This window comes from Anomalospiza imberbis, chromosome 4 (assembly GCF_031753505.1).
Source record: "Anomalospiza imberbis isolate Cuckoo-Finch-1a 21T00152 chromosome 4, ASM3175350v1, whole genome shotgun sequence".
Taxonomy (NCBI): domain Eukaryota; kingdom Metazoa; phylum Chordata; class Aves; order Passeriformes; family Viduidae; genus Anomalospiza; species Anomalospiza imberbis.
Genome location: NC_089684.1, coordinates 5,966,082 through 6,198,129, shown reverse-complemented (window position 1 = coordinate 6,198,129; position 232,048 = coordinate 5,966,082). Strand labels below are relative to the sequence as shown.

The 232,048-nt window shown below is 42.5% G+C and overlaps 2 protein-coding genes and 1 long non-coding RNA gene across 22 annotated transcripts; 2 read left to right on the top strand and 1 right to left on the bottom strand.

The window, feature by feature from the left end:
* Nucleotides 1-15,143: 15,143 nt before the first annotated feature.
* STOX2 (storkhead box 2) lies at nucleotides 15,144-158,681 on the top strand. Of its 20 annotated transcripts, none has more exons than XR_010998041.1 (5): nucleotides 15,144-15,542; nucleotides 138,773-138,925; nucleotides 146,176-148,441; nucleotides 151,779-151,909; nucleotides 153,009-153,144. XR_010998041.1 is itself a non-coding variant. In XM_068186977.1 (5 exons), exons 2-5 carry the CDS (start codon nucleotides 112,867-112,869, stop codon nucleotides 153,202-153,204), a joined length of 2,700 nt encoding a protein of 899 aa, XP_068043078.1. In that variant the 5' UTR covers nucleotides 59,623-59,974; nucleotides 112,853-112,866; the 3' UTR covers nucleotides 153,205-158,681. The 20 variants fall into 20 exon arrangements, 19 of the variants coding, with proteins under 19 accessions (XP_068043075.1, XP_068043078.1, XP_068043089.1 ...); XM_068186977.1 differs by lacking the exons at nucleotides 15,144-15,542; nucleotides 151,779-151,909 and adding exons at nucleotides 59,623-59,974; nucleotides 112,853-112,951 and having other exon boundaries at nucleotides 153,009-158,681; XM_068186975.1 differs by lacking the exons at nucleotides 15,144-15,542; nucleotides 151,779-151,909 and adding exons at nucleotides 86,307-86,977; nucleotides 112,853-112,951 and having other exon boundaries at nucleotides 153,009-158,681.
* An 11,856-nt stretch (nucleotides 158,682-170,537) lies between these two features.
* ENPP6 (ectonucleotide pyrophosphatase/phosphodiesterase 6) lies at nucleotides 170,538-202,721 on the bottom strand. Its single transcript, XM_068186973.1, has 8 exons — nucleotides 202,436-202,721; nucleotides 192,212-192,391; nucleotides 185,928-186,039; nucleotides 181,592-181,733; nucleotides 180,517-180,696; nucleotides 178,126-178,263; nucleotides 174,032-174,155; nucleotides 170,538-173,247 (listed from the first exon to the last, which is right to left on the bottom strand). The coding sequence occupies exons 1-8, from the start codon at nucleotides 202,689-202,691 to the stop codon at nucleotides 173,024-173,026; spliced, it is 1,356 nt and encodes a 451-aa protein (XP_068043074.1). The 5' UTR covers nucleotides 202,692-202,721; the 3' UTR covers nucleotides 170,538-173,023.
* Nucleotides 175,344-199,073, top strand: LOC137472162 (uncharacterized). Its single transcript, XR_010998040.1, has 2 exons — nucleotides 175,344-176,947; nucleotides 198,848-199,073. It is a non-coding gene; the product is annotated as an uncharacterized lncRNA (long non-coding RNA).
* Nucleotides 202,722-232,048: the final 29,327 nt, after the last annotated feature.

Sequence of the window (232,048 nt, the reverse complement as noted above, 5' to 3'; positions counted from 1 at the left end):
CCATTTTGTGCTGCTTGGTGCATGAGGGGGAGAACTTGTCCCATCTCAGTGCTTGGGAGGGGAAGAACATTTCTCATCTTCGCTGATCTGGCCTACAGCAAAGTATGGAGTGGAGGATGTATTCTGTTCCTTCTTCATTGCTTCCAACCACTAAACTCTAGTTATAGGAAGTTAAGGAAAAGTGAAGGTTTAAAAGGAAGATTTTAATTTTAGATTCATTTCTAGGGTCTTACATGAAGTATTCTCAGATTGTTGATTCATAGAGGAGTTTGAGGTTCTAACCATCTTCCTTTTTGGATGTCCTAATGAGCAAGTTGTTTCTCTTCATGCTTTCTCTGCCTTCACCTGGGAGATTGGAAGCCTCTTGGGGGTAAGAATACTTCTGCTAGCCTTCAGGTTTGCAGTTACTGTTTCTAAAGTAGGAAGAAGAAGAAAAAAAACCTCAAAGGCACTTCCTTCCTTAAACCTCCTCTGCTGCTTCATTTTCCAGCAACAAGCTCCTGCATCTTCTTGTCTTTTCAGGGAAGAAGTTAGACTACAGGAGTGCAACATGGGTATCTTACACCGAAGTACCTTCCCAATCCTCCTCCAGGGATGGTTTTGGCAAGAGACTTCTGGGGCTAAGAGGAGCAATCCCTGCTGTATTCCAAGGATTAGGCATGCTACCTGTTTAACTGAAGTAGAGGCTAGGGAACAGTGCAAGACTTGTGACTGCGTTTAGCTCTCTCAGATTCAGGGTGCCCATGCAGAGTGCTTTGCATCTCTCAGCTTTCAGTGTATCAGATGTGCCCTGACAGACGCTGGGCTTAATGGGCTACTGAGGCAGTTCTTGCTCATCAAGTAGCTTTGTCCCATTGCCTTGCCACACTGGGTTGTAAAATAGTTCATGATTATAATAACTTCTTACCTCACCAGAAATATGGTTCTTGAGCAGCTGTGAAGTGAGTTGTGTTGTCAATAAAAATTAGTGTATATCCCAATTAGTCATTGTGCTTAAAGAAAGTTAAGCAAATAAGTTTATATAATGTGTAAAATAATTTCAGAGAGTATTTTTTTAGAGCTCTCTGCAGGGATGGTTCTGGGTACTATAGTCTGATAGATAAGGGGAAAAGTAGTTTCATCTGCTTTGAGGTTTCTGCTGGAGTAAACCCTAGAGATGAAGAAATCTAGTAGAAGGGTTACATGCCACCTGGAATCTGTTTAATCCTGCTAAATTTAAGGGCTAGCATGCAGCTGGGTTACATCTGTCTGCTTGCAAAAATCCTCAGAGCTGACTTCAGATAACACAGATACAGAGTCATCCAGACTTACTGCAAGCTGGTCAAAACTTATCCCAGCTGTTCTCTACTTTGGGATGTCAGCAATCTTCTCTACTGGCAAGAATATCATCCATGCAGAATGTGACTCTCTGCCTTTCCCCTTGCTGCCAGAGAGGGCCCAGGAGCGAGCTCACTGCTTTTCAATAAAATTGTTTGAAGGTTCTCTGAACACTCAGGCAGTGGCCTTCCTGCTTGCTTGCTTGCCCATGCAAATAGGTGCTGGCTTCCAGAGGGCGCTGGGGCCTTCTGTTAGATGTCTGTATGTTATTGTATTTCTTGACACTTTTTTTTCTCAAAAAGTTCTGCAAATTTCCTCTAGAATGAGCTCTGATGTCTGCATTTAGTCAGGGAACTAACAGGTCTCTGCCTTTCCAGGGCCCCAGAGCTCAGCACCTTGGATGCCACACATGCCTCAGCTTTCTGCTTGTTTAAGGCAAAGTACTCCTGTGAAAACCCTTCCTTTGTTTCTACAGCAGATTGTTTTGGAACCTCTTGTGAGGTTGTGCCCATGTATTTCCATGATTAAAGCCTCTGTGAGATAGCTCCCTCAGCCTCAGACTAGGAGTGAATACTGCTTGGCATTGTGGGAACATGCATATGTACCCTTCTGTAGAAATACCTGGGCATTGCCCTGAGCCTGGTGCAGGGCTCAGGGAAGTTTCCAATCTTCATACAGCTCTGAGACTTGTCTTCGTTTACCCCGCAGAGTGCGGTGCATGCTTGACTGAGCAGTGCAGCAGGATGAGGTATGGGGACAGCAGCCTTTGTGAAGCTCGGTTTTAATTTGGGGTAGGTAAGGAATAAATGTTGCAAATAATAATAGGAATGAACAAGATTTTAGGAAAACTAGAACTCTATATGTCTCAGTGTTTTTCTGCCAAAGAGATGGCAAGTGTTGGAGAAGTGTAAACCCAGGCATTTTTGTATTTGAATAAAAGTTTAAAATACCCAAAGATTTATTCAAGATAATATAAATTCCTTCACCTGAACAAAATGTAAATATTTTATTCCAGTTATTTTCAGGAAAAATATGTCAAATTTTCCATGGCAGATCTCTGTATAATTTGCTAAGGAACATGTTACTGTGCAAAGGCAATAGAGTTTGTACGGCCATTCTTGTAGGATGTGTCGTATCAATGCAAAACTATGTTAACTATGCCTGTTGGTTACCATCGTCTCAATTTGCCAGTGGCATGGGAAGATCTGAGAGTCAGAAATTTACCCCTGGAAAGTAAGTTAAAACTTGTAGGCGACAATTTTTGCCTGCTTTTAAAGTATCTGATTCCATTGGGATGTTCAAAGCTGACCTTAAGGCTGAAGTTTCAGTTTATCTTTCTAGAAGTCTAACTATTCCTCCTCCAACAGTATATTTACTTTAGAACATGTGCATGCTTCCCCCACATACATAATTTTGCATATAAAATTTTAACTTTTCTGTACTCTTTAGCAGTTACTGTGGGGTTTTTAATACTTTAGAGTAGGTAAGGGTAAATCTTGAACTCGTAATTTTTTTTACTTGATTTTTTTTTGATAACCAGTATTTAAACTACTAATTTCCCAAACTATTTTAAAAATTAATTAGCTGAAATATGTTGAATCCATTTGGTTCTCATTATGCAGCTTTTATATATACATACATGTATATGTACTCATACCTATGCATGCCAGTGAAAGAAATAAATTCCAGTAAAACAACAATGAATACCTAAATGAGGATAAAACCCCTTATATTTCAGTTCCCTGTCCCACACAGAAGACATTCATGTTCATTGGGATGAACGTAGCCTGATTTTTCTTATGATGCCATAATAGAAATCTTCTTGGCACCTGCTTTCATGAGCAGCAGAGGTGGGGGTGGCTGTTTTGCACCCTCAGCCAGGGGCATTCCAAGTGCCTGCTCCAGCCCTAAAGTAAACAGAACCATGGACCTGCTTTACAGCAGCCAGTACTTTGTCCCTCCACAGTCACCAGCTGTAAGCCTGGCATAAGCACATGGTACACATGCAGATATATACATCCTCTGCTTTGTAAGTGACATCAAAGAATCCCACCTCAGCATCTCCTGGAAGATTGGTACTGCGACACGTATGTTCAGTAATGGATTGCTTTCTCAAAATAGTCTACAAGTGACTGTGTGAACACTTGTAATGATAAATATCAAAACATATATGATAATTACAGAGGGAAGGAAAATAGAAATGTCCTCAAAGATATCAAAATGCTCTCTAATTGGTTTTCCATACAATGGTTTCTCTGTGCACCAACATTAGGAAGTTATAAAGCAGAATAAAGTTATTTTAGTCCAGTTTTCAAGCACCAGCCTCTTTCTAACAGGAAAAATGCTAATTCTTCTCTACCTGCTACAAAATCACCTTATAAGATATTTACCTGGCTAGGAAGTTGCAGAGAGGTCAGAAAAATGTTATCTTTAGTAAAATCTCACTCTCTCTTAGGGTCACTGCTCTTCCACTGAAGACTTTCATGTGGCTAACGTAACAATTGTTTGCATTAATTTATGACCCCAAAGATACTCATCACTTAGAGTGGATTTGGACTTGAGAAACTTTTAGTTCAAATACTCTTATAGCCCAGGAACAAAGGGATGCTGATAAGAACGATTAATGAATTCAGTGAAGGAGTTTTTAGGTAGTGAGAGAGGAATGCTTTATTCCCTCAGCCACGTATTACTGTGTACACCAGCTAATTTTAACAGAAATGTTTTTCTAATTCCTGGTTATTTTTCCCTAAGGAGGTCATGCTTTTTGCAGGAGTAACCTGATATTGCTCCACTGACTGGAAAGGAGCTGTGCCCGTTTGCACCTGGGGGGACCTGGCATGATGTCCTTTGCGCCGTGGTTACTCCATGAGATGAAGCATGCACTGCTGAGCAGAGCACATGGGATTTACCTGGAATTTCATTGCTAGAGGAAAACCAGCATTACATGCATGATCAGTTATGAGCTATCCATGAAGAGCAGACGGCATAGTGTTTCCTGAAGGGAAATAGTGATGTACAGCTTTGATTAAGCTTTGTGTTTGTTACTGTAATGCAAATCATTGTAGTGAACTCTGGCTTGTGATTGCTGTCCTATTTCTAGGTAAGTTAATCTGATGTTTTATTGCTTCATCCATGTGAGGAGATCTACAGATGCAGGCTGTTTGAACTCTGCTGCATGACTTTACTGGAAGTAACCTGCCTTGTTAGGCTGTAAAACCAATGACTGTCTCCTGAAAACCACAGTCAGGATCTCTTGGAGTTTCCTCTACCCCATCCACAAAGGCTGGAAGGAAGTTTGGTTTGATTGAAAGATTAATGCAGGGAAAAACTGAATGCTGAGGTCTATGGTGGTTAAGCAGCATGAAAGAAAAACCCAACAGGCCATGGAAAGAGGACTAGGCAAGTAATCCTGAAAAACTGTAGACTAGAAGTAGTGATGACCCCTGACTGTGAAGTACTCTTGCGGAGCCTGAAGAAGCCTCAAGAAGAGGGCTGATCCAGCCATCCCCTCTTTACCCTGGCCTGGATACCACCTCCGTCCTCCCCTTCTTATCCTTTGGCGACGGAGAAGAGGAAGTTAATGAATGGAAGCCAAACTCCTAGGACTACCTAAACCAGCACTGCTGGAGCAGTGGGTCAGCCAGGACTTTCTCAAATGAACTTCTTACATCCTTGGCTTTCAGTGCCTGCTGGGTGTCCCGTTGATGTTCTGCTGTCAGCTGTACCCTTTTGTGCTCTCAGGTTTCCCCCAAGAATCCCACAGCTGAGGATGAAGGGCAAGACACAGTGCTCTCTGCCTGAGCCCCACAGATGGCCACGGACTTCATGCACATTGCTCTGCATGTCAAAAAGATCAAGTTTGAAAACAAAAGCTGCTGAGCTTCAGATTAGCAGCAAACCCAACTGTTCCTGCTCCCTCCATACAGCACCATCCAGTGGCACCTGCTGAAGCAGGATTGCCACAGCCATCAGCCCGTCAGAGCAGGGTTATCTCCAGCTCTGCTCTCCACAGGGGTCTTTCTAGGTACACTGCCTCAAGTGTTTTGTACAATGAGTTAGTGTGAGCTAAAAAGGCAGCAAGGAAACCCTAAGATTTCTTCTCTCCTTCCCCCCTTCCAATGCCTGGGTTGGTGTGATCCTCCTAGAAACCATCCAGCCTTTGAAAGCAGCAGTAGGTTGGCCTCAAAAAGGGTCAAAAAGTCAAGTATGGGTTTACCACAGCTGGTTGCTGCAGCATCTCTGAATGTGCCCTTTCAGTATGTGGAAGCAGCTAGTACAAAAGGTGGCTGTTGGGTCTATAACTTGCAGCATTTCCTATGGCAAAGAGAAGGAAAAGCCTAAGGAGTTTTTTCTAAATTTAATGCATACCCTGGCAATGCTCTTCCCTTAAAACCCATGAAAAAACTACTCATTCCCACCGCTTCCTTGGGAAGAAATGATCTGATTTTTGGCTACTAACATGTAACTCTCTTCTGCACAAATATGGAACCGTGATGTGTCCATTTTTATACAAACAGGGAACCTCATTTCAAAACCAAGACAAAATTAATTTATAGGCATCATCTTTATTATCCTTAGCAGGCAACTGTATTTTATCCTGGGTCTGACAAATGTCCATTGGTAAATACCAATTGAGTGGGCTCAGATTTAGTTGCTGAAATGTGCATTGCCAAAGAAATAACCCATGAGAGCGTACCTGATATCTCTTATGGTCCCACTATTGAGCTCTTGAGCTTTTGGTGAACTTTCCTTTCTGAACTCAACCTTCTTATTCTGGTGGGACTGAGATCTCTCCCCAGAACCATAGCACTGCTGTGGTGATTGAGGTCAGCCCCTGCTCTCTTCTTCCATAGTGGATCTCAGCTGCATTCTGGGAATGGCAGGGAAATGCACGGTGGTATTGCATAGAGGTCCTTAGGCAAAGCATGAAAATGGAGGGAGGAGAGAGGAGAGAAGAAAGACACTGCCCACCATCCCTGGGATGTTTAAAACAGTAAGCTGATAATGGCTAATAGAAGAACCAAAGCTAAACTTTCTGGTATAGCCTGGTGTTGGGTCCATGGATAATCTTCAAAGAGGAGCTATGAAATTTAGAAGGAATTAAGCTCTGGGAAATGTTAAATCTGGCACATCTGGTTTACAAAGGGGTTTGTTGTTTTTTTCTGGATGCTGCTGCGTTTTCATTTTTTGTTGGAGTGCCAAAGGCAATTCTCTGTCAAATGTAGACTCTTGACCTTCTAGTCAGGATGACAAGAAAGTCATCCCAGGGTGTGTCCACACCTGTCAGACAATATTAGGCACAAAATAGAGCTGTCTGTCTTCTTTAGCTAAAATGGTTTTACAAATAGTTCATAAATGCCTGTCTTCACAGAAAAGTGCCTGTATTTTCTTGGTGCACTCAATATTGAGATTGATGACAACTGGGGTCATTGGTTAAACTGTCTAATCTTAGCAAGATTAGGCAAAGAGAAGAGGCAGGAGAGTAGCATGGTAGCTGCTTAGAATTACCTACAAGAGAGATCAGTCCTGAGAGCAGACAGGGCTAGTGAGGAAACTGGCAGGTCTTTGCTTTGACTCACCCATTATTACATCCCTGCTGCATGGAGACTCTGCCTCACAGACATGGCTGTACTTGAGGATCAACACTTGGGACACTGGGCAGGTTTACCTCAGCTCCCATAAAATAAAAGCAGAGTTTGCAACTGTAATTACAGCTATTATAGAAAGCCTAATACAAGGGAGCAATGTTAAGGAGATGGGAGCCAAATTGCTGTTTATGCAAAAGGCTTAGCTATAATGAAGGGCTATTAAACCAGGAATAAATTCTCTTACATCCACCCTACCTCCCCTTTCACCAATTCCTTGTTGCCAGAGGGGACCTGAAGGTGAGCATCTAGCCCATCAGCCTTCATATTTGTCCCTTTGCTCTGAGTGAAATGAAAATTATGGAGGAGAGAAGAAGCTAGCTGATGGCTGGCTGACACCGTAACCTGAATGTGTGCCAGTTCTTGGCACTCACCTGACGGGCACTAAACCAGTGCTGGAAGAGCTGTGGCAGGTCCTGTTGGAGAAGGGATCTATTACCTCCCTCCCTGTGCACATAAGCATTTGTTGGGCTATTCCACCACCCTTCACCAGTTAAAAGAGCAAAAGGGAATGTGTCACAGCACAGTGTAACAGGTATTGGTCTGTTTTTAAAAGTAATAGTTGTTTATTGTTGGCAGCTGTAAGGTGCCTGTTACTCTCATATTTGTAAACCAAGCATGGCTTTGACTGAACTAGTTCATCAAGGGCAAGCAACTTAAGGCCTGAAATGAAAAAAGAGAAGGTTGTTGAGTTGAGCAAACTGAATAAGAAATTTCTGTAAAGGAAAAAGAGGGGGGAAAAAAAAGCCATGGTGGTAATTTATTTTTCAGGGATACTTTGTCCTTTCCCAGAGGCATCTGTATCGAGTGAGGAAACACCAAAAATTGTTATCCTGATCAAGAAAAAGCATAGATGAGTTAAAAGCATGTTGATGGGTGGTTGTGGCTGGAGAAGCGGCAAGAAGAGCAGAGAATCAAAACCCACGGTGGGCATGTTATCCAACATTCTTGGCTGCCTCCAGCCTTTCCCTACCTGCAAAGACATTGGTAGGGGTTAGTTCCGATTCCCACAGGCATTTTCCTAAGCTTGATTGTAGAAATCCTCTTCCTGCAAAGCTCTGTGGGAAAGACAAGCCCTTGGTTTAGGGAGGCCCAGAGGGAGGCTGTAAGCCTGGGTCACATTTTCTGAACTTGGTCATGGTTGGTGGATCAGTGCACAGAAAGTGGGAAGATGTCACAGACTGGGTACAGAGAGCAAGCCCATCATTCAGCCTCTGCTTCCCAGCAGGAAGAGCGAGAATGCTGTGGCACAGGTAGGGCCTCCTTGTATCTTGATATATTGTATCCCTGTGCTGTGTATCAGTATGGGTGTCTGCCTGTCCGTCTGAAGAACAGGGCAAAATCTCGAAGAGCTTTTACCTGAAACTAGCAACACCGGCCATCCAAAAATTGGCAAGACAAATGACTGTAGAGCTTTCCCACCCTGTGATCTGGGAAAGCCACCCCATGTTTGTGTCACCGTGGGATTCTCAGAGAAGCCAACATGAACTAACTTGTCCTTCAAGCACCTTGTGCCAGCTCCCCCCATGCCAGTGGGCACCAGTGAAAGTTCTCACCTCTGCCTGCAGGGATGGACTGCATGGTTCCCAACAATGCAGTTCTTTATAGCTGCAGTTTGAGTTAGAGACGTGGTATTCCTACCCTTTTCAAGCTCACGTCAGAGCTGTTCAGCTGAGACCAATGTCTACTTGTCACCCACAGCTCTGCCACCAGGGCAGAGCAAAGGCTGCTTACAAAGCCATGCCCAGCTCTGGTTCTCTCCCCCTCTGTGCTGATCCACCTGGCTGCGGGGTGCCTTGTGGTGCAGAATCCCATTTTAAATTTCTTTTTTACCCCAGGTGGGCATTGAAATAGCAGCCCCTGATTAAATTCTTCTGGAAGGTAGAAGAGTTCATGTAATTGTTCATTTAGAAGTGGTCAGCTCTGCCTACCTTGCTTTCTTGCTGAGGCACAAAATGTACTTGCCAGATGAAAATGTGGAGCCACAGGTCATCATTCTCTCATTTTGGCCCACAGTCTAATGGGCTTCCTACAGGAAAACTAAGCCAGTATGGGTTGCAGCTCTTGGCTGTGCATGTTACATGAACAAGGATTTCCCTTTATCTCACTTGGCCCGTGTATGCTATTTACCTTTGCATACTCTTAGGGTATAGGTATCTCACTGGAATTTTGTTCTCCTACAGTTTTGCACTACCCCCCAGCACCTACAGGACTTGCCTTGTACTACATGGGAAGGGACTGTAGGAGGAAAGAATTCTATTCAAAGCATAGAAATTTCAGATTAAAATGCCAAGGCTGGGGAAGAACTTCTGATCTCCTTGGTCTGACTTTGGCATCATAAATTTGGCAATATGAGATCTGCCAGGGATCAACCACATGCCTTTGCTAGGCTGGTTCAGGCCACAGGCTGTAAAAGGAAATAAGAAAAATGGTGGAGAAATAGATTTTATTGCTCTTTCTTCCAAAGCACTCATGAAAATTAATGGCCATTTCACTCACAAGCTTTTTCTATTACTGGTAGGGGAATCATAAAAACAAACCCTAGTTCTTTTTGCATGTCAGTGCCTGAGCTGCCTCAATTTTTCAGTAGTTCTTCCAAGGCAACATGACAAGCACATATTTTTGAAGGCAAACTGGTGTGATATTTCCATAATTAAAATTGTATGTTTCCTCAAAGTATTGAGTCCTTTATGACTTCAGTAGAGTAAAATTGCAGAGTTTGAAATAAACCCTGTCTTGATCAAATACATCACCTAAGCCCCTACCTTAGTGTCTGACTGTAATGTGGCCAAAAGTAATCATCAATACCATAGCAGGTAAGAGACAAATATAGGTTGGAAGGCACATAAAAAACATCTCTAGAAAAAAAATTTAGAAAGTCAACATATAAACATACCCTTCTCTTGCCTCTATTATTTTACAGTCAAGAATTTCCTGTGCAGAAAATCTGTTCTGGCCCATTTAACCCCACACTGTTGTTGTAGGCTGTACACGCTTTTTTTTTTTCTTTCTTTCTTTTTTTTTTTTTTCTTTTTGCTTCAAAAACTTCTGCAAGTCTTTTTTCCCCTCTTTGCAAATTCATGCATAAATAAAATTAAAGGGCTTTCCAATCAAGATGTTTTAGTGCTGTGTTATTTACACGTCTAAACATAGGCACCTGAGTTTCAATGTGAGAAACCTGTACCCTGTATTGTGAGTAAAGCGGAAATTTGTTTTCAATGTCTGATGGGAGGTGATTTTCCTAGTCTGTTGTAACTTCCCCAGTATGTGTAGGCTATTGTTAAGCAGACAATAGATAATAGCCTACCTATCCAAGCAGCACTCACCTAGCTGCAAAGGTTTAACACTGTTGCCAAAGATTTTCCTGAAGAAGAAGATAGACATGCCTGCCCATAACCTGGAATCTCCTCTCCTCTCTTGGGTCACATCCTGCCTCTAGGATCCTTCTTGATGCCAGCGTGTCTGAGTCAGGTAAAAGCACAGAGCTTAAAAATGATGCAGTCAGCTATTTCCTGCTGTGTTTATTAGTTGGGTGTTTAGTTTGGACCCAGCTCATCACTCTTCACCAGGAAACTCCCATTGACTTCACTGGGAACACTGAGCAAGGATTTCTGAGCAGGGCTTCTTGATGGAGGACGGCAGGACAGGATTGAGCACAGAAATACTTGGCCCCTACCAGAGCAGAGACAGTGAAACAGCATTTCCTGATTTTTAATAGCAGGCTTCAAGGGACTTCACAAATGTGAGAAGTATTATCATCCCTGTATTGCAAAAACTGGTTACCAAAACAAATGGTGAAGCTAGACATGGTATTGTTTTAGAAATTCTTGGTGGCAAATAAGTGTCATCAAGTGATGCAAACTAGGTGAATGTGGAGCTATAGTTATCTACAAAGGATGCCACATTTCTGGAAAGAGTTTTAAGGAATAACTACTAGTATGCCCCTTCCACCATTTTACTTTCCTTAGGTGCAAGTCCCCACCACTGCTCATGATCTGCTGTTTTAGAACATCCACTCTTCTAAGATTGCTCCTGGTTTTTCTCACAGTATGACGAGCAGAGCAGCACCCAGCCCATGTGTTACCAGCACACCTGCTGCTGGCCCTTCTCCTGCACCCCTGCAGCAGCAAAGCCAGACCCAGTTTACATTGACTCCATGTCCAGGAAAGTCTAGTCAGGCTCATGTAAGTAAGTCTCGGATGGGGCAGGAGGAGGGTGTAACACTTCTCACAATTCATTATTGAGGTCTGCATTCTCTTGTCTCATTAGGGCTGCAGACAGTGCCACTTTTGACAATAGCAGTTGCACTGAGCTGTGCAACTGCACCACCAGTGCGAGTCTCAAGCTTCAGTCAACCTTCCACATGGGAATACATGCAAGTGCGTTAAAAAAAAAAAATCCCATCAGAAATATCTTAAAAGACTATACTGTAGCTGGCAGTTTTGTGCCAAACATGCTCCAACCACCTGAAGATCCACACAATGATAAAAAAAGCTTCTTCCTGGGAGTGAGACAACTGGGCTGGGAAGTATCCAGGACTATCTTGACAGGTGGCAACACTGGATGGACAGTGGGAGGGAAGGTACCATTTCTACTTGTATAAAATGACTAGAGATTTAAAAATAATTTTTCTGATAGGAAATAGTCTTTCAAAACCTCTCCTGGAAGGCACTTGCTGACGTACGGCTTGAGTACCACATCTGAAGCAGATCACTTGCTGACATACTGTGTAGGCTGTGAAATTCTGTAACTTGCCTTAGTATGTACAATCCAGGGACACACAATCACTATGTATTCCACCTCAGCCTTGCTTTTCCATCCTGTGGCCTTGGATGAATTCTGGGGGAAAACCCTTTTCCCAGGAAGTTTTGAATAGGGCCATGTTTGCAGCAGAGATGCCTTTCCTGAGCTATGGGTCAGTACAGACAGCCAGAGAACACATCTCTGTTGGGTTTGTTTGTCTTTCTGCTCCCACCCAGAATGAACAACACCATTTGCTGCAGACCTCCTGCACCACTGACGCATTTCAAAGAGACGTATCTAAATCTTCAGAGGTTTTGTCCTGCTAGCAACATAAACTTCTGCCTTTCCAAACACTTCAGAGGCACTTAGGAGTTCCACTTCACCTGCTTTCATAATTTGGCCATAAGAAGATTGTAGGCTGTCTTCTCTCTTATATTTCTACTGGGAAATACCAGATGGGCTTTAGTCTGGCTATAGACGTTGATATCTTGGAACAAGTCCCTTGCAGGGAATGAATGAAAAGGGAAGAGTTGCTATTCAACATGAAACCCACAAGCAAAAAAATGTAAATAAACAAAAATAAACCAAACACCCCAAATTCTGAGAATAAAAAAATCTTTACCTCAATAAGGAGATGGGGAAAAAAAGAGAAGTAATGAATGATGGACAGTTTACTCAGTTACATATTTGTTGTCCACAGCCTATCCCCTGGCCCTGGGCATTTCTTAACCGGGCCCTCAATATCTTGCTTAGGCAACCCTGGCACTGGCTTCTGTGGGGACAGCACCTAACCCCTAGCACACATTTTATTATGGTTTGTGCCACAGCTTCATCTGACAAGTGTTGGACAAATTATTGCATGCCCTCTTTCATTGCCTTGTCATCACACTTGTGTGTGACACTACATGTGTGCAAGCAGCAGAGAGGGACAGCATGCTGAAAAGGAGAGGAAGGGTGGGTGGGAGGGTGGGAGGACGGAGGTCCAGCCTGTGAGCACAGAGGCCTGGAGTGGCGTGAAGGAAAAGGTGTTGAAAGCAGGGTGGGAGAGGACTAGCAGGCTGGGGACTAGCCTTTACAGGAAGTAAGAGGTGACAGCCCACAAACATGACTGCGAGGAGGAGGGAAATGACTGTGTGGCACGTTTTGCCACACCCATTGCTTCAGAAGTCAGTATTGAAGGGAAAAGGAGCTCAGCCAATGGAGACAGCTACACTGATGCCCTGACTAAAGGCTGGCGGGCATGCAACACTGAACACGCGTTCATGGCAGAGGCAGCAGAAGGATCACAGATTTGGCTAGCACTTGGGATTTGGGATCTGTAGACAAAGTATGGGGCTCCTCGTCTAGGTGTTCAGGATGGATCTGGTGCAAAAGCCAAAAAACAGTTAGAGGTCTTAATGTGGCTCCTTTGTTCTGCAGGTAGGAATAAAAATGAAAACTCATCCAAGCCCTGAAGTTACCTGGTGACTCTGCTCAGCAGTTGACATGTCAATGTGATGTGCTGCACATAAAAGCTACACTAAAGTGGGCCCTGCCCAGAGAACTGAAATGCAAGTATGATGGGCAAGATAAAAGGCTGATATAATGCAGAGGAGGAAGGCAGAAGGTAAGAATAACATGAATATGACAAGATCACGACAGTAGTTTCAGCGCAGTAAACTAGGTCTTTTGACAGACAACCAGTGGCTCAGTTGAACTTTGGGAAGCATTTTGGAGGACAATGAGGGTGCCAGAGGGGTCCTCTTGCAAAGCTTAATAAAAGAGCTCCTTTGAAATCCTGACAGCAGCAACATGAAAACTATTCCTGGCTGCGCTGAGGGGCCTCTTGAGCTCTTGCTGTGCTGGAGACTTGGGAAGGAATAGAGACTTGCAAACTGAGTATTAATACTCTCTGCTCCTGGCTCAAAAGGACTTACAGGATAATTTATTTAACCTCTGATTTGCCCTTTGGAAACGTGAGTTTCATACAACTTGTTTCCTTGTAAAAGTCTTTGAGGCACTGGTGAATTTGACCTTCCACAGTACAGTGACACTACTGAATGACACCAAGAGAAGGAACTGGATGAAGCCATCTGGCAAGTGGCACAGGATTTGAATGAGATTAGAACCAAATGGGTGATAGTTTAAGGAGGCCAAATAGGTCAAGGGATGTTGATGTGAGTGAACTCAGAAGCAACAGGTAAAACATTTTCGTTTGTGCACAGCATGGAGTGTTGTGGCTGTTGTCTCATACTGCTGCCTGGCAGAGCAGCTGCTGCCTGCTCTCTCCTCTCACTTACCTCTCTTCTGCCTCCACTTTTGCCGTCGCTTCTCTACAGTAGATTTCTTCTTTGTATCATTTGTCTTTCTAATGTATTCTCATGCTTCACTGCCCATGGCCCAAGTGCCACGGTGCCCGGCTCCCTGGGGCAAGGTGAGAGTTGCTGCTGAGGCCACTCACATTTCACACATCACCAAGGCGTCCAACAGCTACAGACCATTCAGAAATTCAAGAATCTTTTCAGAACTGAGACTCGGTTTTGCTGTGGGTTTGAGGGTTCCGATAGAAGATAGGAGTGAAGTTCCTAAATCTGCCCTCTCACAAGCGTGATCAGCACCTTGCTGCCAGCACCTGCAGCTCAGCAGCCACCTACCACCTTGATGCACAACCCAGCTGCCAGCCTTGCACTGCCAGCAAGGACCCATCCAGTTCTGCTTGCACCTTGCTCAGTTTTCCTGAGCTCTCCCTTGAGCCTCACTGGCAGCTGGTGATCCAGAACACAGAGGATGTAAAATATTAAATTGCTAGAGAAAAGCTACAGAAGCTAGGAATGAACCTTACACTTGCTCCACATTTCAGTACCACTAAGACACAAAGTGACTAGGGTTACAGCGAATGAAGAGAGAGGCGTTTGGACATGGCAGGGTCAGTGCTGCTCACTGCGTATGTTACTTACAGATGTGCAGCCACTGGAAGAAACAAAACCATAAGGAATTGTAAGACTTGCTGGGATAATCTGGATGTGGCTAGGGAATGCTTCACTCGTGGGAAGGACGGGTGAGGGTCTCCCAGAGGTGAGGGGGTTGTGGTGCCGGGAAGCCTAAACTACCGGCCGGGACAGGGACTGGGCTCGTTTCCTCTCTAGGGATGGTGTTCCCGCGCTGGGACAAGGAAGCGTGAGGCGGGGAGCAGTGGGTTGCAGGGCGTGCGGATTGCCCGGCCGGGAGACAGCGGCCGCCACCCGCTGCGGGACCGACAGCAGCGGGATCCCGTCCCCGCCTCGCCCGCGGCACCGGACCGCGCCGGGGGTGTGCCGGGGGCGGAGCGGGCCGGGCCGGGCCGGGCCGGGGGCGGAGCGGCGCGGAGCGCGGACAGCCGGCCGCGGGAGGCAGCGCGGCCGCGGGGAGGTATGTCCGTGCCCATGTCCGTGTCCGTGCCCATGTCCCTGCCCATGCCCGTGCCCGGCGGCGGGCGGTGAGCGGCCATGCCGCGCAGGGCGGAGAGGTGCCTGCAGATCGCCCCGCACTCCCTGGCCATCGTCCTGGACGCCGCGGCCGGGGGGCGGCCGGGGGGCGACGGTGCCGGCGGTGCCGGGGCCGGTGCCCGTGCGGGGCCGGCGGCGGAGCTGGGCCGCCACCGCATCGGCTACGAGATCTTCGCGGACTTCAAGCGGGAGAACATGCAGCACTTCTGGGACCGGCGGGCCACGGCGGCGGTGGCCGAGACCTTCTTCCTGGGCTGGATCGACGAGCAGGTGCTCCTGGTGCAGGGCAAGGAGGAGCACCTGGAGGTGCTGCGGCAGGGCTGGGCGCGCCGCTCCCTCAAGCCCCCCAGCGGCTTCCACATCAAGTGCCTGGGTAGGTGCCGCCGGGCCGGGCCGGGGCCCGCCGAGCTGCCCTGGGGCACCCGCCGCAGGTACCCGGCGGGGTCAGGGAGCGGGGGCGGAAAGGGGGGCCCTCCCCGTCCCGGGGTTTTCGCTCCCAAAAGTGGGTGTGCGCGAAAGGGGTGAGCCGGGATGGGAGCGGCGGCATTACGGGGATGCGGCTAAGTGGTGTTCTCCGGGAGAGCAGCCGGCCACGGCTGGGCGGTCGGTTGGAGAGGCGCGTTCCCCGTTCCCGTCAGCGGGCCAGGGTAAAAACACAAACTGGACGAGTTGGAATATACCCCCTGAAGGATGAAATGCCCGCCGGCCTCCTACGGGCCGGCTCCGCCCGCAGCGTGCTCCCGGGCCTGCTTGGCTCGGGAGCTAAAAGTTTTGTTTAGTATTTCCAGGTGTGCCGAAACAATATTTTACTTTATATTCGGCTCTACGTACTATATCAAACTTGTATCCCAGCGTTGCTGTGAAGGTGTCTTTCCCAGCGAGAAGCAGTAGTAGGAGATAAGTAACGTGGTTTTTTGAGGTGCAAGGCAGGTGGCTTTTGAGGCTCTGAACAGCAAGTCTGTTATGCCGTGGTGGGCCGAAGTTTCAAGTTACAGTGTGATTCCCTAAGGGAATCCATCAGTGTGCAGTGGCCTGGGACAAAGCACACCTCATCCTGAATTTTCTCTGGGAAACGAAAATATCCTAGCATGGAGAGCAGAAATGTTTCAGCAGTTATTTTGACATGAAAAAGAAAAAACAACATGGCCAAAAAACCAACCCAACCCCTCCACCACCACCCACAAACCCTAAGATATAAAGCTGCAGCTATTTGCTGGGTATACTGGAGAGTTGTGAAGAACAACAGAGCAAAAGTTTTTCTTAAGATTTAAGGCAACTCAGTATTCATCACAGCTTGAAACATGCAGCTTCTCTTGTAGAGAGAAGGAAAATTGTGAGAATTTGGTTTATTGCTGGCTTAATTACTTGCCGTGGCTGCTGCAGTGATGGTGAGGCAAACCGTCTTTTTCCTTGTGTGCAGTTTATATCATCTATGTCCTATACAGCAGGCACCATGAACAGGTCACAAAGCTAGAGACGCTCTCTCTGTGCTGGGAGTTTCAGACCCTTGAAACAGGATGCATTTCTTGTTAAAAAAAAATTAGCTGAGTAAGGTTCCTGAAAAGAATGGAACATAAATATTCGAGGTTTCCCAGTTTCCTGGTTTTAATTTGGCTTTTGACTGTTTTTAGCTGCTTTTGTCCTTTTGAACAAGCAGTGCTAACTCATATAATTTCTAGTTATTAGCAGTCTTATCTCTTGCACAGTCGTCAGACACTTGTCTGTCACTCGCTATTTTCCCATCAGACTTACTTGAATATTACCATTTTTTTCTGTGCTGAGAGGGAAGGTCAAGACAAGTTGCCCTGTTAAAAATGAACTGATGGACCTTTTTTCCTCATAATAGCAAATTTTCATTTGAAACTCAGGTAACAAGACAGTGTTGCAGAGCAGGTGATAGAAAAGGTTTGTGTGGTCCACCACTATCGGGAGAAGGGAAGAAGTTGGGCAGAGGTTAGTGCTAGCTGCTCAGCCTGACTCGTCTGGCTTTTTGGCTGCAGTTGGATGGAAGATGAAGAGCTTTTGAATTGGCCCTGTCACCTGACGGAGTATCATGGTCAGTGTTTGATTTTTGGGGTGTTCCTGGACCTTGCTCTTTGAGTGACATTCCTCAGCCTGCTGCCCAGGAGGGCTGTGGAAAGGTGCATTCCGACCTTGACTTTACTAAAGCCACCCAAGGAATGTAAACAGGTCTTTGTGGCCTATCTTAAAATATGGAAACAAAACTTTTGCTAAAAGTTCATGTTAATAAGTAAGCTCACTGGTGTGCAAATAATATGCATTCCTTTGGGGGGTTATCTTTGCTGCAAATTTACAAAAGACTGGAGCCAGAGTTTTTCATTTGGCTTTAAAAATAGAAAATGCCTCTCAGCATTTGATTAAAGTCTATGAAAGAAGAGCAAGGACCTGTTGGAGTCTTGCCTGTTGTCTAGTGCCTTAGCTGTGCTAAATATGATAGAAGGAACTGATTGACATTTATTTTTTTTTCCACTGTTTTTTTTTTTTCCACTTCCAGACTGATAATTCAGGTCTTGTATCTAAGTAGATTCAACTTGCACTTACTGTAAAGTTAAAGAATTGTCAAAATAATGGGCTTGGCCTGTGGGCATGAGCATCTGCTTAAATGCATGTAATTGTATTTTCAGCATGATTAAGTTGCTAATGTGTGAGTGACTGTGACTTACTGAAGAACTCTCTCACACTTTATTATCTACTTTGTTTCATTAAAGCAGCAAACAACACATAGACAAAAATAAAAAGCTCCAATGCTTTTCAGCTTTAAAAATGTGGTTGGTATCTTAGGCTGATAGGAAAACTTGCCTGCTGGGAGTTGCAGAATAGTAATATTTTTCTCCTGTTAATAAATAACTGGTAGGTCAAGGGGGAAAAGTGGCACAGTGTTTTTGATGAAGGTGACATTGTTGTTTTGTCTTGTTCTGGTCCAGCTGGTAGTCCCCATGCTGTGGTGGGAATAGGGGTTGCCATGCCTGGGCAGTGCGGGGGTTGTATGGGGGGACTGACCAGGGGGTCTTCCTCTGCACCCCAGGGCCATTGGAATACATGGACAATGCTGTGATAAGTTGTTGGGTTGGTTCTTGTCTGATTTCTCAGCTGGCTGTCTCTCTGTGGGCAGGTGGGGCTCGATTTCTGCCTCACCTGCCCCTGGAGTCCAGCTGGGGTGGAGTAGCTGGACAACCAGCTGCCTGCCCCAGGGTGGGTGTGGGAGCAGCTCCCAACCTCCTGCTGCTGTCTAGCATGGGACAAGGGACAGAAAGGTCTCCTCAGCTGCACAGCTTCCATGCAGAGGTAGTGGAGAGCCTTGGACAATACTTCCGCTATATTAAGTGCTAACGTGACCCAGAGATCACACCTGCAGCCTGACTTTCAAACCTCTGATGATGTTGCTGGTGTTTCTTTTTCACTGTGGTCCAGAGCCCTGGCTCTGGTGGGTTGTGGTGGCTGTGGAGATAATAAATGGAGGAAAATATAGCTGGTGAGGAGGAGGGAATACTAAATCTCTAATGTGCATAGCATGTTTTCTGCTGCTGGAATTGTAAAATAGAAACCAGGAGAGACTCACTGCTGAATAGTCTTCCCACCGTTAAGTCATCCTGGCTTGATAATGAAAAGTTCATGAAAATATAATCTGTAGTTGGCAGGGACTGGACAGTCCTATTGTGCTCAGTGCAGGTGTACCTGAGCCACAAAGTGAATAGATTAAAATCCAGATGATTTTCCAGTGTCTGAAGATTTGAAGTATAAAATTAGACCTTAGAATTAAATACAGGAGGAATATGAAGCACATGAGAAATTTGCTTATAGCACTGACATCTTAAGGCTGGAGGGTATGGCGGATGAAGTGATTCATGTGTGACTTTTAAACTTACTCCTCTGGCGGTTTTCTTGAACTAAATGGTTGCGCCATAAAAGCCTGCTCAGTTACCAGTTTTGCAGTGATCAAAGTGATTCGGATATTAGGAAATTGTTGGGTGTATCGAGGTTTTTAAGTTGGCAGATGGGAAACTTTGGGAAACATAAGTAGTCTTTGAATAAGCAGAATCCCCAAACCAGCACTTGCTTAATATGTTGATTTAGGGGGTCAAGGAAACCTTATGCAAATCTATAGGTCCAGCGATGAAATTCATTGTCTTCGGAAGCTCTCTTGTAACTTTGCAAGACTTTTGCAACTTAAGTCTCTAATAAGCGTTAGTATTTTAATAAGATTTCTTTTTTTGACACACCTTCTATTTGCACTCACAAACATTTGTCATCCTGAGAGCTGGGTTTTGTTTTTTTTTTAAACTTTTCAGCTCTTCTGTGCTAGGTGCTGTCAGTGTAGCAGGATGTTCCACCTCATTTTCATGTCTTCATTGCCTTTTGTATTCCCAGATGAGACTTCCTTCTGCATCTCTTGCTCTTGATTTCTGTGTCACGGACAATGGGCATCTTTGAGAGGTTTTCATACGCTTCACAGAAGGGCCATGCCCTTTTGTAAAGATTGCTTGAAAAGAAATGACCAAACTTTATAATAACCCTTTGGCCATGCCCAGAGCGATTTCTCCAATTAGAAGCTAATGTTCAGATGGAGTTTTTAAGAAATGTATGTGCAATAATTAAACTAACTAGCAGGAGTTATAATTCAGCAAAGTCGGCAGGGCCAGGCTGTTGTGCATTGTTCCTGCTTGGCCAAGCATAGGGGGGAAACTTTTTTTGCCACACTGGGAGTTGGAGCTAAGTGCTCCCTTTCTTTTCTCTCCCTGCCATATCCTCTCATGCCACCAAAAAATTAAAATAACACCCCACCAGTTTAGGTTCGGTAATTTTCACAATCAGTTTTGCAGTCATTAGTGGATGATTATGGTGAGGTGTAGACTGACTGTTGGACATTAAATGTTATTCATCTATAGACATTTATAAATAATGAATTCCTTTTTTCCCTGCCAGTTATCTCCTTTATATAGTGAAAATTTCTTTTCAGTAAGGGGGCATTATATTTCATAGTAATAAAACCTCCAATGACTTTACCACACACTCAACTACACCTTTTGTATGCCTTGTCGTATTACCATGGGAAATTCAGTGGATTTAAACGACAATTTTTTTTTCTCCTTCTCTACCACTCCAACCTAGAGCCAGTTAGAGATTCACTAAGCACTTTTTATATCTGTGAGGTGGTTATTGCAGCCTGAAAATAAAGGGTAAACTTAAGCTTATGGCCAGGCTGAAGTGCTTATGAATTTACTTCCAACTCTGAGTAAAGAACTTCACTGCTCACAAGGGTTGGGTTGGGCCTTTAATGTAATTTGTAAAAGCAGCTTTCAGAGGCTGGGGAGACAGAGACAAGAGCTAAATGAGTATGGACTGCATATAAAGTGCCTGATTTCTCAGTGTGTGGTTTGTGCTGGTGCTGTGAGAATGAAGTCTTAGAGTCAGAATTGCTTTCTGCTCTTTAAAGAAAACTGTGGATGGCCTGCGAGGCTAGTGCTAGTCATCAAAAATGTATTGTGAAACTAAAAAGAACACAAGGGAAGGAAAGATATAGGCTATTTAATTTCATTTTTTCACTCAAAGCAGCTTCTCTTGAACAAGCCAAATCAAATACACAGATCTCTGGTATTCATTGTGCAACTCAAGGGAAGAATTTATAAGGTTAATAGCCAGCTAGTACTGTCTCCCCACCTCCTTCCTCCCCACAAAGAGCACCATTGTATAGGAAAGCATCTTTTCCGGTGTCTGATAAGTCATCCAGCTATGCAAGTTAAGTGCATGCTCTGTGTGAAAAGCAATGCTGTAAGGGAACTGTGGTGGCCGAGAGCAGCCCTTGGCCATGGGGCTTTGACAAAGCAAGAGATCTCTTACTCTCTCCATCTCTTTGGTTGTGCATGAGGGCCTGGTCTTTAATTAAATGTTACTTGTTCCCTTCCTCAAAGGGCCCTTGTCTTTGCCGGGGAGCAGCGCAGTGGGTGTGCACTGAAAGAAGCCCTTGTCAGGTGTTATTCCCAGAACTTAAGTGGGCTCCTGGGCTGCCAGCATCATGTGCCACCAGACCAGTCACTAAATCACCTTTCCATCTGTCCCACTCTTCTTTTTTACATAGTCATTTTTGTATTTAAGAAGACTGAGGTGAATGAGGTGTCCAGGGGCTATGCAATGGATAACCATGAAGCTGCTAGTCACAGGCATCTCCATCCTGCCCACTCATTTTTGCCATTTTGTGGCATGAAAACTCAGTTGTGTTTCCCCTTTTGTCCATCTTTGTAATTTACTAGTTAGAGTCATGTTGTTAAATGCTTTACTTATCAAACTGTAATGATTTTAGTTGGCAAAGTACAGACCTTCTATGCATGTTGCCAAAGTTCAAAATTTTGCTTTAAATGAGTTTTGATTCATAGAATGGCTTAGGTTGGAGGGGACCTTAACAATAATCTCATTCCAACCCCTGTGCCGTGACCAGGGAACCTTCCAGTAGACCAGGTTGCTCAGAGCTCCATCCAATCTGGCTTTAAGTGCTTCCAGGGATGGGACACCAATAGCTTCTTTTGACAGCCTGTTGCAGCAGCTCACCTCTGTCACAGTAAAGAATTTTGTTCGAGTATCTATGGTAAACCTTCTTTCTTTCAGTTTAGGGCCATTTCCCTTGTCCTGTCCCTACATGCCCTTGTGAAAAGTCTTCTCTAGCTCTCTTGCAGGCCTCCTTTAGGTACTGAAAGGTACTAGAAGGCCTCCCCAGAGTCTTCTCAGTCTGTCTTTTATAAAAGAGGTGCTCCAGCCCCTGAGCCTGGAGAAATGTGCATTTAGTGCACAGAGAAAGGTGCTAGGAAGGGTCAACTGTGTCTGAAAACACTGCTGTCCCTGGGCTTGACTGGCAGGTTTTTGTTTCAGCTCTTTTGTAAAGGCAAGGATAACAAAGTTGGCGCTCTCTCCCAGCCATTCTGGTGCTGTTTCCTCAGGCCATGATTTTGGATGGTAAATCTCTCCTCCTTTCTGCAGGCCAGGAGAATCACAGCTTGTCCCCCAACAGGATGTGCCAAAGCATTACCACATTCTTGTCTGCATTTTAGACACTCATTTGGAGAGTGTAGAAGAAAAGGTGCAACCCAGATGGATTGGGTGTCCTCCAAAACTCCTGGCATCAAAAGCTGCCTCCCAAGCAACATCACTCCTTCCTTTGGCTATGGCAAACACGATAGGCAGGCTTCACTTTTCTTTTAATAGTCAAGGAAAGCCTGAAGTGTTCAGAGAAAATAAAAACTGCAACCAGATGGTGGTTTCCTCTGCAGAAACCGAGGCTGTGAAATGTGAGGATGGAAGGAACTTCTTAATAGTTTTTTTTGCAATAACAGAAATTTAACAGGGTTCTGAAAATTCAAGCTGTCTTCAAACTTTTTCTTCTTTGTTTTAAATACAAAACCATAAATATTTTGATTATTTTCTAATGATGTTGACTTTTGGGAATGTTATTGCAGTCTCTGGTTTCCGATACTGAAACTGCTCCCTGGGTGGGCCAGATCTGGAGATCTGGAGAGATTTTTAAGGCTATTACATTCTTGGAATAAAATCCCTTCACCTAATATGTAAACATGCTTTCTTCTGTCTGCTGTACTTGATCCCTCTATTTATGACTTGGGATTTCACCTGAGACCCGTGATGAGAAGTATCTGAATGTAAAGAATGTACAAACACATATATTTTGATGAAACAGTGTTTTCATGTTGATATTTGAGCAGGCCTTCGCGCCTCCTTTTCAAATTGGGATCCTGTTCTGAGCTGCAGTAGCATTTGAACATACAGTCAAAGGTCAGTAACTACCCTGACTCTGAATAGGGGTTCTTTTAGTTGCATTTTTTTTTCCTGTAACTGAAAAGCAATGGTGTAATATTACTATCAACACTTACTAAGCTATATTTGGTTTTCTTATGAAGGCAGGTTAGTGTTCTGTGCACTCATTTAATGCACAGAGTAATAACTTCTGTAGTGTCTTTTCTGGAGTTGGATAGAATTCTAATCCATGTAATATGGGACTTCGTTGTTGTTCTTGCACAGGAGGACAGGATGGGGTACCAAAATAGCAGAAGTTGGAGTAAAACACACCAGCGTTTTAGCTTAACCTTGAACTTCACCATCAGGTAATTAATAAAGAGACACGCAGGTATATCAAAGATTGATCTTTTAGAAGTGCAAACCAACTCCCTTAAGCTCTGGGAAACAACTCCAAATTTAGTTCGTTATAGTATACTGTGACTGTGTAAAATGCTTCTACCCAAAGAGCTTGGTTTGGGTATATTCCACAAGCTTTAGTTTTAAAGCAATTTTTGGTAACTATTAGTGCTTCAGAGGGTACGTGTGCTGGCTCATGCGTGTCTTTAGAGGAGGATGACAATGCTGAAAGACCCATTGCTGGCCCCAGTATGGGGAATCCCACGGAGAGAGCAGAATGGGCTCTTGGATGGTGGCCCAATGGCTTTCGCAACTACGTGGCCAAAACCACAGTGGCCTCCAGGACTGGGCTGGCCACGAGGCAGGCTGATTCCTCCTTCTGGTGCCAGCAGAAGGGGAATAAAGGTATGTGCTGGGGCTGCTCTGTGGCTGAGCCAGCGTCTCTGTTCCCCTGCATTGGTAGCAGGGCAGTTGCATTACTGGGCCCATCCTCATCAGTTACTGCAGCTCCAGTAATTCCTGCTTATCTGCTGCCTTGCAGTTGCATGTGCTGCAATGTCTTCTCTCACTGGGTGTTCAGAGGCTCCTGGGAAGGAGTGAAACTGCAAGGACTGTGTTTTCACTGGAGCTGTAAAACTTGCAATGTATTATTAGCATTAGAACAAGCTGGGTGCTGCCAGTGTATTTGAGATTTGGCAGCAGAGTCTTAGGTATTATCGAGGGGCTATAAAATGAGTATTTATTTTTTAAAAATGGGTTTTTTTCTTTAAAAAGCCCTATTGCAAGTTTAGCAAAACTTTTAGCTAAAGAAAAAAAATTAATATTCACTTTTTCAGATTATAGTTGTATTTTCCACTCATAATATCCATGGATATCTTTCTATATGCAAAGAATATGGAAGAAACAGATTTCTGGATGCAGCAGCCTTTTTCCAGGTCATTGGGAAAAAGGCTTAATGGCCTAATAAATATATCATGTCCACTTATCTTGTGTTAACAGTATCCTTGGATGCATGAGGTTACAGAATCCTGCTACTGTGCCAGTAGCAGGGCAAACAGTTCATTGTTTATGTCCCTTTACAAAGAGATAAATTTGACATAAATAAGATTTATCATTGCCTGGTAATTTCTTGTGTTTGAGTTCTAAAGAAGTAACTGAAGTCCTGTAAGCTCCATGTGATGCTGCAATGAACTTCTGTATGTTTGGTATGTTTTGGTTTTTTGTAGTTGTGGGGGTAGGAGTTGGGTTTTTGGGAGGGTTTTTTTTTTTTTATTTGTTTGTTTCTGTTTTTTTTAATTGCTTTTCTTTCAGGGGAGTTTTACTCAAAGGATTCATATTGTGGTTTTTGGGTGCCATTAGTCCTTAGCCTGCCCTTGAGCCTTCCAGCCACTCTTCAGTGTGTGTAGAACTGGACCATGCCCTTGACTCCCAGTCCAGCAGACTGGCATTAAATGTTTGCTCTCCTGCTTGTGCATATTGCAGGGCAATATGGGCTATGGCTATTCGGGCTATGCCCAAACAAGTTCCCTTTTCACTGACAGATGAAATAACAATACCTGGCATTAAGAGAAAGCCGAGTGTTTTCTTTGGGTTTCCCTGAAGGGCCTCCTTTGTCTCCACTGTCTCTGCTCAGGGCAACATGTATACATTGCTAAATCTGAGGGTGCTGTTGAGATGCTCTGGCTGGTGAAGTCAGGAGTAGGTCAGCACCCATGTGAAGATTTCCATCCACTTGGTGTACCTGCTACTCCTGGTAAGGCTTTGCAAGTAGTCCCTGTCCAGTGGGGTGGTCCAGGCTGATGTGGGCAATCTTGTGAGCTCAAAGCAGAGGGTGAAATATCCACAGCACTGGGAAGGAGAGTAGAGGAAGGAGGTCCTGGTGGACTGTCCCTTACTCAGTGTTTATATGGCTCAAAGGAGGAGAAAGTTATGGACAGCTGGATGAACCTGAACAGATATTTACAGGCGCCTGGTATCACCTGAGTGACCCTGGTCCAGCTGTAGGAAGGCAGCAACTCGCCTGGGCTATAGGGATGTCCTAGTTAGTCACAGGTTCACAAGGTGGTTTAACCAGTTGAAAACCAGGATTTTAAGACTATTTTAAAGCAGATGCAGTGTCCAACATACTAGACATTATTAGCAGAAGGATTTATTGTAAATAAATAAAAGGGAGAAGGAATTTTCTCCCTCGTTTAATAATAGAAAAAATAATTTAAAGGGGCACATTTACCACTGTCCCTGAGGTGGGGAGGGAAGAAGCTTTGAGGACACTAAACTTCACTGCCATCATTGCTGGTTTATCACAATTATCCTACTGGATAAAAAAAAACACAACTTATTGGTGTTACTGATTGAAAAATCCTAGGTAGCTTGAGGGAAAAATTACAGTTTTGTGAGAAGCTGCGGAGAGGAAAAGTCACAAAGGGCTAAACAGTGGATAAAAACAGGGTGAAGAGAAATAACTCCAAATCTCTGCAATCTTAGATGTTCTAGAAAAAAAGTTTGTTTTTCAAACAGTTATCTTCAGACCAGATATCAGCCTTGTAGGGAATCCTCCTTTATGAAAATTAACATCTGGAAAGAGTGGGAAACCAAAAGAGAAGGGAAGCCAGACAGCCTTTTAGTGAAATTACATAATCTTGGACATAGTGCTTCCAATGGTAGGGAAGCAAGGTTGATAGGTGTCAGGTCTGTTCTGTTTTTATGAAAAATGAAAACTTTAATTGTACTTGATGCCTTCTCTTAGGGGGTCTAGCTACATGGTATCTCCATCTTTCAGGAGATTGGGATGTGTCTGCAACATGGGCATGGAAGAACATGGGGCTCATAGGGCCATGAAGCTTCGCAGTGTTTCTCGAAGAAGTTTTGTGTGCTTAAGTGTTCCCTGCTGGAAACTTAGGGCAATTTTCAGCTGGGCTTGCTTCATGTAGACATGTGTGTGAGGGTGTATGTAGTGTTTTAAGTGCTGTATGAACAGAGGTTTTCCATTACTTGGAGTGGTCTTGGTTCAGCAAGGTACAGATCCCCACATGTGCTTATAGTAAGTTAAGTCTGAGTCTGGTGGAGGAGTCACAGTTTTTGAATATAGGCATGTCATATATTCTTGCATTTGCCTGGCTGTTGTTAAGAGAGTTGACAAAGGAATCTCTTCCTGGTTAATCCCAGAGCGGGTCATCTGTGTCTAAATCAGGAGTCCTTTGAGAATTTAGCTTGGGAATCCAAGACTGGTATTCTTTGCATTTGTATTTTGATATTTACAGTACTCTGAGAACTAAATAGCAGAAGAGCTTACCTTGCTTTTTTGGGTGACTTCAGGAAAATATGAAGAGGAAGTATTAATCAATACTTCAATGAAAGTATGAAGAGGAAGTCTTAATACTCTGAAAATAGAGAAAAAGTCATAAAAAGTAGGCAACTTAACCTACAATCATTCTGTTTTCTTTCCTTGTGTAGGAATTAGTGACTATCATCTTGTCATTTTTTATTTATGTCAGTAGCTTGTGGCCTTTAGCTTATAGATTTCTTATTAATTCAAGGTCTTTGGTTTTGTTTCCAAGGTACTTTTTTATCGTTAGTTAGTCTTTGCTAGAGGTGTACAGATAGAGCTCCTCAGTGAAGCTGATGCCAAATAGCTGTTGGAAGGTCTGTAGGGACTTGCTTCTTGGCTGCCTTTCAAGTGCAGTATGGCTGTAAAATGTTTTAGTGTCAGAATCACTACATCTATCATTGTTCTGCTTTTCTCTGTCAATAACTAGTCTCATTCATTGACATATTTGTTCTTAAAGGGGGAAAGCAGATTCATCTGTGTGCCAACACATGAGTCTTTTCAATTTTTCTGCTTGGATAATCATTGGGCTTCAGGTTTCAGTGGTTACTTAAATTAATCCCAGTGATATCTTTCCAGTCTCTTCGATGTTTGTGTTGAGAGAAAGGCCGAAACATATCCTGTCTGTTGGGAACCACTAGACACCAGTCATCTGATGAGATGGAAGAAAAGTGAGTGCAGTCTTCAGTGTTAATTTTTGTGATGAGTGACTGGGGTAAAAAGGAAATAATTTTGACAAAACTTTTCCCACTGCTTAGGACAATATTTAACAACTGGGATGTGTTATTTCAATTTTTCCTTTCTTTTTGTGCTGGGAGTACTTTTGCTTGTTGGCTTCACACCCCTTTGGGTCATTTATGCTGCCTCCTGTCCGGATGAGTAACAGTCCACTAGTGTCATGATCCTCACCTTTCTTTAGTTTGCAGATTGCTGAGTTTCCAGTGAAAATACAGCAAATGTAAGTGGTGCTTTTCACTTTTATCAGTTTGTGGACCAAATCACTTGGAGACCTGCAGACCCCAAGCTGAAAACTGACCTCACCAACCCCACAATTTTACACCTGAATGGGCAGGTACCTACACAGCTGAAGTTTGGGCTCCCCTATGAGTATGCTGCAGACTTACCAAACTTTCCCTTCAAAAAATTCACAATTTATCATCTGTGACAGCTACCCTGAGCTTCTGCACCTTTTCCTCATCATCTTTTCTTCAAGAACACCTGTGGTGGTAACTTTTGGAGCAGCAGGGATGACTGCAGGCTGGAAAGCTTGGTCCAAGCACTGTTCCTTGCCTTGTGTTTGAGAGCACAAGTCTTGGGGCAGAGAACTTGGTGACTGTCACATTTATGTGCTAGGCACTGCAGTGTTGAGCTGGGGCTAAAGCCCTTAGGTGCTCCCACAGTACAAAATCTTACATAATAATACTCACATATGACGTTATTAGTGAATGAGAGGTAATCTGTAAATAGGCAGCCAGGCAAAGAATTCTTGCTTAAAACCTGCCTGGATTTGCTTTATCTGTTTTCTCACCACTTGGGCAATAGTAATTACTTTTTATGGCAGTCCTCAGCCTGCTCCATGAATGAGTTGCATGCATAAGTCTTGAAGGCTTTAGTAGAGCTGTGGTGAGTTTGCAGTCGCAGATTCTTAGATATGTGTTTGGCTTGAATCTGGAGCCATAAATGTGTAATAGTTCATAAATGGCTATCCTTGCTTTATTTGCTCTGGTTGTTAACTAAGGAAATTAGAGCAGGGCCCAATGGGTCAATAGGTGTAAGAGGAGACATGTCATACCGTCCCAGTCGGTGGTCTTGTACTCTTGGTATAGGACCAACATACCATATAATATAGTGATTACACAGAAGGGAACTGGAGCCTCTCATGGTTTACATGATATTTCCTTTAATAAACTGCAAGATAGTAATTCTTGTGTGGCGTTACCTGTAGCTTTTAGTACTGTATATGGCTTCTTGCAGGCTTGTTCTTTCTAATTGTGGTAAGAAAATATGAAATTTGTCCCTCAAGGCATCTCTGCATCTTCTACTGAAGCATGTTTGTCAGTGCAGTCCTTTTAAGGTTTGTTGGTAGGGTCTCTTCTCTTTGTGGCAATGCCCAGAAGTACATCTGAGGAAGTGACCTACTTTTGTCCTGGAAAAGCAGAGAAGTGGTATCTTATGGGGTATCTTTCCTTTTGCTTCCTGAAACCACAGGTCTCAGTGCTTCTGCAAGATGACTAAGGTTTCTTTCAGCCTTGGGCTCCTTGATTTTTCCTGCGTGTGTTTCAGCTGAACATAAATATATCTGAGCTAGTTTTGAAGTAGCCAGCTCAGGTGTAGTGTGCATTCTTCTTCAGCTCCAGCAATAATTATGGTTTTCAGCAGTGTCTAACTCCCCTTGCTGCTCAGGGAGCCTGTGATGAGCTGCTGCAGTAAGAGACTTGAGTTCCTAGATTAAAGCCAGCTTGGGCTTATCCAGACTGCCGTGCTGGGATATGGAACTCTCCTCTACAAACTGAGCTATTGCTGTGAATTCCTCCGGGCTTTTTGCTTCCTGCCTTTTGAATTCTTTTTCTGTGAACTTAGCAAGTGTGGCTTTTACCTTTATCCATGACTGATCTTTTCTCAATGCTATCTCTCTGCTTAAAAGCTCATGCCAGCATGTAAGCTCTTGTCATCTTCTCCAGCAATGGCTTTGTGCCAGGATTACACCAGTCTGATAAAGTGCCCTGAACAGCCTATCCCTTCTCAGCCTACCTGCCTCACTGCTTGCAGCATCATCATTCTTCTGTTGGCTCTGCTCTACCTGCTTCTACAAAATCCACCTTCTTCGGAGACCTTCATCTTGTCTTTCCTGATGGCTCCAGAAATTCCACTGGCTGCATTTGGTGCTAGCTGGGGCTGAGCCTTCAAAAGTTGGCTCTTGGAATGGATACGGTGATACTATGCTTTGAAGTCAGACTGTGTGTTTTGTAAAGGGCATGCTTTTGATCCTTAAAAACATGAGATGGTTAAGGCAAGGCATGATGCCAAACAGTGTGGGAAAAGTGGGGTTGAGAAACCAACCACTGGGATGTATTAGGTAGATGTGGGAAGTGCTGGAGTTGATCTGTGCCAGTGCTATTCCTAACTTGCCTTTTTTTTTTTCTGTTTACACTTATCTGAGAAAGGCACAGGTCCATTTCCAGATGTTTGACTGCAGTACTATAGCCCTCCTTACACTTAGCAGGAGCTGAACTTCCCTCGGTATCTGCCCTGCCACAGTGATTTGAGCTGGTGTGGGCCAGCACAGAGGTCACACAGCCTTTGCTCTGACATGGGAGCCCACAATGAGCCATCTCAAAGGCAAAAACCTAACCTGGAGTGAGGAGAGATGAAAAGAGTTCAGGTGCCTTATCTTCTCTGCATTATAATCCTCAAAAAATATGTGTGGAATCATAAGGTAATTTTTGTAGGAAGAGACCTCCTTGGGTCTCTGGTCTGACCTTCTGCTTACAGCCATGACACATGACATTGGGTAAAGTGTTCCCATCATCTAACCTGTAATGCCCTACTGAAGACAGCAGCAGCTAACAGCAGCTCTGGTGGATCTTGTGAATGATTTCCCCAATTCCCACATGTTTTGCTGTGGACAGGTCCTTTTGGAGCCTTGGCTCCTGCCTAACAGGTTCCCCTGGTCTTTCTGCCTCTGCATAATGGGGGACGCAGGAGCACCCAGTGCCGTCTGGCTGTCTCTCTCACCCACACCGTTTGGACTCTGGCTTTCTTGAGGCAAATGGAATACCTTTTTGAATGCACAGCTCTGAACGAGATTAGGCAGCTGTTGCCTTTAGTTGAAATGTGTTTGTCTAAAAAAAAGAAGTGTAACTCCTTCCCCAGCCTGCCTCAGATATATTTCTGTGTTTTGACAGATCCTTAAGGTGATTGACAGACCAGTAGTTGCCAGCAGCTTTTTATAGAAGCTTTTTTTACCATGCTTGTCTTGGGAAAGATTTTTTTTTTAACACTTAATCCATGATTTAAAGTTTTTTTTTTAAAGTCCCAGCAATAACTGCTTTAGGTAATCTTAATGGATCTTTTGAAATGTCCAGGAACCCTGCCCTTTCTTTAATTTTAAATGCTGAGAAGTTAGGTTTTAATGACTAGAGTCTTGGTGTAGACTTGGTGACTGGAAGTTATGGAAAACAAATCATCAAGTGCTTTTTCTTCCTCTCATAACTTCATTTCCCCACTTCTTTTGTGACTTTTCTGTCTGCAGGTGACCTGCTCCTTGTGCAACCCCAGTCTTTTTACTCAGCTCATTAAATCATGTTCTTCATCAGAATTTAAACTCTCAAACTACTCTTAGACAACATTTCCTTATCTCCTTACTTTATTCTTTCCTCAGCTGCATCAGAAAGCACCTAATGGAGGCTGCAAGCCTTGAAGTGGTCTCAGAATAGAGGGAAGGAGGAGACATTGACCATTCATACTTTTCATAGTGTTTCTGCAGTCTGACAGATACCCTCTGGACTATGAAAGCATGGTTCATTGACTTGCAGAGAATTCATTGTCTGAATAAACAACTTACCAAAAAAAAAAAAAAAAAAGTACCCTAGATATATATTTTTGCATGGTAATGTCAGTAAACCCACAGAAAACATATGAAGTTTGTGAGCATTTTGGCTCATCTGCTACAATTTCTAATACAACAGAGCTATTAATCTGCCCCTGGTGAGATTGGCTGGGTTCTGTGTGTCTGGTCAGTGGATTTGGGCACCTGCACCACAGCAGATCTGAAAACGGTCTTGCTAAAGGAAGAAGCAAAGTAGACGGATGACCCTTGTAGAAGCTGTTACTTAAACCGTGGTGGGTTATTGGAAGAGGCAGGCTTGGGAGCTATAAACCTTCCCATCCTTTCTTATATGAAAGATCCAACTTTTATTTCCATCAGTGGGAATTTCCTACTGACAGTAGGAGTTAGAAGGTGTTTTCAGTGAAGTGAGAAATAGAGATGCCTCAAGCTAAGAGGAACACAGGAGAAAAAGAATATATGAAAGGTAGACTTTGTAGTTTGTCTGATTCTTTCTTTAATATCCATTTCCTCACTTTTCTATTCTCTGTTGCACAAACTGTAGCTTTGTTTGTGGTGCTGTAAGTGGCTGCTTTCAGTGAATTGTAGAAGGGACAATGGAATACAATCAAGCAATTCTCTGCTTATGTGTCCTAGTTACTCTGTTTAACATTTAAACAATTGAGAAGTTTATATGCACAAACAAAGTTTGCTGCCAACTGAGCAGATTCTAAATCTTTTCTGATGATGTAACTCATACAAAATACACTGCCCAAAGCATTGCTAGAAATGTGATATAGTGGCATTTGCAAGCCCAGGCAAATATATACAAGATTTTCTACATTTCTAAATGTAGAATCCAGAGCTGCCTCTCTGACTAAGACATTGGTAAGGGCATGCCTGACTTTATTAGATAGGAGTCTGTGTTTTGGCTTTATTAGATGGCACTTTTTTTTTTTTCTTTTTGACTAGCTAGCAGTGTCTGGGCAAGCTATCTCACGCTGTTAGCTCCTGACTTCTTGAAAGTAAAAGCATCATTCTGTTTCTCTGGAAATTTGCAAAATTTATTATTGTGCATTGTAAACAAGGAGGGGAAAATATAGTTGTTATGTTAAAAGGATTATTATTGATGCAGTTTGTATTTCCTTCTTTCAGTCCACTTGCCACTCATTTAAATAACTTCCTCCCCCGTTCCATGTTTGTGTTGGATGTCAGGTTGTCTGTTATTGTTTGTGGTGGTGGCCTGGGCACCCACACTCCTGGCATTCATGACCAGGAGTTCATGCTGATGACTGGACAATGCTGAGAATGCAGATGCACAACAAACGCAATTAAAATGTCTTTTTTGCTTTGAAGAACATGCTTGTTAGGTATATTTAAAGGCAAGGGTGTGAATCACCATTGGAACTACAGTTTTTTTTTTTTTTTTTTTCTTTGAAGGTCACAGCTTTTCCATTACAGGAATTCTAGTATTTATTCTGGCTGACCAGACAACTGGACCAAAGGATTTTCCTCAGCCTTCTTTACGCAGCAAAGTACTTGGACATTTTCTGTCTAAAGAATGGGAAATTATTTGAGAACATACTCAAGCCGATAACAAAAAGATAAATAGAACAAAGGCAGGAACTTAAGCTTCCTCTTTGATATTTTTGAAACTTAGAGTTTTGCCAGTTTGGTTTGAACTTAATGTATGCTCAGGAGTTTTTTTCCAATAAACTGATGGTTTAAGAAATAGGTAATAAAATGAAAGGTGGTAGAATACCATTTTTAAAAAGCCAGAGAACTAGAAAAGATACAAGGACAGGTATTCTTGAGGTTTGGAGAATAATTTTTGCATGTAGTAGCTATATTGTGGAAACTGACTAAATTATGAGTCCTGGGAGAAAATGAGCTGAGCAATTATGTTTTTCCTTCTTTTTTTTTTTTTTTTTTCCTGATGTAAGGATTTGGGAGCATCAAATTAAAATATTAGGAGGTAAGTCTGAAACAAACAAAAGAGCTGTATTTTCAGAAAACGTAATAAAACAACGAATAAATAATGTCTTAGAGTTTTTGTATCCTCTATATCTTACATGAAAGATTTCTCATAAAAACCCAAACAACAGAACAGCCTTCCCCCACCCCAAACCTGAAACTTTTCTCTTCAAAAGTAAATGGATACATTCACAGAAGAAAAATTTGCCATACACAAGAACTTCTTTGTGTGCTGCCAGACCATTCCTGGCTCCCCCTGTGACTAATTTGGAGCTGGCTTTTGTAGCCACAGGTGACTCCCAACAGAGTGCACAGGAGCTGTGTGGGGAGATGCTCCTTTTTCTGCTCTGTGTTGTGCCAGTGGCCACTGAATGTCTGGCCTGCAGTCTCAGAGCCATGCAGGTTTGGCTTGGCTGAGAGGTGGGCAGTAGGCACAGGAGACGGGAAATGAAAAGCAAAGCACGGGTGCACTGAGCAGAAGATGCCAGCCTGGAAGTGCTGGTTTGAATTCCCATCGTGGGTTGAAGGGGGTCAGTGCACTGGTATGCCGCCTATTATACGATCTTCCTTCTACTTTTACACATGCATCATTTTCTTCATCTGATAATTTGCTTCAAGGACCAGAAAAGTGAGTTTAAGGAATTTGCTGCCACTGCTGAAAGAAAAACCTGGGGACCTCCCAGGAGCTCATTATAGAGTTGTAAGGACCGACATGAAGCCAGGGGCTCCTTACAAAAGGAGATATTTGCTCCAGTATTGATTTCAAAATGGGCTGTTTTATTTTTAAATGCTGAGCTTGGAACAAACTGAGTTCAGCACATTAGTGGTTTTTTGGTTTCTTCAAATGCCAGAAGAGGAGATGAAATGCCTCTTCATAGGGATACTTGCAATGACTGTCGTGTTTACTCATGTGAATATTTTCCATAGCATGACCATGAAGTAGCATTTGGAATAATATGCAAATCTAGGGAAGTATAGAGAATTCTTTTGTCACGTCTGCTGAATTGCATGAGCAAGACAAGGATAACAGTTCATTAACACCTCCAATAAAAAAAAAAAAAGCTTCATTGCTACCTGTGTGGTGTGAAACTACTTGACAATTCAAAATATACTTGCTGAACTTCTGTGAAATACAGGATCTCACACAGGGTCTCATTAAGGATTTTTGCTCATTTCTGATTGTTGCTTAGGAATTTTTTTTGTTTGGTTTTGGTTTTTTTGTTCTGTTTTTCTTTACTCTTTATTTTTAAAGTTTTCCTGCTGGAACAATTCAGCATGGCAAATGACATAGCATGGAATAGTCATAGTGGCCTTTTTTTCTATTGGTGTCACTCCTTAAGATTGGGTCAGTCAGAAAGAATGACTTTCCAGTTTTGGCTTGTTGTATCGTACTGTATGCAACAGGTAGTAGGAAGGACAGAAGTAGCTGGGCCCTCTACAATTAATGTATTTCCAAGTAGCAATATGCTCACTTGAGAGAGGCCTTTCTTACACCATCTCATGTGATGGTTTGAAAAGCAGTTACCTGGAAATCTTCCTCTGCCCAAATCTGCTCAAGGACTGGTTGAACAGGATGCGCTGAGCTGAAGCAAGAGCTTTTCAGTGTTCTCCTGGGACTTACCTAGAGCAGACACAACCTATAGTGGTTTGTCCCCAAAAATTACTTTGCTTTGCCAGCCCTAGAGCAAACAAACAGCTGAGCCATGCCTATCCAAAAATTCCATGTATGGTGGAGACAGAGGAAGGGCTCACTTCTACAGGTTGGGTGTTGGCAAGTTGTTGGGGTAGTGAGAGGGGAAGATGAGCATGTTAGGGACTGCATTCTTAGTCGCTGTGCTTGTGTGCAAGACAGACTTATGACAGCTTTAGGAACAAGGCCTGCAGATGTCGGTGTAGCAGACTGAGGAGAAAGAAGAAATTTTTGAATGTTTATTTCTTTGCAGTAGTTTTTCCTTGCTGCTTCAGCATTATTGAATAATTTTCTAAGAATCTTTACTTGTACCTGCTAGTGTGGCTCAGCCAGACCAAGTCCTACAGTGGCAAAGCACCTTGTGAAATGCTAGATCCTACAAGAAATCTTTAAATCCCATGGGTGCTTTTGGAATAATCACTTCCTTATGCTTCAGTCTGCTGGGCAGTGCACCAAACAGATTGTTGACAGAACATTTATTGCACTGATACCTGCAAACACAAAGTAAGATTGCGTATTAAGGAGGATTTATGCTGCAGTTGCATGCAAGGGAATCTGGTCTTCAAGCTTAAGAAAATGAAAACTTCAGGAGCAAATCCTAATATCAGAGCTTGGTCCTTTGTATGATCTGGCTGGCCCAGCCAACCAGCTGAGAGACATCATCACGGTATGAGTTACGTCTGGTGTCAGTGCTATGGAGAACAGAGGGAAGAAAGAATGGAAGGAAAGAAATTGGACAGAAATAGTAAAAGTGACGAGAACTATAGACTTTAGTAAAAGTGAAGAGGAATGTAGATTCATTTGGTGAGGAAATCCCATGTAAGTCATCCTGTGGGTCTTGTACATGTATGTGTGTATATTGTGCTGTGATGGTGGCAGTATGTCCTGATTGTGGCTGGGGTTTCAGGGCTTTGGCCTTTGTGTAAACAGGATGTCAAAAAGATTCTCTGTCTAGAAGATTTAGAAGTAATCTGTAAGCATAATGTGATGATGGATATAGAGTATTTATTGATCAAAATGTGAACAGAATAGGCAAGAGTGGCTTCTTGAGGAGGTGAGTTTTATCATCGCATTTTGGATTCCCATTCTTCTCTGCTTCCAAACTATTCTTTCCCATTAAAAAGCCCAGATGAGATAAGATGTCTTAGTGTGCAATCCAGTGGGTTTCCTTGCCATTGTGTAAGATTGCTTTGCTGCGTATTTTGGATGATTTATCCCTGTGGTGTTCTGTTGGCATTATGGTACTTGCTCTCCACTTCTAAAATAGTGGCAGAATGTTTTAAAATCAGGCTTTTATCTTTGCTGTGGGTAAACCTTTTTACAGAGCAGAACTCCAGCCTGCATCTTCACTTGCACTGAACTGCATAAACGTACTGGTTTCACCCTCTCTCTTGCTTCTCTTGTAGGCTGGACTTTATCTTGGAGGTCTTTTCCAACTTAATTGATTCTGTAATGGCTTTATCCAGCTTATTAGTAGCCTTGTGGAAGCAAAGGTATGTGTGTCTTGCTGGATGACTGGTAAAGCCTAACTCATTTTGCTCTAAGCCATCTCTTGGGTTTATGTTACAAAAGGCAAACCCCTTTGACGCAGTGCAGAACAGAGGGTCAGCTATTACGGGTGTAATTATCCCAGTGAAGAATGCAGGGTGGTTGAGTGCTGCTGTCAAGCTGAACTGTGTTTTAGACCTATCTGACGGGTAAAGAACACTAAGAAATAGCTGTATTTTTCTCCCATGACCTTGTTTAAAGGTGATCTAGGACCTTAATCCTCCTGCTTTTTCTCTCCTGCAAAATACACATATTTTGTTTAAGTGCTGATTCCACAGCCCTGTGAGCAGTTTCAGCTTGACAAGGAATGCTTGATGTAATCTGCAATTAGGCATCTAGGTGTGTTGTGCTTATTAGCCTGCTAGTGGCCATTTAGCTCTTTTATCTCAGTTATAATTAAAAGAGTGTTACCAGGAAAGGAGGAAGAGGAGGTGGGTCAGAAAGCTGAAGCTGTATCCAAGGCAGGATGTGTTTGGGCCTGTAGGTGGGCAGTGTCTGGCAAAGACGTGCCTGCAAGTGTCTTCTAGCTTTCAGACTATGTTTGTACTGAAAAAGGAGATTTCTGGTTCCAAAACATTAATTTTGCATTGTGATTTGAAGAGGTTTCTTGCCCCTTGGTGCAAACTTCTGCATAACTCTCCTCAAATCACCCCCATCAATGCACAGGGTGTTTTGGTCAAACCGAGATAAAGCATTTTTCTCCTATAAAATTATTTATTTTCCCATACAGAGAGATGACAAGGTGCATGGAATTTAAATGTGACCTGCAAAGCTTATCTGTTTGATTTAACATATTTTGTTTTAGCATCTCACACAGACCATATTTTTCCTTGTGAGTTGTGACTGACTCTTCAGGCCTTGGGAAAACAAACCATGATGGTTTTGTTTCAGTCTTCTTCATCTACAAAATGAAAATAAAGTTGAAGACCTTGCTGCATGTCCTTCTACTGTTATAGCATTCCCTTGGAATGAATTTGACAGGGATGTTGATGGAGAGCTCTTGAAAATGGCTGGTACTCTCTGGCTCACTGTTTATACACCCCTGGAGGATCTGCAACTAAGCCAGTTCAGAATTGCACCAAGAGATTAGGAAATCCCTTCTGTCTAAATTAGTGCATTTGGAGTGGTGGAAGTTTGTAGGGGTAGAATAACCACCCCTTTAAAAGTAACTGGTAGTGTCATCAAGGGAATGGTGTTGTAGCATCCGGCAGTGATGAGGTAGTGATAAACCAAAGCTATCTTTGCAGAAAGCATGCAGAACAGTCCCCTTTGCTGTGCAGAAAAACAGACAGCCTTGTGTTACTTGTGATGGGCCAGACAGGGCCTTGTGCCAGAAATTAGTGATGGTTTAAAGAATCAAATTTTGCTTCTGAATGGGGCAATAATTGTGTAAATTAGAGTTTTGATTGTTTTTAAAATTATTTTAACAAGTGCCAAGTGAATTATTTTCTTTTGATGAAATTGAGGATTGAGTTGTTTCTGGTAGAAAATGAAACCCTATTTCTTTATGGAGGGGGAGGGGACAGAGTGAAAAACCCATAAAGAAGAGACCATTGGCAGGTCTCTGGTGAGGAAGGAAACTCACTGTAGGTGTTGTCAAGGAAGGGGTGCTGCTTCTCATAACCTAGAGGAAAGGGTGTGAAATGTGTTAATAATTGTAGGAAATAATTGTCATCGTTGTTCTGGCTGGACTGCACCCTACACAGCAAAGGGAAATAAACATGGATCTCTCTGAATCTTGTTACTGTGCTGGTTTAATTTTATGCTGTAGTATGAAAGGAAATTATGAAGTAAAAGGGGTCATGGCAGGCTTTGGTTTTCCTCTGCAGAGGGGTGGGAAGGAGAGTAGAGTTTAACTGTACCCTGTAAAATGTGTATGTTTGGTCTGAAGTATTTCAGGCTCAGGCAGAAGGTAAAACACTTACATAAACTCCTGACTTGTGCCTGTGGGTTATGTCCGTTTGGGGTTCTGATATCCATGCTATATAAAAGTTCTGGGGTTTTTCCTCTGAGAAAAGTTTCATGAGAAAAGTTTCATGAGAAAAGTTTCATGAGAAAAGTTTCCTCATGCACAGCAGAAAGACTGTAGTCTTCCCTACAGACTTTGATTTATCTTCACATCTTTTCTGTCTCAACACCCTTTCTTGGCCAGGCCACTGTGACCTTTTGCCATCTGTGTTTGACTGCTTTGCTTTCAACTCTCCTCCTTCCTTATCCCCTGATGCTCACAGACCTCTCCGGATGTTGTGCTGGCCCTTGATTCAGTTCTCCCTGCCCCTTTTCTGGGCTGTCCTGCAGATTCCTGTTGGCTCTCACCAGTCCAGTCCCTTGCCTGCTGTACACCAGCCTGCTCCATGGTCTTGGCTACCCTTTCCATACTGCTCTCCTGCTCTCCCTTGTTCATTGCTTCCCACTTAGCCTTTCATTGCCTTTCTCTTGACACTCCTCTCAGTATCTTACTGCTGGTATGAGCCATTTCCTTACCCTCCCTACGGAGCACCTTTTCTTGATCCCTTCACAATTTTTGCCTGCTCTATGCCATTTGCACACAAAGTGAGTAGTTGTTCAGTCTCTTGCTCATCCCTTGCGTCCAGACTACGTGCAAAATCGGCGGCTGCAAACTTTCGAGGAAATCTAATTCCATTTTTATGAGCTCCAACCTTTGCAGGCTATAATTACCTCTTGCCATCATCACTGAGACCTCTTTCCTGCCGGCTCACCTGACGCAGGCACGCACGCACACATGTGTACATATACCACGTCCCTGTTTCCCCCAGCTCTTTAGCCTGTGCAACCATTGGCTCACCTGCACTGGGAACTTGCTATTGCTGCCCTTGGCACAACTCTTTCAGCTGCTCCAGGCTCTACCTCATTTTCCTCCTGTCTACCAGGTATTGTTTCCTGTGTTACCCTTGCCCATCAAGCGGGTGAGGAAGGTCTCTCTTGTGTGTGTCTGCAGTGTCTCTCTGGGTTGGCTGGGCCTTACTTTTGCTATATTGAAATACCTCTAGTGGTTGCCTCCACTGGATACCTTCATACCTTGGTGTGGAGATGCCATTTCTGTAGCATGTCCAGCCCCCTGTCAATGCTCAGCCTTGACACAACCGGTCTTTGTTGTTCTCCTCATCTTACCCTCCTGGTCTAAGGCAGGTGGGCACCTTTCTACATAAGGGTGCTTCCACATTTTGGTCTAGCCTAGGAAATAAACAGCATCCTAACCTGGTACTGAAATATTTTTTAACAGCTCTGGTGAACTTACCCCTGTTGTGGCATTGCCTTCCAGTGAGGTTAAATTCTTATGCTGACCTTTGTAAGAAAGGAAAAAAAACCCAACCACTTCAGAAATTACTTGCAAAGTGTCTGCAAATTTATGGAGGATGTAAAAGGTAAGCTTTCATGGAGAAGCAGCCTTTTGTCAATGTACCTGCTTTTTTTACCCCTGGATGCATGGTGAACATTGTCACCACTTGTTTCTTGGGTAAAATGCCCAAACCCTTAAAATACAGAGGAGCAGAAGCCCCTGGATGTGAGACATGAACTAGTGTTGCTGCATCCACTCTGGTTTGGGCATGCTTGTCTGATTTCAGAGTCAGTGGAGCAGTCATGGTATGTCTTCTCCCTGCTTCTTCTTGGAGGCTCTCTGGCAGGTCTTCAAGGGCAGAACTTGCAATCCAGGATTGCTTGATTCAAGATTTGAGAGTAAAAGCCCAAGAAAATGTAATTTTAAACATACAAAACATCTCTGCGTATCCAGCCCATCAGCACAGGGCACCCATGTAAAGGCTTCCCTTTCCTGCCCTACATTCCTTGATTAATTTTCCTCATTTCTTGGTGTACGTGAGTTCATCTGCTTCAAGCAGTGGGGCAGCAGAACAAAGCAGTTTTCAAAGGAAACAAAGGTCATTTATATCTGGTTTTCATTTCCTTTTTCTTCTATTTGGTAAACTGTACAATATTTAATAACAGAAGACTTGCTCATTCTTGTGTCTCAGACTCTGAATTATTAAATCTCAGAATCTCTGATTCAGATAAAGAGTAATTAGTGTGTGCAGTATCTTCCTGACACGTGCTTGAGATGTAATCAGGAACCAAGGTGCTCGTAGCAAATAGTTGTTAAAGTATACTGTAAAGTGCCATCTTACCAGGAATGGAAAGAGCTTGTAGTCAAAGGAAAAATAACCTCGTGGAAGCTGAGAGCTTTGGGAAGGTGGGATCAGGTGTATGTAGTGTTAGAGACAGTGCTCATCTGCTGGGTTTATCCTTCATTAAATTTTCAGCATAGATGCTCATAACATAGTGTCAGCAGAAACGCAGGCAAAGCTTAAGGGATTACACTGATTAATATGTGGATGTAAGTTTTGGGTTTTATTTGTTGCATTAGAGCTCAAGGAGTCATTTGGGTGCTTTGCTTGGACTCATGCCCACACCTAACCATATGGTTCAGCAGTTGATGGAATGCAGATAATAACTTCGTTTTCTTTGCTATTTAGGTTCAAACTTGTGCTAACAAGTCCCCTCCCAAGCTTTGTTCCAACCCACTAGGTGAACCTAATAGGGAAATTCATGTCTCCATGCCTCAGTTTCCCCATATAGCAAACAGCAATAATAGTAATAATACACTGCCTCTCTTTTAATGTGTTTGGAGTGTATGGATGAAAAGCACCAAATACGAGCTTGCTATTTAATTATTTGGCCTACTACTTGTACTCAGTTTGTCTGACCATGCAGAGGAACACCCATGTTTGGGAAACTTGGATTTCCAATATCTATCTGGGCAGTGCTGCCAGCCCGCCCAGTTGGGATGTGACCTACAGCATGGCAAATACAACTGGCATTAGTCAGCTGGCCACTTCAAAAGGTGAGGAGGAGAAGGGAATGACAACTTGCAGGGAGAAACCATGCTTCAAACCTGAATAAAGGAACCTTTTTCTCTTCTGACCAGGGAGCCTGGATATACAGGCAGTGCCACTTCCTAGGTAATTTTAAGCTGTATTCATATTTCAAAAGAGAAGTGAGTCAAACCAGCTAATCCATGTAAGCTGTTGTCATAGGTATGTGGTGAAATACACATCTGTCAGCCCTGAGCAGTTGCTGTGTGGGTCTGGGTCAAAGCATATTAGTGCCCCTGTTTCCCTGGGTGGTATGGGAAGCAAGGTCACAGGGTGTGGGAATACCAATTTCTCTTTCCCTAGCAAATTAGTGGTGAATGACTTTTCAGATCTGGGGTCTTAAGGCACACTCTGTGAGCGTGGATAGCGTGTTGTTACTGCTTTTTACAGGATTAAACTTATCCCAGGAGGAATCTGCTTTGGAGTAGACTTGAAAATTTGGAGGCAAGCTAAACCAGCCCTAGAGGGCTGTGCGCTGGCCAGAGGTGTCCTGACCTTCTGAGAACAGGTATAAATATATAGATAGACATGCAATAGCTAATATATCTGCAATATTGATACCTATTTTAAATCTTCCAGTTTAAAAGGAAAATGTTTAAACCTTGAAAATAAATCAGTAGTTTAGAAAATAGTGTAATATGAAGCAATTGTACTAAGAATTGTATTGTGCGATAGCATTACACTCATTCTACCAAGCCTATAGGCAAAGGCTTATGCCTTGGATTTGAAGAGTATCCAGTGTGTCCTGGTCTCACTGTAGAAACCACATGTAGGAGGAGACAGTTTCAAAATGCAAGACTTGCTGTCATTAGTTGTTCCTCAGTCTCCTGACTCTAAGGCTGCTCCACCTGAAAGTGGCCGGCAGTCACTTTAAGGGTTGTTGGAGCTGATCTTCAAAGTCATGGGATTTTTATAATGTTTTTAAGGAGCAACCTGACTGCAGAGTCACATGTTACTCCATGAAAATTCTGGGGAGATAAAAGTGGTCCAAAAGTTTTGCACAGATACAAATATAAGCACAAAGGTGAAATGAATATTTTAGTATAAGTGGTTCTTAGTGCCCCTGAATTTACAAGCAAATAAATATTTGATTTCATAGCCCTTACCCAGTTTCTGCCAATAGCAATATCTTCCAGTAACAAAGTTATGGCCTCCAGATAGAATGGAGAATGCAGATTTCTCTTTTAAGCAGCTGAAATATAGATTTTTTTTATGCGATCTAAAAAAAGTCTGACTAATGGAGCATACCAGCTGTCTGTGAGCTAGTTTCAGCCCAGCTATTTTCCTGTGTAGTGTGACCTACCTGACATATTATTTGCTTTCCCCTTCTGCTTATTTATTCTTTTCTAGTTTCATTGCTGTTTCTCCTGTTTCATGGAGATGATGCTAATGATATATTTTCTGTGTAAGCCACCATCTTTTCTCCTTCTGCTCCATAGAACTGTTGTCTCTTCCATTGACTGCCACAGCTTTTATGTGAAATGGAAGTTACTAAATGTAAATGGTATCTCAACAACAATTAAAAGTTTAAGTAGATATAATGAAATTGGCTTAGCTGTAAAAGAGCAAGATGGAAGTGACACTGCATTTTGTTTTATGCCATAAGCAATTGCTTTTTTATCTGAATGGCCTGAATAACTTAGATCTAGATTCTGCATGTGGTCTGCAGGTACTAGGTTTTGAGAATTATTTGTGCACCAAGTAGTTCATGATGATCACGAAGTTTTTGTAGGAATGGTGTTAGAACATCTCGCACTAACTTTTTCAAGCACCTAGCCTACATACTGTGATTTTCTTTTTCACAGTTATGCCTAAACCCCAATCCCAGAACTTCTTTTTAAATACTGCCTAAATATTTTCTTGGTGTGCAAGCTGTCTTACTAATTTCAACTGAAGTCACTGTAGCATTAAATCACAGTGCAAAAAGCCAGAAATATGCAGGATCCCGGCCACAAGTTGTACATGATGAGGGAGGAAAACCCTGCACCATCCCACACTTAAAGTTTCCCATTCAGAAGCCCTCAGTTTAATACCTGATGTCCTCATCTGTGTTATGTGGGAGACAGTTCACATGCCAAGAACTGGAGCAACTCGCTCTGGTCTATGATTTTGACATTGAAAAGAAAACATCATTTCTGGTTCCTCTGCATACGTTTCTCCCAGTGAAGCGAGTCTGGTGGCAGCTCTGTGCCTTGCTGTGGTCTAGACCAGATTAGTCTTGGCAAATGCTTCCCACTGGTGTTAGCAATGATGAAGGTGAGCATGTAAGCCAGGCTTACTGATTTCTGCTCTCATTAGTCATGTCACTCAGGTTTTTACTGTTGACCTCAGGAGTTCTCCTTTCTCATCCCTGCCAGCCACCTCCACCTCATGGGAGAGGTATGTTGGGGAAGTTGTAAAACAGTAGGATAGAGGCAGTCTAGGCATGTACTAATTTTTAATTTCTTCCCCCTGCTTAATACCTTTTCCAATATTTTCCAAAGGTCAGGAACTGCAGAATGCTTGCTGTCAAGCTTGCACTTGCTTTGCTGCTTTTGAAATCTGAGATGATTTTGCCTTTTTTCCAGACTTTCCGAATGACTGCAGGTCTTGGAGGTTTGATGCTTCACATTACTGAATAACTTACTGAAGTAGTAACTTGTGCTGTATTAATCCTGACTTTTGGTCATGATTATGCAGCCTTGTTTCAATATCTGCTCTATTTCTGGAGGTCAGGAGGCAGCTTTGGTCCTTCTCTGGTAGGAAATGTCTCACATGGCTCTTGGTGATGCTGTTGGGGGCTTGGTGTGGCCATCTTGGTGTTCCTCTACAAGGGAGAGAGAGTGAGGAGGTAAGAATTTGCCTTTTAGCATTTTTAATGGTTTGGAGCTGAGTGAGCACAGCCCAAGCTCTACGCCTTTTCAAGTCCTGAGATCCTGGGAATGCTGCTGTGGTTACACACTGAGAGTCCTATGGCATCATGGCAAATACCATAGTCTCTGTGAAATGCATGCAATAATGTTTGCAGCTTCTGCATGCTCCAATCATGACAGCTCTGGCAAGCTCTATGATAGCTGCTAGCTGCAAGTAGGTCTTGTAACTTGTGGGAAGAAAATCAAATGCCACTGTGAAAATCTTTTGTAAACCTTCCTGTGTGTCCTTAGCTTGGCTGTGCCTGGCCTGCTCTGAAATTCTAGAGCAGAAAAACGCATTGAGTTGTTGAGGATGCTAGAAGGAGAGTGTCATGCTAACCCAGGTGTTTCTGTGTTTGGGGCTGCCTGGGGCAGCTTTTCTGTAGCCCGTCACATGGAGGAGCCACCTCTGAGCGGGCTCAGCAAGCTGATTTTGCCAAAGTGTCATTTTGCTGATTTCCATGTGAGCCCTCCTTGGTGGCAGCAGCAGGAAGGCCATCCCTGGCAGATTGCTTGCAGTGGGGATGGGGTCTGCAGAAATCCAAACTGGGAGTGTGATGGGGTAAAAGCATCTGCCATGAGAATGGATCTGGAGCACAGACTTTGCACAGATCCCTGTGGGTAGTGCTATGACCGTGACCCTTAAACACTGCTGTTTCCCTGCTCTTGGGTGTCATTACCTACCAGGAAACAGGTGGAAAAATTGTCCAGGAAAGAAAGACCAGGCTTTTGCCGTAGACAATTTGGGTTTTGGCAGCTGGGGTGAGAAGGCCAGTTTCCATTGAGCATCTGTTTCAATGTGAAAAATGGCAGGAAATCTGTTTTTTCAATCCTTTTGACACTTGTCTATGCATTGACTCAAATGCCCCAAATATTTCACAGCTGAGATAATATCAATAACAAAAGAATGCTTAATTTCAATGTTGCAAATTTCTGAAGCAACTTTTTTTTTTTAATTGCCTCCATCCAGAACAAGCATTGCAAAACCAGCACTATGTGTAGCCCTGCATCATGTGAAGTGATAGCTAGAGAAGCCTCATCCCCTGTTCTCTAGCCTTTGCCTTTGTTATCTGCTCCCCTGTTTGGATTTGGGCATCCCTTATATTTCCCCATAACAAATCTTTCCAGTTCCCTTAATCACAGGAGTGATGCAAGGGAGTTGAAGGATAGTTAGTGGCAGTCCTCTTCCACTCCTCTTCTCTCCCTGAAACTTGTGCCTGCTTAAACGTGCTTTGCCTAATGGCAGATGGGCAAGACTGTGTTCCTGTGGAGTCAGGAGTAAGAGGAGCATCAGAAAACTCCTGTGTTATGAAGACTGGTGGAACTTCTTGGGTTCTGTTCTCTACTTGTAGATCAGGACAATTTCAGTGTCCTAGTGTTTTTGTTCATTGATTAAAATGAAAAGGTGGAGTGTGCAGCTTTGAGCCCTGTGTCATTTTATGTATGGGAGAATAAAGTGGGCCCCTGGAGAGCAGGAAGCAGAACACTGGTCACAGACTGCTTTGCTCCCATCCCTAGAAATAGCTTGTTGTGTATTTTTTACCTCTACTACCGTGGTAGAGTCCCTAGCTGCAAGCCTGTGCATGTGTGAGCTGAGCAGAATGGTGGATGTCACGCTGCTTGTCTCTGTCCCCAAGTAGCACCAGCTTCCCTCTGCCTTCATGACCTCCTACGTGAAAGTCCTGGGCCCAGCTAACCCCAGCAAACCAGTTTGGTTTTCCATCACGAATTACTATGAAATCCTGATGCAATACAATACAAAGGGGCACACAGCTTTTTTTTTTTTTCTTCAATTCTGGACAGAATTTTTCTTCTTAAGTGTTGAAAACCTGCAAATATAACTTAAATTAAAAAAATATTAAAAGCAATTTTAGCTACTTAAAATGTGTGAAACCTTCACATTTTCAAAATGCACAGTGTACAGCACAGGTGCACTTCCATTGTCAAACCTTTTTTATAGTGACGAGGTCAGAGCACTCCTACAGTTTCCAGCAGGGCTGCACCTTTCAGTCCACATTTTTCCACCCCATTTTTTTTAGCTGTTTGAACTGCCCTGGAGCAGAGATGACAACCTTTAAAATGACAGCATGACAGAAATACTCCATAAGTGAACAATCTAGGATTAAAAAAAGAAAATTATTTTTCCCTCCTTGACTGACTGCAAAAACAGCTGGAACGAAAAGAATCCAGCTTCATGTTTGGAGAAGTCTTTGGGTATTTCATCAAATAATTGTGGCAGCTAAGATTTTTAGCTGGCTGTAGGGCCCTTTGCTTTTCCTGTGTTCCTGCTAGTCAGTCTGTTTTAACTTCAGTATTTATGGCATGAACTGAAAGAAGAGGCTGATGGCAGAGCCCTCTTGCAGAGGCTGTGGGTGCTTGCTGGGCCTTCCAGTGCCACAACCTCCTCTTCATCCTCCATCACCAAGGTGCCTGGCAATGTGGTGATCTGTGTGGCTTGCAAATGAGAGGCCACTCCTCTCCAAAGAATGAGCTCAGGAACACCAGCTGTATTAATTTATTTTCATTGTCATTATTAGGAAAATGACCCAACCCCAAACCCTCTGTTGTCAGGATTTTCTTTAAATAGCCAGTTCTGGAAACAGGAAATTCCTTTACCTCTGGAAACAGGAAACAGATCTGACTATTGCATACTAGTTTTAAATCTTCCAATTATCCCCTGCTGCCCATCACCTCTGACTTTCTGCTACTCAGCAAAATTCACTATTTATTTTTGATAAGCTAGTGTCTGGGGATGTTGTGCCAGACTCAACCATGGAGTAAATCAATGTATTTTATTTTAAAGCTGGCAGGGCTGGTGCTTTCTGTGTCCATCATATCCATTATATGTATGAACACAAGTAGTTTTGTTCCCTGTAGTTTGATACAGAGGTGTACAATCTATTGACTAAATAAAATTAGAAGGAAGAAAATAAGAATTGGCATCACAGAAGTCAGTGAAGACCAAGGTTTTTTATTTTTTTTAAGGTTAATCAAAGCCTGCTGACAAGAAAGGGCATACCAGTGGAAATTGAATACTCTTAAAGATTCAAAGCCAGAAGTGACTTAAAGATATCTTCTAATCCATTTCCTTGCCCCTGAGAAGGCTAGATGTTTATCTTCAAAACCTCCAATGAGGGTGACTTCACAACCATCAACAAATTCTATGTTAGGCCTTTTACTCTCCATGTTTTCATGATACCCTCCAAAATATTTAGGTGTATAGTAAGGTTTTGCTCTTCTTTGTGTTGTAGAACAATCGCTGACCATCCTTTTCAGTCATCTGTCTTCAGGTCTCTATATTCTCAGGATGTATTTACCACCTGTGTAACCTCTTAAGCATCTGAGCTTTCCCCTATAAATCATGATTCCAAATGTTTTTTTGGCTCTTGTTGCTTGCTTCTCGGACTCTAGGCCAAATGTGCCTGCCTTTTGTTTGGAAGAGTTATTTCCCAGATTTGACAAGTCTCCATCTGAAGCCTCACAGCTGATAGCAGAAAGAAATAGCTGCCTTTTGAACGGTGCCTATGATACCCTCCAGCTCTGTGCTTTGGGGGTCCTTGCAGAAGCTGTGTGACATTGATGCCTGACTCGTTTCCAAACCCATTTATAACTTTGGTGGCACTGCTGCCTCTCTCTTTATTCCACTTTTGTTTGTGTGGAGTCCTTCTTTCTGAGCAGAGCACAGAGCTATTAACTGTTCTGGGAATGTGTTGGCTCTTAAATAATCACAAATGGAGGCACTGCTCCAAGTTTTGGTTTGGAGTAGCTGTTTTTTCTGCTTCCAGACCTTGATGTAGCTCCAGAGAACTAAAGGTGTTTACGGATGCATTATGAATTGGCACCCTGGTTGCCAGCCCTTTGTAGCCAGGTCCCAGCTCTGGCTGGGTGCTGTGACACCTCTTGTGCTGTGAACATGATTGTGCAGGTGAGAGTGTCTCCATTGATCTGTCGTGTTTGTGTTCAGATTGTCTCCCTGTCATGGGGCACTGGGTCATTCTTAAAGCATTTTGTAGCCTCTTGCACACAGGATGAGATTAATCTTTGCTGCTCCAGCCCTGCTTCTGCCCTTGACACTGAATTCATTACCTCCTGGCTGTTCCCTCCAACGCTGGCAAGGCATCCGTGCCTCACAGCCTCTTCCCAAAGCACTCCAAGAAGTGCAGAGCTGCAGGGGTGACAGGGGATCAGCAAGTTGTATCTGCTGTCCAGCCTGTGTGATGTTGGGCTGTAGAGATCTCTGGAATCAGAACAGAGGAGGGCTCCCTGCAGCTCACACTTGCAGACCCAGGACACAACATTAGTATCCATATCATGCACTCCCTGTTTAGAGCCATACTTGATCCTTAGCTGACTTCCTCTGCAAGTGTCTCAGAGACAGAGAGGTAGTGGTTAACACCAGTTTAGAAATGACCTGCTGCCAATAGATGCAGCTATTGATCTCTGTACACCATCCTGGGTAGCCAAGCAGGAAGTACCTAACCTGGGGAAGTCGAACCTTAGGAAGCACGCACCCTAAACTTTAATTCACTTCTGGTCCATGCTTTAAACATCACATCTCTGCCAGGCACCACGCACTGCACTGCTCAGCCCTGCAGTTCCACCCAATCCCTGCCACTGGTCTGGTCCAGGACTCAGTGGTTTTGATCTTAACTTCATTAGCTCTCAGCAAAGGATAGCTGCTCTTGGCAAAGGATCCTAAAACAGTCGACACATTAGTAATGAATTAAAACAGACCTGAAATAACTCTTTGTTTTAATTCCAGCATAGCGTGTTGAAGCAGTTCAAGTATGTTTTGGCATGCTGAGTAGCAATGGAGATTTTTTTTTGTGTTGGTTAGTTCGAAAAATAATGACTGAGTGCAGCTGAAACAATAAAGACATGTCTTCCAGATCAACTGTAGTTCTCAAGAGTCTGCACTGTTCACTGACTGTTTTGGCACCTTCTTGGTCTAAATAAGTGTGATGGTTTTACCTTTGAAATATAACTAATGGTGGAAAAAAAGTGATTAGCCTGTAGTTGGAGAGAAGCTTCCAGGTGATGTCCCAAGAAATGTATGGGAAACGAACAAGAAATAACTTTTTTTTTTTTCTCATCCAAAAGAGTAGTGATATTAATTTTTGTCTTTGTCGAGTTTCTCTGGAGCCTGTCATGGTGTGTTACAGAGTTTACCTGAGGTCAGCGGGAGCCTTGCTGGTGATCTCATCATATCCCCATGCAGCTCTGTCATGGTGACAGCTCATCTTTCCAGCTCACTTGGGGAGGAGGTTGGAAATCCTGATTCTGATGCAGAGGAGTGGAATAGCCAGCTAACTAGTCCGGTTGGGTGGTTTTGGTGTCAGCTTCCCGGATTTTAAAAAGGCAGCTGAATCTATTTTATTTGGTGTCCCTGAGCTGGGATGCTGTGTTTGTGCCAGCATTTAGGTGGCAGCTCTTGACAGTGTCAACTCAAATATGTGTACAAATGTCATTTTCTGTAGAGGCTGGGTTTCCTACTTATGCAGCAGTGACTTGCCAGGGCCTCTGTATGTACAAGAGCTGGGCTTGCTCTGACTGGCACTTCTAGCAGCTCTGCCCAAGGATGTGGCTTGTGGCTGTAGCAGAGGAAGACTGCTGCGACAGTAATCTCCCAGGCTGGCCAGATACACCTCCTGTGCTTTCTTCACCTGAGAGTTCTATTCAGAGCTCATAATATTTAATTATTGCTGTTCCCATCAACATATACAAAGGTCCTAATAATTCTTTTGGTGTTCCCAAGTGCTGGGGCACTGACTACAGTCTCTGGGACTGCAACGTGTTATTTTCTAATATGACCTTCCTGCAAATAATTTACCTGCAACACATGATCATTATAGTCCTGTTGGTGTGTGAATCAGAAGACTCCTTTGGTATAAAGCATGCTAGCATTTTGGAGCATAACTTCTCTTGAAGGCATTAAGTTTTCAAGGAGTTAAGTATGTTCATGTGTATTTCACAGAGAGCTAAGTGAAAAATGGTAAGTAGGTTCCCTCTGCTGCCTTGATGGAGGGTTGCTTTTATTTTTTTTTTAAACATAGATGGCCTCTGCTGCCTGCCTTTCCTTTGAATAAATGCATAGCTGGTAGGTTTATTGCCTTTTTGTTGGAGAGCTATTGAAATTTGGACCCATGGCTTCAAACATGTATTTTAAGCATTTTTGTTACTTTCTATAAAATATGAGTGGCACATTGTATGAAACAGTCAAATGGCTGGGCTTCTGATTGCCAGAGGCCTGAAGCATGTGCTCTGGAAGAAGAGACTGAGGGACAGGGGTTTGTTCAGCCCTGAGGAGATGGCTTTGGAGGAGACCTTACTACAGCCCGCCCCTATCTATGGGAAAGTTGATGAAAAGATGTAGCCAGCTCCAAGGAACAAGGATTGCAAACTTGAGTGGGATTTTCTGAGAAAATATTAAGGTAAGACTATATCCATGAGGAAAACTCTGCATTGATAACTTGCCTAAAGAGAATCTAGGAGCTTTGTTCTCAGAGGTTTTCAAGGCCCGGGTAAACCAAGCCCTGTGCAATATTACATGAAGTCAGGGTTGGCCCTACTTTGAGCAGGAAGCTGCAGACTTCCCAGGGTCCCTTTCCACCTGAACAGTCTTATTTAGTGACATTATCCGTAAATATAGGGCTTGGAAGTGAGTGGAATGCAGTGGGGCCTGGACCTGCGTTCCCTTTGGTATTCCACTTCTAAGTGGGGTTAAAAAAGTGACTCTAATGCGATTGTGCTGACCTTGGTGTTAGTGGGAAATTGTGTCACTGCAAATGTTTCCATGAACATTTCACTTCTGCCTAAGTGCATCCCCATGGGGGAACACTGGCTGGGTCAGTGGGGTGTTTATCTGTGATACAGCAAATACAGCCCTGAAGTCATCTGAGCCTTCAACCTCGCTGTTATCCCCCTTTTCCAAATTATTGGCTGAATGTTGATATACTGTATGAGTTGACCCAGTTAATGCTGCAAATCCAGGAAACGGGAAGAAAAATGAGATTCAAGTTATCGGGCCTGTCTGTAGCTTGCTCACCCCAAGCGTGCTGGCCGTCCAGTTGTTGAGGTGCCTCTTCCAGAGGTCGGGGGCTTGGCCATCCGTAGCTGGGGCTGGCAAACCCTTAGCAAGCACCAAAGCTGGTGTCCGGCGGGCGCGGCGCTGACGGCAGCGGCGTGGCTGACAGCCGCGGGTCCCTTGGCATCCTCGCCAGCACCGCCTGGTTCTGCTGCCGCGCTTTCACCAGCTCCGGCAGCCGACTCCGGGAAGCGAAGCCCACGGGGTGTGCGGGTGGGAGGGGTACCCAGCGGACGCGTTGCCCGCACGGTGCGTGCGGACGAGGTGCGTGGCTCAGGAGCGCCCGGCGGGAGCCGCTAGAGGCCCCTCCAGGCGCGGCGATGGCGCGGCCGCGCCGCCAGCGCCGGCCCCCGGCCCTGCCGCGGCGCCGGGGAAGGGACCCGCAGCCTCTTTAAGGTAAAGATGGTCTCAGCAGAAGGGAAGAGGGGAGGTGATTCTGCCCCTCTACCCCGTTTCCGTGAGACCTCCACCTGGAGTGCTGCATCCAGCTCTGGGATCTGCAGCACAGTAGAGCCGCGGGCGTGTTGGAGCGGGTCCGGAGGACGGCCGTAAAAATGACTGGAGAGCTGGAGCACTTCCGTGGTGACAGGCTGAGAGAGTTGGGGTTGTTCAGCCTGGAGAGCAGAAGGCTCTGAGGAGATCTTTGAGCAGCCTTCCAGTACCTAAAAGAGGCTTATAAGAATTACAGAATAAGCTGAGTTAGAAGGGACCCAGAAGGATCATCGAGTCCAACTCCTGGCCCTGGACAGAACCATTGAGTCACACCATGTGCCGGAGAATATTGTTCAAAGCTTTCTTGAGCTCTGTCAGGCTTGGTGCCGTGACTACTTCCCAATACTCTGTGGATGAAAAACCTTTTTTCTAATACCTAACCTAAGAAAGATGGGGACAGACTTTTTAGCAGGGCATTTGTAGATAGCATAAGCGTTGGTTATGGTTATGGTGGTTATGATCCTTGTGGTATGGTTTTCAACTAAAAGAGGCATTTAGGCTGGATACAAGGAAATTTTTATGAGGGTGGTGAGGTACTGGAACAGGTTGCCCAGAAAGGAAGTAGAACATTCTGGGAACATTCAAAGTCAGGCTGGTTGGTGCTCTGAGCAACACGATCCAGTTGAAGATGTCACTGTGCATGGCAGGGATTTGGACCTTTAGAGGTCTCTTCCAACCCAAAGCAGTCTATGATTCTGAGAAAAGAGAGGCAATGCATTGTGGCCCTCTATTTTTGTGGGATCTTTGGCAGCAGTGGATCCCGAGACAAACCCCTTAGGAGGTGAGCTGAGCTGAAGCAGTCAATGGGTACAAGTCTGTCCCAGCAGTGGACCGAGGCAGAGTCCTTTTCAAACCTGATCTGTGGCTCAGCCTCCACAGATCCCATGTTTTGCACCAATTTCTGCAAGCACCCATCTTTCTGCTCACACATGTGAGATTGCAGAATTGTGAAGTTGAAAGTATTACCTCTGCCTTTTCAGCTCTGGATTATTTTATTCTGCCTCCGCTTGTCATGTTCTCTGGGAAATCTGTGCCACTTCAGGTCACTGGTATTTACTTATTCCCTATTTTCCTTTTTGTCCTGCCTCTCTTCTTAGTCATGAGGGGTTTAAGACAGAATTTACTGGTGGTCCGAAGACTTCAGCTACATAAATTCATCATATGGATTGTGTTTGGCCATTGCAAAGTATGTTTGACAGTACTAAGGTAAGAGGCTAAATGCCTTGGTGATTTATAGTCCACTTAGGGCACAAACGTAATTCTTCATTTACCTCATCAAAACAAAGTTCAGCATTAATGAGGGTAGTTCATCACAGCTTAGCTGCCCTGATGAAGTTTGAAGCTCAGGGATCTCAGATGGGCTCTGAGAAGGGTGCAGAGAGCAGAGCCTGAGTGCTTGGTGTGTTGTCAAGCAAGGTATTGCTGGGTGCTTGACCTCTCCTTGCAGCCTGCTCCATTTGGCCTTGCAGTAATTGAAAGGGAAGAGAAGTATGGTTTTTTTTGTAACATGAATAGTCCTGGATATATTTTTACAATTTTTGGGTACTATTCTGCTAAGTGTAGTGTGCATTGTCTATATAATAGCAAGCATTATGCACTTAAAATCTGTCCTAAGTTGTTTTGCCAGTGTAGGGTAACCAAACAGCATTGAGGTACTCCTTCATATTCAGAAGCTTTATTGAATTTTTGGCAAACACTTCTGTGAAAATGGTATGTATGTAGTCACTTAAAAACAAGTGATACGTGATCAACTGATATAAAGCATGTTTTACACTGATGTTCCTTTTCTACATCTCCAAATGATATCAGTATTTATTTATTAATTTATTTATTTATTTTGTTTAGAGGCATGCCAAATCAGCCTTTTCAGTATAGAGGCATTATTTTTATAACCTTAAGTACAACAGACTGGGAATGTAGTTCTGAGCTAAAACTTGAGCTCCCAACTTTCTGCCTTGCAGTCAGATTTTGTATTTGCATTTTTAAGCTTGTGAAAACCCGGGAGTTAAAAGTTGTGCAAAAAGTGCTTCAGCATGTTTCAATAACACCTGAGCTGCAATGCCTGTCTACACAGCTCACCCCATCTGCCTGTCTCTTCCCCTTTGCTTTTTTTCTTCTTTATATTGTTTAGGTTTGACCTAAACAACAGGCCTTCTGCAATTTTAAAGTGTAGATTTACAGTACAGAAAGACAGGGGAAATGCTTCAAAGGTGAGAAGAATGGTGAAAGGGGGAAAAACCCTTTGTGATCCATAACTTTTAAGGGATAAATGGGAGATACGTTTCTATTAGCTCTACCTCATGAAGATTTTAACACACCATTTCCCATCTTCTTATCATGGGAAGTCTAGGAGAAAATTTGACCTGCTCATTCATCAACCCATCAGCAGTAACCTGGTTGTTTCTTTCACAATCCCAGCTGCTCAGTCTACAGCAGATGGCTTGCCTTTCCTCAACCTTCTTTGCTCTTTTTCCATTTTTTAGGGGTCAACTTCTGTTTCCACCATATCTCTTCCTTCAAAGCTGCTTTTCACAGAGCTGTCTGTCCTCATTCTGCATCTTGTCCTGCTCTGCAGCTCTCTTGGATGTGCAGCGCTCTATGGCTTGTTCTGCGCGTATCCCACGGTCGTGCATCTTGTTCCTGGGAGGGGGAATGGCCACCAGGCTCCAGTAAGCAACCTGAAGGAGTCCAACCAACACACAACCTTTTACCAACCCGCGGGTGAGCGTGCAGTGTCAAGCCAAGACAGTAGGAATGAAGGGCAGGAGTGTGATGAAGGCAGCCAGGTCAGCGGTAAGGACTGCCAGGTTCCTGCAGCGGAGCTGCCTCCTTACCCTCAGGTGTGGTCTCATCCTGGGATGTGGCACTGATGCCTGTGTGAACCTCTGGAGGCTTGTCTTGGCTACTGTGTAGTGGGCTGAAACATAAATGTGCAAAGGGGAAGAAAGAAGACATTTTGAAAAGTTTCTCATTGATTACATGGCAGCAAGTCAGAGCAGACTTGGCCTGGGGCTCAGGCCTGATATTCCAATAGTCTTTACTTTTTAAAGCACTAGAATAACAAACAGCAAAGTGTGCAAGGGAGAACATGACAATCTCCTCTCCCTTTCCATCTTTCTCTCTGTCTGTGCTTTTCTTTGGTCCTGGGAATGTTCCTCTTTGACCAAAGAGGGTATAAATTATGGGATTTACTTCTGAGCAGCTCATGAATAGCCTGGGGCAAGTCATTCCTAGAAGGTGCTTTCCTCTTCTTAAATGGGTCATTAACGTTTGCAGCTAAATACCGAAGCAGGGAGAGGAGAGAAACAAATGGGGAAATAGTTTCCTGAAAGGAGGAAGAAAGAGCTCTTATTCATATTCACTCACCAGAATATTCTTAGATGTGCGTGGGAACAAAGCCTAACAAAAACAGGGAGATAGAGAGAGGCAAGCCAGGTGACAGTGATGTGCCTGGGACAGTCCTGGGGGAGTTTGAGCCATGTCATCCTTAGGCAGAGACCTGGTAGTTCTTCCTGAAGGAGGTTTCTTCTTTATTTCCGATCTTGGTCCCCTTCTTCCAGTACAGGAAACTGTAGGGAAGGGGAGGTGTTTATGGAGAAATTCATCAGTTTTGGTTGCTGCTGTGTGAGTGTTAGTTGTGCTGTTGTTACTCTGGTGCAAGGAGCTCAAGGGAGGCATTGCAAAGCAAAGCTGATCTCCGTTTGCTCTCCTGGAGATCCCAAAGTGTTCATCTGCCTCAGTGTGCTCTTCCAGGGTGGCAGGATTGTGCCAGTGAAGCAGGGGCAGTTCTTGTCAAAGTGATGGGGAAAATGTGTCTCTCAGAGACCTGAAGAAGCACTCTACACAAGGACTTTGTGTAGCCTGTGGGGAGGAGAGAAAAGTGCTGAGGGAACTGGTTTAAGGTTTGAGGCAGGTTAGGAGAACAGCAGAGGTTTAGAGCTTGCTGCCTCTCTCTGTTCCCTACTGTCAGATCACTTGACTCTAGTCAGATTTCATTACTCTGGATAGGTAATTAGCAGCCACTCTTACTCAGTAATTAAGGGAGTGTGTGATTATAGTGCTGAGGTGGGGGGAAAGTTGTGCCTGCAAAGTCCAGCTGGCAATTTTGCTTTCATTTGTGTGCAGTACCCAGGGGTACAAGGTCCTCCTATCCCTGTAGATCTTCCCGTGTAGATTCCCATGGCTGCAGCTGTAGGAGGTATTGCTATAGACTGCTTGGATGTAGGTTTGGCTTTTTTTTTGCCGCTGGCCATCTGAAATGAAAGAGTGATAAAATAGATTTTAAAGGATGATGTGCAAGACAAGCAGTTTGTGGAAACTGTGGAAATGCTGGCATTGCTCTGCATGGTTGGCAAGGCTAAGGGGGGTGGGAAAGGTTGTGCTGAACTTCTGTGGTAAGAGAACATGAGCAGTTTGATGGTCATCTCTCCAAACTTTCATAAAATACTAAATCTTGAGCTATAGTGGCAGCATCAGGATTTAAATGCCGTGTCTATTATGCTGTAGCTAAAAGGAGACCAAGTGTCTTAATGTGTAGCAAGGTTTTGCACCTGCTTAATCAAATTATCCTTCTTTGCCATATTTCACTCCTGTAGATGCTTCTAATAGGTGCTGATGGATCTACTGTGGCATAAGAAAATTACATTTGTGTTGCCTGTTACATTAATTTCCCAGATAAAATGAGGCTACCAGGATGACCCATCTGACTCCTGTGATAAATCTCTAAAGAACAAAATTGAGTACTGCTGTTATGATTAGTGTATTAAAAGTATTAGGTTTGTTGTCTTAGCTGTGCTGTGTTTTCTCATGTTCTCTCTTGTGCTGATTGCTAGTGACAGGCTTTGGCAGGAGCTAGCCTAGGCAGTCCTTCCTGTGATGGGAACCAGATGGATGGTTTTGCTCTGGCTGCCCCTCCCACTGAGCACCAGGAATGGGAGAAGGGGGAGCCCTTTTGTGGGGGGACCTTTGTAGAAAACTCAGTGAGTGGCAGAGTGGCAGAGAACCAGTTCTTGTCTATCCACTACTTCTCTTCCCTTGAGGCTCCTAGTTTTGCAACTTCTAACCTCACCCTTGGCTTCAACGTCTTGGCTTTCAGGCAATTGTGCTGTGTGTTACATTTTCATTACTGGTAAAATTGATGGAAAATCGCATTTTATTATGTGAAAAATGCAGTGTTCTTTACTGTCAAAGCTCCATTCAGCTGGAAAAAAATCTATGTGAGGCACTCTTTTATATTTCATGTATTTTGTGCATTGGGTGGAATGAAAAAATAATGAAAGGCTGTATTTTGTCAACTTTTGCATCTGTCTGACTGGCAGCACTGACTGATTTGTTTTTTAAATGTATTTATTTCTTGCAGTAAGCACTATTATTCTCCACCCTTTCACCATAAATGCAAATAATATGTGGAATGTGCAAGTAATATGGGAAAAAGAGAGATGCAAATTATTCAGTCCCTCCAGGTAGGTCTGAGAAGAAGCTGGAAATGTGACTGCAGCGTGAAAACGTGCTGTCTTTATACCAGCTGCAGCAATGATAACAGGGCTGCTGTCTGTGTTACAGGTTTCTGTGGACAAATCTGTTGTGTATTTTTTAATTTGTTTTTTCTTCTTCTTTTTTTTTTCCCTTTCCTCTCCTACTGTCAAACTTTAAATGGGATCTGGGCACTCTGAATATCTGAAGTATATCACTCCGTCCATAAACCCTTCTGCCCCATGTGGGACCACTGCTGCTCAGGTGTGGTGAGCCCAAACTGCTGAGGCTCTTGGGCTGAGCACTGGGAAGGAGCTAGAAAACCTTGGTGTTAGGGAGGACAGGTGGATGCTGCTCCTGAGATCCAGGCTGGAATACCTTTTGGCATGAATCAAGCTTCCCCTCAGGGGAGAAATGTGGCTTCCCTTCTTGCCTAGCCATGTGCCAGCTGTGTTGGTAAGTGGGCATGAGTCAGATGGAAGGGAGCCAGACTGATTGGCATTGTGAGGTGCTGAAGCTCTTGGGATGTCATTGCAGCAGGAATAGGTTTTGTTCCTGCCTTGCAATTGCCCCTAACCATGCTCCTGCCCAGGAGAAGTTGCGCCTCTCTGCACTGCTGTGCAGTGGGGATGTGACCCTGGGTGAATCAGCCAAGCTCTTGAGCACTGTCTGAGGCAGTAACTGGGGGAGGACAGGGAGATGCAGCTGACAGACCCATCCTGCCAGCAGCTGGGGTGTTCTCCATGGATCAGGCACACCTGTGTTTCAAGATCTCCCGGCAAACTTAAAACAGTGTTTTCTTTTATTACAGCTTTTTTTAAAGTCAGAATTGTTTGCCTACTTAGATCACTGTAATTGCAATTTCAAGTGAAGAGCCTGTGAAAAGAGGTGTCAGGGTGTTCCTTCTCAGCATTGTTTCATTGTTGCCATGTGTAAAATTCACTCCCAATTCCAGTAAAGATTTTAATGTGACAACAAATTTTCAGTTATTCTAAATATTAAAAAAGGTGATATCTTTATTCTTGCTAGTTCCATATAGATTTTTGAATCAGTGCAAAACCAAAAACAAGTAAACTCTACAGTAAAAGCTTACAGATAAAGTGGTAGAAGTAAAAGCTTATGGAAAGATCTAGAAATCCTTCTTTATAACTCAGACGTTGTTTATTTCTGCACTTTTTGACTCCCAACCCTGTATGTCTTAGGAGCTCTTCAGTGTGAATCATTAGGAGAACCCTGGTCTGGAGACCTTCCTGGCTGGAGGAGGGTACCTTGCTGTGCTTTTGTAGTTAATTTGCTCCAAAATCCTTCTGAGAGTGCTGAGCTTGTGAGGACTTGCTGGCTGGAGAGTCAATGGTCAGCAATGCATTTGTTTGAGTGCAGTCAAACAGAAGAGGATTCCAGAAGCTCCTTCTCAGAGCAGTGCCAGCTGTGAGATCAGACAAGGTTGTTCAAGGCTTGATCCAGGTCAGGTGAGACTGGGAAGTCTCCAGAGATCTGGCTAGCACATCTCTGTTGGGCAACCTCTTCCAGGAAACTCTTGATATTCTGCTGTTTGCTACCACGTGGCACTTTGAGTGGTCAGAGGTAAGTATGTGGCACTGTTCTCTCTGTAGATGGTATTCCTGAGACTCTTTGTTTAGGAGGCATTGTAAGTAATGACCCCACAAGTCTAGGACACTTCTACATGGTGCTCCCTGCCATGAAGAGGTGGGTGCAAGGGATGAGGACCTGCTTTGTCCTTTTTTGGGGTAGGTATGGGGCAAGCAAAGCCATCCTGCTGATCCAGGTGGCAAAAACCAGTCCAACCCCTTCTATTGCTGGCTTTCCTTGACCTTTTTGCCCCAGCCACATGTAAATGATGCAGTAGGAATGGTGGTGCAGTAGGAATGGTGGTGCTCCTGGGCTGTCCTCCTTTCTCCCCAGTAGGTGATGCATCTGTCCTGGCTGAAATAGTCTGCCCTGGACTGGCAGCCTGGTAGCTGCCACTGCAGTTAATAGCAGGGCCGAAAATTGGTGTCCAGTGCTGGCAGAAATAATGCTCTCTATTTGTGTTCAGACACAGGGCTGGGACATGGGGATATTGTAGCACCTCACTCAGGGCCTGAGATCCCCAGTGTAAGCCTTGAGAGAGATGGGCACCTCCTGCAGCTTCAGCTGGGGATAGAAAACCAAGCCTCACTGGCAGGATGGAACCCAGGAGGTGCCTATAGGACCCCCTGCACTTTTGCATTTTCTAATCTGCTGCCTAAAGCATTATCTTGCTTGCTCAGACAAGTCATTCACCACATCAGGAACGTGTGGGAAAATAACTCGGGATAACCAGAGGAAAATAAATGGCTGTGTAGTTGGCCATTTGGAGCTGAGCTAGCTTGGAATTCTTTTCTTTCAGCAACACCCTGAAAAAAAGTAGTGCGAATGGGTGTGAAATATAAAAAGACTTTGCTTCCTTCTTGCATAGGCATATATCCAAAAAAAGACAACAGTAAATATAGAGACATCTACTGCTAAATGCTTTGGTAGGGCGTTAAAGGATCTAAAGGCTCAGTGTGCTTGACTGGTAGGACATTGGATCTTCCCCACTGAAATGAGCTTTGAATACAAGGGAAATCTCTGACACAGCAGAGAGGAGAAGCCACAGTGATCACCTGGGGTGTTTTAGTGCGCTGCTCAGTCACCCAGACTCTACTCCACCCCTTGATTCTCCATTTGTGCTTGAAGAGAGGATTCCAGACATAATGTAAGTACAGAGGGGGAAACCATGTCCTATGTTATGGGCAGCAAAATCAGACTGCAGTGGGTCAGATCCTAAAAGGCACTGATGTTTGTTACGGGGGTGCTGGAAAAAAATATATTCAGGCTACAGCACTTCTGAAAAATGCAGAATTACTTCAGTTCTGTGACATGTAAAGTGGATTTCACAGCTACTGTTTCTGTTGCTATTTAGGAGACATCAGCGAAAAAGAACAGGATAATGTCTTCTGCTACTGTAGAAATGCCAGTGTAAATTATTTATTTCCTAATTAGTAGACATTGCTCTAATGATAGAGATGTTTAACAACAAGTTATTTGTATCATATCAAACCCTGTATTCTAGAGATGGCTTTTTCCCTCTGTTGGGTGTTAAAGCAGTTGCAGGGATTAATCACACCATAATGCAGCCAAACAGCTCATCCCTGCTTGACTCAGGGAGAAGAGGCGCTTTGGCTTGATATACACATGAGGAAAATCACATCCTAGTTCTACAAAGTATATTTTGAGAATAAAAGCTGAAGTTTAATTTAAAAAAAACTAAGCAAAATACCTTGTTTTTCCCAGCAAATAAGGTCATGCAGCCTGATTGCCTGGTCCATCTGTTGCTGTTCATAAGTATGTTATATTTTTAAAGGCCAGTATTAAATAGCATTATGTAGTTATCTACTTTTTTATTTTTTTTTAATTCCTCTTGGCTTGTCAAGCACTGTCATTATACCAACCGCTGTTCTTAAAACAGGATTTTGGTTAAAATAGCATATACCTGCCATCTGGTTGAAAAATGTAAGCTTCCTACACAACTGAGTGGAGTTGAACTACGGTATTAGGAATAGCTCATGTTCTCTTGAAAATAGCAGCTGATGGCAGATTGCAGAAATCAGCCAGTTATCAGTTGTCATTAAGCTATTTGATATCTGACACACACAGAAAGCATGCTATTTATAAGTGTGCAATTATGTTATAGAAGTATTCCTTTTTTTTTTTTTTTTTCTCCTTCCCTTTACTCATTTAAATATATTGGTTTGACTGGACTGGAAAGCAGAGTCTCCCTTAATATACACAGAATAGATGTGCTGTAGACTGAAGGTGTGCCAGACTGTTTGTAACATTTCTGTCATCAAAAAGTGATCTGAGAGGGGTATAGAAATAAATATGGTGTTCCTGTGCTATATAGCTGTCTAAAGAGAAATATCAGCTACAAAGAGCCCAAGAAACAGAAGTATATGGAACTAACTGGTAGAAGATTGCAAAACTAGAAATCGTAATGGAAAAGATGCATTTTACTTTAATATATATTTGCATTTCTGCTAGCAGGAGAAAAGAACTCAAGTCTTAGCATCAACTAAAAGCAGAAACACTAAAAGCATAATTATTTGCTAAACCTGGGCAAGGCAGCACAGACTCTCAGAAGTATAGGTTAGTCACTAACATGAAAGCTTAATGCTAACCACTAAGCACGGACTCGTACAACGCAGGGCAGAGGGTGCTGCTGGAGAGGGCAGTGAGGCACGCTGATGCTATGGCCTGTTCCCTTGCATACCTTGTGAGGATGATTACAGTAAACAAAGCAGAACCAGCCTGCTCAAAAAGAGGGTTTAGGAATTATTTTATGAGTGAAAATGTGAAAAAAAACCAGTCAAAATAGGATGGGGTGCTTTAAGGCTAATAATTTTATTCAGAGGGGGTGTGAGGAGGAGTTATTTTCACGTGCGCTGAGGGTTAGACTGTGATTAATCTGCAGCAATGACATTGAAAGCTTGGGAGCACATCCTGCAAGATTTTGTAAAAAATAAATACATATCTATAAATAAATCTAAATCTAAAGATATCCCTATAAATAAAATATAATAAGAAATAAAATATAATAATACATAGATAATATCTGATTATTCTCACAATTGTGAGAATATTTTGGTTATATTAGACCAGAAATATTTTGAGTACAATGAGAAGTTTGTTAACCCCACTGAAAAACCCCCGATCTCTTCTCCTATATAAATGTTGTCTGGAAAATTTAGGTCTTTGGTGTTTTGGCTTCAGCACAGTCTTTCTCAGGTTTGAAACTGTTGGGTTTGAATCTGAATCCCCTTGCTTTTCAAATGACATCTGAGATTCTGGTTGTGAAAGGTCTCTAGTCATTTTGCTTTTAAAAGTTACTTCACCCATAACCATCCAACCATAATAAAAACATGTTCATCTTCATAATTATAAGTTTTAGGTTTTACAGTCAGCAGAGGTATGTTCTAATATAGAAAATTAGGTAGCAAAGGTATAGGTCAGAGGTTGGGGTTTGCTTTTTATTTGTTGACTTTTCCTCACCAGTGTATTTGAAAATTTTATTATGGAGACTCATCATGTCTCCCTTGCTTCAGGCTTTTGCAGACCTTCTTAGGCCATCAAAGCAGCTTCAGCAACCTCAGCATTTTGGCAACATTGCACCTATCTTGACCATAAAAAGACTTGTAACTGGTGCAGAGAGCACCTCCCACAATGGAAGGTTTGCGGGCACGAGGGACGCCCAGGAGCGATTGCGGCTCTCCAGCGCTCCTTCCCAGGTGTGTGTACCACATGCCAGCTCTCCGTGCTTTCCTGCTAATCAAGCTGGTGTTCCCAATGAAAATCAAAGTCTGCAGCTTCTGGGGAGAAGCCTGCTGCTGGCACACAGGGAAGGCTGGCAGAGGAGGCAGGGACAGACTCCCTACACAGTGAAAAGTGCAGATGTTTGTCAGTTCAGGGCAGTTTGACAGAAAGTGTCTCTTCCTTTCCACTTCCCAGACTGCATACAGTTATTTGCAATTCCAAGCTGCTTATTCTCTAATTTAGTAGCTAATGACTCATCTGCCCTGGTGTGCTCCTCCTTCCCTCCCAAGCTACCAGCTCTCGCTGCTCGCTCACTTGCTCACCCGCCGACTGGAGCAACCTGCAGCCTGCTTTAGTTCCCTTTGCCTCAGCCTCCCCACCCTGGCGAAAGGTTAGTGAAAGCCCATTTATCTGCCTCTCTTTCTTTGATTTGTAATTTTTTTCGTGGGTTTATCTGCACAACAGATGGCTAATAAAAAAAAACCCCATCAAATAATCTGAGTGTGTCTTGTGGGGGGTGGTTGGCAGAGAAAACTGGGAGGGAGAACAAGCACTCGTGGATCAAAAGTAGCTGTGTAGGCAAATTTTATTTAAGGACAGAACACAGTATTTTATTTTGTTTCTCACATTTGAGGAAAAAATATGTTAAAAATGCTGACTATAGTTGAAGAAAACATATTTTAAGTGTATCAAAACTTAAAGGTAAAGGTGAACAGGAGTAGTCCTTGGTAATTAGATTTCAGGCATCCTGGAAGCATCCTGGAAGATAAGGACATTTCTCAAAGGAGCTTGATGGTTTTGCAACTGCATAAAAAATTTCCTTTATACAGTAGGTAGATGCCAAAAGTACTAGATATGGTGGCATGTTACACCTAGCGTTTTTGTAAGGAGGTTAGGAAATGATGTAGCAAAAGGTAGTTGTTTTTTTGCATGGGTACTAAAAGTATTTCATGTCTAAATGAATTCATTGTCAGGAGTAAATGTGAGAACTTACTCCCAGCAGTCCTGAAGTATTAAACTTTTCCCAGCAGAAACTTGTCTTGAGCTTTCTGGGACATTGTTCTGGTGTTGTTCTCAGGTTAATTATTCCAGGTCAAGTTTTCTTGTGGAAGCTTAAGTCATTTTCTCAGCTTCTCAAATTCTGACCTCTTTATGTCAGTGGGGAATCTGGTAACATCCATATTTAGGCCACCAGATGCACTGCATTCTGAGCATGTGGGGCTTTTCCTTTTTTTAGGGGAAGCAGGAGGTGAGAGAGAGGAACTCTAAAACTGGTTTTGTTTGCAGCAGCATATAACTTGCTTTTGGCTTAAGGGAGTATCTTTTCTTTGACTTGGGAAGTTCTGCTTTTACTAAGAGAGAGCTAGAAAATGAAAATTTTCTCACCATGGCCTACATTCCTTGAGAAACTTTAGTTGTGTTGGAAAATATGTGCTCTGTCTGACCACACAGCCTTTAAAGTGGCAGTAGCCAGAAGGGTTCTGGGATTGCCTAAGAAATTGCAAGGCTAAGGAGAACTTCCCAGCACCCAGTGTACACCTCGGGTACTTTGCTGAAGGGCACCAGTTGATAAAGCAGTCATTTCCAGCTGGGAGCTGCCCAGGAGCATCCTCCAGGCCTTCAGTGCTGGGGATGCAGCTCTCTCTTGTTCCTGCTTCCTCACAAAGTAACCACAGCCTTTCCCCGTCATCTCATGTTGCTCAAGATGAGAACATGTGTGCTGAAGTTCAGGATCAAGTTCCTTGGGCAACATCCAATATAATCTGTCTAATCTGAATTATTTTTTAAAATTTAGTTTATGTCATGTAGTGGTTGCTGGTGCCAATAGGTATTTTGCATATATATTACTGAGTATATTGCACAGAAAATTAGTGTTATGGGTTAATATCAGGAAAGAAGAAAGAGTAAGTTTTAAAGTCTGTAAACTTGGCACAAAGCACTCTTGGGGGCAAAAATGGTAGAAGCAACGTTAGGCCCATCAGGGCAGTATGTTCTGAGATAATGGCTTTCTACAATGTTAGAAAGCAGATATTTAGGGCGGTATGCATGTAGTGCAGGATGTGCATGTAATTAGCAGTCTTTCTATTTTTCTTAAGATATCTTGGAAATTTATGTGTTGAAACTTAAAATCTCTGAGGGCAACTGCTTTCAGCTTAAGAGATGGCAGGTATTTAATTTCTGGTACAACCTAAAGTTCTGATGGTCTCCTGCCTGCGGGTTGTGATGGACAAAACCTCTTTAGAAGTATGTATATGGACTTTGCTATCTCTGTACCAGAATTTATGTGACATTTTTCTCTCTGTGATCACCAAAGTCCTTTAGGGAGGGATATGTTATACGGTTGCCGTTTTACAGCTGAAGGCATGACAAAATACATGACCACATACTATGTATTTCTCCAGGGCTTCTGTTTCATACCAGCTACACAGGGATAGGAGGGAAAATACCTGGGGATTCAAGTGAGGGATGCTTGAATCCGGGCAGTTGTACTGGAAGGGTGTCCTTGTCCACAAGGCAGTGCACTTGGGGCATTATTGCATCACCTCGGGCTCATACATCTTCTTGCCGACTGGATATTTTCATAAGAAGGTACAGGGAGAACTGGAAACTAACATGCTTTACCTGAAATTATGCAAGGATCCTTATTAAATACTTTCTTTTTGCTGTAGGGGAGACTTGCTTCGTGACTGTGGTTATTATGTGCAAAAATAATGGTTGTGAAGCACTCATTAAACCCTGCTGAAGAGGATGGTTTGTGGGGGGGAGTGTTTCCCATGGGCTCAGGAGGCATTGTGCCCATGTCTTTGTGATTCTGTACTGTTCAGTGTGAAAGATAAGTATTTCTGCTCTAGATAATATAAAGAATTATCAAGAGGCTTTAGAAGAACAATGTCCTTTGGACTTTTTCAAAATGAAAGCATAATAAAAATGTTTCCTTGACTACAGGAAAGATGCAGGCATTCATGTGTACAAGGGGAGCATTACATTACCTGCTCAGGTAGCAAGCAGAAGCCCACGCAGTGTTCTACTTGAGGACTCATTTGAGTTGCCCTTGGATCAAGGTCCTGTCTAGATTAAAGGCTCGAATTGAGTCATGTGAGGCGCTGCAACTGCATGCATACTCTTTCCTCATGACAAATGTGAAGTTATTTGAATTATTTGGCATCCCAAGTAAAAGCCCTGGGGTTGGTAGTGTAGAGAATGTTCAGCTGATGCCTGGCAGCATATTTATGAATTGACGATTGAGAAAAAAGCAGGAGTGTCAGTCTGTGTGCCTCTGGGTTGGTTTCATTGTGCTGACCACTCCCAGGTAAAGCCTTACTTAGCAATGAAATGCAGATTGGCTCGTTTTAAACAGGAACAGGCTGACTTCAACCAGCCAACACAGATCTAAAGCAGACTTGCCAAATTCTTGAAGATTGCCTGATGTGTGATGCTTCTCAGCCCTGATTTAAATAGATGTTTGGCATCACCACTGCTCTACTCCTGTCACCCAGCAGAGATGCCATGCTTTCAGCAGGGCTGCAGGATGAGCTGGATGGAGTGGCTTGTGACCATGGAGCAGAGTCCCAAGCATCTTATCTCACTTTGGATCATCATGGGGACTTGCAGGAGGCAGGAGTGATGGCAGTGATCTTTCCTTTCCTCCACTGTAGTGCTTAACATGCTCTTTTTGCTTCAGACAAACCCTACTGGAGCCCCATGATTTCTAGGAAAAAAACATACCAAAAGCATAGGACTGGACTATCTGGCACAATGCTGGCTTAGCTCCTGGGCAGGAATGAGAGAAGAAGGAAGGATGGCTCCCTTGCTTCCTTCAGGGGGAAGGAAGCTGGACAAAGGAAGCCAGCTGCTTGTACTTCCCTTTTCTTGTCAGTTTATTCAAAGGAAAAATGAAGGAGAAGCCTGAAACTTTGCCAGTTGCATAGATTCATTGGGCAGAACCAAGCACAGCAATGATATTAACTGTCTGCCTGTACTCAATCTGTGTAAGATAGAAAAAGAATGTATGAATTAATTCTTCCTCCTTCTATGAAAGCTCCCTTAACCAGGCTAGAACAAGGATTATCAGTTCGGAAGAAGTTTTTTTTAGAACAACTTTACTGCCGTAACATCTTCATGTAAGTTTTGGTTCAAGTACAATGTGGAGACCTTGAATGCTTCATGTCTCATGCAAAATTAGATACCTTATTTTTTCACATCTTATGTTTTCATGTCTGTGCACATGTGTGACATGCCTGTTTAATGCAATGTGAATGCATGCAAATGACATTTTTTTATGTCCTCGCTTCCTCGAGCAGGTTTTAATCATGATGAACTTTGTTGATTTGATTTTTAGTAGAATGCTAATAAACTATTTAAAATGCACAATGGAAAATATTCTTAGTACATGAAATGGATCAGAAATAATAGTCAGCTGCAAAAGAATTTCTGTTAATCTTCTTAAAGGCAGGAGATAAGATTTCAGAATCAGATTAAATGTTTGTATTCCACATTAGGAGACCTCCTCGGTTCTGTCTGACAATCAATTAATCCTCTTCAGGGTCGCAGTTGCTCTGGTTTTCATTTACCTCTTTCATGTTGTGCATGAAGAACCTTTTATAGACTCTTAATGCACATTTATTTGGAAGTTTAAAATTGCATTGGAGGCTTGACTTTCCGTAATGTTTGTTTGTCTTTGTTTTGTTTCTTTTAGCTGAGAGCAGGGAGAGATGGGCACTTCCCACTCCCCTGAGTTTCGTGGGAATGGCAGGGGCGGTGTGTAGACCTGGTCCCACTGAGCTGTTCAGCTGTCATGAGCGTCTCATGATTAAATCTCATGCTGAGGGTGCCGTACACTCCCCCCACCCAGCATCTCCACTCGCTCAGTGTGAATTTCCCACTATGTAAGATGTGGGAGACGAGGTGACAGCTTGCTTGCAGGCAGAACACAGGATACTACATGGGAAGAGAGAATGTAAAAAACACCTGCTGTAAGCTGGTACTGAAGATATTTGCATAATTTATTAGTATTTTTAGAAAACAAGGGCAATTAAGGAAATAAATATTTGTCATGGATGCAACATATCGTGTTAATATCAGATGATGTCATTGTTCAGTGATGCTTTGCATATTACCTCTGTGTGCAGCAGAGGGCACTAAGTGGTGCTTAACTTTTAAAGTACAGGAAAATTCTGCTTTTTTTTTCTTCATTACCCAGATTGCTGCCTTTAGAGTACTTCTCACAGGTCTCAGTTACTGACTACTACTTTTTTTGTGTGTCTTTGTCATATCTGTTGCATTTTGTCTTCATAAAATTTAGAGACACAGCCCATCCAAGGGCAGTCTGTCAGCAGGTTTACATTCTGGGAAAAAAAAAAGTCAAATGTTATGTCAACTCATTTTCTGAGTTGATTTGCAGTCATCACTGTCATTATGATTCCTCATAAGTTTCCAGGCACAGTCACGGTGAAACTGGGGAAGACCTAGACAGATTTCTTATCCTACAATGATGATGTAGGTGAATTCCCAGAAAATCGGGGCTAAAGCCTGAAGAATTTGCCAACCACCACAAGACTAGAGGCAGAAGTATTTTGATGATTTCAACAGCAATGATATTTTGCACAACGACATAACCACTTCTCTCAATATTAAAATAATCTAAACTTTTCTGGAAGCTGTGTGATATAAAAAGTGTGTATGATGGTTCATTACAAGTTTCGTAGCTCTACACTAGAAAGTAGTTTATATCACTACCATCTTTTGAGTACATTCAGTTTGCCTGGTTAAAAAATAAATTAAAATAAGGCAATAGTTCGTTGCCTGTCAGGGATGAAAACATTATTCATGGTAAGAGATGAGGAGGTGAACTACTTTTTCAGTTAAAATAATTTGAGGGGAAATAAAACTAGAGGGAGATGGATTTAAAATGAAAAGGAGGTGATTCTTCATGCCAGAGGCAGGACTTGCAGGACTTCAGATGATGCTGTGAGTGCAAAAAGTTTACACAGGCTGATGGAAAGACTGGGCAAGCCTTTGGCAGGGAAGCCTCACAGAGATTACTCAGTAGAGGAACCAGAGCAGGCACAGTGAATCCTTCGAGCTGAAAATGGGGCGAGATAGAGACTCTTATGAGAAGGTGTAAGTGCCACCTTATTCTTCCCTGGCTGTATACTGCTGGCCTCTTTAGTATACTAAATATTGGACTAGATTGTACTGGGGATTGCTGGGGAGTTTCCTCTATTTTAAGGGACTTTTAATTAACATCTAAAAAAATCAGGCTGTTGGAAGCAGTTCTTGTGCAGATGAATCACGAATATAAAGCAATTTCAGGTGCATGACAGACTACATTCATTGCTTAGCTATTAGACTATAAATCATATTTATAAATCCCTGCCTCTGGAAGAGTTCTGCTATATTTATTTCAGATGGCTTTCAAGCCTCATTTAAGAATATGTTTCTTCAAATGTTTCCAAATGCTACCTTCTTGTACTTTTTTTGTTGTTGGATAATTTCCTAAAGTGGTTTGAACCAAATAATTGTGCTCTTTATGTTTCATCCCTGATCTCACATATTCACTTGGTTCACTAATACATCTCCAGCATGCAGAATGTTTGATTAGTAAGGTGAATAACTGCTTTCTTTAATGTCTTATCCTGACAGTCATGGTATTTGAGCTGGTTACAAACGCCATCTGCTATTCAAATGACCAAAACATAGAATTCTGGACTAAATTAATGTGCATTTATTGCACAAGTCCCATGGCCACAGTAGGAAGTCCAGTCTTGTCTTCTAGCAGGAAGGCAGCCAGTCCTGGCAGGCAGTTAGAGCCGCACGTCGCACACTCGCTGTGTCTCTGTCCAGCGGAGCAGTGCCGGACTCAAAGACACGGCCCGACACCTTTGAAGGGAGCCTTTGGCTCTGTCTCGTGTGATCTCCCCTGCCCTGCACGGGCTGTTCCTGAGCGGGGAGCCCATCTTACCGCAGCTGCGGCCCTTGCAGGGGTTGGCACAGGAGGACCCGGGACCCAGCCTGTCCGTGGGCTGTCCCCGTGCCCGAGCAGCGCTCGTCTTCCCGCCTCTGCCAGCAGTGCCCGTGCAGAGCAGGGTGTGGAGATGCCAGGGGGTACCATAATGCTGTGGATGCTCGGAGCAAGCAGGCACCTAGGGGCTGATGGGTGGTGGGTGCCATTTTTTTGCCAACCTCTGGAGGAACATATTTTCCCTTGACTGGGCTTTTTCCATGGCTGGCTGGCCTGCCTGGGCTTGGAGGGTGCTCAGAAGTACACATTCGAGGTTTGATCTGCATTGCTTTAATCATCCCAAACAAGCCAGTCCTGTCCACATGCAAATACTCAAACTGTGTAATCCTTTTGCATTTCATGTAACAGTTTTGTGTTTTTCTCAGTTTGGCAACTTCTGTGTCTTATGCGAATCAGAAACAATCCCTTTCCTTGGAGCTGGTGCTTTTGCTTATTTGCATGTACAATTTCACATCAGCATCAGTATCTCATGTTCTGCTTTCTCCTTCTTCCTAGCCCTGAGCAGAAAGTGCCTGTGGTGGGCCTGCTGGGATGGTCTAGAGACAAGCAAGCATGCCCACTGGGAAGGGGGCTGAGGTGGGGCAGAACCAGTTTTCAGACGTAAGCTGATGGCAACTTAAGCCAGGGGCTGGTAGGGCTTCCTCTGACCAGTGAAAGGTTTTTGTGTGGTGAAGAGCTCAGTGAGCAGTCTTCATTCTTCCTGCCTTAAATCACTGCTATTTTAAAAGTATGTTCCTTATTTCCCTATGCCCTTCAAAATGTCAAACAAAACAGTTTTATCATGAAGTTGAGCAAAAATTTAAATCCTTTAAATTATTTTTTTAGAAAGGCATTGTACAGGTACTTTAGCATTAAAAATAAATGAAAGATTGAGATCATTTGTGTGTGTCTAAAGCTACCTTGTCCTTCTATATGTGCTTGTTTGTTTAGGGAAAGCTGATCTATAATCCACAGACAATAGATGCATGAGGAACATATTTTTAATCTCTTGTTAAGGTGTAGGGTTGGCACTAGAAGATGTGAGGACTTTTTATAACTCTGATCTCAGTGTGGTGCTGGGTGAGTTCCCTGGGATGCTCTGGAGAGCAAGTGGTGTGCCAGGGTGTTTCCCTTTAGGACTCTCTGTTGGAATCTGCTGGGAACTGATTTTCTGCTTGTTTTTTTTCCCTGGGATTCTGAAGCCTAGTAAGAGCCAAGTGGTCACTTTTGCAGTTGTGGGACTTTGGACTTCTGTGAAAAAGAAATTTTAAAATACCATCGTTAAAGATGCTGCAAATCACTGAACAGCTTTTAAAAAGAATGTGCCATGTTGTGTGCCTCTGACTAACTAGCTGTCATATCTCCAAGAGCACTGGGGGGCTATTTCAGTTACTTGCATTCCAAGCTGCAGAAATGCTGTAAGTAATATATATCTTTTCTATAATTAATAGACCATACAGTTGTGTGTGATTAATAAACCCCAGTGACGTGATAACCCAAGTACTTGGAATTTTTTTTTTCTTTTCATTTTGAAGTGCAGATGTGAAGTTAGTGAAGTTAGTGCAGTGTAGTTAGTGATTTCACATATCTAGGAAAAAGTTTTTTCCTTATCTAGATGGAAGTTTTTGTTGTGTTTGCATTAATGTATGAAATGTAGTGTTCTTTCTTTGTAGTAGAATGAATAAAGGTACCATGGGAAAAAAAAAAATGTTTCCTCTCTAGACTTTACATTACTGTGCAGATGTAAGTATTGCATGTGTTTATGCCTATTAATTTTTATTGAAATAAGAGTTTCATGCTCCCCTGGAGTTTTATGGTTTTTTTTTTTTTTTTTTTTTCTTTTAAGAAAACTGCAAGCAAATCCAGTTAGAAAACAAAAAGCAATGTTATGGGAGATGAAAAGTATATTTTGACTTTTTTTTTTGATTCTTGACGTAGACATGTAAAATGTAGGATTGTATTAGTGTGCTTAGACCATCTCAGAATATTACATGCTGGAGGAAGGGAGTCAAATGCCACAGTTGAAGCAGATGGTGTTCTTGAGTCTGTCTGTGCAGCACTTCCTACACCAGGGAGTGGGTGGAACGATGGGAGTAGAATTCTCTGCACTGTCACACAGCTCAGATGCTGCACCAGATACAGCACCAGGCTGTCTTGCACCAGATGTTGGTGGGTCAGAAGGGAACATCCTGCTTGGAGTTTAGCTTTCTTTCACTGTACCTGATTCCTTCTTTCGGGTTTCAGTCTCCAGACTGCTGCTGTGGGATCTGCTGTACCTGTGGTCCCAGTCAAGTCCTCAGGACCGCAGGGGTGTTGTTGCAGGAGTTGTTTGGAGCTCAGCAGTTTATTCAAAGACACTCCTGTATCTATCCCCATGGTAATATACCTATGAAGAGGATCTGATCCTTAACCAGCTGATCAATGCAGCCATCCTACGTCACTCTTATCAGCATGTACTGCTCTGTGAGGGTGCCTATAAACATACTTGTCACAGTTACATCCTGGCAATTTGAAGTACCTACTGAAAAATATCTTTCTCTACTTACAGGACTTTTCCAGTACATAAAATTACACTGACTACTTTGAATCCTTTACTTACTTTAGTTGCACCACAAGAACACAGTGAAACTTTGCTAGTGGGGAAATAATGCAGAAGCTCTTTGTCCATTGCCTGCTCTTTGCAGGCTAGGAGGTGGTTATCAGTTGCCTTTACAATTTTAAGACTGATGGTTAACCATAGCTAAGGGCAGTCGGATTCTTCTAATTGCAGCTAGAAAATACTTTCTGGTGATTATCAGGGGGGTTAAATGATCACACGCTGATCTTTCCTGATTTTCAGCAATTTGTTAGCTAAAATACTTTAACTCTTTTCCAAACACTGTGTTTTTACATAATTGGATTTAATGTCCTTAGAAAGGCTGCATTATTTTTCTATGCCCAGAAGATAATGAGCACAATTAAAGTGAAGATAATGAGATCAGTCCTAAAGAGGGGGTGAGATGATCTAAGAGGAATCTGTGTTTTCGAGGATGGTTCATTTGACAGGACTCAGTGACACACAAATGGTGCCTGTTGCTTCAGGACCATATGACAGTATTTTTGTCATGCATCATGCAAGGTTAGCATGGGGGTTGCATCCACAGGGAGTAGTGAACAGAGAGAGGTAGCAGTTCCCAAATAGGGTAAAGGATATAGCCGGTAATTACAGACTCACTTCCCTGCCCTCGAGGACCTGAGCACTTCTGTCCTGTCTCCAAGCCAGTGAGAAGGGCAGCTGTAACACTGATCCTCTTTTAACCCTTTCTTGAGCTGTGGTGTTAAACATCAGTCATTTAACTGCCTGGCCCTGGGAGGGGTCAAGTGTGACCTTCCTGGTTGCAGGAGAACCCATAATTAGAGGGTAAACACCTGATGCTCCTTGTGTTGTGTCTAGGTAGAAGCATGTACTGTGTATATAATATACATAATATACAATATTGCTGCTGCTAACATAAGGAAAGTTACTTTTTTGCAAATATGTGAGTAAATAAACAAGTTGAGCCCACATAAGTCATCAGATCAGGAGTGATAACTCACTGGCCATCTGTTTCTCTCTGTGACTCTGTTTTTGTTGCTTGCTCTTTGGATACAAAAATGTATCCAAATGAAGGTGCTTCAGCTTGCCATTTTCACATAATTCTTTTGTTGCAGACATCCTTGGGAATATTGAGTGTCTATGTTTTATTTCTGACTGAAAATCATGATATCCAGAAAAAAATTGACTTAAAAAATACCAAGCAAAACATGAACTCATATATGATATATGAACATGATTTATCCAGTTTGTCTGAGTAACTATTTTGTTGCTGGAGTTATTTAATTTTCATCCAGAATGAGTAACCCCCTTTTCAGTAAATGTGAAACCCTACCTTGTGGAGGAATATCTTGAAACTTGTGTAAACATAATTAATAGGAGCATTAAGTATCTGATAACTTCCCTCTACTATTTCGGAGGTAGTTGCTGCTTGTAGTTATTCTTGTAACTTTACATTGCTGTATACATCTCTATAACTGAGTCTATGCCTCTGCTTTGAAAAGGGATTAGGCACTTCTTGCCCTCAAAGGTGCATAGTATCATATTTTTTCTTCAAGAAGGCAGAGACAGAATGTTTTCTGAATTTGTTTTTGGTTTTGACCACTGGATTTACTAACAAGAGACTTAAGCATACTTAAGTTGGTATGCTTAAGTCTCTTGTATATTATAATATGAGTTATAAGGTTTCAGTTTCTTACCTGATTGTTCTGGGGTGCTGGAATACTGTTTTCAGAAGTTGGATATGGTGAAATTTGTGTTTCTAGCTGTCTTCTCTTGGACTGAAATCTATTGGTTCTGAAATCACCAAGCTTTGCACTGATTTTCAAGGTGTAGCAGTCAGGGAGAATGCAGTTTTCTGAAATGGTAAAGATAGGCAGGAATATGTTCAGACATCCTCTGAACCAAGATCTTGCCACTTTTGAAATGGCCTGCTCAACACCACAGTTCACTAAAAGAGAAATCTGTGTTATTGCAGTCACATGCTCAGAGATCAGTGTTCTTGTTTGGTTTAGGTTTTTTTTCTTTAAATAGCAACAAAATAAAATGTGTTGGAAATTTCTTTGACTGGTAACACAGAAACAAGAATAAAATTTCATAAAATTATGAAAAAATCTTACTTTTATAATGTTCGTGGTATAGGTCTCATTAAAATGGACAAGTCTAATCAGAAAGATGTGATTTTAAAAAACCCAAATACTGTTTAGTCATCAACATTCTTTTGCAAGTAATGCATGGTTGGTTACTTTAGTTGAGCACATGGAGAACCAGGAGTTTCATTTCATACTGAAATATTATCCTTTCCTCTTGGTAAACCAGGCAGACTGATGGTAGTTGATACTACCACGCAATGTGAGGCAAGGCAAGACTGAACTGTGTCTGTTGAATCATTGCTCCTCATTCCTAGGAAGTTCTATGGATCTGATCTTCAACAATAAATTTTCTTCCTTCTAGGGTTTCTTTAGGGATGCTTTTTTAGCTGTATGCTTTGCTGAAGCCTAGGTTCAGGTTCCAGCTGCCTGGGGTTTGTTCTTACTTGTTTTATTAGGGGTAAGGAGTCCAACAGACAGGCAGAGATCACTGTGTATCTTGAGTTGATTCCTGCCATGAAGAGTGAGGATTGAATGCAAGGAGCATTTTTGGCTGCCAGGGCTACACCCAGCAGTGCCTGTTCTCCAGACACTTCAAAGGCTTTGTGTTGCTTCACTGGTCTAAAGCAGGGAGTCGGGGCAGAGCCTGTGTTTCAGAATACCCTCATCTTCTTTCAAACTGTGGAGAGCCAATACTGCCTGTATGACTGAATTACTGAGGCATGTTTCTCTGTGTGCTAGTTTGGCATGTTATAAAAGATGTCTGTGATCTGTAATCATAGTTCCTGTGCTTGTTTAATCATCGAGGAACAATACTTCTGCTCACCCTTCTTTGCCTTTCATCCTCCTCTGTCTCACCTCGCCAAAAGCATGCGATGTTCCTGAGCTTGCTGTAACCTTTCACTCTTTTTTTGTAGCTGGAACATTTCTGTCAACAGGCTTTCCCTCCTGTGAAGGTACCCCAATATTATACTCATGTCAAAAGCAGAGGACAGCAGCTTGTCAGACATACATGTAAGTCACAGCAGTGGCAGTTTCTGTGAGCTGGGCTATACTAATTTGCAAATAACCCAAAATTAAACAGCTTATATAATTTCAAAGTGAAGCAGCCTGGTTCCTCAGGATCACCAGTGATTTAGGCATGCATTTGCTGCTGGCTGGAGTACTTGCTTCCATTAACCACTTCATCTAGTTGGAGGTTTTAAACTCCTGGTACCTTTCATTACACTGAAGTCCAGAGGCTCCTCAGACTGTGAACATCACTATGACAACCAGTTACTTTTCTCCTCAAGTACACAATTTGTAAATTTGGGCAGGGATGTTTTTATGGATGTTTGATGGAACAGCTTGTCAGAAGCTACTACGGATAGGGCTCACAAGACCTTATGAGACAAGCAAGCCAAACACAAGATCTTCAAAATGAATGTAAAAATGAATGTAAAACTCATTTCATCATTGAGTTTATGATACCCAAATGAGAAAGGAGAGACACTGAGTGTTCAGAGTGAGACACGGGACGGAAATAAGGCTCTTACCATCCTGTTTTCCTCCAGAAGAATGGAAGTGGACAGGAAAATGTAACCACCTACCAACAGTTTTGAACCACAAAGGTCATTGCTTACAGCTGGGCCCTATGTCAGTGGCAGGGCATCATTGTGTTTGCCTGCTCCCCCACACTGCAAGCAAGTCTCTCAGAGTTTGAGGTGACAGTACTTGGCAATAAGCTGACTGCTTTTTTTCCTTTTACCTACCTTGAAAATACCATCCTGCATAATTACCTGATTTTGTTGAGAAAAACTGCAGTGGAAAAAAGGCTTGTTAGTTTATGGGATAAGAGGGGATAAAACAGGTTTCTCAATCCCTGTTCCTTTGGTGTGTGCTAGAAGGCTCTTGGCAGAAAGATAGCTGGATTTCCAGGGCAGCAGGGAACCACACTGGCTTCTGTTGCAGTAATTGGGCTGATGCTACAGAAGATGATGCAATAAAACCTATATGTTACTTCTACATAGCTGGGCTTTTAGTAATTGGTATAGGACCATTTATTAGGTAAATAATTAGTTTTTCCAGAGAAGAATTAGGATACTATATATATATAAAGGAGAGATTTATGAGAGCTAAAAGGTAACAAATTCATATATTGGCAGCTGTTTATAACACTAATTTGTGTGCTTTATTTAATTCCTGAATTTTATTTCGAAAGCTTCAGACAATGCAGGATTGAGAAAATGGTAGCTGGAAGCAAAGCAACTGAGAAACGTATTTTAAAAGCCTGCATATGATATCCATTCCTTTTGTAAACACTGTTTCCTTTATGACCTCCTCCTGCTTTGTATTTAACATTTCAAAGAACTTTGAGGGACTCTCTGTAGGCTGTGTCTTCATGAAGCCAGTAGCCAAGGATTTAAAGTATTGTCAGTGCTGGCCCAAAGCTGAAAACTGCGGGCGGTTTTAATCTCAGGGTGGGGGGTGGGTGTTTAAGCCCAACCTTTTGTGTTCAGATTAGGGAGTGCAGGAGGATAGACTTAAGGGGTGTTAGTGAGAATTTTTTCACTGGCAGTTCAGTAATAGCATCAGGCTTTGGAAATACTTTTTTCCAATTCTTTGTTATTTCAGTAATTACTATGCGGTGGGTAGAAATCCACAGGGTTTGTGGTTTTTTTAAGTACCTCAGCAATGACATGGGGATATGGGCAATAAAAAGAAGTACTTGTTTTTATAACTTTTTACTCCTTGGACGACTGTGGGCACTTAAATACCTTTTCAGATAGTCTATCATTGTTTCAGTCCTGATGTCTGTGTTTATTTTGTCTCGGTTCCATCAGCTGGGATAATAGTAAGATCCATCTTTAGAGAGGAAGGAAGACAAAAACAATTTGACACCAGCATCATGCTCTGACAAATCTGAACTCTGCCAGTTGTGAAGGCAGATTGCCTGATTTACTTTACATTGTCTGAGAGATGGAAAGGTTACTAAACATCTCCCCCATTTAGAAAAAGATCAAAGACAAGTCGCTGAGCACCTTGCATTTGGAGTTTCTTTTACTTTATACAACAATCTATGAAATGTTTGTCCTGAGTATTTGCTGATTCCCAGAATAGCTGGGGGTACAAAGCATTTGAAATTTTTATGTATGGAGACATGGTGACTCCTTGCTAAAGTTTCTGAGATGATCGCCATAACTAATAAGATTTACCACAGTTGGGTTGTGTAGGTATTGAGTTCAGCTCAATAGTGATCAGTTTTAATGAAGACTAGAGTTTCTACCTCTTAATTTTGGACGTGATTCTTTCAAATAGAGTTCTAGTGCTAGGAAATTTTACTTTCACGTAAATGGTCTCACTTAAGATGTTTGTTTCTTTTGAGAAATATATTTTTTTGGATTTTGGTAATTTTAAATGTCAGTGGTTCTCTGTGCCTTACAAAAGTTCATTGTAATACATAAAGCATTTTGAAAGAAATTTTATCCTATGCTAATGCCATTCATGTGCTTTAAAGGATGTAATACAGTTTTGTGGTAGAAGTGAGGAGTACACTTTTCAGAATTACAAAGGCATTTTCTTATTACATTTTCTAATTTGATATTAATTTACTTCTCCTAATTTCACAATTTTATTTTGATTATCACAATGATATTCCTTTGTCATAAGGGAATTTTTTTCTTCATAACATCTACATGTTTCACTTGTTCTTATCTCTGCATGTTTCACTTTTTCTTATCCTTGATCTGGTCAGAAAGTTATAGGTTGAACAATTCACACCAGAGATTGTTCTTGTATCCGGTGTGACACTTCAGTGTTGTGCTAGAAGCATTTTGCTAAGGTGAGGTTTTGGATGCTGCTCCCTTCTGCTTGGCTCCACAGAAGAGTCAAAGGTCTTGCCCTGACCTGCAGAAATCTTGGAGGTAACAGTGCTCTCCTGGATTTAAGCCTCTCTTTGTGTTTAAAACCCTGTTAATTAATAACAGAGCAACTGACAGCCTCACAGTAATATGGAAGGATATATAGAAAAAGAAAGTAGCAGATCTCCCTGTGGTTGATACTTTTGCTTTAGCAGATTGCTACTGTTGTGTAGGGTGACACTTAGTAAGACAAAAATAATTTTGTTGCACTAGAGCGTTGAGAAAGAATTTAACCTTCTTACAAGGTGGTGGGAGAAGTTTGAGACCTAGTGCTATAAAATGTCTTTTTCTTGTTCCTCTACTAGAATACAAAAATCTCTGCATTCAGGAGAAGTGCTAAGAACAGCTTCTACAGAGAGGCAAGTGCAAGTAATGCCTGCATAAACCTTCATCTGAACAGGGCAATGGGAAATTGTCTCTGGTTGCACACAGGTGGGTAATGTCAGAACTTCAAAAGCCAAGTGGAGGATGGCAACAAGCTGTAGTAACCAGGGGGAGTCAGGGTAGATGTTCCAGGAGTGGAATTATCCTTCTGATGAGTGCTAGTGCAGAATCAGAAGAGAAGGGACAAACTCCAGGGTCCCACTGAAAACCAATGACCAAAGAGTACCACCTTCACAGGAACAAACCGACTCTGCAGTGCTGCAGTCTGGTCCAGAGAACAAGCAGACTGATGATTTTGCATTGATTTTCCGGAAGCCTTTGAATCAGGCATGTGTAGAGTCATGTAATTTTTGTCTGTTCTTATGATTCCTCTCTAGAGGTTTTTCATAGCTAAATGTATGTGCCAATGAGACAGCCTCTGAATCTGAGACTATAGTAAAATATCCAAGAAGTGATTGAATTACTCTTCTGTGAGGTGAGAAATTGGGGCTTTTTGATTTGTAAGTTTATCCTTGCTTACATTTTTTTCAAACTTATTGGTAAAAACCATACCTTTTCAGTACTAAACCACTATTTTGAAAGCCTATTTAATTTAGGCAGAGTTTCGTGCACATATGGAAGTAACTGTATGACAAGAGGTTGTTTACAAAGGGTGGAGTAGCCTCTTTTCAAGAGGCTACTCCCAATTTTTCTAAGGTTTTAAAGATCTTTGCCTCTTGTGCATGCTATATATATATGTGCATCTATAAAATATACTCACTATATTGCACAGCTGTATAAGCAAGAATTTTGAGAGGGCCCTTAGTACTGGGTTATTCAGCAAATGTTCTGCAGTGTTATAGCAGCTGCTGGGATTTAGTTCCCTTGGTATGCTGCTTTTAGGACTGCCCATCAAATACATTCATTGTCCTCTTTGCAGGACAATGCGAGCCATGCAAGATGCAAAATACTACAACACTGCCAACTTCTTACTGCCAAGGGCCTTCTTTTCTTAGTGGATTTTTCTTTAAAAAGTACCTGTCTGACACACAGACTCTCCTTTTTTGTGTTGATGTAGCACTCAGAAGTTTCACAAGAGCCCAAGGCCTGCACGTGCATTGTGCCATCTTTGCAACATAGGCTCTGCGGAGGAATGGGCATAGAGAGACATAGAGATATGGGAATTAATCTCTAGGAAGATAATTTGTGGTGGCTTTTACTGCTGGTGGGATCTACACTGGCTGTTGACTTCTTGCTCTCCATTGTTTTAACTCCCAAAGCAGAAGGTTAGGCTGTTATTCTAACTTACAGTACAGCTGGTCCCCATATATCAATATGTTACTTAAATACCAGGGTACTAATGGTATGTGACACCAGTGGAAAACAAGAAAGTTGAGGCCAGCATTTTTGGCATATCTTTTGCTACTATATCCTTTGGAAGAACAGCCGGTGAATGAATTGACTTGTGATTTGAATTGCTGTAAGTCCACATCTCCAAGTTTTAGAATTCTGTGATATGTGAGAGGAAATTTGTGCGGGATTCATGGCTTGTCTCTCTCTCTCTCCCTCTCGTTGCTTTTGTATACTGAGGAGTTACAAGCCCAGCTTCCAACCATTTTATCTAACTTGCTTTGAGTCAGTGATAATAGGAGAGGAAAAGCATGCATCAAAACAAAAGCTGCATCCTACAAGTGTTCCTCCTTGTACACTAGCTTTTAGGTAGATTTGGGTATCCAGATTGAAAAACCTTCTGCATCAATTGTCTTCTTTGCAGAGGAAGCACAAATCCAATCAGAAGGTCTGGCATGAAAAAAAAGAACGAAAACAGGGGAGCCTTTCTTCTCATTACATAGACAGGTTTTTCTTAAAAGTCATGCAAGTTAAAATAAATACCACAGCACATAAGGCAGCACACAGAAAAATGAATCGGTGAACTACAGCACGTGTGCAGCAGCAGCGCTGCATTCCTGTCATCACACATTCCCAAAGCATAACACTGAGAGAAATATGATCTGAAACTAGTTTAAGAGGTGCTGTAAGTAAGCCAGGATTACTACCATGGTATAACACAGCCTGATAGCAAGACTGAAGACTTGCTTGTGATAGGCTTTGAAACATTTTTCTTTTTTTCTATTCAGAAATTTTTTTACTTATACCTTTGCCCTTGGGATTTATTTCTTTCCCTTTTTGCTGGAGTTTCTCAAATGCTCTCTTCAAGAAGAGAGTTGTCTGGGCAAGCCCAACTTTTCCCTTGCCAATAAATCCATCAAGAAAGGCTGCCTATTTTTGTGACCTGGACCACAAGAATGGATTACAATTACTTAGCTTCTCTTGCATATTTGAGTAACAACAAGTACTAGTAAGAGGTGACAAATTAATAGTGTTAGTGTCAGAAGTCTAAGGACTGATGTGAAAGGGTGTGAGGGAGTTTTCTGGTTTATTCTTGCTAGTATATCTGATTACAGAAATATGGAAGAGAAAAGTAGTGCTTCCTACAGACAAAGACAATCGCAGTGTATTGCCAGATCTCCTTAACCCATAAAGGATCGCTTAAAAACATGTCCTTTAGAGTCTGAGTTCTTAACCTTTGTTAATAGAGAGATAAAAGAATCCACACATGAAAATGGTGAGTTTATGACTTGGAAAACTTTCTCCTTCATGGAATTATTATGTTAGAGATTCTGGCAATGTATTTTCTCAGGAACTCTATTATGCAGAGTTGTAAATCTAATAAACCTATACATTACCGAGGCCTGTGATGTCATACATGAGCTTTGGGTTTTTCACAAGTTCATGATTACGTTTTTCCAACCTCTTCTCACACTCCATTTTTCCTCCTTCCTCCTCATCTGCTTTACAACTGCTTGTACTACAGGTTTTTTTCCCCACTTTATTTTTCGTTTATTTCTTTCCGCTCTCCCTCTCCTACTTTCAAAAGCCCTGCAGTTCCTTCCCAGAATCTCACAGCATCCTATCTCCCCCTTTTAAAATGTTACAGAATGTGATGGTTTTGTTTTCATAGGCCACAGAAGGACCCTCTGCTCCCTGTTTTAGCTGGTTGCCTGTGACTGTGGCCTTCTTTAGTGCAAAGTCTCCCGTGTCTCCCAGTATTACCAGTGTTGTTTGTAGTGCTTGTTTCTGAAGCTGGAGACATGGGAAAAGGACCGTATCATAGACCTGCAGTGTGATGCCACAAAACTCTGTGTGGCACTTGGCATCTTGTGAGTGTTAGCTCCCTCAGTGGTGTTGGGTGCTTGTCAGGCACCAGCTCAGCTCACAGTAGTAAAGTGAAGCCCTTCTAATTTCCTCCGTGAGGCAGCCAGATCAGGCTGTGCGCAACAGGCAAGGTAGTGACAGAGTAAGGGAGAACCCAGGCTTTGAATGCATAGTTTGAGAGAAAATTATTTTAGAGGTGTGGCTTGTCTTAGTGAAGAGGGAGATTGCTTTCTTCCTTGCATGTCCTATTATTTTGCCTTTTTTATTTTAGTATTTGTCTTGTGTGCTTATTTAATTTGAAAAACCTCATGCAGTCAGTCCCCAAGCCAAGGAAGTAGCTAAGGCAGTAGCACCAGCCCACCCTCTTACTGAAGCCTGCTGCTGTCCCTATGGAAACTTGTTTGTCATAGGGAGGAAAAAAAAAAAGTAGTCCCAGCTGAAACTTGAAATACCACATTACATGCGAGCAATTGCTATATACGATATATACAAGCACGCATGCACATACACACGCAGAGAAATACCTGTACAGCTCACCATATTGTATTCTGCTACATAATTATTTTTCAGATAAGGAAAAAAAAATCTTGAAATAAGAGCTGAGGTCCCAAAGTTTTAACAGTGCATTTGCCACTGATTTCTTACAATTTTCTGGGCAAGTTAAGTTCTTGTCTTTTATACATTTTCCATCTACAAAATGGAAACAGGCCTGCTCAACAACTAGTAAGTGTTTATGAAGATCACATGCAACAGATATTCTTAGTAATATTTGTTTTCTCACTTTTTAAAAGATAAAACAGATTTTCAGAAGCAAAGATTTTGAATTGTTTCTCCAGAAGACTTCAGGCTCCTTATGAACTGGGACTGAAGGAGGGTTGTGATTGAACATATAAGAATCCTTTGTAATGTCTGATAGGGAACTAAGCTTCTTTTTTGAAATTCATAATGTTAAATCTATACTTTTGAAATGTACTATTATATTGCCAATTCCTGATAAGGTTAGGGGTTATGAGTGAGGCAGGATGCCTAATTTTTGTTTAGTTCAGACCTCTTCCCCAAGATCTCTATGGTCTATTTATCCAAGCATCACCTCTCCCTCTAGTAATGCAAGATAGAGATGGTTCCTGTCGGACTTTAAATACCAAATTATAAAAATGAATACTTTATCTGATTCTCAACAAAAAGCTTCTGAGTTTACCCTTTCCCTTATTAAACAAAAAATCTCCCCAAAAAACAAACAAAAACATGAAAACCCCAAACAAAACCCCCTCCAATCAATTAGGGATGAATAAAAAAAACCAAAACTACAAGCTTTGCCACCATCTCAATTCATGCCTGGAAGAAGAATTTTTCCTTATTTCTAGCAAACTCTATTAGATGATTTCCATGGCTGAGACTCTTTTCCTTACTCTGCTCTGACATAGCCATATGAATCCAGAAATTTATTTTCATTTATTAAAAAAAAATATAAACTTAAATGTCTCAGAATAAAATCTTGTGGATTTTTTTGTTCTTTTTTTTTATTTTCTTAAAGCTCTCAAATTTTATCTTTCCGATCACATGAAGAAAATATTTTTGTTTCAGTTTGGCCACTGAAGCAAAAAAAAATCCATTACACTCATAGTTCTAGCTCTTATTCCAAACAAAACAGCCAAAACTGAAACTTGGTCTTTAATTATATATTTGATTCATCCCAGTAACAACACTTGACTTCAAACAATTCAAGAGCAGGAGGAAACTTGCTCTGGATTCCTCTCTTCAAAGAGGAGTACTCTTTCAGATACCATGTCAGAAGACTTAAAGCTGAAACCAAACAAGATAACTGTGAGAAGACTTAATAAAGGGAACTTTAGCTGACCACAGGAACAACGTCTTAATACTAAAACATTTTAAAATTGCTTTTAAACAGATTTCCCCACATGTGGGAAGGAAAAATTGACCTTGCTAGATGGTCAAACCGCTACAGTTGCTTATTTCTCTCATTTCCCTCCTCCTTTCATAGTCGTAGGAGCAAATTATTATTCATTTAAAATTACCACACAATGAAAACGGGTCATTATCTGTACCCACAACTATGAACCAGTCTAATTCCTACAACTGATAAGTAGACGATACCATGTGTTTATTATATGTACTGTATTACTCTCATGACAATTCATGGAAGTGTACAAATTAAGTCAATTAAAGCCACTTGAAAGACTTCTGTGCACTGCCACCAGTTCGTTAGTGCACGGCAAATTGCTTGAAAAGAATTGGGATGTGTGCAGTTGCAGAGCCATCCCATCTTTTTTTATTTGATACTTGTTAGAATGTTTTATTTGGGAATAATTATACAGAAAGCCTGTGTAAAGATCGCTGTGGCCTTGTTTGTTGTGTTTGTGTGTTTGTCCTGCTTTGTTCGTCTTTCTACTTCTTGACCTCATTTTTCCTCCTCATTGCTGATTCCTATTTGTCTCTTGTCTCATGTTGTCTTTTAATGGAACAGGTTGATATCTAGGACTGTGTCTAGACTAGAAGAAAAGTTGAGTTTAGTTCAGCAATAAGTTGAAGTTAGCTGGCCAGCTATATTCAGCCACTTCTTGACTACTGGAAAGGCAAAGCCATCATTCATTCAATGTTCAGATAGTGCAATGTGAATTTATACTCCTACATAGAATTTAATTTGCTTCTATAGCTGGTAAAATAGGTACATTTTTTAGGTTTGACTTAGCTAGGTAATGCGAACCAATCTACTCTAACCTCAGCCTTCAAGGAGAAAAATGGAATGATTCTAAAAGTTTTTATGGTTTTTCTGGTCTGAGGGTGAAAACATGCTCTATTATAAGCTTTGCGTAGGCTGATGAGTAAATTGCTAGATGAGTAAGTTTCATGACGGAAAATCTTATGTTTTTATTAGAGGAGCTCTAGGCCATCTTTTTTCTCATCTTAACTTTTTCCTGTTGCTACCAGTATACAAAGCGTCAGTGGAAACGTGTCTTTCCTGATAGCTTTTCACAGCTGGAAAAAGATGAGGCTGAATGAGAAAGAATCCCCTAGCATTTAGCTTTCAACTTTCTTGCTGAGTTTCATTAACGTATATTCTCCTCATATGAAAGGGACTGCCGTATAGGAATGCCTGAATAATTCTGTGGTGTGTGCGCTGCCCGCAGCAGCGCAGCCAGATGGGCTGAGGTGACTAACCCATAGCCATGCAGCAGGGCAGCTAAGGGATACTGTCTCATGGTCCGCTGGCTTTGGTGCTAAGTCGTTCACTGATGGTCATCCTTTTTCTGGTTCACCACTATGGAAAATTGCCAGGTAGAAAATTACAGTCCCGTGTTTTTCCATGCTCTTAGAAATGTGACACAAACCACTGTAAGAAGGATTAATTACAAAAATGTAAATATGTAAGTAATTTAACAAAGCTGCAAAAGCAACATTTTCTCATCCCTGCATTGCAGTTGTCCCCGTTGGTAACGGCGGCAGCACCTGACACCGAGCGTGCTCAGAGCTGTCTTGCAGAAGAGGAACAGAGTCCCTTTGCACAGTTCTGGTTAACTGGAGTTCACAAAATGCCCGGGTGGCCAGGCCCCACTCAAGAGGGTGCCCCGGGAGCAGATGTGTGAACCACTGCGGGAGGGTGGGCAACCCACTTCGCGCCAGTGAGGGGGGCAGGCCGGGTGTCCAGGACACCCTTGTGGAGTGTGGTGCGTTTTCAATGTGGCGATGCGGCTGACTGGGCCCTCCTGGGGAGAGCCGCTTCTTCAGGCGCCGACGGGGAAAGGCGGCGGAGGATGCGTGGGTGAACCCCGCAGGCTCTGCGCAGGGGTGCCCCGGGGATGCACATCTCTCCCGGCGCCCTTCCCTCGCCTGTGTCCATTCGCCCGCGGCTGGCCCGGGGCGGTAGCGGCGCCCGAAGGGGCCGATGGCCAGGCCCGGCCCGCAAGGCCGCCCTGCCCGCTTCTCTCCCTGCCCGCAGCCCGGCGGTGCGGGGTGCCCGGCGCTGCGCACCCGGCCCCGGCGCTCCGCCGTCACTGCCACCGCCAGGCAGGAAGGAAGGACGGACGGACGGACGGAAAGTAGGCGGAGCGGGCGGGAGGGGGCCGGGTCCCTGCCGTGCACGGGGTTTTGTACGCGGGTGCCGCGCGGGGGAGCGCGGAGCCCGGCGGGACGAGCACGGGTCCGGCGGGAGTGGCATGAGCCCGGGCGGCGGCGTGGCGCCCGGCGCTCCGGCAGCGGCTGCCCTTTGCGCGGCGGGGCGGAGGGCAGGCGGCGGGTGGGCCGGCTGTCTCCCCGGTGGCCTCCCCCCCCGCGCCGGCCCTCCCTAGCGCGGAGCCGGCGGGGATCCAGCCCCGGGGACAGGCGGGCGGGAGTCGGCGCCGACCATGGCGAGGCGCGGCGCTGCCGGGGGCCGTGGGCCGCTGCCGGCCGCCCGGGCGCCGCGGGCCTGAGGGGGAAGGAGGCGGCGGTGGCGGCGGGTGGGGGAGTCGCGGCTGCATCCGCTCGTCCCGCGGCCCAGAGAGGCGTCTGTGGGCCCTCCCTCCTCTTCTCTCCTCTCCTCTCTCTCCTCCTCCTCCTCCTCCTCCTCCTCCTCCCGCCGCTCCTCCCGCCGCGCCAGGAGCTGCCGCCTCCTCCCCAGCGCCGGGCGCGCCGCGGTCGGGGTCGCAGCCGGCGGCCGCGGGATTTTCCTCGTTTGTTTGGGCCTTTTGTGTCGGCGCTCACAGTTGGCTAAGCACGGCCGGGCTGAATTGGGCCATTGTTCGGGACCCCCGAGCTCCCACGCTGCACATCTCTCGTCCCCAGCCCCCTCCAGCTCCCCCTCCCCCCCATTCCTTTTTTTGCCTGAGAAGCCACATAACGTGCCTTTCCTCCACGCAAATCTGGGAGCTGTAAGCCGGACCGATTGCAAATGAAGTGTAATGCATTGTGGGACGTGTGTAAAATTGGATCATTCGAGGGAGAAAAAAAGAAAAAAGGAAGGGACCTGCGGCTGGCGCCCTAGAAGAGGGAGCGGCGAGATGCGCGCAGGTTGCGCCCCGGCGGTGGCCGCACTCGGCTGATGCCCGGCAGCGCGCAGCCCTGACCCATGCTGCGGCGGGAGGAGTAGGCTCGGGCATCCTCAGCATGAAGAAGACGCGGAGTACGACCTTGCGGCGGGCCTGGCCTAGCTCCGACTTCTCCGACCGGGCCTCAGATCGCATGAGGTCCCGCAGCGAGAAGGACTACCGACTGCACAAGCACTTCCCCCCAGCTTTTATTTCCCAGGCATCACGGGGCTACATGACATCAGGTTTGTAACATAATTTGTGTATGCGAGAGAGCTTTATTGCGAGGCTGCTTCGGGATGTGTGTCTGGCCGGGAAGGCTGTGTTGGTGGGTACGGAGGGGAGCCTGCGATCGGGAGGCTGAGTTATTAGGAATAATGCAAAAAAAAAAAAAAAAAAAATAGCATACATCCACCATTTTGTACGTCTGCAAGATTCACAGCGGTGTCCTCGCAATATGGTGTTTAAAATCTCTTAGTCTAGTGAAATAGAATGTATGAGAAAAGCGGTTGCATCTCTGTTGTGGAAGAGCAGACGAAAATGACTGGATGTGCAGAGCATGGAGCCCTTTGCGCCTTTTGTGCGTAAAAGCATGTGCTGGATATTTACTGCTCTCCCACACATTCCTCTTTAAATGCAGTTAACTCTAGTTAACTCATCAGGTTTTCGTGTTTTTTCATTTTGGAAAGGAAAGGGGTTACTTGTGGTTGCAAACGCACTTGTCTAGTTACAGACTCTCAGGCTTTCAGCTGCATGTTTCTGCAATGGCAAGGCATGTGTTGGTGAAAATGACTGTAAACGCATTTACATTTGTTTTTTGAGGTGTAGAAGGAGACCAGACCTGTGTATGTGGTGGAACACACACGTGCATGTATATTCATTTGTCAGTGGCTTTCAAGGAAGGCCGTAGGGAAATAATGGACACGGCACCAGCATGTTTGTGCATGGGAAAGAGAAAGCACAAACAAAACAAAAAACAGCGCAGGGAAGGGCAGGCATCGGGGAGACGCTTGGCCTCCGATGGAGTGCTGGTGAGATTTTGGAAAGCCTCAGTACTGTTAGTAGAATCTGCTCCATCCAGAAATGCATCTTAATGGCCTTGGGATTAAGGCATTTCATAAACACCCAAAAGAAGACTTGGGGAAATGCTGATGGGGAGGGGGCTGGGGGCAGAAAATCCTGGAAACCTCCTTTGTTGTTCTGCTGCCTGTTTATTGTGATGATAGAACATAATGTTTCATTATTATGATGGCAAATTCCAGTTTATCACAAAGGCACGTTTCTCCCTCTGAGGCACAATTTAGGTTGAGTTGGCAGATTCCTTTAAAGGAGAAAACTAAGGTATTTATAATGCATTACTGAAAACGTCTCCAGCCCTGTACTGCTGTCCCCTCCCGCCCCATTTCTGCTGCAAAGGTTGAGGCAAAGATTGTGGTTTTCAGATACATGTTCACTTTCCTGTCTCTGGCCCTAATAAACATATCTCTTTAGTCAGGATTGCTTTTTCATGTTTTAAAAATGTCTTGTGACTGTTTTTTTCTTTAATGACCAAGTACAAGAGAAATAATACGAATTTTCAATTTTATTGAAAAATCTTCCTGTGTAAGAGTATTGTGCCATTTTGGCAATTGGTGCTCTGCTTCCTGGGAAGTCACATAGTGAGTGGAAACAACAAGGATAATTTATGCTTGAACAGCTGAAGAAGAGGAGAATGGTTGTGTTGGTGGAGTGGTTGACTTGTTCCATTGGTGCTGCAGGACCTGAAAGTGTCTGGAAAGCTGAATGTGACAACACTGCAAAGATTTTCTTGTTCTGGGTGAATGTCCTGATATTCCCAGTGTAAGATACCCTGTGTCAGATCTGTTGAAGTCAGTACTTTTTATGCCTTTCTTTCAGTGTGAAAGCCCATATTTAAAAGAGAAGGAGCTCACGTGAACATTTTGTGCCAAGTGGTGTGGTTCTTGCTTGTTTTTAATTCCTCAGCAAAGTGCTCTGGCTCTATGAAAGCTTTATGTTGGCAAAATTGGTACAAGCCAACCAGACAGTTGAACACCAGCAATCTGCAGAATCAGATATGTCACCCTGCATTTGTTGGCAGATACCTGTGTCCTTGAGAGGTAGGAGGGGGCACAGAATTTTAATCTGCTATAGATTTTTAAAAGTAATCTCCAGACCAAGAATACTTGTTTATGAATATAGAGGGTACTGATTTCAATTGCAACAACTGAAGATGAAGAACAAATGTCAAGTTTTACTAATTTGCTGAAGTTTTTGGAGGAAGAACACAATGAAAATTAAAATCAGCAAATATTTGTTGGTTTTGTTGGGTTTTTTGTTGTTGTTGTTGGTTTTTTTAACCCTAACAGCAGCTTATTAGGCTTTTATCTGGAAATGTAATTGTTCTCTCATAATGGATAGTTGCCACATTCATTTATTTCTAAAGGATCCTTGTCCACTGCCTTTCCAAATATTAGTTTTGGGAGGAATAGCTACTGTGTCTAAACACTTCTCACTATTTGAAGGAAACTCTCTTCCTTGCAGGAAATTTGTAGGAAGTCCACTGGTGTAAAAATCATGGGGATCAGGAATACAAATACTTTCTTTGTCACCCAGAGTGTTGTAGGGGAGAAAGCGTCCCGAAACACATGGGCTTTTCAGAGGGCTGCATTCTGTTTATCCAACCATTTAACCTCATCACCATTAACATTGTTGTGGTTATCTTTTAATTAAATGCCTCACTGTTCGGAATGGGGGTGGAGGGTGGGAAAGAAACCTTGGGGTTTTGCCTCAATTTCTATGCTTGGGGAAATACGGAAATGCATGCAATCAGACAACCTTCAGTAAGATGTTAAAAAGCTTGAAATGTTAATATTCAAGTATGCCTGAATTGAGCATGGAGAAGCTATATATATTTCTTTCAGCACAGAGAAATACTGAGTAATGGTGCTGCAGTTAATGCCATGGTGTTTTGTATGAGGAAAATACAGTCTCTAAGCAGAAGCATATTTATAATGGAAGTGCAAACCTCATGCTACAGTGGTGAAGCACATCTGATTTTAAGCAGCCTTTTCAGTAAAACTGAGTAAGGAGCAGTTTGATATTTGCTTGATTTGAAGCAGCATTGGTGGCTGGCCAGTCACATTTTCAATACTTGGGGAACAAACTGCCCATAATTATAGGAAATTGATGCAGATGCAATTCATATGAAATCTAAAGATTGTTTGACAGATGAATGGAGATGGAAGTAAGGAGGGAAAAAAGCAGACAATTTAGAAAATCACACATTTTTGCTTCTGAATAATCTCTTGATACGTGCTATTAAATAGGCTGTACTCCAGGGTTTCTTTAGGCCTCCTAGCAACCACTAGGTTCAAAGGCCATGCAAGGAGTTCATTGTTCATACCGAATATTAATTTCCCAATGGAGGACTGTCTTGGAGAAAAAACACTGAAAAAGAAAATTATAACGGTGTAGAGCTTCGACCTTGTGTGAGAAGAGAGGCTGAAAGTTTGAATCCAGTTCAATCCATCTACATGTATATAGTACCTCTTACTGAAAAGGGGGAAATATACTTGAAGTTTGTGATACATTTCTGCTTAATTCAAGGGAAAATAAAGAAATCATATGCAACTGCCAAGCAGGATAAAATGTAATGCAACTTAGGAGATCTCCAAACAGTTAAATGAAATCATATATATAGCTTTTCAAATATTGGAAGCTTCTTGCATTTTTTTCCCCTTTTCCCGTCTAAATACAAAAGCAAGTCCTGGATTTTGTTTTAAGAGAGAGGAGCTGCACCCTGTGATTGACCCAGCCATTAAATATTACCAGAACTGAATAATGCTTTTGAAAGAAATAACTTTTCCTGCAGACTGCTTCATTTACTTTAATTGGCAATTTTGGTGTTGGAGGTAACATGTCAGTTTGTGATGGAGGTGGTCTAGGGTGACAGTCACAGCATGAAGGAATGTCTGAAGAGCTTTCTGCAATGCTAAAAACTAATTCCAGAGCATGGTTGTTTGGAGGTTACCTTTGAAAAGCGTGCAGTTACTTTACTGCTCTTTGCTTTACATTTTCCTTGCAGAGGTTTCAGTCCTTCAAAGCTGAAGAGTAAAATTCAGTCTCAGTATTGCCTGCTGTTACTGGAGTTTGATTACCAAGTTCAAGTAGAAGGGAAAGGAGAGAAGTATGTAACCCTGCTATCCAACTGATGGTATCTGTATGCAAATTAAAATTTGTAGGAGGAAAAGGTAACCTTATTCTCTCTTTCAGGAATGTTTGATGAAAGGTCTAGGACAAACTCTTCAAGCTCCTTGAACAGTAAGAAGGATCTTGGGAGTCATCTGAGCAAATTTAAAAAGTCCTAAGTATTTTTTTTTAAGCTTGAACCTCTAAATCTAAAGATTAGTATTTGGAGATAATTACACATGAACTGAAGAACTCAGTTTAACGTAACTGAGAAGTGCCAGATACACACAAAGCTTATTCAGTTCTCCTGTCCCTTAATTCAGTTATCTAAAAGATGGTGTTGTAGCTTGAAAGCAGCTGTATTTTAATTAATATTTAATGGAATAACCAGTATTGCATCATCTTTTTTTTTTTTTTTAATGTGGTATTAAGAAACACCTTCCCATATATCTTCTTAACAGTAATGTGATCTCTTTGCTTCCCTGCCTTCTGAGTAGTTTTATGTTGTTTTAGGCCAGACCCATCGCTGGGACAATAAAAACTGAGAGTGGATGGGTGTCAATGGCTAGTAGAACCAGCTTTACCTCCTGGATGCTGCTCTGTCTCTTTTGCTTCAGTCTGTGGTGAACTGGTGAACCCTGAGAGGGTCACTCTGTTCAGTTAGTTCAGGGGCTGTGTCTGCTTTATTGCTTGGGAGGTTTCTGTTGGGCTCACTGTGTCTTTCCAGTCCCTTTTGGTCTCTGTGGCGTCCACTTACCTTGACAGAGAATTAGGAACTTTCACTGCATCCTGACATGGGGGAAGGATCTAAGTGTCCTGTGTCTTCAGACCACAAATTTGGTTCAAGTTCACGGACCAGTCATTTTTACACACTTTCTACTTCATTTTGTTTTCTCCCTGGTTTCTTGCCTAAAAGAATACAAAAGACAAGCTCTTCTCTCCTGTAGAGCCCTGGTTTTCATTCCTGCAGTTGTATGTGTGGTATTAGCTCACATACAGTGCTGTGCCCATGCCTGTGTTTTGTGTCACATGTATGCCTGGTCGTTGCCCACCAGGTACCGAGACATTTTCTGCATGCCCACGAGTTCACTGTTAGACCGAGCTGGGGGCAGGGTCCTGAGCACTGCTTGTGCGTTCAGCTGACCGAACTGCAGTTGAGTACCGTTGTTCTTCCTGGCTGTTGGGACCTATGAGTGTGGGGATCCAGAGTGTCTCTTTTCTTCACGGCATTAGGAGTAAAATCAAAGAGAAATGAATATAACAAAGAAAGAGAAGACTGTGTGTGTGCCTATCTTACCTAGACCTGTTCATGTTTCTATCTCAGTTCAAAGCACTCATCTCTGCAGGGCTAAGTTCCAGGTTATTTTTCCTTCCTAGCCCCTTGTTCTGCTTGCATTCAAAATCTCCATGTTCTCTCTGCTGGTTTGTTGCATCTTTGTCCAGGTTGAGGGGCACAGAAGTGCTCCAGGATCAAGTCACCAAAGGCTGTCATTGACATTTGTATTGGAGTGTCAGTCTGCGTCTGAATACATTTCTAGTTGTGTTTTCTGGTAGTGCAGTGACTGAAGTAATTTTTCTGTATGCACACTAGGTATCATGATAGACTACTGAAGATACAGGAAGCTCCTCTTTCAAGAGTAGACAAGGGTTCAGAACACAATACTGATTCATCATGAATAGCTTCCAGTCTTTCACAGGTGTAGAGGTTATACCCTGTTAGCAACACTTGATGAACCTCAAGGGTGTTGAATATCTTGCCATTTTGGAATTGAATAGCCGCCACATCTTTGCAAAATGCATTATATGTTGGAGGGGGCTGAAATGTGAGGATGCAGCAGATCACCTTGGGTTAGTTCGATGACCTGCTCATTTGTGAACAACAATAGGCCTTCATTTATATGCTGGAGGGTTCATCCCAGAGTAAACTACTGTCTTTGTAACATTCTTTGCACAGTTTAAAGACATTTAAGTACAATCAGAAGACCAGAAAGATTCTATTTTACTAAGCGTTGTAGAAAACCTCCAAAAATTAAGGGTTTCTTTTCAGTTTTCTGGAAGGTTCGTTAGCATGACTCTGCTTTATATCTTATAGCAGGTTGTTGACTATCTCTGTGAACAGCATTAAAAAGAATCAAATCCAAATTCTGGGCTATGACTCAAGTAAAGCAGTGCTGAAAAAATCTCAGGTACAGTTACTCTTGGATCCCCCTAAGCATGCTTTTACGTGCTTTTACGCATGCTTTTTTTTAGTTGGAAGTGGCCAGACAGTATCAGTCATGACCAAAAATTGTCAGCTAAGTTAGAGCTTGTGCAAGAATTGCTAAATAACACAGTATTAATAGTATTTTTTTCCTTGAAAGACATTATACTTTCCATTAGTTTAAATGACAAAACTACTATTAAATTACCAAAAACTGGATATCTGATGGGTTTGGTGGTGTAGATGTAAATCTTAGCTTGGAAATATAGATTGCCTCTTGTAAGAAGTAACTAATTAATACTTCATGCAATTCTGTCCAACCATTGGGTTTAATTTTTATCAGAAGAGGGAAAAAGGATAATGACCATTGAAACTGAGACCTGAGTCCCTGAACTTAAACTGAACACTTTCATTTATAGGTCTTTTTTTCTAGATGAATTAGATAGGTCAGGAAGCAGAAACAAGGGTTAAAAGCTTCTCTAAGAGTTTCAGAAAATTGTGCTTCTGTACTTGTTCTTGCAGAATTTTTGGTATCAAGGCCAGTAGCAACCAGAGAAGTCCTAGGGAAAATGCCTGAATATTGAACTTGCAAAAATTTCCCAAACCAGAATTTGTTTCTCCCGAGTGACTGCCTGTAGCTATGAAAGGGTATGAAAGTTGTTTATAGCTACTGGCTTCCTTTTTTCAGCATATTTTATTGAGTTGGCTGCTCTATTGATGCTGTTTTGTATCTCACTCTTGGATGACATATAGGTGCTGGAATTATCTTGCTCAAATTGCCTGTGGAGGGGGGTGGGGAAATAGAAGACCTGGCTTTACAGCGAGTATATTTGGTTGTGCAGCATGATGGAGTGGGTAGAACAGTCTAGTTTAGACAGGATCCTGATCTGTATTGGCAGCTTTTAAACAGGCTGCAAAAGGTAACCGAAAGAAGAAAACTTGATTTTCAACAGGCTTGAATTCATTATAAAGAAGATAGCAACTTTCCCTTTTCCTTCCCTCCAAGAGAGATTAAAATCACTGGGTTTGAAAGTTAGTAGGCGAGGGAGGTATTCCCAGTTGTATCAGTCATTGACTTTGTTTTCCTGGGTACTTTTAACTGTTTCTGCAGTTCTCTGGACTTCTGTTTTAATCGGTTCAGTAGGAGAATCTTCTCCATTGTTTTATACTGTAATATTGCCCATCACAAAAAAAAAAAAAAGATCCTTTTTCAACCCAGGCTTTGATTTGGTAATAGCAGGTAAGAACAGGCATCCAGTAATAGGTGTGTTTAGTGTGAACATAGCAGTCCTCATTCTGCAAGTGAAATCCTGTGTTCAGATCAACACTGTGTTCTTAGAATTTTCCATCTCACTTCCTGCAAGCCAGAAAAGAGAGCCTGTTTATAATACCAGCAGTAATGATGTGGTGTGAGCGTTATTCAGTACTGCTGTCACTACTACCTTGTCAACCAGCTCCTCACAACCCAAAACCAGTTCTGTTTTTCATCAAATTGTAGATTATGTGATTCCTATAATTTTTAAAGTATATGATTGTTTCTTGTTGCTTCAGTGGGAAATACTATCTGCAGAAGATAGCTACAAATGTACAGTTCACAAGAAGTTTCAAGCTGTGCTATTGAAAAAATGCATCTCAGTGTTTTAATTGAATTTCATAAGGTGTAAAAGCACCAGAGTAAGAATGAACTTGAACTGCTTTTATTTTGTGGACACCTTATGTGGGTATTTGGGTATTGTGAAAAAGAATGAAGGAAAAGTTGATCACATTTATACTAGGTCTTTTTATTTAGGAGGAGCAAGAAGAGAGACAGCTTAGGTGTTTTGCCAGTCTTTCATTTTGTATTTGTCTTGCAAAGTTACTCCTGACTTTTGTTTCTGTGTGATACATTAAAGGTATAGGCAGTACAGTGCATTCAGCTTTTAGCTCTAAACAATTAAGCAGTAACTCCTTCTGTTCAGCAGTTTTTCTTTTCAACAGTTGTCCAGATAACCTAGATGAACTGTAGCTCTCTCTATTCCTATGCCTTACTGACCAGGGGTTTTATTTTGAAAAGCATGTCTAATGTGAGAGTAGAACAGGCACACAGATACTACTTGTCATCTCCTCAAACATGACCAAGAGTGCAGGTGCAGTTTGGCTGGGATGCTGGAACTGAAGGAATATGAGAATGTCTTCTTGTGTTTGGGTGGTATCTGTCCTCACTGTGGTATTTGTGTCAATGAAGGATCTTGTACACCCATTGTTGAGGTGCCAATAGTGATAAATCTGCATTTAATGATCTCAAAACACATTTTCTAGTTACTATTTCCTTTCCCAGCTATATTGTTTAAAGAAAAAAGCCGGAATGACTCTTTTTAGTGAATCTGACCTCCACATTTTGAGGCTTAGAGAGTATAATAGACAGTTCAGAAATACTTACCTAATGCGGCCTGGAAAAGGCAAAGTTCGGTATGAAAGCTGAGTTCATCATAACACAGGAAGCTGTGCTGGGAGAACCTAGATTGTATAAATTAGTTTCTTTGCCCATTTGTGTTCTTTTAATTTCCTCCATAATTTCCTATGAATTTCCTGTTGATGACCTGTGCCCTAGTTTGTAGATGAACTTCTGACCATATATGATAATGTTGTAAATGCTATAAATTGGACTGTTTATCCTGTAAGCCAGTAAAGATGATGTACTAAATTTCATTGTGATACTTAACTTTGCCTCTTAAATTTTCACAGCATTTTAGAGTGAAGTACCATTCTTCATTTTCATAGGACATTGTAAATTCTGTTCTTGTGAGAATTTGCATTCTTGGACCATACTGTGGCCTGTTTCACAACATGTGAGCCTTAAACTAAATATTTATTTAAACAGAGTGAAACAGAAATATTTTTTTACAAGGTTTTCTTCAGATTTGTGTGCTTTTAGTTCTAATTACTGCATTGCTGGCTGGATGAGTAGAGTGGCCAGAAACTTCAGAGCAGAAGTTTATTGCCTATAACATGAAGTTTGGAACAGCTGCAACCTCCACTTGTAAATTGGGCATGTCTGCAGTTCATCTCTTTTGAGAGATGGGGGACAAATGCCAGTGGCCATGGAAAGTTCACCCAAGGCCCGAGCAATCCCTCAGCCTCTGGTTTCAGCGCAGTTTCATGGATGAGGAGGTGGGAGCAGATTGGCTGGCTGTTTGTCTGTGCACTGACCTCTTTCCCTTGCACTAGTCCAGTCAAAGACTGTATCTTTCTCTTTAGATACAAATGTTCCATAGGCACTGAATTTCAAGAGCGAAATCTTAAAATTGTATTTGCAGGGGATGTCTGCATAGGAATGGATTTGACTGAAATGTTTTCACAGAACAGAGAAGCAAGAAATGGTTTTCTGTGTTTTTCTCCTTCCAGCTTTAATGAAAACTCAGTTTCTGAACAACGTCTTCCAGTTTTGTTGGAAAAATACATAGCCATCTCTAAATGAAACATCTTGCAGTTTTTGTTTTTTGCTAGAATCATGAGGCATCTTTCTCTGAATCAATCTTCGGTTCAGTCTGTGTAATTATTTTAATTAGAGAAATATTCTTCAACAACCATAGGAGTAAAATTCAGGCATGTTTTAGAAACCTTGCTTTAAAAATCACGTTCTTAACTACCTCTTTTCACAAGAGACTGGAGTAGCTATGTGAAGTATTGTTTATATTAGAGCCACATACAATAACTTTTCACCAGATGTGGCCAGCCATATTGCCTGTTGTGCAGCACAGTCAAATATGATTTATGTAAGTTTATTTAATTGGATATGTGGCAAACCTGTGCTCTGTGTGTGTGTGCTAACGGTTCTACATGAGAATGTACCTTAAGGCCCCAAGGGTCCTTTAGTGGGAAAGGTGCACAAAGTTTTGGTTGACTGTTTAGATAGGAAACCTTAACACACAGCAGTGCTCCTTCCACGAACAATGCATGTGCCCATCTCTCTTGCATGCATTCTTTGCCTACATAGGAGAATTGGAAAGGCTGACGACAATGTAGCTGTAACTGCTGAGTAATGCTACCTTTTAATTGGGTCTGCCTTTGAATTAGGGCCACAGATTGGACAGCTAGAGAAACTGGGGCAGGTTTACCAGAGACAAGGGTGGGTATGATGGCAGAGCACAAAAAGAGGAGTCATGGGCAGAGTTGCTGTTCTGCCAGAGAAGGCTGATGTTGTTGTTTTCTGGTCACGAGAAGTAGGCTTCACTTTTACCAACTCAGCCTTAGATTTCAATTTAAGTCATTAAACTGGCTGTATTTAAATCAGGACTATTAGTCCTTCATTTGCATGTCTCTGAGCTCATTTCAAAATCGATACAACATTTTTTCTGCCTACCAGATGATAATCTTATTCCATTTTCATGGCAGTGCTGATTGTTCCAAACAGACTAACAGGCTCTACAATACAGTACACTTGGCTTTTCATGGTTATTTTTTTTTTATCCTAACAGTGATCCATTTTTTACACCCACAGCAGTGTACTTAAGGTTGTAAGTACACTGCTGTACTTAAGTACAGTGAAGTGTTTTACCGTAGATTGCATTTAGAGTTAAATCATGACAAGGTCAGTTAAAAGAGTTGAGGTAAAAAGCTCAACGTGCCTGTGTCATCATAATTCATTCACTAATTAATGTTGCAGTTGAGTAGGATGGTGTGGATCAAGTGGTGAGAAAGCATACAAAAAGGTGGTGATAACTGAATTTTACTAGTGTGTTGGTGTCAAACCAAGCTTTGTCAGTACTAGGCATGTCAAAATTGTCTGACAGCGCAGTTACCCATGGGAAATGTCATTTTATCTCTAATAGCAAACTAGCTTCAAACCTGCTTTTCAGATCAGAGCATATGACCTCTTATGTACTCCTGAATGGATGGATGCATGTATGTGATTGCTGTGCACAACTTTGGGAGGGCTATTTTGCTATGGGGGACCAGCAAGGAGAAAAAAAACATCTAAAACCTGCTCTGGTATACGTTGCCATGCAGTAGCAGTTTTGGATTATGTTTTTCCAGCAACAAGTAAGAACCTGAGAGTGGCTGTGCCAGTTAAGACCCAGGTCTGTCTTGCCCACTCTGCTGTGTCCAGCTGTAACCACAAACAGGTATCTAAGGAAGTGGAAGGAGGAAGCAAGTGTGTGTGGTGCTCCCCCTGGTATGCCTCCCATCCTTTGCCAGTTGGTTCAGGCAATACAGTTGGTTTAGCAGTCCTCATGATGTTCTGCTTGCAGGTACACTCTGTGATACCTGGCAGTGTTAGGGGAATGATAACTGCTTTGCTTGCATGAGGGGAGCTGCACTGTGGCATCCCCGAGTTGTGTGCATTGTCAATACTAAACTAGCATTAGGTTTCATCCTGTCCTCTTTTGCTGCTTTTCCTGATAATGAGGAATATATGCACATGTGAAGGAGGTTTTGAGGTTCTTGGTATTTTTGGTGGTAGAAAACCAGCAGATCAGCTGTTAGGTCAAGAGGCAGCATTAATCCTATCTCTCCAAACAACACAGACATTGCAGATTCCTGTAACTGGGATATTAATAGGATTCATGTCATCACACATTCTTTTCTGAAGTTATGAAAGAAGCATTTGTTAATTATTTCTGTAATTCCATTTACTCCTTTCACGTAGTTTTCTTCTCTTAGTTCCTTCCTTTCCTTTCCCTCTGAATTCTGGGCCTCATGAGCCATCTCATCTTGAAGGTGACGTGCCTAGATGAAAGGCTTGAATTAAGCAGGAATTTCTTGTGGTATCAACTCTTGATATTCCAAAAATGTCAACTCCTGATTCAAATTGCAAGCAGGATCTGGTGCCAAGGCATTAGTTGTTTCCAAGTATTCTGCTTATTGGTAAAGCAGAACTGCTGTTTCAAGACAGCCATTGACCTGAGAAAAGGATGCAGACATGGGTCCTAATGTTTCATGTCTCCAAGGTATCCCTTTTCCTTGTTTTGGAGGCATTGGCTGGCTCACAACATTAATCTTGGTTCAGCTAATAGCTAAAGGCCATGACTTTACAGCATGGCTTCTTGAGCTTAGGACACATTGTGTGTCTCCGTAAAAGTGGTGTTTTTTGCAGAAGGCAAATGTTCAACATCTCTGAAGGCTGATGCACTGCATGGATTTCAAAATTCACATACCTGGATCTTCATATGGGCCTGAACTAACCCTATCCATATGCTCAGTGGGTTGCCTTTGAAAACACTGGTGGAGTGTAGAGCTGAACACAGTCACCATTCTCTCTGCAGAGCTGCCTAAGTATCCATCAAAATTATGTCCCCAAGCCCTGTCAATTCATAGACCAGCATAACAGAAATCATGCTTTCTGAACTAAATTTCAGGTGTTTTGTGTAGAAGTGGATGGGCACAACTGTATGTGGTGATTCTTCCAGAGATTGTCTGTGTATGTACTGCACGTGGTCCAGCCCTCCCAAGAGATCCACTATGCACATTCAGTGATGCTCACTGGAGTCATCTTTTTGCTGTGTATGTACAAAATAACTTCGCTGCATGTGCTGAGTGCCATAATATATTCATACATGTTTATATTATTTTACTTTATGCATATATATTTATATGTATGTTCTTTTTAAGACTGCTCTTTTTATTATCCACCCTTCTTCTGACGGTTCTTTATATTACTTGTTAATGTAACATCAGAGCACATCCATTTAATATGTTTTACTTGAGGAGGCTGGATTTTATACCAATATGAGTGTATTTTGTTTATGCTTTGTGTACATCTGCAGGTGTTTATTTAGATGTGCATGCTGTTAGTAATTGTAATTGATGTTGGAGATGTGTTTTCTAGCAAGAGTGAAATATAAACATTGAAAAAACAACGCAAATGGTAGAAAATACAGGATATAAAACAGTAAATATGATAAAAAGTGATGGAATTTTCATAATAGACTTCAGTTAAAAAAAAATGAAATATTTCCTCTCAGCAGTCTTTGAATGTGTCACTTATTGCTTTATTTGCATAAGTGTTCTTAAACACCATTGTAGCACTGAGATTCTCACAGGACGTTGACTTTTGTCTGCTCCAGTCCAGGATCCCATCTGTCTAGTGGGTGCTTAATCAGAGTACCTCCAAAGTCCATGATTTTAGAGTCTGAAGCTACTATTCCACATTAAAAAAAAATAGCATTTTAAACTCCAGTGCACAATGAAAACATATCAAATGTCATTTGCAGGATTTGAAATCTTTTGTGAATTCTTGAAAAAAGTATATGTGCTTTTAATTTCTATTAGCTAATTTAGAAGCAGCAGCAGCAAAGGTCAAACGTTAAATGTTTAATTTGGTTTCTCTAATTGCTGGATCATTAAAAATCACCTAATAGACCATGGGGTCAGATTTCAGATTCTTCTTTGTATACCAGTACAATTCTATTGTTTTTTACCTGAGTTATTGCCAGTTTATTGTAGCAAAAGCAAGGCTGTTGAGTCCATTGCTGGCAACTGTAGAATGGTTTCTGTAGGCAGAGCCAGGCGACAATATTGAACTTCACTTGATGATGCTCAGGGAAGACCAACGATCATTTGCAATATGAAAACCATCAGGCTTTAGTCCTGCATTTATTAGTGGTGTTGGTTTATTCCTAATTGTCTGATTTAAAGGAAGATTGTCACGCTCCCATGGAGTAATACCATACCTATCTTTGCAGTAGCTGTCATTGAAATGAGTGCTGTCACTGCTATAGCAGTGGTGGTCTCCCATGTGCTTGTAGGCTGGCAGTCCCCTGCTTGCACAATGGTGAAAGGAAGGATCTACAGCTCTTGGCGCTCAGGTAGAGGGAAGGACCCTGAGGCACTTATGTCAAAAGCATGTAGGTGACAGAAGGGGAAGACCTGGAGCCAGAAGTGGTTACTGCTGAGTATTACTTGTGGACTGTCCCAAAATCAGGGCACGATACCTAGTTTTGTGGTGGGATGTCATGCCTTGCTGAAATGTGCGCTGGTGTGACATCACAAAGTTTGCCTTTCTGTGCCATGATTCTGTGTTTCCTTCCCATGACCTGTGCCTTGCTGTCATTGCAATATAGCAGTCCCTCCCCTTGATTTTACAGTAGAAAAGCAGGCAGAAAACTGAAGTATTCAAAGGGAGATTTCTTTGAGTGGAGGCTGCAGGACTTTTCCCTGGTAGTTACAACCAGCTATTAAAGTGGAAAAACAGGAAGTCTTTGTGAGCTGTGTTTTCCATCTCTTTCTCTAATCTCTCCCTTCTAGGTAGTTTGATGTCTCTTTGTATGTCAGCTTTGGCTTCAGTCTTACCTCAGTACACCTTGTGGTGGGTCATCAGGACTTGTGGGAACATAAGACCTTTGAGGCTGCTCCCACCTCTGTCAAGTTTGCTTGAGGCTGTCCAAGAGCTATGATGTGGAAGAACAGTGCTAAGAGAGAGAGCAGTGTCACACCACACATTCCATTATGAAACCAAACTGTCCAAGAATTCTACAAACATGTCTCCTCTGTGGGGATCTTAATTTCAGATACTATAATTTACTTAATAGTTAGGTTATAGAAAAATTATGGTTAAGCCCAAAGCATTTTACTGAATACAAAAGCTATCTTTAATCCCGATTTCATGTTCTCTTGACAAATTAACACATTGTTCTCCAATTTTCCCCTTTCCTCTTTCAGCAGTGGAGAGGAATAAGCTGGGTAACTGCTAGAAACCTGTAGGCTATGCCCTCTGTTGTAAAGCATAAGTGTTCCTTTCTACTTTGAAGCTAGGATAGTATATTTAATTTGGCATCAGGGGGAACACTGGATGTGTAAATATTACAAGAGCAGACCATAAATAAAGTTGGAACATTCAGCAGCACTTCACAACACTGAAATGAAATATATGAAGTGCAGTGTTAGCAAATGTTTATATAAAACATGCTACAGTATTACACTGAACAATTAAACCTCTCTTATCTCAGGAATTTATCTCTAGCTAAAGCCAAGTGGCTTGCAGGTTTAAATTGCTCAGTATTTTTGAAGTCAGTGTGGTAATGACATATGCTAAGCAGCTGCATTTTATGTGTGAGCATTTTGGGTATTTTTCTTGGCCTGACTACTTTTATCTTTGAAGACACAAATGTAGTCAGTAGGAAAAGGCCAAAGTCTAATGAGTTTAATTGCAAGAACTGATGTTGGTAGTTGCATTTAAATATTCTCTTTAGTACTTTTATCTCAACTTTGCCATTTTTGGAAGTCTTTTGTATAGAAATACTAATATGAGTGTAAATCCTCTGCCAGCCCTCTTGTCACTTCTTTCACAGCCAAAAAGGTTTTGGATCATATAGTCATGGGTAGGGTGGTGGGACTCTGAGATCCCTTGAACAAGTAGTTGATGGCCTGCTACCTAGTCTGTATGACCAAACGTTTGTGAAAGGATGGGTGTAGTGCAAGCTAATTTGTTGAATATATCATGCTGTGTTGAAAAATTGCAAAAGCTGCCTGAAACCAGTTCAGAGGAGCAGTGAGAGTATATAAAGAGTATATATATGGCTTGCTTTAAAGTGATCTAGAAATCATAGTTATGCTCAGATACTTAAAGTGATCTAGAAATCATAGTTATGCTCAGCTATTTCTTGGTATGGGTGGGTTTTTGTATTGGTTTTGTTCTTTGAAAATGAAAAGACAATCTGCCTTTGTAGATAAGAAATTCACGTTTGCTGCATAGTTTTTTCTTTTAGTGTGTGAATCACAAAAGTTGGAATCTTATGTTGCTTGTCATGCATTCATGATTATAGAAGATGACCTCATTGTGTTTGCAGCTGTAATTTACATGGAAGAATAGCATTAAGGATCAAATTAATATTGAATTGAGAGCTTTTCTTAGGATAGTTAATCAAACAAGACCAGCCAGCTCTTCTTGTGATGTTAGTAAATCTCTGTGCCTTGCTCGTAGTGCAAAGCTAGAAATACTGTGGTCTGGCTTTGGAGGTCAAGGGTGGGATGTGCTTTCTGGTGATTCTCAGAGCATCAGCAATGAGGAACAAGTGAAGCCAAAAGTACTGATGTGTGAAGGGATTTATAAGCTGGTTTTGGCAGGATTTATCGCCATTTTTTCTCAAAAGGTCACTGACAAATGTTTCTCACACCAAGGAAACAAGTTGTATTTTAAAGACTGTGTCACCAAGAGAAAGAGACCATTTTTATTTGTTTCCTTTGCTGTTATCTTGTGGTGTCTGCTTAAACACCTTCATTCATCTTAGGACTTTTGGTGATCTGACAGTGTCTCTATTCTGAATTCTTTTCAAAATAAAATAAAACTTTTACCTCTTCATATGCACTTTACCAGCAACTTTCAGATAGTTTCCTGTTGCATTTGTAGACGGTTTGACCTGTAAAATGTCAGCAAGTATGAGGAGAATCTCAGAAAACCGTATCAAACCACTGATTTTGAGCTACTGGTATGTCTGCTTTGCTTCTGGTTCTCAGAGATGAGAGTCCATCTGTGCAACAGCAATGCATTTTTGCTCCTGGCCTTTACCTTGAACCTTCCTGCTTTTATCTCACCCTCCCCTCTTCTGAGTGCTTGGTCCCACCCAATGACCCTGCTTTCAGAAAAACTTCCTTCCCACAACTTTGCTTTCTACTGTTGTGAAACACAGGCAGAGCTAGAAGTACAAAGCAAGACCTGGTTTACTTTTACAGGGGAATCAAAATAGAACTCTGACTAATTAACATAAGTAGGGTATCAAGATCTATTGGATTTGGGAGTACAATCAATTTCTTTTCAAGTTGAAGAGAATAATACTGTGAATTATGAAATACTGTGTTTGGAGAGAGAATATTTATGATTTTTTTATTATTAGGTGGTGTACATTTATGTATTGTCTTTATATGGATTCATTTACTTATGCCCAAAAGCAGTAGTGCTTTCCTTACACATAGTCTGGATGTTTTTTTACTGGGATGCAATGCAGTGCAAAACTGTGTCTTCTCAGTAGAGATCAACAAGAAGTCATAGCAAATCCAATCTATTTTGAGGGTTTTTTCCCTATCTTTTTCTTTAAAAACAGCTTGATTTAAAAATCAAAAACAAATATTGTGCACGGATCATCAGCATTACTTGTTTTGTGATTTGTGGCTAAGTTGTTTTACTGATTTTGCTGATTTGAAGCTTTATGGTTTGGGGGAGAGATAAGGTGTGTTTATTGTTTGCACAAGCAGTGTGATATTTTGTCTGGAGATGACAGTGGTATGTTCAATTAACAGTTTAAAACTACTTAAGTTACAGTTTAAAACGACAAAATACCTGTTAGGGAAAAGTCACTAGCCAAAAGCTATAGCAAAATGATCTTGAATTTTTTAATCTAACTTTATGTAGCAGGTAACAATGAAACTTAATCCCAGAAATACAAATTCAGATGTAGCATCTGGGATGGTATTGTTCCCCCATTTTTAGGCCATTCATTAAAAAGAAAGAAAATAAAAAAGAAACCAGGAGTGAAAGCCAAAATACTCTGACTTTCAATATAGTCATTCTTCTGTGCAAAAATATTTTTTTTAGATCACGTGGCTCACTTAGGTTGCACTTAAGTTCTAGTGGCAAGAGTACTTGTTCAGGATTTAGTGCATTCAGGATTTTAAAGTAGTTGACCCAGACTTTTATATTTGAACTAAAATAAGTAGGCATATGGCAAGTGGAAGAACATATAACCACTCTGCTGCCTCAAAATTCTTTTGAGGTCAAGAATTTGAAAACAGGAACCTATAGTGTGGTTTGTGAATACAATAGGAACAGCTGGTGCTCAGCACTTTTGAAAATGAGGTCACTTTATTCTTGGTTGAAATGTGCAAAATGGGTCATCTGGGCATAGGCTTAAGACAAAGGCTGAGCACGTGGCCATTTATAACCAAGTTGTCCATGTTTCCAGAACTAGTTGGTTAAAAGGATTTAGTGAAACAAGGAAACACTGGGATAGGTCTGCACTTTGCCAACTTTTGGAAACGTAACTCCTTATCGTCTACCAGGGCAATAAATCACTGCCATGTATTTTCAAAGATCTGCTAATGCTGAGGATGACATCATCCATATTTTCCAGTCACCCCTCCCTCTGATGCCTTTCTGCTCGTCCTTCACATAACCTACTTTAGGAAACACTGCTCTATTGTACAGTCCTTGGGAACACTGCCTCTCCACCAATCTCAGCCCTGGGACTTCCCTGGTCCTGCCAGCAAAACAAAGGAAAAAATCCCAAACATGCACAAACTCTGTAGCATCACTAGCAAAATCTAACAATGCATTACGAAAGATAACAAGAACACTACTTAGATATGTCACTGCATTTTTCATTATAAATATTCTATTCAAAATATACATAGGTTAATGGCATTAAGGCCACATTTTACACTTTTGTTACTTGAACAGATCTTGCTAACACATCCAAGATGATAGCATAATTCATAGGATACACGTATATCTGAATTGGCAAATTTGAGACTGATACTGATTGCTTTTGAGTGTTGTATGACATGCACAACAAGTTTGCCATGAGAACTTATATTACATTCAATAAGAATGTGCGGGCTCTTCCAGACCCTGCCTCCAAGTCATCCCAATAGCCTGTACAGACTGGCATCTGTCTGAACACCTTGAGTATAAAGATCATGGGAAAAATTCAGATTGGAATGGATATCAGGTGATTGTAGTCCACCCATGTGAGGCCACACCATTCCTCTCAAGAGGAGTTGAATCTTTGTGCTCAAACAATGGTTTTTAAATCAAAGCAAATTCTGTAAGTTTATGTGGGGAGTACTACATGCAAATCAGACTGGCTTCAAGTGAAAGTTTGAAGCCCATGCTAAAGTAAATTGCATTCTTAATTCAAGGACTACTCATTTTGTCATTAATGAACTTACCTGGTAGAATATTTTGTTAAACCTAGCCATTTATTGCTTTAGTTGCAAAGAATAATGATTTTATTGATTGCATAACACTTCCGTGTCTTTGTTCTCATTTTGCACACAATTTTGTGACTTGTTGATGTTCTTTGACCCAAGAAAGTATATACTTACATTGGCAAGAATAAACAAAACAGAAGGGGAAAACACCACCCTGTTCTCAAATCCTGTTTATTTTGCCTCTGAAGGTGGACTTGTGCTGCAGTTATTCAGCCTGCATCCCATAGCTAGCACCACATTTCAGATGAGCCCATGGGAATGCTTCTCATTATTTTCTTATAACTGTAAGTTTAATTTACTGAGGCAAGCTTGAAGATGGCTTTTGTATGAGTGAGGTGATTTGCCTGTCTAAACCAGGCTTACATTTTGGCTAGTCTTTAACAAAAGCTGTCAAAGCGAGCATGGAGGTACAAAAAAAAGTGGTGATAGCAGCAGTACAAGGAGTTCTGGGTTGGAAAAGCAGAATGCAATTAGACATTTCCATGGCTGGCAAAGTGCAGTGAGTACTAAGCTGGGATATCAGCACACATTGCTGCAGAACAGAACAGTGTTGCTTCTTCAGTGGAAGGAAAACACTTTTCAAATCCAAACCTGTAACACACATGTTGGATTTGGGAAGTGTTTCCCTTCCATCAAAGAAACTTTCATTGAACATTGATGTGATAAATGACAGCTAAGTACTTAATATGAAGATGCAGAACAGGTTGGGCTTTTTTCTCTGTACCACAAGGCAGTCAAAAAGACAGAAATACTACCTTCTGATACCGTGTAGCTTTATTACTTTCAGTTTTACCACTGGAGGGAAGTGCTTAAAAAGCAAAGCAGAAGATTCCCACAGTGTCTTTCTGTTTCAAAGGTCTGACTTGGATGAATTGCTGCACTGAAGTGTAATTAATCACTAGCTGCGAGATGGAACAAGGGTGGCTGGCATAGCAGATAGAAGAAAAATTGTCTGCAGGATGCACAGAGGAATGGGCCATGTCCGGAGGAGCACTGGTGTTGTCTGTCTTGTTTTCATGACATGAATTGTGTCTCTCTTCTGACTTCATCCCAAGTTTGAGTAGTTTTCAGGTAATGAGGGAGGCTGTTCCGGATTTTGCAATCACTGTAACTGATTCTGGCTTTGCAGAAGAGGTATTTAAAGAGTAATGGTAGTATTTAGTAGTCATTTGTATTTCATTTCATCCTCAGTTGAAACTGTTGTTGAGTTAATAAATATAACGCTCTCTAAGTTTCTCCTCTAGCATATCAGGTGTAGTCTTTTAAGTCCTTGCAGAAGTTACATGCTAAAGAAGTCACATTTAATGTGGATTCCATTAGAAAAGTACAGTTTCTGGCATCCCTGCAATACCTTTTATGTGACCGTATTTTCTTTATTAATCAGAGCCGAAAGGTTTGTGCATGTGTTATGTGGATAAAACTCTGTGTCCTACAAAAATAGAGCAGTGATTTAGGAACTTGGTATTTCCCTTGAGGTGGGACATTTCCTTTTAAATTTTCTGCGCAGCCAAGACTTGAAAGCAGCCCTTCAGAAAAGTGTAAATATCAATACAGGTAGGTTGCAAGCCAGTTCTATTTCGGCTGTAAGTATTGTCATTGAAAACCTTTGAACTGCCTGTGTCCGCTTAGTGTGGAACAAGAGGAATAGAGCTGCATCTCCAAGCCTGTGATCTGCTTGAAAATGAACTGTCCTCAGCGCAGAGAGCATAAAGCAGTTTTAGGCATGCCTTTAGAGGACAGTGCACAAGCTCTGAGTTAGGTGACTATTAGGGAACAAAAAGGTGTGTTCTGGGACAAGACTTCTGCATGCATCTTCAGGGAGACAGCTGTAATCAAACCTTTCTGAGACCACAGAGCAGGGCAAGGGGAGAGGCCCAGAGGCAATCCAAAGTTGACTCCACCAATCTTGACATTCTCTGGTAAGCAGCAACAAAAGGAGACTAGAGCATAACCTAGAGTGTTGGTGTCTGTGCTGCAGCAAGAAAGACTGTAAAATCCATTACCTTGGAATGTAAATTTAAGCATTTTAAGCATAAACAACTCACTGCTCACCAACTACTTCGGTCAAACTTAGGGCACTTTGCTTCCTTAAGGTAATGACTGCATAACAGCACTGATTATTCCCCTGTGAAATGCAGTGTTGCTGCTTGCCATACTCAGTGTTGGATGATGTGTCAAACCCCTTGATTCAAACAATATTCAGGGTGTAATTAGCATTGTCTGCAATGTTCTAGTATTAACTATCATAAGAAATATTACTGAACATCTTGCCTGTGCTAAAATCTTATTCACATGCTTCAAACCTTCCCCCAACACCTATGTTGACTGTAGAAGAAAAGTTTATTTAACAAGTAATGCATGTTTGCATGTATGTGTACATATCACAAGTACACAGATATGTTTGATGCTGCACTTTTTAACTTCTCTGTGCATTTTTTGTACATTCTCTACTGTTTAGTTTGCTTCAATGCAACTTACTGGGAAACTGAACACAGGATCTCCTTTGTTGGGTTTTTATAGTACTTTCACATTTTTATTTGAAAGCTGTGGGGACCTATGTATATTCTTTGTCATGCATATGAGCACATTATGCAGGCTTACTTTATTCTATCTCCATGAGTCTTGTTTTAAGTGTTTTCTGTCTTCTGCTTTTTATGCTAAATGCATGATGCTTTTGTTTTGATTTTGTGGACAGATGACTCCCAAATTCTTGAGATCCTTTGTGATTCCCCTTGTCATTATGAATACTTATATCAATGTGCATTTTTAGAAGCATTTACTATGCTATCAGCATATCAGATATGAGATACATCACTATGTATCAGCACAAAATTTGCTTGAAACACTCGTGGAGAGCATGCACAATGTTTTGTTTATGTTGCTACAGTGGATTTTTATTCCTATTTAATCAATCAATTTTATCCCAACAATAATATTGTGTTCTTGAAATGTTTGGTGTCAGATGCTTTTGTCTTAGTCTTTTTCAAGGGTATATTGTCCAACAAACTTAAATCTTTGCTGTTTTAAATTGATTTTCAGAGTAATTCTTAGGTATCTGTCATATTGTAAAAATACTTGTTGTTTGATTCTGAGGGGAAACAGTGGGAATGACCTAAGAGACAATTTCTTAGGACCCGTAATGACAGTGAAGTTTTGGTTTAGCCTGACCTCTGCTGGGTAAGTCTTGGACTTGGCTCTTCCTCACTATCCCAACACAACACTCTTCTCCTTTTTTATTGTCAGTGACCTGTCCATGACCATCAATTCAAGTCTTGACTCTACAAGCACAGAGACTTCACCTAAATTCATGTGCCTGATATGTAGCTGTGGAGAAAATGCCCTTCTATTCTTAATGTAATTATTTATTTTTTATTGCACTTGGGTACCTGTTGTGCTGGGCACATAAAATAAGGGATTGCAAATGCTGCAAAGCCTTAAAGTGTATGTGCTGAAAGAGAAATAAGATGCAAAACAGATGGAGGTGCAAAATATATGCAGAATTAAATATTCTCCTACATTTTATACTGCCAGTAAATTCTGCCAGTGAAATAGTAGCGCAGCAAAGAAGAATCCAGATTATTAACTATTACGTGCAAGAGAAACCTCACTTTGGAATTTGGGTAGTGTGGAATAAATCATCCTTTGGAGCCTGGGAGCTTTTATTCACTCTTTTTGCAGCAGAGCCATTACCTTCCCAGTCCCTGTGTGGAACAGCTGAGTTGAAAACAATTTCTATAAATGATACAAACATTGAATTGATTTTTGTTTTAAAACTATCAACAAGGCAAAAAGAGATAGGAGTAATTCTTAACCTTTGATCATTCAACCATTGTCTGATAATGAGAACCTGTGTGTGCATTTGTGTGTGTTAGGGAGTGTGTGTATATAAAAGGAAAAAAACTGCTGGTAAAATAGAGCCTGTCCACTCTGAAATGAATAGTCCTGTCAGCAGCGAGGATGTAGGATGTTGTTTAGCATCTAGGTCACCTCTTTCTAGTGATTTGATGTTAAGCCCTGTTTTCCCAAAACACTGGGAGAGCAAAGGGCATTGCCTATCTGCCTCCCAGTCATTGTGGCTACCAGAATCACCAGAATGGTCCTACCACAGTGGCAGGTGAAGTCCCTCATGACGTCTGCAAGGCAAGACTCAGTAATGTTTGCCTGAGGGTTGTTCAAGACAAAGCTGGTTTACAGACCTGATACCTGTCATCACTAAGGATGGGAAAAGGGAAAAAATGGAAATGTGGGGTACCATATTCTCGCATGTCAGTTTGATTTGACTGAACAGTCCTGTAGGGGAAGTGGTGTGCATTTGCTGTTGTGGCACATGTTCAATATGGATCACTGTGCTGGGTGGTGGGGATGTAAGTGATACTTGTTTTATGAGGTATTATGGAACTTTGAGAACTTGTTAAAAGCTATGACTATAACTTGCTAATCTTTTTTTTCCTGAGAACTAACACCTAGAGACTGTGAAACAAGCTTGATTTGTTAACAAGTTAAAACACTGGAAGGGGAAAAAAACCCCAAAACATTTTGAGGTTAATTCTAGCTGCTTGTACTCAGTTGTATTTTTCTTTAAATATAAAGTAAAGTGAAGGATGTCTTAGTGCATGGGGAAATAGGGCTTCTCATTTCTAACTAAGCTTATATTCCTCATCTGGAGTTATAAGCTCTGCTATGAAGAGAATGGGGTTCATGGAAGTAAAGTGTAATACCTGGTTGTGTATTCTCAGGTAACTAAATGTATAACTAAATGTATAACAAGCCTGTGTAACTAAATGTATAACAAGCAATAGAGATTGGTAACCCATGGAGGCAACCACTGGAAAATTAATTTACCTCTCAGGTAGATTACATGCCTAGACTGGGAGAGATTATGGGTAGATAGTAACAGGATGTTGAGCTGATTGCTGACACAGAGCTGGTTCCCTTTCTTTCTTGACTTTGAACCTTAATTACACCCTGATAGTGGACCAGGAAAGAAAAATAAAATATAAAAACATCGTCAAAACAATCCTACAGCCCCCAAACCTCACCCACCCCCTCCAAGCCAACAAACAAAAACCTGAAAATGACCAAACCTCCAACCCCCACAAAAGTTTTTGAGAATCAGCTTTGGATAGTGGGTTGTGGGAATGAAGCGAAGGTGTTGCTGCCTGGGAGGGATTATGACTTCTGCCGTAAACTGAGCAGAAATTCTTCCTCTCCACACCACCAGGTTATCCTGTGATTAGAACTGCTGAGCAGCATTTGGAGGCTGTGGTTTCCACCCTGATTCCAGTCCTGCATTTTCCAGGCAAGCAGCAGAGGCCTGTATCCAAAGAGATGCTTAGAAAATGTGGTCAGGATGCCTGTTTAGCAGTGGTTTACATGTGCCATCCACAAAGGGCCATCCCTTCATTCCCATAGCCAGCTGAAGAGCTTGTTAATTCTGTCTCTTTGGGCTGGGTAGCCAAGGGTGCTGATGCTTGTTTGCTTGTAGGTCTGCCCTGGTCATAGACTCGGTTTGATTTGAAGGAAAATAATTTTCCAGACACCTTCCCCTTAAAAATCCAGGGCTTCGTAATGCATGGTGTCAGCATGTACTGGAAACCTGCTCAGGATAGGTCTCTCTCTCACCTTTTACTTTAAATCTTTTGTTTATTTGCCTTTTAGCTTAAATTTTTAAAATTTCATCAATTTCCGTAAAGCTTGGATGTTTTTTATCTCATGAATTTAAAAACTGTCTCTATTTTTTCTTTATAACTGTTTAGATCCCTTCCTGCACCCTCTCCACCCCTGCTTCCTTCATTTTCCATCTCATTCTGGAAGAGTATTTCCCTTTATTATATCATGGGTGCTCTTGTGTGCTCTTTTGCTGTCCCCTATCACTATCAGCCCTCCCCCCCATCCTTTCAGGCAGGATAGAACACACTTTTAGTTACCTGTACTTTTTATCTTCTTTCTGAATCTTAAACATAGCTTTTCTAATCTCTCTGTGTGTTCTGGAGCAGAACATGCCAGGATCGGGATGGGGTGAGGCTAAAAGTAAAATCACGGAAGCAATAATTGAGAGTCATTTTGAAAGTAAAAAGTTAACTTTGTGATTCATTATCTTCTTTACAAGAGCTGGAAGGTTCTTTCCATGTTTGTACATTTAAAGTGCTTGCATTTCGAATGAGCTCAGATGATTTGAAGATGCAAGGTGCTGGGATGAGAGTTTCAAATGCATTGTTCAAGCACATTTATGAGCTTTGGAGTCTGGCATTTGTCACATCAAAACATTTAAATTGTTTTCTGGTTTTTTGGTTTTGTTGGGTTTTGCTTTGTTTTTTTTTTTTTTTTCCTCTTTTGAAAGTGGTGCATGGGGGTTAGCCAGAGAATAGGGATAATGGCTTTAACAAACGGAAATAGTTTGTGTGAATAATTCCAGAAGCAGGTCCTTATTCAAGCATTATTAGAAACACATTTTAAATCACTTTCACCCATATATTATTGTGTACCTCCTTTGAGTTTATAATAGAAGGTGGCACAAATCAACTCTAAATATAAGGAATTCTCTTTCTGAAGAGGTTGCATGGCAGCATCTGGGGTATTCCTGAAAGATCATAATTTCATTTTTCTTTTTGTTTTCCTCCTTTCTTTTTCTTTTCACATGCTCAGAATTTACCGGGATTATTGTGACAGCTTTCTACAAAAGTACAAAATCCAGTTAGATAAAGCAAAGGTTGAGGATGAAGTTGCTAGCTAAAATCCTTTTCTGCTTCTGAAAGTTTACCTGTGTCTCGGTTTACTACACTTTCAGAAAGTTGGTGCTACTTTTTAATGGACATTTTATGTTTTTCAGCTAATAGCTGGTTAATGAATAGCCCTGACTGTTGCAAAGTTACAAGAATGATGCATCCAATACAAGAGAGACATTTGGAACATGGGGACATTTCCAGTGGTATGTCTGCCTTGTTTTGTGAGACACTATTTATCATTAAATTGACATTTAAAACAGCTGGTGTTAGGTGCTTCACTTTGTGAGAAGCAGGAATTATGTCACAGGACTTGTCTCTTTTACATCTTGGTAATAGATAATGCATATCAAATGATGCTGTTAAGGATCTGGGCTCCAATAAGAGGCAGTAGAAAGACTTGCAGATAATCTACTCTTGACAGCAGACCTCAGGCATAAGATCACAGAAATGACAGAAAAAATGTCTGAATGTTGTGTCCAAGTTTCAAGAACCTGTCCACCAGTTGGATCCTCTTTTCACAGTGCTTGTTTATAATTGCTATTTGGTATGTTCACAAGCAGTGAGAAAATGACAGCTTTTCATGGGCTTTGAGCATTGATGAGCTTTTAGACAAAACCACAGCAGATCTTTAAAACAGTTTGGGAACTTTGGCCATGCAGCAACCAAAACTTGTTTTTCCAGGATATTTTTGTGTACTTTAGAAATGGGTGATACAGAATGCTTTGCTTAGTATGCTTAGTTCACTGCCAGAAAGGTTGCCCTCTCAGATCCCTTGAACATCAAAGCAGGAACAAACTGAGAGATGGCAGTCCCTTCTGACCTAAATGCTTGGTTAGGTGCTCCGAATCTTAATCCCAGGAGCAAATTGTCTGCTCCTGAGACTCCCACCTCATTCACTGAAGTTGCTTAATCTGCAGCATTGTACTAGGTCCAGCCTGACCTGAAAAACCCTGCTAACTTTACATTCTTCCAGCAGCAAGCCTGTGCTGCTAAGCTTGTCAGTGTCCCTCTGAGCCGATAAGCAACTTGAAAGGTGGGGAGGATGAAATCATGAAATCACATTGCCATTCTGGTTCCTTTGCTTGTGGCATGATGTTATCACTTCAGAATCAAGATGGAAATTAAAAAAAAAAAAAAAACATTTTCAAAGCAGTCCTGCTGCCCTGCAGGGGTTTGTCTCAATGCTTGCTCCTTTGTAGCCTGTTTTCCAAGTATTCAGATGCTTTTCCAGGTAACATCCTTCCCACAGCTGCCTTCTGGTAGGGGCCCGATTCTGAAGATAGATGCACTTGGGGTCCTTGAGTCCCTCCACTTGCAACTGCTGCAAGTGACCATTAAACCTTTCCATAAGCGGTCAATTTTTAAACCAGATTTTGTCCCCACTGTTCCTCTTAAAAGACTCTGCCATTACTCACTGCTGTCATGGCTAGCAGTCTTGGTCTCAGTTCAGTCTGGATTTCCTGTTTGCTGAAACTGCTGTTTTCTGGGTGACGTATGGTGAGTATCTCCCCCAGTGCTGGCTGACTTGGATCCTTACCTTTTGTTCTGCCTAAATGCATGTCTCAGCTTAAAGAGTAGTAAACTTCTGTGGTGCAAAATTAGGTATTTTTTAAGGTTTACATTTTAGCTTAGAAGAAGGATTGTTGAGACAGTCACATTAGATGCTGAGTAAGTTTTTGAAGAGAATCTGTTCTATAGTACATCAGCTGTTTCCTTTTGGTTTCTTTTCAGTTTGTTTTCTCTGTGAGTGTGATGAACAAGATCTTTGTGTCAAACTTAAAATACTCCTGCTTTCTTCTTGTAACATTTCTTCAAGCTTTTTTTTTCCTTACTGCTTGCATGAAGTACTTAATGCCCTCCATCTGCATGAAAATGTTTTGCATATAATTCTAAAAGCTCTCTTAGGACTGTAGACTTTTTAAAATGAAGCAATTTAAACATTTTCCACACAAATGGGCACTTGGGGCAAATGTCATTATAAAAATCGTAAGAATATTTGTTAGATATTTTCACAGTTTATTGTTGGGGTTTTTTTGGGGTTGTTTTTTTTTATTTTATTTTATTTTATTTTATTTCAAGACCTGCCTCTCCAGTCACAGTGGAAATTGCAAGTCAGAGAGAGTCAGCGTGATTTATGTTACTGGCAGAGCAGAAAGGCGTTTGTAAGTCTGGGAAGGCAGACATTAATAAGCAGGAGAAACAATAGACAGTCTTCTCTGCTTCAGTCAACATGGTGCAGGTGTTGAGGCTGATGTAATGCCATTGCTGCTTTCCTACTCCGAGTTGTACATACATATTTATAAACACATGCAAGTCAATCAAGGCTTGTGTTCACAAGATAAATTAATAAAACACAGATTAAAATACAGAACAAGGCAAAAACGCTTCAATCCGGCTCAGACTAAATGAGAGTTTTCATTTTAAACTAATGTGTTAAGATTCTCAAGTTTCACATGAGGAAGTAAATGATACTCGATATTCTTGTAAGGACATATGTTGAAACTTGTTTTGTAAAATTTGAAGCTTGCATACAGTTGACTAGAGACAGAGGCTCTATTTTGTGGAGGTTTTGGGATTCTAAGGAAATTGTTTTCTGATTTGAAACAGACCTCCAAAGTAGACAGATTTCATGTGGAAGAAAATCCAAAACCCAGTATTTTTAGATCACATAGAACACTTAATTCCAGCAGGATCAGACTGGTTTGTTTCAAATTTGACTGTTTAAATGTTTTAAATATTGCTCTACCTATTGCAGTCTTTTAGAACAACGTAATTTGAAGGGAGAGAAAGAAACAGTTCTTGCAGGAATGCCGTAACAGGAAGTTCTGACATTTGTCAAAATATTTCTCCCTCTGTCTAAAATTAATATATAAAAAAGTGTGGTTTTCTAATACATTTTAATATCAGTGGAATTGTATTCTACACAGTAGGACGTCTGCCATTCTTTGAGACTATGTCATCTGTGTTTTGGGGAGCTATTGCAGCAGTGCATGGAGAAATGCAGGATCCTTCCTGTCTTCTGCATGTTATTTTCCACTAAAATGGTTCAATATCTGATGTCTGATAGATCATATTCCTTGGGAAGCTCAGTTATTGCAAGTGATGGTTTTTACCAGATTTTTGGAACTACTGATGAAAATGGGTACATGCTGTCTCTGTAAGAACAGCACTATTTTTAAACATCTTGGAATGTGTGCTTGCTACTTATATCCTTGTTTATTCCAGCTGCATGTCTTTACTTTGTTTAAGCCTTGATGGTCTGTCAGATATGACAAACAAAGCTTGATTTTGCAAAACTTGCCCTTTGTAGTTGAAACCAGTGCTGATAGACCTGAATCTGGATGCCATGGAAATTAATGGAATTTAGTAAGCCTTTTTAAAGCCTTTGGAAAATTCAGCTGTCACATGGACCTGCTGTCAGGGTGGTGGCTGTGTCAGTCATTTTAGTGGTGAGTGGCCATATTACCATGCAGTTTTGTGATAACTGAGCAGTTCTTACCTATAACTGCCACCTCCCAGAGCAGGAGGTCCTGCTTCTCCACTGCCTGTGGCAGACTGTCTCCTACTTTGCCCTGAGACAGGATCTCCTCTGTCTTAACAGGGCACCCAGTCAGAGTTTGGTATACAATATTATTTTCCTTTTTTTTCTTCTTTTTTTTTTTTTTTTCTTGGCAGGAGTAGCCTTCTTCTAGGTTAGCTCCCTCCTAAACTAACTCATGAGAGCAGATTAAGCATAAATGTGGGCTGTCCTGGCCTGGATGAGGACAGCAACAGATAGCCTTTAGGTTGGGTAGCTGTGTTGTGCAGTTAGGCATCTATGATGAATGCTTTGACAAATGATGACTTGTCTGCGCAAGGACTTTCATTTTCCTGTGAACAAAGGAGAAGTACCACAGAATACCACCAGCATGGTGATGAATTCCTCAGGCCACCTGAAGTAGCAATTATGATATCCAACAGTATTTTCCAGATTTTCTTGTCAGGTTTTAGCACAGATGACTACGTAATTTCCATCATACATCTTATGTGAGTGTTTCAAGGATGGGTATGTTTGGTCTTTTTATTTCCCGTTTAACGCTATTACTCTCTTATAAACGAAAGATTTCTGGCATGGGAGATACCATTTTGCATAAACTATTCAATAAGGTTTTCTAGACACTTAAATTTCAAAATAAATGAAGTCTGAACAGGCCAAACATATCTGGGATATGGCATGTACTAGGAGCTGTATAGGCAGGCCAGAGCTCTCTCTGACCTGGTCAGCTCTGTTAATGTGAGCTGAGTAACTGCTGAACCACAGTGTTCAACACAGACCACAAAAACGATGTGAATGGTCAGTGAGCTTTCCCGCATGGGCAGCATGGATCTGATACAGATACATTTCTGTTAGTTCCTGTCACAGCACTGAATGCAGCGCAGATGTCTTGAGTAGCTTTCCAACATCTGGACCACCCCTTGCTCTTGAATCAAAGCTGTTTTCCTGGTGCTACTAACTCCTGCAGGAGTTAGTAGTGTAGAGTGTGCTAGATCTGTCCTGGAGCTTTTCCTGGTGGTTGGAAGAATCCAAGTCTGCTGTTTGAGAAACTCCTGGAGTTCTTACTAGTAAGTGTGGGGTCTCAAATTTGGTTCTTGCTGTAATTAATTTGCTTGATGATCATTGGTTCAGTTCAGGTTGACATTTTTAAACCAGCATCTGAGAGGGGTAAGATGTTGGAACAAATTGAGTGCCTAGTCTAGTTAATCTTTGCCATAATCTTTCCTATTTAGCAGTGAAGGAGAAAAGAGCAAAAACACCTGTACGCTTACAGCTTCAGAATTTTAGTATCTGGGCAAATCCTATAAATGGAGGTAGTAATTAGATAATTCCAGGGTTTCAGTTAACAGAAACTATGTGGAGAAAGCTAAGGGATTCTTTGCTTTCAGATACTGCAGAAATATGTGAGCATCAGATTATTTTTTATTTTCTTGAAATGCAAACAAGACATGTGAATAAAAATCATGGCTATTGATTATAGCTAATATTCATGGCACATCTTCTATGGATGGTGCAATTTGATTGAGCAGTTGCTAGTTCAGCTGTAAGCTATTGTCAGTCAGCTTGTCTTTCCTAGTTGATTGCCAAATTCTTCCTTTTGTACTTGAGGGAAAAGGGAATCATAAATGTTTAATAACTGAAGGTAGGTGATTGGTCCCAAAGTCATACACCAAAACTGATAAAATAATTTTGAGCCTTTTTTTTTTCTTTTTCCAAAGGAACTTTAAAAATAGCAGTAATTGATGAGTATGTTAAGCTGAAGCTTGCAAGGAGGAAGTGATCTTATTGCTTCCATGGCCTCACAGATAACCATTGTATCTGAAATACGTTGTCTCTGAGCTTGGCTGTGAAGTCCTTCAGGCAGTGCCAGTCTTCTAGATCTTATAAAATGCCAGACAGTGCTGTTGTCATCCATTAAAGAAGCATTTCCTCATATTTGACTTGTAGAGAAAGCAATGGATGTCAGTGGCATTAGTGAAGGAAATAAAATTGCCAGCATGTAAAGGTCTTGGAGCTTATTGGCAAGCAGAGAAGCCAAAGCAATACTGTGTGAAATTGATGTATAGGCTAGAAAATGTTTCAGACGCAATACTGTCATATGGCTTTTGGAAACAACTTTGCACTGTCTCCGCTTCTAGCTTCTATGCTGATTGTTGGCCTGGGATTTCCTTTATGCCAGAGGTTGCATGATCGTAGGAATCACCTGCTCTTGCTCTTTTATACTGCCTGGCATGGGAAAATGGGATTTATAGAGGAGTTGGTTGGTTGGTTGGTTGGTTGATTGGTTGATTGTTTTTTCCCACTCAGCTCTTCATTTATTATGAAAGGGCAGTGCCAGTCATCCTGTGGATATTGTTTGTGCATTTCCAGTGTGTAGTTGAAGAGTGAGGGAGATCCTAGCACTTGTGCTGCCATCAAGTAGTTCTCAGTCTTGCTTGGAGGGGTTGGCAATTGCCTTTCAAAATTGCTATTACTCTGCTGAGTTACCTTCTTGATCTTTTTAATCCATTGTTCAAGTGGAAAGTTTATATTTAGTTCCCCTTATCTCCGGTAATGGTTTGTATGTCAAAGTTTGGAATAAAAGCATTTGTGCTTTAATGTGTGCATTAAAGCACAAATTCTGCATCTTCCTTAAGTAATTATAACAATGGATGAGCTTATAAAGAGAGGAATATTGAAATTCAGGCTGAATGAGTGGTTAATTGGCTGCTAGTCTGATCCCAGGCTCCTCTGTGCATGAGCGCTGGAGGAGGATGAGGTCATGGTGCTGATTCTTGACCACAGCACACTGCAAGCACCTCCTGTGTCTTACCAGTGTTTGCCCAGCTGTGTCCCAAACACCGAATTACTGTGACTGTAATACTGCTTTAGCTTTCTTCTAAATATCCTTCAGCTTGGTGTGGTTAGGCTGTGCATGTTGCTGATGCCTGAGAACCATGAGATGGTAAATGAGATAAAAACCAAGATGCACATTTACACTTGTGAAGAAAGCCCTCAGCCCAGGTTCAGAGCAAATTTCAGATTCATCCTCAGAATCCACAGCAGGCACCTACTTTTACCCTGTGATTTGCCTTCATAAACTAATTCTCCTGCTTGCTTTTGATGGAACCAAGGGAGACGGACAATGTGGTTTGATTTAGCTTTCAAGTTGCTCTATAGCTGTGGTTTTCAGCATGTGTGCTGATCACTGTTTTGACAAACCATATTTTGGTCATAGAACCTTCTGCATCCATTAAAAATAGAGGCAGTGGGTCTTTCTAGACTTCTTGTGCAAAGACATTTCCATTATGCTTGCCCCTTTAGACAATAACTTCTTTCTAAATATAGGTGGCTAATCAGCTGAAGTTTTTGCCCAGGTTCAGATTCTACTCAATACCAGCTGGAGAGGAGCATTTTGATGTTGGTCCTTTGACCCCCTTAAACGTTAAAAACAGAACAGCAAAAACCTTGGATCAATCATGAAGCCATGTTGAATTGAAAAGTTGCATGAAATAATTGATGGGTGTTTTGAAGTTCTTTTGAAGTGGGAGGTGGATTTAGTCTGTTCGGATTTATTTCTGGCATCAACAGCACACATCCCATCGCACCACTGCCCTCAGGGAGGCAAAGGGGTTTTCATGCCTGTACTGCTTTTTTGGAGTACCAACCCCAGGCTTTCTTGTGAGGACAGAGCGTTTGTAGATTAATGGGATGGAAGTCTGCTTTACCATCATGTAAAATCAAAAACCTCCAACAAAACCACAAAGCCCCCGACCTCCAGGCCAAATAAACCAATCAACAAGACCCCCCTTCTTTTATTTTTGTTCCTGAGTTCTCCCTCTCCGGAATTTTGGCCGTTCTTGAAGCAGCAGCAGCACTCAGGGGTGCATGTCCCGTGGGAGTTGCTCATGCATCCAAAATGGCTGGGGCGTGGGTGGCCTTTGCTAGAAGAGAACACTGTGCTGGGTTTTGGTTGAAAATGTCGTGCCAAGGTGGGAGTAACGTCCCATCTTCCGACTAGGCGCATACAGCTTTTCCTCCCTGTTTCGGGGGCCCTAAAGCGTTGGCAGCTTTCCGCGGTGGCTCCGGGTGGGAGGTGTAGGGACCGGGCCCCGCGTTGCCATGGCGGAGGGCGGGCTGTGGCGCCTCGGCGCTGCCGGAGGTGCCGCTCGGTAGGTGCCGCGTCCCGGTACCGGGGAGCCGCCGGGCGGGGCCGGGCCAGGCTGTGCGGTCCTTCCCCGTTTGGCTCGGTTGCCCGCCTCGCTGCGCGATAAAAGCTTCGCCAGCAGCGCGGGGCGGCGGGAGGCTGCGCTGCTCTCCCGCCTTGCCGGCGGGCGGGTTGTAGCGGCGGGGCAGCGCTTCCCCCGGGAGGCGCGGATGGTGCCTTGCCCTGGGTACTCGGCATCGGCTTGGGCTGGCTGGGCTGCAGCGGGCCGCTAGCAAGTGACGCTGCTGGTAGAGGCCGAGCGCCTCCGCAGCGCTTCGGGTGCACGGAGGCGGCCGGGGCGCGGCTGAGCGCGGTGGTTCGTGTCTCACGGCACGGCTCAGCCCGGCCGCTCCTCACAGCCCTAGAAAGCTGCAGAGCTTAGTGGCAAAGCGAGTAGGTCTAGTCTGTCTAAGCACTTCCTTTGAGGTTCTTTATTGCTAGTGCTGAAGGGCAAAAGAAACAACGTTTTTAAATAGGTTGCAAAATTTCAAAGCCTATTTAAAACATCGTGAAACGTCTCGTCAGTCCGTCTGTGTTGTTTCTTCTCGAGGTTTTTAATAGTTGTCCTACTGCAAAATAGAAATATGAATTTTCCAGAGTGGTGGGTGAGACTCCAGGTGAAGCCTTGATCAGCTACTGCAAATCTATCCAATATTTTCTTCCAGATCTAGAATGGAAATTGGTATTAGTGCCTACACTCATAGTGCTGGAAGTATCTCCTTCCACCTCCTGTAGGGCCTTAGTAAAGAATCTTCCTGAAGTTACAAGATACTCTCACACTGTACAATTGCTTGTACTGGTTGCATCACAGGTCAGACTGAAAATTACAAATCAGTCTGTTTTAGGATTTTTAGATCTTAATTTTAAAATCTGGGACAGTCCCTGAGGGATAAATTATGCATACATAGCACACCTGATGTGTTGAACCTGCTGCACATGTGAGATAGGACTATATGCATATAGTAGCTAGTTTCCAGACATCAGTCAGCCTGAGTTTCCAGGCATCTAGAAAAGTGGATAATTACTTCAAAATTTGGGAAAAGTCTGCATCTGTAAGCATGCATTGGCCATAGGATTTCTGTGAATAATGTAGTAAGCCTGTTGTGATCCGGTATCACCCTTCCTTGTATCCCTCCTTCCCCCAGCAGATATTTCCAGACTTCCTTTTGTATTTTTTTTCTAGTCACTTTCTGAAACTTATTACTAGCTTTGAACACTTGTGAATAAACTAACCAGCAGACTCTTGAGGAGAGTGGTCTGACTGATGTCTACACTTACAAAATCAAATGACTGAGGAGTCCAAAGGTATGAAAGTTGTTTCAGAATTCATCTCCCATGTAATAGCTCAGGAGGTAGCCTGCAGTTCATTCCATTACTTAGGAGCTGTTAATGAAAGCAATACCTTATTTTACAGTATTATTGAAAAAAGGGTGCATGCCAGACAAAGACAACTTACAACCCATTTATTTTCAGCATTCTCTTAATGCCCATTATTTGAAGTAAAACCCATCTACTGACAGACCAGCTTCTTAGTTCCCTAATCCTGCAACAAAATGATAATCCTTTATTTGTGACCTCATAGGCTGTTGCTGCAGAGAGTGCTGTGATAGCAGAAAGCCAACGCTGTGACTTCACTATTGGTGGAAGCCACAGTTGAAGATGACCCAGTCTGGAGGCCTGGGGGGCAGTTAATATCCTTTTGGTATTCTGCAAGTGCTTCCTAAGGAGCAGTATCTGGCAAACAGAATTGCATAATGTCTGTCTACCTAGGTGATGAATGAGACAATCAGATGCTGTGTGTGAGGGGAAAATATGTGTTGATTATGTTTTCAAGGTAATTTTTGCCCTTGAAAGAAGTTATGTTATAAGGAAGAAAACTGTCACTGGGAAGCTACACTAGGCTTTGGTATCCTCAATCTCCAGAGATACAAAGAATACCAGAATTATACTCTCTAAAAGCAAGAACTCTGTATACCTCTTAAGAATATGATTTTGTAACCCCCAAACTTTTCTTGGAAACACTAATTACATCAAAACTTCTATCAAAAAATATTTGTCAGGAGCAAGGCAAAAGACATGTGAATCACATCCAAACCTCTACGCCCTAAAGTAGACTTTTAGGCTCTTGTTTGTAAACTGAAGTATGAAGGAGATGGGTCCAAGACTTTCAAGTATTTCCAGATATCTTACATGCCTGGATTCTTTTTGCATTTGAGTGTGAGGTTCTGTGCCATGTTCCAGAAATTAGTGCCTAAAAGTAGGCTTCTCAGTAAGTCTTGATTTTAAGAAGTACTGATAGTACAGCAGCACTCAATGGAGATAAAGGGAAATGAAAATCCACATCAGGTTTGAAACTCAAGCTGCAACTATTTAAAACAACAAATGGCAGTAGAAGCCACGTTTGGCTCCTTTACTATCTCTGCCTTTTTCCATAGCAGGAAGATTTTACAGAAATAGTACTTGCAACTCTAAATGTCAATGGTTATGTACTCTTGAAGACTGAAGCTATCAGAACCCAGAAAAAAAAATACTAGTAGAAAGTTAATTCCTTTGTTTAAACATTTCGTTTTTGAATGCATTATGATCATATGATTGAACAACAGGAAGACATATGCTTGCCTGTAACAAAATTAGTATTTTATTTTTACTGTTGTTTATTCCATTTTTAACATTTCACCTTTTTATGCATGATACAAAAGGTCATGCAGATGAATTTAGCAGGATTGTACATGTACTACCAACTCCACTGATAAAACTTCTGGAAGTTGTGCAAGCTAAATCAGGTTAAACAAAACACTCTTACTCCCGAATAAGTGGCTATTTACATAGGTAAATGATAGTTTACCTATAATAAACCAAGATAGTTCTGACAGTAAATTAGTCTTTTAGAGTAAAGCCCTGAGGTGAGTTTCCATCTTATCCCTGTTATACAGATGTTCTCCAAATTATGTTCCGAGCATGTATCAAACTGGATACTGCATAACAAATCCATGTTGGAATAACTCAGTTAAATGCAGTACCAGAAATGAAATACCACCGTTTAAAGCAAAAATTCACATGCATTATGCATAGGCTTTTCAGACCATGCATGGCACCCTTTGGGTAGCCTCACATTTTCAAGTTCTTGTGGATTACACCATCTTTGTGTGAAACTACATGTGCATGTGTGTTTTTAAGAGCTGCTCATAAAGCAGCAGAACACTTCTGAAGACAGTATTGGTGATGACATGCTGAACTGCTTTCACATGTTTCTGTTCAAACTGCCCAAACCATTAACATACTCCCTTAGTGATGTTGTATGTGTGTCTTATTAGCATGCACGTTACTAATTTACTCTCAACTTTCTTGACTGTCCTGTAAGCTCCCACCCTTCCCCTAACTTTGATCTTTAATCATAAAAGCTTAGAAGCAGCCTTTTGGATATAAAGCTAAATGTTCCTTTTTAGCTATTCTGCCTGTTCCAGACGCTGGGAAGGGAGGAGGGCTCTTTCCAAGGCAGTGTAGTAATAGGTAGGTACTCTTGGCAGGAGCTTGGTGCTCTGCTGGGGATGCTGCCTTTGCTGGGTCGTTGGCACCTGGGCTCAGGCTTGGGTCTGCAGCACAAGATACATTTGTTCTTTCGGGCTTTTAATTGAGACTTTGAGTGGAGGCTTTCACTGAATCCTTGGTGTGGAGGGGGTGGAGGTCAGCCCAGAAAACAAAACAAAGGCAAGCACCAAGTGGATGCAAAGCACATGCAGATCAGCTGTCACAAAATAACTGTCCTTTGTTCACTTATTTCTTCACTGATACACGCAGCCATTCCTACTTTGCTTATTCCAGCAATTCTGTAGATCCTTACTTTTCCCCCAGCCTTCCTACAGCTGGAGGTACTAATTTTATTTCTTACCATTTGGTTATTGTTTTTGCTTCCATTTAGCCCTGCTAAGCATTTTAGATTGTTTCAACACGTCTTCTTTCAGAAGTAATATCTCAGATGCTGCATTGCCTGCTTTAAGAATCAAACAAAAATCCGCTCTTTCGTCACATTTTCTTTTAAGCTTTCCTGTGTTCCCTCTTTCTTATATTGTTTCTTGTTTTTCTCTCTTTTCTTCTTCTGCTGCTAATGCAATCTTTATAGCCTAGGTTTTTCTTTAGGTAGCCTCTATATCAGTTCTTTAAAGCTTGTAGCTAGTCAGATAGGAAGAGCAGCAGGGGTTTCAAAAAGTGCATTCAGAATTACTTGCATCCTCTGTAGAAGTTTCTGAGGGCTGGTCTGTGCTGCAGTTCCAGCCTCACAAAGCGGGTGGCCAGGTGAGAGAGGGGCATGTACCATCCCCTTCACCATGTGCAGTGCCATATTTACTGATAATCAGAAATGCTTTTGCAGCAGAGAGCCTTGTCAATCTCTGGTTCCGACCGAGACATTTTTTACCTAAGTAGGAGCTGCCCTCAGGCCTGTAAGATCTGGGTGAGTTAAAGTACTGCCTGTGGAGATTGCTTGTTGAAAGAATATGATGGTAACTATAAGGCCTTTTTTCTTATGACCAGGAGTAAGGAATTACAACATGGTGATAAGATATAAGGAATTGCTTACTTTGTTTTTTAATGTGTGTTAGAAAATGACTATCTTGCTACAGCATAAAATGTAGTGATTCAGAGTTTGAGTTAATATATCCTCTATGCTTTGATCTCAACATTTTTTGATACATTATTTTTTTCTCACTGTGTCCTGTGGTTACTTGTGAAATCTATTAAAGAAGTTATCTTGATTCCCTTTTTGCTAGCCTTTTGGATTAGTTCAGTTGAAGGTGAGATCATCAGCTCCTGAGATCATCTCAGGAATCTAGCCTTTATATCCTAGTTTAGGTCTCTCTGTACTGAATAAGAGGGCAAAGAGACAACTATTTTTATGTGTTCTCATCTTTCAGAAAAATGGGTCATAACGACACTCAGGGAGCGCAAGAACTCCACGCTCTAGTGCTTTATAAATGCTTGGTGAAAGTCCAAAGGAAAAGTCTTGTCAAGCTCAGTTTAGTATACAGAGGGAAAAAAAGAAGGATGGCCACTTCTGGACCCTATAAATGGTTAATGGTGCTTTGTGCAGCACGGATCAATACCAAATGTTTGGTGTTTAATTGCTATATAAAAAAATCTGAAGGATGGAATGGATAATGAAGTGGTAACCCTGTCTGTCAGATCACAGTTGTTCAGGTTCATTAAGACTGCTGAGGAGGATTTCAGAAGGGACTAGCGACAGCTGAGCGAAACAGCTGAGCAATTCTGCAGAGTAGTGACATCAGCACTGTACTATAAAGCACTGCAGTGGGCACTGACAAAATAGAGCTTAAATTTGTTAAGTTTTGTGCTTTTTTAGGAGCATGGTCTCTGTGTGTTGCTGGAGTCAGTGGTGAATGTGTTAGATGAGTCAGGAGTGGTAATTAAAAGTCTAAACTTACGACTATAAATGAGGAGGTATGTAAAAAGTCATGCAAGAGAGGTTGCTCTATGAAATTGGTAATTTTATCCTTTTGGATACTGCGTTTGGTTTTATGGCTCATGTACAAGGCAATTTTCAGATTTCTGAAATTTCATTTAAAAATAGTAGAGCAGCAGGTAGAGAGGTATTACTGTTTTAACAGTAGTAAAACATCTGTTGTAGGTTTTAGTTTACTGCTTCCTGTAAATAAGTGCTCAGTAAGATTCAAAAGTAGAAGATTTGTGAAATGGACAGGAGGAAATATTTCATCCAGTGAGTTAATTGTGGGAACCCCTGGTTCTAGGTACTGTCATTTATTTGGGGAGGTAGGTTTTGGTTGCTGCATTTGTTGGTAGTTATACTCATTGGGATAAAAAGTCAAAATATGCCAGTCCCTGAGGATCTCAAAAGAACTGTTTCTGTCTAACGAGGGCATTTCCCTTTAAGGTGCAGTATACACTGGTGGTAATGTGTACAGTTGGATTTCTAATGCTTCCTCTGTAAGATGATTGATGAGCATGAGGGAGGCAGCAGATTTGGTGAGTTGCTGAACTGTTGTGCCACGGCATTTCCTTTGTTCCCATCCTCACAGCTAATCCCCACACAGGTGAGACCAAAGGACAGAATTTGAAAGAATTTTGAACCACTGTGGGAAGCAAGGGTCATTGCATCTACCTCATGCAGGTAGAGCATAGGGGCAGAATATACTAATACAGCTTCTTCATGTATTGAGGGGTAAAATATTTCAATTTCCCTTTAAAGTACACCTTCTTAAAGGTACTCCAGCCATATTGAAAACTCTGCTCTGGACCACAGGGAAAAAAATGACCCAGTAAACTCTCAACTGCTAAGCCTTTGGAGCATATAACCTTTTCTTTTTAAAAGCACTTTGGCACTAATTTAATTGATTCCATGCCTGGCCTTTTCATCAGTTCTCTCCTAGCCAGGAAAACCTGAGCTGTTAAAGGCTGCTGCAGTACCATGGGACTTGTGTTCACTATTGCAGGTTCTTATTTTAACCTGATGTTATCTGCCAGTCATCACTATTGGCTTGAAAAGCTGTAACCACTGCAGTACTGTCTTTGGGCTGAAAATCTTTTAATGGTTACAGCAGTCAATATAAATGAGAGAGAGTGCACTATGTCTTCGAGCCATGTTGCTAGTTATCACTTCACCTTTCAAGAATTTTTTCTGCTGACTAGATTCTTGCTGAATGTTTGCTGCAGCATCTCCAGCCACACTGCATGTGTACTGGCTAAACTGAAGAGGATAGTAAAGAACATGTTGTTAAGACCTTTAACAGCCGTGTTTTGTACTTTCAGCAGTGTTTGGAAAGGACTATTTTTATCTGTGTTTTTAAAATTTCTATAAGAAAACATCTAGGTTTATCTTTGTTTGTTGGGTTTTGTTTCTTTTGTTTCTCATTTGCTTACTCTCTCTTGCCAAACCTCCTCTAGTGTCAGATTTTTTAAATGCTTCTATCTTTCCTTGCATTTGCTGTTTGCTGCCAGAGAACAGGCAGGCTTTGTTTTTGAGGGGGTGGGGTGTTGGTGTGGTTGATTACAATATAGCATTAACATGAGTCAAATTAATTTGATAGTAGCAGATTTCTATGAAAAAGCCCCAAACCCTTCTCCCTTCTCATTTTGTCCTAGCGACAAAATATGTTACAGAATTCTTCTGTGTGGTTTAAAATATCACATATTTTCCAGTGAGCTGTAATTTAAAGAAGCCTCATTTAGTAGTTGAATTCTAAAAAGACACAATCGTTTTACCTAGTGGGCTTTATGAGGGAGGAAGTTGTGTTGGTTGCCTTGGTTCTCCCTTTAAGACTTGATGTTTTCATTCAAATGCTGTTTCCTGGGTGGTTGTATTAGCAAGTGTCACACTGGATAATAATTCTGTCCTGCATTAGGTAACACTTAAAGCATTGTTTGTTTTTGGTCTTAGGTTTTGAGATTCTTTTTTAGAATGTGATAAGCAGAGATGCTTAGAAATGGATAACCGCTGAAAAGAATTGGATGATCAAAGATCCTTAATCATATCCACAGAGTGAGCTGTTGAAGATCATGGTCTTGGGAGTCAAACCTGGGAATATTTGCTTCGAACTCACTTGCAGTCAGCATAAAAAGGTTAACTGGAACTGCTTGCTCAGTTGTAGCATGACAGTGAGCCACCAATAAAATACAGCTGTGGGGAAAAAAGCAGGGTATAAGGCAGGGTATTTCTACTAAAAGTAAGGAAATTCCAATTTCCAATGCAGGTGGGAGGTTAGCTGGAACACTAGAATATGGTGCAGAATTTTGGTTCTTGCTTTTAAAGGAAAGTTACTTAAGTTAGAGTAAATGTAGATGAGTCCTCTGACAGGATTAAAGGGACAGGAAGGGCAGACATACAAAAGAACGCTAGAAGAGTGTGATTTTTAAAAGCCTGTGGACTGAGATCTGAAGGAGGGGAGGTGTGTTCTCTATTAATAAACTGGGGTGTAAGCAGCAGGAGTAAGAAAAAAAAAGATGAAGGATATTTAGCTCCTAGACAACATTAGCACAGAAACAGATGGGCATTACTTGTTGAGATTTTAGTGAACTTAATAACCTGATCATGTTTCCTCTTGTGATTTCTTAACGAACCAGGAGATTTGTTCAGGTAAGTCAAGTGGAACTTATTAGCATACTGCAAGTAAGTTGTTGTTAGTGGAGCACTAATATGTCAAAATTTCTAGTATTAAGAGATTTCCTAAGGAAATGGAAGTGTAAGTTGGTATCTTTCTGATGTTCCTTAATCTGGTTTCTTCTGTGGCCACAGGGTTCTTGGGCTGTGTTCCTAGTGTAGTGTCTGGGTGGTTCCTGATTTGTGAAGTTCATTTTTGTAGAGGTGGTCATGATGACCAACAGTGAAATTAGCTCAATTGGTTGGAACATGGTTCTAATAACAGTAAGGCTGCAGGTTTGGTCACTTTATGAGCTATTTACTGATGTCGGACTTGATGATCCTTGTGGGTCCCTTCCAACTCAGAATATTCTATGATCCTGTGGTAGATGACTATGGTCTCTGCAGCTACAATTGCTGAGCACTGATGGCTGATTTTAACCTCTGAAATTTGGGTAACTGGTACAGGCGAGATGGACTTGCACTCTTGATAACCTTCTTGGTTTCTTTTGACCATGTTCTTTTTTAAGCTTTTTTTGTTTTCTCTCATGTTATCACATGTGTGTGTCTGTGTGTGTGTCCCCATTTTAGCATATTCCTTTCCTTCTCTTGAGTTTCCCTCTAGTGATCGGGAAAGGGCTGCGGCAAAGCAGGGGAATCCCAGGCCCTAACTTGGGAGGACTGAAGGATATATGCAAGCTAATGTAGAGTTTGACAAAGGAGTGTGTGCAAAAAAAGAAATTTGGATTTTTACATCATCTGCTTCCTCAGTGTGTGATGAAGATTGATGTTAGGCTATACAGTATTTTGTACTGGTATATTTGGATGCACATGCATGCATGGAGTTATACAGAGAGAAGTATGTGGTGTGTTTGTACTGTGTACTCTCAATAAGGCAGCTTTTGTTTTAGTACCAACCTCTGTTGTGCTGCGGGGGGGATTGATGAATGGAGGAACAGAGCATCTGCCCTGGTTGGGGAGTGCCTGTAGTATTTTGGCTAGGCCTTCCTCCTGTGAGGCCACGTTACTGTACCGTCACTGATGATGGCAGCACTGGTTGCCCATCAACTTCAGCTCTTCTAAACCTTCTTGTTTATACTTTCCCCACTGCTGGTCTCTCACTTTTGCTCTCTGCTATGCTTGAGGTATCAGATACTTTTTGCTGTTAATACTGCTTAAACAGCTATGTAATGGTGCTGTAAACCGATGAATTTGTGTAAAGGAATGCCCAGGTGCATGCACACAAGATGTCTGTGCGTGCTTGGTGCATTCCAGGTGTCCATATGCATCACACATACAGGAGGAATTGTCTCACTGAAAGAGCTTGTTAGTCTGTTCAGAATACTTGAATTGGTCCTAAGCCAATTATGGGTTCGAGTGCTAGAGACATTTGCTAGAGAGAAAAGATATTTAGGCTGCAGTATTACCTTTAGCTTTCTTCTGCCAGTCTTTTAACTTTGGTGTTAGTTGCAAGACGACTGCAGCAAGAACTTGTGCATGTCTGTGAAAACAGTGCTGCATGCATGAGCCCATTTAGCTTTGCATGAGGTTGCCTAGTACAAAGGGGAAGATTGGAACTGTTGTTTTTGCTTTCAATAAGTGCTTGTTCTAATTCACTTTTAAATCTTTCTTCATGGAGGGGTTTTGTTGCTGTAAAGTAGATGTGTACTTAGTAGACAACCAGAGTTTCTGAAGGACAATCCTAGGGGACCCAAAACGTTGTAAATGTCAAGTTGGATTCATTAGAGGTGTTGTGGCTGATGCTGTGGCTCCAGGGAAGGCAAAAATTCTGAAAAGCTGAAGGAAGATTTGCTGGAAGGAGGCTTTTCAGGGAACACAAAAATTACTGACTGTGTGTATAGCAAGCCCCCAGCTTTTAATGCTGAGACTATGGCTACTGGTGTAACTACCAGTGTGGCAAAGCATGCCATTAACCTTACATTTGTAAATCAATCTGCTGTACGGCTTTGCTGCAGAATAGCCACCACAGACCTGTAACCAAAAGTGATGTTTGTTACTATAACAAACGGTAGCTGTATAACCAAGCTATTTACTTGTCCTCTTGAAACATACAGACCTGTTTTAGGACACTTTCATTGCCAGGGTTGTTGTAGGGCCAGGGAGGTAGTGACCTTTGTATTTCATTCAGCCCTAAGCACCTGGTGTGTTCATTTGGTGAAACACATAGGAGAACTGCCTGTTCCAGCATAGCACAGGTGAGTCCTAAAGTGCTGCGTTTCAAAATTGTATGGATTATGTGCCTTTTGTTCTTCAAACCATTTCAGAATGCATGGAATGTAGGAACCTTTAATGAAGTGCTTTGTGGAAAACTTCCTTTTTCCTTTTGCACCTCCATTTTGGCATATTGGTCTGATTTTTATGATTGGGTCATGACTTGAAATAGTCCTTTTTCAGTAAAGGCAATTTTAAGTGTTTCCTTCTTGTAAAAGAAAATCTCAGAACAACTAAAAATGTTCCTCTGAAACAGCAGCATCTGTCTCTCATCTCATACACTATTTCTATTTCTTCTGTGTCTTCCTGATACTATACCTTAGCATATCCTCACTGAGTAAAGGAAAACCTAGCACTGGGAAATGAGATCCTGACACAGTGACCTCGTTCTGAGCATTACCTTCTTTGTCAGTGGTAGCAGAAGCTGAAGCAGCTCTGCTGGCCCTCTGCACTTGGAACAGTTGGACATTTTCTGTCTGGCATGGTTTCAGGGCTGACTTTTTTTTAAGCCCAAAGGGTGAATGGGATAATGAAAAATAAGCTTACAAAAACTTGTCCACTGCTTCTAATTTTTTGATTAACAGTTCACAGCAGCAGAACTTTGATGTAGTGTACAGCGAAGCTGCTTGTTACATTTAGGTCTGCAGCATTCTTCAGGACTGACAAAAGAGAATAAATCTTTCTTTTTAATTAATAGACCTAAAACTGGTAAGTGTCATGAAAAATAGTGAATAGTTAAAGAAAATACTGCTCTGTGTAAGTATCTGAATGCCCACATATGTGTGTGCATTTGTGTTTCTGTGTATAGGGAGAGTTGTGCATTACAACAGGAAGATATGTTAGGGGTGATTTTTTTTATCTTGACTAGAGGGTTAAAGCTTTAACTTGCCTGTGCTAATGCATGTAAATAGCTTTCTTGTCCACTTAATGAGAAGGCTGGCTTGTTATCCTGTACAATGCAGCTGGGCACTGTTCCAGAAGCATAGGCACTTCATTTCAAAGACAAAGAAGCCAGCACAGACACAGGGAGAAACCTGGAACATTGCGCTGTGGATTTTTTCAGAGCGATGACTCATTTCAGTTCACAAAGGATTCTGGGCAGGGTAGTGAGAAGTCAGGTTGGCTGATCCATTCCTATGACTTCACTTTGCAGAGAGCCAGGGAGAAGAGGAGTGACACTGCAGAATCCTGAGGCACTGCAGTGGAGAGGTGCTTTGCAAAGACTGTGAGTGCCTTCAGAACAGGGGGTGGTATCAGAACGTGATTTCAGCCATTCCATGGAAACAGGGCAAAGAGAGAGAGATGTTTTCAAAACACTGTGTGGGAGTAATATTTGTAGTCCCTTTTAGATTCTTCTCCACCTCCTTTGTAATTTCTTAACCATTTATTTCTCATGCTTATGTGAGAATTGTGTGAAATAGTGTTCCTTTCAGTGGACCTGCATAGGTAACTGCATTTTTTTCTTCAGTATGCCCCTATTTCCTGCTTTAAGAGGTGGGTGTTCAGCATATTAATGCCTAAAAGCATGCTTTGTTTTTCTTCTTTCAGGTCCTGTGGCACTGACCTATGCTGCATTCAGCCAGCTTCCACAGTGATATAAAGCCCCAATATGCACATTGTTGTTGCATCACAGCTTCTCTGGATACTGTACTGGAGCATGGAACCAGACCATAGGGGTTCAGGTAAGTCCCCCTTTTTTAACATATTGTGTGCCAGGAATACAGACATGGACATTTTTTTAAAGATGCATTTGAAAAATACTGTTTGGGGAAACACATTCAAAGCACACAATATATTAAAAAAACACAGTCCCCCCCCACACCTCTTTCCTAGGATAAGCAACGCTACAGAAATCTCCTCAACTGAATCCTCTGGGAAAGTTCCGTGCTCCAGCAGAAACTTTTTATGATCATAGTTGTAACATGTGCTGGGATATCACTTTGGATCAGGAGGCAGCTGGCCACAGGACATGAACAAAGAAAAGGAAAATTAAATGACAAGAAATACACAGGATGAATGCATGTAAGACGAGTCTGCTGACTGTGGGTAATTTAGCACCTGTTTCTGAAAGTTGGTGCCACTTGGTGAAACTGGAGATCATGATTTTGGCTGGGTCTGAATGATTAAAAAGATCAATTTACACAGTTGAAGTTAATAACTAGTGAGGAACTAGAACTCTGTTGATGTTTATTATATTGGTTATAGTAAGTTTGATGTGTTTTCTTTAGGCTGTGTAGATTTGGAGTGGTCGCATTCTTGGAAGCGTTCATTATTTATTTTGGTGGGTGTGCATTTCAGAGATGCAGAAGGAACTTGCTGATTAGTGAATGAATGTACTACTGCATTTGTTGAGCCTTTGTTTAAGCTGCTCTTAAACAGGAATAAATGGAAAAATCTTTATTGTGTTTTTGTTGTTATTATCAGTCCTCTAATATGTGTATCTGTCCAGTAAAAACAACCTGCAGCTTTTTTCATAAAATACTCCAGGAAATGTAGCTTAAAAGGAGGCTTTAGGCTATGTCTGGAAACAGCACAAGCAACATTTCTTCTAATTTTCTTTGTTTCTGATTTTGTCAGTGAAATGTCATCTTTTCTGTGTAAGCATGCTAGTGCAGATTCAAGGTACTTCACAGTAGTCTGATTAATACCAAAGAAATCTGCATATTCTTCCTTTTCCCTCATTTTGTTCAGTCAAATGGGAATCTAATTTAAAATGGCAATTATATATCCTTGTTGTGATTTCACATCAGAATAGGTTTGCTACATCTACTTACTATTCTTTCATTAGCGTAATTCAGTCAAATTGGGATTTGGGGCAAAAAGGGGTAATTGTGCAGCCCAGGCCAGACATGTAACTTCTTCAGCATCTGTCCCTTCATTAAGTAAATCTGAAAGTGTACTTTTCCTAGAAGAGACTTTTTACTTTCAGTATTATTGGGAAAACATGATAATATTCTAGGCCCTCCTTTGCCCATTACAAGTAGTTTTGTTAGAAAATTACCTTCCTGTAGTTCTTCCAAGGGTAAAATCATAAGCAAGTGTTGATGAGAAAAGACTGTTGGCAAGAAAATTTTTCTAGGGGGTTTCTGTTGCAACCACCACTATAATCATGAGATGCCATGAAGTTACTGTGCTCTAGCTTGATGTTTTCTGATTAATAATGTAGTTCCGAAAGCAGCAAAAGTAGTGAAGTCAGATTTCCCTTGTCAAGTGTTTTTTTGACTGGATTCTGTCCTATCTAGTGGGAGGTTGCTATGCCTGAAGCTCTGTATAGATGTAATGTGTAGCAAACTCTTGTTTTAGAATCACTACTCTTGTCTAATGAGGCTCAATCTCCCTGACACCTACAAATGCACAGATTGTGGTTGTGCAAGCCTCATTTTCTGTGGAAACCAGGCTAAAAACTATGTTTAAAGGTTGTCTTGAGCCATAAGAAACAAAATATTAAAAAGGTGTTGAGAATCTGAAGAAGTGAAACTGGGCTTTGACTTCCTGTACTTTACAGGATGTAGAGTGTAAATCAGAGGGTCTCCTCCCTATTTCAGAGAAATAGGTTGTATAAATTCTAATATAGTATGATTTTGCACTGTAATTTCTTTAATTCATTTACAATGGTTGTACTGAATTGGTTTCATTTGTAAATCAGGAGGTGATTTTTCAAGTAATCTTTATGCAAAGTTCATGAGACAAAGAGTTTGACTTCCAGGTCACTTCTTTCCAGCAGTAGAATCACTAATTAGAAGTCTGTGATGGGTATGTAGTTGATAGTTAATTGCTGATACATGGTACAGAATGTAGTCTGCCTCATATTCTCTCAAAATGGTGTTACCCAGACTTGCAGAGAACAGACACACTAGATAAACTAGCACAGGAAAAGTTCTGGCTCATATGGGTTCAGGATGTGGGAATTTTTATTCCTAGCTCTGTTAGACCATCAATTTCTCATCTGTATGTTAAGGATAGTTATGGTTTCCAGTTTTTCAGAGTGTTTGAAAACCACTGAAGAAAAATGCTGTGTAAGAGCTAAGTGTTTATTTTATGTGCTACATTATCTTTTGTTCTAAGTAATAAAAATAATTTTTCCCCCAGGCTAGCAATACAAATCCCCAAGGCATAAATGAGTACAATTCCCATTCACTGTTTCTTATGTGCTTAGACATTCTTTAAAATAGAATGTCACTTAATACAAGAAGTCTAGAAAACTTTTTTTTTTTTTTAATTATTTTGAGAGAGGTTTGGAAAGACATTGCAGAAACAGAGCTGGAGCTATATATGCACATATATTTCTTATATTTAAACAAAACATGCAGTCAGCTGGTGAAAACTGCTCTCTGAGCTCCAGTTTTCATTTAATTGGGAACACAAACATATGAAAGTTGAGGCTAGTAATTTGATTTCAAAAGAAAGCTGCTTGAGACAAGCATCAGTCAGAGCTAACAGGAGCCATATGCTAGATGTTTTATGTAAGTGATGTGGTCTTCAAAAAAATTAGGAAAAGCATATTTGCTTTTTTTTTTTGAGCAGATCTTTCCTAAAGAAGTCATAGGAAACCTTCTGTTCAACAGCATAACAGTATTTATGTGTGTAATTGATGTTAATGTATTATATTATCTCGTAGATCAAGATATTTGCTGTTACTGTGCATCAAAGAAGTTCATTGAGTTAACTATAACCACCAAGTTTGTGTGATTTCCCAGAGCCACAGGACAGACAAGATAAAATCTGGCAAATTAGAGCTTCCCTGAGTGAGGGGAGTTTGGCTTTCTATCACTAGGTCTGCTCAAAATATGTGCTAGCCTTTTTAAACAAGAGCTAGTAACTATCTCCAGCAGCCAGTTATGAACAACAAGCTATAGAGATCATTCTATCACGACAGAAGTGAAACAGTTTCCTTGTGGAAAAGAATAAGGCTTAACTCACAATATTCTCTTACAAACCAGAAAGGCCCTCACATAAACCAGTATTTTTTAAACATCTCTATTTCATTTAAAGCTACTTAAGTTATTATTTTATGGCAATTATAGTAATCTTTGTAGTTAATTAAATGGTTGTCCAGCTCCCAAATATTTGCAAGCAGGATGTGTGTTACCCTGGTATATTAACCTTTACATGCTGTGCTAGAAATTGTGTTAACATTAAGGAATCAATACTAAATGTTTCATACTGAGGAGTTATGTGCAGTATAGTTAGTATTTCAATGGAAATTCCTGGCTTGTTCCTGGTGACAAGAGTCCTACTGGCAGGGGGTCAAAATCAGACTGAATGTTTTCTGCTCACTAACCTAGAAAGCAATTCCATGCTGAAGGCCTACTTTAAAAGGAAGAACTGTGCAAAGTTACTAAAATCAGGCAAATTTTATTATTTCTTAGCTTGTACTTAGCCAGTTTTAAGTTAACTAGTCCTGACTGGAAGTGATCTCAGAGGTGGATTTCTGCAGGCTCTTGGCAGTCAGGGGAGAGGGATGGGCTGCTCCTGGGCATGAGCAGAGCAATTGGTTTCTGAGTTCTCGTCCAAGCATCCCTCTGGGGGCAGCTACAAGGCTGCAGAGCAAAGGTTCAGGTATAAAACTCCTTGAGTTTCTTTCCCACTTCAGGGAGCTGGTTATGGTATTATGGCCCCTTCTCTACATCCAGTATCATTCTGGTTACCTGTGAATGGATCGTTCCCATGCAAGGGAAAGAAAGAGGTCTTCCTCCTGCTTTCCCATCCTGGCACCTGTGTAGGTGGCAGTGAGAGTGCATGGCTGGGAACAGGCACAGGGATACTCCTGCCAGGCTGCTTAGGTTTGAGAAATTGCCAGGTCTTTGATGATACAGGTAGAGCAATTAAGGAGCTGCTGCCTTTTACCTGGACTCCTTAAAGCTGCTCTATCCCAGGTAAAACCAGGACACCAGAGAGCCTATTTCAGTGCCCCGTGAACTTGATAAGATTAAACCTCAGCTGTGGCCAATATATGCCAACCTGTCTGACATTGCACTGAACTTAATTTAGTAGTTCTCACAAGGATACCCATGACACCTAATCTTTGTGTTAAATATGGTAGTTTCTTAAATTAGTGAGCTAAATCTGTATAATTCTTACCTTAATTCTGATGCTTCTTAGACATGAAACTAATCATTAAAGAAACTGATCCTGTATACAAAGTGTATGGTGAGTGGTGATCAAAGTTGGTAAACTTATGTGTCTGGCTGATTACAAAGATTTGTCTATGAACAAGTTTAAAGTGACAGGAGACATAATTATTAGTAAATAGCAATATAATAACTGTGAAGTTCTTTATCCGTACTCAAATGATGAGGGAACAAATGGTGTTGCTCCCAAGTCATATGGAAGCGTATCTCTCATGTTCCCCTGTAAGCTGTGTGTCATCTTCTTTGCCGTTGTCTGTAATGCATGTGGCAGGAGCTCTTAGGTGTATTTGAGTAAAAAATGTCCAGAGAATGTTATAATTCTGTGATGAGATAAGAATGAGTAGGATCTTGGGCTTCACTGTGTTGAAGGGGGAGGAATGCTGCTGTGCTGGGAAGGGAATGCAGCATTGATCTGGTCAGGCCTGATTAAGCAAAAGCAATCAGGAGATAGCATAGCACAAATGTATTGTTTTAGATCATGCTTGTGTCTTGGGTAATATGTATCACTGCTGTAGAGCAGATTGTAGAGCTTGTGATTGAAAAATACTGCTCATAAGTCTTGCTGAGACAGCTATGCAGTTTCCTACTCTCACCAATTTTTTCCCACCATAATGCCTAAGTTAAATGCATTTTGATAATCAATTTTGCTGCTCTTGTTTAGTAGACCTAATAGGAATATAGAATTAATGGTGCAAATATTAGATCTTCTGAACTAGGAATGAAAATTTGAATTTGAATTAATTTCTAGTAATTTGATTCATTATTTTATCACAAGGTGTTGCTCTGTGACAGCAGAAATAGGATGATTTTTGTGGCACTTCAAAGCCATTTAGGTAGAACTCAATCCCTGACTATTGACTGACCTGTGGCCAGAATAGGATTCATACTTAGTTGCCCTTTGTTCTGTCTGTTACTCCTTTTCCACTGGCAAGGAAAATATTTTAGCCTGTTGATTTCCTCTCTTTGAGATCACTGGGGAGCTGTTACCACTTCAAGAAGAGTTACAGAGCAGAATCAAAGATTTATGTACTTGGATAAAGTATGTTAAAATGGGCTTGTAGATGTGTAGTCATGCTAGTATTGTCAAACTGTAATTCCTCCCATAACTTTAAGATCTTTTAATGATTCTTTTTTAACTGTAGGTTAATGAATAGTTTGTAAGGCAACATGAGAAAAGTAACTACAAACATAATATTCAGGCCATCCCGAAACCATTAAAACTTCTCTTCTAAAAAATACATAGTTTTTACAAAGACATTTGACATGTAGATCCAGGAGAGGTTTATTCAGGGTATCAGTCTTAAGCTCTTTAGATGCTTTTGGGCCTCTAAAGAGTGTTCTGTGCATTGTCAGCTGAGTTAAAATGTTATTCATTAACTTAGCAACATTTTTTTTATCTTTGTTGTTATTAATAAAAAATACTATATCAAATGGAAATGGTGGCTGATCTGTACTTTGAAAGGGAAGTGAAATTTCCCCTTTTATGTCCAGAGAAATATTTGCAACTATTTTGTTTGTGCAGTTACCTAGTAGTATGTTAAGAGGAGCTTTTACAACCATGAGTGCTAATTTATTGGCGTTTTTCTGAGTCTGTCAATTGTACCCTTTGAGAAACTATGTCTGCATAGTGTACGTCTCCCATTCTCCAAACTTGTCTGTGTCTTAAGTTTTGAAATAAGCTGATGGATGGTTCTCCATCATAAGGGTTTGATCCCCAGCTCAGTACAAAAACCAGAGATCTCTGAATTTTCACCAGCTGTATCTCTACCTCTTTGTCCTGTGAGCAGATTTTTAAACAAAATGCTTCATTGCACATCTTTTGTCTTTTTACAGGTGATGTATCACCCATCAGCATGTCTCCCATCACTCAGTCACAGTTTATTCCACTTGGGGAAATCCTTTGCCTGGCCATCTCAGCCATGAACTCTGCCCGAAAACAAGTCACACAAGAAGCACTAATGGAGCACCTAACCACCTGCTTCCCAGGTAACCAGTCATTAATAAATCATTGCTCAGATGAACACATGTCTGTAAAAAGGCAGTTAAAAGAAGTCTCAGTACCTTCTGTATGGGAATATTGACTAATCCTGACATTCTAACCAAAAGTAAAAGGAGACATTAGGGTTTTAATCTTGGAACTTTTTCTTTATCCTTAAACATATAGAGAATTGAGTTGTCTTTGATAAGACCATTCAAGTGAAATGCATTTTGCAGAGCAAATTCCTGACTTTATGTAAGTAATAAAAATTACTTGGAGTACTAAACAACAAAATATTGGCTTGTTTCTTTTTTCAGACAGTATCAGAATAAGCTTGTTTGTGACTTTTCTCACAAAATAACCTTTTTTATCATCATAGCCAAAGGAATGCAGGGCTTCTTTAGTAACTGTGGAGAACAAGGCATGACATGTCATAGCCAGAGCAAACTCATTTCACCTTCTGGCTTTCAGTCTAGTGTAGCTAACTCATAAGGGTTCTGTTGACATCATTCAACCAGTTCAAGTGTCATTGTCCAACCTCCAAAGAGGTAACCTCATGGAGGTCTCTGTGGAGACCTTGTCGCCCTGATTTCTTAGGATTTTCTAAAGCCTTCTGAATTTACATTCTTGTAGAGAACTTTCTCACACAACTTTCTGTAAACAACCTATTGTTTTGCATTCTTTCATAGAGGCAGAGAAATTTGATAGACTGGTAGTTTGTCCAGTGTCATTGGAGAGGTGGCACGTTCACCTTCCAATCCACTGGCACCTTTTGAGAACTATAAATGATTGGAGTCAGAAAAAATAAATTAGTCGCTTCATGGTGACCAAAGCTGTGGTGCGTCGTTTTTCCTTGTGTCCTCTGGTGACAAGACCTCTCTTCTAAAGACAGGTTTCCCACACAGCTGCATGTCTTCCTTCACCTAGAGCAGGCTCTCAATGTGTGGCCTGATGCGAGTAGTATAGTCCAGTAACAATGATCTGCCTGTTTTGGGGGGGAGATTATATTTAAAGTGAAAGGACTGTGTCAGCCTGCTTTTCTGGAGTTCTCAGATCCTTCTTGGACACATTTCTGGCTTTTGCTTCTTGCTTGAAAAACACCAACAAAAAAAAAGGACATCTCTCTCCATGACTAAACTAAAAGTTTTGGAGAGCTGTAGGTACACTTGCTGTGTTCACAAATGCTGGTGTACTGTTCAGAAGGTATTCTTGTCAGCATTTGATATTTTTCAAATGGTACATGGAAATTGTCTTGGATTAAAGATACTGTAACACCACAGAAAGGGAATCCTGTAACAAGAATGTACTCTTGAAATGCTACTCTCTACTGGCTGTTTGTATCTGGAGTGGGTGAATCATGCAAAGCGCATCTTGTAGAGACATTTTTGCATTGAGGCACTAAGGTGCTGGGCAGAGATTTACTGAGCAAGAGAGCAGAACTTTTCCATTTGTGCTTTGTATGATCCTGGGCAAGATGTTTAGCAATTCTGTGTCTGAGTTTACAGTTCTCTAAAGTAGTTGAGAAACTCCTCCATTGCACCTATTTATACCTGCAAAAAGTAGCTAATTAAAAATGCCTCAGTAGGAAAACTACTGATGCATCGGTCTCATCTAGGCAGCCTAACCATAGCCATGTTTTGATGTCTGGAATTTTTTTGCTTACGTTTTAGAGCAAGAGTTCCTTGAAACCTTGAAATTTACATGTGTTTTGCTATAACTGATACTGCGTTCTGAGAATTTAAAATATAATTCTAAATTGAGTGCTATGTTTGGAATTAACAATTGTCTGATGTTCAATAATTGCACTTTGAAAAAATACTGCAAGCATATTTTGTAAATACTGGCTTTCTCTCCCTGTTTGTAATTTTGTTTATCAGGCTGATTTTGAAAACAGTGTAAAAAATTTTAAGGGTTAGAATGCAAAGAAGGCAAAGTTCACAGTTGTAATTCTCTTAATTAATTTTGATTATTTTTTCCCAAGTTATCTTTTCTATGTATGCTATGTACTAGAAGAATTTCATAGATTGCAAGTAGTTTTTCAATTATTCTATCAATATTTTTATATAAACATTGTTGCATTGTGGAAATTATAATTTATTGGTGACATCCCTTGAGTTTCCTGAGAGCATGATTATCAATTCGCTTGGTGTGTTGTGCTATTCTTGTTAAACAGAGCCAAACATGAAAAAAAATAATTCAGCTGGCTGGATTATTTTGTAGACATTGCTCAGACGAGGCCTGAGGCAAGTTAGCACATAGTCTCTTGCTGCCTCTTTTTTTTTTTTTCCACTAGCCATTAACATGTGAATTTCTCAAGTCTGAGATTTAAAGAAAAAAAAAAAAAAAAGAGAGAGCCTTACTTCCCAAAATGTAGAGAAAGTTATTTGAAGAAAAAAAAAATACACCCTTTGTTAACCAGTTTTTCCCCTTCACTAGAGAAATGCCTTTCTCTCCCAGCCACGACATATTTAATATAGCAATCATACATGTTCTCTCAGTGTATGAGGATTATCCAAAAATTTTCTCCTTTCCAATTAAAAGAACTTGTTGTGCTGACACTTTTCACTTTTCTGCCCCAACCCCTGTAATAAATCAGCTGTAGCTTTTTGAGTCTTTGTATTCTTTGTGGCTATTGTAAAATATCTGATGTCCTCTCATATTCTGATGGTTTATTTTTCCTAACTAGGGGTTGATGCTCTGAGGGAGAGAAGAGCATTACCACTGTAGACATGTCTGTTATTGTCACATAACCTCTCTGCATCTCTTCCTGTAGCAGCACTTGTCTGCTTGTGTTGTTTGTGCTTTAATGAGCAGATGCTTCACTGCATTTCATGATGAAGATAAATTTCCTAGGACCCCAGATGCTATTCTCAAAAGTGCCTGAGAATAATAAACCTTTTTCCTCAGTGCAGGGTCTTACAGTTGCTGTCTAGCCCTCTAGTTTGCTGAGCCATTGTGCAGGCATAAATCTGGGCCATGGCTCTATCTGAAATAAGGTATGCTAATTATTTATAACATCACATAGCAACCACTCCACATCTTTAACTAGTATTTCACGAGCCAATCAGAGTATTTCTTTTATCCCTTGTTAAGCCTTAGCATCAGCTCAGGAGAAAATCATTTTAGCAGATTTAACACCATTAAGTACTACTTCAGATGTATTTTTCATGAATTTATTTTATTCAAAAAGTTTGTATTGATAATGCACATCTTATTTGTGGGTTTTGTTATTTGCCGTGTTTTTAAAAAAGCAAGAGGGCTGCTCCTGCACATGCTTCCATTATTCTAACTTAGAATTAAACAATGAGATGTTTGTACAGCCCTTCTTTGTATTTTATTGACCATGGTTTAAATCCCATACATTAAATGTAAATCTTTGAAATCCAGTATAAGGAGCTAAGAATGTAACCCCTGTTCTGTGTTTGGCAACCAGACCCTCTTATCTGTATGAACCTGGACAAAGACAACACCAAACCTTAGTCTGTGCTGCCTTTAGTAAGGATATTTGTCTTTTTTTTTCCTCACCAGTTCTGTCCACATATATGTTTAAATAATTTGAAGACTTTCAAAATTTCAGTGTAGAAAATACTTGTGTATTGGCCTAGGTTACTTTTGAAGCAAGCAGTTTTCTGAAAGCTGGCAAATTCCTCTGACAATCACCTTTATAATTTCACTCTCTTTAAATATATGAATTATACGCGTAGCACTTAAAAGAAGTGTCTTACATTAACTGAGTTCACTCTAGGTCAGTGTTCTTTGTGAGTAGCAAACAAGACATAATCTTCTGTCTGGAAGCTCAGTGGATGGCCTGGTAGACTCTCTTGAGATACAGAAAATGTACATGTCTGATGATTCAGTGTCCAGACAGTTTCTGCTTTTGAATTATTAAACCACTACATAATCTTAAATAACACCACTGCTGTCATGCAATATTTTATGGGCTAGAATGTGTAAGCCACTGGGGTTTTTTCCCTTGTTCCTATTTAATGGAGGAAGGGAGATCGTAAGGAGACCTTTGAATGCAGGGGGGTAGGTTGTGTACAGACAGTATGTGGGCTTTAAAGAGGAAAGTCTTGAGAAAGCCAAGAAATCTGTATTCACTCTGTATCCCATTGCCTTTTTTTTTCATGTCATTGCTCCTGTCTGCCATGCAGGAAAGCCTAAGCTCAGTTTGGGTCTGTTTCTGCTCTTGTAAGGACCTAAAAGAGCTTGGAATAAAACCCATAGCTACCCTTAGCTGACAGTGTTGAGCTTCCAAGATCTGCATCTGCTGTGATCCCTGCTAGCTTAGTGAACCACAGCAGGGACTGTGTGCTGGGAGTCATAAAAGTGATAGGCTTCACCTCCAGAGGGAAAGCTGACACAATTAACTTTACAGCATCACTGACTGCCAGGCATGCTGATTTTTTTTCCTTGGTATTTATCTGCACATTCTCCATTCACAGGAGTTACTCAGTGTAACTACTGTGCATCCAGTGTTTAGAGACTCACCCAACACATTGTAGCCCTTATGGTTTACTGGGTGAAAAATACATATTATTATTTTTACCATGTGTTTGCAGTGCATTTTTGCCTAAACTGCTGTGCATCCATTTCAATCTCTTTCCCTAACTTTTCTCTAAGCTCCCAGGAGAAATACTTTCATCTCTTTTATTTGTGTTGTGATGTTTTTGAAACAGTATGTTAAGAAAAGTCTTAGGGATGAAGGACCAGGTTCTCACAAAGGTAAGTACATGCTGAAGTCTTTACTTGTAAGCTTCTGAAAAGTGCAATGGATGGGGCAGGTTGTTCGTGTAGGGGAAGGAAGAGAGGTTGGCTGCTGCAGAACAGGTGCACCTGAGCTGGACCATGGTTGGACCCTGAAGTGCATATTCAGCATGGGATGGAGAAACAAAGAGCTTGAGTTTTGCGGTTATCCATGTCTTGTCGTGATGCATGTCATAATGTCAAAGGGGTGGCGTTGCTCAAGCAGACACAGCAGCTCCACTGCAGGAATGAAGAGTTAGGTGACCATTGGTTGTTACAGGGATTGAAAGCACTCTTCATGTTCCTGTGCTATCAAAAGCCCATGCAGAGGACAGCCTGCTTTGCCGCATAATCCACAGGAAGCCCACAGATTGTTTACTTAGTCCAGAGAGATTCAGAAATCTGGGCTAGGGACAAATAATCCTTTTTTTCCCCCCAGCTCTCTGGATTTTAGCTTTTCCCACCTGTTGCTGTTTCTGTCATGTTAACTCATCTAGAGGTTCTGGGGATCTTTGTTACTCTCACTCAGATTATTACAGAAATTGTGGACACCTGCATGAAAAGGGAAGAAAATGCAAGCTCCTGATTCTCCGTATTTTTTCCCCAATTTTCAATCTCATTTATGCTCTCAAATTATATCGTATCTTGGCCTCTCACTTCCTGTGTCCACAGTGACCCCAATATTTCAGCCCTATGGACCGTGGATGAACTGTATTAACTCTACCCCAGTCAAAACTAGCGCATGTCCCCATATACTTCTCCCTGGTGCCTTTTGTGTTGTAACTGCTTTCACTCATGTCCATGTTGTTCCTAACCCTTTGCTGTTTCCATTTTAAGATTTTAGTTATGGATATGAGTAGTATGGTCATGTCTCTAAGTTCAAACAACACTCAAAGTCGCACATAAGAATATGTTGCCTCCAACCCCATTGCAAGAAACAGGATGAGTTAAGGAATTAGTCCAAATTCTCTTTTTCTTGTTGATTTTAATGGATGTTGCTGTCACAAGGAGATCAGTGAGCTTACAGGCTCCAACCTGTGACGTGTTGGAGAAGAGTTGGTGACCAGACACTGTGTGCTTCTGGAGATACTGTGTTTGGGACAGGTACCCTGGCTGAGATAGCTCCATTAAGTATTTTTATAAAAAGCATATTCTTCACTGAGATGTTTTTGCATGCATTGAAATTCTGTTCTTCAAGACAGAGTTTGACTTGACAAGGTCCTGACCAACCTTATCTAAATTGACCAGGATTTGAGTAGAGGTACTGACCAAATGAATTCATGAGCTCTCTTACAACCTAAGTTGCTCTCTGTTTCTTTTCTTTTTTTTTTTTTTTTCCTAAATTACTTTTGTGTAAAACTAAGACCCAGAAAAAATAATACTAACTTTTTCTGTTCAAAATAGAGCATCCAAACATTTGGGAAAAAAAAAAATGTCTTTAGTTCTAAAAATGTAAACCAGACTGATACTCAGAATTAAAATGCATTTTAGTTAAACAAAGTTTATTGATTTAAGGTAGCTTTTTCCACTTATAACATGGAAGTATTTTAATTTTTTATTCAGCATAAACAAACTTTTTAAAACTAGTTTATAAACTAAAGTTCTTTTTTTCCTTAGCTCTAGATGGAACTTACTCCTATACACAGCATGCAACTTAGTTTTTTAGCTAATGAAGTATTGAAGACTTGGTCAAGCACCACTGAATCCAGCAGGTGCCCTGGTAATGGGAAGGATCTGGCTCACAGTGCCAAGTCTACCATGTGCCATTGATGTGGGGTAGTCATACTTGTCTCTTTTGGTATGCAATACATGCACTTAGTGTCCCTCACATCTCACCTGAAAGACAAGGAACTCTGAGAAGCAAATTTTTGGGAGCTAAATCTGTAACTTCCAGCCTAATGGAAAAGACATTCTGGGTAAGATGAACTGTGTCATTCAGGATGTCTCTGCTTTGAAGCAGCTGATGTAGTTAAAACATATTTTAATGGGGGAGCCTATCAGTTAAATCAGATTTGTGATAAAGGGACAGTTTGAGGAACTGCTTTTTTTTTCTGTGTAGTATTCTGTGGGAAAAGCAGCTTAGGCATCCAAAGAAACAAATAACTACTGCTTTATATGTGACAAGGCATTATAAGAATGGTTCTGGTGAATTTGGATATAAATGCTTTTTTGGAAGAAAAATAAAAGTAGAATATTTCTCTTGACACTCTGATTTTCAGTGATTCCATCTTGTAGCTTAAGGTCACCTGCACATAGGAAGTGACTAGAAGTTTTCTTGGGGTTTTTTTTTAGCACTTTATTAATGGATTTAATTAATAATTTATATGTCTGAAGTGTAGGAGATAAGTGGAGAAATAAACAGAGAAGAGAACAAAATGCTTTACTGGAGTTGTTTGTTCAGCATATTCCAGCTTGCACATTGGGATAACTAGCTTTTTGCTGGGGAGGGGGAAATCAAAGATTCCTACACAGTTTTTTGCACTTCCTGATATGTGTTTACTGTTATTTCTAGGAGTTCCAACACCCAGTCCAGAAATCCTTCGACATACTTTGAATATGCTTGTACGGGAGAGGAAAATATACCCAACTCCGGATGGTTATTTCATTGTAACGCCACAGACTTACTTTATAACACCATCTCTCATAAGAACTAACAGTAAATGGTACCATTTGGATGAGAGGATACCTGACAGGTCTCAATGTACCTCTCCACAACAAGGAACTATAACTCCCTCCACCTCGGGATGTGTCAGGGACCGAACACTACCCAAAAACCACTGCGACTCCTGCCACTGTTGCAGAGAAGACATGCACAGCATGCATGCATCTACCCTACAGAGGAAATCAGCAAAAGACTGTAAAGACTCGTACTGTCCTCCTTCATTATGTCAGGTCCCACCTACTGAGAAAAGTAAAAGTACTGTCAATTTTTCATATAAATCAGAGACGCTCACAAAGCCTAAGGATGTAGAAAAGCAGTCTAAGAAATTTGGACTCAAATTATTCCGGTTAAGTTTTAAGAAGGATAAGACCAAACAGTTGGCAAATTTCTCTGCCCAGTTTCCTCCAGAAGAGTGGCCGCTAAGGGATGAGGACACCCCTACCACTATACCTAGAGAGGTAGAAATGGAGATTATTAGGCGCATTAACCCAGACTTGACTGTGGAAAATGTCATGAGACACACTGCACTAATGAAGAAACTTGAAGAAGAAAAAGCTCAACGAAGCAAAGCAGGGTCTTCAGCTCACCACAGTGGACGAAGTAAAAAGAGCAGGAATCACAGAAAGTCTCATGGGAAATCGAGGTCACACAGCAAGACTCGGGTGTCCAAAGGAGACCCATCAGATGGCTCTCATTTGGATATACCTGCTGAAAGGGAGTATGAGTTCTATGATCCCTTGACTCGATCCCCACGGGAAGGCTGTTTTATAATAGAACACAAGGGAGATAATTATATCATGCACAGCAATCCTAACATGATTGAATCTCACTTTCCTATGACACCAGAGTGGGATGTGTCTGGTGAACTGGCTAAAAGAAGAACTGAAATGCCTTTCCCTGAACCTTCCAGGGGAAGCTCCCATTCCAAGGTCCATCGGAGCCACAGCCATACACAGGATAGAAGATCAAGGAATGAGCGGTCCAGTAAGGCTAAAGAAAGGTCTAGATCCATGGATAACTCCAAGGGGCCTCTGGGCTCAGCTACTTTAGGCACACCTGAAGATATAGGTGAAGGCTGTAGCCCAGATGACCAAACGACTAGCCAAACCTACATTGATGATAGTACCTTAAGACCATCTCAGTCGCTCAGTCATCCAAGGGCTCTGATTTCATCTGCAAGCTACAAAGAGACTTGCATCCCTGAAATAGCCGGTGGCAGTGTAGAAACCCCCAGTTCTTGTAGCCTATTGGAACAAGGCAAGCCTACCGAGAATTTGCCATCATATAGTGAGCTCAACTCCTGCACAACAAAATCTGCAGTTGATGACTATTTTCAGTGCAACACATCCAGTGAGACTGTGCTTACTGCTCCATCACCCCTGGGAAAGAATAAAGAGGATCATGATACGCTAACAGGGACAGATGGGCTAAAAAAAATGACTCCTACAGAAAGACAGTCTCAACATGTGGCTAGGGAGCCTGGGGTGCACAAGGAGGAGTCCCCAAAGGGCCCAAGCAGTGGTTCAGTGATTGCTGGCCAAACTCCAGAGGTGATTGCTAACGGGCGGCTGGTTCAACACCATAGCACTGAATCAAGCAGCCTTGATAAAAGGAAAGAAATATTTAGCAAGGATACACTCTTTAAGCCTCTGCACAACACTCTTTCTGTGAATAGTTATCATAAGTCTAACACACCTCTGCTAAAGCCCCATCAAAAGACCCCCTCTGACACATTGCCCGTCAGATGTGAGAAACTTGAACAAGCGATGGTAGCCTCAGTCACACAAGTCATGCCTGTTTCTCAGAGACAGCAAGAGACAACCGGGAACCAGGAGGCCTCCTTTGACTACTACAACGTATCTGATGATGATGACTCAGAGGAAGGAACCAACAAAAATGCCGAGGAAGAAAAGAACAGGGATGACGTTGGTACGATGCAATGGCTCCTAGAGAGAGAAAAGGAAAGGGATCTACAGCGAAAGTTTGAGAAGAATCTTACTCTTCTCACCCCAAAGGAAACAGAAAATAGCAACAACCAGAGAGCCACCCACTCAGCCCGCCTGGACAGCATGGACAGCAGCAGCATTACTGTGGACAGCGGGTTCAACTCTCCACGGTAGGACTGTCACATTCATTGCAGCTTTACAGACTAGGAAGTTGCATTTATGGTTTTAAGGGTGTGTGATATTGGTGACAGAATGTAGGGCTGTATTAAAAAGTTTCACACGTTTTCAGACAGTGTTTTTCCACAGCTCTGGAATCCCCTATTCAGATGTGTGGGCTTCCCACCCTACAGTAAGAAACCAATGAGCATTTGCAGCATTGACTCTGTATTAGTTTATTTTCTGTTTGCTGAAAACCTCCCTGTATGCTTTTTTTCTGTATTAAACTTGTATTTGCTTTTAGAATAAAAGGGATGAGCTCCTCCATACTCTTCCCTTCCCTTTTCCTTTAAGATACCATCAACAAGACTAATGGAAAGACTAGGCATGACCAGATGGCATAATCTTTGGCTCAGACAAAAAGAAAAACCAATTATATTGTTTTGTGTTTGGGCTTCCTTGTTTGTTTTCTTCAAAAATTTTGGAAGTGTATCTGGTCACCATTTCAAACTAGTGAGACTGGAATAGCCACTCCTCCTACAGATTAAAAGTGCTCAGGATATTTGAACTTCAGATGTGACTTAGCACTGCTGAGAGAGAGGTGCCTTGTCTAAGATACTTGGAAAGAGATTCTAGATGTTTGCGTGTGGTGGTGCTGGTTAGTAATTACTATTCCAGGGATTTCAGGCATCATGGAAGTCTCAGTGTGCAAGAAGTCTTACAAGTGTAGGGAGGAGAGAGTTGCTGGTGAATTCCCTGCCCTGGAGATTTCAAAAGTTCATTTCCAGGTTAAGAATCCTTTATGCTAGCCTTCTTCCTTGTCTGTCTGACCTTTGGCAGTCCTGGGTCCTTGATGGAATGGAGCATGACCTGTTTTGTTTGGCCTGCATAGCAATTCATCAGAGTTCAGAACAGTGACTCTAAGAACACAGAAATAATTTACAGTAGTAGTTCTCTTAGAGTGGCTTACTTAAGCTTAAATTATTTATTGCCTGTGTTTAAAAATAAAACCTTCAAGAGTGATTTTGTATTATGTGAAAAAAATAGGGTTGTTTTTTTTGGTGTTTCGTAGCTTTTTTTATTTTCCCCTGTAAATGGTTTTCTTGTTCCTCAGAAGTATATATATTTTTTTACACCAATAGCAAAGGCTCTCAGAAAGGCATGTGAAAGATTTCCTGTTTCTACACAGGACTAAATTTCATTTTCAGTTGAAGTCCTGTCACTCTGAAAGAAATTCCATTGGATTTGATGGTTGCTCCCACTTATGTTAATGACAAGACAGAAATTAGAGAGCCTGATGCAGCTTGCAGTGATGTCTCAAACTAGAGCAAGATTCTAGCTAATCTGAGCAATAAACCTGAAAAATTGTTTGAGTAAATCATACCACTAACACTGAGTCCATTCTAAAAAGAAGCTTGAGAAGGCTTTGAAATTTATGTTATTGATTGTTCTGCAGATGCCTGACATCTTTCTCACATAGAGCTGTTGTATGAAACTGTTTGCACTTTTCTTTTTTAAATGTGATGTCTTCCAGTAGTTGAAGTGCTATACTTGCAGTCAGTTTTTGTGGGGGAGTATGTTGTGGTGTTTGCTTCTTGCTCAGCCTGTCTCACTCCACAGAGTATGAGAGTCACCTCCAGGATAGGGTATCAACTAGATTAAAAATCAGTTCTTGGGCTACTGTTTTGTATGCTAGCTGAATATCAAACTTCTGTTTCTGATTAATGCAATGCTAGACATTTTCTTCCCTAATTATTTACACAAAAGCTAAAATTTCTGTTTATGTTAAAATTAGCTAGCAAGAGAAAGGGTGTGGTGAACATACTGGATTCAGTGCTGCTATACCACCTTGTTTAAACAATAAGGGAAACAGATGAGCACCTTTCAATTATGTTTGTGTTCCACACATCCCTTTTTTTATTTATTTTACTGTTTACTTATTAACAAATACCATTTTTTGGCAAAGTCACATAAAGTAAGCTTAAAAAAATCAAACCAAGACATTCTGTAGCATATTTTGTTTTGGGAGACTGGCATATAGTTAGGATAGAATAGGATAAAATTTCAAAGCTTTTTCATAAGCTTTGCATCAAAATGATTAAATTTGGTGATTTTGCTGAGTTTTGGTGGCTTCTGTGTATAAGTCTCCAAAAATAAATTGAGCTGAGTGTGAATTCAGCCCTTTGGCTAAAGATACCACGTTGTTATTATTATCCTACCTTATATTAAGAAATGTACTCCACGGTCTTTTTCCCAGAAATGCAAAGTAGCCATCCAGCATCCATCTGGTAAGATTCAGCTAGGTGTGACACTGTCCTTTAGCAGATGCCATGGGAAGAATATATGAACAGGTTGTGCATATAGTGCTGTTCCTCAGGTATGTTCTTCTAGCTTCCACTGGTGATGTAACTCTGCTTCCTGAGGTGGGGTGGTATCTTTTCGTTCAAACTGAATATGCAGCATTGTTTGGGGAATCAAAATTACCAATTTCACACTATAAAAGAAAAAAAAAATTTAAATCGTGATAAATTGAACAAAGGACAGTAACAAAAATTTAGAAAGAAATGGCTGCAGTTAAAGAGATTTGCAATGGTCATTTGACTTGCAAAGTATTTGTGTGCAAAATGTGTGAAGATATTAATCACCACTGGGGAAAAAAAAGCCTCACAATATTTCGTGCATTGCTTTTATGCAAGTTATATATAGTAAATGTTAGCTGTCAAGATTAAATTTATTCATTTATTTTTAGGGCTTATATAGTACTGTGGCTCCTTTGTCACCTAAAGAAAGCTAATTTTGGCATTTCTCTGCATGCAAAATTTGCAATGCAGTTTTTGTGCATACGTGTTGTAATGGTTGGTTTGTAATATCAGAGTTGAGCATGTCTGAAGATCTGGAATTGGTGGTCCCAAAAAGAATGATACAATACTAAATAATCTCTGAAAACTTAAGATTTGCATCTATTTTCATTAAAAAGCAGAGGGAGAGGAATAAAAAAATGAGCAAGAGAAGTGCACCATACATCATTGCAGCTCACAGGAATCATTTACTCTGTGTGTCACCCATCATAGCTCATTGGAACTATGGACAATAAAACAATCATTGGCAGAAGAATATCAGTACCATCCATTTTGACCAGTTTAAAAGATCTGTGAGAGTTTTCCTAAAAGCCTCATTGATTTTCCAGACTCAGTCAGTTTAAGATTATCTAAATCTGCCCTCTTGACTAGGAAAAGTTTTTTTTCCTTCCCTTATGCCATGCACTGACACATTTCTCCCCTGCCACATCTAAAGCTGTGCATTCCTACTTTTCCCTTGATGCTAGCACTAATGTTGTTTTTTTTTTCTTAGGGCTAGTATTTAACTGAGAGCGGTTCCTGATCTGTCTGGCTGCCTGCAAGGCTTAGTCAGGGAAGCAGCAGAAACATGTGGCAGGGTCAGGTCCACACAAGGCAGGCAAGAGCTACCCCTTTCAGTAGCAGGTAAATTTAGGTTGACTTGAAACTGACTATGAAATTTTTGTCATTAGTATCCTTGTTTCTAGTGCTTATTTAATAACTGCATTCAGTCCTCTAAATAAATGTATTCTGCAAACATCTCCATAGCAAGTGGTGATGTCGATTTACAAAGAAGTAGGGATAGAGGTGAAGGATACATGACCAGGGGGCCACATGGATATTTGAAAGCAAATTTGCTCCTGAACAGGCACACATTATTTAGAGATGGAATATTATTCAATAGTGTAAAGACAACAGAAACAGTAGTACTGATAAAAGTACCCTTAGCATGTCATGGCTGAGATTTTTAAAAGCTGTAGACTAAAATACAAGCTTCTCTGCATTCGTAATTAGATGTATCATTAAAAGGCCTGATCTTTAAAAGTGTTAAGTGTTAACTCTTGTGGTTAAATGATACATTAGAACTAAAAGAACATTGTCCATTTTCTGAATGAAATAGCAGCAGTAGTTGTTGTCCAGGGCAAGATCGCAGACCAGGCAGTTAAGATTTCTCACTGTCTTGGCTTAGCTGCAATCGTCTCAGCTGCAAAGCAAAATTGAAGTGTTGCATTTAGAAGCATTGTGGGTTTAATGTAAGGTAAAACTTTTATTTAGTGTTTTGTATACAAAAACATAGGTAGAAGAGGAGACAACAGAGGATGCTGTGTTACATGATTGCTGTCCTAACTCTGCCTACATACAGAGCTAATTTGATGAAGCTACTTTGTGCAAAACTGCGCCAGTCAGGAAAGAAAACTAGCGCATTCCAAGTGCAAGATGGAAGCTATTTCCTTGAGTGAAAAATCCAGATGCTTGATACTGGTTCAGCTTACAGTTTGTGTGACAGTTTCAGCTGAGCTTAGTGCTATACCTGTGTTATGGTATGATGACTGCTGAGCACCTCTGGGACCCATTTTGGGAGTAACATATGTGTGCTGTCAAAATGAGATGTTTCATTGATGTGACATTGCATACAAACACAGGAAACCTATTATAAAACACTCTGTTCTCCTTTCCTGTCTGGTCAATAGATATATAGACATGTCATATATGAGTGTGTATATATATTTCTTTTCCATTCCAGTACTCGTGAGAGCCTGGCATCCAACACTTCAAGTATTGTTGAAAGCAACAGACGTCAGAACCCCGCTCTGAGCCCTGCACACGGTGGCGCAGGCCCAACATTCAACTTCCGAGCCACTGCAGACCCACCCACGAGTGAAGCTGAGAAACTGCAGAAACCTGGTAACTGCCTGCAAGCTTCTGTCACTAGTGTCTGATAGTCAGCCTGCCTCAGATCCTCTGTCTCATCCTATACAGCAAAGTTTACGACACTGGGACTGATGTTTACATCTTTGGGGAAAAATAACACAAGCATCTCAACCACAGTTTTAGTGTTCACTTCAACTGTGCTATGTGGACTAGGGGCAACAAAGAAGTCTTTATTTCAAGGTATTGCTTTTCACATTTGCGGCTCTGTAGCAACAGAATAGCAGTAGGGATAATATGTACACTTTTTGCTTCACTTAATTGTAACTGAGCACATATATGAAAGTCTAGACACTGTAAGTGTAATCTGCATTTTCAATGTCCATGCAGTTGCCAACTTCATTTAAAAAAATGCCACAGATGTGTGATGCCCCTGGTCAGAGGCTAAACTCTGCTGCAGAGTTCATGATTTTTTTCTTCAAAAACTGAGCCACTGCTGAAAGTAACCAGCCAGGATCACCATGAGGAAAAACGATGCCAAACATGACAAGTCATGACTTCAGCTCTATATGTGAATTATTAATACTAATCAGTCATTTTCACTGTGCATTTTTGTGACACAATTTTACAAATACCTAGTTAAGCAAGTAAAAGGAGGTTTGGGGTTTGTTTTGATTTGCTTTTTTTCTAGGTATGGAGGGTGGGAAGGGAGGCAGCTTCTCCTTTTGTTTCAAAAATACAAGAGATGTTTACTTAATGAGACTTGCTACTTGACCTTCTGTAGTCATCCGTGAGGAGGTGGGCCGTTGCAGAGAGGGGGGAGTGGGGAGGGAAGGGAAAGATGTAACTGTCGTGGAGCCACAATGTGGAGTGACACAAAATATATTAATTGTCTTCAGTATAATTCACTTATTTTAAAAAGATAATCTAATTCTTGTGTCACTTCTGGTATTGCAACTTGCCATTAATATAGAAATCAGGATAACTAATTTCTTGGAACAAAAATATCCTTTATGATATAAATGACAAGTATGGCCTGAAGAATTGATTTCTTTCTAGTGGAAGGACATAAATCTATTTTATGTAGCTTATTAAATAGAGTGCCTAAATTAGGCTATTAAAAATAGCATACAGTGTAATGATTATCAGAGAACAAAATTTAGAGAATTATGAACTTCTGGCCTTTTTATTCAGTGGATGTTATTTGCAATTTACCATTTTATGGACATGTCTGGTTTCTAGAAATTCAATGTGTCCACTTGGTTTGCAAGAGAAATCTGAGTCCTGCAGGCACGGTACATCCTAATTGCTCTCCCTAAACTATTACTTCAATGTAATTAGTACTATGCTAATTACTGCAGAGTAAATTCTACAGATAGTTCAACTCCAAGAGTAATTTTAGGTATAGGGTCACATTCTGCTCTGGTACTCATGCAACCTGGTAGTGCAACAGACTGACTTTTTTTTATCAGAACAGACAAATTGGTGGAATAATAACAAAGATACTAAAATGTGCAACAGCCCGAATTGTTTCATAGAAAAGGGACATTTACCCTGTCTAGCTCTTGTAGTAAACAGGTATGGCACCCAACTGTACATATCAAACCCCAGTATTTTCATCAGGTTCTGGTGACATTTATTATTCTGTATACAAAGTCATTTGAGCTTCGCTTACGTTCTCTGTTGTCATCGGAATTTTTTACTGACGATTCAGCCTTATGTTACACAATTGGATATAGATAACTTACTTATAAAACAGCTTTCTAACTCTGGACACAATCAGTTCTGTCAAGAATATATAGTCAATGCACAGGTCTGTTTTCATGGATTTCAGTGTATAATTTCCATTTCATAGGAGCAATAAGACCTTTCAGTGCACATAAAGGAAATTATTGTGCTTTTGGTTGGTTATCAAAGTCACTTGGCCTTTAGCCTTCTGCCTTATCATACCTTCCAAGATGTGCTCTAATTACCATATAATGCTTTGCATGATGCATCTTCTTATTCGGTATGTAACTCCAGCCGTACTTATTCCATGCGAACTGTAGAGTCAGAGTTCTTGTGGGGAATTGTCATATACTATGCAGTGGCTGACTGTGATTTTGTTTCTGAGATGAGCTCTGACATCAGTAGTATGTATCAATTCAGTAAATAAAAATGTCGAAATGGTAAAAAAATTTACAGTGATGATCTGAAATACTAATGGCAGTATTAAAATGTGAAGAGCAGAAACAGGTTTCACCTTTGGAGAAATAACTGTTTGTCATAAGCTAATCAGAATTTGTGCAGGCAGCTGGTTGTACAGAAGACATAATTCCAACAAAATGTGACAGTACATACCTATAAACTGTATAGTATGTTATTTCTTAAAGTTCCCAGAGACCAGCAGAAAACAGAAATGTCATATTAATGTTGACATGGCATTGTACCAATATTAATGTGACTCTTGGAATATGGAATGTAAACAGAAGTTTCAGATAGAAACGTTCTAATCTTGATTTTTTTTTTCCTTTTAAAATCAACAATGGAAAATAAGAAAATTCCATCTTGGGGTTCTGGTAACAAAACCACGAGAGTGGAGCTTGAGTGCTTTATGTCACCCTAATCCTTTGATGAAATCACAGCCTTGTATTATGTGGTTGCTTATCTATCATTCTTCTAATGTATCAATTTAAAGGTTTACAGAGTTAGATTAGGTTGAATCTGTGTTGTGTTCAACTGTAAAGGGTCAACACAAATCTGTCGGCATTTTGCACACTTAATATGTATTATTATAATACAACATGTTACTTTTATGGTAATTTTTTTTACACATATAACTACCTCCATGAATTTGATGAAATGCAGCAACATGAAAAGTGTATTGTACAAAGCAAGGTTAGAAACTTTGAAGCATTAGGTCATGGCGTTCTCTTGTGTGTCAAAGCTTGCATATGAAGTCATCATGTTTCCATTGCCACAATTTCCTTCTACAATGTTAAAAAGATGGCTTTCAGATGAGTCACTTAAAGACTTTGACAAGGCTGCATAATTGGGATAAAAGTGAAAGGGAGGCTGAAACCTTCCATCCTCTCCCCAGTTACTGCTAAAATTTCTGCCTGGTAGAACTTGAAAATGTATTTGTAATTTAGCAAATTAGAAACATCTACAGTCTATGAAATATGATTGACAGTTTGGGGTTTAACAGAAGACACTCTGGGTATTTTCTTGGCAGCCTTCAGATGCTTGGGGCCCTATTCTGCCTCCATCTTTGTCAACATTAGTACGTCATGGTTTCTCTGAACTGGCAAGGGTGTTAAAGCAGCTCTTCCTTTAATGATATGCACTCTGGTCTCTAGATTGTGTGCATCTAAAGCATTTGCTCCTATAGAAATTACCAACAGCCTTTAATTGACGTTGCTGGGAGCAGTATTAGGGTCCCTACTCGAGGTATGTGCCTATTGTTCAAAGAACATGGGCAGGTTTCCAAGAGAAATTAAGTTGGCTTTTGAAAAGTAGCCAGCTGCAACAAGCCACCTTTCAAGAGGGAAGAAAGAAAGATTTTCCCAAAAACCAAAGGAAGAAAGTGGCAGTTGAACCTAAGCAGATCACATTATATATAAATCCCAATTTATGAACACCTTTCAGCAAACCTAGTACCATTATCCTGATGCAAATTAATATACAATCATCAGTTGAGCTAATTTTGCCATTTTAAGAATTTCAGTTAAAATTTAGAAGAAATCATTAGCCATTTGACTCCCAGCACCACTGTAAAGTGACTGTTACATGCGAAACAATGTTCACTCAACTTTAAAAATAAAAATGTATTGGAAAACAAATATTTTAATGAAAATCTTGGCCGATGTGCTTGCCAGCAGTAGTCATTGTTAGGAAAGAGAACAAGCAAACCTTTATTCAGAGGCCATCATGAACACAGATAATACTTTGCACTTAAATCACACCTTTTTGCCTGAGGGTCTCGAAGCACTTGCCTGTGAGGTAAGCAGAGTTCACTGACCCTACTTTTTGTCTGGGCCCATTGCAAAAAGCAAAGGCTAAGAGTCTGCAAACTAACTTATTAACTAGTTGCTTTTTTAAAGTTACTGAAGTAAGTTTAACAGTTACCAAAGTGTTTAATGTCTATATTCTGAAATTATTCTTTTGACACATTCAGTTTGTTTAAGTAAGAAACTACTTTACAGCCCTGTAGACACTCTTGGACGAGCAGTTCCAGAAACAATTTTGCAGTCGTATGAGTACTGGCAGCAGTCGTTTTAGAAACAGTCATGTTAATTAAAAATTTGTTTTTCAAATACATTTTGTAGTGCTTTTCCCAACACAATTGTTCAAATTGTGCTGAGAAAGCAAATAGCACTCCTGATCTGGTGTCATACCCACAGTTTACAATTCTCTTTGCTCTTCTGAAGAAAACTGTACAGTATTAGAGAGAAAAGTTCTATTTTTTACGAAATTCTTTTAAAAAAAGGCTATATATCTAAAATGTTCCCCCCAGCATAAGTGCATCATTGCTGCATGGGACACATGCAGAGGACCCACCAAAAGCCAAGCTGGTGCTAGAAGAAAATGGGACTATCACACTTCTTTAATAGTGGCACTCTAAACATTGGTTCCAGTTATGCGAGTGTAAATCTGGCATAACTCCCCTGATCTCTGAGGATCTGAGAGAGATGGGAATGGGTCGTTAACTCCATTGAAGCTCAGTTCTGAGCTGAGGGTTTCCGTGTTCCTCCCCCCGCCCCGAGACACTAAACGCAGAGAAGGAGCAGAAGGCCACACACCTGCCTTTGGAAGGGCAGCCTGGGCTGAATCCCTGCTGAAATGCACAGCCACCCAGCCGGGATCCGTGACAGCCGCCAGTGTGCCCTGCCTTGGAAGGGTGATTTTCCATGTGGTGCACTGCCCTCATGTTGTATATCGGTTAGAGGCACCCAAAGGATACCCACCCAGATGTATGAAAGGGCCCTTGGAGTAATTGGCACAGATGTTACTTTATGTGTGGAGGAGATTTTAAGTTTAAAGGGATCATAATTCTGCAGGTAATTTTCTGTGAGTGACTGAATGTGGCTGTTGCATTAGGTTTAAATGAGTTAATAAATGCAAGTGGGACTTACTGTATGTTAGAAGGGAGTTTTGCAGCCAAGACTGCCTTGTATAAATGTGTTTGCACTGAAAAAAAAAATTAAAAAATTACTTGGTCTCTGGTTGCTGTAAAGGTCATCCAAGATGGATGTTCTGTTTATATTGTATAGTATTTCATATGAAATAATTGCAGTTCATGAAATGTCTTCCCTAACGTTACTGATTTATAACAGCACATTTGTAACATGGTTTTTATTGTGTCAGTGTACCATATTGTAAATGATGATTACTTGTCATGCTTAGTATAATAATTTAAAGGAAAAAAAAGGACAGGGATTTTTGTAAGTCTATATTTGAAAGTCCCTCCATATGGTAATATTGTGTTCATGTTGTTTATGTAGTGTTGTGTGAAATATCCATTTTGGATTGTGTTACTTTTTAAGATATTAAATAACATTTGGTTATATGTTCTAAGTGTATTCTTTGCACTCACCGGTGATTTTTAGAGAGTATACTTATATTTCCATTTAACATGCTGTTTCTCTACCTCACTTAGGAAACTTTGCACCACAAACCAGAAATCTCAGATAAACAAACACTGTAACAACTTGCTGTGTTCCCCTGTGCTTTTTTGGGCCATAAAGCTCTTTGGGCCATTAAGAGTGCAAGGGAGAAAATACACCTTTTTTTCTGGCTTGGACTGGATGTGAAGTTGACAGCTGCAGGAGGAGTGTGATCTCCGCTGAATGTGAGTGTCCAGCTGAGATGCACCCAAGCTCCAAGAAATGAGAAGTCCATTAGGACGTCCTGATGCCAAGGGCGGCAGGTGTCATGTCCCTCCTCTCCTCTCTCCTCTCTCCTCTCTCCTCTCTCCTCTCTCCTCTCTCCTCTCTCCTCTCTCCTCTCTCCTCTCTCCTCTCCTCTCCTCTCCTCTCCTCTCCTCTCCTCTCCTCTCCTCTCCTCTCCTCTCCTCTCCTCTCCTCTCCTCTCCTCTCCTCTCCTCTCCTCTCCTCTCCTCTCCTCTCCTCTCCTCTCCTCTCCTCTCCTCTCCTCTCCTCTCCTCTCCTCTCCTCTCCTCTCCTCTCCTCTCCTTTCCCCTCCTTTCCTCTCCATCCTCATGAGCTAAAGGAGGACCTGGTACACCCAAGAGAGAGGGTTCTAGCAAGGAGTTTTTTTAACATTCTTCAAGAAAACTGATAGCTGCTGATTGGAAAGGCCTAAGTGGACAATGTAACATGCAAGTGCAATTTTCCAGCCTTCTACCACCACCTGGAAGAAGTTTTGGGGGAAGTTTAGGGTTCGGGATATTTGCCAGAGCTGTACCATGAGAACATTTACAACATTTCTAAGATAAAAAACAGAGCAGCATCTCTTTGAAATAGGTGTTGTCTTAAGCACCTTGGCTTGTCACCTGCTAGTGGCACACACTAATACCACACTGTTCCTAGTCTTAGCTCATTCCCCTTTATCCGTCTGCTTCCACTTTAATCCATAATCATGAAATTGGTGCATTTTGAATTACAGGGGTGAAAAATCCCAAAACCAGATAGGGTTTGGTTAGGGCTTTATGCCAGCACTAGTGCTTTGCACAGGCCAAGTCAATTTTGGGTTTTGGTAGACTTAGACTTTCAAGGCCTTTTCAGTATTACTGGAGAAGTCTGCAAGCACTATTTCCCCCTCGCAGAGCACTTTGTTTTTGTTTCTCTTCTTATGGTGTGCTTGTATTTTAGGTGCTAAATTAGGCTAATCATTAATCAGAAACTACTGTTGTCCGAAGTTACCACACCATGCACTTTAAAACTTGCTTGCAAGCCTGGCTTGAATTCTCTGTATACTTACTCTGCTGACAGGTAAACTGAAGATCTTTCTCAAGTGACAACTTTTGGGTCAAACATGGCCTGTAACATAATGAAAACGTCTAGGGCCACTGCTTGGCTGAAGAACTACTCTCTTGCTGTTAGGTCACACCTTTCTGCTGAGAGCACTGAGTAGATTTACATTCCTCAGTATCTACAGATATCTTACACCTGTAAGATAACTTTTTAAAAGATCTTCTCTCCGGATTTTTTTCTCCATCAGCCTCTCAGCTGTTTCTTTAGTCTCTTGTTTTCCTCATAACTTAGTTTCTATAATATCCTTCTTCTATTGAATCCCCTCATCTTCTGCTTCTTTTTGACATTTACTTTCCTTCAGGTTGGGGGAGTTTTTTCCCTACATGTTACTTAACATGACAGTTCTTCTGGCCCATTTCTCATCCTACCCTCTCAAAACATCATTCTAATCTTAAGAGTGTCTTTCTCCCACTTTTCCATTACTTTCCCATTTTCACTTTCCTTGCTTATCAGAAAGACCTTAGAGAAGAAAAGGTGGTCAGCTGCTTCAGGAAAGGTGCAGTGCTCCTGTCAGCACCCCTTCAAGCCATGCTGTTGCAGTTTTTAATTTTAAAAATGTTTAGGAATGTAAATATAGCCCCATATTTTTGTCCTTTTTGTTCTCTTCCTCCTTTTGTCTGCTGCTCCTGGCTTTTTTTAAAGACTATGTGCTATTCTGTCCAGCATCTCTGCGATTTGAGAGCTCAAAGAAAAGACACAAAACCCCTAACTGCACTGGAACACCAGGTCACATCTGTCTTCCTCAGGGCATCAAGCAAGGCCTCAGGTAAATGCTTAAAAAAGCAATTTATTCAGCTGTGCTTTGCAGAATGGATATGAAGAAAATGGCCTCTACTTACTAGCCTTTCCTAAACTGCAGGGAAGGAGCCCATGGCTCTGACACTCCTGTTCACTGTAGCTGGTACTTGAAGAGAGAAGGGTTTTGAGCAGTCAGTGATGCTGGGGCTTTGATAACTGCCTGCGGTTTTGTGTGGAGATGGCTGAGCTTGCATTTATAAGCAACTTTCTTCTATGCCCATAGGTCCTCATGTTTAGCAAAGTATTATTAGCCCATCTGTCACATAAGTGATGAATGAGGACAAGGAACGGGAAATCCTAAGTACTTTTATTTCAACATCTTTTTTCTTCTCTCTCATCCTAATAAGCACATAAAACCTAACCGTGTTCTGCCATCTATGTGAAAGTAAGCAAAGACAGTAAATAAATTTACCAACGTGGCTGTGCATGAAACACTGAAATAGTTACATCCTTTGGTTGGTTGCTTGCTTGCTTAGGGAAACCTGAAGCCTTTTGTTTTGAGTTCTCTCAGTCTCTTTCCTCTTGTCCCTGTGTTTGTTGCTGGTAAAATTAGGCCAGTTGCCTTGTAAGTGCCAAAGAGAGTCACTCTGGCAGGAAACTGCAAAGTAGCAGCTTCCAGTGTGTTCAGTAGTGTACCAGTAGTGAGAGGACAAGCCAGAGCCAGGGGCCTCTCCTGTGGATATAGGCTTTCCTCATGCAGAAGTCAAAAGGTACACCAGCACTGGCACTTCTCTTGCAAGCAGGGCTGTGTTCCAGCAAGGGCTGTCCTGGGTGCCCACACACACCGTGCTGTGGTTCCAGTTGCAGTCTCAGCACAGATGGGCCGCACCACTTGCTGAGGAAACTTCTGTACCAGACGATGGACATCTGGAGAAGAGCCACAGCACTACAGCCTTTTTGGATCCTATTAGCTGGGTTTTGGAAAATGAGGACCTAAGTAATTAACTTCACAGGCCAGCTTGTGCACTGGAAGGGTTTGAATGCAAATCCCACCCATGACCCACGTACCTGGAGCCTGCTGTTGCTGTCTCCACCATGCACACACTGAGCATATACCAGTGGGCAGTGACTGCCAGGAGTAGCCATCAAGACTGCAAACTTAAGGACTCAGAAGTGCAAACCTTTGGCTAGGTGTGCTTTAGGATTATGGGCAATGACAGGGACAAGGACAGCAGAGAGGGACATTTGACTTTGTGGCTATGGCAGATGGTAGATGTCCCTGCTTCCACAGTGAGGTCTTCCTCTTCCCTCTGCACCACTGTTCCTTGCTCGGTAGCCTTGAACCTCAGCTGTGGGGCCCCAGCCCCTTGCTGCCACTCACCCCCATCATGGGGAGGCTGTGATGAGGGAGAGGCTCTTCTCTGTCCAGTTTAGTGCAAGCCTCTGGCTTGGGCCCAAGGTGAAGCTTTCAGAGAAGTCTTATTGTGCATCCTGCTGCAGTTTAATGTGCTTCTTTGTGGCACAAGCTGATGATGACTTTAAGATACTTGTAACTGGTCCAGCTGTAAAACTCACCTTAAGCATGACCCTGGCACAGCTCAGTAAAATGGTAACCACCTATTACTTTTCCCCTCTTCTTTTTTAACCTAGACAAAGCAGTATGTTTTTTTCTTTTCTTCTAAAGGAGTGCTGAAAATTCCCAGGGGACTTTGAAGTCTGTGGCAGAAGCATCAGGGCAGGCAGGAGGAGAGGGGCAGAAACCATTTTGTCCATCATGGTACAAGTGCACAAGGCCACCCTGGTGACCAGCCTGAGGAACATAGGTTCCAAGTCCACAGAGGAACCCCAACTGGAGCCTTCTCCACTTGCCTTGCCCCATGGAGGAGGAGGACACATAAACCTAAAAAGCTCCTCAGCTCTGTTGTTCTGCTGTCCCATGGCTCCTGCACCTGGCAGGCTGGCAGCTCCCCAGAGCCCTCCCGGCATCATGGGCTGTATCCCATCTTCTCCTCCCCAATTACTTCTTACTTACAAAAAAAATCATTCTGTCTTGTAACCATGGTGCTTTATTTGTTAGTAGGTGCCAGTAGACCCTGGAGGTTTATTATTAATTCATGATGAAGAAACTCAGGAGTCCTCAGACCTAAGGCAGGTAATATATTTATTGCTTCTCCTAAACAGTAGACCCCTTTGTCTTTATGGTTCTATTGTTATCTATAACCCAATATCAAGAGACAATTACCTCTCATGCTTTGTTGTTAGGCAGCAAATAAGTTTCACCAAATCACAGTTAGTACAGGAAAAAAACAAAGTGAAAAACACACTCATTTTTGCACACAGAAGTAAGAAAAAAAATCCTAGAAAGCTAAAGCTTTACAGAATGAGAAACAGCTTTGAAAAGCTCTTTCACTGCATTTAAAACACTTGCCGGGAGATAGGTGGACCTTTTTTGATCGAAACTAATGAAAGATTATTGCCTTAAAATATTTAGACCATTGCAGTTTCAGAACTGTTTGTCTTTCTAAAAATTAGTTGCTTGGGATGTTGTGGAAAAGGAAGCTGCCTTTTTTGACACTAGATTAGTAGCAAGTCATCAGGTCCAGTCAGTTGAGACCACCAGGTTCTCAAGACTGAGAAGAGCAAGGGAGTTAGTCTCACCTGACGGCTTTTTTTTTTTGCTTTTTTTTTTTTTTTTTTTTTTTTGGTCTGTCTTTCTTTCTTGGTAAAAATAAAAAGAATAGTATAATCTCTAGACTATATTGGCATGTACTATGTGAATTCTGTGTCTCCTGACTGCTGCCTTGTGCCATGGATAATGCAGTCAGGGGTGCAACTCTGGTATGGGTCTCCATGAACAGATGGGATAGCAGGTAGAAGAAACCAGCTTCTGCCCAGATTTCTTCCAAATTGGGATCTCTGCAACTCAAGGGGAAGAGGAGGAAGGTGGATACCATTCTCCATAAGGAAAATGAGGCAATTGGAATATCAGGGCTTAAAATCCTGAGAGAGTCCACCAAAGTAAAGAGGAAAACTCGAGGACAGAGGAATGTGAGTATGTACTTCTGTAGCAGGGGATTCACAGTTAGGACCAGCAGCTGGAGAAGGAATATCAGTTCAAGACAACAGAAAAAATTCTTTGCGTTATTGGGAGGCTGGAGGATCCCGAACTCCCGAAAGCCAGCTGAGGTGGGAAACTACATGTGCCTGCCTTCATGGTTTATACAGACTTAAAATAAATAGCAGCCGATACTGGAATATTCTGACGTGTCTGTGGTTGTACTGTAAGCATGTGGTGTCCCTGAGCGATGCCCAGCTGGGGCCAGGAGATGGTGCAGCCACTGAGGGCAGTCACGAGACACCACAGATTACAGGAGGAAGATGGATGAGCACCAAACTATTTCTTCTCCTCTTGTCCATTCTTGGAGGCAGGCAAGTTTTGCTGTTGGCTCTTTTGGCCATGCTGGTACATGAAACCTTTTAAACATCACTTGAAAGCTTCTCCTTTTCTAGCTGTGATTGTCAGGGGAACTGGAAGGGGGATGCAGAACAGGTTCAGATCATTCTATAAGATTCATCATATTTCTTCTCTTTGTTTACCTATTGCCAGTTCCAAATTAGCCCATTACCATCCCTTTGAACAGAGGAGAAGTGCTGGCAGAGATCATCTTCACCCTGTGGCTGCTGCTGGTGTGCTCAGTCCAGCCTCAGGCTGGGTTCTCTCTGGCTCTCTCTGGTTGCAACCTTTCTCCCACTCTTGCAGGATTTTTGGCAAAGAATTCCTGCTTTTTGAGGCTGGGTTTGTTCCTGGCCAGCTGGGGCCCTTGTCCCTGGCTGAGACCCTGGATGCTGAGCTTGTTATTAAATAATTGATTTAGTCTTAGGGTGTGTTTATCATGTGAAAGCTGTTAGGCCAGAGAAGGTCTCTGTGCTGCAATGACTATCTGTGCCCAGGTACTGAGGTACTGTGGATGGTACTTTCTTACAGTGAAGCTGCCCACCTGCCTTATTATTTGGCATTCAGGCTAGGAGGGCACTGTTAGGACTGTCGTGACCCACACTGGTCAGAAGCAGCAAGTGTTGGAGGGGAACACAGAAAGAGAGCTCCTTTTACACAGAAAATTTCCTATGCTTCAACACTGTGCTGGAAATAGGGCCAACAAAACAAGACTTTTTTTTTTCTTTTTTCAAGAGGGAAGAGAATACTCAGCTTTACAGAGTCAGGCAAGTGGCCAAGCAGCTCTTCACTAGAGAAATCTTTTTATTTAGAGGTTGAAACTGGTAAAGAACATGTCCATTCTGCCCTTTTATCAGCAGTTTCAAATGAAATTCTGTTTTGCTCAGCTTCCTGGAAGGATGCCAAAGCTTAACATTAACAGGAGTACACCTTTCCTATGAACAAGGGGGGAAAAGACCAACAAAAAAGGTAATCTATAATGATCTGTGCTGACAACTTTTTCTGACAAATAGTCCATATAATTCACAACAGGAAAGAGATTTTTATCAATAAACTACTTTAGAAGAACAGACTGATGGGATCAGTCCCCCAGCTTGCATTTTGGTAGAAGGTAAATTCTGTCCCATACATGATGCCTCATACACACTAGATGTGTGGAGAAAGGCAGGGTAGGAGTACATGTGTGAGGAACAGCACTGAGAAATTGTGATGAAAATCATGGGGACATCATTTTCCAAATGGGATGAGGAGTTCTGACTTGTACTGATACATAGTTTGTTTGCATTGCACTATTTATGATTTTGCTCACACTTCCTAAATGGTACCCCTAATGGAAAATAACAAATTCCTTCTAATCTGTCATGTATCTGAATTATTTGTTGTATTTTCAGTGGGACAAACTACCATTTTCTTGGCTGATTCAGAACAGTGAACACTGGAATAGATGAACTGACCAGGAACTGTATGTGAAACCTGTCTGGATATTACCTGTTGGATTGGAGCTCATTGAAGCTGATTTGGGAAAATCCACCCTTGACCTCATCCCTTGCGTTTTCCATCACAGGGTACCACATACAATTTCAGATGTGCCCAAGCCATCTGCTTCAGACATCCTTGAATGCAGCCTTCCCCTGGGCATCAGGGGAAACTGTGTGACACACAAAACAGCAACTCCTCTGGTTTTTGGGGTCCTTCAGTGAGAGATTCATTTGAAGCCTGTCTGTGGCAGATCTCCAGGGCAATGGGGATATGTGGCTGTCACCACTTTGTGCATCCCACACTTCACCTGCTGTGGAGCAACCCCCTGTGGAGAGCAGGTCCTGTTTCTATTGCCTCAGCTCCTACACCATTTATTGCTCCATCCTTCTCCTTTGTATTAATTTCCTGAGCTGCCCTAGCTGTCACATCTGCACAGTTACCAGCTGGTTTCCCATTTTTAATTGCCCTCAGAGGGCTTCTTCAAGAGCCACACCTGCTTTTGTGGGGGCCTTAATTTGTCACTGTCCAAACTGGAGCAGCAAGCATTTAAAATTCAGCCTCTATGAGCATGTTGTATTTCTTCAAGTGTGTGATTAATTGCTAGGCCTTTACAGGCTGCACTCAGCTATTTCTATATAAAAGAGTTTCTTCTGCTGGAAAGCTCCTCACATTATGGATATGAAATATCTTCTTCTCTACACGTAGGACCTGTGTTTGTTCATCCCATTTGTTCTTTATAAAAGAAGTTGTATGAAATGCAAAGAAAGCTCAGTGCCCTCACAATTTTATTCTGTTTAGAGAGGGGAAAATAGTCATGTTTCTTTGTCAGAAGTGTTCTTGCAAGGAACCACTTGAGATTAAGGCAGGAGGGGATTTTTCAGGATGTTTCACCCAGCCCCTGCAGCAGTGTAAGCAAGCAGTTTGTATAATCCAGCTCATAAACTGCTTGAATTCCACCTTAAAAAACATTCAGCTTTTTTTTTTTTTTTTTTGTCTTCTTTCACATCTGCTATTGGAAGACTACTACAAAGTCTTAGTTTTTAAGCCCAAAATTATTTCCTTGTTATAGCTGTGCTTGGAGAATCCCTCCATGGATGGGCAAGGGCTGCTTTTGCTCTCTCTTACAGAATCTACTCAGCTGGGATGCAGTCAGCAGGGTTACCTCCCTTTCAGCCTTTGCATTCTCATGGACAATGAATGTGCTGTAAGATGAGAACCACACTGCTGCCTACTCTGGAAAGCAAGGACACAAAGTCTTGCACTCCAAAGCACCACCAGTATGGAATATATGGAAAAAGTATCAAGGGAGAGTGCAATTTACAGATGGATGGATGGATGGATGGATGGATGGATGGATGGATACATTGGGAGGCAAATAAGCCCTTCCAAAAAATTAATTTTTAGTTTGTCAGAGCCTTCTTCTGCCCAGAGATCATGTGGAGGGTGTGAGGCACCTCTCAGAAATCAGAAGCAGGCTCCTGCTGAGTCACTTGGTATGATGATGTGTTTGCAGGGGTAAAACTAACCTGAACAGGGGGTACAGTGAATGCCAATGCACTGGTTGTTTTAGTGATGTAGGATGAGCAGCACATGGGACTGCTGAAGAAAAGTTAAAACTGCCCCTAATGGACACATGGGCCAGTTAAATACATTTATGTGGCCAGGAGCCTTTGCATGGAGGCAGCCCATGAGAGCAGCAGGCAGAGTGAGTGTTCAGTAGAATGATCCCCTGCAAGCCTGACCTGCATTCCAAAGACTTTGCAACAGCTGATGCTACCTCAGCCTCCCTTTTTCTATCTGGCAAGGAAGCAATGACAGGGTCTCCATCCAATTTTGAGGCTTAATTGATATTCATTGAACAATGTATTCAAGCGATGAGTAATGTTTTAGTGTATTATGAATTTCTTGTGAAAAACAGAAGGCTGCTCAAGAGCTGTCAATGCCCACCCTGGCAGTCACTGAAAATTGGTTGGTTATGTGTTCCCAGCAGAGAATGCTGACATTTTGGGGCTGGCTGCCTGCAACCCCTTGGTGAGGGACAGAGGAACATCTTCTATGCATGAACTGGTGTCCCTTGCTCCTGAAGTCAGATACAATCCTGATACTAAAATGCCTCATTTGCTGCGACCAAGGGAGGATCAGAATCAACTCCCTGGAGCTCAGCTAAGCCCTGATGTGTGCTGGTGTGGAAAGTGGGCACTGAATTTCCCCTTCCTCAACCCACTCTCCATATCCCTCCTCACCATTTCTTTGCTACCTGTGACTGTTTTAGTCGGAGTTCTCCTGTGCTGACAAAAGCTCGGAGTTCGCAGTGTGGTGCTGCTGGGACACCTGACCCAAGGATTTGGCATTCAGCCTCGAGCCGAGCTTCAAGTGGATACAAGTAGAAGAACCGCAGGTGCGTCACTCCCGCTGCTCCCCTCCCCTCCCTGCTTTTGTGTGTGTTGTTCCCCACCAGTGGGATCAGACTATAAGGACAACAAAGGCAGCTTGAGATGCAGCCCAAGTGCTGAGAGTGGGGATTACATCCAGCTGGTTCCTCTCTTGGATCGTTTAGGGCCACGAACACACGAAGGTCTTGCTCTGCCCTCTCATTATCCCGTGGAAACAGGAGCAGCTGGGAAGCTTGCTCAGAGTGCTACGTGGAGGCAGCAGCCCTGGGGCGAGGAGGAATGGGCCCTAGCGCACAGGGTACCGGGAGAGTTAAAGGCGAAAAAGAGGGAAAGCTGCGATGAGGCGCGGAAGGAGCAGTGCCAGTCCTTCCTCTCCTCCCTGAAGGCAAGGATCCCGTTTGTCCCAAGGCGCGGTTTGCGGGCAGGCCGGCAGGGGGCGCGGCCGGGCCGGGCCGGGCCGGGCTCCTCCCGCCCTCAGGGCCGCGGCCTCCCCGCTGCGCCTGGCGGGCGGAAAATGGGCGAGCGTGTGGGGAAACCTGGGTCCCGTTCTGGGCTCCTCAGTCCAAGAGGGACGTGGAGCTCCTGGAGCGGGTCCAGCGGAGGGCAACAGACACGCAGCAGCCCTGGTGCGGTGGTGCGGCTGCTCAAGGCGTTCGCATCTCGGGCAGACCTGGCTGGGCTAGAGACAGACCCGGGCAGGCTGCCTGGCAGCTCAGAGTGGTTTCCTGGTGAAACTGGGCTGGCAGAGCTGAAGTGGTGTAATTGATACAGATTTGGGATAACGTCATACTGGTTTTTAAGTCCATAGCAATTTCCATGTGTTTGAAATATCAGAATTATCCATACAGTCCATGTAATCCATGCAGTCCGTCTCTGTGATGCTTGAGAATTACTGTGTCCAGCCAACTGCAGTCCTGTTCTTATTTTTGAACTTTCCCTTAACTTAGATGTGTTTTGATACTTACACAAAAAATGTTTTTCTGTGTATGTGAAAGTTGTCTTTTAAAACAACTGTTAAATACTTATTGTGCTAAAATACAGGGTTTCTAACCTTCCTCATCATTAGGCCATGTTTTCTTAAAAAATTCCAGTTGGATATGCTGCGACCTGCCCTCTGTGCTACAGCCCTACAGGGAAAAGAAGGTGAGGAAATGTTACACGGAGCTTTTCCAACGCCTTTCACTTCCCAGCGGCCAGAGCTCATTTGGTCTGCACCTTCTCCTGAGGTGTACGGGTTAACATCTGACAGATGCCACAACACCAAGCCTGACAGAATTCAAGAAGCATTTGGACAATACTCTCGGGCACATGGTGTGATTCTTGGGGATGGTCCTGTGAAGAGTCAGGAGTTGGACTTGATGATCCTTGCAGGTTCCTTCCAACTCAGAATACTCTGTGATTTTGTGGTGTATTGTGATGTATTAGTTAGGAGGATGACCAGCACCACAAAACCTTCTCATTCACCCCTTATTTGCAAGGTCTCTGTACTTGTGAAGGGTGCAGGCTGGTGTCTGGGCCAATGAGAAAGTGTCTCCACGGGGCTGCAGGCTGTGCAGGCAATGCAGGCTGCATCTGGAGGGATGCTGGAGGGCTCACCTGCTGAGCCTTAGCTAGCCATGCCACTTGCATGGCCACCAAGGTCATTGGTAAAAAGGGCTCATCTCATTTAGCTGTGAAATTGCCACTTTTGGCACTGTTATGGGGAGCTGACACTGTTATTCCTGTGCAGGTAGTCCCTCAGCACCTCACTTTTCTGAGGACCCATATTCATGGAACATGAGGGGAGCATCTCTGGCAGACCTTGGCAGTGCTACTGGTTCAGAGGGAGTCCTGCTGGAAATTAAAAGACTCGTTGGCGTACCTGTGCTGGTCCTCCTCCATCATCCACTCCCTGCTCTGTGGTCAGTTAATATAAGGAAAAGGAGATAAATTCTACTGAGTAGGCTTGGAGACTTCTATTAAATTAGCTTCTTCCATGGACATTGTTGGTTTGTGGAGCTTGGAGTGGAGTTGGGCCCCCTTATCCTTGAAGCCTGTAGCACTGGTTTTCAAGGTCTTGTTGACATTTGCACCATCTCCCACTGGGAAAGGGGGGCTCTGGACAGCCTGAGCCCAATGCACCCTCATGCCAGGGACAATGTTCTTAATTTCTGTGCAAACAGCTGATGTGATGGTGACACAGTAGGCTTAGAGAAGTGAGTTTGGAGAGAGCATCCAGGGCTCACCTCTCTTCTTAGAAGTGCAAAATGTTTTGTCATGTCCATTGCCTAGTGGGAATGACATGTTCAAAAGGGTTGGATGAATGTTCAAAAGGTTAAATAACGAAATACATCTGGAAAAAAGGACTGCATATACAAGCTACATCATCTTGTGTGATGCATTTAATGTCCTTAATTTACATGCTGACAACTTTGCCATTTCTAAACAATGTTATCATTCATCTTTCTGATAATTAATCAGCACAAGTTTCAAACACTGTTTATCACACTTTGATGCAGCAATTAGACAAGAAAGGCAAAGTGTTTTGAGGGGAAGGTTTTGGGCTATTTTTTTCTTCAAAAATCTTACAGTATTTACAAATAAGTGCTTTTTCTAACACCATTTTTAGAATTACTCACTCATTCACAGTCAGTCATTGTATAAAAACATCATTCAGAAATAGGTTTTTAAATACACCCACCTCCATTGCATAGTATACAGAAAAATAGGCAAGAGTTAAGACACTTGATTTTTGAATGAGAAGGTGAATTGATTCAGAGGTATGACATTTCTGAGGAAGAAAGATGCACTTTCCAAAAAATAATGAGCTGTAGTTCGCCTGAAGCCAGTGAGCTTCTTGAAGGTCTGCCATCAAATTTTACTTTTACAGACCAAGTACCTTTTACCATACACACAAAGCTTGCATTAAGGTCAAACAAATCATACTGCAATTGGATTTACCCTTCAGTATTTGCACATGAACACTGACAAAAATGAGTTACGCAAAGTACTCACAAGGATCAGTTTTGATTTCATGTGTCATAGCCCATCCGCGGAACAATCAAATTTGTTATTTTCAATTTCTGTTTGTATAACTGAGGAGCTGAATATACCCTTATACCTTTAGAAACATTTCTTCTGTAAGAAGACCTTGGCTTCTGCTCACTGGTAAGACTTAAAATGGCATGCTGTGGAGGGGTTAGCAGGCACTGATGGCATCTATCCTGATGATTTTCAGACAAAACTTGGTAATTTAGTTATCTTGCATGCTGACTTTTTTTTTTTCTTTTTTTTTTTCCTTTAAAAATGTGCTCCAGTGATTTCATTGAGCCTGGTCCATTAAAGAGCAACAGGGAACTCTGAACAATAGGTGCTTGTTTTACAGCTACTGCAAATGCTTCGAAAGCACTAAATTGCCTTTTATACTCAACAGTCTAATAACAAAGCCTGATTTTTTCCATTTTTTCTCCCAATTGATTTGATGGTTCACTTGAGCTTTAATAACACATTACATAAATCTTTACAGCTATTACAGAAGTCTTTTGTCAAGTTCAATTTGGTGTTTGTTTTTTTTTTTCCCACAGTGTAGTCATTCACCCTTAAATGCACTGTAGCACACATACCAGGATCGTGCTTGTCTCAGGATCCAGAGGAGAAGTAAGTCCTAGAGGTTTGTTTTACATGGGGGGGACCTCAGTCCTTCCAAAGGCAGTTTGTTGCTGAAAGATCCTGGTTCAGAGGTAAGCGCTGTGCACTCCTGAAGGCACCTCTGGCAACAGCTCTATCCTCTCCTGCTGTTTAGTTTAACTTTGCTGTTACAACTTTGCTTGTGCTTGATAGCCCATGGTGGAAAAAATCACCAGGATTAGCTGGGAGGGTGGGAGATGTATCAGTGTACATCTCCCTGCTGCAGAATAAGGGGAAATGTGCTGATCACCAGGCAGAGGTATAGAGAGCAAAATCTGATAGAAGAGCAGTAAATGTTGAAAAAACTATAGAAACGCAATTGGGTATAAAACATCAAAACATGAACAGATGATATTATCTTCACCAGGAAAAGCAGAGAGGCTGTTAAAAGCCAGGCTTCCTCATCCTATGTGCTCCCAACCCTTGTGTGTCCAGATGTCTGTTCATTTTCCCATTGGCTTTGAAGTGGAGGATTTGTGTCACTTTCTTGTTCCCCAGCATTTCCTTCTGCTGTGGTCTGTGAGGAAAGCCTGGCCCTGGAAATGGGCAGAGCCAGTACTCATGTGGGTGAAAATAAAGAAAGAAAGGCTGAGAGAACTATGATGCTCTCACTGCTCTCCTGCTGACCCACCTCTCACAGCATTATGGTCCCTCAGCAAAGCTCTTAGCTCTTTAAAAACTGTGTCTGTATAGACAGGGCTTGGCTGATGCTGTAAGGAGAAGATGGGGCTCTGCTGGAGCTGGAGATGTCAGGGTGAACCAGGATGAACCCAGCTAAATGCAGAGAGGTTGGTCTCCACTCCTGAACTTCTCATTATGGCAAACCAGAGTGAGCTCCTCAGTGAAAGATGCTGGGGTGAGATGTGTTTGATGCTCAGAGATCCCCATGTGCACCCACCAGAAAACTTTGTGGATACCCAGCCAGGATTCTGCCCTCACTGGCAGTGCTGTAAATCTAGGTAAGTGACACCACTGTCCCTAACTGTGTTTGGAGCAGCACAAAACCTGGCTTCATGTTAAAACCATTGTAAATGCAGGATGGGTCAGATTCATGCCTGGTGGAGCACAATGGAGGAGTGGGGGACAGCACTCTATTAATGAAGCTATTATTCAAATGAAGAACTTTTAAAAAAACAAACAGAGAAGGATGAAGTTGCTGGTGACACTGACTGACATTGTTCAGGAATCACAGTAAGGAGATCTGCCTGGTGAACAGGGAGAGCAGAGCTAGTGCCAGGACACAGCTGCTGCACGGTGGGAGTGGTGCCAAGGGGGCTGTGTTTCGGAGCATGCACTCCACCCTGGACCAGGAGCCATTGTTGGGCAGTGGCTGTACTCCTGCCAGGCTGCACATGATGTTGTAAACATCCACAGATCTGATGGGAGGCGCTCGGTAGTTGGATCGGAAATCTGCAAGCAAAAGAGAGGAGTTGGTATCATGCAACCCTGGAATGTGGGGTGCTGTGGGGCAAGGGCTCCTTTGCCTTTCTTGGGACTTACCCACCAAGCTGGGATGTGGCATGCTATACAATTTAGAGCATAGCTCAGCAAAAACATTAATTTAAACAATTTTATTCATTATTTTTACTTCTAGACCATTTTTATTCTAAAAACTAAAAAAAGCCCTGAATTTTTAAGTACAGGAGCTACTTTACTGCATGTGCTTGATAGACGTAATAGCCTGACATAATTGTATTGCACATTCTGCTTTCACTGGTGCAATATAATTAGCCTGGTGCTCTTCCTGGCGCTCTGCCCTGTTTAAAGGGTCTGATGAAGTAGAAATCACGAATTTTGCCCATCAGACAGGTGGGTGAGGTAGACTTCCCAAAGAAAGTGCCCTGCTGTAGCGAGTCTGAATTCCCCAACAAAAGCAGGATTCATGTATTTCAAATAAAATTAAAAGTTTAGGCCAAAATTTAGGAAAACAGGGCAAAGAGTCAGTAACTGCACTGGGACATCAGAGAGAGGCTGACTAAATCCCTTCACATCTCTCTGCCCTGTTTCTTCAGATATAAAATAGATGCAGTGCAACAAACCCTCCACAGTGAGGAAATCCTGCCATCTATTTGTAATTTTTGGGTGTCGCAGAGTGCTACATCAGGGTCCTGATATGCTAGGGGCTGCAGGGATGCAGGGGTGAGGACCATGGGGCTGCAGGGGAAATGGAGCACCAGGGATGGTGTCACTGTACCTGGTCCATATGCGAGGAAGAAGCCTCTCATGTCCATGAGCTCATTGTCGTAGCCATGCCAGCCATTCTGCCAGGCCTCCTTCCTCCCTGTCCCGTTCTCCCAGTAGGGCAGCTTGTCCCTGCTCTGGGTGACAACAGCAGAGCATGGTTAGTGCCTGCCTGCTGGGCTGTGCTGGGGCACTGTGGGGTGCCGTGTTGTGTCTCCATGTGCTGTGTCACCCCTTCAGGCCCCACACTGCTGTGACCTTCACCGGAGCTCATGCCCAGGAGGGGTGCACCCTCCTGACAGGCTTTGCTGTCTCAGTGAGTAACCACCTCCCAGCTGGGAGGCAAGGACAACTCATGTAGATTTCTGCCACAAGCACAAAGTACCATGGTCATCTGTGTCATGTGTAAGGAAGGTGCTATCCCTCTCCCCATGCCTGAAGCACTGCTCTCCCACCCAGTGCCGTGCACTTCCGTGGGTTTACTGGGGTGTTGTTCTGCCCCACGTGCCATTGATACCTTAGAAAAATAAGTAATTTTTTGCTCCATTTGAGTAGTCAGCCTAAAAATACAAATATCACCCCTACTAGATATTTTCTAATTATTATTTCTTCTCCCTACTTGTTTTCATATTAAAGCAATGAGGTTTGTTCCAGGGAACACTGACTCTGACCTGAGACAGTCCCACTCTCTGTGGCCTATACTCTGTTTTATTTCCTTGCTCAATGGATCTATGCTTTTATGCTTTATTAATTTATCATTATAAATCTTGTTCTTCCTAGCCCATATTGCACTTAAGATGTATTTTTAAATTCCTTCCTTACTTTCTCCCACTTTGTATTAACAGCTCTTACCTACAACCGTGCCATATCTGTCAGAGCAGCAGTCCCTAGGAGCTGATCAAAATGCTGGAGCAACCTGTCCATGAGTTTCTCCTGTCCTGTGCTCCTTAGGGATAGCAGCAGACAGATGTGGCACTCCACATTACCCCAAAACTATGGCAGGAATTTCACTTAAACAAAGAACATCAACTGACAGTTCATCAGACCCATGACATTAATTTCTCTGATAATTACAGAGAAGGACATGCACAGTCCTCTAGAGTGTCCAGGTCTAGCCTTCACACTCGGGCACAGAAGGACAGAAGATGCCCCAAAAGAGTTTCCCACATTGCCACTTCAGGCAAGTGCTGCAGCTCCTGCAGGTGGTAAAGCAGAATAAGTGAGGATCCCTTTCCTTTTATAAACATTTATTTTGTCTGATTTTTATCTTCTTCCTTAAGAAAGAAAATGTAATACTCAGCAGATGTACCAGATAATTCCAGAATACTACAGAATGGGTCAGGTTAGAAGAGATCACAATAGATCATCTGGTCCAACCTCCCTGGTTGGGAGGGTTTTCCTAGATCACACTGCACAGGAATGCATCCAGACAGTTCTTGAACATCTCCAGTGAGTGACTCCACAGTTTCTCTGGGTAATCTGTTCGAGATTAAATGAAACTATTTTAGCTAACAATTTTTTTTCCTGTCCCCATCTATTTTCCTGCTCAGAGCAAGCCAAGGAGAAAACCAGCTCCTTCTCCTCTTCCTGCCATAGCTCCTCCTTAGGCTGTAGCTTCCCATGATTCCTGGAGATTAAGTGTGCTGCTTGCCATCGGGCAATCTGCACAGCATTTTCTAGCATCAGCTTCAGACAAGTGAAGTCACATTTAAATTTCTGGTGGTTCTTTGGCAGCATCATGACATTGCCATACCTACACCCCTCCATGGTCCTAGGAGATGTCCTGGACACAGCTGCTTCCCCAGAAATATCAAATGCAGGAGGAGAGGGTGTGCTTTCCATAACCCACCCAGACATCAGGAGACACCTACTCGCAACAGAATGAGCAAAGGCACAGTAATTACCATCATTTTTGGTGCCAGTGGAGTCGGAAACCACACTACTAACTTTCATAACTGCAGCTGAAGTGAGAGCTCATGAAATGGAACCACTAATGGCAGTAGCTTGAGGGACAGGGCTGCGCAAGCATCCCAGCACTGCCCTTCTGGAACATCAGGCTCTGCCTTACAGCAAACCCCAAAAACTCCTGGGGCTTCTCTGGGGCCAGGACACCGGCAGCACACTAGTGTGCCTGCCTGGCAAGTCCAAATGGGACTTGTCTGAGATGTAATTTTTCATACTCAGACTAAGCCTGGGCTAGCAATCCTTGTCAAAGATGAAACAGGTGTATCCGAGACTGCGGACCATGGACTTTTCCTTGCATGTGCATGTTTAGAAAATGTGCTGCAATTGGTCTCTAAATGTTGGGAAAGTACACTGGGATGGGTACAGAGTGAGCATGCAGCCCTGAGGGCTAGCACCATTGTTGCACACAGGAGAGCAGCTGGGGGATCTGAGGCCCAAAGGATGGGGACCACTCACTCATGTGAAGGGAACAAGGTCATATGAGCAGATCAGCTTTGATACAGCACGAAATCCCTCCTCATCCTGCTTTAACCAAAATATAGAATAGATGGGCTTCAGTTCCTATGCTCCGTGATGAGGAAAACAACTTTCCAGATACACCTCCTTTGTCTCTTTCAAAAACCACCACCAACAACAAAATCCCCTTTTTCAAACAGCTTTTAGCTATCCACTAGCTAACAGAGACTTTAAAAACCCTGGGAGCTTGACAGGGAAGAGCTGCACATCCTCTCTTCAGTGGTTTGGGCAGGAAGTATAATAGAAGGCTCAATAATTTCTTTAAAAATATGACAGGAAACTTTCATTTTCATATCCCATTCACAGATAATGAAAATGTACTGAAGAGAAGGAAAATCTGACAGCATTAATGAGAGGACATTCTTGAAAATCAGAAACAATGGGAAGAAATGGGCAGAGAGACAGAAATAATTATCATAGCAGCAGTGTTTGCTGCACTGTTATTAAGGTTTGTCAGACTTTCAATGATTTTTAAGTGCTTTTTCATTTCCTACAGAATATATAAAACCATTCTATTTTGAACTTTTGTAAGAGAGAGTTTAGTTGTATTTCTTAAAAATAATTTTGGAGAAAATGTTTCAGATTTCTACTTTACCTGTCTAAATCTTAACTCTGGTTTTTTATGCTTTTTTTTTTTTTTAATCAGAAATGTGGTACTCACCCAGCAGTATTCAAAAGCCATCAGGTTTTTTTAGAGGTGCATTTTTATTCAACTGTAGAAACTATTATGCTAAATTCATGTTGGCTAGTGAGAAATGTTGAAGTGTGGACTAAGCAAAGCTTGATGAGCAATAGCTCTAAAGGCCATGAAAGATGCTCAGCTGAGTTACAAAAACCTACAAGGCAACGAAGTGCACTGATTATGCTGGGACACAAAAGAAATCCAGGACTCCGTGGTTCTGTTGCCAACTTACTGACTTCATGTATGGCCTTGGGCAAATAACTTAATACCACCGCTCAGTTTATCTCCTTAGAAGATACACAGTTGTCTCACCTTCTGAGCTGTGCTGAGCTGCAATTAGTATCTGTAATGTGGAGGTGCCCGGTAGTGACACAAGGACAAAGTAACAACAACAATTCAAAGTAAGAAATTAAGTTAGTATGAAAAATCTCTTCATGTCTGGATTCTCTGCTTAACAAGTTCCCAGGTATTCAGTGTGTGCACTGGGAATCTCTGAGGAGTAAATCTCCAATCTGACTCTTTTCAGACTGGTGGGCTTGGGAGAAATGGGGCATTTTTAGGACAGTCTGATGGGAGGAAAGCTAGGCAGAAGGAAAAATTGCCACACAGTACTGCTGAATGGAGGGAATAATAAGGGCTTGAAAAGGAAATACTCTTTTTGTGCCTGAAATGAAGGTAGATGGCAAGGGGGGAAGAAAGGTAAGGCAACAAAACTGGAATGTGAAATTACAAGAACTACTGCTTTATGACAACAAAGAAAAAAGAAGCATCTTGACTATTTAACTGTCTGCATTTAGGATAGCTGCAATACTGTTAAGTTCTTTTAAGCACACAGCAGAATTTGACATTAGTTTTGTCGTCAGCCCATTGACTTTAACTCAATGATCAGCAATATATTGCACCTTTTCACGTTCCTGTCTAAGTCTTTTGCTTCTATATTTTACCTCTACTATGAACCATCCTTCTTCAGCCACGAGAGTTAGTGGAGACACAAATTTTCCTTTCTTGTAGAAAAACCTGTTTGGAATATCCTGTATGTTATAAACATCCATGTGTTCCACAGCTTTCAATTTTTGATATATCTGCAAAACAAGTGGATATTAGGTCACCATATGGCTGTAAAGATCATAAATACACTAATGGGTACATGGAAACACCTGGATTTGCAAAATGGCTAATCCCCTGTAATGGCTAATCATCAGCACATTCACACCAGAACTTTGCCTGTCCAAAGATCATGGCTGGACAAAACCTGCTTATGTGGTTTAGGAGATTCTAAAATCTCAGATCATAAACACATAAGAATTCATATATTATCTGTATTTATAATACACAAGTTCACAAATGTATACATGTGAGTGCACCAGCCTACAGAAACGGACCAGGGGAAACCTCAGCTTCCCAGGAGGCAGTGAGTGAAGTGGTGAGACGCTCAAAGGCACCATGTGGACTGTGTACAGGTGTGGAAAAGCGATATTGTCTTCAGCGTCTGCCACTCATTCCCTCTTTGTGCTCATGAGTAGAGAATAAATGTCACCTCACCTGTGTTTCTTGCACTTACCCAGTCAATCACTATCAAGGGATTGATAGTGCTCAGTTATCTGCTTCGTTAGTTATCTGATGTGAGATTAATTAGCCAAAGCCTGCAGCTTTGAATCTGCACAATGCCATGCAAGGGGTTTATTAATATTAATCATACTGTCTGAAATATAATCACACAAATGTCATTACATCCCAAATTATTCAGAAAATAGATTTTAAATGCCTGGAAAAGATCTTCAGCTATTGGAGTCCCCAGACTCTATAATGTTCTTTAACAAGTTAAAAATTAATAATCTTCAGGAATAAATAGCTCCGTTCTTCAAAGAATGAAAGGTTCTTCACTAGCCTTTCAGCTAAGTCACCCTTGTGTGTATACGTGTGCCAGATACGTGCACTGATATGCAGTGACCATAAGGACATGCATCAGAGTGTGATGGCACAATTCCTCCCACCATGACTGGGGCTAGAGAGTGGTCACCAGTACTTCTGGTGCTTTGAAATGGGGTAATTCTTAGAGATGATAACCACTATATTATAATGCACTCCAACTCATAAACATAGCTCTTTAAAATTCATTAGAAATAGAGAATCTAGCTATTGGGAAACTGAAAATCAACTTTATTTTGCTTAAAAAACAGCCCTCCAGTAAGAAATCCTAAAAAGAAATTAAGAAATGAAACAAAACCATGGTATAAGGCATTGTACTTTATTCTTCTTAGGAATATTAAGCTGTTTAATGAGAGAGAAGCATGTGTTAAAGAGCTTTGTCAGATGAAACCCCATGGTTGTGTGAAGTTGCAATTTGCCCTTGTTTGAAAGTCTGGCCTACAAAACCAGGGAGCTCTGGGTTAAGCATATCAATGCTGTGATCCCCTGTGGTGCACTTGTGAGTGAAATGCTCATGCATGCCTCTAAGACAACTTTCAGTTCTGGCACTAATTTGAAATGTTCACAATATCACAGACACACAATTCCTGAACAGACCGTTTGCGTGCAAAGATCAGCAAATATTCTGTTAAAAAAATTGCACAGGCTACAATATACTGTAACTGGATAAAATATAATGTAGAAACCAAAACTATTTGCCTGGGGAACAGTTTGCCCATTTTCTACATCCACTCATCTATATTCTGAGGACAGCAGTAATGACTTCTCCTGCCTTGGTTTCAGGTTAAACTATAATGTACTTGTCTATTAGTCAGAGAAACTACATTTTCATTATTTTCAAGTGATTTTCAAATCTTTTCTCTATTGTTTTAATTTATCCCTCAAAACCCTGAAGTTCTAGCATTGAGCTTTTATGGTTGACTCAATCCAACATGCTTCATCAAAAATTCCTCCAAGGACAATATTGTAAAAAATATTTTTTGTAATTCTGGTCTAATGGAGTTGGTTCCTCAGTGGGAGTTTACTGGAATATGAATGCCTGAACCTGCTTCAGATGATTTGAACATCCTAGCTAGAGTGTCAATAAATTGACTAATATATCTAAAGTCCTAAAAGTGCATTTTGAACTAAAATCTTTTAGCTATTTATCAGAAGCTAATAGGGATGGGGTTTAAAAGCGTGTGTCCTTGCCATGTAACAATGCTTTTTAATTTGCCTGGTGTGACTTTGCTTTAGAAGCCAGCATCACAAGGGTGTCACAGGATCAAAGTCTGACTCCTGATAAAAGCTGATTTTTGCACACATCTCTGAGAGCAGTATTTGGATGTTAAGAGAAAACAGAAGACACAAATTACATAAAATATGAGAAAACACAAAAGTGAGGGGTACAACTAGGCTGCACTCACCTCTGCATGCTTCTCTGGAACTGGCCAGAGGCTCACAACAGGACCTCGGTCTTTCATTTGTATGGTATCGCTCATATTGATATAATTTTTCAGCTCAATCACTTTATGTGCCCAAGAGATGTCTGTCATCCCATGATCAGAGAAGAGGAGGACGTTGATATCATTCTGAAGGCCTTTGCTCTGTGAAGAAAGTGCATGACAAGTTTTAGGGCCATGTAAGAGCTTTGCATTGTCCGTGCCTGCTGGAAAATTTAAATCACCTTTGGACCTCCAGTGATTCTGTGGAAGTTAACCAGAAGGATCCTGTCCATGAATGTCCTGCAATGTGCTTTGCCACCACCCATCATGGTGGACATCCACTTTTACTTGCTGCTCTGGAAAAGTCTGAGAGGTTAGCACCAGAGTTTTTCCAAAACAAGTCCATGCAGCAATTTTGCCATGATACCACTTGTGGAAGGGGTGTTTCTCTCTTTCTCTCCCAAACATGAGCACTTAGCATTAGAGCTTTTAATATTTAGTGAAATTGAAGATACATATTCCTCACTTCACTGAAACACATAAAAACTCCAACATGCATTTATCATTGTCAGAAATATTCACAGAATTGCCATTTACACAAAAGATTTTCTTGCTGCAAAATAATTTCAATAATGTTTTTTTAAAACCAAGTTTAAAGTACAGAGTTCTGAATACTGTCATAAAAACCACTATAAAAGTTAATTGTCTGATTCCACAAACCTTAGGAAACACACAGTTTTGATTCCTTCGCCTACAATGAAGTTCAGCTGGCAACACAAGTTATAAACAGAGCAACACATATATTGGTTTGTGGCTTCCTGGAGCTACTGGTATAAATCTACCAGGGGGGTTATAATGTCATCAATGAAAATAATAATCAGGGTAAAGGTGCCTTGACTTTCACATGAACTCAGTGGCCTTTTTCTCAAGAAATAAAAATGTACAGCCACTGTATTCAGTTACACGTGTTAAATGGGCTCTTGGCAGTGCCACAAAGACAAGTTTTAAAAGCCTTTTCCAAAGGCACCCAGGAGCTGGGTTTATGGATGCCACTCACCTTGATGAGTGAGATCATGTTGCTCAAGGCTTTGTCCACTTCCTTCAAAGCGTTCTTCCGCTGCTGGGACAAAGGGCCGTAGTGGTGGCCTTCCACATCAATGCGCTCATAGTACACTGCGGCCATCTCGGCGCTGTTGTTGCTGGGTGCGGGAGAGAGGGCAAGGAGCGAAAGGCTGACACACATGGAGACCTCCTGGCTGCTGGCATTGTTGTCTTCACAAGCATGTAGAGCCACAAAACCCTGTTTTCTGCTTCCAGCCTGTGCCGTCCTGCCACCTATTGCACTGCTGGGCTCATTATTCACACCCAGAGTCTCCCATCAGAGGCGGCAGGTGGAAACTGCCATGTGCGAGCACAGGCTGGCCTGGCCATCCTCTACTAACCTCTTTGAATTAGGAAGGCAGCTTTCCCTTTAATAACAAAGAAGTTCTGAGTTTCTGGTTTTGTGCTGAATGCCTCTATTAAAAGGATTATGGGAATTACCAGTCAAATGTGCTTTAATTAAAGTTTGGCACTTCTGGCTTTCTCCTGTGTGAGGTCTTCCAAACAACAGAGGTCAACTCGGGATGTGCTCTGCCTTACAAAATACCAAGCAGTATGAACTGGGATGAGATTTTAGAAGGGGGTTTTATTCAGGAACCTGATCAATGGAAACTAAAGTAATCTCAGAATTGCACAAGTTTAGCTGATTGCAGTTTTTTGCATTGATTGCTCTCAGCCTAATTAGTGGGGATAGCACGCACATCAGTGCTCAGTTTCATTTTCATGATCACTTTACTGTTCACTGCAAATCTCCCTGAGAGAAGTTGTGTGGATAAAATCACAAACCTATACTCCTGAAGTTCAAACCCAGTCTTTTTGTGCTGTACTTAATATATGGCAGAGCATGCCATCCATATTACATGCTCTCATCCATATGAAGATCCCTACAAAAAGACTTGTTAGTCCAGCATCTCTGATTAAAAGACACCTGGGTAGTCTGGTGTAATGAGTGGGACAGAGGAGCCAAAATCAAAGGTGAGGGACTGAGTGAATGAATTAGCATCTGTCATTTGCATTTCTCAGTTTGTAAAAGGCCTCAGAGGAGCAGTCCTGTGAGAAGCTGAAGATGACTGCTGGGGTGGGAATTTCTCCACTGCTGGCCCTGCAGAACAGTGTTGTTTCTCACTCCTCAAGATTTTAAAATAATTTAAATGAAGTGGCCCTCCCCGCTCCTCATTTTCATTTTAAGCGTTACTTTCCATCTGTATCAGGCATAAATTACTTTCTAAAATTTATCCCTGTAATTTCTGTGTTTCATACACAGTCATTGAACCTACTGAAATAGTTCTCTTCTGCTGCAGTGCCTGTATTACGAGCTACTTAAATTAATTTATGTCTTCTCGCTTGTAAGTAAATTATCATTTTGATCAAGATAGAGAGAAAGATAGGTAAGAAAGAGATCTATTGCATAAAACAAATTATCTCATTTAGGCTGTGGTGAGATTTCTCCATGAGGGCTCAATGCTGTAAGGAAGAATATTTAATTACTTCAATGGGAGAAGCTCCAGTAATGCAGCATGCTTAGGAGTTTGCAGGATTTGGTACAGCATGTCTGGAGTTTCACTTTGTTTCCATTTTTGCCTGTTTTTCTATGAAAAAAAAAGGATTTTCTAAGTTTTCGAAGAAAACCCTTATCATGGCTTGCACAGGAGAGGTATTCTGTCTTTAGAAAGAGGTATTCTGTTAGTCCTGTCTTCTTCCATCACCAGTAACTTTGAAAATAAATTACTTAGAGACGAGTGCTGAAGAAAGTTGGACAGCATTGATGGCAACACCAAAAGTATTTTATATTCTACCAGCACACTTTGCAAGTGCAATTGCAGACTTGATGACACCTCTCCAGGAAAGTAGGTAGATTACAACAGCCCGTCAGTTACTGAAAAGATTCAAGGGAGGTTTTAGCTTCACTTGCCAAAAACAGATGCTTGACTTTGTTTTGAATATTCTTAGTCCAAATAGTGGTCTTGAAGCACCAGTTTGAAAAGACTGGAGAACATTGCTGAAGGATGATTTCCTTTGGTTGCAAGAGAAGCTCAGTGGCTCCCTGATGAGTTAGGTACTTCTCTACCCTGGAGCCCCTGCAAGGTTTGGTAATGCTGGGAGCCCAAGTGCAGTTCTTTAACTACTAATACCTGCCATTAGGGCTACTGAGCAAGGCACTGCTCCAGGCAGCAGACTGCCCTTGACACAGGCAGTCTTCTCACATATAGCTAGGGACAGTCTCAGCCTAATGGGCTTTTCCAATTACCTAGGGTGTGAAAAGGAAACACACTGCATTTGCCAGCCTTTGAACAGCTTCAAAAGTCAAAAGGACTTGTGAAAGATATAGATGACAAGCTCAAGACTCTTCTACTTGGAGATGCTAAATCCTGCTAAATGAATATGCCTACAATAAAAGCATTTCAGAGGCTTTACTTCTTATGGGCTGGCACAGCTGCATGGAACTTCTAAATCTTAAAGAAATAAATAAAGAGGATGGTTGAGAGAAAAAATAAGGAAAACCTACCAGATTTTTTTATCTGTTCATTCTCTACCCTCCCTTCTTACTTTAAGTTCCTGCAGTATTTACACCCAAACCTGGTTATTAATTTTATCTAAGATCATTAATTTTTCTTCTTTCCCACCTTGTTGGAGACAGGGCACTTAGTTTAAAGGAAAAGAACTCAGGAAGAAATTCACCAGGGATGGTGTGTAAACGGACACCAGCGACAGGACCTCCTGCTTCACTGGGATGATCTGTAGGATTTGGGCACTTCAGAAGACTGTAGCTGTTATTTATGACATCTTGGTAGCAGGGATTTACACTTTTCTTGAAATCATCAGCTTTCACCTCTTGTAAGTTGTTCCACCAACACTGTTGTGTCCCTTACCTTTTCCACTGCAGACAGCAACAGGCAGCCTTGTGGCTTGGACAAAATTAGCTATTGAAATTCTCCGGCTACCCAAAATAACAGTTTGAAGGGCTGGCACTTTTAACAGTTTGTGCCACATTTTTAACCATGTTCACAATTACAGAACTGAGAAACAGCACTGAGCACCCTTATACACTGTGCTTCACAGAAACCAGGCAAGAAGCTTCAAGTACATCTTCACCCATCCCAAAATGATATGAGAGCAAAAATCTTTCTACAGTAATTCTGGGTTTCCATCAGAAGTTGGAGCTGATTTCTGTATTACATCTTCCATTCCCTTTTTAATTCACTGAATTAAAAGCATTGCAGAAGCTCCAGAAAGCCTCCTATGGCACATATGGCTTCATGTCACATGCAGGTAACTTTCTTTAAATCTACGCTAAATAATTTCAGGATAAACCTCTCACATGGTCTCAGAAACCTTCTGTCTAAGCCCATGCTGCAAATAACACTTATTTGTGAGCATCTGTGCAGCAGGGCCCAGTGTGCAACTGGGAACAACTTTTCCAACAGCACTTTCATAATTTTGGAGACATTATTTCAAGAAAAATCAACACTCAGCACCTGAATACAAAACTTTTTGGATACAAATTGCAATGGCAGTTGCAAGTATTAAAGTAGAAGGGTTTCCTAGGATTCGATTAATTACGGAACCAACAAGGCTTTAAAAGGAGGAACTTAGTTATGGCCTAAGTAAGGCATTAGTGCTGCATGTGGTGGTGCAGTCTTCCCTGATTTTACACCCTGTGTGGAATTGTCTCTTGTAAATTTTTGGATGAGAGATGGTGGAACTTGAAAGCCGGGTCTGGAGAATACATTTTTCCTAGGAGTTATCTGAGATATATATTCCCATCAGTTGGACTATATGGTTGTTGTAGGTCCCTTCCAACTGAACTCTTCTACTCTATACCCATATTTGCACAAAATTAATGCCCTCTCCAAAAATATTTTGCTTGAGGTGTTCTAAAATGTAGAAAAAGCCAAAGCATCAGTCTCATAAACAAGTGACTGGAGCTGAATTTCAGAATTTCCAAATTCTCTCTCTAAATGCAAGCATTTCAAAGCATTTTCTTGCAGGTCGGTGAATAGACATGCACAGGCTCATCCTGAAGTTGTGTGAAACAGCAAATTAAAAGCAGTTAAGTCAGGATGTCGACTCCTTGTTGCAGCTCACAGAGAAACAGAGGAGCACATCTTTCCCTGCACTTTTAATGTAAGGGCCTATTTCTGTTACGGTGTTGTTCCTATGATGATACTATAAAGCAGTCTCAGCCCTCATCTTCCTACCTGGAAGCCCATCCTGAAAATCTCCCTGATAATAAATCCAAATACTAGTCCTAGGGAGAGGAAACCCCACACTGCAAAAATCTAGTGACATACCACAGAGACTCGAGGGCATCGCTGATGGCGTCTGCAAAGTTTTTGTCTGTTGGGACACTGAAGTACTCGCGGCAGTAACTTGGTCTGACTCCAAGGATTTCGACCTCGCAACCTATGAGCAAAAAATGTGGTAAGCTCTGCTATTTCACCTTGATCACAGACCTCACACCCTGGTTTCCAAGTTGAGGTCTGTAAACCCCCTGTGACATTACTTACCTTATGCCTTCCCTGCAGGAAACCATGTGGTTGGCAAGGGAAAGGGGGAGAGAGGTTGGTTTGACAAGTGCTTGTAGTAAACTGCACATTGGGCCCTTTTATTTCCCTCTCTAAAAGGAAGGTCTCTGTGTGACCTTCCCACAATAAAATGCTTGATTCCCTCGTGGCAGACCATTTCCACCTAAATCATCACCTGGTTTATATTTTAACTTCTTTGGCCATATAGTCTCATTTCCCAGCTTCCAACAAAACAGATTTAGATATTGTTCTCTGAAACGTCAGCAAATGCTTTCCAGTTAGACACGCTGTATCTTACATTGCAATATCCTCTATAAACTATATTTTATTATGTGATACTGGCTCTCCACTATTGTATCTGTTTCCCGGGAGGTCTTATTAAAACAGTGTAAGCCAATTAGCTCTGTTGGTAACTAGCAGCCTTTCTTGCAAAATAAAGTCTGTTTTGTGGTCTAAAAATTTATGGCAACAAATCCTACAGGAGAACATGGCCCTGAACATAGAAAAACATGTTTTTGTGAGGTTTCTTTGCCCTTTTGCTCTCCAGTTACTATGCTGATGAATAATATTAATATTTAAAAGAAGTATGCTTCCAGAAACACTAGATTAATGCAAATTATCATTCCAGAACCCCAGAGTCCTCCCATTACAGTTAGGCTTTTTCTGATGTATTCAGAAATACATCAGAAAACAAGGGGCACAAGGAGGAATCAAAACCAAAAAAACCTCCGCCTTTTGCAAAATGGCCTCTGTATACAGCAACACAGTCTGGTCAAAAAGGCACCTCTAAGCCAAAGCCTGAATCTGTACATCTGGGTCCCTCTGCTTCTGCTTTGGGAGGAAAGTTAAATGCATTAAGGACTGTCCTAAGTTGACTTGTTGCTTGGGGCATAAGAAAGAGGTGTAAGTACAGAGAGGGCTCTAGAGCAAGCAGAGCTACTACCAGAGGTGATTTACAGTGGTTTGCTTACTGGGACACTCAATAAAGAGAGTTTGTCTGTCTTGCTTCTCAGCTCCCATGAGCTCACATCACTCAGGTGCAGTACTGGGACGCAGGGAAAAGCACACCGCTTGCGGGCCAAGCTGGCTAGGAGTCATCTGATGTGATGGTTCATGAGTACCATGAAAAATTAGAAAAACTTAAATGTTTAAGCTTAGGAAATTTTTAAAACCCTCAGTGATTTGCAGAAAGGCAGATAAGTCAGATGGAAATTATCCTTTCCAAAAGTTAAAGGGCAATAGCACACATGACAGATTCAGTCTCTTTGCCTGTGGTAGCAGGTCCCAGGTCTCCACATGCTTTGTGTGTTTCAGGGGACCCCATCTCTTATGATTAATTAATTATTTGCAACAATAAACATCAAATATAGTCAACTGATTCTTTTCCTGTAAAAACACATTTGCCTACTCTTAAAGCTATATCTAATTTTTATTTCTATTAAAATTGTGGGATGGTGCTTACTTTTCATTCTTCCCCTGTTGCCCCAAACATATGATTTAATCTTCCACTTTCTGCATGAAAATACCTCAGAGTTCATCTCTCCACCATGATCCACCACGAGCTGTCTGCAGCCTGGATAAACAGCCAGCAGATTACTTGACAAGAACTGACTGTCTAGGTCGCCCCACGATAAAACTCCTATACATCTGCACACAGCATTCCCAAGAAATTACACTATGCAGCAGAGATGGGTCCAAGCTGATACTTAACCAAATCATCAGAAAAATGTATTCCATTCATGGCCTGAAGTCAAACATACAAGTCGCCTTCCCTGAGGGCACAGAGCTCCAGTCTTTCGTAGGATGTTCTGGGTGCTACCAGCAGCAAAACAAGGGCTTTCAGCTACCTCAGATGCTAGAGGTGATGCAGTTGTCCTCTGTGGGCTTTGCTAGCATTTCAGGACTGAATTGGAACTTTGGAGTCAATTTCTCCTTCCATTGTTGAGTCTGGCTCAAGATTGTCTCCAAAACCAGGCAAGAAGTTAAGAATGCGTTTGAAAGTAGTTAGAAATACCTTGTGTTTTAACTTCAGGTGGATAACTGCCCAGAGCCAATGACTAATATAACCCTTTTGCATTTTTCCTCTTTTTACTTCAGATACTGACATCAGATTGTAATTTTCTCAAAAAACATTCCTCAGAATTACTCATGAGATAATTTTAACTGGGAGCATTAACCTCTTGGGGATATGGGATATTTTAGTTTCTCAGATATCTTTGCTATTTCTAGATTGTCAAGTGATGAGCATGACATAAAAGACTAAAGAGTAGCAAGAATTAGAAATAATTTAATCATTTTGGCCATGAAATAGTGGTCTTCAAGTGTGCAGTTTGTTGACAGTACCATTGGAAATTCAAGACATTTAGACATCATGAGCTTCCTTTTCCTTTTTTTGCTTTTTTTATCTTTTTGGTTTTTTTTTTTTTTTTTTTTAGCCTCTATGATGAATAGAACTTAAATTAGGATTTTTAATGTTAAGGCTTGTTACAAGTCCAAAATACTGCCCATGAAGAAATGAAGGCCTTTTAATATTTAAATTTCATTTTGGTAGAGGCCAGGACAGATGGTAAATTTTCTCTTTTAGATATTATGGGAAACAAAATTTAAACAGATTTGGAGCCAGCCAAAGGGAATGCTAAGTTTTTCTTGGTTAAACTACAAATAGTTAAGCTGTATTTACTAAGATGTAATGCTAGATACCTTTGCATAGTTTTGTATGATGCTAAACCTTTATTTAAAAACCTGAACTACTGGAGCAGGAATAAGGACTTTTTTCAGAGTGATAAACCCCTCTTTATCTATCTGACATGGAGACCTGAATCTCTGCCAGCTTTAAATTGCATTTCCAAACATTTATTTAACAGTTGGACACTTCATGTCATAACAGAAGATTTTGAAACTTTCCAGACTAGCTGTATGGTCTGGTAAATATTATGTTTAAATGGCAGAAGTTGAGTTTAGAGTATTTTTGCTTTCCCCCCTGTCTCTCATTTCAGTGTTTAGAGAAGTTGTCACTGCACTTCAGCTGAAGTAGTTGCCTAGGCTGCTGGAAAATGAAGGAGCTTGAGCATCTGGGATGACACCACTTCCTGGGCTGAGGGTGAGGACCACTCCAAGGTTTTGACCTCAGTGGTACTGCCAGGAGGCTCGTGCACTCCTCTGAGCATTCTCCACCTGCTGGAGCAGCAGTGCTTCAGACAGGCAACCTGGGTGTGAGGCTGTGCCTTTCACCCCACGCCCAGCATGAAGGAAGGAGGAAAACATCCCTACAAGGCAAGGCCTTATGTTTTGGCAGAAGTGGTGTTTGGGACTCTCAGCATCGCAATAGTTTGGCTCCTCTGCTTCTAGAATCAAGAGATCTCAGATGCATTCTGCCCATAGTTGTCTTTGCTGGGTTTATGTTAGGCTCATAGATAAAGCTGTGTGATTATTCACATCTGAGAGCTCTCCTGTTCTGTGTTCCTGTATGCCGGGGTCTGGATTTTTTTTCCTTTAGGCTGTGATTACACGTGAGAGAGGAACATAGGGAATAAAATGAAGCAGCAGATTTTGGGTTCAGACTTTGCAAAGCTTGGAATTAACTCTGAGGAGGAAATGATACTGGTAAAAGCTAATCCTGGGAATCAGCACTCTGGCATTTCCAATGCATTCCTGCTATGGTTCCTTGATCTTGTTTGTCTTTATTGCTGGCTAAAGAAAAAACAGCATACTCCAGAACAAAGTGTGATGATTTGGCTGTACATTGCAGTACCTATTTAGAGTTTCCCAAACTTTTCCTGTTTGGATATTTATCATAATTGCAAGATTCATTACTAAGCAGCAGTGTGTCTTTAGGCTGGAAAGCTAATCACTAATAGCAGATCGTATGCAGGGCAAATATCTGTGGGACCTCTACTCACCTTGGTTATTAAATCTTGGGGTTTTATTTTCATTTTGTTTGGTATCGCTCCCCATTCAAATGGCTTGTTAAGAATGTCAGCTTTAACACTATAGATCTAGAATTTTTAGAAAGGATTTTGTCCTTGCCATGGAACAAGAAAATGGTTGGAAAAAAATCGTATAGGGAAAACGTAACAAATGCTGTTGCATTTTGAGTGACTTCTGTTCACTCCAGTTGTACCTGGAGTCCTACTGCAGCCCAACAGCCTTGTATTTTATTTAGTTCAGTAGCTCCATATTTCACTCTGCCTCCTGTGTCTGATCCTGTATGGCCAGTGTGTCCTTTGAGACCACGAGTACCCTTAAAAAAACATGCGCTTCAGCTTTTGCTGAAATGAAGCACTGATGGCTTTGCCAAAGGTCAGCCATCACAGATAAATAATTAAGGACAGACAGAGGTATATGTCACAGTCCACAGCTGAAATGCCAGATCCATGCAAAAATTCCCCCTCTGTATCATAAGAGAGTTCAATGCATGCACTTGGGAGTGTAAGCACTGGGGATAGGGCGACTCTTTTGTTCCTTGCAATCTTCAGATAGAAATTGCAGGCAGAGTGAAGAGAATATATATATATATATTTACAGGGATATATATATGTGTGTGTATATATATATGTGTGTGTGTGTGTGTGTGTGTGTGTGTGTGTGTGTGTGTATGTATATATATCTCATATGTTTTCTCCCTGGGAAACAATGGTCAAAGGGCAACATGAAGGAGCTAGGTAAAGTCCAAAGACACTTAATGGGAAGTGATACTGGTTTTTTGGATCTCAGCAGCTTTCTGTAGGCTGTTACATCTATTCAGTACATAATTATACCTATTGAGAGCAATTACAATAGTAGTTAAAAATGAATAGTCTACAGAAAGAGATATTTTTGTAAATTTTTAGAAGAATTTCTACATTCTTGTATAATTTCTATATCCTACTATTTGCCTTGCTGTTAGATCACTTAGACATCTTCAGTAGGAAGCAGCCTTTTTCAGGGCTGATGTAAACTCTGACTGCCTCTGAGTCCATAAGGCAATATTGTCACCCTCAGATCTTTTTGCCTTTCAGTACTGTAGAAACACTTTGGATGGCTTTTCAATGTTTTTCATCTCGGCTCACTCTTTCTTCCCATTCCTTAGAATCGTGGGCTTTTTGCCAGGACACCCTTAGCCACATTGCATGGAAAGGCTGTGGCCAGGCACACGTGCATTGGGGTGCAGAGACAAGCTGGCCAGGAGCCCATGGCATGAGTCAGCTGCCACTGCCCTGCTGGCACCGGCTGTATTCAGTACAGCTCTTCTACCAGCTCTCTGGCCCTCCAGCCTGCGCTTGCACATTGAGGATATCTGCAGACTGCCTAGGGTAGGTAGCAGTTAGAAGGTAAAACAGTTGAGAATCTGGGTGCTTTGCAAGGGATTTGGTCTGGTTGCTCAGCTGGAACATCTATTTCCATGTGAGCCCCTAAATGTATAGCCTAAGGGGATATAATACTTCTGTTTGATAAAAAGGACTCATTATTACACATCCCTACTCATTCCACTGGTCCAATATCTAACAAATGAGGAACAGAAAGGCCAAGTCCCTCCAAATGAATGGTTCAGACTCAGAGCATCTGAGACTACAGATGAATTAACAGTGAAGGAGGACTGGAGGACAAGGATGCTTTGCTTTCAGCTGGATTTTCTTGTCCTCACAGAGCAGATCATCTTGAGCTCTCAGCTACTAATTTCCAGATTAAAACCAAAGAAGCACTGGGGGAGAGTGGTTACTGTTTAACTTTCATTGGATCATGAACCATTCATGGAGCAACCACTCAGCATAGCAGAAGTTACAGGTGGGCAAGAGGAAAAAGCAGCTGATGGAGGAGGGGATACTCTTCAAGCCAGCACCCTCCTGAAGCTAGCATTTAGTGGAAAGCTGCCTCTAGTGACACTTCACTCTTCTCCTTCTAAGCATATGCAAATTAACATGACCAAAGAAAAGCTAATCCATTTCTATGCCTGGTTAGTAAAGCACATAAAATTCCTCTCTGTATTTCAGAACTGTATTAGAGAGCCATTCCTACAGCATATGGAGTGCTCAGATGTTAAGGTGCATTGTAGCAATTTTTCACATACTAACCTGGCCAGTAGTACATGGAAACATTCTTTTTAGCTTTCATCATTGTGACCCACAAAGGCTCTGATCCATTCCACCAGAGAGGCAGCAGGCTTTCTTTATTCACACCAATATCAAATGATACATTTGCCTTCTGGTCCCACATGTAGTTTCCAGTCATCTGATGGACCTCGCAGTGGCGACCTTTGAGAGTGGAGAAAAAAGCAGCACAATCAGACTGGTGTTCTTCAGTAGAAGGATGCTGGTAGCACCACCACTGCTACTACTGGATCATCCAGCAGATCAGCTGAAAAGTCCTGTCCTGAATTCCAGGATCTCTTACGTTGCAACCATTCATAAAATCTCCCTCTTACCTTTCACTGAGGCGCTCCAGTTTGATTACTAAATCCCCCAGTTCAGACACCCAAAAGTTAGTTGCTGAAGTTTGTCAGCCCCCTGTATTCCCTTCACAATCAACAGATAAGAAGAGTCATGTCTAGAAAGCAATTCATGCCTAAGACAGGCATCTCAGGTATCTGGAGGTGCATATGCTCTCAATTATTGGTAGAGAAAGAACACAGCCTTTTCTCAGCTTCAGGCAGCCAAATTTTAGACAGCTGAGGCCAGAAGAAACAAACCTTGCACCCCATGACCTGCTCAACATTTCAAACCCACCCCCACACAGAAACTATGTCAGCAGCAGCCCAGGGGTGCCACATGTTTGCCTGACACCTGGCTCCTTCTACACACCCAACACCTGCCAAGTCTGAGGCCATTTTAAGGTACCCATCAGCACTCACAACCAGAGGGCTGTGGGAAGCAAGCTGTGAGTAGAATGTGATAAGAGCACAATCTCGAAACATAGAACAAAGATTGAGAAATTTGCATTTCCCCTTCCTTGATCCATAGGGCACATTGTTTCTCTGCAAACAGGCAAAAACTAGGCAAGCGCATTTATATGTTACTGTTATTTTCCATTATTGTTAGTTTTTCTTTTTTTTTTTCTTGTAATGATCATGCATTATTCTTGCTTGGGGGCACAGCAATAACTTCATAAGGCATATTCAGGCCTCTTACTGTACTGAGGGACCCTTAGGCAACTTCATATTACAGTAAACTAGTATATAATAACTGATAATATAACTAATATAACTAATTAACTAAGAAGATAACTAATATAATCTTCTACTTCTTGTAATTGTCAGAAGAGAAGATGCTATATTTTAATAATTATTCTGAAGATGAATTAACAGAAATGGAAAAAGAAATGTTGAAGAATAAGTTGTACTGGAAGTTCCTTATTTACATATCTTAAAAAGCAACGACTGAAGCATGTGATAGACAGTCCTCATTAGCTGGTGAGTCATGTTATTGCAGGGATCCAGATAACAGGATTTGATTATTTTGAGCCTGAGCATGGTGATCAGAACTGAAATAACCTTGGTATTCTTGTTCTGAAAAGATGTCATTTCAAGCAGAGGACTCTGTATACTTTGGGGGCATGTGATCTTGAAATGGATTTTGAACTCCTTCCTCACTAAAAAGTATTTCAATTATGCAGAACATTTCCTCCTTCCCAGAGGAAAAAAGTGGTCTCAGTTTGTGGCAGTCAATACTTATCATACTAACCCAAACAGGTTTAATACAGGAGAACTGGTGGATTGGATGGGCAGTAATCTGTTCTCTTCAGGCTGCCAAGTGCTCTCTTTTCTGTAAGTCTCAAAAGAGAGAGAAGGGAAATCTCTATAGGGCATCAAAAGCACAGCAGTACAATTTACAGAACAACCTCAGCTTCCTAAAGTCCACAAATTTCTAAGCATCTATCAACCTGATACACTGCAGCAGGCAATTTGTGCCAGCTTGGGAAACTTACAGGTCAGTGCTGAAGCTCTATCAGTGTGAAACCTACATATTAGGGATCTGTATGATGTATAGTGTAGTCTTCATATAGAATTAATGAGCTCTAGCTGCTACTGATCCTAGAGGACTTAAGGTCTACTGTTTGTCCAGTTTTTTAAGGAAGAGATTGGAGATTGTTCTTTGTAGTATTGTTGGGAAATTTAATTAAAACTGTTTGAACTAATACAGAGGACAGTGTTCTGTTCTCCCCATTAGATTAGTTCAATTTTCTATGGACTCCAAATCCTTTTTTTACTGTGGAAAAACTGGCCTAGAAGACTATAAGGCATCAGTTTTCATTGCAGACATCCCTGGTTCACAGGGTCAGAAAAGAAGGTCAGGTGGGCAACACATCAAAAGACATGACCATTTAATGTCATTCATGTCTGCTTACCCGAGGCCTGTGTCTCAGAAAGACCCTAGACCTCCTTGGAAGACATCAGCAATCAAGCAATTAACCTCTTCTTTCAGTTGCTCCTCCCAAGATTTGTCATCAGTTAACAATGTTCAAAAGTATGCCTGATGTCTAATTTTATTTTTGACCTTTGTTAATCGTCAACCATGGCTATTCCGATCCTTGCTCACTAGATTGAAAAGCCCTGGAATAACTGGAATTTCTGCCCCTGCCCCCTCCCCCCAGGATGAGTACACAGAATTAAGGTCGTTTCTCAAGTTTCTTTTGGGTCATCCGTCCAACCCTTTTTCTTTATATCCCGTTTTCACTTGTTTTCTCCAGCCTAAGAAAATTACCTTTAGTGTACTTCTTTTGAATCATTATCAAAATAGCAACATGGTGTTAGAGAGTCACCATAACATTCAGAATTTATTATTTCTTCCATTACTGCAGCTTTCCTCTGTAATCAAACATTATCTTAAGAGTTTCAAATATAGAAACAGGGCAGAAAGCAATTTCAGCATACAGATGTCACTATTTAAACTCACTGTAATTGTAGTAAAAACTACTCCTTCCTCAAGCAACAGAGGAAAACAAAGAGAGTATAGTTCCCAAGAATATGATAACTGCTGTATCCTTCTGGAGGAGAGCCAGCAAAAGCATTTGCAAGTCTGCATGCTACAGCTTACTTGGACACTACACTTCATACAGCATTTGTCTAAAGCACATTCCCACATCTCCAGGCACTTCTAATGAATCTCTGCAAAACAAAGACAAAATTTAAAAGGCCAGCAGAACCCACAGCCACTGGGCCACCCACAGCAGCAGCACAGTAATGCTGAGTGCTGAGCACCCTGCCGTGGCTGCGTGTGAGATCTGGAAACCAGTGTGTGCACTCCTGGGACATTTGCCCTCTCTGCACTGAGCAAATCGGATTTCTCAGAGAACCCAGAGAGTGCGTATTAGCCAATGCAGCAAAGGTACCATACTCTGATGGTGAATATCAGTACATGCATTTAGCTAAATGCACTATGCAATATTATATATATGCCTTGCCACTATTATGAGACCTTTCCTCTCATGTCCCACCACAATTTCCCCACTTTCTGAAAAGTGACAAGAGTCAGGGGGGCAGATGCAAGCACAGGCTGCCACAGGTCTATACAGTCTGGGGAATAGATAAGTTCCTCCATGCAAACAGCAAGATAACTTGCCTTGGGAAATGCTCTGCTCTGCTCATGCTCCCTCCCATAACGATGAAGAAAACAGGACTTAAAAGTCATCAGCACCATATTCCTGTTCTGGAGCAGATATAGTGGTTGCTGTCCCCAGGAACTAAGCTTTGAGATACGCACTGCTCTGCTGTTCACCTGATGGGTCTCACCTGCTCTGCTTTGATGAGAAAGACCACAGGGTAAAAAGAAAACCCATGTGCTAAACCCTAAGTAGCCTGGAGAAGGCCAGAGTTCATGAGAAGTCTTGGGGGAATGCTGGCCTGGCAAAGTGGCCCTGCCATCTGCAGACCCCCAGGTAAAACCAATACTTGCATGATGTGCATGGATAATTCATATTCTAAAGGAGTTTGCTGGCAAAGTCTTTCCAAATTTTTATGACCTCTAATATTAGACAAAGCCAAAGCACGAACACCTTAGTCTGTGTCCAGCAAGACTTTGCAATTCAAGTAGGATCACATCAAAAAGCACAGAAAAAAATCTCTGCTATACACAGCATTATTTTTTTTCCCTAAAGGGAATTCATTTAGTAAGAGCTTGAAACTCTTAATTCAATGCTTTCATCGTGGGGCCAGGTTTGAGTGCACAAAAATTGCTAATAAATCACCCAGCTGAGGCTTTGCAGATGCTTTCTTGTGTGGGAAGTCAGGTGTTGTGTCCCTGGAGAGCCAGGACTCTGAGCTGTTGATTGTTCTCCTGAATTGTGGTGGGCTTAGGGACCTCTCTGGGACCCCTGAACCCCCAGAGCTGGGTGTGGCTTGAGGGCACTGAAGCTCCAAGCACTGGGCAGAACAACAGACCAAGCTGCTGCCTGCATTATTACACAGAGTATGAGTCTCTGGCAGTGACTTCATCTGGGCTAAGAAATAGCTAAATAGACATTCACGTATCAAGGTAACAGCTGGTAGTAGGTACTCTAGTTGTGAGCTGTGAGATTGTAGCTAATAAGGAGGAAAAAACTCTGTATTTTAATTTGTAGCATTGTGAACTTGGTGTTAGAAAAAACTTTCTGTTCTACATTTTAGAAGAGTTTCCAATTTTTTAACTGGTAGAAAGCAAACACAGATTTTTGCAATATTTTGTGTGTGAAAGAGAAAAATCTTGATGCTTGGCTTTGCAGCCTTTCTGCAAGTGGTGAGTAAACAAAGTGAGAGGAAGAATGTGAAAAAGAAAATCCTCCTGGTTCCCACTATCTTTTCCAGCCTGTTCTTGCTGGGATAGTACCCTTTCTCTGCCAGTTAACAGTGTTACCCCAGCTCATGCTCTTTTGCTTCCCAACACAGAGTTTTAGAAATGGAAAGCTAATGAATTCAAGAATAGGAAGAGGCTTGATTTCAGAGCTTTATGTCACAAACAGAATCTTTTAAATCTCTGTTGCTCCTGGCATCTGTAGCTGTTTGAGAGGACCAAAAAGAAAAAGTCATTTTCCCTTGTCACCCACTGTGTGCTTTGGGCCCTTCTGGATTTTTTTCTAAGCTTGTAGAGAGATAGAGATAGTTTTCGTTCGTGTGTATGTAATAAACTTCCCTGTTGTACTCCTATCCTTCCACTTTTTATGCCTCAGAATACATGCAGGTATCGCTTACAGAGTTAAGAACTCGCTTAACTGCTGAACAGAAATTGTCAGCATCCTTTCTGTTCCAGGCTGGAGTCAGGATGCCACTAACTGTGCAACAGAAAAGAGGCATTCACCAGAACCATCACCAGGCTGGGCTTCTTTCAGGTACTGAGTGGAAGGAGCCTGGAGCTGCTGTGCTTTTAATCAGGAAACCTCTCACAGTAAACAGTAAATATACGAGTATGTGTGCACATCAGCCAGACTCCAGGGGATTCCAGGGTTGGGAGCCCAAAGGGTATTTTCTCCCAGAAAACATGGAATAAATGGGGTGCAGTGTATGTTGATTTGCTGTGCTCAGGGGGGAACAGATGTAGACTGTTTGTTAGATTTTGGCATCATCCACCAAACCCCCTCAGCAGTTAAGTATGCCAAAATCAAGAGTGAGGAGTGAAGGGAAGATTGTTGAAACACAGAAGATGGGTGAAATCTTCAGTCTGGCAGAGTGGACCTTGATGTCACCTATCTGTGGGAGCTTTGCCATGTCACCCCTCTCCCTACTGCTATACAGAGGAAGAGGTGATGGCATTTGTAGGGATGAGCTGCAGTGGCTGAGAAAACACCACACACCACCCCACCGTTGTTTAGACAACGCCCAAATGTGTCATCACAGTGTTAGAGTGAGTCTGGGCACCCCTGCAAAGGCCACAGCCCTCACTCTGGGTGCAGAAGACTGCAGTGTCCTCTGGTCTACCTTTTCCTCCACCCCTCAAGCTTCAGGACACCTCACAGCCCCTCTGCCACTTATTTAAGATCAGAGTCCTCCAAAGAGGTGCATGGAGGCTCCTTGCTGGCTCCTCTCCAAGCAGTTCCCCACCCATCTCTGCAATCAGGGGCTCCCTTTGCTTCCCATGGAGGCCAAGTTAAACATGACTCTTGGATGTGGGGCTGCACAGCTGACCAGGCAGCTGGCACATCCACAAGGAAGACCTGCCAGAAAGACTTCATTTCTAGTTACGATCTTGGAAAAGAAATCCTTTCTGGATTTCTATCTCAGATATGATACTCCCTGTTCATGTTTCTGCTGGCTGGAAATGTGAGTGCCCCTGACTGCTCTCAGCTGGGGGAGACTTCAAGCGAACTGGGCTGCAGGGAGTCCTTCATCACCTCTCCAACACCTGCAGGTTGTCAGGGAAGGGAGACCCAACCAGAGCATGAGCAGCTTTTCTTGACAGATGGCACAAAGTGCTCTGAAGCAGTAACTCCGGCTTGCTGTGCTTACAGGGGAGACCTCAGACTTTCCACTGAACTTGGCACGAGAGGTCCCTGCAGAGCCAGCCCACAGCAGGGAAAGGGAAAAATTAAAAACTCCCCACAGGATAACAACCCAAGATAGCTTGTGGTCTTAATTCCTTCCTTTCCAAAACAAACAGCACATGGTATGATTAAGGGAGCCTTTTAGAATAGACATATTTGGACTCCTCCTCACCTCCCTTGCCAAGACCACAAAGAACCCTGCAAAAGCTCTGTCACAGCTGCAACATCTCCTTTTACCTAATTCTCCATTTCATGTTTTTCAGGTCAACAATTGCAATATTGTAACTGCACCATGGAGAGCCAGGACACCGGGTAGGATTCATTCTAGCAGCTCAGAAAGCAACCCAACCACCTAAAAATGAGTCTTTCTGCCACAGCAGAAGCCAATACTGAGAAACAAGGCATAATGGAAGTTGCTAGAGAAGACTGCTTTTCAAAGAGCTGGATTTTAAGCTAGCACATCCTTGAGCTACCTTGCACAGCACCAGATTTTTGTGACAAAACAGCTTCTCCAGTTGCTTGTCAGTGAGATCCCTTTGCACCAGCCCTGATTCATTCAGCTTTTGTTTGATGCTTCTTCAAGCAAATAGCAGGTCCTGATGCCACGCCTTGGCTTGCAGGAAGACTCGAGCTTCGTCCCAAACTCTGAATTACTTAGTGATTTTACATTTTTCTATGCTCTGGTTTTCTTTCTCATAGTTGGAAAGGAAAAGGAAAGGAAAAAACCTCTAAGCAGGCTCTGGGCTTTGGGCTGAGGCTTTCTGTGTGTCTTGGGGAAGTTCCAACAACTATCTTTTCACATGTTAACAGCTGCAGGAGGGGGATCCATGAAGATCTCTGCCATAGCCCTGCAGCACTGCATGACCACAAGCAAGTCACCTCCCTCCCATGTTTTCCATCCAAAATTTCACCAGGCTGGACCCTGTTCATCCTGCTGTGTCAGTGCTTGACCCAGCACCTGCCTCAGCAGAAAGGGGTGTGGCTCTCACTAGCAAATGTTAGTTAGCTGCTGTTAGATATGTCAACAGCTTTTGGTCAACAGTTACGGTTGCATCTACTTGGCATCTGCACTGAGATGCACTGGGGCCGATGCTGCTGATCTCCATAAGCTCTGCCTGCAGGTCTGGGCAGGAGGAGGAGGTGAGTTCATGTCTGAGGAGACTGACCTATCCCAGCGGTGATGGTATCTGAGGGGCAGAGTCCACTGTCCTCCTCCAAAGCCGCAGAAACGAGAGAGAACCTCCCTCATTTGGTAACAACTCAACCGCTCTGGAGTCATGAAAGTTGCATGAATGTGAGATGAAAGGCAGTAGACAGAAAGGAAAGGCTTTGCTCACAAAAATGAATAGAGGCAAGTCAGACACACACAACTACAACGCTTTTATGCACATGTTGTCCAAGACCTGGCAGCCATGAATGCTCCTGAATGGACACGGAGCCATAAGGCCTTGTGAATGAGCAGAGAAAGAAGGGACAGGAGTATTTATCAAACAAAAAAAAAAAAAAAAAAAACAAAGTGCGATATCATGAACAAGCCAGGGGTGGGATTGTGCAATTTCTTAAACTGATTTAGCTGAAAGACTCCAATATACTACGAAGACAAATACAATGTTTTCAAAGTTAAAATGTGACTTTCTTAGCAGCTCTTGAAACAGCAGTGTAGGACAAGACATGAAGAATAATTTGTTCCTGATTTCTCAGAAGAAATTATGTCAGCATTTAACCCCCAGACATCCCAGTCACAAACAGAAATAAAAGCAGTTACAGCTGTGTCTGCCTGCAGCAGAGGGGCTGCATGGCTGGTGAGATGTGATGAAAGCTTCCCCGTGCCCATACAGCAGCAGGGAAACAGTAGCTTGCCACTCCCTGAGCAGGTCACTATGCTTGTGTCACCCTGTCACGCTGAATTTTCTCCAAAACCTTTCCCAGTTTTGCAAATGTAATGGATGCAGACTGAACACTGCTTAACACTACGTCTGCCACATGCTCTGCACTCCTAACCCCACTACCCCATGAAACCTTTCAGTGGAAGCGGCACCATGGCCCCAAAGGGTAAGAACAGTGCAGCTATGGGATTTACCCTGCTGTCAGGCCAAGACACAGTCATGGGGCTCACTAACACCCCAAGGGCTCAAGGACAGTCTTGGATCTTCCTCTGGGCAATGTTCATCACCTAAACTTAGTCCTCAATTGGTTCCTGACCTACTTAACACTACTGTGACTCATGTGTTAGGGAGGTGAATTGCTATTTGCAATTAAACTGTATTTGCATTGATATCCTTATCATAAAGTCTGGGAGGCTTGCAAGAAGATTGAGTTTGGTCCCACAGACTATCTTATTGCTTCAGACTGAGATGCAGGTCTCTACTAAAAATATGAGAAATCCAGTAGTGGTGTTTCATCTCTTAAAAAAAAAACAAACAACTTCTTTGTGAGTACAAAGTAGGAGGTTTCAAAACTCTTCAAAAGGCTGATAATAGACTTCACTTTATGTATACACACTTAATAGGAATGATGACTAAATGTGGTTAGGAGTGAAATGTCACTCACTTTTCTTCTCTCCTTAACAGCTCCATCCAAATATTTTTTGCACCTATGAAGTGTTAGGTCAGTTTGCCTATGTACACCTAAAGAACCTGGCCTGGAGTAGAACACCTCGGTTTTCTGTCATGACATTTATTCTGCATTCATATATTTGCACCAAATAACAAAAAAGAATGGAAACTAACCCTGTGATGGTTTTATACTCTTTGGTCAGAGATGAGCAAGAAAAAAAGTGTTTCTCTTGAGAGAGAGGGAAGAAGGGGTTAAGCAGTTTCAAAACAAGCTGGGCACAACTGATGTCAGATTTTTGTCTTACAATAGCATCTATTTGCTTTCCCAGCAAGCAGTATATGAATCACTGGGCACTGCATTGTTCCAAGAATAGTGAAGATGCCACATATCTTAAGACATGATAGATTTTCTTACTCCTCCTCATTGGCTGGAAACTCCTGCTTATTCAATAACTCCAGAGAAAAATCCAACTAGAAACTCCAGGAAAAAAAAACCCCAAAACTGTTTTTTTTTTGCTGTTTTTTTTTTAATTAACTTTTGCTTCCTTAATGTCTGTCTCTGAAAGAATAGGCACAGCTCTACTCTCTGCACCTTCCTAGTGTCACTGTAATCAAGTGTCCTCCTCAGAAGATTAAAAGCAAATCAGTATCATGAAATTATGGCTGTCCTCTCAATTTTCTGAAAGCCTTCACTGGACATTCTGAAAAACTGGAGGAAAACCAAAAATCCTGTTTTTCCATTTGGCTATTTTGAATTATTACAGATATGAGGACTTGTAGCAAAGTTAAGAAAACAGAAAATCTACTATGTTTAAAAAGAAATTTAATGCTGAACTTGCCAAAACAGACCTGCTGACTGAAAATAAGTTCTTAGTGTAGCCACACTCAGTTTACATGCATTTTTATTACAGCCCCTGAGCAGTCTCTGTATTCATTTTCCATGCAGTCCCAGTTGTTTCTATGTTCTATATATGCAGTAGCCCCACTGGTGCTTGCACCAGGCGAGCTGGCCATGATGCTGAGGTGGCAGCAGGTAAGGACCCAGCTATACCTTGGATGAGCAAAATTGAACTTAAAAAATTAGTTCCAGGTGGCATTTCCAAATTTGGAGCACAATTCAGAGAAATTATTCTGGGCTGTAATACCACAGTGCTTTTAAACTTCCACCTAAAAGCACAACTTGGGTTATTTTTATATCTTCTTTGGAAGAAAGGGTCACAGGGAGCTGCCTTCCACGTTGGCACGGGGAGCTGGCAGCTTTCAGGAGCATCCCAGCACAGAAATACAAGTACTCACCCGTCATCAGCGTGTAGTAATTTGGGTAAGAGAGGCTGGGGAAGTCTGGGGTCATGTAATCCACCTTCACCCCCATGTTCACAATGTCCCGAAAGCCCGGCAGCCCCTCCAGCTCGCTGTCATCGATGTAGTCGAAGCGAAAGCCGTCGAGCAGGAACACCAGGAGCTTGCGGTGGGCCGAGGAGGCGGCGGGAAGCGGCAGGAGGGCGGTGAGGACAGCGGCCAGGAGGGCGGCGAGGAGGCTGCGGCTCTCCATGGCCGGCGGCGGCGAGGGATCTGCGGCAGCTCCGGGACCTGGCACTGCTGTCCCCCTCCCGCTTCCAGCGCCCGCGTTAAAGCTACAGCGCTGCCCCGCGCCGCGGGCGTGGGAGGTCACAGGTTAATTGCAAGCGGATGATTAACCTCGGGCTGAGGGATGAGCGCGGTCCTTCCCAGCTGCCGGAAAAAATGCTTCGCAGCGATGGGGAACACCCAGTATAAAAGTAACTGGAGCCTCTCAGGACGCTCCGCAGACGCTCCCGAGGCGGTGTGGGCACGCTGCCCGCTGGCCCCGGCGAGGAGGGGCCGCGGCGCCCGGCGCGCTCCCACCGCCGGCACGGAGCGGAGCCCGCTGCCGCCCGGCCCGGCCCAGCCCAGCCCAGCCCAGCCCAGCCCAGCCCGGTCCAGCCCGGCCCGGTCCAGCCCGGCCCAGCCCGGTCCAGCCCGGCCCGGTCCAGCCCGGCCCGGCCCGGCCCGGCACGTCCCAGCCCGGTCCAGCTCCGCGCCGGGACTGCGACTCGCAGGGGTCTCGCAGAGAGGGGCTGCAGCCTTTCAAACGCAGCCTCGCATCTCCAGCAGCGCGAACGCGGGCTTGCTTCGCATCTCTCCGGCAGCGGCTTCTGCTAGAACTCAGAGTGAGGTTAAGACAAAGCATCTCCCCTGCTGGGAAGTGCGGTATGTGTGAGTTGAGGTCCAGCATTTCGATGGCATGGCGGTACCGCAGAGCTCCAGCGGAGCAGGCTCTCCTCTCTCTACCTGGATGCGAGTCCCTGCAAAGGTCCCTGTCCTCTCGGTTTCCTCTGTGCTGCCCTGGGACTAATCTAGCTCCTGATGCACCAGCAGAAAAATCTAGCTTCAGCTAGATAACAATTGATACATTTATTTTCTGGCTGTTGATGTTATTTAGATATTCAGTGCTGGATAGTGCCTAATTTCATATTAAAAACAAAAAAAAGTGTTCACATTTTGGTTACCACCAGGTTCTTCTTCTTTACAAAAACCTAACTACACCTCTAATGCAATGCCAGCACCTGTTGCACACCATAACTGCACTTTACTTTCTTTCTTTTTCCCAAATAAAAGAATTTCATAGCATTCATAACATTGTCTAACTGTGAGAAATGCCCTTTACTGATGTTCTCACCTGGGGAAGGCTGCAATAGCTGGCCACCACCCCAGTGTGGGCATTTGAACTTCTCCTTGCTCCTTACAAAGCTCCCCATTGCACATCCAGCACACCCAGTTACCTCTTAGCAAATACTGGGCTGGCGCAAGCTCAGCATGACAGCTTTCAGCCCCATTTGCCCCAAACACTTATCTAGCCCCTTGCAAACCCTCCTCATGTCCTGGCTTGCCTTCTGCACAATGTTGCACTAGGTGGTGGTGCCTATGAGCCAAAGCTGCTGCCTGCAGGTCACCGCTCCCAGGACATGGCTGGAGACATTCTGTCCATGCCCTCCTACCACAGGTCTTCCAGCTCAAGAAAGAAGATGCCCTGTCAGAGAAGGGGTGCTGGGACTTTCTGTAGGAGGTAGTCATTCCAAGAGGGTGGAAGAGGATGGAGTAGGAGTGCAGCCAGGCAGAACTGCAGAGGCCCTTCAGCTGCCTGTGCTTTTGTTTACCTTCTCAGTAAAATTGCTCACACTTTCTCCCTATCAGTGGACTAAATGCACTCTTCATGGACACCTCCCTCTCTGTCATGTGCCCAGCAACTTTTTTTGCCCCTTTTTTTCCCCTTTATTTTCGTGTGCCCCTTTTTCCATTCCCATCTTGGAGTCCAGCACTTGGGACATACCCTCACATCAGTTAAACCTGAGGCAAGAACTTGAAGCATTTTATAAGTCCAGCTCAGGGATCTTTAAAGCAACATAGGGACCTAGCCATTCAGGGCTTTATCCCTCTTCACATAACATTTACTTTGGAAGCCTTGCATTGCTAGCTATCATCATCTTGACAACTTCAATTCCATGTTTTGACTTTCCTTATCTTGCTTGGCTGTAGTTAATTTATTTTCTCACAGTGCAGCAGCAGCGGTTTTCTCAGCAAAAACCAACCCGGGGTCACACAGCTGTGCCGCACCTTGTGTCAGAGACAGCTGAGCCCTGGGGCCATCCATAAAGCTTCCTGCCCACGAGAGGGAAATCTGGACCGTGGTCCCCTGGGATGATAAAAGGTCCTGGTCCTCTGAGGAGACATTGCCTGGGAGGGCCAGGCAGTACTGGCATGCTCTAGCCTGAACGTTGAAGGAAAACACACAAATCCTGCCGTGCGAGAGAGAGCCACGGGGCTGCGTGACCCGGGCACTTGGTCTGTGCTCTGAGAGCGTCCCAGCCTGTGCAAGGCTGCCACTGCCCTGCCCGCAGGGACGAGCTGCAGCTGCACACCAGGCTGCTGGGCGACGTGACAGCCTGGGCAGTGCTGTGGGCAGCTGCCTGCCTGAGGGATGGCACGTGCTGCGTGTCACACCTATGGAGAGCCACCACTCAGCCATCTCCAGACTCCACAGGGTCTCCGCCCGTGGATCTGCCACTTCATCTGCCTCCTGAGGTGAATATGCACTTCCTTCTTCTGCTGCCCCTGGCTGGACTTCCAGGATGAGAGGTAGCCCTGCAGAACTTGTGTTGAGACAGCACTTCTACTAGTGCTCACTGTGGATTTTCACTATAGCAAAAACTGTATGTTATGGGCTTGGAGCCACCTGTAGTGTCACATCTTGGCCAAGCCACTGTGGTAATTTAATAATGTCCATACTTACGTTGAATGAACTCAGAAACATGTTCAGAAATGGGGAGGGAAATATTACTATGCACCTCTTGGCAGATGAGGTGACTCCATGAGGTCACTGACACTGATGCCTTGGCTTGTCCTCTAATGTATGGCCTCTGGGCTTACCAGCAGGGCTCAGCAGCAACAGCAGCTGCTGCCCATGAAGGAATGGGATAATAAAGGAGAGACAGTAAAGTGTCTGAGATGGACTTTCACCTTGAAAGGATGACCAGGTTTTTGAGGTGGTTAGACCAAGAAGCCAGGCTTCCATCATGAGATGGTACAAAATATGTCTTCTTATTATGAAATAATGCCTTCCTTTCAAAAGGGTTGCAATCTTTTATTTAACAGCCCCTTAAGGGAAAACTCTGTCTGAGCTGACAGTGGCATGAGCGACAATTGGTGCAAGATACCAGAGCTCAAAGTTTGCCTTAAGAATTGGAATTTACAGGTTTCCACTCAACAAATTAGAGTAAGGCCTGAGAGGGGTTAAAGGACTCGTGAGCCATGTAACCATGATGCGGTATAATACCAACTTGTGTTTTGACAGACAATCCCCCTGAAGAGTGGGACTGGAGCCAAACAGTCTCTAGCTTGGCAGAGACAGATCCTAGCAATACATTTCATTCATGCCAAGCAATGTTGATTTGCTTTGGTTCACATTCATTTGTAAGCACCCTGTCTGCACAAAGCCCCAGATGGCCGTGGAGACTCCAGCACAACAATATTTTGATACAAATGCTCTTACAAAAGCTAACAGAGCCTGAGCTGGTGTCTAGGGACAACAGTCCTCACTAGTTAGCTGTTAGACAGGGTTTAGGAAGAAGCATGCATAAAGAAAATTCCTCAACTCAAATTGAACATTGATCCAAAATTGTTTGAGAAAAGATCCTCAACCACTTAGATTGTTCAAAAAATCCTCTTGGCACAAACTGCCTCCAGTGTCCTTGAATTTATTTTTTTTTCCCCCACTCTTACAGAAATCACAAACATAACAATAGAAATGAAAGAAAATTCTCTGGGCTCACACCAATATCTCAATCTGTCTTGTCAGACACACCAGCCTTCCTGGCAGTGCAACTCTATCTGTGTTCTTAGGTCCAGGAGCACATGCAAGAACAACAGCTGCTAAAATAAAACATCATTTATCTTTTCCCCAGTGAACTAGAAAATCTAAGAGGAAAACTTGTCCTTCTTTGTCTTCTGAAAGAAAGAACAGAAATCATAACATGACTCATTGGCAGCTTGCAATTCCTTTTCAGTTCCTGTTCTTGACACAAAGTAGTAGTTGAACAGTTTGGCCAGTACAGCCTGGCTAGTTTAGTTGTTTCTTTTCTGTCATTAGAGAAGAATGCAAGCCACATCCAGACATAAAATCCTTGAGCTGCTTGCATTTCTTTGAAGAAGAGGGTTTGTGCCAGTCTGAAGTTTTAATTCTGCAGGTCTAAGGTTCTTCTTCTGCCCACTAAACCCAAGATGAAAAAGTCACAAGTGGTACTAGGCCCACTGCTGACTTCCACAGAAAACCTCTGGCAATATGTGTATCAGCCTTCTGAGCTGACAGAAGGTCTTACCTTGGTAGAGAAGTCATTGGCTGAAGGAGTTTAGTATCAGTTGCTTTCCTCCTGCCATGTGCATTCTCACAAATGCTTCTGCAAGAAGGTGTGCATTAGGCAAGGCTTCTGCTGTCCCTTCAGATCTTCCGGGCTGATACTTTATGTCAAGTCAGTTATTTCTGTGATCCTGTGGTATGCAGCAGTTCATCCGTGAGGAATTCAAGACATAAGAAGTGGGTTGCTCTTGCTGTCAGTCATGTACAGATGTATATAATAAAGTCACACACTTGTTAACCACAGAGCATTTCAAAGCCAGAAACTCCAGCTTTCCTAGAGAAAACCAGGCATCTTTCGCTGTTTCTTGAGACAAAGTTTTCCTCTAACCTAACTATCTGGTATGAGACTTGCCTTACTGAAAACATTCACGTGCTGAATAAGGAGTACAACAAAGTGGGACAGTGACCATGCTGATTGACAGCCAGGGACTGTTTAATGTTCTTTGAAGTGCCTTAATTCAGGCAATTGTGACATTTAGAGAGCGCCTCTCCATATCTCTTACTCTGTCCTTCACTACAACAGTCACAGGTCATATCAATAACTTTTCTATTTGAAGAATATCTCTTGGAGATGAAGAAATTTAATGAACTAGTGGAGACCCCACAATGGCTGCCGGTTTCCTTGCAAGGAGCTGCATGGCCTTGGTGCATTATTGTCAGCACTGCTCTGTGAATGCTCCCTGACAGGGGTGGCCTTGGGGAACAGGCTGTGCTTTCATGAAGTGCAACTAGAACGAACAAAGAGGGTGGCTCTTCGCACCACAGCACTGTCAGGTGTGCAAGGCCTTTTCCCTGGAGACCCTGACTGCTAAAAGCATAGGTGGGACAAATTCACAGGAAGAAAGTGCACCCAGACTGGAAAACACAAACAGCACACACTCCAGTCATCCTAGAACTTTATGTTCTTACAAAGGGTGAGCAGGAGTATTTAATCACTGGGAGAACCTTTCAAGTGTTTTGCTTAGCACCTCTCTTAACCCAGTGTTACAAGATCACTATCCAGACCTCCAAGAGCACCTTCTCCTAATGGTTTCTCTTGGGCAGTAATTGCAGCTCACTCTTGCCCACTTTACACAGATACCTGAACTGCTGCAGTAGACATTCATATCTGAGAAGAGAGGAAAAGGGTTGGGGGGCCAGCAGCAGGGGGGATATGTCTCCAACAGGACTGAATCCAGTCAGCACTGCCTGGTGTCAGCCCCCTGTATCAGCCAGGTACTGCCCAGCAGGAGAGGCTGCACTACTGCACACCTGAGGTGGGAAGAAGAGGATGCAAATTCCACTTCAAATGAGCTCCCAAAAGAGGCCCCTAAGGAAAAGCATGCTTCATATAGCTAGTGTGGGTTGGAATAACAATATTGACCTGAACCCGCAGAGCCACAGAGGGTTATGAGTTACTTCCTAGCGGTCATGAAGGCAATTAAGAAAAAATAAACAGTTCGCCAGTGGGCTTAAACTCACTCCACAGGGAACCTCTGTCACTGAAAGATACGTAGGAGCTCAGGTCAAGAAACTCTGGGAAGCCTGCACCAGCCTATGGCTGCATGTGACACAAGATCACCTCCTCCCTCACCCCATGATGTGTCAGCCTGAGCACTGGACTGTCCAGCTCAAGGGGAGGGTGTAATTTCCTTGGACTGAAACTAGTCTTCAACCCTTCCAAAGACTATGAGTTTTGCTTGGGTATCAACCCATCTCCACCACCACTATTTCCCCAACATTTATAACTCACATCTCTGCAACTTTACTACTTAATTAGCCCAAGACTGTGCTTGTCTGAACATCGGCATTCTGTAACACAGGAATTTTTATCTCATTGAGGAGACCTTGTGCAATGCATTTCTCTGTTGAAATCAGAGAAGTTAAGTTTGCTAGACAGCAAAACCAGATAGTCACTCCTAAGCACCTGGATTCTGTGTATTCTACTTCATCTGTAATGTGTGGTCATTTCTCATATGGTGGGGGACTGTGGTGAAGGTTACTGCTGTTATAGAAACTGTGTTAACATGTAATGGCGTGAGTGGGGATGAAAACTTGGCAAGCTAAGCAGGTTGATCAAGATTATTTTGTTTATTTAATATAAAAATGCAAAACTATAATCAGCCAAATAAAGTAGGTGTTACTAATCCTGCTGTGTTGTGACACTAAGATGTTCCTCAGCACTTGAACTCAACATATCCATTCATATGCCAGTGGCTCCTCCAAGAAAACAACTTGGTATTCTGCATGTCCACCAGGGCCTTGCACAGCAGTTCCTGCCGGTTTATGATCTCGCTTGAGCATCAGCCTTAAAAGATGAAAGTACGAGATTAAAGTCTAACAATCTTGCACAATCTTACAGCCATCTAGTGCTAGTCAAATGTAGACCTATTCAGCAAAGTATTTGGGTTTCAGATTTTCCCATTAAATGAGGGGTAATTTGAGAGATTAAAATATCTGGCAAATAAGTGTTCCAGTGCCTGCTTTCCAAGAACAAAAAAATATTTTATGTTTGATCTTTCTTCTGGAGTTCTACATGGAGAACAAAGAGACTTCAAACATTATCTTGAACTTAGTATACCTACAAAGTAAACTATCCAGGTCTAGCATAAAATGTCATTTTAAAACTAAAAAATATTTGGCATCCTTTATAGCCCAGAGGTTACAGGGAGTTCAGCTTTAACTTTTGACATTAGTGCTTAAGAACTGAGGGAGTTGGACTTGTATCATGATCTAACAAAGAAACAGGCCTTAATTCTGACAGTAGTTATTTAAGCTAACCTGAGAATATTTATAATTAGGTGCCAAAGGCTGGCCTCTGACAGGCTGCCTGCAGCAAGCATGCCCTGTGCTGCAGAGACTTTGCTGCCTACAGTTGCCCTTACTTTTTTTGGTGTGCCACTGCAAATTGTCCATCTTGGCTTTCATATTTTTGATCTCATGAGTCCTGGCTTTTCATTACTGTATCTTATTCATTAGTAAGGCTATGCTGGAGGTTGAAATCCTTACCTGGAGGACACAAATTAAAGTCTCGATTTTGCCCATTGTTCAGAAACTACGAGTGTCTGGTTCTCATCTTGCAGACTCCTGAGTCACCCCTGGGGAGTTTGCTCCCACAGAGAAGCTGTTTTACAACCCAGCCACTGCTCTGGGTAAAGAAATATTCTCATGATATCTGTTTCCCAGCTTTGGGTGTTTCTCCATTAACAAGCTACAACTTCTCAAGCAAAGCCTTATCTACATCAAATTTTCTTACAGGTCAAGTCCCATCCCTGTCTAAGCATCATGGATGACGTCCTTCCCTATAGGAAGGCATGGTCATATCTGGACATCAGGATCAGCATTACATTCTCTCACCAGCTATGTGCTCAAGTTGGGAAATCCTAACATATTGCTTATAGCTGAAGCTGGTCTCAGCCATGGTAGGAATCTTTTATATGAGGACAGGAGCTAGAAGAGCCCTCAGTCCTGGGGTATCTGATCTGATTTTTCCATCTGAGAACCCTGAGGTCTCTGTCTGAGACAAATTCCCTTGATTTCTGTCCTCATTATCTCTTACTGCAAGTCAAAGCAGACTTCAGTAGGATTTCAGTGGGATCTGGATGTTGCAGATAGGATATTTATCCTGCTTTGAATTCACTATGCCACATCTGCATCCTATTTCTGTTACCTTGACTTTGTGGCTTTACTACTCTTCTCCATAGTACTGAGATTTGTAATCACATCTTTCAATTTCAGTAGTGAAGACAATCTGTCATTTGACATTCTTCTGCTCTCTGTCAAGGCCCTTATCATAGACTTGAGTGAAATCATACCTTTCTTTTCCCTGTAATATGCCTCCAGTGTGGAGGCTCCTATTTAGTGCTCTGTAAAAATGCTTTTATCTTTCTATGGACATCCTGAAGTCAATATGTTTTCAATCAATATCACCAGTTCTAGAAAGCAACAGTTCATGCTGCCAAGAGAAGCTGAAAACCTGAATAGCCTTCACTTTCCTTTTCTCCTTCTTTTGTAAATGACTCTGGACTCCAGGGGACATCTCCTGCCTGTGGAGAGACCTCCCTGCCTCCAGCCAAGGGGATCCTGCTTGTCCTGCTGTTTTACACGTCCTCTGGTGGCACAGCTTTTCCTCTAGCCCAGATAAGCCCATCAGGACACTGGCAAACAAGTGAAGGGGGAGCATGTGTGAAGTGCACACTGTCACCCCTTTTGCCTGAGTGACTGGCCACTGCACCGGGCTGCTCTTGAGTGCTCCCTTCAGCTGGAATGACTCAGAGGAGTTAAAGCTGTAGGTAGTTTTATGGTTTTCTTGGAGAAGAAGTTAAACAAAGCTCTTGATTACCTGAAGTGAAGAGAAATAAACAGTAGGAAGGATTACTTCTTGGGCAACCATCATCCCATGGGATCCCAGAAGTCACAGTGCTTTGCATTCTTTCTGAGAGGTGCTTTTCTTCTGGTAGCCCTCCAGCATCAGCTGCCTGATCTATCACCTGTTCAGGGGGGCAAGGAAGGTTGTCATGAAGCCACTTCAGGCTCTTGTTTCCCCATACTGTTCCCTGTAGCTATATGTGGGGCTGACACAGGGCAGGGAGGAGTGGGATGGGCTGGAAGGCACCACACTGACCACCAACAGACAAGCAGGTGAAAATGTGCCCTTTCCCCTGCTCAGGATAACCAGTAAAAACTTTTATTTGTCATCCTTCCTCTTTTATCACCAAAACAAATGGCACATGCTTCTTGACAAAATGATGTGCTCTCACTGCCACTTTAAGTAGGCACCACAGAAAGCCATGGCAAAGTAGTTAATGTTCCCAGAGTTCATTTTCACCTTGTTTCCAGGGTACCCTGTGCTGTGCCTGTGAGTGCTGGAGGCCACAACTGCTCCCTCTGATATACTGTGTCAGAAGTAGTCAGCCCCCCTGCCCCACCCTGCTTTTTGAGTGAAAACCCTTTTGAAAAAATGGCTTCTTGTTTGCCACGGGTCAGGGCTGACCCAGACTATGGTACTGGGTTCTGGGCTGCATCCTGTTAGGCATGTCCCTGGCCACCTCCCATGCAGAGGAGTGGAAAAGCTTGGCTAAGGCCACACAGGCAGGGCAGAGGCAGCTGGTGGCCCGAGGTGGAAAGCATGGGCGGTTCCTCCAGCACCGGTCTGCTGGGGCAGCCTGACGCCAACCAAGCTCTTTGCTCAGTCTGTTTTAATAGCACGTGGCTCTTACTTTCTGTGTTTTTCCTCCTGACATTATGCTGATGTGTTAATCTACAGCGCAGCAGCAAAAACCGTCTGAGATTTCCTGCAGTGCTGTCAGCTGCTGAAACTGGACACTCTGTAATAACCTCCAGGGCCAATGGCCCTCTGCCTCCAATTCCCAATAAGGACTTATTTTCCTTGGCATGGCCAACACGTGCAAAACCTCATTCTGAGGGTTTTTTGAAAGAGAAAATAGGTGGCAAAGTGCTTAGCTCTTTCAAGGAAGTTTGGAAACGATGGAGAGCAACCATGTGAGCGCTGAGTGTGGTTGTCCAGCTTCCAGCACAGAGTTGTAAATCATCTCCTGAATGTCTGTCACAAGCACACCAGATCACAACAAAGAAGCTATTTTTCTTTCATCAGGACTGCTCGTTCAGGATACAACGCCACTGCTAATGCATTTAGCAGGTGCAAGAAACATTTGAAATGGATATCTTTTTTCCAAGAAATAAGGTTAAGAGCTTGTTTGCTCTGCTTGTTTGGAGTTTGACTTACTTTGTTATTCTTCCCTACAGCTGCAGTTTTCTCCACAAGCTGGAAATGGTTGCACCAGAGGCAGCAGTCTCAGGGAAAACAGGAATATTTCCAGTACTGCAGGCAGAGATTTACAACATGCTTTAAGGGAGCATCTCAAACTGTGTCCACCCTCACTGGACTGGAGAATTATTGAGGTCCGCACACCTGGGTTTGAAGCACAAATCCAGGAAATGGTCCTTTGCTGTGGAAGCACAGCCGGTGCCAACATGCTGTCCGTGCTTTGTACACAGTACTGGAGTTATCCACTCCCTTTCCTGGGGGAAAGAGTCAGTGTCACTGTGGCTGACACCAGCTTGAGTCTCTCTGATGTGGTTTCCTCTCATCTGAAGGCCAGCATCTCATGCTGCCCCTTGCCAGTCTCTGTGCCATTCCCCAGGCACTTCCTTGTGCCCAGCATCTCCAGCATCCTTCATGGCTCTGGTAGGCTGCGAAGGTGATTTCCAATTTCTGTTCTCCTTTGGGAACTAGTATTGCACAGGGGTCAGGCACATCCCTGGGGAGTGCCGTGGGGTACCACCCCCTGCTCATTCAGTCCTCACCAGCATAGCACTGCTGCCGTGCTGGAATATGCCACAGGAATCACCTACAAGCGGTAGATTGGGCCAATACTTTCTAAACATTAATTACAAGCGTGTTATTTTAAAATGTGTGACATGAGCATCTATCAGCAAGACTCTGGATGAATAGTAATTAAAGATACATTGCATGAGCCATTAAATGTTTTCCTACTGGTGGCACTTGAAGCACATCTGAAGCCAAAGAAACTGAAAGGTAAATGCTGCTCATACACCAGTGTGAGACATCTTCCTTTGAAATCTGTCTGTGGGTGGTGGCACAGCATTGCTGCCACCAGCCAAAAGGTGAGACTCAAAAGTGCCCTGGAAGCAAGTCAGCACTTGCAAGCAGCCAAAACACTGGACTGAGCAACTTCATCTGTAGGATACTGATCAGAGGAGCTTGGAAAAGCTCTTCTGGAGAAGAGGAGGGGAGAGGAGAGGAGAGGAGAGGAGAGGAGAGGAGAGGAGAGGAGAGGAGAGGAGAGGAGAGGAGAGGAGAGGAGAGGAGAGGAGAGGAGAGGAGAGGAGAGGAGAGGAGAGGAGAGAGAAGAGAGAAGAGAGAAGAGAGAAGAGAGAGGAGAGAGGAGAGAGGAGAGAGAAGAGAGAAGAGAGAAGAGAGGAGAGAGGAGAGAGGAGAGAGGAGAGAGGAGAGAAGAGAGAAGAGAGAAGAGAGAAGAGAGAAGAGAGAAGAGAGAAGAGAGAAGAGAGAAGAGAGAAGAGAGAAGAGAGAAGAGAGAAGAGAAGAGAAGAGAAGAGAAGAGAAGAGAAGAGAAGAGAAGAGAAGAGAAGAGAGAAGCACCAGTCTCTGAACCAAGTTTCATTCTGGATAGCCCATAGGCAGAAACTCATGATTACTCATCCAAAGTCACTGTTTTTTATGTGGCCCTTTGTGCAGCTGCTAGTATGCCTTTCCTCAAAACAAGAGCATTCATTACATGGTTTTATGAAATGTGAAACCACTAATGCTTTACAGCACTCACTCTAAAAGAATACATTGTAAAAGAGAAGTGGGTTTTGTCTTCTTCTTTTGAGCCAACACACCTGATTTAATAATTGAGGTGTGGCCTCAAAATAGCCCCTTCTGCTGCAGTTAGCCATGGCAGAGGCAGTTTTTGCCCAGGTGGGTACCTCCAGCAACAGCTGGCTCAGAAATAAGGCTTCTGGAAGAAAACTCATATTCTTCCATTGCTATGATGGCCCTGGTATTGTAGCACAGGGTTATGGAACCCCAAACCCTTGCTACTACCCTTGATGTATATTGTCTGTGCTATGTCAGACCATTTTCTCCCTAGAGGATCCACCATCCAAACCCCCTAACGCTGTGGCTGAGCCAGGAGGAAACCTGTCACTAAAGGATGCTTTCAGTGACTGCAGGGGTTGGTTATAGGCTTGTTCCTCTCCAGAGGTTTGTTTTCAGTGGCTGTTTCTACATGTCAATATGAGAGACTATTTTATCCTTAAATGAGCCAGAGTTTAATATAAGGTATCTCTGTGTACATTCTGAAGTTCAAGTGTGTGTACAGAGCAAACAGTTTATGGTTCCACAAGATTCCCTGCACCATCTGAACTTCAGTATGAATTCCCTGGTTGTCTGAAATGGGATATCTGATGGGAAATCTGACAAGAAAGACCACATATTTAAAGGTTAAACAGCAACAGGAAACTTCCTGGGGAAACTTCAATGGCAGGATGCCTGCTCTGTCAGGATGATAAGATCTGCTCCCCGACTCCATCTGACCCTTTTAGCAAAGCCAGCTCCTGCACAAACACTAGGGACTTTGCCCAACAGGACCTAGGGCACCGAACAGATCAGATCTAAGTCAAAAATAGAAAAACACAGGTGGAAGGTGACACAGGGTGATAACTGTCCAGCCAGTGAACAACTGGAAGACCCCAGACCCAAAAATAACCATTGGAACAGGTAGGTAGACTGCAAGGGTATAAAAGCCCAGGGATTCCTCTGTTTGTGGTCCCTTCCTGTATCCACCAGGCTGAGCTGCTCCTATTGCTGTACCACTCAGTTATCTAATGTTTCCCCTCTGCTGAAATCAGATGCCTGACACTCTGCTGCAGGAAATCTGGGGTAGAGAAGTTTCCTTAACAATATTTATTTCCACTTCTGAGCGCTCTGTCTTTATTTTCTTCGGTCTTTAATGGAGCGAAGATACTCGCGGGCTTATGGGTCAGGTCTCTAAGCAGATTAAAAGCACCAATCCAAGAAAAATGCTCTTCATTCTTCCTTCCAGATCACCGTAGACACGTTGGGAGGGAAGGCGCCCTCCATGCCGACACTAGATGTCAGCCCAAACACGCGAGAGCTTGTGCTCCGAGCCGCAAACGCCTTCCTGCAGCGGCATGGGGGAGCAGGAGCCCGGCAGCGCCTCGGGCTGCGGCAGCACCTTCCCCCGGCAGGGAGCGGGGCCGCAGCATTGCGCGGCGAGGGGGAAAGGGAGGGTGCGCTCCCGCGTCCTTGCACAAAGCCCCCTTTTAAATAAACATGCATTTGTACATTTCAAGGGGTGAAAACTTTCACCCGAACCTCCTGCCCTTGTCCCAGGCGTACCAGAAGGCGGCCAGCATCTCCTGGAGACCGTCAGCTGCACCTTCCCCGCTCCCCGCCGCCCGCAGGCTGAGGCTGACCTGGAGGGTCTGCCAGGGAGGGCTGGCAGCTGCGAGGGTTCATGGCCATTGAGGGGGAAAGCAGCTGTGACTGCTGCCTCGAAGAAACTACGAGCTGCGGGCTCTCCCGGGCTCAGACTGACATGGGGCACCTTGGGTTTTACAGCGAGTGAAAGCCGTGGCAGGGAAACAGCACTCACCAGGGCGCTTTTTGCAAGTAGTTTAGTGCTCCATTAATGGTTTTTTTTTCTCCTCACAGTACTGTTGTCCCAGAGTGTTTAGCTCACAGACACCAGTTACCAAGGTTAGTCTTGTTTGAAAACCCTGAGAGAAAAACAGAAATTGCCCAGTGAAAACGTAGCATTTCCTCATATTTCCACTCTGGGGACAGAGGCAATTTCCCCTTCCCTTGTTTAGAAAACAGCCTTCCTTCCCCATTTCCCTCTCATTCTCCCAGCCTCACTCTCTGGCAGGCCAGCCTGGCAAGGGCTACAGGCTACAGAGGTGAGATGCCCTTGTGGAATCCAGGGATTAAAGGCTGGCCGTTAATACTTCCCCCTTCACCTCTGTTCCTGCTTTTTCACCTTTTTTTTTTTTTTTTTTTTTTTAATGTGTGAGAGCTTCCCTGCCCTGTGCCTGTCTTTCCTTCTGTCCTGTATGCAATGAGAAGCATTCAGAAATCATCCAGGCAAAACCCAACTGAGTTGCAGCTCCATAGGGTGCAGGGTACTTCCCATACGCTGGGCTAGGACAGGCCTGGCCTGGCGAGGGCTCACCGTAGCAGGGATGAGGTTCCTGCATCTGAACTGGCTGGCACAGAAAGGGCTCAGGCATCCCTGCACCCAGGCCTCTGGCTTCCCTGGTGAATTTGCCCCCCATGGAGACAAACCTGGAGAGACCTTCAAGCTCTCACACTTTTAAAAACACCTCTTCTTTCAATGAAGGGATTTTCAGCAAAACAAATGCAAACAACTCTGGGTCAAAATAACAAGTATTTAAGCTGCTCCAGCCTGGTATCCTGCAGTGGGTAGCCTGTTCTGTTGCTTAGCTGCTCGGTAAGATGTGTCTGAACCACTTCCTTAAAGAGCAACTAGATGAGTGGTGGGTACAATTTGTTCTTGATTATTGCTGGGAGAAAAGAAACAACACAGCAGCACAAACAACCGCATGCACTGGTTTGAGCAGTGACTCTCAGCTGCTGGTCCTTGGGTCGGCCGTGGCAAGGCTGAATTGCAGGCAGCCAGCGTGGAAAAGTGCGTGTGACGCCAGGCAGAGGGGGCACTTGGATTTCACTGGCTTGACATCACGCCTTTCCATGGTTTGATTTTTTTTATTTTTCATTTCCTTTATGCAGCTCTGCTCCTGGCCTGGATCCTGGCAGCACTTCATTACACAACAACAGTTGCCATGGCCACTGAAGTGGAGGCAGCAAACAGCACTGCTGCGGTGCTGGCAGGAGCTGCTGTGGCTCCCCAGGCACACGGATTCCTGGTGCATGGGCGTGCAGGTGAATGCACTGCTGCATGAGTGCATGGGGGTGGGAATGCATGGATGCAAGGACAGACATCCCACGGGGGGCACAGCACCACTCTGGTCACTTGCAAGCATGCGCATCCCACAAAGGGCCACCAGCTGGGAGTAAGCCATGCCTCACAGAAAAGGTCTGATGTGAATGGGCTGAAATAATTTGCATGGGCTCAGGATGGGCATCTGCAACTTCACGCCTGCTTTAGAAATAGGGATGAGTGCTGCAAAGGGAGAGGGTGGAGCTGCAAGGATGCTCGAAGCATTCCCTGCTCTCTGTGCATGTGCAAGTCATGAAGGTGATAAAACACAAGTAGGCGCTCAGTAGTCCAAGAAGTGGGCTACTCTGAAGAGGCAGCCCACCCCTCCTGTTGGTCTGCTCTCCTGCTGTGCACAGGGCTTGTGAAGGAGTGGGAGAGATCCATCTGAAATTGTTGGGGCCCGCTGGTCTGTTGATGCACTGCAGGCAATGCAGCCAAAGAGGAAAGCAGGCAGCTGTAAGGAGCAAGTGAAGTCGTGTACAGTGCACTCTGGAGCTGGCAGTACTCAAAAGAGGGGTTCTGGTGTGCAGCACCAGATCAAGGTGTTTGCTTTTATTACCTCACCTCCATACAGATTTTTGAAGACCCCCACAGAGAAGCTGCTGCTGGGGGTTACTCACAGCAACAAGAAGCTCTTTCTGGGGTAGCTGTGGAAATTGCCAACCACTGTTTCCTCTTCATCCCTGCACTGCTGGAGGTATTGGGGCAGGAACAATGGCAGCAGACCTGCACTGGCCACCCAGGCTCTCCCAAGTTTGGCGTGCACTTCTAGCCTGGAAGAAGTGAGGATTTCAATCCACCATGCAGGGGGCTGCCAGTGGAGGGGAGGCTGCACTGCCTGTCTTGCTGCTGCTCCTGTTGTAGCTGAGATGCAATAAAAAGGACTGGTAACTTAAATCAGTGCAGTGAGACCAGCTAGAGTTAATTTTGCAGAGCTCTTTGTTACTCATGGCACATTACTTTTGTTTATATTCTGTTCTATAAAACTAAATAGTTCCTTTCAGATGTTTTATAGTCTCTAAAGAGCTCTAGCACATTTCTCATCCCATTATACATTTGTTTGCTTGTTTCTCAAGCCAGTTCTTCCAGTGTCTCCTAAATCATGTCTACTGTTGTTTGAATCCCTTCCAGTTTCTTGCCATCTGCTCAGTGCCAAAATGAACAAAATATTCATGCTTCATAGCAATATTCACTATGACACAGAAACAGGAGCCTTGTGCATCGGAATTTCTGGGCCTCCCCAGCCAAATAGCATAAAGATTAGTGCCTTTGTGGCTATAGTGACTGTACCTTTTTAAGCTTTTAACTTACAACAAGTACATAGGATTTCCTTAGGTCAGATTTTAAATCCTCCCCTCCCCTTCCCCTCCCCCTTCCCCTCCCCTTCCTTCCCACCCATTCTTTTTCTGGAATCCAGGAGTTGCACTTGTTTTGAGTTAAGAACCCACAAAGGCAAAGCTTTAGACCTTAGCTCATTGCCTGTTATGCCATTCCTGGTTTCTGCAGCATGATCCCTTACTTGGGCAGTGGTATTGTGCTCTGCAGTCTCTTAAATGTAACAATTTTCATGGCTTCAGCCATGCAGTGCCCTGAAATCTATCTCTGACCTCTGTGGTTCAAAATTCCTTGTGGACCTTTCAGTTGTTCTGGAGTCACATGGGGTCCTGGTTTGTTACATTTCATATTTATTTTGTTGTCAGAGTCCCAAGAGAAGCTGTGCCCCTTACAAAACCCTGAGCAAGCCACTCTTTTGACATGTTGTCAATCACATTTTGCTCTTCTCAGATGTCCTTAACATAATGTTCACAAAAATCAACCTAGCTGATCTTGCCATCCATCATTAATTCCTGGAAACTGTGAAAATCAATTTTTCCTTTAATCCAAGAGTGAGAATTCTCCCCAGGCTTTCTGCCTAATCACATGTCCCATTGTGTTGTGAGAAACCTGCTTCAGAGCAAGACAGCCTGTTGGCAGGCTCCTGATCACCACAGCACCTTTCCTGGGAGGATGAAACACAAGCCTTCAGACATCACTGCTCTCACTTCAGTCAGCTAGGTCATATTCTGTAGATGAAGCTCCTCCGCCACACCAACCTTCACAATGCAGTGTCAGCTTTTGGCACACTTTGTGGCAGGGAAAGGCTGACCCATCAGAGACAGCAGCTTGGAGCAGTCCCTTCAAGACACATTGAGCAAAAGCTCCAGATTTTGCTTTTCTGGTAGTTTTGAGTTTCATAGCTGTTGCAACACCAGGCAGAATTCTCTATAAATGCTACTGTTGGCTGCGTCTAATTTATTTCACGGCAAATAAAAGTGCACATGATAGTTATCCATTCCTTCAGAGAGTAATGTCAATTCTTGAGCCTTTCCCTCACTTAGCCAAGGCTTTTCACCTCTGCTGCTTTAAGTGTGACATTTTTCTCTGAGGTAGGTGACTTTACAGCTCTGTTGGCTAACCTTGGTAAAAACCTTTTCCCAGAAGTTTGATGATGATTCACTGGCATTATCCAGAGCACAGATTCTCCTGTTTAAACAACTCACACAAATTCTGTCAGCAGCATGTCTGAACACCAAAAATTACCAGGTGATGACAAGCCCGAGAAGGGTTGGTGTTGGCAGAGCAAAGTTTTTTCCTGTCATGTTGAGGTTACAGATATGTTAGTGTGTCTGTTCTGGATGCACAGCTGTAGATCCCCTCAGGAAGCACTTTTTCTCCCCAGTAAAATCATATCAGAAAGAAGTATCAATCAGAATAACAGTGAAAAGATTAAAGCTGTATTGCAGAATGGGGTGTTGAAAGAAGCCTCAAGTGAATGTCTGCTATTGTATTCAGGTCCTGCAGTCTTCTGCTCTTGTTTCCTCCCGTCTTCAGCTCGGCAAGTGAAAGCGAGGTTCAGTGCAAACATTAGACACTTTGTTCCACATATAGCTTCACACGTAGGTGGGGAAAGGGCCAAGGCTGAATTTGTTCTCTTCTAGTCTCTATAAACAACCTGAACATCTTGCAGCTGTCAGAGCAGAGACCATCACATCTCATAAACCATCTGCAAACCTTTATGTGATATGGAAGATACAAAGAACAGGCGGTGTCTGTGAGTTGTTCTCATTAAAACATCTAATTCAAGCCAGTCTGATGCAAAGTTCAGTTTTTCCAAAGTGTGTACTGGTTTTCATGTATGCCAGTGGGTCATGGGGTAGTCTCACTCACACTCACATGACAAAACAAGTACTCTCTGATAACCTTCCCAGGGAAACATGCATTGCAAGAATGATCTTAACACTCTCAGCCTGCTAGGGGTTACAGGTAAGACAACCTTGGACTGTGGGATAGTAACTTGGTTTCTGCAAAAGTTTGAGCAGCACAGCCTGAAAACAGAAATGGTAAAAATGCTTTGGTGGAGAGGGGGATGGAAATGCCCCCCCTCAGGGCAGCCATACCTGATTCTTCCTTACACCTCATCCGAGGACTCCTGGAGAGGAGTTGCTGCTGCTGGGGCTGTCTCTGCTCATCAGTGTCACATCCATTTCTCTATACTCTGGTCCAGGATGTGGCACACCTACTTTGCATCTAAATCCCCTTTGTCAAAGAGCTTGCAGTAGTGCAGATCTCAGTATTTCTTTTTCCCTCTACCCTTTTGTTAGAGATAAATTTCAATTCCAGAATATAGGTGAAACAAATCCACAGCAGCAGCTTCACTGGCACCCTTCAAAGTATCTGCAGAAACTAGCTAGAAAAAGTTGCTCAGATCATGTTCTACTGAACAAAGCTCTTGCCTCCGTGACTGTCACAGCCAGACTCGGACACACATCAGGGGATGGTAAGCTTGGGCTGGCACCAAGAAACCTATTTTTAGGCTTCTCTGCTGCATAACATAATATGAGATTAAACTGCATGATGCTTACTCCCTAATTGCTTAGAATGATGCCACAGGAGGCCACAGGGGTGGGACTGGGGTGTTCTGCCACCCCTGCATCCACCCACTGCCTCCAAGGGCTGCGGGACCTCCATCGCCTCTGAGCTTTCGAGCACGGTGATAACAGTCAGACCTTCAGGCCCTGCCCAAGAGCAGGTTTTTCACTTTCTAAGGCATGCAGTGACTTTTCAGCAAGGTTTTCTGCATGGCTTGTACTTTCTAAGAAAGGAGCTGAAGCGAAGCCCAAGAGTCAAGAAGCAGCTCTGCTTACTTGCCCCAGGGACAGCAGGCACTATGTACATACCCAGAAAAAATCCCTGCAGATCAGAGAGAGAAGTAAAACCCCATCAAACCACTTGAGAGAGGGAGTGAGAGGTTTTTTACTTGAACAACTTGGTTGAGATCTCTTTTAAACTTAGCTGAAATGAAAAGAGGGTAGGGAGTTTTTTTATTGCTACTAGAAGCATTTTTCAGTCTGCCCTAAAAATGACATGAAACTCCAACTTCAAAGTAGTTTATTTACAGGCTTGGATTTAAAGAAATCTCTTTGTGAGGGGGAAAGCTTATTCCTCAGCCAGCAGGCAGAACTGGAGCTGAGGGGATGGCTGATGGTTCTGGCTCCTTAGGTATGAATTAGGTGGGATTGCTGTTGGTAACTACAGCCAAGAGTAAATATTTGGGTGAGGGAGCTATAACTAGGCATGTCATCTAACTAATCACAAGCTGGATCTGGATATCAGAAAATAAGAGTTTTGGTGTCTATCTTCCCGTGAACACTATGGGGATAAAACTTTTTAAAACGAAGAGACGATATAACTGCTTTAAGAATTTATAAAAAGTCAATGTGTCAGCATGCTTGGAAAGCTAAAGATGGAGTAAGGCAGGGCTTTATGGTGGTATGACCTTTCATAGAACTAATAATAAAACTGGGGTTTTGGACTGACATACTCTACTGTCTATAGCAACTAAGGGGAAAGAGTTCCAGGGTAATATCTGGAACTCTGACCTGATGAAAACAAATCAGCAGAATTTTTCACATATACTTTCATTTAAATGGAGGTAAAACTGTGCAAGAACAAGGCCCCAGGGCCCTCAGCTGCACACTAGATGAAGCAGGTTGTATCCCATGAGGTGCTGCCCCAAAATTGTGGGGTTGGACTGACACCATGCTCACAGAGGCACCATCATCCCTGCCATGCTTGGCTGCCTATACTATATCTCTCTGTGTTCATGTGTTTACAATCCATTTAAATTTACCTGCAGTTCTGATTTTTCTAGAGTTTTAGCATACTTTGTTTTGCTAGATAATTGCTACAGTCCTGTCATATATTTTTACTTTTGGAGTTTATTAATTTGCTCCCAGCTATAATTCCATCTTAGCCTAGTTTTGTCTAAGAAATAGGGAATGTTTTCTTATTCCTAGAGCAACAGATGTGAATATCATCCTGAGGATGGAAAGCTTATCAAGTGCCCAGTACAGTATTTTTCAATGATATTTCAAGAAACTCTTTATCCTGAGTCTCTCTGAGAGGAGACATTGCTTTTTGATCCCTGCATCACAATGAAGTTTTACTTTATGGAAGCTGTGGGGGAACATGCCATAGTTTTCATTTATTTTCCCATGGAAGTTGTAAATCTGTGCATCTTTCATGGATTAGTCATATACACTACAGAACAATGCTTGTGGTAATCCTATTTTTTCCCCTTTTGTAATCTGAAAAAAAGTTACCTCTTTTGATCAAAATTGGTTTTGATCACATCTGGGACATGCAATGATGAAACAAGAAGAAATATCAGAGTCCTTTTCACACTGGAGCAGAGTTGGCAAGTTCCTGGTGATACCTGTGAGGTCACTGGTACCTGCAAACATGTTGTCTTCCTAGAGTTTAATAGGATTACGAGCTAGATTTGCACTAGAGTTGATGCTAAAATCTTTCTGACTTGCCATTCAACCTTACCACCACTTTCGAAAGTCCTACTGGGTGTGAGTTCCCACTATGCTGCTCTCAGCCTTCACAACTGAAAATTCTATGAACCATTCATCTGAAGATCAGGCCCACACTTCTACTGTGCCAGAGTTTTTTGAGAGATGCAGGCACCGAAAAATAGTCAAGGTGCTGTTTCTTTTCTGGGCTAGGATAAGTATGTGATAAGTCATACTAACCACAGTGGGTGTAGAAAGCTGCTCCTACTTTCATCTAATGCTTCCCTAGTAACTCAGAAACTGAGACTTTAATATTTTTTTGCTAAATTTCACTCTAGAGGTAATCTGAGATTTCCCTGCGCATTAGGAGACACCAAGAGAATGTTCCATACGATGCCAGCTGGTAATTAATACAAATTAGTGACAGGAAATATGGAGCTGAAACTTTTGCACTGAATCAAGCCATGCCTCCACAGACTGTAGCATAGGAACTGCTGACTGTGAGGTTAGGAAGTTCAACAGCCTTTGCTAAAAACAGTCCCTTCTATTTAACTTTCGCTTCTTCTCTCAGTTTTGGGCTGATGTGATTCCAAAGAGAAGTTCCTGTTTCTCTTCTCTCCTCCCTTCTGTCCAGCAGGCCTGTGCAAAGGGCTGCTGGAGGGGAAGGAGGGCGAGCACGCTGCGCCTGTCCCATGCCATGCCCAGGCAGCCCCTGCACTGAGCCGCTCCAGACACGGGTGTTGAGAGGGAGCCGAGCCCTGCTCCTCACCCCTGTGCTGGCCTTGCCCCAAGAGTCACTTGTCAGCAGACAGCCTGGGAACCAGCTGCTGTTCAGCGTGCTCCTTCTCACTGCCAGTTCCCAAGGGCACACGGAGCATCCGTCTGGGCACAGACACCATGGCCACCCCGGCTCTGCACACATGCAAGCCGCTGCCATGGAAGGTGAGGGTGGATGGTGGGAACTCTCCCCACATTTGTGAGTAATTCCTGTGTAATGAAGCAGCATTTCATCCACAACGGCTCTGAAATGGTCAAAGTGTTGGTGAGACAGTGAGATGAAATAAATTTCTGGTTAAAACTGATTACCTGTGTTTATTTCTTTGAAAAGCCTGTGAATGAGAAGAAAAAAATTGGATTCTGCCAGGTTTGTGGAGAAGCAGGTGGCATAGCAGTTAGTAAATCCTGCTTAAAAGCTTCTCAACTCAGTGGCCACTTTCAGTCAAGTAGAAAAGAGAGGATAGCCAAAGAGAAGGACAGAGAAACAAGTCAGTATTACCTTCCTCTCCTCCCCCTTCGCATCCCTGTCAAATCTAGGCTTCCGGCTAGAGCTTATGAGGCTCCCCAAGTACAGGGTGCCGTGTACAGCCCGTGACTGGCAGCGACACTTGTTTCCAGGCCCGTTTTGTCACCACAGAAATCTCTCTTTTTTCTCTGTTTTCTATCAGGTAGTAAAAGGTGAAGAGAGCCCGCTGCCCTTCACACTGCGGGGACAGCCTGTGTGCCGGCACGCGTGGGCACGGGCAGGAACGTGTGCCCCTGGGCTGCCAGGGGAAGGGGCTGCTGCCTGCTGCCACCCCGCAGGCTGGGAGGGCTGCTCAGCACACACAGCTCTGCTGAGCGTGGGGCTTTCTTAGTCAGGCAAAGTGGGGCCGAGCTATGGCCACAAGTGTCCTGCAATTCCCCCTCACTGCAAAAACAAATCCTTTCTAAGCGCCTGCTTCCTCTTTGAAAGAAAGTAACACTCCTCAGTGAAAACCAGACAGCGGTCTGAAAGAAAATCTTTTTTAAAACCTCAAGTATATGTTTGTTGATTGCACACAATGGGCTGTTTTCTTTGCGTAGTTGGAAATCCAGATGTTCAAGACATTTGCATGTGCTGTCTCTTTGCAGAGTGCCATAGCCCATGGTCGGGCAGGGAGCACAACGGCAGGCAGCTCCAGAATGCTTCCAGAAGCAGCAGGGATGGGTTACACAGTGGCTCATGCTCAGCTGCTCAAGTTTGAAAGTGCTGCTCATGCCAGCTCACGCTCCCTGACCGCCCTTCTCCTGGGAGCACCGCTGAGGAAGGGCAACTGCTTGTCTCCGTTTGGTGACCCGGTGACTCGGCAAGCCCAATTGTTGTAGGTTGTTGTAGGTGTCATCTGGGCTCCTGCAGAGGTAGCACCGGTATTGTGTGCCCAGAGAGTGTCACTGAACACTGTCATTTGCTAACGTGTTTGTCCAGGTAACTGAGATTCTACCTGTGCCCAAACCATGTGAATGCATGGTTCTGGGAAATGTGAACATGTAATCACTTTCCTAGCCTGTATATCTGACAAAATCAGAATGCTTGTTTTATGGTTTAATTATCAGGCAATTGGGCTGAAGCAGTTGAAGGGCAGTACTTTTTTGCACAACATATATCTGGATGAAGAAACTAATTGCCAGGGCATATCAGAGTGCCCATTTGTGCAGGGTGTGCCCATTGGGGTTAAATAATAATTTGGCTACAACCTCCAGCTCACAAACTCTTCAAAATGCTGATTAGCAAATGGCAGGGGGTTTACCAAGGACAAATTCACTCTGGCAAGGCAAATTCACTTGCCCTGGCTCCAATAATCTTGTCCAAATACTTATCCAAAATCTTGGAGACAGGATACTGGTGCATTCAGGCCAGCAATCTGACGCACATCCCCCGTTCTCCTGTTGTAAAAACTATGTCATGGCTGTAATAATTAATCAGCTGGAAACAGCCCAAGCCCAAAGAACAATGTCATGGCACTGAGTACATATTTACTCGGTCAGGGAAGGCAATGAAAAAAGGATTTTGACTCCAAGCAGAGCAGAAACACCTACCAGAGATATACAAAAGCAGAATGAGAGTGCAGGCTCAGTGGAAGATACGGTTGGACTTTTGCAAAACTGCTGCCAAGTCATGACAAAAATGGAGTTGAGCTCAATGCTGTTGGGCAGTACTGCCCATCTGACAGCAACTGCACCCATATTTGCAGGAGACAACCAGTTTGGCAGGACTTTAAATAGAAATGGGGTCAGAGAGGAATAACATTTCATTTTTAAAGAGTTTCTGAAGCATTTATACAGGTGTTTTTTTTTTTTTTTTTTTGTAAGCACGAAGGTAGGCAGCTTGGGAGCAAGGTGGGCAGGCTCTTCCCTGGATCCTGGAAAGTGATAGTGTGGGGTTCCCGTTGTAGAAACAATCAAGTGTGAGTTTTCAGAGCAGCACTGTGGCAAAAGCAGCTACTGCAATTTTCTGGATGCATAAGAAGGTGTGCAGATTGTCAGCTGAAGGACTACACTGCCTGAACAAAGGACAGTGAACTTTGTGAAAGGTGCTGCTGCTACAATGAGAAGCATGTAAAAGATCTTCAAATGAAGCTGAAGGTCATGGACACTACTAAGAGTAAGGTCTTCATCAATTTGGCCTCTGCCAAAAATCCAGAAGAACTGGCCTCAACCAATGCATATAAATTTTATTAGGCAGATACAATTCTCAGCATAAATTTGGCACAAATATTTATTCAAGAGCATGATTTACCCTTCCAAGAAAGAGCGTCCCCATTCTTTCCAAACTGACACAGCATTCAGAAGGGTAACGTGAGCTTTGGCCAAACAGACCTGGCTTGCTGCAAGGAGAGGTGTTTAGGAAAAATGCAATTGACTTGTGAGTTACAGCAGTTCCCACAGCCTGAGCCCTCTGGACATCAGGGCATGGCCATTCGGGCCCTGCACCCCAGATGCAGAGGTACCCCAGCATCTGAGCTGATGTGGGGATATCCTGGAGGATATCACGGCTGTCTCTGTCCTAACAAGGATACACATGACAGCTCTTGTAGCTCTAAGGGACAAACCAAGTTCTTGTCTCCAGATCAACAGAAGCCATTGGAAAAGTGGCAGAGGTGCTGGGCAGGACATGCCTCCCCAGATCCCATGACAGCAGTTCTCTAGAAACCCTCAAGCACACTTTTCCTCCATCCTTGGTCTCCAGGTGGGTACAGATCCATCTGGGGGCTTTGGAGTCACACTTGATGCCCCGACAACCATACCTGATGCCTTCAGCTCTTCCACTGGGGGCAGCTGTCTTGGGGCGGGCAGCTTGCTCTTTCTCACACTGCTCTTTGAAGCTGAAGCCTATCTTTGTAACAACTTACTTCAGGTTAGCACATGAAGAAACATCCAAAGGAGGACCAAAATAACCCAGGCAGCTTCATGCCTGCTGAAACCAGGCTTTCTTTTGTAAGGTAATTGAATGGCTTGGCATTGTGTGTCGTTCAGCACAGGAGAAAAAAAAAGCACCTCTTGTCTAGAGGGTGCCAGCTGCTGTCGGACAGCATGCATCTGGCCACCGGCACCAGCTCCCAGCGTGCTGCTGGGGATGTTTGTGCTGCTGCCAAGGGAAGGGAAGCCAGTGCACATCCTGTTGGCTTCACCTGAAGTGACCCAGCTGGGACATTGTTTCAGCTTGGTGGGACTGGGGTGATTATGTGCACAGAGAGTGAGAGGGGTAATAATTCTGATGAAGTGGCTTTGGATACTGCTGTCCTCCGAGTGCTCTGGGTCCCACAGAGCAGCGAGAAGCTTCTTTACACAAGAAGATGGTGTTTGATTAATTAAAGCATTTAAATAAAAATTGCATCACTCTGACTTACTGGGATGGATGTTCCTTTAGCTAATCCCCTTTTTTTTCCTTCATCAAGGCTATGTTGCCTCAAATTAGCATTTGCTGCAGACAGAGTGGATCAGTGCAATGGGATAAATTGTCCCTGCAGCTAAGCCTGCAGTGAACTTGATTTATTATCATCTGTCTGCTTTTAAAGACCTTATTAAGATGGAAACTTAAGAGATTTAAGTAAAACTGTTTAGAACCCAGTTAACCAGATTTCCATGAATAAATGCAGACTTGCCATAAATGTAATTCCCTACTATTTATCGTGCTGCTCTGGTTTTGCTTTTCTTCTATCCCATCTGGAACCTGAAAGTATAAAACCATGAAATGAACAAGCTCAGGTGAGGATAACTTCAGCAGAGGTGGCCACTTGGCCGTGCGGAGGAAGCCCTGCTGTCCCAGTGTGGTGAGCTCCCCAGCTCACATTTACCACTTGCTGTGCCAGTGGCGAGCACATTGGCTCCAGCTGTGGCAGGGGCTGGCTGGGACATTTGGGTGCATTCCTAAGGGAGGGTGTTTTCAGCCTGACACAGGGCATGTGGGTGCCCAGGCAGACTCCTCCAAACAGCTGAGGGGGCAGGCATGGCAGGGTGGGTTGTTGATCTTTAGGTAACTGATTCTAAACTGATATTTCAATTTTTTTCTTTCAGAAAGCTTGCACTAATATTTTAATCATGTAATCATTTACTTGTCATCATCAAGTCCAACCATTAACCTAACACTGCCAAGCCCACCACTAAACCGCATCTCTAAGTGCCACATCTAGACACAATTAATTGTAGAACTATTCATTCTGTTAGAAAGGCCTTGAGGGGAAGCCATGTGAGGAGTGGCTGAGGTCTCTTGGTTTTTCAGATGGAGACTGAGGCGAGACCTTATCATGGTCTACGGCTTCCTTGTCAGGGGAAGCAGAGTCAGGCAGTGATGTCTTCTCTGTGGTGACCAGTGACAGGACTAACAGGAGAGGCAGGAAGCTGTGTCAGGGAAGGTTTACGTTGAATATCAGGCTTTTCACCCAGAGGGTGGTTGGGCACTGGAACAGGCTCCCCAGGGAAGTGATCACAGCATCAACCTGACAGAGTTCAAGAAGTGTTTGTCACTTATAATGCTGATAATTATCACACATAATGCTCTCAGGCACATGGTGTGACTCTTGGGGTTGTCTTGTGCAGGGCCAGGAGTTAGATTTAGATGATCCTGGTGGGTCCCTTCAACCTCAGGAGATTCTATTATTCTATAGAATTAATTTTATATAATTCATTTTAGAAGAACCCTTTGAAATGCTCATGAAGAGGTCTTGTATCAGTTTTGCTCATGCTCAACACTAACATTTTCCCTGTAAATTTTCCTCTACCAATAAACATCAAATGTGCACAAAATCTCTCTGTGATACCAAGAAACTTGTGTCTCCAGACAGGAGTAGCAATATTCTCCCAAAATGCACTGAGCCATGGCACTGTAAGGCCTTCCAGCAAAACAGGAATTACCTCATTTTCTCCAGAAAAGTATGGCAAATGCCAAAGGAAGCTGCAAAAAGTTCAAATACAAGGATGAGTCACACGGCGTGTGCTAGGGCAGCGGAAGCCTTCAGGGAAATGGCTTTTAGGGAAAGCCACCTTGAATGGCGTCATCTGCAGGGTCCTCTGTCCTCATGCCAGCAGGGATGTGGCTGTGCACAGTGGGGTACCACAGCACCCCACGGGAAGATGCAGCACCCCCAAAGGCACTCGGGCTGTGCGGGCGGGTGGTGGGAGGGTGCACGCCCCCCGGCTCGTGCTCCATGAGCCGCATTGGGAGGAGCAGGGCAGTGTTTTGGGGCAGGGGAAAGCCTCACACTGGTGACTCAGGGCTGCTCCATGCCATGTTTTATATAATCCGTGTCAGTTGGTTTATCCCCTTCCATCACATGGCTGTCCACTAGAGGCAAGAAGGTTTAGGTGACACAGTGGGCAATTTTGGTTCAAAATCCAAACATAGCCTCCTCCTAGTACTGTGAAGAAAATCAACTCTACCCCAGCCAAAACCAGCACATTCTCCACTCCTTATCCCACACTATTTGTGCCATGCTAACGTCCCACAGTATTCAATACATCCTAATTAACCACCACCTCCTTGCCATCCTTTGAAAAATACACATATATCATTCCCTGCAAAATGTTCATAAAATGCCCATAAAGTGTCCACAGAATGTCCATTAAGTTAATTTAGTCCAAGACTTTGGCCCCAGCCAAAACCAGCACACTGCCCCAAGGGTGGCGCAGGATCAAAGTACTCCCTACAGGTGCCCAGAGCACCGCTGGAGGAGAGGATGGAAGCACCAAGTCATACCGCTGGGGAAAATTGGACGGTGAGGCAAGGGAGGTTGGCAGGGCCCTACGGACTGATGGGGCAAGAGGGCAGGAAGGCAGCCAGGGAGGAGGGATAAAGGAGGACCAAACTGGAAAGGATATGAAGCAGACTCCAGCTGCAGGAGTCACACAGTGCACGTGTGAAATGGCTGAAACCTGGCTAAAGGAACCAAAGATGTGAAGGGAAGCCAAATGGAAAACAAAAATGAAGGCAGGAGGAGCTGGGCTGGGCTGCAGCAGCCCCACAGACACCCAGGTGGCTGAATGTGCACACAAATGCCATGACCACCTGGAAGCTTGACACAGCCTCCCGCCGCACTGAGACTGACCCCACCCCAGGCACTAAAATACACTTTAACAGCCATCAGCTCTTGAGGGCTTGCACCAGAAACAAGCTCACACCCCTGTTTATGTGTCTATATTTTCTTGCCCTCAAGAGAACTGTATTCAAAAAAGTATCTCAGCTGCTGTATCTGACAGACCTGTGCCTTGTCATGTGCAACAGGAACAAAACGTGGCCTTTAAAATGTTACAGTGACATGTGTGGCAGGAATTTTTAAAGTTCTTTCACCAAAAAAAAAAAAAAAAAAAAAAAAAAAAAAAAAAAAAAAAAAATTGCCTGAGAGTAAAAATACTACCGAAAACTGAAACTTAACACCACTGACTGTGAGAGATAACATCTCTAAACGGGCACACAGCACCCGCCCAACTTCCTGCAGCTCCCCCACTTCAGGGCAGAAACTGTGAGGGGTTAATACCTCAGCACCTTGGCAAATCCCAATCCTTCTGCCTGGTTTGGACACCTTAAAAGTTCGCCTTCTCCTAAGAAACAGTCTGGAGAAACATATACAAAGGCACTGACTTTCAAGGGTGCCTTTAAAGCGATGAGGTGTATAAATGAGCTGAGAAACCGTGCCTCAGAGGAGCGGAGGGAATGAAGGCAGTACTCAGCAGGCACTACCTGGTGTTCTCCAGAGAACAGCCACAGCACGGAGGTCTGACAGAGGTGCTCCTTACAAAATTAAAATAAAATCAGTGACTCGGATTCCTCTCCACTCTCTCTACAGCAGTATTAGCCTATATAAAACAAGGAGCTATTTCCACTGACATTTCACCTTCTTACACCAGTCCAAAATTAGATCTGAAGTTCACCAAGAAGGCTGGGCAGTGCTTGGATTCTTAGTGGTGAGAAGCTTGGCAGCACACCTTTTAGCTGCTGCTGAATTATTTAGATCATGGGTGTGTAATTGAGAGCAGGACTAGCCCAAAGGAGCTACCTATCAGCTACTCATCAAAAAGTAATATACCAAACTTTGATAAGGCTTTCTGTGCCTTTGCTGAGTTATTTAAAGCTGCCACACACAGAAGAATACCTCATTTGAAAAGCTGTAATGTACCATAGCTGAATTTCGTGCATCCCAAGCCTTTGTGCAACTGCCTTTGCCTCCCCAGCAAGTCTGGGGTCCTGGGCAAAGCACTATTTGTGGTCCCCATGGCTTCCTTCCGCCCCACTACTATTTTCATTATTGTTGACAGAAACATTGTGCACCTGCTGCTGTTACTGCAGTGTGGAAATCCCCCTCAAAGCACTCACCAGAAAGGTCATTGAGCTGTTTCTTCA

What these genes read in the sequence shown, in the direction of transcription:
- ENPP6 (XM_068186973.1), bottom strand. Translation starts at nt 202,691, where the DNA reads ATGGAGAGCCGCAGCCTCCTCGCCGCCCTCCTGGCCGCTGTCCTCACC. An exon ending in TTCCATGTACTACTGGCCAG is followed by an intron (nt 186,040 to 192,211) that starts GTTAGTATGTGA and finishes TTTTGCTCATAG; the next exon opens with GTTGCGAGGTCGAAATCCTT. An exon ending in AAGGATGGTTCATAGTAGAG is followed by an intron (nt 174,156 to 178,125) that starts GTAAAATATAGA and finishes GTTGTCACCCAG; the next exon opens with AGCAGGGACAAGCTGCCCTA.
- STOX2 (XM_068186974.1), top strand. Translation starts at nt 15,170, where the DNA reads ATGCCGCGCAGGGCGGAGAGGTGCCTGCAGATCGCCCCGCACTCCCTG. An exon ending in CTTCCACATCAAGTGCCTGG is followed by an intron (nt 15,543 to 138,772) that starts GTAGGTGCCGCC and finishes GTCTTTTTACAG; the next exon opens with GTGATGTATCACCCATCAGC. An exon ending in CCTAACCACCTGCTTCCCAG is followed by an intron (nt 138,926 to 146,175) that starts GTAACCAGTCAT and finishes TGTTATTTCTAG; the next exon opens with GAGTTCCAACACCCAGTCCA.